This window comes from Ambystoma mexicanum, chromosome 12, assembly GCF_040938575.1.
Source record: "Ambystoma mexicanum isolate Mex_15411 chromosome 12, UKY_AmexF1_1, whole genome shotgun sequence".
Classification (NCBI taxonomy): domain Eukaryota; kingdom Metazoa; phylum Chordata; class Amphibia; order Caudata; family Ambystomatidae; genus Ambystoma; species Ambystoma mexicanum.
The window spans coordinates 489862234-490150591 of NC_090936.1; the positions used below are offsets into that span (position 1 = coordinate 489862234).

The following is a 288358-nucleotide window of genomic DNA, read 5'->3' on the forward strand; positions in this document are numbered from 1 at the left end:
TTTTAAAAGTTCCTGCATTTCTGTTAATGCGTCACTCTCCTGCCTCAGTGAAAATTCCCAAGCTGTCCTCCCCAGCATGGCACCCACGCGGAAGGAAGGATAGTATAGACTTTTCTGTGCATCTTACAGTGCCGTGGACGTGTATAATTTCTGCCAAACCTAAATAGACATATATTTTAAGGCGCGCAGCTGCGTTAGTGGGATTTATCCGCTTTTACGGTAAGTTGTTATGCACACAGAGGCCCCTCTCTGCGAGATGTCATCTAGAGGCGCTGCGGCTGACAGGAGCTCTCACAACGTGCCCATCCCAGCTCTGCGCGCTTAGCATTCTCCATACGTTGGAAACGTGCTCCTCCAAGGTCCTGTTAACTTGCAAGACATTCCTGGCATTGCTGTGAGCGCACTGTGACGCACGCCAAAAATCTCATTAAATCCTTTCCAGGTAGTGAGGAGCCTGTGATTTCGTGCAGATTAATGTAGTAAGGGAACTGGAACTCTGTATTGCGCATTCTAACTTTACTGAAACTGCGGAAAAGCCAGAGGAGGCACATGTTTACACCTGGAAGAGATCCCTCGTATCTACCTTTATATATGTTCAACACTTGAAGGTCGTTCTAGCCAATGAGGTGAAAGGGGATTTTGATATTTTACTTTACGATTCAAATGTCAAATTTTCAGCTTTTTAATATTCGAAATGTGTGGTGTTTTCCGTGGGTTCAGAAGACGCTGGACCCAGGCTTCTTTAGGTGAGTTTATTAGGCATAGGTAAGTACCTGGACGGATAAACGCTGGGACATCCAGCACCAGCCAGCATAGAGATGACTTCACTGGAACACTCACCACAGTCACACCATCACATTCTACGTGACATCACTCGGTTCCACTCACAGTGTTGTGAACCCCAGAGCAAGACTGCAACACCCCTCCTCCCTTTACAGAACGAACACAATCGAGCACAACCCAAAACAGACCTTCGGAAGATCCACAAAACACCACCTAAACCGGAAGGCAAGTTCCGCTAGTAAGCGTACATGTGGCCAGCACCCAAACCAAATAGAAGAACACTTGTGTATAGGCGCGTTACAAATGCCATATCATATCATATCATATCATATCATAACACAACTCCAGGTAAACAAACCGTGGACCCAATCACATACCAATGGAAACCATCCCCCAAAACTCAAATGCAGGATGACATCATACCTTGCACGGGTACACAACTCCACACAACTCACTACAACCACAACTCCACACTCCTCTCTCCCTAATAAAGAGAACACAACAACAGAATGTCTGAGACAAAGCTGGAACAATAAGAGCATCCAAGAACAAACTACGATAACGTCATCAGAATGAACAGCATATGCAACTGCAGACCATACAGGATGACAGATAGAAACACAGCCTGAAACCACATGAATTCTACCTGCGGGGCATTCCTCTGAATATTGCCCACCAGGGATTGTGGATGTACTGTGGAAACTTACAGCCAAACTATTAGGATCCTTGGACTACAGACTACAGACTGGATCTGATATGGCACATTGTACATCTCATCAAAATCAATGCAACCCGTCATTACATGAAACTGGGCCCTACTATGCATAATACTTGTATTTCTGATGGCTTCCTAGGACGGAGGTATAGAATTATTATGCCTTGTCAAGCCCGTTAAGAATCTGGGAAGTGAAGATAATACTCAGCAATCACTAAACTTGGTGGAGTGCTTCAGATTGTGAACATGATGTATCAGTCGTCATTCAAATGGAGCAGCAGTGATCTTTACTCTCTATACTATGTATCTATACAACTCACAACTAGAAGTGATTCTAGTAGAAAGTGCCAACTGTTAACTACTCTTAAGTTCCTAATGGGGACTACTGTATAAGCTTCGACTCTTCATTTCATTTTTTTACCTCTTCAGTTTGTTCCTTTTTAACATTTCTTAACACATGACTATCCAGTATTAATGGCCACAGTTAGATTTCTAAGTCATACACCGCTCAGGTTAGACCTAAATCCCCCCTGTGACTTGTCCTCTCAACATATAAAGTTACTCTGCATTGTTTACACAGAATTGGATCCATGACGTAATCACCTTCCTACATAATTACGTCTCGTCACATGCTATATACAGTAGCCAGTTGTGTGTGCTGGTAAGGGACTCCTTGCGGTTTCTTACGCATCAACACTAGTTGTAGGTAAGAATTGTGCAATGATTTATTCGATTTCCTAGCCCCACATTGTAGAAAGATTTTAGAAGATTACGCTGTGTAGCTTCGGGATGTCTGACATTGGCTTTTTACCTATTTATCTAGAAACTTGTGGTGAGCGGATTTTGAAAAAAACAGATCTGTTCTATGGAAGCCTGATCAGGGATTTATAATGCGGATACTAGAGATCTTTGTTTCACCACTCTTGATGCAAGAGGTGTGGATTTGTGCACTCGTGTGAGCGGTTTGATGGCCAGAATATTATAGCAGGTGCATTTGTCATATGTGATTGACTATGGCCACTAGAATGGCGCTCCTTACTGCTTTAGTATTTCTGATTGTTAGGCGTGGACCTATACGAGTTTGTGAAAAATGGATCTACTGCAGATCAATTAGACATCTTTGGACCTCTTCCTTGTTAATACTTTGAGCCATCCAGGTGAATGATAGCTACACATTATAGGAGATGACAGTAGAATTATTTTGTTACCGAAAGGTCCCACAACGAAATGCTCTTTTACTTTTGTTTATTTACTATGTACATCTCTCCATTAAGAATCTGGAGAAGACCTTCGCATACTTTGCTCCTGATGAAGGATTAAGCCTGAAATGCATTGAGCCAATATATATTTATATCTTTACTTTCGCTATTCTTGTATTACGATTTTCCTTTGTGACTATATATCGCTTTTAAATACTTATTCACATTATCTACATTATCTAAGTGATTGACTGTCATACAGTTCAGTGGTGTGCAGAGGACGCTAGTGTGCTTACCCTTAGGACACTTACTTGTTTGTCAATGCATGTCCAACCTTATGCCAGGGTTGTTTTTCTCTCCCCTGCACCCAAAACATTCTCATTACCAATAATTTATAATGTGTTGCATTTTTTCATTAACTGGGTGTGCAGCTATACTTGATTGTTGGTCTAACATAAGAATATTTACAATTTAAAATTTTAAGGAGAGGATCCTGTTCTGAAGCCGAGTTATCAAACACACAAACAACTGGCGCTTCAACGAGCAGGCCACTTTCATTAGCGGTCTGGGGACTGAGCGGCGCCGGGGCTTGTCCCAGCCCATTTCCTGCTGTGCATAAACCATGGTTAGAGGCAGCATCCTGCCAACCTCTTCTTCTTCATAGCACCTGATGGTTAAGAAGGGGGAATACAGCAAAAGAAGTCTGTGGAGGATCAAAAACAACATGTGACTAATCAGAGTGTGCATTGGGAAGTGAGGACAGAGCAGTCAAAAGGGAAGAGCAGAGGGTCTGGTAACGTGACCTGCTCTTTAGCTTTGGTTCCAGAGACACCAAGAAGATGAAAATGTGCCCATTCCCAGCAGCACCTGTGTTGACTGTGGAGCCAAGAGGGTTGAGCGAGGTACGCTTCACCAGCCAGCCAATTTCCTTACCAGCCACAACACACTTCCACTTTATTGTTAGTACGCTAATGGCATGGGGAGACAGCAAGCGAGATGCCTTTCTAGTTTGGGCTAATAGGTGGCAAGTGCCATCTACAAGCAGGAACTGTTCCATTAGAATACAGGCAGGAAAAAATGGCATATTAAGAGGGAAACAAAGCTTGGAGGTGTTGATTTGTTATTTGCCCATCCATTGACTGCCCATGGCCATGCTAATCCTTCGGCCATTCCTGCCCCTCCTGCCCCAAAACACCTCCTCATGAGAACTGGTTGAGCTCCCTTTAAACAAGCATTGACATCAAACTTTGGCACTCAAATTGCCTGCCAGTGTTTATTCAAAGCAATCTTCTGAGAGTTCATGACTTAATTGGAGTTGTAAACATGTTACAGGTGTAATAAAAATATCTTAACCAGGTCTGCCTCCAGCCACTCAATTTATAGGTGCTATGTGTGTCCTTCACTGAAGTACTGTTTAAAACAAGCATTGGCAAAGCCAACACTTTTGGCTTGTCTATAAGTATTAGGCATTGTGGGGGAGTGGTCTGGTGCGCATGGAGTGAGGAAGCAAAGGCACACAGCTCCGGCCGAGATCCTTAATACTGATCCAACACCAGCGACTATCCTACACTAACGTTGACAATAAAGGCACCGCTGGAAAGGTAAATCGATCCGCTAAGGAATCGCATTGAGCCCGAACAGAATCGGATAAGTGGCAGAGCAGAAAATCCAGAGGATTGAACTCCCCCCTCCCAGCGGCACAAAATGGCAGACGCACCCGCACCACAACGGAGCTGAAGGAGGAAGGGCGACACACTGCTGAGGCTACACAGCGAGCTGGGAGGACCGCAGCACTGGCAAGACCCTCGGGATGAGGGCAGGGCCCGCCAGACCAAGGACCGAGCACAAACAGCAAGATTTTCAGCGAGGAAATATACTTGAGGAGGCTCCGGGTGAACACTTCCAAAAATGCTCCCCCAAGCACGCAACGCGCTGGAGCCGCGGAGATCAGCAACCCGAAGGATGTGGTAGTGTAAACAAGGTGCCTGGCATCAACGACGGACGACACCCTGCGGCAACGCCAAGCTAACGGAGACTTCCACAGACTGCGAGAGACTAACGGACCGGAGAAGGAAGAGCTGCGACCCCCAACAGTGGCCCAAGGTGAGACACTTGAACGTGGGGGACCACTGAATACCCTGGGCGGGGACAACTCGAATTGGGGTAAAACCACATCACAAACGGCAGCGCAGGACACAGCACCCTGGCCCCTGTGAGATAACGCCTAGCAGAAAGCGGGACAGAGCTGAGGGACCCAGAGCAGACCCAGAGCCCCAAGTAAAATCCCACAGAATTTGCTGCCTTGGAACTCAATAGCCACACAGGGAAGACAGGCGGGCCACACGCACAGGGGAAACAACTAACGGGCTGAAACTCCGCGAGAGCTGGGCGAAGTCTGAGTGGCGCCCCACATTTCCATGCGCACAGCCCGACTAGGGCTTCAGAGCAAACGGCACACTTGCACAGGCCTGCCACCACACAAAACAATAATGCCATCTGCACTGAACACAGCCCACCATACCTGCTCAACACCCGGACAACCCTAAAGCTATGTGGTGACAAAGCCACCCTGGATGCCCTACACATAGAAAGAGCGCACCACTCGGGACAAAACACCAGATCCACATAAAACCGGCGCTCAATATGCATGCCCACAACGCCAGAGGAACGGCTGCATGACAATTCAAATAAATAAGCAGCAAGGTCTACCAGACAACTAGACTGGGCTGCGTGACACACGAGAGGCGATAAAAGTGCAGCAATTCTGGGTTGGAGCGACAAGGGGGCGACTCAGGTGCAGTTGAGGAGCAACTGGGAGAGGATAAAGGAGGGCGATGGCACCTGAATGGGGAGCGATCACGCAAGTCACGCTGACACGACATTCTGGCCTGGGAGAACACTACCGCCTTGGTGGAGGACTAGAAAACCACAGAACTCTGGGCTGCATGGCCCCTCTCCCCTCCATACCAGAACGCAGCCCTGCTCCTGCTGCTGGGGTTACACTGCAACCACTGGACGGCTTATCTTACTATACCCAGAGGAAACATGCCATCTGCCAAGGACAAAGAGAAGCCAAAAACAACAATAATGGACTCATTGCCCCAGAAACCCATAAAACAACAGAAACAGACAGTCGAGATGGGCAGGTGCTTGAGGCCATAGCAGCTCTGAGAACCTTTAATGACACAACAATTGATGAAGTAAAGACGGATATTCAACTAATGAGGCAAGATGCAAGGAATCTGAAATCCAAAGTAACCGAATTGGAGAGAAAAGTCGAGATGCTTGAAGCAAGGGCCGAGGAGGCAGTAGGGCGGGCCAGACGCAGCAATATTAGACTGCTTGGATTTCCGGAAGGAACAGAGGGTCTGAACTCGACCAGATATGTGGAGTCCCTACTACAACAGGAAATTGGTGTAGGCAAGCTATTGTAAGGCTTTGCAGTGGAAAGAGCCCACCGAGCCCTCCAAAAGAAACTACCACCAGGCTTCTAACCTTGCCCAATAATTGCAAAGATCCTCAACTTCCAGGACAGGGAGATTATACTTAAGTACTCGAGAGAGGGAGGGGTGATAAAGCGAGTTGATTCTAAAATAACCATATACCCTGACTACACACAAGCTGTACAAAGATCAAAGAACTCCTACGTCCCGATCAAGGCATGGCTCAGACAGCTGAACCTGAAATATATGTTGCAATACCCCTCCAGGCTGAAGGTGATATACAAGGGGCGAGCCATATTCTTAGAGACACCGGCGGCAGCCAACATGTGGCTGGAACACAACAATATGGCCGACTGGAAAGAAAAGGACGCCCGACATGTGCTACCGCTTAGGAGGGGGCACTCACAAGAATCGAGACTACACTGAAGAAGCCACCAGCGGAACAATCTTTTGCCACTGAATGCCCGTAAACACACTTACTAAACGGCTGGAAGCCGAGCTCACCCACTCACCCTGTGCGCTGCGCCCTAACCCTCAGAATGACCAGTGCGGGCCTATTACCAGCACACACACACTCACGCTGGGTGCCCTGGAAGGAGCAAGGCAGTGTGGAGACACCTGAGCACAACACCGGTTGTGTGGTTGCTGGGTGCAACTGTTTGATTTGCATTTGTCGTTATAAATGTTTCCTTTCTGGTTCAAAGTCTTTGTGCAAAGTAATAGTAGTAGGGGGTAACCAACGATTTGAGCACAGGATTGGTGGGGCACGGGATGAGAGGAGGAAGGGAGAGTCCCAATTGCAATTATTCGGAAGAAGGGGAATGGGGCAGGAAGAGGGCATGAGAAAATACTGACATGGAATGAAAGGAGGAAGTGGTCCTACTTACGCAGAAATAGAATGAAGTCCTACTTGCACAGGAAGAAGGTGGATATTGCATTGATGCAGGAGACCCACCTCGATGCAGAGGCCCTGATCAAATTAAAATGATGGGGTGGTCAATGACACGGGGCACCTTACTCTAAATACGCTAGGGAGGTGCTCACTTAGTTCAACCCTGGGCTGCCCTGCCAACTACTGGGGTGGAAGCAGACCCAGAGGGGAGGTACCTAGTACTATGGGGCACAATCGAACAAACTGAGATTTGCATAGTAAACACATATTTCCCTAACCATGGCATACCAGCGTACCTCAGTAAGCTACAACCTAAGGTAACACTGCACCGGGAGAGCCTCTACATCTGGGGTGGAGATTTCAACTGCACAAGTGATCTAAGCTTGGACAGATCAGCACCCCCACATGACCAGGCTGCAGCGGCTCCAGCTGCACTAAATAACACACTAGATCATCTTGACCTTGCAGATGTCTCGAGGGAGCACCACCCTACAGATAGAGTTTACTCATACTACTCTGCACCACACGACCTTTCTACATGGATAGATTACATTTTCATTGACAAAACACACCTAGCGAAAGTGGAATCAATACAATACATGGGTAGATAGATCTCTGACCATTCATCCTTACTCATGCACTGGGCAACAACAAGCACTAGGCCCCCAATTCTGCTCTGGCGAATGCCAACAGAGGCACTAACGGATCTCACCTTTAAGGATGAGCTTGGGGATAAATTAACAGAATATGTCACGATCAATAGCGGCAGCATGGAGTGCTGGAGCACAGTGTGGGAGGCCCTGAAGGTGGTTATGAGCGGGGAGATTATAGCAAGTGCGGGAGGAATCAGGAAAACGCTGAGGAAAGAACTGGAGGAGCGAGAGGATGAAATAAAGCAAATGGAGACCAATACCCTAGGGACCAGGGCAGAGGAGGCGAGTCTTATGGAGGCTAGGACAAGTTGCCAACTAGCGTGGGGGCGGCTATCTAAGTTCAACTACACACACGCAACACTAGGATACACAAGGAGGGGGACAAACCAGGCAGATTGTTGGCATGGCTGTACAAGCGGGAACACCCAAGACACCCAACAATCACACTTAAGGACAAGGATGGGGTAACACACAAAACACAGAAATCAATAAATGACATCTTTGCAGCCTTTTATACCAAACTGTATACTCACAAAGCACTAGTGCCGCTGGCAGACATACGCGAAACACTAGAAGAAGTTGAACTCCCCAAGCTGAACAGGACACAGCAAGACACTTTAGATGAAGCAATCACCCCAGAGGACATCACTGAGGCCATTAGATCCCTGGCGACCTGCAAGACCCCAGGCACCAATGGGCTCCCACCAGAGTTCTATAAAGCATACAAACCCACACTGACCCTGATACTCTATGAAGTGTTCCAAGAGGCTTATGAGGTCGAGACCCTACCCAACAGCATGACAGAAACACTAATTGTCCCGATACCTAAACCACATAAACCAGCCGAGGAATGCGATTCCTACCGTCCTCTGGCAATGCTAAATTACGACTGCAAAATACTAACCACCATTTTAGCTAAACGCCTGTCTAGAGTGATAGGCAGCCTGGTACATGAAGATCAAAATGGCTTTGTGCCTGGTCGCAACACTACTGCCAACTCACGCAGACTACAACATATCATGGCACAAACAGAGGGAGCCGAGGAGCACTTAGCGGTAATGTCACTGGTTGCCATTAAGGCGTTCGATTCCATTTACTGGGAATGGCTGATGGAGATACTGAGGGAATTTGGTATTGGGGAAGGCTTCTTGAAGTGGATCAAAATACTATACAAAGACCCCACGGCAAGAGTCAAAACGGGTAAAATGGTCTTGGAAGCCTGGAGCATACAGAGGGGCACTAGACAGGGTTATCCCTCTATCGCCCATGCTCTAGATACTAGGGCTAGAACCAGTCATGGCCTATTTCAGAAAACAGTTCTGAGACGCAGGGATACGGGTAGGTGGGAGATACCATGTAATCTCGGTATATGCGGACAATGTCCTACTCTACCTGTGAGACCCGCAAAACAATGCTCCAACTGCCCTAGATGTACTGGATAACTTTTCACGCTACTCAGGGATACACTTTAGCAAACAGAAATCATGCATGTTCCCGCTTGCTGGCCTGAGAGGGACAACTACCAGAAACCTACCAGAGGTGGGGATACAATGGCAGATGGACACATTCAGGTACCTGGGGGTCATGGTCAGACACATGCCAGAACTCATGCATGAACAAAACACAATGGCTGCAACACAGGGACTGCGCAACTCAGTGAAGTTTTGTTCCAAATTGCCGCTGTCCATGATGGGGAGAGCATCAATTGCTAAAATGATTATCCTCCCAAGGCTCCTATACTACTTCCAGAATGTCAGCTACTATGTCAGACCGACATTCTTTTGAAACCTAGATGCCCTGATTAGGGATTTTCTATGGGGGAAGGCACGCCACAAATTAGCACTCACCACGCTGACCCTACCATACGGGGTGGGAGGCATACAACTCCCTGCTTATGAATGATACTACCTAGCGGCGCAACTTAGACATGTCACGAAGTGGCTGTCTGACGATGCCACTATGGGGACAGGCCTTCTACAGGACCTGATAGCACCGGCACACTTGAAGGAAACTTTGTGGATCCCCTAAAACCACGCAAAACACCTTCCCATGCTAGCCAAGGTGGGCAGGCAAATATGGAACAGGGCCAAAACCCTCACACACCTGGTGCATCCCTATTCTCCTGAAATACCAATCCTGGCAGGGATAGGAATAGCACCGGCAGACCTCCGCACCATGAGACAGTGGGAAACACTGGGCATATACACCTGTGGGATATGTACGATGAAGGGGAATTCAGGGTACTGAAATCGCTTCACGAGAAGGAGGGATTGCCAAAGGGACAAGTTCTATGGTACCAGAAGCTTAAACATGAGGCCACAGGGAGCTGGGACGGATGGCCATTAGAACCAGTAACAAACCCCCCAGGCATGAACTATATAACCTGAGTGACGGATTGAAACAAGTATCAAGGCTAAATGCTCAACTTAATGACAGACCCGACCCCCGCACCAACACACTAAAAGCCAAGTTGGAGGCGGACCTGGGAGAAAATATCATGGACAATGAATAGGAGAGGGCATTGCAGCACCTCAAAAATGTGTTCAGGAATGCTAGATTCAGATCAATACAAATGAATGTCCTATATAGAACATACATGACACCAAAAAGAGTGGCACGTTTCAATAAGCAGACGAAGGCAACATGCCCGTGGTGCAACAGTGGCAAGGCTGACCTGATACACATGTACTGGAGATGTGGGAAAGTAAGTTCCTTTAGGACAAACATAGAACAAACATGTAAGAAAGCCGGGGTCAAAAGATATGCTTGGTCCCCGAAAGAATGCCTCTTGGGCACGTACCCCAGACTGAGCAAGGTCAAACACACAGTGAAGATAATGGAAATGATGTGCATATTAGCAAAAAAACAATAGTCATGGTTGGAAATCAAAAGCGGGCCCACAATATACACGATGGAAAAGGGAAATGGAAAGGTGGGCTGATGCAGAGACAGAAGCATGGGGCGCTGGTGCTGCCGGGCACACAGGGGAGACAAACGCCAAATTTGAAGCATGGAAGACTATAATACGAGACATGTTCCTCCCGTCAGACGATATGCCCCCCCTAGGCACAGGTTGACACCTAGTAATGTAATCAGCACATTGAGAAATAAGAACAAAACACTAACGTGTCCCGGCCGCTATCCCATGGGCGAGTACTGACGACCAAGCACTGCACTCCCAGACTACAATGATAGAACACACAACCTGTTAAAATTCATGAAGACAGTTCACATTTGTTGTTTGTTTCATGTTCAATCACTCTGTTTCACAACCATAGATAATGGCACTGTGATAATGACCAATGTCAATTGCTAAGCTATGTAGGATTTAAAAATGCCAATAAACAAATCTTTTTTAAAAAAAGTATTAGGCATTGTCAGGTACTGCTATTAGATGCCCAGGTACTCGCACCATTTTGCATATGCTGCACCATCAATAGCCAGTTAATAACACTACAGCAGCGCCTGCAAAGTGCGTTTCCCATGCCTACACAAAAGCCCAAACTGTTGGCATTGCCAATGCTTGTTGGTCTTGTGAGGGCCTGCATAGAGCCAAAGTCCTGCAGATAGATGAAAAAATATCGAGGCGTAATACCACATGATAGAAATGCGCCAGTAGTGAGTCCAAAGGTATAATATACATTTATTAACAGGCAGCTGACTGGCTATCAACGCCACGCAATGTGTGCAAGCAGACACTGTGAGATGAGAGAGTGCTGGACATTTAAAAAACACAAGTATTTATACAGATTTTCCACAATCCCGGACACATTGTCCAGCCCCTCTTCGTGTAATACATTTACCTAGGGTTCATAGCCTTTCCACATAACTAATTCATGTCAAAACATCTTTGAATAGTTCGTTGTTTTCCATTAAACACTTCATATGTTTTCCAAACATAAGACACAAAGGTAACATTCCTTATTTTACTTGCTTATATTTGTCTAGTATTGTTTTCTTGAGTTTAAAGCCAGTTTAGTTTCAAGGAGCGAAAACAAAGATTTCTGCAAGAAGTGCATGTTCAACTATTCATCATTCTACTTTGCTGTTTGCACGAAGAAGGCACTATTGGAACAGATGGTATCTAAATTACAGATTAGTACGGCTTTTGTTTAAGTCCAAGGTTTCTCAGTGTTGGACAAACAATCCACTTTAGCAGCTCCAACATTCTTATCTACATTGGCATCATGGAAACAGTACAAAGTTCATTTTGCTCTGCTGGAGCCAAAAACACAATTCTAAACATGGGACAGAAAGCAAGAGCAGATCAAAATGGCGGATAACTCAAAATGGCAGTGTAGTCAGCCTGTTTCAGGTTCATTCAATGCAATTTATAGTGCTATGCAAATGTTCTTAGGCCAATCGTTTACTATCAGGCGGTATTCATGCAAAATATACTTTACAAACCCTCCTTTTGTTCTAAGCCAAGAGCATTACTCAAACATTAGCATCATTTGAAAACCACTTATCATCATCAGAGCATCCTCAATCGCTATCTTAAAAAACATTGATCGCCATTAATTCCTTTATGGTTATGTCCAGAATTACCAAGGCATTAGTAATTGTTCCCGGCCTATGTGTCTTAGGTTCTAATTTACCAACTGCTTGGGCACAACTTCCCCCTATCATGGAACAGATGACAGGAAGGCCCCATGGACTCAGGAAGTATTTTCGTGGCACCCTCTGTGTCGATCAAAGCTGGGTCATTGTGAGCGTCAGAATCATCAATTCCCTTATCCTCCCTTTTGTCATTGGGCAGAGGAAAAGGAATCCTCTTTACATGTGTGGCATGGATCCAGTGTTTCTTTCCGGTCACTCGTACTGTAGTTTGCATAGCCAAAAGGATCTCATGGGGTCCCTTCCAACGAGGTCCAAGGCAGGTGCCCCTCTCAAAAGTTTTCACCAAGACCCACTGACCAGGTCAGAGTCGGTGACCTGGACCCTCGTATTTTACTGGGAGGGCTGCTCGTACCTGTTGGTGAATCAAACATAAGTTTTGAGTCAACTGGGCACAATGATCAGACAAAAGCTGCTACTCAACATCTTTCAACTGTTTGGGCCTCTGTGCATTCCATACGTTGGCTGGTCTCCCCATGACAATCTCATAGGGGGAGAGCCCTGTCTTTGACTGTGCGGTTGTCCGCATCAATAGTAAGGCTATTGGCAAAGCGTCAGGGAAATATTCCCGGAGCATGGTCTTTACCGTTGACATTGCTGTGGCGTCTTTTAGTGGGAAAGCCTCAACCCATTTGCTAAAGGCACAGATCACAACTAAGCCATATTTATAATTTTGGCAATGTTCCATCTCAATGAAATCAAAATGGATCACCTCAAAAGGCATGGAGGGGTTACCAAAACTGCCCTTCGGTGTCGGTGTTCCGTTCCCAATGTTATGTTGCAAACATATCATGCAACTCTGGACTAAACGTTCTGCAGTTTTCTAAATATTACTGTTATACCAGATGGGATCTAATTGTTGACAAATCTTTTTAGCACATATGTGTGTTGGGCCATGAGCCATGGTGACCATAGCAGTGACATAGGCATTGGGTAGCATCCATCTTTGCTTCTCATTATCCACCCAACAACCCTCATCATCTAGACCCGCTGGACCCTCAGCCCACTGTTTGATTTCTTCTGGAGCAGCTTCAGCCTGAATTTCTTTCATACAGCTAATCCCTTCAACCATTATACAAGTATCAGTAACCCATCTTGCTGAATCGAACATGTACATTTTTTAATGCAAATCAGTAGCAGTCTGTTTGGCTATTCTGTCGGCAAAAGCATTTCCTTTTCCTACATTGTTCGTCACTTTCTGGTGTGCGGCGCACTTCATTATTGCTAGTTGTGCAGGAAGCGCAAGTGCTGATAGCAACCGGACTATCAGAGTGCCATGTTGAATTTTTGTTCCATGTGAGGTCAAGAATCCTCTCTCAGCCCATAGTCGGCCAAAATTATGAACCACCCCAAATGCATATTGGCTATCTGTATATATATTTACGCTAAGCCCTTCAGAAACGTCACACGCTCTGATTAATGCAATAATCTCTGCAGATTGAGCAGGGTTAAGCAGAATTTGTTTACTCTCCACAACAGGGCTTAATGTGGAGATTGCATAGGCAACGGTAGATGTACCATCCGGTAGTTTAAAACAGGAGCCATCACAATATAGCTCCCCTTGGGGATTCCTTAAAGGTGTATCAATTAAATCAATTTTGCCCTTTGTTTCTTGTTCTGTAATAAAGAGGCAATTGTGACATTTTGTCACTGCAATCCTTCTCTTGTGGAGAAGGCAATAGTTCAGCCAGATTCAATGAACAACATCTCCTAATTTGAATATGCTCAGCAAATAGAATCAGCTTGTACCTTGTTAGTTGAGCTGATGTGAGATGTTGCCTCTGCGTTCTGTTTAATAGAACGTCTACGGAGTGGGGTACCATCACGGTTAAAGAGTGACCTAAAACCATATCCTCACTTTGTTTCATGGATGCAGCAGCAGTGGCTACAGCTCTCAAACATCTAGCATGCAACAGGGTCTAACGTGGAGGAAAAATAGCTGCACAGCCTATTCTTGCCCCCATTTTCCTGTGTCAAAAACAGCCAAAACACATCCATCACGTTTATGCACATACAAAACAAAGCCTTTTTCATAATTTGGTGTGCCCAAAACTGGTGCTCAACACAATGCAGCCTTAAGCAAATCAAAAGCGTTCTGCCAATCCATGTTCCACGGTAAAGGCAAAGAAATGTCCTTCTTTGTCAGTACCAACATAGGTTTTATCAACAAGGAAAAATTTGGGATCCACTGTCCCCAATATGAGGCCATGCCTATTAAAGCTCTGACCTCTTTGTGTGTATTTGGAACAGACATATCAGAGATGCTTTGCATCCATTCAGGTGTCAGTCTTCTTCGACAGGAGATAGCCCAAATAGGCGGCCTCCTGTGGACAATACTGAAACTTCTTCAATGAAGCCTTATGCCCATGCTCTGCTAAATGAATAAGCAGCAACACAATGCCCTCTTTGCAAGCATCTTCAGAATCAGCAGCTAGAAGTAGATCATCAACATTTGCAACAACATGCAATTGGAAGGCAACTTGAGCGTATCAAGCTGCTCTTTCAATGCTCTACTATAGATACTTGGACTCTCAGTGTACCCTTGTGGCACACGAGTAAATGTGAACAAGCGTTCCCCTAGGGTGAACGTGAACAAATATCTGCTATCAACATGCACAGGAATACTAAAGGAAGCATTTTTCAAATCCACAACACTAAAACGTGTAACCGTGGCTGGAATCATAGTTAGAACTGTGGTGACATCAGGTACAATCGGAAACTGTGGAGCAACCTTATTAATGGCACGCAAATCAATAATAAAACTAAAAAATAATCGCATTATCCCCTTTTTTGTAAACTGGTAAAATCGGGCTATTACACACGCTTCCGCAATTTCTTCAATTATACCTCGGTGTACAAAATCAGAAATAATACTCTTCAAAGCCTGTTTACCTTCAACCAAAATCTTATATTGCGGGATACGCAGCAATTTAACACCTAGTTTCAACACAATTTTAACTGGCTCAATTTGTAAAATTACAACGTCATTATCATTAACTGCCCATAAACATGTCGGAACCTTATTCAATTCAGTTGGTAAAGGCATACACAAAAATTGTGGGACGGAGGTTTGTTGGGGCGAAATCATTAAGTACACTCCATCTGGATAACAGTGAATCACAGCATTCACTTTCTTTAATGAATGTAATCCCAACAAATTTTCTTCACAATTTGTCGTCAATAGAAAGGGACAAGAATCAGTAAATGGTCCCAGTGAAATTGGTACCGGCCGAAAGACTGGACTATCCACTGGTGTATCAGAGAACCCTACAGAAATGTTGCTCTGCCCTGACAGTGGAATATCTGGAACACGTGAATGATCAATAGAACACTTCTGTGCTCCTGTATCTATCAAGAAGAGATGCTGCGTATTCCCCACCTTAATTTCAAGGTCGGGCCCTTTCTGATTGACGGGAATAGGTACTGGTTCCAAACCTGCTTCGGGCTGTCCTAACGGAACAGTATATTGTCAGATCCAAAATATTCAGAAATATAGACATTCAAAGGTTTATCAAAAATATTCCCACTACTTACACTCTGTTGTGGATTATCTTGTGATGTGTCTGTTGGTTCTGTCCAAACTGACTTCTACCAGGTCCCCTATCCCGGACGGGCTCCGGATCGTCTACTCATGGTGCCATTTCTGCTATTTGATCTCTGCTGAAGGATCGGGCATTGTACTCGCCAATGGCCCTTCTGTCTACAATATGCAGACTGGTTTATGTGTACGGGACCCAGTTGTGCACCACCCTGTGGTGTAAACTGGCCTCTGAACTTGTATTCCCACCTCTGGCTCCTCTAGCTATTTGCTGCAATAACACTCTAGTGTTCAAATCTCCCTTTTTCTCTTCCACCGTCTCCTTCTCTGTATTAACCCTATTTTCATAGTAAAGTGCCATGTGTAATGCTTCAAATTGCAATTTCACTTGCCAAGCACTTTCAGAAGTCATGATCTGTGATTGGATTTCAGGCAACAATCCACACACAAGCTTATCAACAAATAGCCTCTTTCCTGGCTCTGTACTTAAATCTTGACCACTAAAATCCAAAAATACTTCCTCAAATATGTTCAAATACTCTGTTGCACCCTCTGACTTCCCCTGCATGCAAGCCGTAAGCTTATCCCATATAATTCTTTTTTGAGGAACCTGAGTTTTCAATTTAATCACTATTCTATCTGGCAACATCAGTATCACCTGTGGGGGTTTCTCACCAGCATTCCTTTTCCCATCTGCTCGTACTAAAGCATCCAATGTATCACCCATCCCTGTCTGATCATCTACAGTTCTAATCTGCTTCCACAAATCAGCAGGGAGGATCACAGGAAACAACAAATCTATATAACCCAGCGTGAAAACGGACAAATGCAAAACAGATTCAATTTCTTTATAAAATCCTGTTGGATTCTGCCTAATATCTGGAATTGATTCCCTAATGGTATTCACTTCCTGTCTAGAAAATGGGACATGGACAAACTGTGAGACATAATGTGCTTCAATAGTAGTGGCAGGTGTTCCTGCTGCAGCATTAGCAGCAATCTCTGCTTTTGGAACAAATGTCGGAGGAACCTCCCTCATTGGCAATCATAAAGAACGCAAATCTGAACATCTATTAAGTAACAAGGCTAAATCAAGTGACAAAGAAGTCAATGCAGTATCGGGCAAAAATGCTCTTTTATAAATAACCATCAAATCTGCGGGACAACATACATTTTTATTCATAAATTCATCTTGTAAATACTCAATCATCACATGTAACACTTTCCTTTGCATTGCTGGAGCATACTGACTAAACGTGTCATGCACTTCAATAGGAGAAATTGAAACATCTGAAATCCATCTAAGAGTGTCTCTTGTGCAAATGTGCATTTCTTCACTCATTGGTTTCAATGGAGGAAGAAATTGCTTCTGCACATATGAAGCTTGCCATTCATTACCATCCATCTCATCTTTCTGTAAGGGATCTAGCTCCCTTTTAAACTCAAATACCTTCTCTACATGCTCATATACTTTTGCTGTAGTGACCCTTGAGTGGACAAGGACATTCAAATCCCTCAACCCCTGTGGGACATTCATGTCCGTCAAATCACTCCATATATCAACTAAATACTTTCCCATCCGTTCTATGAAAATATTCTGTTCAGGAATACCCCCTTGATCAGAAATCGCAACTAAAACAGCCGATTCACCACCCTTTTCTATGTACTGTTTAGCCCACGTATATAATTCTCTCTTTCTGTCTTTAGCTACTGTGCCACGAGTCACTATTCTTGGATCAGCTCCCGCCCCTTCAACCAGTGGAGCAGAACCACCTGGCAAGGAGAGTTCATACAAATCTTGTACAATAGGAAACGCAGGCAATACCCCTGGCTGTGCAGACGGAATTATGGGGATGGCAACTGTTGGCATGGGTGGAGGTGCAGGAGGAGGAACAACAATGGGAAGAAGAGGAACAACGGCAGGAGGAGGAAAAACAACGGGGGGAGGCAAATAAGGAGGTGGTGCAGTTGAAACAGTCCTAAACTCATTCAATAATGTATTAATTAACTCATTTGATGTATGAAAATCCTGAGAGGGATATATCTTTTTCACATCTAGTTGGAAAGCCCTGTCCATACCTCTAATGGATTCTGACTGTTTCTGCTGATCATGCAATAATGCTTTCTCAGCATTTGTCATGTGTCTACGCACATGCTTTTCTCTACTTTTGAGTTGCTGCATAGCTTCCTTCCTCCAATCTCTAACTGCATCAAATGCTGCAGGCCTAGCCTTTTTTATCAACAATACAGATTCTAAATGATCTAGGCAGGCAATTTCAAAACTACCATAAACTGGCCTTTGAAGTTCGGAAACATGTCTGGTCCGTCTGTGGCAAATTTAATTAAATACGATAGCTCCCAGGCCATACTTACAATACATTAAATAAGCCGGCGACCCTTCGGGTGGCGCCGGTTGGCCTTGTTTCAAAGATTTTCTTTCCCTGCAACAGGATGACAATTTTCCAGGCATAGTTAAATCGCGATCTTACCTGATCTTATTGTTTGTTTCTGCAGAGACAACACTTGCAACAAATATCAGGATTCTAAGAATCGGGGTACGACTCACCTGATTTCAAATCAAAGTGTCCAATCGGACATTAAATCGTTGTGGTTGGCATTTTTGCAAAACAGGCCTCAATACGGGGACCCCTGTGGTGATGCCCTACTAAACGCTGCTCACCGTCCAGGGATTGGGTGTGCAGTACTGCAGAGGAATCGCGTCTCACTTTGAACGGCGCCCCATCACTCTCCGATACCGTTCCGGTAGCCTCATCTTCACCTAGCGATGTGGCATCAATCTTGAGGGTCCCCATTCGGACGCCATCTGAAAGATTAAAGAATATTGAGGCTTAATGCCACATAATAGAAATACGCCAGTCGTGAGTCCAAAGGTATAATGTACATTTATTAACAGGCAGCTGTCTGGCTCTCAACACCCCACAATGTGTGCAAGCAGACACCGTGAGATGAGGGAGTGCTGAACATTTCAAATTTTCCACAATCCCAGATACATCGTCAAGCCCCTCTTCGTGTAATACATTTACCTAGGGTTCATAGCCTTTCCACATAACTAATTCATGGATTAGGACCCGGACAGGATTATGAATATTGGCAATGCCCCACTCAGTTAGAATTGTGAACATTAGCCTGCGTCACATCTAGACATGATTGTGAATGTTAGCAATGCCGCACTTAGAGAGAATTAATTAACATTAGCCTGCGTCACGTCTAGATAGGATTGTGGATGTTAGCAATGCCACACTTAGAGAGAATTGTGAACATTAGCCTGCATCGCATCTAGATAGGACTGTGAATGTTAGCAATGCCACACTGAGAGATAATTGTGAACATTAGCCTGCATCGCATCTAGATAGGATTGTGAATGTTAGCAATTCTGCACTTAATTAGAATTGTGATCATTAGATTACATCAGACCCAGACAGGATTGTGAATGTTAGCAATGCCACACTTAACATGAATTGTGAACATTAGCCTGCGTCACGTCTAGATGGGATTGTGAGTGTTAGCAATGCCGCACTTAGTCACATTTGTGAACATTAACCTGCGCCAGACCTAGTCAGCAATGTGAATGTTAAGCTGTCCATCATTTTACTAGCCTGCGCCAGACCCAACCTGGATTGTGAATGTTAAGCTGTCCATCTTTTAGAGAGAAATGTGAACATTAGCCTGCCCAGACCCATAATAGATTGTGAATGATAGCAATACTGCACTTAGAATTCTGAGCATTAGCATGTGCCGGACCCGGACAAGATTATGAATATTGGCAATGCCTCACTCAGTTAAAATTGTGAACATTGGCCTGCACCAGACCGTGACAGGATTGTGAAGGTTAGCCTAAGTCACTTCTAGATAGAAATGCAAATGTTGGCATGTCCAACACTTGAGTGGATCTATGAACATTAGCCTGATTCGCAGCTCAATAGAAATGTGAATGTAAATGTTAACATGCCCCACATGTTTATCACTGTGTACCCTGCTTTCCTGTTCCACATGCTGTTGCTATATATCCGTATCCCCCCTCCTGTTGCTGTAAGCCCAGATCCCTGTCTCTGTGTCCGTGTGTTGCTCTGTTCCCTGCCATCCTGTTCACGTGCCTGATCTCAGGCCCTTTAAAGATAACCATCATATCACTACGCTTACTCGCTACTATACACCATCATTCAAATAGAACACAGCTATACCCCTGATTAATTTGGCTTAGCTGTTCACATATGAATACGACCCCATGAACACCTCATCACCCTAATAGAACGCTGGCTCACCGAGCACATTCCGGCCTAGTTTCTCACATATGTATCCTTTCAGGCCTAACACAGCCAGAGCCCAGTCTGGGTGTCCACCCACCAGACTGCACACATCCAACTGATATCTTCAGCACCACACCTAACGTTAGGATGCAGCAACCATCCGGCAATTACATCAGCTGCACAGCTATCTGGTGCACCCACGCACCCTACTACACTATCTCTCTCTACTGACCAGAACTACGGTTCCAGAGGGCGTTCAACCTATCATCGCTTTGAGGTCATACCAATGATATATAGGTGGTCATTACGACCCTGGCGTTAAGGGTTTAGCAGTGTCGTAAAAGGTGTCGGCGCCGTTAAACCCTTAACGCCTGATTACGAGGTCCCTTTGTGGCTCCCGACCTTAACAGCTGGTCTGGACCAGCCGTTAAAGTAGGGACCCGCAAAGGTACTTCCGAGGTAATTACGGTACTGCAATTTGCAGTACCGTAATTACCGCCTTCCCCAGTCCCATTGAGCCCTATGGGGCAAAAATGGGAATGGGGAAGGGCCAATGGTAAAAGGGGAATTACCGCCCTACCAACCTTGGAATGGGGTGGTATTTCCCCATTTACCATTGGCGGACTTGTTACAATACCGGCAGGAACCATAGTGCTAAGAGGGTCATAGAGCGCTATATAAATGCCAAGTAACATAAGAACATAACATAACATGTCAAAACATCTTTGAATAGTTCATTGTTTTCCCTTAAACACTTCATATGTTTTCCAAACATAAGACACAAAGGTAACATTCCTTATTTTACTTGCTTAAATTTGTCTAGCGTTTGTTCTTGAGTTTAAAACCAGCTTAGTTTCAAGGACGGAAAACAAAGATTTCTGCAAGAAGAGCACGTTCAACTATTCATCATTCTACTTTGCTGTTTGAACGGGGAAGCCACTATTGGAACAGATGGTATCTAAATTACTGATTAGTACGGCTTTTGTTTAAGTCCAAGGTTTCTCGGTGTAGGACAAACAATCCACTTTAGCAGTTTCAACATTCTAATCTACGTTGACATCATGGAAACAGTACTAAGTTCATTTTGCTCTGCTGAAGCCAAAAACACAATTCTAAACATGGGACAGAAAGCAAGTGGCGATCAAAATGGCGGATAACTAAACATGGCGGCGTAGTCAGCATGTTTCAGGTTCATTCAATGCAATTTATAGTGCGATGTGAATGTGCTTAGGCCAATCGTTTACTATAAGGCGGTATTCATGCAATATATACTTTTACACTGCTACATTGCTGAAAACAACCTCAGATCGGTTTTCATCTTGTGCCGGCCACACGCAAACACGCGTGCGTGCGTGCGTGCGTGCGTACGTGCGTGCACACACACACACACATATACACACACACAGAGCAGCAAACCCTGCAACATTGTTTGCATAACACTTGCCACCACTAACATCCCTGCATTCAAGCACGCGCGGCACCTAATTCCTGTGAATGTACATTCTACAGTAGTGTACACCAAGCTACAGACAATACAGATATTATCCGTACAATATGTTTTCGCTTACTTGAAATCTACCCAATAGGGTTACATGTATTGCTCTGGAGAAACAGTTGGTGGTGGGAATAAGCAGCTACGTTTCATCAAAATGTCATATTTGTATTGCATATTTCTACCTATTAATGGTGTGGGGTGTTTTTCCTAGAAATACAAAAAGCCCACCAGTTGATATGGCAATCCAGAGTCAGATGCCTTACATTGGTTGAAGAGTTATTGATCAATTGACTGGTGGGTGTTGGGAAATACATGGTTCAGAAACTGGGAACAAAATAGGTAGATAACAGACAGGGGTCTCAGTGGGACTTAATATATAGCAGGTAGTATGTACTAGAGGATTAGGTGCAGGCTAGTAGGTAGGTGGGTGTGGATGTGGGAGTAACTAGTAGGTGCACCTTCTTGGTTGAGGAGGTAGTGCTCTAGTACAGATTTGAAAGAGTTGATAATAGTAAACTTTAATGTAGAGAGGAAAGGAGTGCCATTGGCGTGAAGCAAGAAGGGTGAAGGAACAGAAGTGAGAGGAGGCACAGGGTGGTTGGCTGCCATAGAGACTGGGAAGTGTACCAGAGTGGAAGATACAACAAAAAGACTAAGAGGAGATAGTATTAGTTAGGTTAGGTTCAATGTCATGCATGGATTGGAAAACATGTTGGAGGAATTGAAGGAAGGACTGGTGTTTCATGGAAAGTCAAGGTGGGCAAAGAGTTTGAGAGATTGTACAGGGTACAGGTGGCAAAGTTGAGTATTTTTGAGGAGAAGGAGCAGAGTTGGAGGCCTAGGAGTAGGCCAGCACAGTAGTCGAAGTGGCTGAGTATTAAGGCCAGTATGCAAGTTTTAGTAGCTTTTAAATAAATATTGGGTAGATTTTGGTGATGCCAAGCATGTTATTCTTGGCCGCCGTGGAGGTAGCTCTAACAAAGCGGTGAAGGTTGCATTCGAGAGGAGGGCATTGGATGCAGGAAGGTGGATCACGTCGGTCATGGGTGAGTTAAGAATATTATAACGATGTGCCATCTACTTACTGATCGCAAAGAGGCAGGCATGTCTGAGCAGAAAGGTCAACAGTAAAGGTGGGGGAGGAAATTATTTGTGTTTGCAGGGGGACTGGTGACTTTTGAAAGTGTGGGGGGAGGAGTACATGTTGTTTCCAGTGATCTACATGTGAGCGAAGCAAGCAAGACTTACTCCAGCAACTGGTTTCTGGGGGTGCTCCCCATGAGAATTATTTTTAAATGAGTGGAAATTGGGCATTTTCCAGCAGCATTTCCAAGAAAAGAGTTCTCTTATTAACCCAATAATACATATGTCAGGTCGCCAACAGTATGCATTACCTGGACCATTTAGTTTAAAAGGAATACCCAAATATGCAGATTCCCCTCCCCCCCCTCTGATCATGTTGATAAGTGAGGAACATCGTGCATACGGACTGCAATACAAATCAATTTCTTAAAAAATGTAAAAATGTTGCACCTCCAGTCAGCCAACACTGTGAGCTACTATGCCTCTTCATTCATTCCCATTCATTCAATCACTATTCATTCCCACACTGCCATATCTCTCAGTCTGATACTGTTTGCATCCCATCACATAACAATGGGCAGGCTACAAGGCCACCATCTGCCTGGCCAGTATGGAACTCCAGCCCAGTTCAAAGCCATTTGAAATATTCCCTTCCATACACACCACTGATAACGTCTCTGCCCTCGGAAGCTCTGCCAGAAAAAAAAGTTCTGCACCCAATACTAAAATGGCTCTGTTGCCACTTAATGGATAACTGTCCTCTTTCAAGCACTTTACTATGAATCAGTAAGCGTTCCAAAGCACAGCACACGTGCCATGCTAACAATAAACATAACTGATACTAGCATCCATACATGTATGTATATATGACACATGCTAGAAATCAGGGTGAGAGATCTGTAGACAGCTGTCTAGTTTTGAAGCTATTTTATTTTGCCTCCAAAACGATTTTGCACAGATGAATAAAATTAACTATTTACATGACTTTCGATAAGCATGAAGTGTAAGGACAGACGTTGTTTAACACGGGAAATACAGGTAAGTATCAACCTGTATTTTTGTCGAGGTACAATTTCCAAAGTGATGCACGAGTATACAATGCAGGTAAGTGGTGACATAGGATTTTTACAGGGTGCGCCCCAGGACTGTAGTTGGTCGGGGGTACTAAGCAAGATGGTGTACACAACACTATCTATAAACACATAAACACATGGTTGTGCCACAAAACATCGACACAGAAGTGTTTCGGCCAAGCAGGGCTGGGTAAAAGCCCGAGGTAGTGGTAGCCTTCATCAGGATGATCGCTGGTAGTTGTGCTGTCCGTAAAGGTAATCGTCTGCTGTGGTTGCAGCGGGGACGCTGTGCAAGAAGTCCTATTTGGAGTGCTGGACTTGGAATGCCATGTCAGAGGGTTGCATGGAAAGACTCGGACAAATCGGGTCAAGTAGGCCTGTAAGTAAGGCCTGGAGCCTCTAGGAGCAATACAAATTAGTTGCGGCTGCACTCCTTGCGGCCATTGCCATTGCCATGGGGATGGGATGGAATATGGCTGAAAGAAGCAAAAAAAGTGTTGACTAAAAATCATCCGAAAACGAAGAAAGCAGGTAGCGGTGAAAAACGCACACACGCGCTGTAGAAAACACATAGCTGCAAAGACTGCACACACGCGATGCAGATAACACGTAGCAGCGAAGACCATGCACACGCACTGTAGATAACACGTAGCTGCGAAGACCACGCACACGTGCTGTAGATAACACGTAGCTGCGAAGACCACGCACACACGCTGTAGATAGCATGTAGGTACGAAGAGCACGCACACGTGTTGTAGAAAACACGTCGCTGCAAAGACCACGCACGCGCGTTTCGGAGCTCACACGCGCCTTATCCGAACACACACATGCGTTGAAGAAACCCGCACACAGGAGTTAACGAAAAACACTTAGCAGTGAAGACCGTGCACACGCGCTGCAGAAAACACGTAGCTGCAAAGACTGCACACACGCAATGTAGATAACACGTAGCTGCGAAGACCAAGCACCCGCGCTGTAGATAACACGTAGATGTGAAGACCACTCACACGTGCTGTAGATAACACGTAGCTGCGAACAGTACGCACACGTGTTGTAGAAAACACATCGCTGCAAAGACCACACACGCGCGTTTCTGAGCTCACACGTGCCTTATCCGAACACGCACATGCGTTGAAGAAAACCGCACACAGGAGTTAACGGAAAACACGTAGCTGCAAAGAGTGCACACACGCGATGTAGATAACACGTAGCTGCGAAAACCACGCCCACGCGTTGTAGATAACACGTAGCTGCGAAGACCATGCACATGCACTGTAGAAAACACATAGCTGCAAAGACTGCACACACACGATGTAGATAACACGTAGCTGCCAAGACCACGGACACGCGCTGTAGATAACACATTGCTGCGAAGAGCACGCACATGTGCTGTGGATAACACGTAGCTGCGAAGACCATGCACACGCGCTGTAGATAACACGTTGCTGTGAAGAACATGCACACGTGCTGTAGATAACGCATAGCTGCGAAGACCATGCACACGCGCTGTAGATAACATGTAGCTGCGAAGAGCACGCACACCTGTACTACAAAACACGTAGCTGCAAAGACCATGCACACGTGTTTCCGAGCTCACACACAGCTTATCTGAACACGCACACGCTTTGAAGAAAAAAACGCAGAAATGAGATGAATCCGAGCTCACACGCGCCTCATCTGAACAAGCACACAAGCTGTAGAAAAGACATACGCGTTGAAGAAAAACATGCAGACATTAGATGAATCCGAGCTCACACGCGTCTCATCTGAACACGCACGCGAGCTGTAGAAAACACGTAGCTGCAAAGACTGCGCACACGTGTTGTGAAGTGAAGAGGGGCCCTGTATTGAAACCCGCCTTCCCATTCCATGGTGGCCATCTTGGTAAAGGATGTTCCTTCCTACACCGGAACGCCGCAGGCGTTCTGGTTTGGGAAGAAAAATCTTTTTATTAGCACCCCGGGTTCCCGTTTTGGGAACCTAGGGTGCTAATGGTCTTCATCCATTTAAATAAAAACTAATAAAAACCTATGCAATTCAGTAAAAAAAAGTTGTTAAAGGGACGTTATGGTTAAGTAGCGCTACTAAAAACCTATGAAATTTAGTAAAAAAACTTTGTTAAGGGGACGTTATAGTTCTAGGTAAAATCGAAAACCCCCTGAAATTCGCCAGTTATGGTAAGCTAAGCAACCATAACTCGCGCCACCACCGTGAACTGCTAAGACTAACACCCAAGACATCAAAGATGACATCACAAATATCATTGATGACATCACTGATGACATCACATGTGCATTTACATTTCATACAAGGGGTTGTGAATGTAATGTTGCCAAAAAAGTATCAGGGATTATCGGGAGATGTGTAATACACTACATAGTTCATTACACAATGTAGTGTTCTAAAGAACATTCCATTGCAGTGTGCTTTCTAGTACAGGAACCTACTCATACATAAATGTAGGTATTGGCTGCAGCATACACCACAGAGGTGCTATATTTGTAATTTTCCAAAGTTATATAAAAAAACTGTGAATGCTTCTGTATCAGACTTTTCTGTATTTCTGTACAATAAGGAAACAAGAGGCAGTCTCATTAGCAACTGTGTATAATGTACAAAAATGATTGCTGTGTTTCAGTCCTGCTTCTTCCGTATGTATATGCATCATAGGATGCGACAGAACTCTAAGGAAAGTAGTGTAAGAACATATGAGAAGGGTAATCTCTACAAATATAGTACCTTTTCGAATTTTCCATTTGTGACTCAGTGAAGAAAACCACCTGGCCTAGATATGTCAGAAAAAAAAAAGAAGGAGCCAGACATGTGATGTCATCAGTGATGTCATCAATGATATTTGTGATGTTATCTTTGATGTCCTGGGTGTTAGTCTTAGCAGTGCACGGTGGTGGCGTGAGTTATGGTTGCTTAGCTTACCATAACTGGTGAATTTCAGGGGTTTTTCGATTTTATCTAGAACCATAACGTCCCCTTAACAAAGCTTTTTTTACTGAATATAAATATAAATGATTCAGTGTGAGAACAGATCTCAGCAGCAGGTGCCTTGCACAGTGAGCAGTCTGCCCTACAGGTGAGGATGTGCTGTGTAGCTGTAGATGACTACATGTATCTGCAGATGTAGCCATCTGTTTACACTGATGACTGCTGGTGGTAGGGCCTGCTAATATGTGCTTTTCTTTTGTCTCTGTTGAGGCAGCCCTTGATTGGAGAGGAAAGGGGAAAGGGGGGCGGGTGTGGTAGGCAGCCCTGGAGCAGCAAGAGACCAGCTCTGGAGTCTGATGCTGCTGGCTGCCCAGTAGGGCGAACAACGGCTTGCTAGTTCATAAGTCAGCAAAATCTTATATTGTCTCAGATTGTGGGGGTCATTACGAGGTAGGAGGTAACCATGCCGCTATTAGCGGCATGGCTACCCCTTTACCGGGTACCGGTTCCTTGAATGAGGAATTACCGGGCCATTCCGACCTTGGAGGGCCCGGTAATTCCTCATTCAAGGAACCCGGACCCGGTACATCCCCATTCCCATTCGAGCCCCCAGAGGGCTCAAAGGGAATGGGGAGGGTGCCAGCACCCTGGTCTTCTTGCGGGAATCACTAAGGGCGCCAGACTCATAATGGGGCGGTAAGGGGTTGACGGCTCCGGCACCTTTACCGGGGCTGTTAACCCTTTACCGCCAAACTCGTAATGAACCCCTATGTTAAAAACAGTGAGGTGGAGGAGTCCTGCTGGTTAGCACAATGCTTACCAGTTGCACCTTTGTGCAGCACGCTTTCTTGCCTGTGCTTGGATGGTGTTACATCCACTAACTCCATAGTGCTGTCTGGTTTTGCAAGCAGGTGTACAGCACTAAGCACATAGCCGGTGTGTTGTGAATGACACGAGGCATGGGGCATGCATACATCAATATATAATGTGTATGCATTGTGCCTTGTGCGGTTGTATTTTTTACATTACATTCTGGTACTTGTGGTTATGTATTCATCATGGGGAAATGACAAAACGGAATGAACTGTAATTCAAAGAAATAATAACAGTGCTAACATTGCATAACCCACTTGCAGGTGAGATGTGACAATTTAAGCTGTCAGAGGTTGAGCTCGGCTGTCGGTGGCATGTGTGCGAGTCTGGGGAAAGCACTATCTCTGGTCCTGGTATGGAGAAGAGATAATTCCAGGAAATGCATTCTACCTGAAACCCAGCATCTATGGGCCTCTCATCCCCCGCAATGAGCCTCACAAAAAACCTAGCAATCTGCCTGTGTTGATTGTTCTGTTGCGATGCCATTCCTTAATGTGCTCTGTAAATGCCTTTCCTTCCTTTGTTGTTCTCACAGCAGCACACACATTCAAACTACTTTTTAAGGAAAAACAAACTTTTGGGTATTTGATACTCCCATTGTCCTTGAAACTACCCAAAACGACGACTAAGGATATTTTAGACAAGTAGCCACACTTGCCCTGTATTTTGTATAAAGCTCCTGCATTAAGGGTTGCTTCTCCCTCTGCTCTGCTTGATCCGGCAGCATTGCAGATCAATGAAGCTGCTGTTGACATGTCAGCCTGTGTGTTCATGACCTGATGCTCTCACCTTATTAATTGCTATATTGTACGTGAAAACGTGTGCATACTACCTTCCCCTGCAGCACAAAAGACCCAGGGCCCCCCAAAGGGGTTTCAAACTGAAGGGGCTAACCAAAACATTTGAAGCATTCAGGCAGAAGTGTATTGTCAATGTTGTTGCATTTGTCTGAATATTAAACGGGCTAATAAAGAGCATTTTGTGCAAAGTTAACTAGCACCAGGCGTGGCCCATGACGGTAGGTAGTGCGGTTTAGAAGGTGTCTTGGTTGTGTGTGATTGTGCAGCAGGGATGAGATTTCCATGGGGTCTAGCCATAAGAAACTCCCTGGACAGTGGTTAGTGTGGACAGGGCTTCCTATGGTACGCAGTCTTTATAACGAATCTTTTATGAAGACATGCTTTTATACCGAAACTTTTATAACGAAAACACATCATGAGAATATGTGTGTGGGTGTGGTAAAGGGTTAAATCATTTTGGAAAATGGTTTTGGTGGGTTTTTAGGGGTGGGAAACAGGAGTTTCGGGGGAACCGCCCCAAAAAATGTTTTTCTTTTTTTTCCTTATAAAAGTGTCAGTATATGTGCATTCGCGGTGCTACGTAAAATGCACTTGACAAATATTGCTCCTGCATATAAGATTTTTGAATCTACAACAAAGAATCCTCATGCAGGAATTCTGCTGGACTGGGCAAACAAAATCAGACGAATTCTAGAACTCACTGATATATCTTGGCAAATAGTGATATCAACTCCCCAGCTGGCAAAGAAAAAATTAAGACAGTGGAATTGGATCTTGAATGAAGACCTGCACATAACAATGCCGTCATCCCTTGATTTGGGTCTGTCTTGCAACTGTTCAGATAAATTACCAAAATACCTTTCAAAATTTCCCTCACTACTCCATCGGAACAAGTTTCTGAGGCTACGACTAAACGTATACAAAACTAAAGAAGTTTGTGGAGAAGACACGAAGTGAAGACTGCAGACAACCGCTGTCGTTTCTGCACAATTGAAAGAGAATCCCTAAAACATCTGATCATAGATTGTCCCACAATTGTAATACAGCGATCAAGTTATTTGGGAAGATTTGTTATGCTTGAAACAAGCTTGGACGAATGGTGGTGTGGGCTGCTAACTGGACACAAGGTGCCGTTAACTTGTGCAGTGGTCGATTTTCTTGAGAAACTTCTGGAATAGGAGATAATGGGCCTCATTACGACCCAGGCGGATTTCGCGGTGCTAAATGCACCGCGAAGCATGGCGGAAAGCCGCCGATAGCGCCATGGGGGTTGGCGGATTTACCGCCCCATTCCGACCTCGGCGGAGCGGTAAATCCCCAATCCCCATTCTGCCCTTCCCCATTCCCATTTTTGCCCCATAGGGTATAATGGGAGTGGGGAAGGAGTTAATTACGCCACCGTAAAATACGGTGGCGTAATTAACAACGAGGTCCCGTAGCGCCATGGTTTTCTCCGGCTGGTAAAACCAGGCGGAGAAAACCTCCATGGCGCTACGGGAACTCGTAGTATGGCGGAGAGGTACGCCATGCACTACGCTGGCGTAATACCCTCTCCGCCAGGGTCCTAATGAGGCCCAATATGTAATTGGTTCAAATGGTATTAACGCCTTATCTTAATGAATGAATGTCTATGTTTTGGAAAATATGAGATGATAAAGATTGAAGAACTTTGAGGTAGGAGAGGGTGAAGGACATTTAACTCTCCATCTTATTCTCAACTAAACAGGAAACCTTTGGTGGAAGAATGCATTGGTGGGATTATTTGCAATGTACTTTTTGGTTTTCTGTTTCTCTGTTTTCCTGATTCTTCTTTCTTCTTCATCCTGTTAGTTTTGTAATTAAAGTTTGTATAAACTAATTGTTACAAAAAAAAATATGTGCATTCTACATAAAAGGGGTTGTTATAAAGACATGTAACCCTTCCTATGGGGTTGATATCATGGGGGATTAAGTGCTGGTCCAGAAGGCAGAGCACTTAACACCTACACATCAAATTAACTGGCTGGTTAAAGTTGTCTTGGGACTCACCTGAGAAAAGAACAGAAGATTACAGAATTATTTGCGTGGAAAATAGGGAACTTGCACGCCAAACTGTGTGCAAGTCCGCGTTCATCGATTCATGGAATCGAATGCGCTGCACTTTCCCAGGACTTGCGTGGAGTTTGCAGTGGCTCGGCACGTCACTGCGAGTGGAGGAATGCCTTGCGCAAGACACCAAGCAGAGTGTCGGTTGGGTCTAGGCAGCGACCAAAATAGAGGGCGGAACGTGCAAAATGGGGAATAACATGTGTAAATGTGGGCATGTTGAGGTACGGTGCAGGGTCAAGCAATCGCACACCCATACAAGCGCAAATATATATGTATTCTTGGATTCGAATTCTGAACCTCAGGTCGCAATACTGTTCATGCAAATACCAGGACACTACCACCACCTGATAGCCGGTGCAACCGTCAATGCGGATCGTAAAAAAATGCATATAAAGCACCCAATACACACCAAATGAAGGTATCCAGCCACAATGAATTCAGCATTTGTCGGAGCGATCGTACACGGACACCGCAGGGGAAGGAGGATGGCCAGGGCCCAGAGCGTTATCCTACATACCACACTTTTGGGATGCCGGATGACCAGGTCTATGGCAAGTACAGGTCCCCCCACCTCATATCATACTAGACCTGTTGAGGAAGTGGGAAGATGGGCTAAGATCACCGACCATGTACTCCCAGGCCCTTAGCCCCCTACAGAAAGTGCTCACTGCCTTACATTTCATGGCAACTGGATCCTTCCAGCAGAACACTGTCATAGTAAGCAGTATTTCCCAGGCCACACAGTCACATTGCCTAGACCAGGTGCTGGCGTGCATAACTGCACAAATTTCTCTGCGCCACCACATCTATATGCCAAGAAAAATTACAGAAAGGCAAATAGTAATGCAGGACTTCTATGCTGTGGTGCACTTCCCACGAGTGCTTGCTGCAATAGATTGCACCAATGTTGCGCTACGTCGCCCCAGATTGACAGAGCACATATACCGCCACCGCAAACATTGGCACTCAATCAATGTTCAGGTTGTGTGTGATGCCAAGGGCATCATAACTGAACTGTCTGCAAACTATCCAGGAAGCACACACAACAGTTATATATTCCCGGATGTCACCACTGCAACAGATCCTGATAGCTGGCAAGCAAGGGAGCGCATGGCTCATTGGTTAGTATGAACGCACACGCACATGCATGCACTTTGCACACTGACCAATAGACACTGCCAACAAATGTTAATGGCAGCCATGTACACATTTACAAGGCACAGTGCCTACCCGCTGAGCATATTCATGATGACGCCCATACGGAATCCTACTACTTCAGCTGAGGTAAAGTACAAATGTATGGGCATGGACCCTGGAGTATTCGCTATTGCCACTAAGCAGTTAGTGTCTGGTGGTTGTGTTGCCTCAGTCAAATGGGTGCACCCATCAGCACCTATAAAATTTACAGTTTTAATGATGTGTGACTGGCATGTTGCGCTCAGCCAAAGGTTATAAGTCCTTAAAATATGCAAATAAAAAATGTCTTGATCAAGAATTGAACATCAAATATTGGAGTGTCGAGTAGCTTTAATGAACCATGATGTTCGGCTGACATCATGGTTCATTAAAGTTACTCGACATTCCAATATTTGGACAATATTTGATTTTCAATTCTTGTACAAGACATTTTTTTATTTGCAAATTGTAATCACTTATAACCTTTGGCCGAGCGTGACATGCCAGTCACACATCATTAAAAGAGATAAGGTACAATACTGCCCATGTAGCGACTAGGGGCATAATGGAGCTCACATTCAGAGTGCTTAAATCACGTCTCCGCTCCCTTGAACACTCTAGTGGTATGTTGCTATATGCACCACCAGTTGTGTGCAGAATCATTGTGGCAGCAAGTGTCCTGCACAATATCGGCACACGGCATGGGATCCCAGTGGACATGCAGATCGGTCACTGCCCGCACCCACAGGCACAACCAGCCAAAGGGCACATGGAGAGGCTGCACATACCCAGCTGGTGCAATACTACTTTTCGTGATACTGGCTAATTTAACAGTGATGGCAATCAGGTCGCACTGTAATGCTGGAGAGCACACGAGTGAGAAGCACCACAATCCAGAGGTAAGAGGGAATGCGTACATTAAGCCCTGTTTTTGGGGGGGGGAAAAGATTGTGTGATCTTTATGTTGGTAATTATAACGCACGTGCCAGGCAATGATTACAGATATTTATTGAGAGGTGGATGCGTAAGCGACATGAGATTTGTACTCTTATAACAGACCCGGACTCATACCATCTCCAGCTTCCTATTTTGCAAGGCCAAGACTTTGGGCCTCATTACACGGTAGGCGGTAAGGGTTTACCGGTACTGGTATTTTACCGGTACCGGTAAATCCTTACCGCCTTACTACGAGGTCCCTTTGCAGGTTGGGGTATTTAATGCCTGCTTTTTGCAGGCGTTAAAAACCAACCCGCAAAGGGACCCAGGGAGCTAATTACGGTACCGCAATTTGCGGTGCCGTAATTAGCGCCTTCCCCATTCCCATTATGCCCTATGGGGCAAAAATGGGAATGGGGAAGGGCAATGGGAGAAGGAGAAATTACCACCCCGCCAACCTTGGAATAGGGCGGTAATTCCCCTTTCCTCCAAGGCGGTACCAGTAAATTACCGGCATGAACCATGGCGCTAATAGCGCCATGGTTTACCCCCTCCCGTGTAATGAGGCCCTTTGTATAATTCTAAAAAGCTGAGTCTGCAATAACTGGCCAGCAGTAGTTAGTCTATATAAAAAAATAACTGTGGGATAACTAATATGCAATTAATGTCTGCACGGCTTGTCCCCGTTCCCCGTTTGTGTTCAATCCCATTAGGAATATGACCTTAAGATGTTATACAGAGAGAAAGGAACGAGTATATGCATATCCCGATGTGCCCTCAGCAAGGGCGTAAAGCTAGATACAAGATTTGTGTTCGAGTAAGTACACATAACATGGTCCTTTATACTGAGCATTGAGTAGTACTAAAAATATGGTAGATGGTCGTGCTGGAAGAAATGAACACACATGTTTTTGTCCACAAGCAGATACCTATTTGACAGGTACTTCATCCACCTTCGCTGAATACTTAACCAGTGGTGGTAAGCACTCCTCTTTTCATTTATTGTGTAAGAGTCGAGTGTTAAAATATAATAAGAACAGCGAACAGCCCTAATTATAGCTGTTACTACATTGTGTTTGATGTGTCAACTTCACAATTGGAAATGAAGAAATAATATCCAAAAATGTGTACTTCCAACAAGATGAAGATGGATCTGTCACCATAAAGATAGTTGTCTATGCTAACCTTCTTTTTACAAGAACACACCCCTAAAGTGTCGCGTTATTTGTCTCAACAGACAGGGAGGAGCGAAACATGTTGCATCAATACCAACTGTATTTTTGACAGTTGTTTCAAAAATCATTGACAGACATTGGGCCTCATTACGAGTCCGGCGGTAACTGTGGCGGTAAAACCACCTGGTTACCGCCAGACTCGTATTACCATTCCGCCTCCGTGATTCCCGGAATTACCGGGGCATTACAACCCCGGTTTTCCGGGAATCACGGAGGCGGAATGGTGTTAATCCACATTCCCATCGAGTCCTATGGGACTCGATGGGAATGGGGATCATGGAAACACCGGCAGCATCTCGTAATGCTGCCGGTGTTTCCTCGTCTGCCTGCAGGCGGGCGGTGTTAAACCCGCCAGGTCAAACCTGGCGGGAATATCATCTCCCGCCTGCAGGAGTCGGGATCAGGCGGTCCGGAAACAACGGTGGCGACGGGTTTAATGCCACCGTTATTTCCGGACCGCCTGACCTGTAATGAGGCCCATTGTTTGCTAGATAACAGTAGTGACGCCACTAGAAGATTCATACTGAGATAGTGTGGCACACATTTGTTACGCGTCACAGCTACAAAAGAAATGTCTGTGCAAATTTGTTAGCAATGAACGTTTGATTACGTTTTTTTAGAATTGTTTAACATTGTATTACTTATTATTAACTTTCACACAAAGCACTTTTAAGGGGAGTGCAACTCACTTTTTTCTTCAGTGTTTAGGAATAAATATTACTATGTATATTTTTAAACTTTGATACAAGATTAAACATTTTGATTTTAGAAATGATCACTCAGGAGTTTAGTATTCAGTTTCAATAACAGAAAGCGTGAATAATGATAGGTACTTCATTTATAAGTACCAAGAAAACATATTATATTTATTATTTGGTTCTAATATTTTGGTTTTCAGTTATAGAAACACCAACACAATGTTAAGTTGAATGGGTTTATGTTCTTTATGTTGAACAACCCATTTAACTCATAAAATATGGAGTGTTTCCTAAAGTTGTGACTGTTGATTACAGTAACATCTAAAAATTCACTTATTGCACAAACCTATAACCAGTGTCGTTAAACTCTAAATACTGTTAGACCCGCGCATTTATTAACAGCTGGCCTCTATACCAACAGTTATCAAAATTATATATTGCTATAAAGAGCAGTGATCTGTTGTGAAATACGTAAATACGGTTTATAGTGACTTTTTCGACAAAGTTTCAAAATACAAAAGTTTCGACAACAAAGCCGCGGAAAAAAAAATTGGAATGCATTTTTTTCTAATGGGGGGTCCCCCTCACGAACCCCTGTTTTGTAAAAAAAAACACTTATTTTACTATACGAAACTAAACTAAACCCTTTAACATGAAAAGAAATGCATTCACATTTTCTTTTTTAAATTTTTTATTCAAAAAGTTTGTGTTTAGAAACTTTTTTACGAAATTATAACTGGATACACGTAAATACAGCTGTACGCTGTTGTATGAAGTCTCCGCAAATATGTATACAACCCTGAAAGGAATTCCCACTCATAAGGACCTCAGTCGCGTTTCGACTCTTTATACCATCCCAGCCAAGGACATGCATGTACTTATCCGTCTGTCACAGCCAAAACGGCATGCAAATCGCAAAGCAAAAGTACCAAGAGCCCATAGGCCGTTCCAGGCACTGATCCTGCTTTTCATTTATACATCGTTTAGTAACATCTGTTATTTACAGTGCTATGAAACCGCAAGAACCGTTTTGACGGTCTCTTCATACGAATATTGAGATTTTCAAATAATTATTATAGCAAAGATTGCCTTATCATCTGTGTGTATCAGTCAGCTGTGAGATCTGTAAGGAACTCATGGTGGCAACTGTAAAGACAGACACATGTGGTCACAGTTCAAGGGTGTTTATTGAACTGTAAATGCAGGGTGGAAAAACGCCTAACCTAAACCTAAATCTAAGATGGGAGCAAGCTTCGACCATCAAATGAAAAATATGGCAGTCCTTGTGGTGTCTTGTCAAAGTAAAAAGGCCTATACTAAAAAAAACGATTGTCCTTCCGTAAAGGACTAAAAACCTGGCTCTTCGATCTAAGCAACTAGTAGCCTCATCTACAAGTTCACTATACCATTGTTTTCATCTCATGTTACTTTATCCACCTGTCCTAACGCGTACGTAATTTCGTTATGCAATGTACTAGTAAACCTTTGTAACATGATGTAACCGTATAAAATGTGCTATGTCTGTAACTATATGAAACTTGTAAATAAGGTAACGGTCAATCCTATGTAACCAGCGCCAAGATGCCTCTGGGTTAGGTGCGCTCACTAAATGCCAAAATAAATAAATAAATAAATAAATCCTTACAACTAATTACAGAAAGAGTGTGGGATAGGGTTTTAAATAAATAAAGACGTGTTCACAAATAATAAGTCAGGTTGTGATTGCCAGGGGTCTCTCTTCCCCACATTTTGAGCATGGGTCAAGGTGGATCTCCTGAGCAGAGCACACACTCGAGCTTTCCCAGCACGAGTCGACAGTTCCGTAGCGGTTATCAGTTCTTCGATGGTTAAATCTCTTTTCAAGAAAAGTCTCTTGCTTTTTGAGGGCATGATGGTTTTCAACAAAATGAACAAACAAACAAATAGTTCCTTTCCAAATGAACAGTGGGATTGATGGTTTCCACCCCCTGGATGTCCCTGTTCCGGGTTCGGACCCCTTTCAGACATCAGCCTCCCTCCTTCGGGTTCATTATGGCTTTTCTTACTTTCCCGAGTATTAATGTCTTTTTCAACAGTTCCTCAGGGTTCACCCCTGTTTGTCGGCCTCACTCTGCTGGTTTCACTCTGGCCACCTTTTGAAAAAACGTTCAATGTGGGCATTCCTCAGTTGGGTTTACTCCTGTCAACACACTGTTCATAGGGACTTCAGGCCTCACTCCTTCTCATCAGCATCCCTCAGCTGCGTTCACTCTTGCCAACTTTTACCAAACAGTTCACTGTGGACTTTGGACTTCGCCCCTTCTCGTTACCATCCCTCCGCCGGGTTCACTCTTGCCAACCTTTATGACACACAGTTCATGTGCTAGTTTCACCAAGCAGGATTAATTTCCCTCTCCTTCACAATTAACTATAGGTTAACTATAGGTCAAAGACTTTCAATGGTACAGAGGATTTTACAAGACCCCTGAATGACCACTTTGACCTCTTTTCCTCTCTTCCCAAGGCCTTCTGGTTACAGTAGTTTCTACCATCGGGTAATCGCCTAAAGTTTCCTGCGTGAGCATCTACATGGGTGTCGGACCCCTCTGTAAATGGTTTTCCCCCTTTTCCATCAATGATATCTTCAAGCTTTTCACAAATCAAATTAGCCGGTTGCTACTTTTCGTTCAACACAGTTCGGTTTCTCATCAACTCTCTCCTCGGCTCACCTGCTGTGATGAACTGCTTGGCTTTCCCTCTCTTTGAAGTCAAGGTTGGTACCACGAGAAAAGCGTCTCTCTATAGAGGCATGGTAATCAGCGGAGGAGGGGTCTTGTGTACCTCTGACACCTGCTGCAACACACGCTGGCTATTGTGTGCAGCCTTATCTTTCCACCTGCTGATGTTTCACAGGCCTTGATCGGAAAGGGTAAGGTCACTTCTCTCCTTGTCACCCTCGCAGTATGTGCCATCTTTCTCCTCCTCTTAAACTGCTGTGCTGAGTTAACGCTCACATTGTGTGGTCTACCTTGCTTGTATTGTGCTCTCTTGCTCCACCTTTTATCCCTGTGGGGAAAGGAAAGGGCCGTCTGGTGTGTGTGTGTGATTCTGGTCAATTGCCTGACTCTGCCTGGCCCTTTGGTTAGTACACGTCAGGTGAACAGCTCTGGATTTAGTCCGTTGTTTTTCCTGGTACCAAAAAGTGTTCATGTCAGAAGAGGTGTTGTATGGGATTATAACCCTCGTAATAGAGGGGTTTGAGGTGCTCTCGGAAGGGTGTTTTTTGTAGGGTTTGTGCAATGTGGAAGAGGATTTGTGGGAACTGCAGTTGTTGGTCAAATTCGACTGGGAAGTCGAAAAATGACAATCAGAGGGACGGGATTGGTAGGGTTTATGAAGCAAATGGGGATAACCGGGACCGTGAACTGAACAGCGGGGATTGTGGGAACGGTAGTGTTTTCTCAGGGTAGATTGGGTGTTTGGAAATGAATTATCAGAGGGACATGGAGAAGAATAGTTGGGATTATTCTGGAAGAAGGGAGATAGATGTAGTACAACCTACAAAGGTTTCAGGGATTTCATTCTCCTCTTCTTCTTCCTTGGTATAATAGAGCATCTCACCTGGGGCTTTTTCCCAAGCACAACCCTGGGATCCCCTACCCAGGTGATCCTCCCGCGTTCGTCCCCCACCGGGGTTGGGATCTGAGAGTGCCAGCCTTCCCCAGGCCACCTGGATAAGGGATTCCCGAGGTCTACTTGGGAGAATACCCTCAGGTTTCTCACAGATCACACACCTCAAAACTATTCACCTTTAATCTCTAAAGGGCTTGGCCGGTCCTCAATGCTTTGTCCAGATGTTTTGTGTTTGTCGGAGCTCCCAAGTGCTTCTCTCTCAGCATTCTAGGACTTTCAGTGCTACAACTCCCAGAATGCAAAGTTAAAACCATGTCTGTATATGCTACTCACGTTTGACATGGGACACGATTACTCCATTCGAGTGCACATGCGATTAGCTTGCCACAATTACTTGTGTACATGTAATCTACAAATGCAAACTAAGTTCAGCTGAAATTTGCAAATGACTCCCGTTGTGTGCTTACATTATAGAGCCATAATACACGTCACCCACTATACATACCCCTCGTTAAATAATAATATTTTTTGACACACGCTGCACTAAATGTATCACCATTATTATTCACTATAGGGAGGAAGCAGTGTAAATACCGTTTCACCAGTAGAACATATTGATGTGTTTCAGAGAATAGTGCACCGTGAATGAATAAACTGGGCGATGCATGCGATAATTGGCTGTTTATCCAGTTAGGGTGCAGGCCACATTACATCAGCCCATTTCTGGAACTCGCATCCCACCTGTGTCAATATCTACTCTTGGAACATTGTCAACACCCTGCTTTGGTCACTCATTGTGCAGCTATGCCACCTGGTCCACGGTGGGTGGGGGTCCCCTGCGTTCATTTGTGGAGGTGTATAAACCTCACCTGGTGAATCGGGCTGTGCAAATATGGGCTGTTGTTTCTCACATAAGCAGCATCTGATGTTCCAGCACAACCCCCCTGCATTTCCATACTCCTGGCTCACCATGAGGGCAATCCGTGCACATCTACATATACTCACAATCCCGGAATCACAAATATTCTGAAACTAGGCGGTTTCTCTGAAAACATACGTTGCATTTGGCTTTTAAGAAACAAAGGCACCCGCACGCAAAAAAGTAAGTCACACTCAAAACAGTTGTTATTGATTTCTGTATCACCCTCTATTTTTTATCTATTTTTATGGTTGTTGAAGTTGTGTATAATTTGTATATTTTCTGGTAAAAAAAGGATGGGCTCATCATGCCACCCAACATTTTTTGGGGGTCACCAAATATATAGCGGTTCACCTGGCCTAAGCACCACCCACGTTCTTAGCCCTGCCCTGCCTTTAGCCCTTAGCCCTTAGCCCTTAGCCCTGCCTCTTCCTTCCTGCCTTAGCCCTGCCTCTTCCTTCCTGCTCTTAACTCTTAGATCAAGGGCGTCTCTCGCCCGGGCGTCCGAAGGGCACACGAAGGAAAGGGCAATTCCTGTTCTGACCAGGAGGCCCCAGGGCCCGACCCCCTGCTCAGACAGCAGGTAAGCATGCACCAACATGTGTTTACTCCCTCTGTCCCTAGAGGCCATCCCCACCCCCTCTAGTCCCCCTGTGATGTTCCCTTGAGCCCCCCTCCCTTCTCGCACACAGGTGTTGCCTGTTTTGCTTAATGCTTCTACCCTGCACCCCCACTCTTCAGCCTACTTCTGCAGGAGTCTGTCCTGATACATTCTAGTTTCATCTTGTGGCCAATGCTGGGTTTGACCTTTATGGACTTCATTGATTCACGGTGCGTCACCCTTTCTCAACTCTCATGCTGGACTTCCTTTGTATCTTGTACTCATGGTGGCCCTGAATCATGCTGTTCCCATCTTCATCTTGTACCAGTGTTACTACTGACTTCTGCAATTGTATTCGCTCTCCTCTCTTGCCTCTCCACTCTTTTTGACTGCTTACTCTCTGTTCTCTCCTCCTCCCTCTTTCACTATTTTCCTATCTCCTCCCCTCCTCCCCTTACTTTCTTCTATGCACTTACTATATCAGAATTGTCCCTGGACCTAGTACGATAGCAACCTCGTCTGTCTCCCACATCCTCCCCTTACTTGCCCCCCCCAGCACTATCTGAAATGTCAGGCTTAGTACGATAGTCTCTTGTTTTGTTCTTCCCCTCCCTTTCTGCACCCCTCTCCCTCACCTTTTGTTTTTCTTCGGCTCTACCAGAAATGTCATCAGGCATAGCACGGTAGTTGCCTGTCTATTTACATTTCCTTCCCACTCCCCTAGTGCGGCTCTCTGCTGGTTTATTTGCTCATCATACGTCACATATCTCGTTGTGAACATTCCGGGTACCTCAAAATGTGTGGCTGGAGTGCAGGCCATATCTGGGACCTCCTCTACACTCCCCCCTCTGGTCGGTTCATCGACCACTTCTGCCTTCTCGCTTGGATTCGTTTTACTTGGTTCTTCTGTATCCAATTGTTCGTCCTCTGGGTTTGTACATGATGGTGCGAAAGAATGTATCTTTGGAGTCCATATTGTAATCACTCCTTTCAAACTTCCTGCTGTTTTTACATGTTCGTCTTTGTTTCAGGTCATTAGCTTGCACTGTCCATTTGGGCTACAATAGATCCACTTTCCTTCATATTTTCTTCGTTTCCTGGGATAAATAAACTTTGTTCCTTCTGGCGCATACTCGCTGGCCTTCACAAAGTCTCTTATTTCTTCATCAGTCAGGTCTCTGGGCTTCCATCCTGTTTTGACATCAATCATGATCTTCATCCCTATGCCTTTCTTTGCAGTTTTCTGGCATTGTGATATTATTATTTTGATAACACAAAATCCTAGTAGTATCATCAATAGCAGGGCTCCCAGAAACTTGAAGATGTCTGCCATCCATTGTGGGACCCATGAGAATAGTGTTCCAAACCAGCTGTCATCATGAACTTCCTCAGTTTCGTTGATCATCTGGTTCTGCAAGTTTGTTAGCATACCTATGGCTTCTGTTAAAGTTCCATTTTCTTTGTCATGGGAAGGTATAAATGTGCAACATGATTCTTCGATTTTTGCACAAACACCTCCATCCATTGCTTTGATCATGTCGAGTACATATATGTTCTGGTGAGTCATCAGTCTAATTGCTCTTAACTCTTCCTTGATTGCATTGAATCCTTTTACTGTCGAGTTGATGGTCTGCAGTAATTCCCATCTGGTTATTTGCAACCATTTAGTGTTTGCTCCAACTTGGAATCTTGGCATGAGGATTGTCGCGAACACTGATGAGGTGACGAGGAACAGCCTGGGTTCATATGGGATTGCATGAAATGCTTCTCTTGATTTGGCAGAAAAATAATTTTCTCTCTTCACTCGTGTTGTCAGTTCCACAGATCTCCTTTTCCTCAGACGGGCATCTGCTTTCGGGAAACTGTCAATATTCAGGTCACCTTTCGGGATCACTAGTGCTGGAACGTTGACATTCACTATTGTGCATATGCCTCCCCAGTTTTTCGGAAGTCTTATGTATGCTTTGGATCCACACGCCCAATAATGATCCATAATTACTGCGGTTCCGTGAGTCATTCCTGGAGCTTCAAAATTTCGTCTGCCATTCTGATTCTCTCCCATCTTTCTCGTGCCATTGTTCCTGAAGCACAATTGTGGGCTTTCCAGTGGCACTATCTACAGGGGGCCTCCTCTGTCTTTGACCCATGTCAGTAGTCTCGTGAGTTTTGGCCATAGAGGTTTGCACAACCTCTGTGAGTTTTCTATTGCTTCTTTGCAGGCTCCAAGGACTATCCATGCTCGGGAGATCACCACTCCTTCTTCCCATCCATTTGGTGAAACTACTGTTCCCCAAATCTGCATTTGGCCTCTGTTCTTCCAAATTTGAGCTTCTTCTGGATTTTTTCCTTGGACGTTCAGTCTCAGGTTTATTTCCCATCTTATTCCTGCTCCTTTAACTTCAGGCTTTTCATACATGATCACATGATTCCTAGTATGAGCTCTATTTCTTGTCTTAATGTCCTGGACGTAGTCATCTTCATCGGGGTAATCCGTTTCAGTTGCCCATATCAATGAGGCATCCCTCCCCATAAACTGTCCTTTGCTGTTGCACATTGCTACGTGTGACAGACAGTGTGCTGTCGGGACATCGATTTCTACTGCCACGAAGATCTTGGATTTTCCCATGCTGTACGGTAGAAGTGCACAAACGAAGCATTCCCCTTCTGATTTTCTTCTCCTGACTTCTTTTATGTGCTGGTACCAAATGTTGTTTCCTAGATCTGCTGTGCTGTCCAGGTAGTCGTTCAGATTATTGTTATCTTCGTGCAGGCTTCTCTTGATCCTTAGTGTCTTTCTGTAGTTTGCTATAACTACATCCCTAAATGCATCTGTATGGCTTTTTCTTACTGGAGGACTCTCGGGCATTCTGGTCCTCAGAGCAGGTTTCTTTATCTGCATCGATGAGGTAGGTGGAGGTTTTGCAATTCTCTCCTTCTCTTCTTGCATTCTTTTTCTGCCCTGTATAACTGCCTTTATCAACCACCAGCCTGTCACTGGCCCAGTGTATGGCTGCATCGTGGGCCTGGTACTTGTCCCTTGTTTTGGAACTTGTGTGCTCATCAATACAGTCTTTGCGGTTTTATTTTTCAGTTCCTCATGCCGTTTCTTCACTCTAGCTATAAACGATTATAGATGATCTATTAACATTTGTGTCCTTGCAGTGAATTCTCCTGCAGCCGCTTCTGTCTTCTGAAGGGCTTTTGTTAAGTCTGCTTTTGTTGGCCTTTCTCTTGATTCTTTTCGCTCTCTCTCATTATTTACTGGGACTGGTTGTTCGGTAGGCAGTCTCATGCTCTCTGTTGCCTTCGCTTGAGGTTCTGTGGCCCTTGACACTTATGCTGGTTCATGTGCATTCATTGTGTGTGTGCGTGTAGTTGTTAGTGCTATGTTTTCATTAATTCCGTGCTAACCCTGTCTCCAGCTTTTCTCTTCATTCGTTACCTCAATTGTGTATGTATCTCTGCTAAATACATTCATTTTCAGTTCATTTACCTTACCATCCGATTTTCTCGGGACTGGAATAACTATATAGGGCCTGGGTGCTTTTGTGGGACTCATGCGTACATCATCAGGTGGGTGCACTGAAATTGGAACGCTTCGTGCACCAATAAAAAATGCAGTTCTGATCGTCAAAGACAGCAAAATAATGATAAACACAAAGCATAAATACATAATTGTGCGGTAAATCAGATGGCAGCATTTCTTTCCAGAGAAGCGAGGGCGCCCCTCTGCTTGTGGGAGGACCAGGTTACTCTTCTGGGCCCCCATCTCGATCATTTACTCAATGTCAATGTTATTGTTTTCCCTCACTTAATATCGCTCTTTGCACAGTTTGTGTCATAAAGTGTCTGGTGCTTCACGAGTGTCCTCCCTCTTGCGGGTGACGATTGTCTCTTGATACTGGATACAGTTCCCTTGCTAGACTATGGAAAAATAAATTAGACTAACACTTCAGTAAGTCATTTTTACTGTGCATGCTCAAAGTAGGTGAGTTCCCAGTCCACTCCCGAATCTGCTTCAGTCCTGAGGACATGCTGGAAGCTGGTCAGTGTGAACAAAGTGGAAAAAATGTCAACAATTACAACAATTAGGGTTCTTGATTCTGTTCCCTTGATCTGTCCCTCGGCGGAAAGTTTCACTGGAATGTCCTCATATAATCTCTCTGAAAGTTATACAGCTCGACCTGCAACATTACACCATGAAGGAGTGTTCCCATCTGTGCGACATTAGCTGGATCTCTGATGAAGGTGAGGATGTCAACCTCGATAGGTCTCCCCACCATCTCTAGAAAGTCAGTGACTAGCCGAAAAAGGACATTATGTGCCAGTTTGCTGTCTTCGGGTGACAGGGACATTTGTCCTGCCTTGCTGGGTTCAGGATCACAGGCTCTTCCCTTGATGTGAACAATGCTTGCACTTTCCGGACACGTGGAGTGCCACTAAATAGCTGAGTTTGTTCCACAACTGGTTCAAATGTTCAGTGTTTGCTGGATCTCTAATAAAAGTCAACGTGTCTGTATTTCTTCCGACAATAAATGGGCACTCTTCGATTATGCGAAAGAAAAGAGTATTGATGAGTTCATCTAGAATCGCCTGTGATGGAAGCATTTGTGTCCTTATTGCTGTATTCAGGCAGTACAATGAAGGCTTCCGGATGACGGTAAGTAGTTGCCAGATTACTTTCTTATTGGCAGGATCTTGGATAAAGTCTGTGACACTGGTGACCCTCCCTACCAGCGATGGATATGATACCAATACTAAATGGAAGTAATTAAGCACGTCCTTTGTGATGTCTCTACTGGGGGACACCATAAGTGCTGCCAAATAAAGTCTTGGTACTGGATGATTCAGGATACTGTATTTTGCTCTTAATGTAAAAGTCCTTGATCATTGTTTGTCATAGTCTTTTTTCTCAACAATGCTTAAGTGTGACTTGGTTCAAGTGTTCGTATCAACAAACGTGTTGTGGCTTGCATGTACAACTTTCTTCTTCACCCTGCAACTAGGATGCACAGAGTGTCCGTTTTATGTCCTTATCCCCTTTTTTGCTTAGAGGAAATGGGCAATTTAAGCCACAACTTGCAAAAGGGTTCTTTTTGTCTTGGCTTTGCTGGTCATGCGTCCTTCTTCCTCGTCATGGATCTCGTCTGCACATGCTGATGTTCTTCCCCGTTGTCTGTAGCTTCTTCGCGGTGGGGTACAGCTAGAGGGCTTTCTCCGATATAGGGCTTAATGTCATTGAGAAAAATCCATGCTCTCCTGCCCTGCAGTTTCACAGCTGACAGAGTGCAGTCCTCCACGATGAAAGGACCATTGAATCTCGGCTCACCCCACCTTTTCCTCGTGTGGTTTTTCACAAGTACAGCATCTCCAGGGAAGATGAGTGGAACACGTAGACCTTGAACTGAGTCTGTTGCAATGTCTCCTTCTGTGTTCTGTGCTGCGCTGCACCCTTTTCGTCGTCGTTGCAGTTGGTCTGAAATGACAGTAAGGCTGGATGTCATGCAGTTCAAATACTTTTGCATTTCGGATCCCAGGACCTCTGGGGTTGACTGGGCATCAAATCTAGCTCTGTCTCAAGGGATCAGGGGAGTATTCATTTTCCTTCCTGTGACTATCTTGTGCAGTGTAAGATGATGGTCGGAGCCGGGTTGGTTCCGAAGAGCATACAGTGCCAGTGGAAGGCAGTGAAACCATCCCTTCTTTAGAGTAAGCTTCAACTTGGCTATCCTTTCCTTTATCAAGCTGTTGAGCCTCTCACAAATACCATTACCTTCTGGATGATACGCCGACGAGAACTTGTGCTTTATACCAAACAACAAGCTAATCTGTTCAAAGACTGCATTTACAAAATGAGCCCCATTATCTGATCTCATCACTTCACACACCCCCCACCTAGGCAGCACTTCCTCACTAGGAATTTGGCCACACAGGTAGAGTCTGGGTGTGTACATGGACCTGCTAGTATCCATCTAGAGAATGGACACACCACTACAATTAAGTATCTGTACCCGTTGCATACTTGAATCATGTCGACGTAATCGACATGCAGATGCGGAAAAGGCTCATTTGGTCAGCGGATGACTCCTCTCATTACCTTTAATGTGTGCCCAGCGGTGAATTGCTGGCAGATTATGCAGTTCACCATAAAGAATGCAACATGCTCAGCTAAATTCGGTATGAACCAGTCATCCGCGAGCATTGCTGCTAGATTTTCTTTTGACACGTGTCTCGGATAGTGTAGCTGTTCCAATGCTATTTTTAGTAGGGCTAGAGGCATTACTGGTTTACCAGTGCTGTCTTGCCGCCACAATTCGTCAGAGGTGTTTAAAGAACACCCTCGACATTTCCACAGGTTCTTCTCGTCGTGCGGTGCCTCCCCTTGAAGCTCCATTAGTTCTGTCTGCCCCAGACTGCTATAGGCTTCAGGTGTGGTTTGTGCCACCATCATTCTCTCATGGGTGCACGCCACTTCCACTTCCATGATCGTCTCACTTTTGGATGCCATACGCTTGGCTTCCGTGTCTGCTGCATGGTTTCCACGTGACACAAATCTGTCCCCTTCATTTGTGCGGCGCATTTCATGACCACTATGCCCACTGGGAGCTGTAGTGCCTTAATCAGCCTGTCCAATAAGGCTGTGTGCTGCACTGGCGTGCCGTCTGCTCGGAGGTAGCCCCTCCTTTTGCAGCGCGCTAGTCCTGCGTGCACTGTGGACGTCACATAGGCGGAGTCACTGTACACCATTACTTCCTGGTCTGCGTGATTCTCAATGGCGAGTATCAACGCCAATAATTCTGCAGCCTGTGCTGAATAGTGAGATGGTATTCATGCACTGACGAGTACTCTAAATTCTCTGTGTGCTATGTGTTTCATTACAGCAACGCCTGTATATCTTTGTCCATCTTCTTGATCAATTCTTGAAGAACCGTCAATAAAAATGATCTCCCCTCCCGCCAGGGCATTTTCTTTCACCCTGGGGATTTCATCATAAAATTCTTCATAGTTTGCACAGTCATGTATTGGCTCTCCTTCAGTGACTGGCTCAGCTATGAACGTGGCTGGGTTCACTGTTTTACATCAAACTATTTCGATCGATGGATTAGATATGATCACTTCATATGCAGAAGCTCTCTGGGATGTCAATGTGCCCTTTGGTTTCTCTAAAATGACAAATAATGAGTGCTCGACGTATAACATCATGGAACATCCCATTACAATGATTGTTGCCTTCTCTATCGCGAACGCTGCAGCAGCTAAACTTTGTTTGCATGGGAATTGTCCTTTCATTACTGGGTCCAGGTTCCCACTGTAATATGCCAGGGGCTTGTACCCCAACAAGGTTTTTTGAGTGAGTTCTGCCGTCATAACGCTGCCATCTGTGTGTGAAAACAGGTAGAATTCCTCTGCATAATTGGGAATCCCGAGAACTGGATACTGTATAAATCGGTCTCTTGAGTTCTGCAAACCCCTTTTCCATCACTTCAGACCATTCGATCTTTTCCTTTGTCACCTGGGCCTTCCTTAGGGCCTGGAGCAAGGGCTTGGTATATGAGCTGTAATCGAAAACCAATTGCTCTAGCATAGTTGCACAGGCCTAGAAAGCTCTGCATTTGCTTTATCGTGTGTGGCTTAGCCGTGTTCAATATGGCTTCAGCCCTTTCTGGGGTCAACTTCTTGCCTTCATGTAGATCAACTGGCCTATGTATAGCACCTGTTGACAATATCTTGTCAACCTTATAACCTTTCTCAGCTAGTATGGTCAATAGCTGAACAGAATCACGCCTGCATTGCTCCTCTGTAGTGCTGCAGATTAAGATGTCATCCACAGCAAGACAACACTTTCTAATGCAATATTGCTTAGGTCCATCTGTAGGACTCTGTTGAAAATGGACGGGGACTCATAGTACCCCTGTGGCAACCTTGTGCTTTTCAGCCGCATTTGTTTGAATGTAAATGACGACAGATCTTGTGAGTCACGGTGCAATGGGATTGAGAAAAAGGCGTTTTTCATGTCAATCACAGTGAAATATTTTGCCTCGATGGGTATATTACATAGGATTGTAGACGGGTTAGGGACTAGAGGGAACTCGGCTTCAACAATATCGTTTAATGCTCTTAAATCTTGGATTAAACGCCAAGACCCTCCCTTTGATTTCTTGACAGGATAAATCACTGTATTACATGGTGACTCTGACGTCACTAAAATGTCCTGGTCCATCATGGCGGAAATTGTCTTTGCGATTCCTTCTTCTGCCTCTCTGGACATGGGATATTGTCAGGCTCTCAGTAAAATTGCTCCTGGTTTCAGTTAATTTTCACTTCTCCCACCCCCTTCAGGAGGCCTACATCATAGGGTCCTGTAGTCCATACTGAGACCTACACCTATGCCATGTCATGATCAAAGTATTCTGGACGTATCAAAGCAAACATCATTCTCTGAGGCACTTCTCTTTTTGATCATTTTTACCCAAAAGATGAGACTCACTTCCACCCTTGTCTCTTCTGAGTCCAGTTGCTCTTCAAACAGATCGTCATCGGTGACGTCAGTCACTCGATACCCTTCTTCAATGGCAATAATCACGCACCATTGTCTGCCTTCATTATCGTAGCCTTCGACCAATGCTACTTTCCCTCGCACTGCTGCAGCATGTATCATCAAGGGAAATACTTGTCCCTCCTCTTCATGCATAGGTATTCTTGGTCTGAATAAAAACTCATCAGGGGTTCTCATGACCTTGTCTGCAAGGCCTGGCAATCCCGCCATAAGTACATGCATGCCATATGCGAAAGTTTCTGGCTCCAGCGGTATAGCTCTCATGGCTATGTGTCCTTAATATGCTCTAATCATTTTGCACATGTTTGAATAATGCATTCCTGGAATGGAGCATACTATGCCCTCCTCTGTGAACGAGATTGTCATGTTCAATTTTGTCATTAAGTCTCGACCCAAAATGTTTACTGGGGTCTGTCGTGAATACAACAAAGGTACATTCATTTTGCACTCTCCTACGGAGACTGGGAGTGCGTCTGTAAAGGGAACTCGACTGAGAGCTCTTGTAAAACTCTGAGTATCTGTGCGCTCGCTGGACAAGGAAAACTTGCCTTCACGTATGCACAAGCGTGTTACACCTGTGTCAACTAGGAAGGTATATTCTTTACCCCCTATGACGACATTCACCCTAGGTTCCCTATTAGGGTCTGGTGTCACTGATAGGATAGAGCACATCAGGGTTCCCAGTGAGCTGTACTAGTTCATATATAAGTTCAGTCCACTGTACACTTGTGGGTTTTCTCCATTCCCAGGGTTGCCTCCCCTTCTGGAGTTTGTGCCCTGAAAAGTTTGCGGTGGTGCCCTTGTGGCAAATTTCCCATGTTCGGTGGTTGAACCCCTTGTTGCACACCCTGCTGCATGCCTGGCACTTGCTGCTGTATCGTGTGATTCTGCGCACCACCCTGTGAGATTGCAGGGTAATTTGCCGCACCTGCTCCCATTCCTTGGCTATTCTGCCACGCGCCTTGACTTCTGCACGTGCACGCCAAATGCCCTGTCATTCCACACAGCCAACATACTGGCGGTGGTTGGATTATTTGTCCATTTGACATATCTGGGTTGCCCATTTGCACGTTTTGAAAGCCTCCTTGATTACTTTGGAAACCTCCTTGATTACTCTTCCATCCTCTTCCTCTAAATCCTCTTCCCCTCGGGTACAGTCCTACATTACCCTGGTAGGTCTGCTGTGGATTAGCCACCTGTTGCATGTTCTGCTCAGCTGGGTTAGTTAGCATTGCTCCTTCAAGAGCATACTTTGATCATTTCTTTTGTACCAGCTTCGCTTCCTCACCCTTTCGAGTTGCCTCCTTTTTTCCATTCTTTTCTTGTAACAATCTACAGTAATGCACAATAGTTAACTGTATTTCAGCCCAAGGTTTAGCCTCAAACCCTATCAATTTCTTGAGCTGTTTCTGCACTGGATCTGGCAACCCTTGCCACAATATGTGGTAAAACAACGGTATAGATTTCGTCCAAGATTCATGCGTTTCGAGTATCCACGCGTCTTGGAAATTCTGGATATAAATAAACGGATCTTCTGACTCCTTCATTTTTCGAGTCATTATAGCCCCCATATCGGAAGTGTCTGGGTAAAGTACTCGTAGTGCTTTCCATACTGCTGCTCTGCAATTGTTAAATGGCGCTCTGTCGTGTACAGTGTTAATGGTGGTTACACCAGGGTACCCTGCCCGTGTCCACACATCGTCTGCTCTCTCACCATGTATGGTGATCAGGAGACCTTTAATGTCCCCTATTGCGAGCGTGACTCCCCCCGTCATTTTTTCTAACTCATGTATCCACGTCCTGGCTCCCGATATCAGCATTGGAAGCTTATTTTTCAGGTTTTCTCGATCCATGTGTGGTCATGGAATATATTGTGGTCTTGCTCCCCCCTTTTATAGTAGCGGAAATTGGAATGCACAACCTTCCTTCTCTTCTCTCATAGCTCTCCTGTCTATAGCAGGTGTAATATTCTCACATCCCAGTGTGCCTGGCAATGTCCTCAATCTGTCTATATAGGTGGCTGCTGACAACCCCCTCTGACCATGGGGTGTTAGTTCATGCCGGTCGGACTGTGCGGCAGACTCTGATGTTCTCGGTGCGGACTCACTAACATCTGACCATCGCACCCCTTTGTCCCTTGGGAGCTGCTCTTCGCGCTGTCTCCCTTCTTCATTTGTCTTGCACTCCGTCTCCTCTTCGGAGTCGGACATTGATTGTTCCCAATTCACGCAACTCCTTGTGTCATCATTGTTTTTACTGATTTCTAATCTGTCCAGGGACAGTTTCCTGCTCCCACTAATCCGGGTGACATCCTCAGAGTCATACAGCTGAGTGCTTTCCAAGCGCTCGTCTTCCCTCTCTCCTTGGGATATTTGTTCTAGCCTCATTTCATCATATATTTTATCGATCGTTTCCCCGATGCTTCTGGTGTCGAAGTCATCTTCAATATTTGTCCTAGTCGTGCCTGGTACTAAGTCGTACGCAGGAAAGAATTCTTCAATGTCTTCCCAGTCTACAACTGGATCAGGTTTTTTAACTTCCCTCTCCAAATATTCGAGATCGCATGCCCTCTGTCTACGCTTGCGTTCAATATCATCATCAAATTCTTTGCACTTCCTCGCCTCTTCTCTGACCTTATCTTCTTCCCTTCTCCTTTCATTTTTACGTTCATTTGCCCTTCGAACTTCCTCATCTCTTCGTCTCCTTATCCTTTTTTCACGTACCCTTTGCTCTTATTTCAACCTTTGCTGTTTATGTCTGTCTTGGTCATAGGCCACTCGCTGTTTGCGATCGAGCTGCTTTTCTTGCTCTTCACGATATAGCTGTTCTCGCCTCAGCCTATCTTTCCTTCTTATCCTTTCGTCCCTTAACTCCTTTTCTTTCTTCCTTTCTCTGTGCCTCATCTAACCTCTCTTTAGGTCTAACGTCATCACTTCCCTTCCCAGCGAGTTTCAATAATATCTGTCCTCCCATCCATTCGTCTTTTGCGAATGCTGTCTCATTAGTTCCGCTTTCACTTCCTTTCCATCCCTCTCCTTATCAAGAGATGCACTTGTCTGTGCCTGATCCTTTCTTTCATCATCGCGTCTCTCCTTGTCCCTCAGGTAAGATTCTTGTCGTGGTCCTTCCCTCGATTTTCGTCACTACTGTATGAGGGAGATTCATATGCGGGGTTGCTGCTCCCTGTAGCTGCTTTAAGCTCCCTTAATTTATTTATTTATTTGCATTTTTAAAGCGCTCACACAGCCAACAGGCATTGAGGCGCTGTTACATGAAATGTCTTTGTTTGTGAGTTGTGTAATCATTTTTTTTGTGTGTTTTAGTTGCATATTTATAACGTGCTTAAATACCCAGAGGTTTCTAAGCGCGGACTCGGGGATCGAACCTGTGTTGCTTTGTGTCGTCTTGCTTCCAAGGCGAACACGTTGCCGCGGAGCTATCATCCCGGGTAATGGGTAGAGTCCCTCAGGCTTACTTCCCTCGGTTTCTCTTTCAGGCGGGGCAGGTGGCGCGGTAGGCATCTCACCTCCCTCTGTGCATACATTTAATATCCAGTCTGCAGGTGGCTCTTCCTCCTTCGGCTGTTCCAACATTTTCCAAAGTTCTAGAACAGCAAGGCTTTTCTCTAACTTCTTGCCTGTATATGTGGCATGCAAGTAAGTCGTCATATGCTGTAAGACGGCTTTAGATAAGGACCCATTTTGTGGCCACGGCATAAACATCTTATGGGCGGTACCCTTAACCCACTCGGTGCTATATTTCTTAAGCTTGGGTGCATGTTTCGGCAGTTGCTTACATAAGTGTGCTAATGGTGTAATTTCTTCCATTCTTAAATCTGTTCTACTTTCCTCTTATACAACACTTTTCAATGCTTTCATGCAACTTTAACACAGTCAACAATATGAGCGAGCACCAAACACTGCAAGCTCCAATCCAATTTGTTTTTCGCCAAAACTTTTGTATCACCAATTTACTCAAACCATCCATTTGTGTGCGATTCCCACTCAACTATAGAATTGCGTGAAATCCCAATCAGTTCTGAACAACAAATAACAAAATTCCTTACATTTGACACACAACAGAACACGTAAGACAGACACTTGACAGACTAGACAGACACCAGCTGGACACAAATATCTCTGCCTCTAATTTGTACCCCGACATGGAGTTTAAACAAACTCTGTTTTCAACGTCTTTAAACATGGTGGTAGCCTAGTCGTCCCCTATTATGTGGTGCTCTGAGTTCACGTTTCTTCTGACCGCTATAATAAAGCGCAGGAATAAGGCGTATCCTCTCTCTTTCTCTCAGGTGTCTGCCCTGGTATCCTCTCTCTTTCTCTCAGGTGTCCGCCCTGGTAATCTGTTTCTTCTCAGGTGTCTACCCCGGTATCCTCTCTCTTCTCGGGTGTTTACCCCGTTAACAACTATTTATTCAATTATTCTCGAGTCATTATCCCCTTATATATATATATACGGTCTTCTCTACTTTTGATTATATTGTTTTTTCCCACCTCCCTCTGTTACCTTTTTCCTTACTTGTTCTAATGCCTATGACATTTGCCAAAGCATTCAATTTTTGTTTCACTCACCTCTCGCATCATTCCTCTCTGGACCCTCGGGATCACCGCCTCCATTACTGCCTCCTTCAGTCTTTCGCCTGATCCGCTGCACGTAGGAACGGAAGGGTTATGTTTTTAAAACGGGTCCCTTCAGGCCCACTGCAGTTTTGGATCAATTTAAACTATCATTGTCCACAGGAAGCTTCACAGTCTTCTCAGCCGAATGGCGAAGGACTCGTGATATTGCCGAAGACCTAGAGTTAATTTGTGTCAATGGTCAATAGGTGTCTTATTTTAATCAGTAATCAATAATTGATGGTCAAAACCATCTTCTGCTACCAAGTGTACAGGAGGGCAGAGTGACCTCTGACGGGCCCATAGGATCAGAGGTCACCCTCGAGTACTTTAAGACCAGATAGCTGCACCTTGAAGTGGATGGGGTGCGGGATTCTCTTACTCCAACACCAATCAATAAGGACAACTCAATGGTTCAGCAAAGGGAAGTCCATTTAATGACAAGTACAAAAAACGGGGAAACATGGAAATCAACAGTGATGCGATCGCCCATCTCACTTCAACTCCCCCAATCTTCATTCAAACAGCAATAATTATAGTCAAAATTCAACATCATTGACGTGTAACACTCAAAAGTTTGTCATACAATTCTATTGGTTGGAAAAGGTAACTTAAGTATAGGTGCTATATCTGTATATGGTAACGGGGTGTGAGGATTGGATAACTCTTATCGGGTGGGCATCTACGCCCATCCATCTACATCACTCGTGCCAGACGTCACTAAAAGTACGACGTCTCATTGGTTCTACTAGCTATAGGACCCTAGATTATTTGGTCCATTGTGATTGGGTCAGTTACACCCCTAGGCATAAATCTCCACTTTAATTAGCAGCATGCAAAATGGTCATCCAGATGCGGTATGCCCCAAGATTCACCCTGCCTCCCTTCCATCAATCAGTACTTTAGGGCTATGTATCAATTAGTTGGCAAAGGATGGCCTCGAAACTGTAGCTTCTTGTCAGGAAAAGTTATGGCATCCTCAGGTTTTGGGTGACATCAGACGTTGGTACCTCTCCCCGCCTGGCTGGTCACGTGTTAGTACACTGTGAATCTGCTTAATTTTCCTACTATTTGCGTATTTGATTCTCCCTTCGGCCTCACCAACTGCCTTGTTCCTCCTTATCTCGACCTTCACGGGGCAGGCTGCTATGCTCTTAAGTTTTGATTCTTCGAAGTTGCCTCCCTCCTCCCTTCCTTGGGTTGACCTCGAATTCCCAGGCATGAGCTGCTTCTTGCTAAGTTTCGATTCTGCTCTTTCATCAGGCTTTCTGCTGGTATACAAATCCTGGCTTGTTTGACCCCTAGCAGCCTGGGTTAATTCTGCTTTTGTAGAAAGTGGCTTTGCACTTATATAATGTGCTTCATTGAGGTAGATATATAATTGGCGCTTGCCGCTCTATTCTTCTACTAAGCATAGCAAGCAGTATTGTTTCCTTAGCTTCTTGCGTTCTAAGCCTATTGACAGACGTTAGCTAGTTGCATATTTTCATCCTGCTTTATGGTTATGTTTCTTTATATTTCAACATCGCCTCTTCTAAGTCCATTACATCTTTATTCATAACATTTTGTCTTTGCGTGTCATCTTTTGGTTGTCGTTTTGTTCATCTGTAAGTCTGTCCGGGCCCTTGTGTCATCACCATTCACCTTCGATTGAGGCTCTTTGGGTCTCTTATGGGACAGTTTGCAAATAGTCTTCATTTCGTGTCAGCTGCTGGTACGGTTGTCTCAATGGATACCGTACTGCCCATGGTTGTTTGATTATTGGCACTTCAACAGGTATTGCTCTTCTGATGGACACTGGGCAGAGCCCTAGTGCGGCTCTCTGCTGGTTTATTTGCTCATCATACATCACATATCTTGGTGTGTACGTTCCAGGTACTTCAAAATGGGTGGCTGGAGTGCAGGCCATATCTGGGACCTCCTCTACACGGTACTGGACCTTGAGGGGATAAATGGAGTCGGCAATGCAGATGGGCTGCCAGCAGCCAGGAGGCAGGAGGTGAGTGACCACCCCCAACACAAATGCATGCACAAATGACAGTCCAGCATAAGATGCCCCATGGACAGGCACACAAGTCAGCACACCCAGAAGCTGGGCATGCCAACAAGGCAGAGTGACAGGGTGAAGCATCAGCCACCCTCCACATCAGCCATGTGGCAGGGAACCAAGAGCAGCCCTGAGCATCACAGCAGTGGGAAGGGCAGGCAAGTGAACCAAACAAATGCCATGGACACCACAGCCCTACTGGTGTACCCTGTGCCAGCGGGATTGCGGTGCATGATGTAGGGAAGGCACGGTATCACAAGTATGACACTGACACAATGTAAACAATTTGTAAAACCTTTATTGAAATGGTTGGTGCTGGAAAAATGCCTACTTTGCCCTATAACTAAGAATGGAGTAGTCTCGACCATCAAACGATAAACACAACAGTGCTAGTGTAGTCTGTCAAATCAAAATGGCACATTCTAACAAAACCTAATGCCTGCGCTATCTATTGTACAAAAAGTGCATAAGGGAGAAATGTATGCAAAGGAAAAATCAGTGTAAATAAAATGTGGTTGAACCAGCTCTCTGAACTGGGGGTCCTCTTCCCATCCCATCAAGCTTCTGGCATCTGTGAACACTTCTCAGAGGCAAAGACAGAAGCAAATGGAAATACAGGTGTCTGGGAGTTTTTCTCAGCATTATTTAAGTGTGTTTACACGGCACACTCTGAAAAAGCACTCAGCAACATTTTGCCTTTAACTTGTTTATATAGGCTATTTGGATGATGCAACATCCTCATGCAAATGACTACTTTGTTAGAGCATGTATCTGATAGGTCCTTTTAGCCAGAAAATAAACCTCACTGTTCTATGATTGAATGGCTTATCTGGTGCCCACAAAGCCCACATTAGCATAGTTGGTATCCACTTTTTTTCCTGACACACAAAACTGATAAGCTTAATTTTAGACTTGGCTAGACACATTTATAACATTTCTCACCTCCTGCCAAAACAAATTCATCACTTCACTGTCAATTCTTTATCTACTTTTCGTGGTCCTTCAAGTCAGTTAGTACTTTATACTGTGGAGAAATAAATAACCTCCATTATATGATGCCAAATAATGCAGCTGGCCTCTCCAATTGGGCTACATAAAGTACACTATGCCCTTCTTATTAACAACATAGATAAATGCATCAAAGTTTCCCTTGCCTTGTCTAACTACATCATCAATCTTGCCTGCTTTTCATGCCAAGTTCCAAGTTTAACCTCCCAGACTCAATTATCTCACTGCAAGATGCTCCCAAAGACCATTTCATCGTGCAACACCGCAGAGTATCCTATCAAAAAATAAAAGGGAGGGACGTGGAGATTCATACAAGACATGAGACCGATAAACCAGATTGTAGAGGCAGAGCTCCCTCTAGGTCCTAACCTGGCGATGATACTATGCAGTATCCCATTAGAAGCATGATATTTCATGGTGATCGGTATGAGAAATGCGATTTTCTCAATCCCGTTGCACAAAGATACACAAGACTTGACTTCATTTACATTTCACCAAACTCATCTGAAGCACACTAGGCTGCCTCAAGGGTACTGTGGATTTCCATCAATCTTTAACGGGTCTTCCAGATGGACCTTGGCAATGTTGATTTGAAAAGTGCTGTGACACAATATGTAGATGAGATTTTAATTTGTAGCACTACACAGGATGAGTGCAGGCATGACTCAAATCAGTTGATGACTATCTTAGCAGACAAAGGATACAAAGTAGACAAGGAGAAGCTACAATATTGTCAAGAAGAGGTGTTATACATAAGACAGTTGATTTCACATGAGGAAAATAAAGGTGATATTTGAAAGAGCTGAGGCGATTATGAAAACTGCAAAACCGCACTCATTAAAACAGATGCTACACTTTTTGGGACTATGCAATTATGTTAGAGCCTGGGTGTTTGACTACAGTTCGTACACAAGACCCCTTTTGTAGGCTTTAAAGAAAGCACAGGTGAACAAAGTAGAAATAGAATGGACTGAGGAAATGGAGGAGGGGTTTCAAGAACTGGAGAAAGTGATTTGTACAGCCCCTGTTTTAAGAATTCCCAATTATGCTGATGAATTGTATTTGTTTTGGCACACAAATGGACCAGTCATGACACCAGTGCTTACACTGAGGACTACATTGGGGTGCAAGCCTGTAGCATATTGCCGTGGGATTTTAGACCCAGTTATGAAAGCACACTTTCCTTGCAAACAGTCATTGGCAGCCGCCGCGTTCGCAAATGAGAAGTCTACAAATATTGTTATGGGATACTCCATGACTCTCTTTGCGGAGGATGCTCTGTTTGCCATTTTAGAAAAACCCAAAGTTACATTGACGTCTCAGAGAGCTTCAGCATATGAAGTAATAATTTCGAACCCAACAATCAAAATTGTCAGATGTAAAATAGTGAATCTTATCATCAGATACAAGTGAACGGGTCAGTAGAACAAGCATGCCCCCTTATCAGTCATTATCAGATCAGCGAATAATTAAATACCACGCCTAAGTTGTTGTGATACTTATTCTTTTATGATTTGCAGCATATATACATGCTTATCGGTTTTTGTATAATACAGAACACCAGATTGTACAAATAGAGCAATATAAATTGCAGAACAACAGCAAGTTTGATTCCTTGAACATAAGTACATGAAGTCAACATGGTATAAATTCTACTGTCGATATCATACACGACAGGGGTCATATTACATAAACAGTTACAATGGGTACATACAATGAACAACAATTATATACAGTGAGACCATTTGTAGCAATGTGATTTAAGAATTAATGTCTACACCACAGTGTTTTGGCCTTTTGTAGGGGCTATAATCTAGAAAATGTTCTTGTGGGGGCCTTCGTCAGGACAGGGGAGACTCTGACGTCTAGGTGCACAGTGGATGCTGTGAAAAATGAATGCGGCACAGTAAGGGGGGTTCTAATGGACATTGTTGGCGAAAAACCTAATTAAATCACCATGTATCCACAAATTGGTGGGCACGGCTTACCTTGTGGAGAGGCATTAGGGCCACAGGCGGAAGAGTGTGGGTCCAAGGACCTGTAGTATCTGTTGACGTGAATTTACTGAGCGCCTATTAGATAGAGAAGGAAGGGCTTAGTATATCCCTAATCTATCAAGCGAATAACTCTATGTGAAACATAACAGAAACATGCTTACCTTGCTCTAGGTAGCATAGGTGCACCACGGGATACAGTACACATGAGGTGGTGCTGAAATAGCGGGACCTGGTGTGATGACTTGCAAAAGTGCTCATAGTTAACACTAGCTTGTGGACTGGTGCTGGCATTATCCAAAGCACTCGAAACAGAATTACCTATAATTTTGTCGTGTAGAACGATGAAAATGCTGGGGCCCGATCTGCGAGCGGGCATGAGCTGAGCGTGGTAATGTGCACTCACAGTGTGTCCTGCCGGAGCTTAGGACAGACAGGCATGGCAGCTGGCGTTGTGGCAATGCGGACGCCGTTACTATGGTCACCGCTCTTTACATAGCGGTAGCCATTTTGGAAAATCTTTGTAGCAGTCACCAAAACGAATGGTGTATCTGCGCTCACTGGATTGAAATATTGGACTGCCAGACAATTATGCACTAACCTGGCCTTCAGTTTGTCAAAACCATGGTGCTAATTACAATTGTTTGCACCGCTGCCATGGTAACAAACAGGAGCGAATGATATGATCTAATTGATAAAGGCAGTTATGCATCGTGTGAGGTGGGGGGGTTGGCCCAATGATGCCCAGATGGGTGTGTGTGGTAGAACAGACACCGTAGCTGTGGTCACCTCTCTTTTGATCGCGGTGGTCATTTTGGAACAATTGTACGTGGCAGTCACCAACTAAGTGGTGTATCTTCCAACTAGATTGAAAAAATGAAAAAAAAAAGAAATATATACAATTTGTAATAAGGTAGCTGAGGCCCATATGTGCCCCAATCTGATACTAAGAGCTTGATTGTAGCTCACTCTATCTGAAAACCAAAGTAAAAATAACAAAAGAGAAAAGAGAATAAAAGAAAACAAGAAATATCTGAATTAAAAAACATCATAAAACTGACTGAGCCTCCAGTTACTACACACCAATTATGAATTCAATATCCAGGACTATTAATAGCAAGCAAACCGTGTGCTCACCTTTATTAGTCCATAGAGGATGCAGGGGACATTCATTTTCATCTTGCAGCCCGTAAGAAGCACAGATGCCAATAATATTACATCTGAGGAGACAGAAATGTGCGGGATCTAATTAATTATCCCACTAATGAACGTCTTTCATAGAAAACAGAGGTCCTAAATAGTGCATTGAGCTATATATCAGTAATTGTACTGACCTGAATAACATTCTTAGCCAAAGCATGTATAACAGTGGAACCGTGGATAGGATAAGAATCTCCACATTCAAAGGACTTTATACAAAGTAGACATCTCGTTGTAATAACGGACTTCTCCACTGTTATTCAAGCTTGCAGCAACCCATTCAAGGAAGGCCTAAAAGTAACATGAAGAAATAGTCTCAGTGTACATTGTTAAATAAGCCTATCAGCAGAGCTGAAAACACTAAGGCAGTGATGGAATAATTAGCATCTATACTAGAGATAACTGCCTTCATTTACAAGCTCAGTAACATGAGTATTTTAAAATCAGCCCTATCACGACAAACTCGTTGTGTCACTGACTAGAAAGTGCATTAGTAATATATTGCAAGGACTGAAATTAGCAAAACATTACCGCTTTGAAAATATGAAAGTAGTTTATTACAGAAATAGATGCAGCCGTTTCCCACATAGGCTGCCTGCACTTCCAGTTTTACGGGGATACAATCTCTGATAGGAAAAGTAAAAATAAACGTGCTCATCGTATTTCATAGGCAATCATGTACAGAGCAAGGCTGCCGTGTGGGCATGTGGCTTCTCGACTACACAAGCGACGGGACCGCTGGTCGGGACTCATTCGCATGTCTCATTAGCGAATGCAACTGTCGGTATCCTGACCAACGAACCTCTGGCATCGCGTGACAATAGAAAGAAAAACAGGACTGTTCTGCTTAGCCTACATGCCATTGAGATAGTAAAAGGACTATTAACTAAGCACTTCCCTGAAAAATTAAATGAATGGGGCACATGTTGAAATGCCGAGCGTTATCGTACCAAAGTACCACAAAAATATAGCCACGTGAATAAGCAGATATATTGATTTTTAATTATTGAACCAATGAGGTTCAAATCAAAGGAATTATAATAAGATGTCATAATTATAATCAGAAATGGCCACAATATATTGCCAAAAAATCAAAAATAGATGCTCAAGACATGAATCAAAATAATTGTAAACTAGCAAGCGCAATCATGAGACACAGTGAAGCCACTCTTCTTGATGATTTAGGCCTGATGCGTAACTATTAGTATTATACATCCACCATTGTTCTCGTTGGGCTAGTCTGGCTGCTGTGTTATTGGAATCAACACCCCAAACCTTTTCCAATACCCACCCTTTCAAATCGTTACAGGTGTGGTTATGTTCCAAAAACTGTGCAGTCAATGGAGCCGTCATGGTTTTTGTACGTATTTTGGATTTGTGCTCCCCAATCCTCAACTTAATAGGCCTGGATGTTTTGCCATGATATGTTTTTTATCGCAAGGGTGGACTATCACATAAATAACATTTTTAGTGTTACGGTAGTAATTTGAGGTGCCATTCTTTGGAATTAATAGTAACAGAAGTACAGGCAGTCGTGTGGCCACATTGATTACAGAAGCCACAAGGGAAATTTCTCATAATGGCTTTAGTGCCCCAAAGGTTTGAAAGAGTATTATATTTAGTTAAAAGTGCCGCTCTGTCTGCTTTAGTAAGCCAGTTTTTTAGATTCTTGCCTTTTTTAAAGGCGTATAATGGACATGGCAAATCAGGCATATTCATTTGCAAAAGATGCCAATGACTTGTGATGATCGTCTTAATTTTATGATGGTGTGTATTGAAGGTCATAGCGGAAACTATTCTTTCCTTGATGGTATTTTCTCGATTGGATTTGGTAAAGAGAATGTCACGGTGCTGGAACTTAGCTCTTTTACAAGCTTGTCTGAGCAAATGAGATGGATATCTCCGTCCCTGGAGTCTATCGTGAATTATGTCTGCCTGGGCTGTATAATCATTGATCCTAGAGCAATTACGCTGAGCTCTGAGAAACTGCCCGTAGGGGATACTTTCACGCAATGTTTGCGGATGAAAACTATCATATCTTAAGATGGTGTTCCGATCAGTTGTTTTTCTGTATAGATCAACTATGATATGGCCACTGCCATCTTTAATGAGAAGATCTAAGAACGGTAAAGAAGAGTTGCTGGCCGTCATGGTGAATTTAAGATTGATATTCACATTATTGATCCATGTAAGGAACCTTTGGTGATCACCTTTGGATTTATCCCATATTATAATGATGTCATCTATGTATCTCTTATATAATCTAATAGCAGATCTAGAAGGGTTAGTATTGGACAAAATAGATCTTTTTTCGAAGTCCCACATGTAAAGAGTAGCGTAGTTTGGGGCAAAGGCCACCCCTATCGCCGTTCCCTTGACTTGGAGGTAATAAGTAGATTTAAACCGAAAGTAGTTCCTGGATAATGCTATTTCCAAAAAATCTATTAATATTTTGCTTGGAATCTGATGAACACCAGCCCTTTGGTCAAGAACATTTTTCATCACTGATAGGGATTCAAATTGTGATATATTAGAATATAAAGATTCTACATCTAACATCAATAAGACATCAGTGTTGGCATCAAAATGGTAAACCCTCTAAATGGGTGATCGCATCTGTAGTATTGGAAAGGTACGTCTCTGTTGATGCTGCCAAAGGTTTTAAGAAAAGTCTAGAAATTGACCAATTGGTTCTAATACAGAACTGCATAGAGACACAATAGGATGGCCAGGAGGCTCAAGAGGATTTTTGTAAATCTTAGGGAGTATATATATATGAGGGGAGTTCTTGTACCTTTGGTGGTCAGAAATGCGAACTCCTTTTCATTGATAACTCCTGCCTCGCGTGCTCGTGAAGCAACAGTCAAAATTTCAATTCGTATGCTGTCAGTTGGATCACCTTGGAGCTTACGATAGAATATGGGATTATTCAATTGGGGCATAACTTCATTGTCGTATTGATCTGCATTCATTACCAGCACTCGTCCCCCCTTAACAGCTTATTTAATCACGATGGTGGGGTCTTGCTTAAGATCATGGAGGCTACTCCATTCTTGTTTACTAAAATTGAAGCTCTGGTCTTGATTAGTATTGTTAAAGGTAGTATAGGTTGAGTTGAAATCCCTAAGCACTGCTTTCTCAAAAGTAGCTATTTCATTTGAGACCATCTGTAGTGTTGGTGTAAAGGTCGATTGCATTTAAATGGTGTATGTAGATCTTCACTCCTGTCGGAAGAAGAAGTATTGCCGAAGAAGTCCCTCAATTTTTCGAAAAAGGCTACGTAACTCTATTTTCACCTCCATTTTAGTGAGGTTCTTCATAGGAACGAACGAAAAGCCTTTCTCTAACACTCTAATCTCATGTTCACTGAGATGGCATTTAGAAAAATTATAGACAGCTGAAGGTTTCGCTATCTTTGGTAAGCCCGTCACCTGATTTCGAAATAATTTGTTAATGGAGTAGTCCCTAGGTCTGGTGGCGGAAAAGGGAGATTTGGTGGTGGAAACGGGGTATTAGGTCCTTGTCAGACAAAATTATTTTGTTGTACATAGTTTTGATGGTTCCAATATGGTCGTCCTCGACCTCTATTGTAACCTCTATTCCAATTTCGGCCTCTATTGCCTCTGGAATTTTTGACAGGGTGTGATCCACTGCCATCAGATGAAGTATCCGAAAAAGTTACTTTCTTTTGTGAGTAATTCTGGCCATATTGTTGATTATTGGGGTCTTGCCAATGGCCAGGATCTTGGTAATCTGAGGAGAGATAAGGGTAAGCCGCTTCCTTTGAAAAAGCCTGAATATCTTTTTTTAATGTATCCATTTTTTTATTAGTGGTTATTTCTAACAAACTCTTTTGTGTGCTTTTCTATAAGTTCAAGTTTTTCTTTGATATTCATGAGTGTCTAAAGCAAATAATGCTTCAGCTTGCTCTATTTCATCACCAATAATAGCACTTTTCTTCAGGGCTGTATTTATTGTCACCAGCATCCAGTCGCGGCTACATTTAGTCGCGACACCTGAAAATAGTGTTTTATATTCCTCATCGTCTATAAATAGACAGGGTTCATTTCCAACCAAGATAGCTTGAAGAATAATGTTTTTTTTAAGATACTCTGTCAACAGGTGGCTATGCATTTCAGTTCTAATTTTTTTCTTTTTAAGTTAAAGGATACTATCACTGGTGACAGTGGAGCCGTCGCCTGAATTGGCAAGGGCATCCATATTGTCAAAAAATGAAGGCACATTAATGGCCTCTGCCAGCTGTTCTTCGTTAAATGAGACCACATCTGAAGCCGCCATAATGGTCAAAAGACGGATAAAGAAAGGAAAGCTCAATGCACGTAAGGACCAACAATCAAATGAAACGTTCAAGTTGTGTATTTGGAAACATCCAGACACTGTATCCAAATTGAAAAGAAGAGCTATATAACCAAAGCAACTGAAAAGTTGCACTTATAGTAAATTGCAAAAAGATGGGCATCCCCAACACCGTGGACCAGGGGAGCAATATATTGAAAAAGAACAAGGAGGTGGTCACACTGGTAAGTACAAATTATTTAAATGACAATTGATTCAAAGTGTGCAGTAGGAGAAATCTCAGTAAGATGAACAATTTATAAACATCTTATTTTAATATTTGTCAAAATCAACATAATAGCATAAAACACATTTAATATCACACCATAGCATCATAAAAATACATCTAAATAATACCACCAGGGATAAAATATCCATATTTGTTTACGCACAAATCTAAAAGTTGAAAAAGGCCTAACATATATTGGCCTATAAATCATGAACCATATATGCTGGTCATTTTAGAAAGTGGTAACAAGAAAAAGTGCTAACAAGGGAAAGTGCTGACAAGGTAAAGTGCTGAGTGCCAATTGCCTACTACATGTAAAAATACCAAAGTATTTAGAAAAATGTAGTTTCAATGACACACTGTATCTAGTTCCAACAAGAACTGATAGTCGTCTTCTTCCGGGCGCACCATTAAATTGCATTTACCATTGAAAAAAATTGAAATATATACAATTTCTAATAAAGTAGCTGAGGCCAATATGTGCCCCAATCTGATACTAATAGCTTGATTGTAGCTCACTGTATCCATCTCATTTGCTCAGACAAGCTCATAAAAGAGCTAAGTTCCAGCACCGTGACATTCTCCTTACCAAATCCAATCGAGAAAATATCATCAAGGAAAGCATAGTTTCCACTATGACCTTCAATGCTCACCATCATAAAATTAATATATATAATATAAATGAATATGCCTGATTTGCCACGTCCATTAAACGCCTTTAAAAAAGGCAAGAATCTAAAAAAACTGGCTTACTAAAGCAGACAGAGCGGCGCTTGTAACTAAACATAATAATCTTCCAAACCTTTGAGGCACTAAAGCCATTATGGGACATTTCCCTTGTGGCTTCTGTAATCAATGTGCCCACACGACTGCTTGTACTTCTGTTACTATTAATTCCAAAGTATGGCACCTCAAACAACATACCACCCGTAATACTAAAAATGTTATTTATGTGATAGTCTGCCCTTGCGAAAAAACATATCTTGGCAAAACATCCAGGCCTATTAAGTTGAGTATTTGGGAGCACAAATCCAAAATACGTACAAAAACCATCACAGCTCCCTTGACTGCACACTTTTTGGAACATAACCACACCTGTAATGATATGAAATGGTGGGTATTAGAAAAGGCCTGGGGTGTTGATTCCAATAACACAGCAGCCAGACTAGCCCAACGAGAAGAATGGTGGATGTATAATACTAATTGTTGTGCATCAGGCCTAAATCGTCAAGAAGAGTGGCTTCACAGTGTCTCATGCTAGTTTACAAGTATTTTGATTCATGTGTTGAGCATCTATTTTTGATTTTTTGGCAATATATTGTGGCCATTTATGATTATAATTATGACATCTTATTATACTTCGTTTGATTTGAGCCACATTGGTTCAATAATTAAAAATCAATATATCTGCTTATTCACTTGGCTATATTTTTGTGGTACTTTGGTCCCATAATGCTCGGCATTTCAAGATGTCCCCCATTAATTTCATTTTTCAGGGAAGTGCTTAGTTGATAGTCCTTTTACTATCTCAATGGCATGTAGGCTAAGGAGAACAGTCCTGTTTTTCTTTCTATTGTCACGCGATGCCGGAGGTTCGTTGGTCAGGATACCGATGGTTGCATTCACTAATGAGGTTGCTGCGAGCTTGAATAACAATAGAGAAGTCTGTTATTACAACGAGATGTCTACTTTGTATAAAGTCCTTTGAATGTGGAGATTCTTATCCTATCCACGGTTCCACTGTTATACATGCTTTGGCTAAGCATGTTATTCAGGTGAGTACAATTACTGATATATAGCTCAATGCACTATTTAGGACCTCTGTTTTCTATGCAAGACGTTCATTAGTGGGGATAATTAATTAGATCCCGCACATTTCTGTCTCCTCAGATGTGATATTATTGGCATCTGTGTTTCTCTCAGGCTGCGCGACGAAAATTAATGTCCCCTGCGCCCTCTATGGACTAATAAAGGTGAGCACATGGCTTGCTTGCTATTGATAGTCCTGGATATTGAATTCGTAATTAGTGTGTAGTACTTGGAGGCTCAGTCAGTTTTATGATGTTTTTTAATTCAGATATTTCTTGTTTTTTTATTCTCTTTTTTCTTTTGTTATTTTTACTTTGGTTTTCAGATACAGTGAGCTACAATCAAGCTCTTAGTATCAGATTGGGGCAAATATGGGCCTCAGCTACCTTATTACAAATTGTATATATTTCTATTTTTTTCGATGGTAGATGCAATTTAATGGTGCGCTCTGAACAAGACGACTATCAGTTCTTGTTGGAACTAGATACAGTGTGTCGTTGAAACTACATTTTTCTAAATACTTTGGTATTTTTACATGTAGTAGGCCCTTGGCACTCAGCACTTTACCTTGTCAGCACTTTTTCTTGTTAGCACTTTCTAAAATGACCAGCATATATGGTTCATGATTTATAGGCCAATATATGTTAGGCCTTTTTCAACTTTTAGATTTGTGCGTAAACAAATATGGATATTTTATCCCTATTGGTATTATTGAGATGTATTTGTATGATGTTATGGTGTGATATTAAATGTGTCTTATGCTATTATGTTGATTTTGACAAATATTAAAATATGATGTTTATAAATTGTTCATCTGACTGAGCTTTCTCCTTCTCCACACTTTGAATCAATTGTGATTTAAATAATTTGTACTTACCCGTGTGACCACCTCCTTGTTCCTTCTCAAGTCTATCAAAACCATGGTGCTAACTACATTTGTTTAAGCCGTTACCATGGTAACGGACAGGAGAACTTGCTGTGATCTAATTTGTGAGAGCAATTATGCATAGTATGGGAGGTCCACACAAGTAGTTAGCAGCCACGGGTCTGTGCCTGTAAATATGTCTGAACCAGAGACACGGGCTGTTTAGTCACAGCATCGCTAAATGGGACTGATTGAGTGCCCTAAGCTGATGGAGGACTTATTTAGTGATGTTTGTGGGATTCCTGATATGAGACTTTGATCATCGATCATACATGTCTGATGTAAATACCAGATATCCCCTTACAGATATAATGAGAGAGATTTCATAGGAAAGATTTCCACTCTACAGATATGTTTAATCTAAGTTTAACGGTGTTTAACTTATGGACCCATCTTTGTTCTAATTGGGTCAGTGTCTTCTTAAGGTCCCCCCCTCTCACTGTTGGTGTCAATTTCTGCAAGATGAACCATCTGAGGTCTGTCTCTTTGTGGTCTTTTTGGGTGAAGTGGTCAACCAACGGTTTGTCGCAAGTCTTATTTCTGATGCAAGACCGATGCTCTGAGATTCACATTTTGATTGGTCTAATAGTCTTACCTACGTAAAGCAGGCTACAAGGACATTCAATGATGTAGATCACACCTTTGGTGTTACAATTTGCATGTTCCCTCAGGGTCCACTTGACATTTTTATATTCAAAGGTTTTTTTCTGAATTGTAACGGTGCATGCAGAACATTGTCCAGATTTGTAGTGTCCTACAATTGGGGGAAGGTTCCCCAGGGTGTTGATGCATGCAGCGGGCTCTAGGAATGTGTGAACCAGTGATTCTCTTAGATTTTTATTTTTCTTCAAGACAAAACAAGGACATTTGTACAGTGACCCTGTGTGTTTCACCAGGTTTCAGTTCTTCTTGATGGTCTTCTGTATCAGATCACTCAAGAGGACTATACGTGGTTACACATACCATCCTATTTAGTTCTTTTTTCATTTTTTCAACCTAGTGGGCAGATACACCACCTAGTTTGGTGACTGCCACGTAGCCTTTTTTCAAAATGGCCACTGCGATCAAAAGAGCGGTGACCACAGCTACGGTGCCTGTTCTACCACACACACCTGTGTGGGCATCATTGGGCTAACCCCCCCGCCCCACACGATGCATAACTGCCTTTATCAATTAGATCACACCATTCGCTCCGGTTTGTTACCATGGCAACGGGACAAAGAAATGTAATTAGCACCATGGTTTTGACAAACTGAAGGCCAGATTAGTGCATAAATGACTGGCAGTCCAATATTTCAATCTAGTGAGCAGATACATCATTCGTTTTGGTTACTGCCACGAAGATTTTTCCAAAATGGCCACCGCTATTTAAAGAGCGGTGACCATAGTAACGGCATCCGCATCGCCACAACGCTGGCTGTAGTGCCTGTTACCTGATCTGCTAGAGCACATTGCCAGTGCTTGTCTGTCCTAAGCTCCAGCAGGACACACTGTGATCGCACATTACCACGCCAAGCTCATGCCCGCTCCCAGATCGGGCCCCAGCATTTTCATTGTACTACATGACAAAATTACAGGTAATTCCATTTCGAGTGCTTTGGATAATGCCAGCACCAGTCCACGAGCTAGTGTTAACTATGAGCACTTTTGCAGGTCAACACACAAGGTCCCGCTATTTCAGTACCACATCATGTGTACTGTATCCTGTGGTGCACCTACGCTACCTGGAGCAAGGTAAGCGTGTGTCTATTATGTCTCACATAGAGTGATTCGCTTGATAGATTAGGGATACACTAGCCCTTCCTTCTCTATCTAATAGGCGCTCAGTAACTTCACGCCAAGAGATACTACAGGTCCTTGGATCCACACTCTTCCACCTGTGGCCCTAATGACTCTCCACAAGGTAAGCCGTGCCCACCAATTTGGGGATAGATGGTGATTTAATTACGTTTTTCGCAAACAATGTCCATTAGCACCCCCTTACAGTGCCTCATTCATTTTTCACAGCATTCACTGAACACCTAGACGTCACAGTCTCCCCTGTCCTGACGAAGGCCCCCACAAGAACATGGCTAGATTATAGCCACTACAAAAGGCCGAAACACTGTGGTGTAGACATTCATTCTTGAATCACAGTGCTACAAATGGTCTCACTGTATATACTTGTTGTTTATTGTATGTATCCATTGTAACTGTTTATGTAATATGACCCCTGTCGTGTGTGATATCGACAGTAGAATATGTACCATGTTGACTTTATGTACTTATGTGCAAGGAATCTAACTTGCTATTGTTCTGCAATTTATATTGCTCTATTTGTACAATCTGGTGTTCTGTATTATACAAAAGCCAGTAAGCATCTATATATGCTACAAATCATAAAAGAATAAGTATCACAACAACTTAGGTGTGGTACTTATTTATTCTGTGATCTGATAATGAGTGATAAGGGGGGCATGCTTGTTCTACTGACCCGTTCACTTGTATCTGATGATAATATAGCCCTCCTGGGCGGAATAGGGTCAACACCAGGAGCCCGTGTTTCAATTACTTTAGTGCAGCCCGTGGCTGTGGGCAACGCAACGACCCGCATAGGGATCTTGCAACCAAATAGTGAATCCTGACACATTTGTAGCTGAGCCAGTAACAGAAGGTGATCACGTGCATGACTTTGGAAATTATGTTGAATTTTATGATGTTATACCTTGCATGAAAGAAAATGCTGTGTCAGGAGGGTAAATTCTCTTTATTGATGGTTCTTCGAAAATTGATCAGACGAGTGGAGAAAGGCATTCTGGTGCAGCTGTAGTGAGGCATAGATTAAATGGGGAATTTGAAATTGTAGAAGGTGCCAGGCTACTGTCTCACTTTTCAGCACAAGCAGCAGAATTGGTAGCACTCACTGTCACGAAGGAAACACGAAGGGCAGGAAGTGACGGTGTACAGTGACTCCACCTACGTGATGTCAACCGTGCACGCAGAATTAACACATTGGAAAATTAGGGGCTACCTCTGAGTGGACGGCACTCCAGTGCAGTATGCCTCCTTATTGGATAGGCTTATTAAGGCACTACAACTCCCAGTAGCCATAGCAGTAGTTAAATGCATCACTCAGACTAAGTGAACAGATTTTATTTCTTGTGAGAATTTATCCACAGATGCAGAAGCTGAAACGGTTGCGTATTCACCAGATATCTCAAGTTTTGACACTCCAAATGTCAAGGAGAAATTATGAAGGGTAAGAAGGGTTTAATCATTTGCCAAAGACCCAATTATTAGAGATTCAAGGAAGTGCACCGCAGGAGGAGCAGAAGTTATGAAAATGAAGGGGGTGTTCTTTATTCCCCACAGAAGCATTATGGCGACAGGGTAGAACTGGAAAGCCGGTGATGCCAATAGCATTGTTAAAAATCACACTTGAACAACTGCATAACCCCGTGCATGTAACTATGGAAAGTTTTGCTGCAACGATTGCGGAAAACTGGTTCATTCCAAATTTGTAAGAACATGTTGCATTCTTCGTAACGAATTGCATCGTATGTCAGAAGTTTACCACTGGGCATACACTGAGAACGGTTGGAGGAGTGATACCTCGACCCAATGGTCCTTTTCAGCATTTACATAAAGATTATGTTGATATCTTTCAAGTATGTAATGGATACAGGCATCTAATAGTGGTGCTGTGTCCCTTCTCTAGGTGGATCGAGGCAGGACCACGTACACACCCTGATGCCACTTGCGCAGTTAAGTTTTTAGCACATTATGGCCCTCATTACAACCCTGGCGGTAAGTACCGGTCATTACCGGCATGGCGCAATTACCGTGTCCATGCTGGCAATAGACTGCTAAAAGCGTCCCATTACGAGTTCGCAGGCATTTTGCGCCATGCCGGTAATGAACTCACCGCCATGCCGCTAAAGGCCGAAAAATACCCCTTTCCGGCATCGTATGCAGTGGAAATAGCACCTCCGGCATCCTAGCCATCGGCATTAGCGGTCACCGCTAATAGCGGTCACTTCAAATAGCGGCAACCGCTATTAGCGGTAACCGTAAATAAGCGGATCCGGAAGTAGCGTCATCGCACAGGAACGGGAAAGAGCACGGTGGCCATCTTTAAAAACACAATCCATTGCCATCCACCACAAACAGGAGCCATCTGACCCCCAGAACTCCCACACACCTCAACCACCACCTGTCTGAATTTAGAATGCCAAAAGTTGTGAAAAAAGTGGAGATTGGCTGTGCCAGGAGCGCTTCGAAGAGAGGAGCTCACCAAGTTGGCTGAAACACTTCAGGAGCATGCAGACGTGGTGTTTGCAACTGACATGTCCCGACCAGCACTGCTGCGTAAAAAGCAGATTTGGGCATTGGTCGCCCAGAGGGTAGGTGCTGTCGGCACCACACCCCGCACACCAAAACAATGCTGCAAGTGATGGGACGACCTATGTCTACGTGTGAGAAGCATACTGTTGGCAAACAGAAACCTCGGGATGGCGACAGGTGGAGGTGCAGAGTCGCCCCTAAAACTCCAACCATGGGAGGAGATATTTGCCTCCATCATAGGCACCGAGTCAATAGAGGGAGTCGGGGACATGGAGAGAGGAGCCCCGTCATCAGCAGATGCAGGTAGGTGTCTCAAATCAAACAATTCCAATACCACCACGATGATGTCCAGATGAACTGACAGTGCAATGATGTATATCAGGGTCCACCAGACACATAAGCACAAGACTGCCTACAGGCAGTGCAGAGAATCACCTTGTCCACAGGCATTATGCACCCCATTTGTGTTGCAACCCAAATGCCTCCATGCATCACCCACCCAAGAGTGAGACAACCTGTATGTCACTCCCCCCAATGTGACTCATCTACCAATCCATATCAATGCAGCCACCCCAATGCATGCTCAATGCCTGTAGACCCATCACTAACCCTCTCCCTCCTTTGGTCCCCCACAGGCACACAATCAGACAGCGCCGATGAGGACACCGGTGCCACACCAGGGAAGAAGGCCAGGGCCGAGGAGGGACAACACCGGCCCTCCACTTCACGGGGCATAGGCCAATCGCTACGACATCAGAAGGCCAAGAGCACACCACAGGCCACAACACCAATGTGCTCTACGTCCCCCACTATGGCGCCCACAACAGCCAGCATCACCCAAGTGTCGGCGGCAGAAGGGAATGCATCGGCTGCAAGCAGCACAATTGGCAAAACAGCTGCCACAGCAGCAATCTCCGATGATGAGGAAGGGGATGTGCTGCATGTTGCAACTCCCCCCACTGTCCCTCTGCATTCCCCACACGTGTCCCCATGCAGCCTGCCCGACACCAGCATGCACGGGCTGTCTCCGGCTAACTCATGGCCGGCAACTCCCAGCCCAACCACAACTGTGCACGAGGAACACAGTATTTCGGGCACCCCTCAAACATCCACCCTAGCCCCAAACACCCAAGAGGGGATCCAGGACATTGTAAGGCACCAGCAGCAGCTCACTGGCCTCTTGACACAGCACATTACTGAATGTGGTAGTGTAAGGGAGGACATCCGTGAATGTGCTGCTTCCCTAAAGTCAGCAATAGAGTCGAGCTCAAAGGACATATGCACAGAACTGGCCGCAGTGCGGCACGTACTGTCTGAGATGGTGGCAGCAATGCGGGACATGCATCCATCCGAGCAACCAAGTACATCCTCAGCTGCTAGTTCCACCAGGACCAGCCCCGTGCGCAGGTCTGGCAGGAACCTACGGCGATCAGACAGGGGGGCACCTGGTGCTGGAAGAGGGGGATGCCAGTAGGCACAGCCTTGCGTACTGGTGCCATGTGGTCCACTGGTGGTCAGTACTGCACACCATGTGTTGGGGAGTTGAGGGGGGATGGGGGAGTGGTTGTGTTGGGGAGTTGAGGGGGGAGGGGGGAGTGGGTGTGTTGGGGAGTTGAGGGGGGAGGGGGGAGTGGGTGTGTTGGGGAGTTGAGGGGGGAGGAGGGAGTGGGTGTGTTGGGGAGTTGAGGGGGGAGGGGGGAAGAGGGAGTGGGTGTGTGGGGTGGAGGGCTTGTTCACTTAGTTATGCTTTTTCAATACACATTTTGGTTACTCATAATTCACATGTGTGGACATTGCTTATTGCGTACATGTGCTTTATTGGTTAACAGTCTAAAGTGTCCATGTCCCTGACACACCCAGTGCCCCGAGTGCGATCTCCATGTAACACCCCCCGTCCATGTGTGCTAGAAACATTGGTTGATCAGAGTCTGACGCATGGCACGTCCCTCCTGTGCATCGTTTCCTCCCTGAGGTGCTGCCCCATCCCCACCCTCCTCATCCACTTCGTCAGGTGGTTGCAGTTCAGCATCAGGGGGCAGGGGCACATTCCGTCTGATGCACATATTGTGTAGCATGACACATGCCATGATGATCTTTGCCACCTTCTCATGGCGGCACAGGAGTGCCCCACCAGACCTGCTGAGGCAGCGAAACCGTGCCTTCAAGAGGACAAATGTCTGCTCAATCACCACACGGGTTCGTGTATGGGCACGATTATAGTCCTCCTCGTGCCTGTTCTGTGGGTTCCGGACTTTGGTAAGGAGCCACCTCTTCAAGGGATAGCCTGCATCACCTGCATGTGGGCAACAATGTATGTGTAAGTTATCACATCATAGTTGACCTCATTAAGTGACACCATGGCATGCATTTATTTCTTAATTTCAACCCCATTTCCATGCATGAATGGAGACACACAATGTGACTGCTATGTGTGTATTCCTCTTATGGACTGCTTTGCATGCCATCAACTAGTGGGCGCAGGGGGGACCAGTTCCTTGTGAGTGCCCATGCACTGTGTTAGTCCACAGCGGTTGTTTCTGTGATCTGGCAGATGTCCAGTAATTTGTATGCTTTCGTCCTGGCACCGTTGATGTCAGCCTCATGATGATCTCACTACGCACAACAAATGGTGTCATGCAATTCAGTTGGACCTCTGTGTCAGTGTAGTGGTGTATTGATGTATTTGACCCTCATGTTACTCCTTTGTACGCAGTCATGGGGGACTGTCCTTTCAGTTGATGGTGTTTGGTGCTGTGTATTGGCTATAGTCATTGCTTGTAGCTGCATTTTGTTGAGGGGGATGCGGTCTGATTTGGTACAGTGCACATGCAGATGGCTGTGGAATGGTTGTGACACTGCTTCATTTACATGGTAGGGCTGCTTACATGTTGTATTATGTGGTCAAGTGTCAGCTCCAGTCTGGGCTGCTTTGGGGTATGAGCATGCTCCATTCCCTCTGGCACTCGCAGCCAGGTGAAGTATGCATCTCTACCCCCCATCTCAGCCAGGTGAAGTATGCATCTCTCCCCCCCATCTCAGCCAGGTGAAGTATGCATCTCTCCCCCTCATCTCAGCCAGGTGAAGTATGCATCTCTCCCCCCCATCTTAGCCAGGTGAAGTATGCATCTCTCCCCCCCATCTCAGCCAGGTGAAGTATGCATCTATACCTCAATCACCTACCCACATCACATTTCCATGGGCATAACATGCGACTCACCGAGAAGCCAGGATCTCTGCCCTGCATGTCGCTCCATGTAGCGTGGTATCGTGGAGTTCCGCAGGACCATTAAATCATGGGTTGATCCGGGGAATCGGGCACAACAATGTGTGATGATCCTGTTCGAGTCACATACCATTTGCACGTTGATTGAGTGGTATAGTTTACGGTTGTGGTACGCTACCTCCATGGCATGTGGGACCACCAATTCCACATGGGTGCAGTCGATGGTGCCAATGCAACCAGGTATGCTGGCCAGTGAATGGAAACCTACTTTGGTGTTTGAGATCTCCTGGGCAGACCGTGGTAAGGAAATGTGGTCGTCTGTGTGCTTGAGGAGGGCATCAAGCACTTGTTTCAGCGTGCGTGAGAATAATGGTTGTGAAATGCCATGCAAGTGCCCCACTGTGTGCTGGTTGGTGCCTGTGGCCAGGAAGTGGAGCACAGACACTACCTTCAGTAGGGGTGGGATGGCGGTGCGTGTTTCAATCAGGCTGACAATGTCGTCATGTATCATGTCCACAATGGTGGTGACGGTACAGGGTGTGGATCTGCTCAGCGGTTAGGTTGAATGGACTGGCTCTGATGCGTGGGATTGGGGGCTGCCTGCGTGGTGCCACTGGCTGTGCTGGTGGGGCATGCTGGCCCTGCCTTGCCCTCCTTCTCCTCCTGCATCTCCTCTGTGCTGCCTGTTGTTGTTGGTGTTGTATAGCACTTCCACTGCAATCAGGTCCTCCAGCCCCAGCATTGCTAGTAGTATTGGAATCATTGTGGAGTGTGACTGGGTGTGGGAAGGGGTGGTGTGTGCTCCTTTTGTGCTTGCCCAGTCTGTATTGTATCCACCTGTGCTGATTGTGTGCACCTGTGGCAGTTGGGAACACTGCACATGGACGTTTACGGTTGGTCCGCGATGGCGGTATTTGCACCATGGCGGTAAGGTACTTTACAGCCTTCACAAAGGCATTAATTGCATGTCCGCGTGACTCGTAATGTTCCCCACTTTGCGCCATGCCGGTATTTACGTCATGGGAGGTTGCGTGCCCGCGCCCTTGGTGCTTTTAGCGGCACCGTTAATTATGGTGCTGCTAATAGCGCTTTATCGGGTCAGAATCGTCCGGAGCGGTAAACAATGCCGGTAATTCTTTACCGGCATTGTTTTTCACTTACCGCCAGGGTCGTAATGAGGGCCTTAGTCTTTCCAAGATGGGGTGTGTGTGAAGTGCTGAGATCCGATAATGGGCCACATTTTGTTAATGAAGTGTTCAAACAGATAGGACTATTATTGAGTATTAAACACAAGTTTTCTTCTGCTTATCACCTGCAAGCAAATAGTATATATGTGAGAAACTCAACGGCCTCTGTAAAGAAAGGATTGCCAAAATCAAGCTACCTTTGAAGAATGGTTGGCTATATTGCCTGCCCTTAGCTTTATCTGCCCTAAGGAATCAGCCAGGTTTGGACGACCACCTCAGCCCCCATGAACTAGTAACAGGGAGGTGAATGAGAATGCCTCTTACTTCTTCATCGAGGAGTAGACGTGATGCACAGAGTACAGCAAAACTGTTGGGTGATTAGCTGCACAATTATTTGACATGTATGACCTCTAGCATCTCTTTGTTACGCTCACCTGGTCTCTGCGGAGGTGTTGGGGCATGGTTGCAGCCCTCCCTGAACTTGAATCACCCCCTTCAGGCCTCTCCCTCAGTAGAAAAGCTGTGAGCGGTGGTACGTGGTGATACTGCTCCTGCGTGGAGATAAGAGTGTGTGAGTGTGCCAATCTGTGATTGTTGTACCTCTCAAACCCTTCACCCCAAAGTACGGTTTTTGTGAGCATACGCCGGCCCATAAAGCTCACCTGTGAATTATGGAAGGTAAGCTCTCCGTCCTGCTACTTCTGGCAGGGGCGTGTCGAATGGGATCTAGTTCCTTCATTGATCCCTGATAAGGATTAGTCCAGTCCAGCTGCGACTATGCTTCTCCTTATGATTGGTAAGTCTTTCTTGAGCTCTTGTGATGCTGTTCGTTCTGTTTAATGTCTTTATATGTTGCTCCTATTTATGCCCGCAATAATGTCTCTCTTCTGTTTTCTTCCCTTAGATGGAAAAGCGGCCTCAATGCAGCTGTGAGACGCGAGGCGCGGCCGGATGGAAGATGGATGCTACCACAATGTTCAACAGCAGGTAAGTGATGGTTTAAGGAAAAGCGCGAAGTATGGCGAAGCGCAACCATAAACTGACTGTTTTTTCAATGTCTAACCTTGTCTTCTGTTTTTCCTTGCAGGTGCTGCTGTCGACGATGGAGCGTGTCGTGCTGCGGTGCAAAGATGAAGATTTTGGCGTTCCGGAAAGTGTAAAGATGGATACTTGGTTCGCCGAAGAGATGTACAGGTATGAACAGCTTCCCCCCAGTTGGTAAGTATGCTGGCAGGAAGCAGGATGTCTAGGAAGCAGGATCTTCAAAGGTAAGTCTGACCTCAGGAGACGGTGAGCATTACGCTGCTTGCAAGTACAGAATAAAGCGAAGCGTCTGTCTTGAGGATTGGGGCAGTTTATATAGCTGAGATCGTGGGCACACCCATTAGGGCCGACTTACCAGCTAGACCCTGCCACTCCTAGAGAGTGAACACGTGCAAAGGCAATCCATTAGCAGCCGCACCCAAGAATACACTTGGGGCTGCTTAATGGATGGAATGTTCAAGGTTAATACATACTGCTTAATGGATGGAATGTTCATGGTTAATGCATCTGAAGTGCTATGTCCATAATAAAAGCTTTTTGGTGTTAAATGGATGTTCTCGTTTACTTTTGTTCATGAGCCTGGAGCCAAAGACGCCAGGACAGTGTCCACCCAGGTCTCCTGTGCATGCGACCCCTTCATGCCTGTGCCGCTGACTTCATGACCATGACACTCTTTCATTTCTGATCAACTCTGTCACTCCGTCGTCAGGGGGGCCAGTCTCAGAACACACATGAAAACAATCCAGCAACCGAATGTTCTGTACTTTTATTGGCACCTAAATTATTTGTTGGTGACAACGTTCTGATTAAAAATATTACCCGAACGTGGTAGGAGCCACGTTTCAAGGGCCCCTTTTGCATTGAAAATGTAACCGCTTCAGCAGTAAAAGTCTGAGTTAGGAGAGATCGGCTTCACTTGAACGACGTGAAATACAACGGCAAGACTGCCCATCCTACTGTTGCTGATCCAGAAGCAAGACAAGAAGAAGAATTTCAGCATGTGCAGACGCTATCGATGACAAAGAAGGACGACAAACCAACCAGCTGGTAATGCAGATTTTGCATTTAGACTGTCACATATTCGGACACTCCTTATAAATATTATAGCGGGAGTGCAAACCTTTGCTGAGAGTCACAGGAATCTTGAAAAAATAAACTTTAGAAATGACATGCATATGTTAAAGTTATGACTAAACAACAGTTCCTAGTTAAGAATTGTAAACAAGAGCAATACCCAGATTCCTTTCTCACTGAGTATCTACTTGGTTAGCCCCGTGGTCCTGACCAATGGGGATGTACACAGGCTTATATTTGCTGTTTTTGTATTTATCCTTCAAGCTTATCCTGCTCTTGTCAGAAGAGATGTTGATGTTCACACTTTTTTACAGAATCCTAAGAATGTCCCTGTACTCGGGAGAATGCTCATAGCAATAATAGAGATATTGCAATTGCAGGAGTAAAAAAGTGTTTCTTTTTCCATAAATGATCACAGTACAAATGAGGAATAATGAGGCAAACACCATTTTAGGGAATGAACAAGCATGGCCAGTATCAGGATGGAGAGAGAAGTGGATGTCAATGGTTTTATGCATAGTGTATGCATGTACAATTTCTCTTCTCATCTTTCTGTTTCTCCTGTTTCACACTCTTTATCACATTAGTCCAAATAAAGCAGATGTCCCGTTGGTTCTTCCCACTATGAAAACCACTTTTGGCTTGCTTCATGAGAATTAAACAAACTGTGCATTGGGGAGAGTTAGGAGAAATGTAGAGGAAGATAATGAAGGGATAAACACTTATCTAGATGATACAACACACCTGGGTAATAACATGTGGTATCAGCACATGAAAAAGGTTGGAGAGAGAACATCTAGGGAGGGTTTATACGTGTGTTCCCTGATACCTTATGCTTTGGGAACCTCCAGGATATTCATAGCCACAAAAGTGTCAGTGAAAACAGTACTTTGCCTGACAAGAGGCCAGTTCCAAGGCAGAACAGCATCCATGGTGTGGATGAATAAAGCAACATCTCAAAGAGAAGACAATTATGTGCAAGATTTAAAGACAAGAGAGGAGCCAGAAACAAGGCATCAAATAATAAGATATGAACAGACTGGAATGGATGGAGCTGGAATCAAGATTTAAGAAAATAAGATTCTACAATTCAAAGATAAGAATGGGAAGGAAATGCACGAATGTTGGGAAAGAGGTCAACTACAAATCAAAGGAACAGTGCTTACTCACGAAGAATGGGCAGATGGACTGGTTGGTGCAAAGCAGCAGCATTAACCGGACAGTGGGAAGCAGTTGTGGCAAATGCAGAAAAAGAATGCAAAGATCAATGGCCGAAGATTGCAAGATTGTTGACATGGGTTGACAATAAAGGAGGATCATTGCAGATACTACCCCTGAAGGACGCGTCCTTATGTTTCAGAAGTAATGGAACGAGGAAAGTTGGAGAGAATCGCGTACCAGGCATGAAGGAAGGGATACCTGTACTGATGGATCATTATTGGACTTGTGTGTCCAGAGCCTACATGAAGCTGCCAAAGGACTGGGGAGGGACGTGTTCCTTAGTGCTCATCCATGTTCCAGCATTAGTGATTCCTCAGAGTGACCTGAACATTGGTGAATTTCTGAAAGCAGATGCCCATTTAAAGAGGCAAAGATCGCTCAAATTTCTCAATCAAACAAGGAGGGAGAATTATTTCTCAGCAAAATTAATAGAAGTCTTTGATGCTATCCTATATGAGCACAGTTTGTTCAGCAAGACTGCCTCAATATTCACGATTATCTTTATGCCTGGGATCAAGTCGATATCCAACGCCAAATGGTTACAGATAACCAGATGGGAACTTCTGCAGACCATCAATACCACCATAAAGGGATTCAATGCTAACAGGGAAGAGCTGAGAGCCAGAAGATTAATGACCCTGCAGAACAGATATGTCCTTGACATGATCACAGCGATGGATGGAGGAGTTTGCACCAAAATCGGGCCATCATTTTGCACGTTCATACCTTCTCTTGATGACGAGAATGGGACCTTGACAGAGGCCACAACGTTGCTTACAAACCTGCACAACAAGAGGGAAGACAAGACAGAAGATATCACAGATAACAGCTGGTTTGCATCTATTTTTTCATGGGTTACATAGTGGATGGCAAACATCTTCAAGTTTCTTGGAGCTGTATTAGTGATGGTGATGTTTGGATTCTGTGTGATCAGGATAATAATTACACAGTGCAAGAAGACAGTGAAGAAAGCAGTAGGAATGAAGATCATGATCAATGTCGAATCAGGGTTGAGACCCAAGGAGTTGACAGATCAAGATATCAGAAAATACATAGAGGCCAGCAGCATAGCACCTGAGGGAACCAAGTTCCTGTATCCAAAGAATCACGAGAAGTACGTGGGATGATGGGTCTGTTGTAATCTGAATGGACACTGCAGCTACATGACTTGAAGTGTGGATGAACATGTAAAATCAGGAGGATCCCTAAAAGGAGTGATGATGATTTGGACCGTGAAGAAGCACTTCTTCAAAAAAAGAAATCGAAAGGTGGAGTTTAGTGAAGGTGTGGTTGGTGAATCAACCAGAGGGGGGAGCGTAGAGGAGCAGCCAACTGCCCCTTCAGGAAGTCCCGCCCCCCTCCTACCTGTATGCTGGAAGCCTAAAATAGTACCATGCTTCACACCAGCAGTTGTGACTATTCCCCGTCGAGACTTCGAGAAAAGGTATCCACTAAGAAAACCCTATCAGTTGTATTCCCGAAGAGATGAAAATGATTTTCTGCTCCAGGTTCAATAATTTCTGGTCTGTCTCAGCTTTGCCGTGGCCATGCACTTTTTTCAATATAAGCCACGTAAAGTCATTAGAGTATTGTTTCTTATAAAGGAAGTGTTTTACTAAAGGGGCTGTAATCACTTGATTTCTAATACAGCTCCGATGTTCCACCATACAGACTTTACATTGTCTATTGGTAACACCCCCTCCCCTGTGGGTCTGACTAGATTCTTCTTTTCCCTGCAGGCTGTTTGCCTGAAACTACCCATTCAACACGGTGTGGAGAAGAATAGTGGATGTTTTAAAGTTTCCCCTGAAGAATGTTCACCCGAAAGGGCTTTGAAGAACAGAAACATGTTGGGATCATATGTTGTTTTATTGACACATTTAGGTTTTTTCTGTGTATTGTGATGTGATTTTGTTTGTGTCTTGGGTACATGTTTAATTTGAACCTTAGCTTTTTAGATTTTGTAGGTTTTAGTGGTAGCATTTACACTGTGTTGGGTGAGGGTAGTATTTTATGTTTTAATTTAAATATTTTGAATAAAACAAGAAAATTTTTTGGGAAATTTAATGTTGCACGCAGTCTATGTTGTCAAGACTTGTAGTGCCTGGGTAATCTTTCAGAGGTTTCTAATTGATGGGGAAGAGAGAGGGGTGCAAGTAGAGAAAGTTTACCATCTTATCCTTCTTTTATGATATATATCAATATTCCTATTGGTGGAGTAAGATGTGGTATGTGTAAATAGGAATTGTTGTACCTATTTGAATACATATCAGAATTATGATAAACATGTGTCCACACTCCCTTATATTCCCAGATATGAGAATGCATTGCAAGGCCAAGTTCAAAGACAATCTTTATGGCAGAAGGCATGGGTGATGAGAGATGTTGGGCTAATTGGGTGGGAAGATAAAATCCAGTCTACCCCCTGACACCTGGCGTATGAGCTTAAGTGCTGCTAGTGAGCCAAATGTACCAGAAGGGCAAGAGCATGCCAATCAATTGTAGAGGGCCATATAACTAAGGGCCTTATAGATTGAGAGCCAATGGTGTGCCGTGTTTCTAATAACTGATGAAGATAACTTGCACTGGGGGTGGGCATGAGTTGTTCACCTGACTATAGAGACCTAATCACAACCCGACACCTTATATAGAAAGTGTACTTAGATGTTCCCCTTAAGCCAACCACAACCCCCATAGGTTTTTCTTATTTTCCACGTGGTATGACATCACGCATGATTTGTTTTTACTATAAAAGTGTCTTTTTTTATGAAATGCTTCGAGAGAAGGCTGTGCGACATCTGTTGATGTCTGTTGTAACTCCCTGTTTTAGACAATTGATAATAAAACAGTAAACAAACGTTGCCATCTTCCTGAGTATCTTTGATTATTTGGTGTAAAGAGTTACTCTGCATCCCATCTACTCCATGACACGCTACCCGTTAAGGGCCCTAAGATCACTGCGTCTGACCATTGGGTGTTCCACCCCCACTCCACTCTGACCACTCACACAGGTGATCCTCCCACACTGGTCCACCCCCAGGGACTGGTTCCAAAGGTGATGGCCATGCCCTGGCCACCTGGGCAAGAAATCCCCGGGGACTAGACGGTGAGATACCCTCTGGTTTCTCACAGTGAGTGGCCACAACACGCTGCAGCAGTCACACCAGCATTTTGCAGGCCCAGTAGGGCTGCCCTATGTCGGCATGGCAGACAAGCCATAGGGAAGTTCATGCCCCAGCCTGCCAATCACTGTGCACCACAGTGCAGCCTGCTGGCTTCACAACAGTGCCCCTTGGGGCCATGGCAGTGCAATGGACTAATCCACCAGCCATCCCCTCCCCCCACCATGTGCATGCCACCGGGGGAGAGGAAGCAGGGCCATGAAGGACCACAAGCATGCATGCTAGATGTAATGTACCCCAGCATGGACACCCTGCTCTACCCACACACAGGCCAAAGACCAACAGGCCATGAGTCACACACCCATCACTACAAGCAACCCCATGATGCTGGGCCCACATGCATCTCCCATGACCAAACATTCCCATGTCCCCATATGTGTTGGGTCACACTCTGTACCATAGCAATTGTGCCTTGCATGCCTACACACGTCGGCGAACCATGCCTGACAGGCACTCACGCATTGCCAAAGGCATCAGAGGAGAAGGAGGAGTATGGAGGCCCATCAGTGTGTGACGCTTCCAGGACCTCAAGGTCTGCCACCACCACCCTGCAAAGGCCCACACAGGCCACACCAAGGGGGATGTCCCGGTGCATAATGCTGCAGCAGAGCAGGTCCAATGCAACGTCTGCACCACAGGCTGCCCGGAGCAGTGCAGGGCACACTGCACCCACAGCCAGAGGCACAAACACTGAGGCCACACCTGCTGCCAGGGTGACTGAGGAGCTACGGGGGACACCAGTCTGGTGCCATCACCTGCCAAAGGGCCACACTCCCCAGAGAGTTCTCCACACTGCCGGCGCCAACACTCCCCAGAGAACCCTCCATGCCACCAGCACGCACAGACACCAGGCCGGGTGTGGATACTCTCACATATGGCTCCCCTGCATACAGCCCTTGGGCATTGCAGAGTCCCTCACCCACACAGCACACTACAACACGCAGCATGCTGTTGCGGAGGTTTGAGGACATTGAGCGCAGACAGTGGGAGATGGAGGTGATTGGTCACACGCACACCGCACACCTGCAGGCCATCAGGGACAGCATCCAGGGGGCTACTCGCAGGGTTGTGCATGCCATGGCACGTAACAGGGTACGTAACAGGGCCGAGATGACAACCAACATGTCCGCCCTTACACTGTACGCCTAACACATCAGGAAAGTGACAGAAGGCGGCTCTGCACTGACAGAGGCCATCCTGTAGAGCACAGAGCTGCAACAGCAGCAAAACATGGGTACAGGGCATGTCCTATCCACTTCATCCACACCCACAGAGGAATCACAGCAGGACATGCCACAACGACAGTCAGATCGCCTTCTGTGCCCAAAATCACCAGGAAACAACAATGTTACATGTCTCCTCCACATCTATAGGGAAATCTGTGAAATATTCCTCATTAAGGTAGGGATTTATGAACCTTAATCGGACCACATTGTGGGTCAATCCAGGGTAATTTTTGATTGCCACATTAACACACATCAGATCTTCTGTAGATGCTGATTGAATATATACAGCAGTTCTCATCTTTAATAAGCAACCCATACCAGTTGGGTGACAGACATACACTGTAAAGAAAATTATAAAACCAGTACTTTTTAAGCAAATGGACCAAGTGTACAAAAGAAATATGTGCTAAACTTAGAGGGAGCAATATTAAGAAATCATTTTGACCATTTATTTAAAAAGAACGCAAAAGGCACCTCGTGCCGCGGTCACGTAGCCGCTAAGATCAATGGGGAAAGACAGAAATGACCTATACACCCAAGATGGCGGATGACTAGGCACAGAATGTGATTTGAATGCCGGCATAAAGGGCGGACCAGCCCTACAGTCGCCTAGCAACGTCCCGATGCGCACAGAGTGAGAGACCGAAGCTACCAACTGAGGACATGTTGACACAGTGCTGAACTGGCAATTAAGGTAAAAAGATAGTAAAAACTGTCACCAGAGAGGTACCCTGATTATGTTCCAGTCACAGGACTCATTTAAACATATACTGTATCCACAGTGAGAAAGCCGTAGATGATTGAAAGTCAGAACATCAGAACGCCGCTGTGTACCACTCTGCGCACGTTCTGTTAAACAGGACAGAAGTCTCAGCCAAGAATAGAACGTGGAATAAGGTACGAATAATACTTTAACACAAAATGTTCACGGAAGATGAATATAATATGTTGGATACAGTGTACTTCCTAAATGGTAAAAGATATCAATAACTATTTTCAGTGAAAGGAAGGTACCAACCCACGTGCTGGCAAATAGAAAGGAATAATCTGCAACTGATCGTCTGCAGTAGATATCCGGTGAGTGCAAAAGATATAACCATATGTTTACCGAACATAATCTAAACTGACCGTGATCCCCATGCGGGACACAGCGCATTACAAGCAACTTGTCTTACAGGGGGTCACCTATGATCATATCTAGAGATATCCAACAGATAACCCCCTTTTTTAATGGAGTGTCCTTTCTTCACAGAAGAGACACGTGAACAAATTGAGTACACCTACCCGGTGAACAAGCATGAGATTACATCTCTTTTTATCTAAAGCAGAGTAGCCTCGAGGGGCTCACAGCAGATTCCAAGGTTAGTGATGTAGTGTGTTGAGAACACAAATGAAAAACAATAAGAAAACAACAATGAGAAGCATGATGATGGTGCCAGAAAACACATAAATATAGCTCAATTTATTTATTTTAGAAAAATACCCAAAGTTCCGATATCTTCACCTGAAGAAGGGCTCCCAGAAACCCGAAACGCGTAGTGAACGATAGGAGGTGTCCTCGTGAGATTAACCAACACAATTAGAGAACCTAGACCATATCAAGATATCTGATCAATATTTTACTTGGAACATAACAATTGTTGTTATATTGTAAAGAAATAAGAGTGATGGTTTGGAATCATTAATGTCATTTATAAATTGTTGAATCTGAAGTTGATCATGAAAAAAGAATTGTAATGATGATTAATGACTGTGTTAAATATGTTGACTGCATTGTTAAATAGAAAAGATAGACCATGGCCCACTACAATACCTATGATCAACTTGCTTTTTTGTACACATATATAAAAAATATCTAAACAATACGGATAAGAATAATTTACTTTTTAACCAATTATATTGGATTAAGTGTGCCCTTGTTTGCCTCCCGTTGATTATGGGGGACCACCCATATCCACAGTTTTCTGTCTGGTAGCACAGACTCAACAAGGAGCGCCAGAGAACAATTTACCATATACTTAGAACTCGATTTATATCTTCTACCTAAAGAGAATCAGTGTGCACCTTCACAACCAATCCTTATACGGTTGTGAAAGACTCTGGGGCACTGCTTGTCATGAGTGGCCATGCTGGGGTGTTGGTGGCGGGATGTGGGGGGGATAGTGTGATGGGGTGTTGGTGGTGTGTTGGGGTATAGTGTGATGGGGTGTTGGTGGTAGGAGGAGGGAGGGGGGAGGGGGGATAGTGTGATGGGTGTTGGTGGTGGGAGGGGGGATAGTGCGATGGGGTCTTGGTGATGGGAGGGGGAGGGGGGATAGTTGGGGTACTTCATTCTATAAAAACCATTAAAATTCATCAATGCGAGGACATTCCTGGTTGTGTCTTTCTCTTGATTATTGATAGCTGTGGTGTCACACAGTGGTGCATACTTGTGCCATGTGAAAGCGTCAAAAGAAATGGTCCATCAGTCTCTGGCATTCCATCCTCCCATCCCTCACGTCATCTCTGGTAATACGTGCATTTGCCTCTGCCACAGGCACTGTAACCTCATTCTCTGGGGGTGTTAGGTCCACATCAGGGGGTAGCTGAATATTTCTCTTCAGGCAGATATTGTGCAACATTGCACAAACAAGCCAACTTTCTCTGGAGCATACATCAGGGCTCCACCGGTACGGTCGAGGCAGCAGAAACGTGCCTTCAGGAGGCTGAAGGTACGCTTGATGCACACACAGGTCCTGCTGTTAACGTGGTTGTAGGTATTCTCTTACAGTGTTTGTGGATCATGCACAGGGATCATTAGCCAGGCAGTTGCAGCTATCCGGAGTCACTGGCTTGGGTGGAGGAATAGGCAACAGTCACAGTGTAAGGTGTGGGTGGAGTTACACAATATCAGGTCAATGGACTACTTGTGCATGCAGATGGGCCTTAATTTCATGGCATGTGTCTAGTCTATGTGTGTGCATGCAGTGTCACTCGTGCCATGCATTGTTTGTGCTTCGCATGCACCCTGAACCCTTGCAGCATATGTTACGTAAGGTGTCTGTCTGTGACATATGCAGTGGAAATTGTGGCTGTGTATTTACTCCATGCATGTGGCATGCTGGGCTCCCCACTGACCCTCCCTTGGCGTCTGGTGACAACAAGTGGGCATTGTGGGCTGGCTGCACATGGGTGCATGGCCGTGGCACTGGCAGGGATGTTGTTCTGTGGGGCAATTTGGCCATTTGTCTGCTTTGTTTTGGTGGGCACATGTTGCATTGTGGTACCTGTAGTCATGTTGGTGTATTTAGTTAATACTGTATGTGTATTACTGCTTCTCTATGCAGGTAAATCTGACATGTGCATGCTCGCTGTTCTGTACTGTGACGTTGGTGCGGGAGGTGGTCAAGTGCAGATTATGCGTTCCCTTGTCATGGCATCCTTTGTGTTGTCATTCGCCCCCCCCCCCCACCCCATTTGAGCATGTGACCCACAGGACATGTGTGCTAGCTTTTCTACTCACCCACTATCCAGGTCTGTTGTCCTCTGTGGCTCTCTATGTATCCTGGCAGTGTGCTGTTCTGTAGGACCCTAGCATCGTGGGTGGAACCAGGGTAGCGGGCATAGCAGTGGGTGGTGATGAGGTTGGGGTTGTAGGTCACCTGCATATTCAGGGAGTGGTAGTGCTTGAGGTTTTGGTACAATGCTTTGTGGGCCTGGGGGGCCACAAGTGCAATATGGGTACATTCCAAGACAGCAATCACATTTGGCATTCGGGCAATGGCATAGAACTGTGCCTTCATGGCATTGACATGGGCTGGGGTGGTAGGCAGTGAGAAGTGGCGTTACGCATGCTGCAGGAGGGCTTCAAGCACCTGGGCCAGCACTGTGCAGAATGTGGGCTGTGCCATGCGGTGCATCATGGCCACAGAGTGCTGGAAGGTACCAGTTCCAAGGTATTGTAGGATGGACACTAGTTTCAGCAGTGGGGGCACAGCTGTCCCGATGTTGATCCTGCTCCTTATGACGTCCTGTATTGTGTTGAGCAGCTCTGTTATGGTCTCTCTGTTGAGGCAGGACAGGGTGACCATCTTGCAGTCAGTGAGGGTCCAAGGTAAGGGCCTGGCCCTGGGGATCAAGGCACGCCTTGCTTGGGCTCTCCTCCTCCTTCCCATACCTCCTCCTGTACTCCCTGTGCCATGGCCTGGTTGTCCAGCCTCTCTACTTCCAAGCACAGCATGAGCAGTTGCCTATCTCAGCTCACATTGGCTAGTGGCAGCATGGTGTTGGGAACAGTGTTTGGGTTATGGGTGGGCCTTACGTAGCCTTCTGGGGTGGATTGGGATCACCTGTGGCTTTATTTATTTTATTTTATTTTTTTTATTGACAATTAGTTTAGAAAATGAAAACAAACTTTTTTTGTCATCTCCAATTTTCAACAACAAATTCCTCAACAGATTTTTGCTCAACTTGTTTCCATTTTAGAACAAAGAATTAAAAAAAAAGGAAATCACACAAATGAGCAAAAAAAAGCAAAGAAGAAGTCCCACCACAGGTACTAGTTGTTGGTTAAGATCATGTCCATAAAATGAATAGTAGCACAAATTAAATGAACATTTGTTCTAGAGGTGAGGTAACTCCACCATTCATTCATGTTGCCGTTTTTTGGGGCAAACTGGGCTAAATGTAACAAACGCTGGACCACAATTTTATGACACTCAGTCACTAGATGTTTTGTGGATTCTGGAGCAGTCTTACAGAATCAGCACTGGTTTGACTTTGTAGTGGGATCATTTCTCCACATCAAGACCTCCTTCGTCTTGTAAAGATTTAAACAAAATCTTATAAATTGGTCACGATGGTACCGCAAAGGAAATTTGAACAAATACTTTGGGAGTACACCCATTTTTTGCATCGAGGTTCTGAAGTCTATTGCAGATGCCAACTTGTTTCGCTTTTCGATGTTTACAATCCAGTTCCATTGTCGGAACTTTTTTTTTGCAATTTGTGGCATTTGCAGAAGTTGTAGCATGGTCACATCTGCCTCTCTTAATATCAATAGCAGTTTGTCTTCCCAACTGTTTAGCAAGCTGGCTGATGAGTCTTTACTCTTCTTGTTTAAAATCCGATAAGGCTTTGCTACTGGGGTGAGGCGCATTTTGCGCAGTGCCGAGATCAATTTCCAAAGCACTGTGGAGTACAAGGAATCTAAGAAAAGTTCTTGATGAATAGTAACGACTGAAACATTTTGTGGTAGTTTGAGGACCTTACGCCAAAACTGCCACTCAAGTCGGCACCAAAAGCCTGCATCGAGGTTCCAACCTGCTTGGCTTCCAAAGGATACTGCTGGAATCACTTTTTGGAGATGGAATGTTATTACTGGCAACAATGTGAACTTACCATACATTGCATGAAGTTTAGCTCCTTGAAGCGCGAACATCTTCATTCGGGACGACAGGTCATGCATCCAGCTCCACTCTCTTATTGAGGTACTGAATATTACTCCCAGGTAACGAATGCTGTCGGTCTGGGTCAGGGCCTCATTGTTTACCCACCACTTAAAGATTTTCTTTCTTTCTTGAGTTTTAGGGCCCAAAGAGATTATTTTTGATTTCTTCATGTTTATCTCAAGTTCGTTTGAGTCCAAGTAGCTTTGTAGCATTGTCAGTAATCTTTGGAGCCCAATTTCCTTCGAGTCGAGCAGATCTACATCGTCTGCATAGATGACCCAGCTTAAATGATGGCCGTTGACTTTAGGAGGAAAAGTATTCGCATCGAGTAGTGCTGCTGGAAGATCCGAGATAAAAAGTTTGAACAACAGCACTGCCAATGGGCAGCCCTGTTTCACCCCTTTTTGTGTTTTTATTTCTTCAGTTAGATCTCCTTGCACATTCAACCGTACTCGAATCGTAGTATTCGAATACAGGGCCATCAGTGGTTGCATCAACTCAACCGGACTGCTCCAGGCTTTCAATTTGCCCCATAAGAGGTGTCGATTTATTCTGTCAAATGCCTGTTTTAAGTCCACGAAGGCAAGAAATAAACGTTTCTTGCATTTTGAGGCATCTAATTTGGCCAAATTAAGAAGGATCAAGTTTAATTCGACTCCGACTCCCTTCGTAAAACCAGTTTGCCTTTTGTCCATTATGTTTGCTCCTTCTGCCCACCTTGTGAGTTTTTCTTGAAGAAAGGTGGCAAATATTTTTCCCACCGTATCAAGGAGCGCTATGGAGCGATATTTTGACGGATCCTCACGGTTACCCTGTTTGAACAACGGTATTACCACAGCGCTTTTCCATGAGATTAGAATCACTTTTGTGGAGGCTATCCGCTCGAACAATGCTTTGATGAACGCTGCCCAGTTCGCTTTATTTGCTTTTAACATCATGTTTGATATTCCATCTGGGCCGGCGGCTCTTGAGTTCTTTAGCTTTTGAATGGCTTTTGCGATCGCATCACCTGTTTCGCTGACTTTCCAGTTAGAAGTCACCAACGTTAAGTCAGAACTTTCAACATGTCTTTGTGTATTAAAGACAGCAGAGTATTGTTTCACCCAGTTTGCAGCGTTCACTCCATTTGAAAGCGCAAAAACTTGCTTTATGAGACCGGTGTTAATAATCCTCATACATTTCTGCTGTCTTTTTGGAGGATCAAACATAACATCAATTCTCCTTGTTCTTGATCACGGATTGTATTGAATGATCTCACCCAGTACGATAAAGTTGACAATGCTTATTCATCAGGAGTTTTTTTATTGAACCCTTCATTTTTTTTAGGATTCGTAGGTCTTTTTGTAGCAGTTTTTTTGCTTCTCTTACTTTGACACTGAAGTGATGTTTATGATTAACTGCTTCAAACTTATCTTTTTGGGGTCTAGTTATAAACTGCGTTAACAGGGGCACATACTCCAACTGGTTGTTCTTAGAGTCCTGTCGGATAAAATTTGTGGTTAGCGTGTTGATCTGATTGCCATTTATCCGAAGTCTATTCAGACCACCGCTGATACTTAATGGAGTTTTGTAGCTTACAGGGATTTTATCATTGGACCATGTCCAAGACAACACTAGAAGGTCATGGTCGCTTCTTAATGTCTTCCATGTTGTTAGTTCAGTGATATAAGGATGTAGATTTTTTGATGCCCATATATAGTCTAGTGTCTTTTTTGAGGGCCCACGATGCCAAGTGGCAGCAGCCGGAATGTCTCCCTTTGTACAACTGTTTAGCATTTGACATTGGCGTAAAGAAAGTTCGTATTCCCATTTCTGACCTCGATCTGACCATTCAGTGGGAATGTTGAAATCATCAACCGTCAGCCTATCTTTTGAATTTTCAAACCATGAGTAGCTCAAATCTCCACACACCAGGATAAATGGCTCGTCAAAGGATATAAAGCAAACATTGATTTGTGCTGTTATTGATGTTATATACGCCGACTCGCTGATCATTGCTGGATTCCAATATGTGTTTATGATCATGAGTTTTTTTTTCTTGTCGAACGGTTTATGATTACTTTGCAAAATCAAGACTTGCACAAATAAGTTCGGGTTTGAAGAACTTATCACTTCCCAAACACATGAGTTTTTAAACATTGTGATTAGCTCTGAAAATGGACTGCCAAATAGGTTTTTTCCTGCTGCGTTTAGGAAGACTGAGTAGCCGTCACAAGTAGGTATATTACGCAGCCATGTTTCTTGGAGACAAATTATTCGGTTCGTGATTTGCAGTGGACAAGTTTCAGGAATAAAGATTGGGCTAGGCAGGGGGTGCTGCAGTTCAAGCGGTAACACGGGTTGAAGGACAAAGACTTTAATTCCCAGCAGGCCCTGGGTGCCGTGTAGTTCTATTGTGCCGTGCGTCACCAGCTGAAGCCCATTAGGAGGGACTTATTAGCTGGTAACGGCGCTAGCCAGGTGCGGCTTATTTTGAAGATTCGAGGAAGGAGGACGGAGGTTCTGCTGCGCGGCGTTCCATGACGGCTTTAGGAACGGTCAGGAGGAGTACGCAAGCCGATTGCCGCCGAACTATGGAATTCTGCTGTTATTGCTACGTCCGGGGGGTCCCATGTTGCTATGAGGTGCTGCTGATTAACTAATGTCTGTGTGGGCAGTTGCGGCTGCCGCTTTCCTCAGGGGTTTCCCCCCTCCACGTGTTAATGGATACACGTTCTGAGCTGTAACTGAAAACCGAAATTGTTTCTTGAATACCTTGCACAAACGGGATGTACTGAGCATGATAGAGTTGAAGCAGGAGCTCATACAATGTGTGTTTTAGGAGACATGAATCATGTTATGCTCTATGGTGTTAGTGTTGATAACTAATGCTGTGTCCAGAGGGGTAACATTATGTGTTTTGTTTTACGTGCTTCTGTTGCTTTGCCCAAAAGGGCCATGTGTATGTCTTTCATGAAGGTATGATATCCTGTTTGTTTGTTCCATTCAGCTTAAACATTTGTGGCTCTCTATGTATTTCATGTTAGGTGATGCATATATTAAGGTGCATTTTCTGAGTTCAAGGCAGGAATAAGTTGATGGGGCTTGCATGTGTGTGAGAAAGCAGGTACAGACTAGGAGGAAAGGATGGTGTATGCTGTTACATGGTCAGGCTAGGTGTTTCCCTGTGTTTCCCCAGTCCTATCCAACTTAGGTTTTTCCTTCTCCCTCTTTCCGGTGTTCCTACTACCCCTCCCCATCCACAACCTCTCCCTAATCCCTCTTCCCACCCATTGGCTGCCACGTGGTGTCCTGTATAATAACCACCAGGTACCTGTGCCAACCATGGTGGGAGGGGTTGGTTCATTTGTCTTCTGTGGTTAGGGAGAGAGAGTCGAACTCTCTTCCCTTCTTAAGGTGTGATTGTGACATAATAAGCCGCCCCCATATTGGGATACTCACAACCACCCAAGCCAAATGGATGCGACTCCTCCACCTTTAGCCGATGTGCTAAAGGCTCTTCAGGAGATTCAAGTAGAATTGGTTCAGGCCAGACAAGAATCTACCACGTTAAAAATACAAGTTCAGAGTTTAGTAGCTCAACGTACTCTGTTAGAGGGGTCTAATGATCCAGCTATGGGAGCTTCTACCAGTCGCAATTCTACAGTAATTGTTCATTCCCCCAGTAGTGTACCATCGGCAGCTCCCGAACGGTTTTCAGGAGATCCCCGGTAATATATGACATTTCTCACCCAATGTCAACTACACTTTTTATGTAAACCTACAGCGTTTGAGACAATTCAGGCAAGAACGGCATTTGTTATCTCTTATTTGACTGAGGATGCAGCGGCTTGGGCTATGCCACTGGTTCAAAAAGAGGATCCCTTGTTATACAATTTGGCTGGGTTTCTGGCGGAGTTTGGCAGACTGTTCGATAGGCGGGAAGTGTCACTAGTGCAGGATAAAGAATTATTAGGATTACGACAGGGATCATGGGATCTGATAACTTACGTGACACAGTTCAATAGGTTGGTGATTGAGAGAGAGTGGCCAGTGGCAAAACAGACAGTGCTTTTTTACCAGGGGTTATGGGAGGAGTTGAAATATGCCATTGCCCAGGTAGAGCCACAACCTGATAATTGTATGCCAATGATAGATCTTGCTTTAAGATTAGATCATCGAATGAGTGAGAGGAAAGGGGACAAGAAAAAACCAGACCCAGTACCGTTTGTTAGATTAGACAGGAGTCTGGGTGGCAGGGCCGGAGAGGTGGAACCAATGCAGATCGAGAGTTTAAGGGGTCCATTAACTTCGGCAGAAAGAGAGCAACGTAAGAGTAACAACTTGTGTCTATATTGTGGACAGTCAGGTCATTTTATCAGCACATGTCCCAATACTCCTCAAAAAGGAGTTGGAGGAGAGAGGAGTAAGAAGGAAGCGGGAAAAGATATGGCCGATTTAGAGGGAACAGAGGTGACAGGTCCAAAAGTTGCAAGGTTTCTGAGATGGGTGGCGAATAAGGTGGGGAATAAGACCTCACATTTGTACATTTTTGTTACACTATGTTTTGCAATGACTAAGCAAGTGGTACTAGCTATGGTGGATTCAGGAGCTATGGGCAATTTCATTGATATCACTATGGCAGAACAGTTGGGATTGCCTCTACAGGACAAACAGCGAGTGGAAGGAGTTCAGTCAATCGATGAGTCTCCTTTAATTTCAGGTCTGATTCGGAAACAACCGATGGCTTTGCGCATGATATGTAACTCTGGTCATAGTGAAGAGATTACCTTTGATTTGATAGCAGCACCACGGTTTGGTTTAATTTTGGGTATGCCTTGGCTGGTACAACATAACCCAAGAATTGATTGGGAAAAACAGACAGTCCGGTTTGATGAGCAAAGTTGTCAGTCACACATGATAACGGAATGGGTCCTGCAGGTTCCTTGGTGGATCAGAGACACGTAGGACAGGTTGTGGGAGCAACGGGATCAGAGATTCCTTTACAGTACATAGATTTTGATACAGTATTTGATAAGGGTGGGGCAGAAAAGTTATTTCCTCACCGACCTTATGATTGTGTAATAGAATTGGAGTCTGGGGCCAAATTGCCTTGCAGTCAAATCTACGCACTCACCGAAAAGGAAAATCAATATTTGAGGGAATATTTGGATGAGATGCTGGAAAAGGGTTTTATTAGACATTCCACATCCCCTGTCTCATCCCCTTTATTTTTTGTTCACAAAAAGGAAGGAACGTTACAAACTTGTATTGATTATGGAGCATTAAACAAGGTAACAGTAAAGAATGGATTTCCATTGCCATTCATTTCAGTTTTGTTAGATCAGGTGAAATCAGCACAGATCTATACCAAGTTGGACCTAAGGGGAGCCTATCATTTGATAAGCGTACAGGAGGGGGATGATTGGAAGACGGCTTTTCAGTTTGGTTTGTTTGAATATTTGGTTATGCCTTTTGGATTATGTAATGCGCCAGCAGCTTTTCAGTTTTTTATGCAGGAGGTTTTGAGAGAATTCATTGATGTTTTTGTGATTGTCTATATAGATGACATTTTGATTTATTCAGCCTCTCAAGAGCAACATGTAAAACACGTCAGGGCGGTGTTGAAACGGTTACAAGAGTACCAATTGTATGTGAAGTTGGAGAAGTGTGCCTTTCACACCCTTCAGGTTGAATTTTTAGGATTTATACTAACTCCTGCAGGCATTATAATGGACCCAAGGAAGGTGCAGGCAGTTACAGAGTGGCCTTCACCTCAGTGCATAAAAGATATATAATCCTTTTTAGGATTTGCCAATTTCTACAAGCGGTTCATTATCAATTTTTCAAAGATTGTCACACCTATCTCCCAGTTACTCAGAAAAGCAGTAAAATTTACATGGAGCCAAGAAGCAGAGAGAGCCTTTCAGGAGTTAAAAGGGGCATTCGCTACCGCTCCAGTGTTGAAACATCCAGACATGGCAAGGGCATTTCAAGTAGAGACAGATTCTAGCAATGTGGCGATAGGGGCCATCTTATCGCAGAAGGATGAGGAAGAAGTTTGGCATCCGGTAGCATTCTATTCTTGGAAATTATCTAATTGTGAACAGAACTACTCCATCACTGATAAGGAATTTCTGGCCAGTCGAGCAGCATTTATGGAATGGAGACACTATTTGTTGGGGGCCAGGCATCAGGTGGTGGTGGTAACTGATCACAAGAATCTGCAATATATTAAGACTGCGCAAACCCTGAGTCCTAGACAACTCCACTGGTCTCAGTACTTTAACGAATTTGACTTTGTGATCACATACAGGCATGAGAGCAAGAATGGAAAAGCAGATGCCTTAACCAGACAACAGAATCTAGGCAATATAGTGGGTGAAGTAAAGGCAATAATCCCTGAAGAAAGAGTTATTGGTGCTATTACTAAGAATTTAGTGGATCAAGTAAAAAAGGGTCTACGACCACCACAAATGCGAAAATGGAGAGACAGTCATCCAGCCAGAACAGTGCAGGAGGGCCTCCCTTATCATAATGGACGATTGTGTTTACTCACTAGAGAGTTGCAAAAGAAAGCATTGTTTTGGTGCCATAACTCTCCATTATCAGGACATTCAGGCAAAGGGAAGATGCAAGCAATGCTGGAAAAGTACTTTTGGTGGCCTGAATTAAGAAAAGATGTGGGAATGCATTTGTCTAAATGTGAAAATTGTGTACGCAACAAGGCGGATCATGTGAAAAAGCGGGGGTTGTTACAACCTCTACCTACTCCGGAGAAGCCATGGACACACATTACCATGGATTTCATTACGGACCTTCCACTCGACCACCAGTTTAACACCATCTGGGTGGTAGTGGATTACCTGTCTAAGCAAGCCCATTTAATTCCATGTGAGGGCATACCAGTGGCAGGCAAATTAGCAGAATTATTTCTTCAAAATGTGGTGAGGTTGCATGGCCTTCCAAAGAGTATTGTATCGGACAGGGGACCGCAGTTTACTTCAAGATTCTGGCATGCTTTCTGTAAGATGTTGGGAATCAACTGTACTTTATCCACAAGCTCTCACCCACAAACGGATGGCCAGAGGGAAAGGGTGAATCAGACCCTGGAGCAATATTTAAGGTGTTATCTCGGAGATGGTATAGAATCGTGGGTGCAAGCATTATGGTTGGTGGAATTTACGTACAATAACACTAAACATGCCTCTTTAGGCATGGCACCCAATGAATGTCTATACGGCCTCGAACAAAACATGATACCAGAATATTTACCAGAAATGGAACACATTCCTGTGTTACGAGAGCGCAAACAGTTGCTTCTTGGAAGCAGACAGAAAGCACACGCCAATTTAGAGCAAGCAAAAAGGGCATATAAGACACAGGCTGACAAACAACGTCAGGCGGGGCCTAAGTATCAAGTAGGAGACAGGGTTGGTTGTCAACGAAGAATCTGTCATTGGTGGGGTCTTGCAAATTCATTCCGTGTTTTATTGGGCCTTATGAAATCATACAATGTGTATCCGTCACGGCAATGAAATTATGTTTGCCAAAGTCTTTACCCATACATCCAGTGTTCCATGTGTCTCTGCTTAAACCGGCAAATCCAAGAGTCACCACAAAACGACCTCCGGCAATTGAAAAAGAAGGTCAGATGGAATATGAAATAAGATGTATTTTGGACGCTAAAAGAAGACACCAACAACTATGGTATTTAATTCACTGGAAAGGTTATGGTCCTGAGGATTGTTCATGTGAACCAGCAAGAGAGGTACATGCCCCCCGGTTGGTGAAACAGTTCTATTTGCGACATCCGGAGAAGCCGGGTCCTAGGAGGAGCCCTGGGAGAGGAGGTACTGTCAGGAATAAAGGTTGGGCTAGGCAGGGGGTGCTGCAGTTCAAGCGGTAACACGGGTTGAAGGACAAAGACTTTAATTCCCAGCAGGCCCTGGGTGCTGTGTAATTCTATTGTGCCGTGCGTCACCAGCTGAAGGCCATTAGGAGGGGCTTATTAGCCGGTAACGGCGCTAGCCAGGTGCGGTTTATTTTGAAGATTCGAGGAAGGAGGACGGAGGTTCTGCTGCACGGCGTTCCATGTCGGCTTGAGGAACTGTCAGGAGGAGTACGCGAGCCGAACGCTGCCGAACTACGGAATTCTGCTGTTACTGCTGCATCCGGGGGGGTCCCAAGGGGCTCCCAGACTAAAGATAAGTACCCACAGCGTACTGGGCATGTTGCTATAAGGTGCTGCTGATTAACTAATGTCTGTGTGGGCAGTTGCGGCTGCCGCTTTACTCAGGGGTTTCGCCCCCTCCACGTGTTAATGGATAGACGTTCTGAACTGTAACTGAAAACTGCAATTGTTTCTTGAATACCTTGCACGAATGGCACGTACTGGGCATGATAGAGTTGAAGCAGGAGCTCATGCAATGTGTGTTTTAGGAGACATGAATCATGTTATGCTCTATGGTGTTAGTGCTGATAACTAATGCTGTATCCATAGGGCTAACATTGTGTGTTTTGTTATACGTGCTTCTGTTGCTTTGCCCAAAAGGGCCATGTGGATGTCTTTCATGAAGGGATGATATCCCGTTTGTTTGTTCCATTCCGCTTAAACATTTGTGTCTCTCTATGTATTTCATGTTAGGTGATGCATATAATAAGGTGCACTTTCTGAGTTCAAGGCAGGAATAAGTTGATGGGGCTTGCATGTGTGTGAGAAATCAGGTACGGACTAGGAGGATAGGATGGTGTATGCTGTTACATGGTCAGGCTAGGTGTTTCCCTGTGTTTGCCCAGTCCTATCCAACTTAGGTTTTTCCTTTTCCCTCTTTCCGGTTTCCTACTACCCCTCCCCATCCACAACCTCTCCCTAATCCATCTTCCCACCATTGGCTGCCATGTGGTGTCCTGTATAATAACTACCAGGTACCTGTGCCAACCACGGTGGGAGGGGTTGATTCATTTGGCTTCTGTGGTTCGGGAGAGAGTGTCGAACTCTCTTCCCTTCTTAAGGTGTGATTGTGACACCAAGCATCCTGAAACAAATGGACAAAACCGCTTGTATTCCATGACGTTAGCAAATGGGTCGAGCCGTTTGGCCCGGACATGTGCTAATTGTTGTTTTCATGCTCCTGGTCTTTATAATGAATACTTTTTTGAAGCGTTGTCTTCAACTTTGTATCCGCATAGCTTTTTGAGTGTTGGTTAAGGTGCTTCCACAGGTCGTCTCTTTTTTGCTCGTTAGGAGAAACGCTTGGGTGGTTCCAGATGTCCGAGACCTGATTTGTCAATCGATCATCATACAATGTCAAATCGAAGCCAAAGAATAATAACTCATCTCTGGCGTTGATTAAAGGCTTGGCAAGAAACCTCGATTTCATGTGTAATATCACCCAATCAGATCTGGCTTCAGATTTCTATTTGACAATTGCTATGTCGTTGGATCTAGTGTTTTGCAAAGCCGGAATACAGTGCAGTAACTTCATAACGTTCGACCGATTCAAATTTATCTCGTTCTTCTCCTCCAAGATGTTCTCCAGCTCGACTTTCCATAAACCGGAGTTGGAAGACCCGGGCAAAGACTTGCCAACTTCCACTCCGCGCTGAATATGTTTTTGTTGTTGAGCCGATGTCTGTTTCGGATTTAGCTTCAGAACAATGTTGTCCGTATTTGAGATTGTATTTCTTTGGGGATGAATTTGGCGATCGACTGAAGAAGAAACTACTCTGTCATCTGATTTTTCAGTAGTTTTAAACTTGGTGGATGCCAAGTTTGATAGGCTTACTTGTAGTGATCTTGGAAGCATTTTCATGAGGACTTATCAGCAAATCCACCAAAGCGCCGTCAGGCGCTGTCGCCATTTCCTCGATTTCATCAGAATAAGTTGAAAAGTTACACAAATCTGTCGAAGAGTAGTCGCTTAGGTCCTCGGATGTCACAGTGTCTTCTCTCGATTTCTTTGTATAATTTGTCAATGCGGTCTCAACCGCTGCGTCTATTCTCGATATGCGTTTCAGTTGGGGTTGTCCGACAGCAGATCCACTTTTACTGGCCATTTCTAGCCGCGGAGGCGTTGTTAAATTCCGAATTAATTTCTTTGCTTCGTTGGAACGTGCACGTATTTGGGCAGGCCCGGCATTGACATTTTTCATTAGTTTGAGTTTTGTTTCACAAGGTCTGACAGCACTTTTACTAGCTGATTTGATTGATGTGGCCGGACCGGTAAAAATTCCAAAAGAGGCTTTATGTGGAGCATTAGCAATAACCGCCATTTGAGTGCTTGGTAATCTAATTTTAGGCTCTGATTGCGCTGCCCCATTTTGGCATTTCGAAGTTAAATCTGTTTCTACGGGCTGGTCATTACTGCCCACTATAGTCTTCTGGGCGACTGATGCTGCTCCAACCAACTGTGCCAGGGCTTTCAGGTTGTTAACTGATTGCTTCTTTTTCACCTTAGTTGAGCCATTACTTTCAGGAATGATGGTAATGCTGTCACCTGAGTTTTCAATACTTGGGGGCATTGAGTGAGAAGCATTTTGTTTCCTTGGTAGATTACAGGGAACTTCGTTTGATGATGTAGTGCTGTCGACATTGCCAACACTGTTTATGGTCGCTGAACAGCATCGCGGTTGTACGGATACATTGTGTCTTAACCACTTTGTGCATTCAAGGACTGCTTCGCTGAGATCAACTTTTTCATGTGCTTCGCGTTTTGTTATTTCATTAAGACGCGACTGCCATTGACATGAGGAGGCTGTTTCATGATCCAGTCTTTGCACAAGATGTTCGTTAAATGTTTCCAGGGCTAACAGTTTGTTGTTAGCAGTGACCAATAAAGAGCTCTGATCACGAACTGCATCGTTCAGGGACTCGTAAAGTTTCATAAAGGGGAGCAATGCAATAGATGTGGCTGCTAGCACGTTGTTGTGGATTTGCAACCCTGCCGCTATTGATATGTTTCTTTTATTATTTAAACCATCTGCTGTTAATTTTTCAGGTGCTACTGGAGTAGAGCATGGGCGAGGTTCTGCATTTGCGACCCTCGGCTTTGATGTTTCAGCTACTTTTCCAATCTCCTTGAGGGTGTTTGTTTCATCGTGCCTTTAATCTGATAAATCTAGATTTATGCTGACCGGCTCAGAAAACGGGCTATTACTGTTAGATGTTTTCCTGTTAAGATTGTGAGCCTCTTTCTTAGTTGTGCTTACTTTCTGTCAGTTTTCAGGTTTGTTGGCAAGTTTTTGAATAAAACTTGCATTGAGACGTTCCTGTATCTGTATGAAATCGGCTTTCAGGTGTTCCGTTAATCGGGCTTCTCGAACCGCAACATCATATCCCACCAATGGGCTTAGGGACTCGTTTTGTAAAGCTGATTTTTCGAGCAGAGCCTCAATCGATTTTCTTTTGTAAACACTCAACTCGGCTTCAGTGGTGCCAACTTTGTGTCCCACGTTGACGAGTGGTACTGTTGTTGCCGGCTGCGTAGATTCCCGGTCTGTGCAGACACCCGGCTTTGGAGCACACTCATGATGTAAAGTAATTTTTATTTGTCCTCCATTAAAAGACAACCAAGCTGAATTGGTTATCGTTTTCCGACAGACTCTTGTCTGTTGAGGCTTTAGCCATTGGTGGTAAAACTGAATGTTCCTCTCGTTGTTTATCGCATGGCTCATGTACGGCATTTGCAAGTTGTTTGGGACTGCAGATCAGATCATCTTGAGAGGTTACTACTTCTTCAACTGGTAACCGCATTTCTAGAAGATCAGAGTCGGTAATGTCAAACGCAAAGGGGACATCAGAGGCATCTATATAAACAGAAGAAAGAGGCGGTCTGCACAGGTTCCGATTTAAGATAACAACAGGTGGTTTTTCTGTGCTTTTTTGTGGAAGAGGGGGAAGCTGGGTGCCGATTGCCTCAACAGTAGACGTATTTTCAAATGGTTTTACCATTTTTAAAGTTGATGCAGATAAAGCCAGAGCAACAAGCAGCGGCACTCTACAAAAGCCTCCAGCTGACATATCCGGCGTCGATACACTTTGCATTTGGATACCGGGCTTCCATCCGGCTTCCTGGAGGCGGATTGGGGCTGACTGTACTCAGCTCCGTGCTCCGCTCCACGCTCTGCGCGGGAAAATGGTTTTAAAGGTAGTCTCTTCCAAAACATTAAAGGCACAGGCACCAACACCAAAACGGACATGTAGCTGCAGCTCCTCTTAGGTAGCGTTCCACACAGGGACTGGGGCTGACTGTACTCAGCACCGTGCTCCGCCTGTGGCTTCATTTCAGGCACCTGTGTCCATTTACCTCCAGCTGGAGGTTGAAGGTAACTGTGCTGTGTTTTCGGTGGTATTAGTGCCAGTTTTCGGTGCATATACCACCGAACATTGACTTCTGATGCAGCTGTGTTTGGGGCACATGTGGCCAGCTGTAGTAGCGCTGGCTGTAATAGTGCTGGCTGTAATTGCGCCGGATGATTTTACAGTCAGTGGTATTTACGCCGGCTCATGATCCAGCAGAGCGGTATTGGTGGCGCTAATCCTGTTACCGCCACTTTTTACCACCAGACTTGTCATGAGGCCCTATGGCTTTAAAACCCAAGGGGGGTTTGTTAGGCTTACATTAATCTGCATGATACTAATGTGACTTTGCATGCAGGAAGCAGAGAATAAAACTAACGCCATACTCTTATTGCTCAACATATTTCTATGACAATGTATATAGTGTATAGTTAGTTCACTATGAAAGACTAGTTTATTGTGTAATGGGGTATGCTTCCAAGGCATTGTTATAAATAAACTATTACATAAGCACATGCAATGCAAAGCAAAACCTTAATAAATATCTATATCACCTCAATCTGGGAAGATGTGCTCAGTTGCTTAAATTGTCCACATCCTGGTTTCACCATTTAACCAAAGAGTGTGATCCTGGGCAGATCATTTAATTGGGCTTTGTCTTATCTGCAGCTCAATAAGTGATTCACTGTATCGCTTATGTTAATATATCATGCTGTTATTTAAAAAAGCCTAATGACTATAGAGCTGCTCCATATCTGCTAATAGTGCAATTTAGTTATTTTGCACCACAACGTTATTTGCCACTTGGCTTACTTATGGCACCGTATTCTAAAGTCACTTCCATGGTGCCTCCAAGTATCAGACTAACGATGCTCCTTGCGATGTCCTTTTCTGTGAAGTCATTAGGAGGTTTGCATGTATTTTGCCCCAGAGGGCAAGGACAGAGGTCTAATCGATGAGTTTACTTCATCCGTAATGATTCTGCATTTTTTGTTGTTGTTTTGTTATGTGTTAAAATGCCACTCTGCTACCAATACTACCAAATAAGTAGACTGGGGCGGGAGTGGGCGGTTTGGGGGCGCGAATGAGACTGTATGGAGTTGCACGCACTGCATTTGGGGGAGAAGAAGTAGGACTTTTTTCGTGGCTCACCATCACACTCCCCACACCCACTGTTGCAATGCCGGATCTCCCCTGCGCCCATCCCTCCATTCTCCCTGTAGGGCAGTGTCCTCGGCTGCCACGGCAATGATGTGTCTTTTTCCTCCTTCTTCTCGCGCCTCGTTTCTTTCAGTGACATACACGACTTACTGTATCCTGCAAAAGGACTCTGCCCCCTGTCCACGCCGGCCAACAGAAGCCGGTGGGAGGAATGCGCTGTCGGCTCCAGGCCGGTCCCAGCTGCCAGCGCGCGCACGTGCCCCTCTGATCGCCTCCAGATGTGCGCACGAGAAGAAAGCGCTCACACATCTGCAGGGGAGACGACTCGCAGCCTGTGGTCCAGAGAAGGAAAGGGAGAGCGAGGCTCAGGCAGCGACGACGAGGCCGTACCTGGCCGGGTGAGAACCTGCGACAAGCCTCCTGGGAAAAGGGGAGCAGTACAGCATTTGAGGGAAGCAGCAAAGATGCGTCTCCAAGCCTTCCTGCTACTCGTCTTTTATTACGGCGCAGAGGCAGATGTTGCGAGCAAGTGGAGCCGAGGTAAGCACACGGTGGGATAAGGTAGCTCAGTGTTTTGAGTTTATCAAGTCTGGCCGCAAGTCATAGGCGAGGCGCTCAGCTTTTCACCCAACTAAAAGCGATACTTTGGGTGCCCTGGAGTAATGATTGCATGGCACCTGATACCTAGAGGTAAATGATGTACATGGCTTGTGGTGAGCAATATGTACATGGGCACGACCATTGCGAACAATATCTGTCAGTGCCTCTTTCTGTGCTTGTGTCTTTTTCTTCCATTTCTTTTAGTGCTCGTTAAAGATGCTGGGTTTCCCTCCGCCTCGTGGATAGCCAGGCGTAGGGAGCTTGAGAAGTAATTCTATGCCTGGCCTCTCTGCCCAGAGGTCTCTTTTAGTAGAGGTGGAGAATGGGGCTGCATTGTCGTTGCCACACGTGTTACTCTGTGCAGGGAACCCCTGTACATGGTATGGGGAGTTCAGGCTCAATCCTTTCAAAACTTTGTGCATTTTGCCTCACTCTTCGGCGAATGGCTCGAGCAGAGAGAGAAGTGAATTCAGCCTCAATTCCCATCCAATGCTTAGCCTCTCTGAGCAGGAACTGCATACAAGGAGCAGGAGGGGAGTTTTGACTGCATGTCCAAGCAGTGACTGGCCTCTCTGCTGGAGTTGCCTCTAGAGTATTAGAGATGAAAATGGAGAAACCACTAGCGCCACTTTTTGAAGACATTCCCTCGCGAGTTAAGACAGAAGCTTAGTCTGCATGCCCATTCAATCATTGGCCTCACTCCATAGGGGCCTATAGATAGGAGGTCAGAGTATGTGACTATTTTAATATGTGCTCATTTATTTAGCTCGGGTTAAAAACATTGAACTAATGGTCTCTGAAATTTGAGGGCCCGCCACCATCCAATATTTCTTCTCTTCCTGAAGACTGGGACAAAAGGGGTGCTCATAAAGTATGGCCAGCCGTTGGCCTCTTTCTTAGGGGTGCCATTTCTACTTGAGGTTCTAATGTCCTTTCCAGCATTGGCCTCTCACTGCAAGCATGAGCTCCCCAGACGGGGAACCAGGTGACAGTTTCCGCAATATCCCCGACATTGGGCCTCATTGCGAGTTTGGTGTTAATTCTGCCAGAATTATGGCCAAACTTGATTACAGATACCGTCATACCAGATTATGAGTGCCGGTATGGCAGCGTTAGTCCCCACTCATAGATTCTATTGGGTTATCTGGGGGATTTGGAGAAATTACCATGTCTGTGTTAATTAATTCCTTCAATGGGCCTCATTACATATTTGCCGGTAATTTGGGAGTAAATCTGCTGAATTTCCGTTAAACTCGATTACCGTTACCGCCAACCTGGTACCGCGGATTTACTGTAAGATTACAAGTGGTGGTAAGGCGATGTTAATTCAATTTTTGGAGTCCATAGGACTCTATGGGGATTTTGGCAGAATTACTGCAGTGGTTAATTCTGCCAACTTTGCTGATTTTTGGCAGCAAGGTGGAGGATTTACCTGCAACTTTTCTCTGGTGGTAAATCCACCACCTTAGCAACAAACTAGTAGTACAGTGATGCGGTAATGCGATGGTAATGCGCCAGTAATGGAATTACCGCTGCATTACCACTTTTTTTACCTGCAACACCGTACTTGTGATGAAACCCAGTGTTTGGCGTTAAAGAGGAGGCGTTACGTCCAGCACTAGGATGGTGGTAACCCTTCTCCTTTACCGCCACACTAATCGTTTGCCAGAGCAAGAAACCTAAGGGTTGTTTCACTACCGGCAAAAAAAGTGTTGGAAGTAGAATTACCACCAAATTTGGACTGCGTCAAGCTTAGAATGAGCGCAGGGACCTCTCGCATGTGTGAATGTTGGTCTTGTGGACACTCTTTATGTACATAGGGAATCAGCCAGAAACTAGAGACAATTTCCTGCCACCCTTTATTTCCAGCCGTAAAGAGGGTTTGGGTATTTCTGACTCGAAAGCAGCCCTGTGTATTGTTTTTTTTTATATTACAGCAACATTTTGCACTAACAGAGTGAGAGAGATCAGCAATCAGGCAGAACCTGTCATTTTCTTTTTTTTAAGAAATAGGGCTGACTATCCCATTTTACAGCATGTATGTTACAAATATATTGGGTAAAAATATCTGTGTTATTAAACTCATGATATATTTCAATATTTTAAGGTCTGCAACTGTCACAGTATTTTGTGTAGTTCTTATTTCTCAGCGGCAGGAAATCATGTATGTGTCCATCACTAGAATGTGTGCCTGCTGGAAACACTGTTTACAAACCAAACTTATATCAGTGCCTAATTGGGGCTCATTACAGGTTTGGTGGTATTTCAGCTGTAAATCCTCCGAGATGGTACTAAATTATATTACTATTATCGCCACTTGGTGGTGTTCGTCCCGAATAATTGGAGTCTAGTTGCCACCTTTGGGATTTTTTGGCAGAATTACCGTAGTGGTAATTCTGCCACAATAATTCATCCAAAATTTTGCAGAAAGCTGACATATTTGTCGCCAGCTCATAGAAGGAGGTGAATCCTCCAACTTTCCACCAAAGTTATAGTTGGGCGGTGCGGTATTGTGATGGTATACAGTAATACTGCCGCATTTACCAGCTCCGCCTAACTTGTCCCTGTCCCTGACACATTTTTCCACAGCAGAAAAAATCACCATTCTACATCTTGTGCCAGTGAAAATCCAATCGAAGGCTTATGGGAGAAACTAAAATGTGTTCTGGAATGCAGCAATCACATGCATGAGCGCTACTCAGACAGTACAGGGTGATGCTAATAACATTCGTTTATGCCATGGGGGCTGTTCACGTATGTAGCGGGCCACCGATTTCTTACTAAAGCACTGATCAATAATTTGCATGTATTCATTTTTTCATGAATTTGACTCGAATACGCTTTTCATGAGATAAGAGTTCAGTGGTCACTATAGGGCCCGATTCACAGAGCTTTTTCCTATGGGATTGCGCCATTATAAAACGCTTCTGTGAATCAGGCCCATACATGTGGTGAAAGGCAAGCAGTGTAGTAGCTGGCACCATTAACCAGTGGCCATGGCGAGGGGCGAGGGGGGGCATTGCTGCATAACTAGGTGACACAGAGGCCAAAGCCTTTGCCCAGTCGAGGTTACAGTATTCAGACCAGCGACTTTGCCCATGACTGACGGCTGCAGCTTGAGGGACTGGCATTAGGTCCCCCTTCCAGTTTGAGTAGCTGGAGATTCAAGGCCTTTTTAAAGAGGAGATCAATCTCATATCATTAAAGGAAGTCTTTCAGTGGTGGACAGGTAGGAACAGAAGAGACCTGTGTAGTGGGGGGATCGTACCACACCTCTTTTTGGGAGACATGTTTAGGCGAGCACACAGTTCACTTTCATATGCCTTAAATGAATACTTGACCTGCCTCTTACCTGCCTCCAAACCCTGCTTACCTGGGTTATAGATCACCCTGGTGAGCCTTGATGGGCAGTAGAGAATGGACGGGAAGGCAAAGGTTAGAGCAGGATGGATTGTCCCAAAACCCCTTAAGGAGAAATACACTAGGTAAAAGTCAATGGCACGCAAAAGCAAAGGTGGACAAAGGAATGCTGGCGTGTAGTTCTTTAGTTCTTTGGTTCACTTATGCTTTCTTCTGGTACACCTACATGGGGGAGCAGGGGTGATGGATGCTTTTCAGGTGCACCTGGTGGCAGCGGGTTTGAGATCTGGGGATGTATATGCATGTGTTGCAGATGCAAAGGAGGTACGGAGAGGGTGAATCCTTCCAATATTCAGTAGTTGGCAAGCGGCTAAGTTGCCAGTGGCATTGATAAAGGCAGATCGTTTGAGTTTGCTGTCAAAGATGACTCAGAGGTTGCGGCCTTGAGGGATATAGAGAAGCAAGCTTATGAGAATATAATGGAGGGAGACGTATGATCTTCGAGACAGTTGACAAGCAAAAACTTCTGATTCCTATCTGTCTAGTTGATCACAAGGCAGTGGATGAAAATCAAGTAGCTGATGGAGTAGAGGCAGTCCAAGATGTGAGGTTACAAGCAAGTCAGAGTGAGAGGCGAAGATGACCGAGTTGGATGTGGTTAACATGTAGGTAGAGACAATGCTCCCAAGGAGGTGGTTTAGAAAGCCAATAGGGAGGACTGAGGACAGAGCCATGATGGAGGAGGGAGTGGCAGAACACCATGAGCTGGCAGAGTATCTTTCCAGGAGGCCGGTGTAGATCCAGAGGAGAGCGATCCTTAAATACCAGTGTGGCAATGTGTGCAGGTTTGAGGGGTGGTGTGTAGAGTCAAATGGAGCCATAGTCGTCTAGAATGGTTACACTGGAGTTAGTGCATGAGAAAAGAGATCACACATGTGACATGAAAGAGTGAGGTCTTGGGAGAATCCACGTACAAGAGGGTTGACAAGGTTGTTTGTAGACAGGTAGTGTGTAAATTTAGTCCCAAGCTTTCATGTGTTGCTTCACTGAAACAAAGGAGGAAGAAAGGTGAGGAGATATCAATGGAGTAGTGCCAGCCAAGGGTATGGGTTTAAGCAAGGATATGATCAGGGCCAATTTTGAAGCATGGAGAAATCAGACAACATTGGGGTCTAGCAGAAGCTTGAGTGTGTGCTCTAGATGTGTACCGAATGTGGGTTCGGTGATTTTCACAAATTGAGCACAGAAGGTTCCCAACGGTTTGGCTGCTCTGGGGTTGGAGTGAAATTGGTGGCTGTTTGGGGGAAGTGGGCTTGAGGGGGGAAATCAATGGAGGCAGAGAAGGACAAAGTACACCTTTATGTAGTTGGTATAAAGGAAGTGGGGATAATGCATGGTTGAAAAGAGCAATGCTGGAGGATCTGATGGCTTGGATGTTGGCGAAAAATGTGTCAAACCGGTGAGGGAAGATGTGATCATGGGAGATGTAGTGTGGAAAGTAGGCATGGAAGAAGGGTGGATCATTTCTGAGGGTGACTTTGGAGTAGTTAGCATGTAAGAATTGAGTTCTGTGAAGAGGGAGGGGGTGGGATGGAGAGTTGGCAGAAGACTTTGGATTTTACTTCTTTAAGACCAGCAGTTTAGCTCAAATGTGATCCAGTTACCACACAATTGTGCCCATTGTGCTGCTCAAATATGTCACCTGATATAAATCGATTAGGATTGTGGTTCTGCTCAATTACGCCCAGGGACTGCGCTCAATTATTGTTGGTGACTCTGCTCAATTATGCCTGTGGTGCATGTTAATTATGTCCCATTGTGCCACTCAGTTATGCCCTGGTGGAAGGGGGCAGAGCTGGTGATAGGCCTGGAGAATGCGGCTTAAGGAGGACTGCTGGTGGCACTGTGGCAGATTGGGGAAGGGGGGAACCCTGGCACTCCAGAGAAGCTATGGTAAAGAAGAGAAGATGCCCCACTGACCAGGAAATTAGATTTTGCTTCTTCGGCTCCAGCCACACCTATAGTGATGCTCGAGACAATCTTCTGCTTCCCATCCCTCCCATCTGAACGAGGGGCGGACGAGCCTTTGATGGCCAGGATCAGAGCATATCTCCAGTGAATGGACACAAGATCACCACATCTGGAGTTAGAGGCAGCTGCATCAGGAGGTGCAGTTCCATCAGCCAGGAACACCAGTGGATCTTGGCACCAGGGGGGCAGCAAGCCTGGAGTCTTTAAGCCTGCGTGAAAGTTAGAGCTAAGTTGTGTGGGCTATATGGACCTGGCATAGGAAACTTCCACCAAAACAGGAAGAATGGTGACAGAGGAGACAAGTTTGGAGTAGGCAGCTTCAATGGTACAAAATTAAGCGACGTCCTGAATCCACACTTCAAGAAACGAGAGGGCGACATGGGAAGGAAAAGAGAATCCAAATGCTTGAAGCCATGCACTGCATCTTTCAAGCCCTGTTTATTAAAGACTTGGAAATGCGGATGCGGATGGGGACAGAGTTGAGGAGATGACATAAGCTTAGTAAAGCAAGGGGTAAGAGACAGAAGGCCGCACAGCACTGTGCAGCGTCTTTAATCAGTTAAATGGAGAACAAACTTGAGAGACTTGAGAATCTGAGCAGCACAGCGAACATACGTCCCCTAGGATTGCTTCAACTTGGGGAGTCAGAAGACCTCTCAACCACAGTGAATGCTTTATTAACCTTAAAAGCAAATCCAGGAAGGGAAGGGGCAACAATCACCCAAAAGAAAGCCTTCCGGTGCTCATAAAGGAGTCTGGGTGTAGACCACAGGGAACAGGGATGGTCATACTGGTGCTGGTGGTACCAGATGCGTGGAATAGGTTTGGGGCCTTAAGGTCAGGCACAAAAAGCTGGCTTTGCAGATTCCAGGCCAAAAAGGCTGTCTTCATCGTATGGCCCTTTTGTGCCTGGCCCCCTCCCGATACCTTTCAGAGCCCTCTCCCCAGGCCACTGGATGGTCCACCACCACACTCTCCACTTACTGGTTGCGCTCCGGCACACTTGTCCATCTCCCATGTGGTCCACACCCCTTACAGGCCTACGAATGAAAGTCAGCCTTTTGTTTATCCAGCCTTCCATATCTAGATTTATGGGGGCGTGGCCTAGACACTGCAAACCGGTGCATAGTATGCTCAAAGCAGCTGCAATCCAGGAAAAGACTGAATACGGGGGTCATCCAATTCTCTTGTTCCCTGATCTCTGCCCTGGGATCATCAACAAAAGGCCTTACTTACAGGCCTTAACAGGGGAACTGCCAGAGGTGGTGATCCAGTCACTTGTACGAAGACACACGAAACTAGGGACATTTATAAGGAAACAATATTTATCCTTGGAAAAGTAAAGGCTGCCAGGGAATTCTGGAGAAAATATAGGTGGAAAGGGCGGGACTTGAGCTGGGAAGGGTTGGGACGCTGTGAAGGGTCAAACTTGTGACTTGAGCTCATGGCCAACCTCAGCTTGATTCATAGATTACGCTAGTGGTTAGACAGGGCTGATGGCCTTTGACTGGCCCGCCCCCCTCAATGGAATGGGGACTTTGGTTGATGCAGGGTCCAAAAAATATTGATATGGTCTGTTCAATGTCTCCCCATCTACTCAGGGGCTTCTGGTTGATTTTCTCTTCCTGAGAATTGATTCCCATGTTGTTGGACGCTATGGGTTTCTCCGCAGTTGCATACGTAATTGTAAACAGTCTTTTGAGTACGGTGTTGAAGTGTTCTTCCCTAAATATGTACACTAAAAAGATGTTGACAAAACAAAAACAAAATATATGCACAGGTGCATCTCAATTATGCTCACTATTCTTAAATAGGTGCAGCTCAGTTGTGTTCTGTATCCCTGTTTAGTAATGGGCCGGTGCTGCTCACACATGCTCTGTGACTCCCTTACTTACTGTTGCCCTGGATACAGTTCAGCTTTGCTCTGTGATTCTCTTCAATGATGCCTCATGGTTATCCCAGCATGTTCCTTGGGAACTGCTCATTTAAATGCAAATGCTCTGCTCAATTCTGCCCCCCCCCGTTTTCCCGAATATTGTTAAGTGGCTATACCCAAATACGCAACTGATGCTGCTCAATGCTGTCTCTGGTTCAGCACAGTTGTGCTCTTTAGGTCTGCCAAATAATACCCTGGTGTGGCTTTATTATTCCTCAAGAGCAACTCACGTGGCACAGGTATGCCCCTCCTAGCGCTACCCAGGGTTGAGCCTGGTGCTGTTCACGTACTCATGACATTGATTCTCAAATATCGCCCTGATGCTTCAGATAAAACTCCACTCCATCCCCTTCACTAAATCATGGTTTGCTTGTTCGAACTGTGGGATTCTGGGTCACTTTCCATTGTTACAATGCAATACTGTCAAAAGCCAAGACTTACATTTGTGGACAAGCCAAACAATGAGGAGTTGTTTCGGGACGCTAACGGAGTCGAGGATAAATGTTTTGCAAGTTGCCCAAAGGATGATCTACTGGCTTCGACTATAGTTGTTATTTCGGAAATTTAAGGATCTCTAGTCATTGGTTTGAACATGAGTGGATTATTTATTGTGCCTAAAAGCAGTGCTGTTCATGTATGCACTAAGGTGTCTTATGGCTGAGCTGTGCCGGAGCCATGTGTTTGGATACTGACACGGGTAACCTTGAAACTGATTGGGTGCACCACAGGAAGCCAGCATGAAGCCTCGTTGGCTCACATGTCACGTTTGTACCTCCAGAGACCATATGTAAGCTGTATCATCAACAGTAGGTGTGATCTCGGTTTGTTAGGTGGACTTGCAGGTTATGTGTTCTAGTAGCCCAGAGTGGACATTCTTCAGATGATTGGTGCTCTATGATGACCAGCCAACAAGGGGATTCGCTATTTCAGCAAGGTCCATTATCATACAGTTGTTTTGATGACTGCCACCAATACAATATCCAAACTTCGTTCTTAACTTTGGAGGAGATAAACAAGGCACATGCCTTTGTACGATGCTCAGGATGTTAGGTTTACCAAAATAGACCCCCTCTGACTTTCCTCCAATCAGTTGCAGTTTACAGCGAGTTATCATCTCCTTTGTCTAAAACTTGGGTGCACACTGAGAGCGATGAAAACTGTCACCTCAACCAACAGCCGGGTGTAATTAGTCCATGACCGTAAATATCCTGACGACTATAGCAGTGTGAATTAGTGGGACGGGTAAAAAGTAGACAATAAGCTGTAGAAAGTTACCATCCCTTTGACACTCTACATATAAGATGTTCCCCTGAGTCAGAAAAGAGACACCTGCCGGGGCCTGTCACTCTGAAAGCTGTCAGGCAAACACAGGCATTATTGGAAACCTTTCGACCCCCTGGACCAAAGTTTCTATAAGGAGTTGGTGATTCACTGCGTTGAAAACCGCAGGCAGGCTCAGCTGCAGCAGCAGTGTGATTTGCCCCTCATCTACGATAGTATGTGCCTCTTCTCCCAGGTGTCATTCAAGGCGTATTCTGCACCAATGTGTGGGTCAGACCCTTAAACATCACAGAGATTACCCGATGTTGGCTCTGAAAAAATCCTGAAATTGGACCACTGCTAAATGACCCTGTGTCTTGAGACCTATAAGGTATGATTGTCCTGAAGCTAGGGGCTGGCGATTTTCGGGAAGCCACTGGTGGGTCCCTGGACAGCAGACCTCCCATATCTGCCCACTGCTCGCAGGCTCCACTACTTCTGGACCACAGACAAGCCAATACCAGGAGGTTCTGGTCCTGGGGGCTGGGGATTGAGAGAAGCCACTGGTAGGTCCCTGGACAGCAGACCTCCCATATCTGCCCACTGCTCGTTGGCTCCACTACTTCTGGACCATAGACAAGCCAATACCAGGAGGTTCTGGGCTGGGGGTTTGGTAAGGTGCAGAACTGTGTCACAGAGCTTACACAAGACTCTTAACAAACTCTGGGAGGAATCATGGGCCACTAGGGCAGGTTGCCCCTAATAGTACTCAATGTGTAGTACACTATTGGAGCTGGCAGGTGTATCAACGTTTGAATTAATGGGCGCATCAGTTTAGATATATCACTGGCAAGCAACCTTCTGCCTTTCTCCATACTGACCTCTAGGCCACCGGGATTTGTTCTGGTAGTGTCAAAGGTCTAGCCAGTCTGATCACAAAATCGATGCTCAATTATAGTTGTCATGTTTTTAATGTTCCCACTCTGTCCCTGATATGTTTGGAAAGGTGTGTGAGTATATTTCATGTTGGGGCACACATAGCATTGTCAGTTGGAAATAACAGAGAGCAGGAAAACATTGACTGCTGTGATCATCAGTTGTGAAATTGTTGCTAGTACAATGGCCATGGTGCTGCTAGTCGTGATGATGCACAGGAGCACATAATTGGAGTCATATTCTCAGTTGGCAGCTAGGATCCTGAGGCAACAATTCAACATGCTCATCACAAGATAACAAGCACTACACTCCAGCCTAAGCAGACAGACAGAACGTAGAGAAGCACATGAGGGCATTCTAAACTACAGTTTACCCTAACTACATGTTAGGGCAAGCACAGTGGTAAACATCATTTCCCAGGAACAGAAGAAGTACAAGACTCTACTTCTGTCTCTACAGCTGCTTTTTTGTTGCAGTGAATCTTTGGCCAAGCATGTCATCATGAAGCCATCTTCCCAAAGTGTGACCTTTATATGCAGATTTACAAACGAGGCACACTGTTTTCAAAGAGTCGTCTTGGCCTATTTAATGCTTGGCATCCCTTCTGTATGGAACACCACTAAAAGCGAGCAGTGACTTCAGTTACCCAGCATTTAGAGTATATTTTATTATTCAAGCCCAGTCTTTATTTAGTCGTTTGCTAAAGAGATCACCACCCAGCATGAGAAGGGAGACCAATCTCTATTCAGAGTCAGTTCTTGGCTGTTCTGTGACGTATGTCCTCTATGACCTTCCACCTCATCTACAAACCACCTCACAGGAGTGACTCTTTCATTGAAGTCTTCTCTGTCTTACTCTCCTCTGCCAAATTAGCACATTCAAATAATGTCTTTCGCAGTGATTTTAACGTCCCCGAGTCACAGGCTGACAACCACACTTGAAGCATGCTTTTCACATTGACCGTTTCCATGGACCTTAAGCAAATTGTGCTCTCGCCCACGCACAACAAAGGCAACACCTTAGACTTAGTCTTCACATCATCCCGCTGCATCACCTGTGCAGACCCTATCCCACTTGACTGGTCTGCCCACACCGCCATCCCATTATCAGTTACCCACTCGCTTATGGCTCACAAAGGTCAAGCTAAACGCCCCTTCACTCAATACTGCTCATTCAAAACCTTCTCGGTCAATGAGCTAGAAGCAAACTTGCCAGCATTCCCCATCACAGGGAATGCCTTAGGCCTCCTCCAATTATTCACCAACTCTGCTATGAAGCTGGTGGACACTCATGCTCCCCTAAAATCCAGCCAAGCTAACACCACACCATCCACCCCATGGTACACCCCCGAGCTAGCCTCTGACAAAGGCTCAATCAAGGCCCTAGAGAAACAATGGCACAAATAACAAAATTCGGGAGACCTCACCAACCTCAAATCTCGGCGCGCAAACCTTAGAATTCTGAATACCGCAGCCAAAGCTGTTTACTACTCCACCACCATTGCAGCAGCCGGTAACAGGGGCAAAGCTCTCTTTAACATAGAAAGGCATTGTACTGAATCCACACCCAGCCCCGAGGTACCAGCACCTCAGGAAAAATGTGACAGAATCAACACATATTTTATTGAAAAAATAGACAAAATCTGAGAGACCATCAAATCAACCTCTCACAGCATTAGCATCCCCCGCGCCCTGGCATGCACAATGCCCCTCTGGGCCGAATTCTATCCTCTCTTTTCACCCGGATCTCCTAAAAATGATTGCCTCCCTCAAACCTACTTTTTATTCTGATGATATAATTCCAGCCGCCATCATTAAAAAATTGACGGGCCCGGCACTCAATGTACTCCTCAGCATCATCAATGCCTCCCTCACAGAAGGATCATTCCCGCACACCCTCAAGGCTGGTCTCACATGACCTCTTTTGAAAAAAACAACCCGAGATCCAGATGACCTGGCCACCTCCAGGCCCATCACGAACATCCCGTTTACTGGCAAAATCTTGTAAAAAGTAGTTGCTACACAACTAGTTGCCATAATCGAACAACTCCACCTCCTAAATGACAATCAGTCAGGGTTCTGCCCAAAGTGTAGCATTGAGACAGCCACCACTGCTCTGGTGATGATGCTCTCCAAATTATGGAAACGTGTGACTCATGCCTTCTCATCCGCCTTGATCGCTCGGTTGCATTCGCCACTGTTGACCACCACATCCTACTCTCCCTCCTTGCTGACAGGATGGGGTTCTCTGGCACTGTCTCGAATTGGTTTACCTCCTACCTCTCAGGCAGACACCAGGCTATCCAGATGAACTTGTTTGTAGCATTCTAATCGACCCCAGGTCTCCTGCAGAGTGCCCCAATGCTTCATCCTTTCACCAATCCTTTTTAACCTTTACATGGAGCTTCTGGACACTCACCTCAAAGATCCCAACATAGACATCCACCAATACGCAGACGATACTCAGTTTTACATGAGAGTAAATAGCACGCAAGACATCATTCGTCTCTGCGATTACCTAGCCATCATCCAGTCCTGTATGTCGACTGCCTACCTCAAACTAAGCCCATCCAAGACTGAATTAATCCACATCGGTCCGCCCACTAAAAAACAACTTGTCCAACAATGGCCCAATGATATGTGTCTAAAAGGATTTGATCCACAACTCTCAGATTCAGCAAAATCCTTAGGCTTCACCATTGACAGCAATCTGTTCAGAAAGACATAGCCAAGAAGGTCTTAATAGCCTGACTCAGAATCGCTACCCTTTGAAAAATCAAATCCTTTATCCTGCTGCAGGACTTGCGGCCCGTAGTGCAGGCTCTTGTGGTCTCGCACATCGATGGGGGAAATGCTCTCCTGACAGGGCTCTCAGCTGCTCACTTGGCTCCCCTAAAAGCAGTCCACTATGCTGTAGCATGTCTTATTATGGGAGCACAGAAATGTGACCGAATTACCCCCATCCTACGCAAACTACATTGGTTTCCACCCCAAGCCAGGATACTGTTCAAGATTGCATGTATCAACTACAAAGCAGTCACGAGTAGTACACCAGCGTACCTGATGGCTAAGCTCCACATATTTAATGGCACACGCTCCTTGCGCAGCAAATCGACCAGCCGGCTTGAATCACAACTAGTCCGCAAAGAGAGGACCCACAAACAATCTTTCTATTGTCATAAACCCACCCCCTGGAACTCGATCCTGGTGTCGGCTCGGAATGCCTCAACAATTCTCCAATTTCGCAAATCTCTGAAAACATGGCTCTTTCAACACCACCCGACCAATGACTAATTCCAATGGGTGCACATCCCGATGCACAGACCTCATAGTACTGGGCTACTGTTAAAAGATGCCAGCACAAATGCTGTCTACCCATACTCTGCACAGCGCACTGATGCTTACGAGCTAATTCTGTGCTTTAAACAAAAAATATATATAGGATTGAGGATATATATTGCATCTCTTGGCACAGTCCATCCTTGAGTTTTCTGTGTATAGATACATTTTGACTGGGAGAGGGAAACTTACTCTCTAGGGCCAAGGAACCATTGTACCCTCCACTAAGGAACCACTTCTAGGGGTTTATAATGAGTTCAGATGTATGACCTAGTCCTCTTTAGCCACAATGAATATAGTTCAATCTTCACAACGTGAAACAAAACAACACAGTATCCAGTCTTAGCCAACCTTTGGCCTTGCATTCAAGATAGAGCATACAGTATGGGTACTCTTTAAAATGACCCCTCCTAAGGATGAGAGAGTTGTCCAGATATAGCAGAATGTCATCCGCAAAGGTGCACTATCTTAAGTTTATTTTATTTTCGCAAAATAAAGTGATGGTGATTTTGGCAAGAAAGTGTGGTCTGCCAAACAGACATACCTTCTACATATCAGCTGTGATTATAAAGTAGCGTCAGTTGATACAAACAAGCTGACTTTTCTCTCAGGGAGTAAGTAATTTAATCACTGACACCAATATAGTAGATACACATATATATTCTGCTGGCACAGTCCAAAGACATTCTAACAGCAGGAAGATGAAATGGCCATCTGTCATGCAAAGTTACACCTAGCATCAAATGTGCACATTAAACAGATATCTATTGGTGCCTCTGACCCTATCAGAAATAAAAGATAAGGACAAGTGAAAGTATAAAATTAATTAGGACATTTTACAAAGGCCCTAAACTGATAGGCCGCAATGAGGTTTGAGTTCAATTAAAAGGCCTCATGATAAAACGTATTATTTCCAGTATTCAGTCCCATCTGGGGGCAGAGTCCTAGCACCTTACAAGTCAGATTCAATATAAAACTAATTTTGTCAAAGGAAAATGTTTTTCTATGATTAGAAATAAAGCAAATGTCATATTAGCCTTAGTAGAATTAAAGTTACTGAACTTGCCTATTGCTTATCTATCCTAAAGATAGAAAGCCCACACACTGTTCATGTAAACCCTGTGTTAGAGCTAAAACCAGATGGCTTCAGCCCAACCCAGGAAGACCTCAATCATCCCAAGTGACAGTTTTACACTTCACGTGCATGTGTAGAAGCAGACTTCTAAAGGTTGGCCTGAACCCAAACAGACCCTGTTTAGTAGGGGGTTACCTGGGCAGTGGGTGATTATTGCAGTCATAGCCCTTAGTTCTTAGGGAGGGAGAAAATAGCATACATATGATAGCATTCAAGATCAAGGATAGGAAAGATCATTGTTTTGTGTGTGTGTTTTGGTTCCCATATACAAAGAAATAAAAACCTTACACAAAAAATACAAGACAGTAATACAAAGAAATAGTAGAAAAGAAAATTACATATTGAAAGAAATACATTCCTTCATAGTGTAAATAAAAATAATTGTATCAAGAAACGCATCACAAGTTTTATATATAAAAAACATCTACTTCTGGCTCAAGATCATCTGGTTAATGGCGAAGGGAGGAGGTGAAAGAGGAGGCATGCAACCACACTCCTACATCTTCTAAGTGTAGCCGCTCAAGCTTTTTGGAAATTATTCCAAGCAGTCCACATAGAGCCAATATCAGGCTTACATCTAATGACTGTGTACATGGAAAAGAACGAATTACAGATAAACATTGATAAAACAAAAGTGTTGTCCTTGACAAAACTACCATTCAAGTGATCCAAACCTCTAAAATTAACAATTAACGAAACCAGACTTGATGAAGTAACAACATAGAAATATTTGGGCATAATCATAAATCAGTCGACAACTGAGAAACAATGGACTCTCAAAATGGAAGCAAAGATGCAATCACTGGCAAGACAGGGATGTGTAATAAAATGAAAATTTTGTAAATTCTCACTGAAACCAATACTGGCTTACTATAAACAAAAGGTTGCACCAGCGATTACATATGGAAGCGAATCATTGCTGCAGATACAAGACATCACCTGGCTGAGATTAGAAGGCGCTTTCTGGCAAAAGATCTTGAAACTACCACCTTCATACCCCATGGTCAGAATACGCCATCAAGTTGCCACCCAATCCATGGCCTCGATTGTAAAATGGAAACAACTTGACATCCTACGGAAACTCCTATCAAACAATAGAATACCTACAATAGACATTCTAAGAGATCAAAAATCGGCAATGAATAATTCAGTATGAAAGACATGGAAAAAAATACAATTTAAACTGATGGAATATGAAGAGATCTCAACGAAATGCTCATTAAAAGGCCTTAACATGCAAAGAAACAAATGATAACAAATGATTGGATAAGGACTTGCATCAGTGTCCCAAAATACTCAAGAAACATCAAATGTCAAATGTACATACGAGCAATTAACAAAACACTGATGTACTTCACAAACTTTGCAGATACAACAATACGAGAAATATATATGAGAATCAGACTCAATATTCTTCCACCAAGAGACTACCTGGCTGTGACAAAACAACTCGAACCATCGGAGGCACACTACCGCTTCTGCTAAACAGAAGAACGAGAAACAATTTATCACTTAACAATGAGATGCCCTGAATTGAATGAGAAGAAACAGTTGTTTGGAGCCTTCTTTAAGATTTCATCAACTGAAATGGACACAGAAACGAGATGGGCACGAATCATGAACGGACAAGAAAAGAATCTTATTTTTACAATAGTGCAATTTTTACAAAATGTATTGGAGTTGATGCATGGACCCACTGGAACAGTAACCTAACCAGTTATAGCAGAATTGAATCCAAGTGCTTAGAAAGACTTGATCGATAAATGAAAAGTTTGTAACAAACTATATCATTTTAAATAAAAAAATAAAAAAAATATCAGGCTCTGTAAGTCACCTCCCGTCAAACTCGACCAAAAGGCTTTATTCCCTATAGCCAAGCCCAAGTATACTCTAGCTTCCCTTGAGGCAGTACAACCCATCACCAGGTGTTTCGTGGTTTCTCTCAAGTCAGTATTACCACAAAACCTACAGTTCTTATTACGTGGCTCAGCTGCCCAACAACTCACTCTCTCCAGAGTGGGGAACTGGTTTAAATGAAAGTGCAGGTAGAGGTTTCTCTTTTTGGGGCAGGGAAAAATTAGTAGGTATTTTGACAAGTATTCCCTTTTGTGATTCAGCCTTGCATATTCTTTATATAGAGTCTAAGTGGCCAGCTCCTCAATAGTTTTGTCAAAGTCATGCTGAAATAGCTTCTTTTTCACACCAGCTGGGTTTGTAGCCAGTTTTTCTTTGGAGGAACCTATCTCTACCAGGAAGGTGTTAATTTCTTCCTTTGTTTTGGTGATAGTAATACCTGAATTATGTGTTTGATCTCTTCCCCATCCTTCATAGAGTGATTGGGAGGCAAATGTATCAATTCAGCATAATCAGCATAATCAGATACATGTCCTTCGTTTAGCTCTTGTGGCCAAAGAAACAAGCCCAAACTCGTGCCTCACCACATAATTGGGAACTGAATGTACCAGTCCTAAGGTCATTTTCCACACCATACCCTGTGTAGAGTTTAATGTTCACCGCCAGATCACTTAAAATGATATCTAATCCATACAGTATTGTTGGTTTCTACTTGCAGCAGATAGAACGGGACAAGAGGCATAACTGGGAATATACCGTTTTCATTTTCCCCGAAAGCGAGCAATATTTTGCATTAATGAGTTGGAACCCTGATTGCTTGGAAATTGTGTTGGAAACTTCATACCCCACATAGGTGAGGAAGTTTACTCTCTCTCTCTCTGCGCTTTGTGGATACTATTAGAACTCTTGATTTAGAACAGTTCACTTTTAAGTTGTTTTCAACTACATAGGTATAAAAAAGTGTATGTTTTTTCTGCAGTCCTATTGGAGTAAGATCGAAGAGGACAATATCATCCGCAAAAGCTATCCAGTCCAATGCCACCATACCCAATCTGACTGGGTTTGTGGTACCCCTCTCCCGTATCTTACCCATATCTGCAGTATAAAGATTCTATAGGGTGGGGGCTACAACGCAGCCCTGCCTCAGTCCAACAAATGTACGGACAGGAATCGTCATTGAGCCCTCTGTATCCAATTGTCCCCTAATGGGTGTATCTCTATGTAGCAAAGCGAGCAGCTGTATCAACTTGGATGGAACACCTGCCACCCAACGTTTGTCCCACAACCGTCCTCTACTGACTGTATCAACTGCACTTTTCATGTCAACAGAGGCCATGTAGATGGTGCCTAGCACTTTTTTCTTCATAGCTGCCCACATGTGCCCCATAGCCAGAGTAAAAGATCCTTTTCACCATATTGGAAAATCCCAGCATAGCATAGGAGCAAGGAACAATGGGAATTACTGCAAGAGATGGAGGGCACTCCACAACGGAGACTTACCCATTGGATCCTAATAGGAGGCTTGCAAGAACCCAAGCCCAGAGGTCAAAGTGAGCAAGAGCTATCAGGGGCAGAGTGCCACTACTTTTCCTCTTTACTTTAACAGTTCCACTACTTTTTACAACCATTGTCAACCTCCTGCAACTGTTCCTATTGAGGCTAAAGCATGCCTCTTCATTTTACCACCCTACAGCAGTTACAGCTGAACTAAAATATGTGTCAACATACATTGACAAAGCCTGACATCTCAGCCTGGATGAACTCTATGAGGCTTCATTGTAACTATTGGAAGATCGAGGTGGTTTTGCTAACACTAAGAAATGATCTATTTTGATGTCCCATTTCCGTAAACATTTTTGGAAAACTTGTCAAGTTTTTTTGTCAGGTTAAATGCTTAGATGTTATAGTTGATAAAGATCTAGGCCATTTCTACAGGATTTTATTTTAGCATCAGGTGGCTACATGGGATTGATATGATATGATATGATATGGCATTTGTAACGCGCATATACACAAGTGTATGCCCCTTCATACCACTGGACAAGTTTGCAGTTATAGTAGGAGCCTTTGTGACTTGGACTACTGTAAGGTACTCCTGTGGGACACGCCAGGACAGCAGACTATTCATCCCTTGAACTCCGTTAGACCAGAGGAGATAGAAAATGCTCCGTCTTGGGATCCAGGCTTTGTAATTTATTACCAAACCCTATTCATGAAACACGTTTTCTAGTGGCAGGCCCCTGTGAAAGCAGCTGATGTTCAGCTACTTAAGTATGGGTATCAGCAGAGTTGAGATCAGTGAGTAGAGGTGATTGACTTCACAAAGGCCATATATACATTTTCTAACTGAGTGACCACCAATTGAGAGATATTAATGAAAACATTCCAGAGCCCCCCCCTTTTTGCCTGTTCCACCCACTTACTGTCAACCTGGCCCATAAACCCCTTGAAACATGTGCTCCTTGCTCCTCCCCCGCCTACCCTGTCCTCTGCCGGAGTTGCAGTTCCACTATTTTGTTTGGCACACTCCTAACACTGACCGATTCCAAACTAAGATTAAACCAAAATGCTGTGCAAAGGCCCAACCTGTTAGTTATCTGTCTGAGCCGCTGATAACTCAAATTCTCCTTCCATAGGTTGGAGGCAGCCAATCATATTAGGGGGAGATACTCTTCCCTGGACGCCCCTTGGGAACACATGGGATATCAGCTGGAGGAACAGAGAGCTTCTCCGCAGTGGAGGACCAGAGCACAGAACATCTAGGTACACAGAGAACAACAGAGTGCCTGTGGGTGCCTGGAGGGGCAACAGTTAACGTGAACCTGGGAGGGAAGCAGCAAAAGGTATCTTGCTGTGTGCTGTTTTGTGGAGGAAGTTCCAGCACACCACAGGAATTCCCACTGGCAACTGCGGTTGCTCAGCAGACTCTAAAAGGACATTGAGCCAGTTTCAAGCCACCGAGATGTCTTCGACTGTGACCAAACTGAAGGATTCATTGACACAACAGATGCCACCAGATACATCAAGCCTGCTCAGCATTATAAACCACTTGATAGAGCCATTCAAGCCAACACGCTTCAAAGCCTTCCACGGCACGATCATATGCCATTATGCCTCCTTGCCAAACCTGGAGACATTTCCCCATATTTAAACGTCATATGATTAAGCCTTCATCAAGCAGACCCAACTCGAAGAAACCTCTGTTCTACCCTAATTCTAGCCGTAAAGCTGTCCATTCAACGATACATTGCCCAAGTAACAGTGTACTGTCGAGCCAGCACAAGGCCATCAAACCACAGCCCAACACTGCAGAAAGTGCACTAGGTGCTGAGAAGGCCTCATCACACTATGGTAGAGAATGCATAGAGAATGCATGGGCTGGGTGTCATTCTTAGGCATCCTGGGCACCTTAGGATTCTATTCCCTGCCTTGGCCGTTTTTAAACCAATTGCCTATTTTTCCATCTTTTAGTTCATTTATTTCTTAGTTGAACAGCCTGCCTATACAAATACGTATACAGTCTGTATGTCCTGCATGTGTTTATTTATTTGTATGTAATTGTTTATTTATAATGCGCTTAATACCATACCTGAGTCCAGACCCGTTTCTTGGCCCGGGCGAAGCGGGTGGCTGCCCGGGGTGCAATTGGCCTGGGGGCACTTTTACCCCTGGCTCAATTACATTGGGAGGTAAAATTTCCGTCTGCGGTACGATTGCCCTGGTCGGGGTAGGGGATTGGCCTAGGGAGAGTAGCAGCAGCAGGTGCTGCCTCTGCCCCTTCTGACCTACATCCGTGAGTCAGAAAGGCTCTCTGTCTTTCAGCCCGGGCCACCATTTTTTAAAGTTCCGCGCCACCGATATCAGGATGACATCAAAGGGCTTGATGCCGATCCCGGGAATGAGAGAGAACCCCAGCTGCGCGATGGCAACCTCGCCCGAGATGACTCTGCAGGCCCAGGACCTGTTATCCCGTGGAAAGAGGCAGTGGGGAATGGGGCGTGCCTGCTTTCTTTAAAATAGTGTTTGAATATTTACAATAAGTGCATTTTTTTGTAATGCCTACGCTTCTTGCATTGAGTCCAATCTTGCGGGCTGGCCAGCTGCTTGAGGGTGGCTCCGTGTAAAGAGCTCAGTTTTCAAAAATGGGACTGGACCTTGTTTGGCCAGTGATGAAAATCAACAATTGTTTTTATTTTACAATCATCAAACAAATGGCATTCCCCACTACTCTGTTGTGCTCGACAAATGAATCCTAGAGTAGCGGCACTGAGAAAATATAGATAAAGCTGGAGACCAAGCAGGCGGCGTGACCACTGCTGTCGCCATACAGTAAAGTCTGGCGAAAATAGGCTACTTACATGAAACTTCGTGTAGCCCATGGATCATATCACGGCGAAAATCTGTCCTAATGCAGAACAGTGACCAGAGACGGAAACCGCAGAGCAATCAGACAAGGTGCTCGCAGGCTCACATGGAGGCCTGGTCAGCAGTGGGGCGTCTTCTTGTGGCCATGCACCCACCCCATACACAGACATTCCGGAAACGATACAGTCTATACCACAAGTTAGCCCAGTCGTGGCAAATAACTGCCTCCATAAACTGACCAAGAGAAACGAACCCCAGCCTTGTGTTTGTGCAGTGGCCTGCAACACCATTCAGGGTGTCACCCCCATCAGTGGGAAGGGAGCAGGAACATAGTTCTATTTTTCACAGTTTCACAACGCATTTTTTGGTAGTTAAAGCAGACCATTACGGGTAATTGAAATGTCTAGGCTGTTTTCGCCTGGGCTCCTGCTGAGCTGCTAAGCAGTAAAGTGTGAGTCCTCGTTAGTTGTTGCTTTGGAGCTCATGCGCGGGGCTTTCTGCAGTGTGAACTGGTTAATGCTTAAAGAGGCACGTTTTGCGAAGTATGCAGTACAAACGTAGAAGCACGCATGCATGCCACCATGCATCTGTTTCGTTCTTCTTAAAAGCTCTGGCCAAAGCGCCCATTTCTTTGCTCTAGCCTCTATGCATCCCTTTTGTTTTTAAACTGGGGCCCCTTCTGTTGTTTGCTGTGTCAAAGAAGTGTCCCCTTAGTGCTCAGATAAACACATTTACCCCCGGATCACTTTCAGGTCATTATCCCCATCCAAGGGGTAGCATTTCCAAATGTTCTGCTACTTTCCAAACTCAGGAATTGGTGGTCGTATCAGCTGTTTTCTTTGTACTCAAATTATTACAAATTGTTGGAATGGTGAACGTGGTTACAAATATATCATTTCAGCAGAAGATTGCCAATGAAAGGGAAATGCACATCTCCAACGTACAACACTTTTTCTACAACGTCTACACTTTGCAGGAATCCTCCCTCCCCCCAAAGCCCTCAAAGCAGTCCCCTTTGAGCTGAAATCTGTTAAATAAAAACCAGTTCAGGGGGCCTACCTTCTTGTGCCTGGCCAGCACTCTTGGTCTGCCCACCATTGATTGGCCCTGGCCATGCTAATCTCTATGGCCATTACCGGCCACTTTCTGCCCCAGCCAAAACACCTCCCCGTGGGAACTTTTTCAGCTCGTTATAATCAAGCCTTACCATCAAACTTTGCACTTGAAGTGCCTGCCAGTGTTTTTTCGATGCAATCTTCTGAGAGTTGTCTTAATTGACTCTGTGAACGTGTACTGGTGCAATAAAACTGTATTCACCGTTTCTGCCTTCAGCCACTCGATTCATAAGCTCTATGCAGGTCCTTCACCGAACTCCTGTTAAAACACCTGCATTCGAAAAGCCAACAGCTTTGACTTGTGTTTAAGTACTAGGCATTTGCCAGGCACTGCTATTAGATGCCCCGGAATTCACACAATTTTTCACCTGCTACCATCAATGGGCAGTTAATACCACTACAACAGTGCCTGGCAAGTGCCTTTTGCATGCTTACACAAAAGCCCAAACTGTTCACATTGCCAATGCTTGTTTCTACTTATGCTTGATCGGGACCAACAAATGCCACACAGTCCACCTTTTTTAGTTAATTGTTTTTAATAATGTACCCTAACACGTTATAATTGCACATCCTGAATTGTGTGCGGTAAAGGCACTGCACGGCAGGCACTGCACGGCAGGCACCAGTGCTCTGACTGCACCACTTGTATGACTCCAGACATTGAGTGCAGCCTTTGTTGGTGTGCTGGAATGAGTGTCTGCCTGTTAGTCACATAGAACCTGTGTGTGTGCCACTCAGATACACTGCACATGCTGGCCACAGGGCACCGCCTGCCGTGAGAAGGAGGACACCAACACCCTGACAGTCAATGCCGGTTACAGCCCCGCGACTTATTATTCGCTGGGTTCCTGGCACTATGGAACTGTCTGGAGGGGCCCAGGAGAAGCATACTCTCACCTGAAGACCCACTGTTCCAGCAAGATGGGTGGGTGGCATCCTGGTTTCGGTGTCCATCTGCAGGGCTCAGGTCGATGGTATGCGCGGGTGGAGAGAGAACAGCCACTTTTTTCAGAGGGCCATGGGTATTTTAGAGGCTGTGTGTAAAATGAGCAAAGTTGTCCTGTCTTTTTTAAACTTGCGAATTTACGCCATCCTCGGGACTCAAACCGTGGTTGCCAGGTTCACAGGCTGGGGTACTTCACCACTGCACCACTGCACCAGATAAGCTGATGAAAATTAGCATACAACTAAAGCTGAAATGTAACATTTAAGGACTGAATGTTCCAGGGAAAACATTGTTATTGATTCTTTGAGTTTGTTTAAAACGTGGACACCTTTTAACGTTTTCAAAACACTATTAGAAGGAAATATCTGCTTGTTTTTTTTTTCTTGTGTGTGTTCATATTCTGAAAGGCAAATGTCATTCGTCCTGTGCAATTTGTATCGTTATTTGGAGGTATGTTATTTTTTATAATACCAAACTAGAAAAAACGTGCACATTTGTGTTGTGATTATCCAAAATATGACTGTTGTGGGGATACATTTTATTAGAAAGTTTTCTATGAGCCAGCAATTTGCATATATCAAGGGCAGGGATGGGCCTCGGGTAAGACATGAACCTCAGATCAGCAATGGCCTGTCAGTGAGAACGTGTCTCATGGTAGGGATGACAGATTAGTATTGTGCAACGGTTGCAGGATCAGTTTGCAAAAAGTGTTATTTTTATAGAGGGGACTGCCAACGTCGGTGCTTACCTGCTGTTGGGTACTTTCCGTGCAATTTTCCACATTTACCAAATGGAGTGCAAAGAGTAAAAACATGCAAAATACCTTTTACTCTTTGCTTGTACTGTCAGTTTTTACAGAGAAATGTAAATGCCACCTGACATAATTGCATAGCAGATGGCTTTTAGCAGGTGCAAAAACCAGACTGATTCCCTTTACGCCTGCATGAGAATCTCATGCAGGTGTAAACCCATGTGCCCTTTGGAGGAGGAGGAAGAATGCACAGCACATTCATTAAATCCTCCGAAAGGTTGCAAAGTGCCTTGGAATTTAAAAATAAGGTGTGCATGGCTAGTACCTTGCTTTTATGCCTTACCTTTTCAGTCCGGGATTTAGCAAATTATAATTTTGGTGTTGTGTGTGTTTATGTTTTTGTTTATTTTTAAGGGGATTGCAGGGAGGAGGGAAAACGGAGATTGCAGGGCCAGGAGGCAGGTTATGGGGAAATCGATAAGGAGCAGAGGCTTGGGAGGAGGGGGCACAATAAATGCTTTCGCAGCAGTGCCCTTAACATGGACTAAAAATACACACAAAACTTTAAAAAACAAGACTAATATTTACTGTGTTTCTTTCTGTGCTTTGTCTGAGGAATTACTGCAAAGTTCTTGAATCACAATGTTATAAAAACCTGTTTCATTTGTATTACAGTGATTTGTTGATGTTGGGTAGGAGTTACTTAACCCTGGAGTGTAGTTTGGAGGTGGTACCAAGTGATTGCGCTTGCAGTTTGTGCCTTACAAAACAAAAAGAAAAAAGTCCACCATTGCTCTTAATATCCCAGGAAACACTCAGGCACTTTTCCCTTGAGGTACTTGCTTAAGATGACCAAAGCTTTTAACACAAACATTAGAGTAGAATAGGCCGTTTTAGTTAACAAGCTACATATGCCACAGTGCCACCTAGTAGTCATTCATAGAAATTCACCTCAGTTCAGAGCCATTGAATAATGCATTGTATCAAATTAGCTGAAAAAAACTTACATCAGTGCTCCAATCATAGGAAGTCAGACTGTGCCACACTGATGAGCCCTAATAAGGGTAAAACACCCAGTTAACCACCTTTTTGAGAGCTGTCTGTCCTGGATTGATAAATATATGTATAAAACAGCTCTGCCCTTTCAGACAAATGCACGTTTCTAGGAAAAGTGCATGCTTTTCAGCTAATCTGCATAACTACATTGCATTGCTCAGTGGATCTGACCTGGACATGAACTTCCAAGGCTGGATACTGGGTGATGCTGTCGTGCGAGTGGCAAGTTAGCAGAAGTGGCCTATTCTGCTCTCACATTTCAGGAAGAAAAGTTTTTTTCTGGCATTTTTCAAACCCACCATGACGTTGATGGTGTTTGCTAAACATTTATTTTTTTACGGCATAACTACCTGCTGGGTCAGGAATCATTATTGAGAAAACAGGCACAGGTTGATATTGTGTCAATGTTCTTGAGCTCACATTTGCCACACATAGTTTTCAATATGGTGCCACACATAATGTAAAAAGTAATAAAACATCAACGTCCCAGTGCTTTAATAGACACTTGAACACATGTTATCTAAATGGCCCACGCCCCGCCATCTTCTAACAAAAATCTCAAGCTGATATAAATGAAATCTGCGGCATGGTAGTGCATTTCTCTTACTTCTTCACCCTGTGCAGAACATGCTCGGCACAGGTCCCTTAGTTGTGCACCTATACCCTCACGGTTGTTTCCTATTTTTCCTGTTCTTCCCATCTCTTCTCATATAAGTCCAGGATAGTGTTTCCTGCCCACCTCTAAGCTAAGCTCACTAATAAATCCAGTACAACGTATCAATGTTTTACTCCAAATTTTCAAGAAAATACTTTTATTTCATGTTAACCATTGTATTCTGCCTGCAAAACCATTGCCCAGCTGGTCAGATGTTATAGGTTAGATTTAAGGTACTCTTTAATTCAACCTGATGAAATCCATATGATACATGGGTTACACCCAATAAAAGCACTTATAGATGGTAATATGACTTCTGTGTGGAAAGTAGATACTCGGGTGAGTCGAGTATTGTATGCCTAAATACTCCCAAACTGGAAATTGTTACTCTCAATGCAGCCCAAAATCCTTGTCCCGTGCATAACATCGACCAAGCTCTTAAACTTGTAAATGTTTACCATAGGTGTGATATGTTGCCCACCGAAAAGTTAATAGATTTAAAACATGGCCTTTTTTGGTGAAGAAATGCACGTTTGCAGAGAAGTCATGCTAGAGGTTTCAGCTGCATCTATGCAATTAAAGGTGTTTCTTTGACAGTGTATCCAAGCTCATCATCCCTGCTCAATATTGGTTGGTGCTCCTTAACAATGTATTCATTTGTGTTAGTGTTGGATGAAACGTGACCACCGAGCGTATTCATGTTGTAGTTTGTATGTCTCTGTATTACAGCAGGTTGTCTCTTAGTATTTTCAATGCACAATCCAAGTCCATTCCATGACAAGTTGTCTGGCTGAGTGGCTCTCTTGCAGGAAGGACACACAGAGTGTGGAGAGTTGATCACCCCTTGTTTTCTTGTTGTAACACGTACATTTGTGTTGCATGGTCTGGCTGTATATAACAGGTCGTTTCATTTGGCTTGGATGGAACGTTTTCCTGTGTAGGTATGTGTTCCTGTCCAGGGTTTATTTAAATGAAGATTCTATCTTTTTTATGTGAAAGAAATGTCCGCACTGTGCTTTTTTGTTGCTGGTTTCCTATCTAAGATCTATAGTCTGATCTTTTGGATATTTCCTGAATGGAATTCTGAGAATTCATGGCATTTTTCATCTGTTTGGAGTATTGGAAAGAGACGTGGGGGAGCAGATGCACATTTTATCAGCTCAAAGAGCTTTTTGAGTCTGCTTTTGGCAGTCACCATCTGTGCAGTAATGTATGAGTCTGCAGCATGTTTATGTTATCCTTGTATTTTATTTTACTCATTTATATTTAATGTGATACAGTTTTAACATAAAACTTTACACATAATAACATTTTTAAAAAATAGAAACAAATAAAATAGTAAATTCATTTAACTATTCAATTAATTGGTTATTCATTTCATGATTCAATCATTCCATTTAAACTTAGTTTAACATCCATTTCATCATTCCATCATAGAACACATAAAACACATAGAACACATAGAAAAGGTCATTACAAGCATAAAGCTAAACCAATTAAAATACTTGCAGAATAGTATATTTACAGGAAAAAGGCCATCCGATACACTTGAAGCTAATGTCAGGGAGCTGAGTAGCGTCATTATGAGGTAGTCTCTGGGGGAAATGTTCCTCAGGACCATGGATCAGTAAATAAGGGTGTTAAAAGCGGTGGTGATCCTTTATCCGGCTGTACCTCACATCCACAAATGTGAAGTTGAATTGTAAAGAAGGTCCACAGGTACTGATGGCATTTAATATGATTCTCTTATACACATAGGATAAGTGTGAATGACTGTAAGTGTGGGTGGTGGCAAGCAACAATGGCAGGTGTAGCAGTTCACCCTTTAAGATCCTTATTACTTTAGACATTTTGCTGGAAGTTTGTGATCCTCTGTTCCCCAATGAACAACCTACAACCGTTTAGATGAAATGTAGAAACAATAGTCAAATACCAACCCAGGCATTGCAAGCTACCTTGTCTTAACCTTCTTTCTTATGCAGTAGATTGTTTTGTCCATTATTCTTTGACAAATCAGGTTGAACTATATTTCCTTAGGATGAAGGCGTCTAGGATATGTTCCTTGATTGTGTGGTTTATCTCGATGTTGTGGGCTAACCTGCAGTTGTGTAGGATACACTAAAGAGTAGATTTCTCAGTGTGATAAGGGGTTCTTCACTCGTTTTTTATTTGATCTGTGTGAGGTCGTGTGTTTGGAAAAGTCTTTTCAACCGAAGTATGTCTGAAAATGTATTATTCTGGTTATTTTGTACGTGGGTAATGACTTGGGCTAGGAAGAGTGTTTGCGAGTGAATGAGTGAGTGAGTGATAGTTTGATTTGTCATGGGTTCGACAATCTAAATTCTTTGTAGAGGGATTTAGGTCCTTTTGGCAGTGAATTTCATTCATCAACAATGTGGTTTTCTGTGTTAATGGGTATGTGAAAAATGTTCTGTACTTTTAGGTGTTCTTTTAGGGGATGGGTTCACTTTCTGAGCCAGACATTTGGATGTATTCTCAAGAGAACTCGTATGTTCAGTTTTCTCATGGCTGTGTTCTGTTTTCCTGGCACAAGTATTTTCCCTGGGTATTTTAGCCATGCAGTCATTTATAATTCCTTGTTGTGTAGATATGGGGTATTGGGTGTAGGACTGCTTGGCTATGGTTAAGTTGTTGGTTGGTGTTTAGCAATATTCTGGAGATGGCAGGTGAGGATTGGATAGAGGTCATTCAATTTCTCAACTTGCATCTCTGTGCTGACAATGTCTTCATCGAGTTCTTGCCTTGCCATTTTTTGAAGGATGCTGAGATTGAGATGGGAATATGATGGGTACCTACAGTGGTAGAACCTTGGGTGGACTGGTTGAATGTGCCAATTATATGTGTGCCGGGCATGTTCATTTGTACCTGTAGATGAGAATAAGGTGTCTCATGTAGAATGGCTGGGAGTATCCTTTTGTGAGAGCAGCCTTTGTTCAAAGTGATCCAGATTTGTTCAAATGTTGTTTTCTTGTAGAGTCAATGATGGATTTATGGAACTAGATTTCATGATTCTGGGTAATTGTAATGGGTTATTTATATTACTGCTTAATACCCAGAGGTTTCTAAGCACGGACCCGGGGATCGAACCTGTGTTGCTCAACTTCGTCTTGCTTCCAAGACGAGCGTGTTGCCCCTTAGCTATCCTCCTGTGACCGTAGATTTAAATTTCTTCTGAGTGAACTAATAGAGTTAAGTTTCTTTCTTCTGGATGAGCTTATGGCATCCTTTTTTTGCTTTTCAGTTGATTTGGGGAGTCAAGCCTTTTGCTATGCAACATGCGTTATGGGCAGAGCTTACTGCTTCTGAGTGAAGAAGTAGTGTAACATTACTTGCTTTTGAGTGTATGATTTGAACTAAGCTTTGGGTGAGAGTTAACAAGTGTAACAAAAGGCAGTTAGTCAGAGGGTTTTTGAAGATTTGACAGTTCGTTTCAATGGAAGGTTGATTTCGGCAGGTGGCGTGTATCAGGGAGAGTTCTGCCAGTTTTGATGGTCATAAGAAGTGAAATTCATAGCCAAACACTTTGAGATTTGTATCCTTTGCTTGGATCATAGATAAGAGATGGTATTGTACGCACTGCAGGATTGGAATCCTCCGACTATCAAGAATGATCGAATTGAAGAATATATCAAGAAACATATAGTCAAGAAATGGGCCTCGCAGAAGGTGCTCATCAAGGGACTGTAGGTCTGCTTGCGTGAGTTAGCGATGTTTCCAACTCTTAACTGATTATTTACGAACCCTTGAAGCATGAAGAGCTAAGGATGCACACATCAGAAATTCACATGAGGAGCTCAAGGGACAAGATTATGGAACTGTCTGTGCACAGCCCGGCACTGCAATGCTGGTCCGATCTGTGCACTGCTCCTGATCCATGCTATTTGCCAATATACACACACGTACTGCCTTTGAGTATTTTGATGGAAGATGAGGCGTGGTGCGTCAATGCCACTGTGTCGATTACAGAGACAGTGGCCTGCAGGCTCAGCAGGGTTCCCTGCCTGCATTTTCACTCCCAATGGGTCCTGCAATGCAACTTTGTCCCTTAAAGCGACAATGGTCACGTGTAGAAAATAACTGCACTGTGCACTACTGCCTGCAAACTGAAGCCAGCCGCAAAGCGACAGTGGTGGACGTGTACAAAATAACTGCACCATATGATATGATAGGTTATTTATAACGCGCTAAATACCCATATGTTTCTAAGCGCAGACCCGGGGATCGAACCTGTGGTGCTCCGTGTCGGCTTGCTTTTAAGGCAAGCACGTTGCTCCTGAGCTATCCTCCTGAGACAGTCCGTAGACTGCTGCCTGCAAACTGAAGACAGCCGCAACTTCACAGTGCCTTACAACATGCCTAAATTGTAGACCTTCAATGCTTTGAGACAACATTAGCAGTGACAAAACATTGGTGAATTCATTTGCAAGTTGAAAGAGGTAACACCTAATTCCTACCTCCTTGATATTGTGACTTTCCGCGAGGTCACAGCCTCCGACATTGCCATTTTCAAAGGTGATAGCGAATTGCAGTGCCAATTTGTGCACTGCAAATGGTAGGTTTGTGTTCTCAAACCACTGCATTTCCATTGCTCTGGGTTTGTGAACTTTGAAGCTTGTGATACATATGTCCCCTGGAGATTCTAACAAGAGCATTTACAGATATTTATTTACCTCATTTCCGAAAACAAAATAGTCCAGCACTGTGTTGGTTTATGAGATAATGAACATCTGAACATGATTTGGTCAGTATGGGCCTTTCCAATGCAATCAGTTCACTAAAATTCTAGGGGTGGCAGAAATGATATCACAGGACACTTGACCCCTAAATTACATCGCGGGCCATGATATCATATGATCCTGGATTTATTTATAGGTCATTTTATGTTACTTCAAAAAATCTTTATTGAAAACTCAAGGATGTTACCTGGTAATGAACAATGATTGATCAAACATACACTATCAAAACTAGCAAAAACTAAAGGTAAACTTACTAAAAAATAAATGAGTAATCAGATTGGTTAAGCCACAGGGGTAGCAAAGCAGCAAAGCATGTTAAAAAGAAGCAAATGAGTGGTATCAATTGCTCCCCTGTCTACCTCCAAATGACACCAAGGGTCGCTCCCCATCTATGGTCTAGAATTGGTTGCCACCTTGCCCCCTAGAATTGCTTTCTCAATGTGGCACAATACCCTGTTCTCCTCAACTCTTCTCTAGTGCGTCAGCATGAGCCTCTTGAGGGTGTATAAGGAAGATCTTTAATTGTATTTATTTTCATGAATTTGCTCTTTATGTAGGGCTGTATGCCACATGAGTAAATCCAACATGTTATACTGGTACCTCGGATGCTGGCGTTACAATGAGGACAATTTAAGGAGCTTTCTAGGGTACCGGCAGTTGAGAGCCATCAGCGGGGCAGCATTGATCAAATCTGTCCCTGGTGTAATGGAGGTGGTGTGCAAGAAATCACACTTCGTCTGGGTTGTCATTAATCCTTGCTCCAGTCCAGGCTACCTCTAGAGGCCTGGGAGGAATGGTGGCAGGGGCTGGACTAGTACAGGAGGTTTGTCAGGAGCAACAGGGTGCTTGTCAGAATATGAGCTTGGGAGGACTATCTGCTGTGGATTGCCCAATTGCACAGATGGGGTTTCCGTCATTCTGACCATGCAAGCAGTTAAGCTTATTCCTGATGTATTTGTATTTGTATTTTATTTATTTATATAGCGCACCAGGCCCAAGAGCAACCGGGCGCATATCTTGGCAAGTAAGTACATCACAGTAATAGTTGCACTACACATAAACAGAGACACAATGCACAGGAGATACAAAATAGTAGAACAACAGTTTAAGGTGTGCGCAATATACACAGTAACAATATACATAGTATACAATATGATGTGCAGCAATATTTACAATTAGTATTGATCTTAAATACATATGCTGGGCAGGTGGTGACCAAAAGTCCTAGGTGGTATTAGGCTTGTGTAGTGGATAACCACAGTTTGGTTTTTTGTCTGAAGAGGATTAGAGAATGTTCAGATCTAATTGTTAATGGAATGGAGTTCCATAATTTGGAAGCAAGGACTGGGAAACTGGTACCCCCAGCTCTCTGCAGTTTGTATCTAGGGATGGTCAGGTAATGTGCTTGAGCCGATCTAAGTGGCCAGGTAGGCGAGTAGTGAGAGAAGCGGGAGGCAAGATAGATGGGGGCCTGATTGTTCAGACATTTGTGTGTGAGGGTGAGAGATTTCAGAGAAATTCTTTGTGATACTGAGAGCCAGTGTAGGCTTCTCCGGGTTTCAGAGATGTGTGCAGATCTGGCGATGTTTAGGGCAGCTCTAATTGTGTTATTTTGGGTAACCTGTAGTTTGTTAAGGTTACGTTGGTTCTTCCCAAAATACAGGGCATTGCAGTAGTCCAGTTTGGACATAACCAATGTCCTGGCCAAGATAGTGCAGTTCTGTGTGGTTAGGAAGGGGCGGCATGCTGTGATAAGCTTACATGTGTAAGCGGATGTCGAGACGACTGCGTTTGTTTGTCTGTTAAGTGATAAAGTGAAGTCTAAGTAGATTCCTAGTGTTTTGGTGTCAGTGGAAACTTTGATAGAGTTGCCATCAATGTTGAAGGTTTTGAAGGAGGGGTCAAGTCTATTCAATCGGTGTTGAGAGCCCAGGATGAGGAGCTCTGTCTTGTCATCGTTGAGAAAAAGCTCATGCTGGGCCATCCAAGCTTGGATGACTTCATAGATGTCTTTAGAGTCCACTAAGTAGTCACCTGTGATTGGAATGAGTATCTGGGTGTCATCGGCATAGTTGGTGTAGGTGACACCCAGATAGTCAAGTACATCGAATAGAAGTTTAGTAAAAACGTTGTAACACGTTGGTGAAACGCATGAGCCTTGAGGCACCCCGCAGAGCACCGGTATAGGTTCTGCTGTGTCGGTACGCGAGAAAACCCTCATCTGTCTGTTATCCAGGAAGGAACTGATCCATTTGGTGGCTTTTTCAGAGAAGTGGGCCGCTAATTTCAAGTGGCGGCAAAGGATTTGATGGTTGACCAGATCAAATGCTGCTGATAAATCAAGGAGTAATAATAAGGCCATTTTACCATTGTCTTTTAGGTTCTCCATTTGAGTTTTAAGATCTAGTAAGGCAGTTTTCATCCCGTGCTTGGGTCGGAAACCAGATTGTCTTATGCCAAGAAGATTATTATTTTCTAGATACTTCTGAATCTGTAAATACGCAGCCTTGTCCAAGATTTTCAATAAAAATGGGACCGTGGTGATCGGCCTATAATTGGTGGGGATACTAGGATCCAGCATAGGTTTTTTTAACAACGGGATGAGCCATGCATCCTTAAGGTTATCACGATAAATGCCCGAAAGGAATGAGGCATTGATAAAGGCGGTGATGAAAGGGGCAAGTTTGTGCGCCGATTCCTTGATGATGGGGGCAGGACAGGAGTTACCCTGACAGTTGGACGGTTTCAATTTACTAATGATGCTTTCTACCTCAGTGATGGTAAGAGGAGCAAAGCTAAAAGGGGTATGTGTAGGTATGGAGGTTTTAGGTTTATTAGTCATGAGTTTAGTTTGGAAGGAAGTTTGAAGGCAGTTTTGTTTAGCATTGATTTTACATTGTAATGTGGATATTTTATTGAGGAGAGCTTTTTTGAATATTCTCGCACCATGTGCTGTCCTTGTTGCAAATATCGGGAGTGGCGGAAGGGGTTTCTAATTCTTTAAGAATTTTAAATAGCTCCTTCGTATTAGATTCAGCTTGTGAGATACGTTGGTTGTACGTCTCTTTTTTGGCTTGTACAATTGCTTCCTTGTAGTTAAGTGTTGCAACGATGAGGTTATCTTTATTAGCATCGCAAGGATGGCTTTTCCAGAGTGCTTCGGCATTCCGTTTGGGTAGTGTTCTAAGATGTGGAGTAAGGTGTCCGCTCATTTGGTCGAAAAAAAAAGATCGAATGACCATTTGGTCGAAACCAAATGGTCGAAAAAAAAATGGTCGAAATTTTTTTTAATTTATTTAGATATATTTTTTTTGTTTTGTTTGGTTAAAAAAAAATAATATTTAAAACAGGGGGTAGGGGGGGAACCCCCCCCCCCCCCAAAAAAAAAATGTAAAAAATTAAATAAAAAAAATTGGTCATTCGACCATTTAGTTGTCAACCAAATGACTGGTAGCCGTGGAGTAAACCAGCAATTAAGATGGGCACGCTGTTTGGGTTTCCTGATTTTGAGAGGTGCTATAGTGTTGGTAGCTTTGAGCAAGGTTTGGTTGAAAGTGTTCACCAAGACTGTTGGGTCATCATGCGAGAAGGCACGATTATTAAGAATTAGCAGGATGAGGGAGAAGTTTGTCTTTGGTAATGTCCTTTTTGTTTCTTGTAGGCATGGATGGCGCAATATTAGGTTTGGTGCGTGGTTCGTTGGCTGTTATGTTAAAGATGATGATGTGGTGGTCTGACCAGGCAAAGGGGTCGTTGGAGGCGATATGCGTGTTGCAATTTAAGTCGGCGATCCAATCGAGTGTCCTCCCTTTGGAGTGGGTAGGTTTGAGAATGCGATGAGAGAATCCTAGGTTTGAAATATTGCTAGCAATCTCTCTGGCATGGGAGTCATTGGGATCTAGTAGGCCGAGATTGAGGTCACCAAGAAGTAGAACTTGAGAGTTGGGTTTGGTGTTGTCAGCCAGGATGGTCGTGATGTCATTAGAGAATGTGGCGAGTGGGCTCGGGGGCCTGTAGATGAGGTACAAGGTAGCTGTGTTATTGTGAGATAGAGAGAGTTTGACTGAGAGGGACTCAGCAGAACTGAATTGTGTGTTGGGAATCAATCTCATATTGATGTCATCTTTGTGGATAAATGCGACGCCGCGTCGTTTGGAGAGGTTGGAGTTGCGGTCACTTCTGATAATGGAATATCCGTTAGGGATGGCTAGTGCCAGTAGAGGACCTGAGGCTGCTTGAAGCCATGTTTCCGTGATGGCAATAAAATCAAGGTTTTGTGTGGTGATGAGATCTGCAATGTCAAGAGTGTGGGCCAGTAGGGACCTGGCATTGATGAGAGCACCCTTCACCTCGTTTTTAGGCGGTGTCTTGAGATTGTCGGGCTGTGCCTGAGCCGTCTGAGTTTGGTTGGTGTTTGTTCGCTGGTGGGTGGTATGCTGGAGTTTGGTTATGTGGAGGAATCCAGTTCTTAGTCTGAGGTTTCTCAGATGTAGCGGGCAAGGTTGATTGGGTGTGGGTTTAGTTGTGACTGACATGTGGGCTGACAGTGAGTATTAGGGGTGGGGCCTGTCTCCTCTGAGGGATGTTTCCAAGGTCCAGATTGTGCTGTGCTCTCATTATTGTGCTGCAATTTTAGGTGAGCAATTGTTTCTTAGAATGTCTGATTTGTTGGACAGGTAAGAAATATTCCTTGGATGGCGGGTTTTCTGCATGGTGCAGAAGAGTATGTTGTGCTTCTGTAGTGTGGACATGTACTGATTCCATTATTAATGGCACAACACTATTTTTACAGCCATATTTTCAACAAGCTCATATAATTTGAAGAACAAATGATTACTAATATTCATAATAGTGAGATGTGTCTGTTCTGGCAAACTTAGAGTGCCCACCACTAGTGCTGTGGCATTGTGTGTCTGTCATCATACAACTGGCGAAGCCCATTTAGGAAGAAGTAGCAGATAATTAGGGCACAAGTGAGCACCATGCCCAAGAAAGCCACAAACTGGTACCCTTTTCACTTCCTCAAGCAACCCTATCCCTACAGAAGGGTGTACACCAGCGGCGGCCGTGTGTTTGGGTGCAAGGGCGCTTCCCCCTCTTTTGTGGTGGGTGAAAGATTAATGTTTTAATTGAAAGCATCTACACCCAGAGAGTCAGAGGCAGTGTGTGCCATTGGGCACACTTATGCGTGCCTGTCAGCCTGGGCCAGGAGAATTGGGCAGCCTGAGCAGGGGCATCCCTCACTAGAAAGGTTTTCTCTGTTTTCTTGGGAAGGGCTACGCACAGCATAGGATAATTGTACTTTAACATAAGGGGGAAGCGAGGCGACAGAGTTGTGGCCCTGCTGTCTCCTTAAACATAAACAAACAGCACAACAGTGGGCCCTGTGTGACTGACAGCAGGCTTTGTCAAATCTGAAGCCATGGTCTGCTGTCAGTCATGAACACTATCGAAAACCCATTGGCTGTTATTTTAGCCAATGGAATTCGAATGTATACTGTGCAGGGATTGGGCTGAAAAAACACCTAAAAGTTGTCAGAGCAGGGCACGTTGTTGCACGCGCATGAGGAGGAAGATGAGTCACTTTGATTGCCTGGCGCTGAGTCTCACACTGCCAAGACCTGCCTGTGTGCATCCTCTCAGACTCCTTCCCTGCCGGTGTGAATGAGTGTGGTGAGGGTACGAGGTGGTCCCGCGGGCGGATATCATTTATGGCTTTCATCGGTGGGAGGATCGGGAGGGTGATGGCATTGCAGATGATGTCTGCCACTGCGTACTCTAACCTTAACAAGTTGTTCAGTTTGCTTGTTTATTATTCTGCAGAAATGAATGGGTGAGATCATTACAATGTTATACTTTCAGGATTTGGTTGTGTTCACTGTGACTCTTTTTGTGTTTGTAACTCAGCACAGTGTTTGTGAACCACAATACCAGCCTTCTGGGCTACTAGCGTTATGCTGCATGGGATTTTATCGTGGGTTCAGGCATGCTGAGCACTGTGGTGTGAGTGTGGTGTGTGACCCTCCTAAGTCTGTTGCCCCTTTAAGGGAATCTGTCCCTCCCCTGTCTATTGCCCTTTTAACATGGGCCAGGTGTCATGGCCCAAGCTAATAAAAGGAGCCTCTGTAGACACGTGCAGCAGAACGGCTGCAGACTCCCAAAGAGGAACGACTGAGTCGTCTCTCATTCATTAAGCCTGCAAGCCCACACCGTGTGAGCACGGGCCTGCAGGCCATGATGCTGTGGGACCCTTGTGCTAGGACGGTGGCAGAGGTCTGCATGGTTGTGGGCATGGATCGCCCTGCCACCACTCAAGATGGTGCTGATGCCCCATAGCACCCTGGGGCCTGGTGGATGTCTATAGCAGGCCCCAACCCCCAGAGGCACTGGGCCTCAATGGTGCCGATGCTCATAGCACCATGGGGGCCTGCTGGATGCCCCTAGCTGTACCCCCACTACATTGACGACGAGGTGAAGAATCCCCGCAGGGCTTCCTGTCCCCGTTGATCCTATGTTTTCTTTTTTCTCTTTATTCTTTTTTTTTTGTTGGAAGGAGGAAGGGAGCTGTCTCCTGCTGGGGGAGACAACGTGGCAGCCATTGCCATGCTGCGTGTGAGGAGGGGAGGAGCGACTCCATCCCCATCAGGGTGGTGGTGGAGAGAGATGATGAGGGAGCCCTGCCAGTGATCTCCTTCCGGCCGCTGCCCTCTGAGGAGGGTGCTCATGCGGCTGTGGTGGGAGTTTGCCCACGGCCCCTCTGCGGCATGCACCGCGTATTAGAGGATGAGTAATAGATGCTCCGTTGTGGAGTGAAAAGAAGTGGAGTGTCCGCCCCCACCTTACCGGAGGCAGCAGTGCTGGTGCAGCCGTCTGCGCCCTGATATGCGGCACCCACTGCAAGAATTATGGAGGGGAGTGCCTGCCCCCCCAGCAAGAAGCAGAGGCCCGCCGGCAGGAGGGAAGAGACAGGGACAGCCTGATCGCCTCAACCTCCACGGCCGAGTGAAGCGGCCGCAGCCACATGGAGAAATGAAGTGGCCACGGGGGAGAATGGATCAACCAAAATAACGAAGGGGCCCCAGATGTGAGTGCCTGGCCCCGCCTGTCTCGGCCCAGGCGCTGAAATCTGTGCACATGGGCTGCCCGCTGTCACCAGCAATGCGGGCAGCACTCTGCTACGCCGCAGCCTCAGCTGCAGCAGGACCGGGCCGCCGGCAGGGAAATTACAGCAGCTCCATGCCGGCACACAGGTGATAGGGGAAACACTTGGCCCCTGGCAGACACCTGGACTGCCCACAGTGGGGAATGCAGAAGTAGGAGCTAAAGCATGGCCCCACCGAGATCCCAGGCCCAATTGATGGTGCATGGTGATGCGGTCCATGTCGGAGCAAAGTGAGACAGGCAGGCATGGCCCTGCAGTGTTCCCAGGCCAATGTGGCGGGGGAAATGGAAGGAGCTGCGTGTGGGAGCAAAGGGAAAATATGGAGTGCCCTCACTGATCCCGGGCTGCTGACGTGAAGGAAAATAAAGGAAAGATCCCGGGTCTTCGGCAGGCGGTGAAGGCAGCAGCTTAATATCGGAGCTGAGCAGGGGCGTTGCTAGGGGGGGGCTAAGGGGGCTATAGCCCCTGATCTTTTGGTTGTAGCCCCTGATAGAATCTCAGGAGCTACAGCCAAAAGACTAGCTAGCCCCCAGTCCCAACAGTTCCAACATCAGCTTAGCCCCGGGTCTTTTCCAGACCTAGCAACTCCCCTGGAGCTGAGGTGCAACGTGCTCCGGGGCCAGACCTGTGGAAAAGGAAACATCCTGAGTCCTCCGGCGGTGATCAGCGGAGGCGCTCCATGCCAGCACAGTGAAGAGCGCATTGCGGAGGGCCCTCGAGTGATCGCGGGCCCACATGCAGTGAGCTACATAATCTCAGTGCCTCGTAAGCAGTAGCGCCATCCTGTTTTGTGCCACGCCTCCTAAGCCCCAGGAAGCTCCCAGAAACAGGGCTTTGTGAGCTTTCTGTGTCATCCTTGGGGCTGGGAGAAGGAAGGACAAACTGTATTGGGTGAAAGGGGTATGATTTCTACAAAGAGGACTGCAGAAAGGAAATAAAGCCACTGCACAAAATGATGGGTGTTCCTCCAACAAGAGGTACTGCAACAACAAACAAGTCTAAATTGAGAAAGTGCTTTTTCGAGGGCGCTCCTGGCTGACACAGAGCAAGCATCCCCACACACAGCCTAGTGTGCCTCACAACTGCACAGCGTGCTAGACAATCACACAAGTCGGTGATGCTGAAATCGGGAAAATGGCGAGGGCCATGACATCCTGCCACCAGCGCTGCCCTGCCAACCTGGCAAGTGTCCTCATTGCCTTGCAACTAGTGTGGGTTTGTACTGCTGGTGGCGCAATGCCAACTACTCCTTCCTAGGGGAGGTGAACGAATAAGTGGCCCTAACACCTTGCCACCAGAGACACCCTGCCCCAGTGTCACCCTACCACTGGTGGGCACCCGCTGCCACTGGCAGCTTCCCGCCCACACTCCTGCCTGTGGGAGAGAACCAAGCCCAAATGACCCCATCGCCCTGCCACTGGTGTGCGCCCTGCCGAGCCTGCTATTCATGGACCAGGCTGATGTGGCCCTGGGTACGATACCTGCAAACCCTGAACTGGGACATCGCTTGCACCATCAGCATCAGTGACTCCTGCCTGGGGAGGAGAAGAAGTGGCACAGACACCCTGTCATCTGTGTCGGGCAAACCAACGTCTCGCAGCCCTCAAACCCATCGCCCAGAAGAAGAGGTAGGAGCAAGAGAGGGTTGCAGCTCCCCACAAGTGCTTGTGCGCCCTCCTGTGCCCCTGTAACATGGTGACACTCCTGATTGCAAGAAAGAAGGGGTGACTGATATCCTGTCATGCCAGGCCCTGTCAACACAATGTGGTGCAGCCCAGACGCCCAGTTACCCGCGTCTCGCTGACTGCCCAACGTCAAGGGACTGACTGAGCCTGACCCTGGTGCAGCTTGGACAACCTACTACCTGCATCTTGCTGCCTACCCCAACATCAAGGGACTAAGCCGATGTGGCCCCTGGTGCCCCGAGGTGCGGCTTTACCGACTGTTGAACTGTAACATCAACGGACCTGGACCCATGGAAATGACTATCCTGAATGGACACTGATGGAAAGTGAACTGGTCACCTGCAGCCCTGCAATTGATTAAAGAGGACTCAGTAAACATGTGTTTTGATGCTGTGAGCCTCCATATTAGCTACATGCTTAAAGTGGTTTTGGTATAATTGAAGCTGTGATCCCGCAGTTTGTGGGTGTGTGCTATATGGTGCCAGCAGCTAACAGTGGCATCATTCAGTTGTTGCAGTTCCACACCTCAGATTAATAAAGGGTTTTTGTTTGTTTGTTTGTTTGTTTATTTTATTTTTATAGAGCGCCTGTCCCGTAGGTATCTGGGCGCTAGTAAATAAGGAGATGGTTACATAATGAAGATCTTAGGAAAAGTACATATGTCACATAAATACATGTTACAGAAATTAAAAATTATAGATGTCTCTCGAGGTAAATCATGCAAGATGGTACAAATGACTAAATGTACAAGGCATTAAATTCAAACAGTGCATTAGAACAAGCAAAGGTAATGTTAAGAAAAGGTCATACATAAGCAAGTGGGGATAAATATGACAGGCTAGGTGTCGGGATGAGGATAAGGTTAGTTCTTATTGTGTAACCAGGTGATAGCACAGTTTCTGAATTTTTCGAATACTTGAATAGTTTTTATGTCCTGTTGGAGTGTCTTCCATAGTTGGGAGGCCAGGACCGGGAAGCTAGAGCCGCCTGCTCTTTTGAGGTTATATCTCTGTACCAAAAGGCAATTAGTGTTATATGATCTAGTGGTAAGGGTGGAGGATTTCAGGGTGAATTTGTCAGTCAGGTAGGGTGGGGCTCTGTGGTTTAGTGCTTTATGGGTGAGACAGAGAGTTTTCAGGTTAATTTTGTCTTGTATGGAAAGCCATTTGCAAAGTTTTCTGGTCGCTGTCAGGGGCTCTCTTCTAGGCATGTTTACGGTGGCTCTAAGAGCATCATTTTGCAGGATCTGGAGTTTGTTCAAGATAGATTTATTGCACCTAGGTATAGACCATTGCAGTAACCCAACAGAGATTGTATGAGTGCTCTGGCAAGAGTATGAGGCAGCTATTGGGTGATAGCAGGGGTCTGCACGCCCTAATCAGCTTGCCTGTGTAGGCGGTAGCTGAGGCAGTCATGTTTACATGTTTGGTAAATTTGGAGTTTGCATCAAAGTAAAAACCTAGAGTTTTTACATCTTAATCAATGGGTATATTATTCTGTCTATGCAGATACTGGTATAGTTTGGGTTGAGTTTCTGTAGATTGGTATGTGATCCAACAAGGAGAATTTCAGTCTTATCATCATTCAGGCATAGGCCATGCACGGCCATACATGTCTGAATGATGGTGTAAATTTAATTAATCCTGGCTACATCTGTGTCATATGTGCCCGTTAGTGTAAGGACTATCTGGGTGTCGTCTGGTATTTTGTGTAGGTGACACCCAGACGGTCCATTTTATTAAATAGAGTCTTTGTAAAGATGTTATACAAAGTGGGTGACACACAAGAGCCTTGTGGCACACCGCAGGTGATGGGAATGGGCCAGCCGCTGCCGAGGGTGAGAAGACTTGCACGGTCCTGTTATCGAGGAATGATTGAATCCACTTGATAGCTGAGCTCGAGAAGTGAACGGCCGATGCAAGGTGGTCGCAGAGTACCTTGTGGTCGACCAAGTCAAAGGCCGCCGACAAGTCAAGGTGGAGTAGGAAGGACACTTTACCTTTATCTTTTAGATCGTCAATCTGGCTTTTGAGGTCAACAAGTGCGGTTTCCGTACCATGTTGCGGTCTAAAGCCAGATTGTCGTGATCCAAGTAGTTCGTTAGTTTCAAGATAGTCTTGAATTTGCAGATATGCAACCCTATTTAGTATTTTTAATAGAAAGGGGACTGCTGTAATTGGTCTATAGTTTGTGGGTATCGATGGATCTAGCGTTAGTTTTTTGAGTAAAGGCAGCACCCAAGATTCCTTTAAGTTACATGGTACGGAGTTGCTGGCGAATGATGAGTTGATTAGTTTAGTGATAAAAGGGGCCAAATCTCTGGCCGCATCTTTTATAATCTGTGCAGGGCAGCTGTCACCTTTGCAATAAGAAGATTTCAATGAAGCTATGACTTTTTGTATTTCTGGTACTGATACATTGGTGAATTTGAATCCTGAGTCAGGGTTTGTGGGGGTGGTCGTGATCGGCCTAAGTAGATTATCGGTGGTGATGATTTGGTGCTGTTTGTGGGCTATTTTATTCTGGAGACCAGTGATTTTAATAGTAAGTGCATTTTGGATGCTGGTGCACCAAGGTTTACCTCAAGGCACAAGTCTGCAGGTGGGTTAGGATTTTCCAGCTCTCTTAGGATGTTAAACAGTTCTTTGGAACTGGAGCTTGCTTGGTTTATCCTATCATTGAAGGTTTCTTTTTTCGTGCGGATAATCTCGCTTTTGTATGTAGCTGTGATTTTTGCTAAGTTAATTTTGTTCTCAGTGGAAGGAGTATTCTTCCAGAGCATTGCAGATTTCCTCTTTTCTGTGCGTAGTAGTTTAAGTTCAGGAGTGAACCATGAGTTCAGATGTGCCCTTGGTTTCCCACTGCACATTTTTAATGGGGCGATAGTATCTAAGTCATTGATTCATTATATAGTTCTACCATTGAAATTGAGTCGTTCGTAGAGCATTGAGCATTGGGATTACTAGAGGTATGATAGCCTCTGCTGTGATATTATGTTTGGTTCTTGTAAGACAGGGTATTGCGATCAGGCTTTTTATTCTCTCGAAGTTGTTAATATAGAGCTCAAAGGAGATGAGGTGGTGGTCTGTCCATAATAGGGGTGAAGACTCTTTTATTGTGATATTACAGTTTAAGTCAGCTACCCAGTCAATTGTCCTGCCTTTCTCATGGGTAGGTTGGGTGATGTTTTGTAGGAAGTCATGGTCTGACAGGGCATTAGCTACAGATATGGCAGGTAGGTCATTGGGATCATTATAGCCGAGGTTGAAGTCCCCTAAGATAATGTTTTGCGCTGTATGTTTGGAACTGTCCGCTGCTATAGCAGAGATGTCATCTTCAAATGATCCCAAAGGCCTGGGGGCCTGTATATAATTTGGAAGGTGATACTACTTTTAGGAGAGGTTTGGAATTTGACTGATAGAAGTTCGCATGAGGCGACCAAAGGAGAGGTGGCTATTCTCATATCTAGTGTAGATCTGAAGATAATAGCGGTGCCTCCTCCTCTAGCGTTAGGTCTATCAGCTCTGAGAATAGAATAGTTTTCAGGGACTGCAAGGGCAATAGACAGGCCAGCTGCCTCGTGCAGCCAGCTTTCCGTTACTGCAAGGAAGTCCAGATTGTAGGACAAAATGGTGTCTGCTATCTCAGTCGCATGGGCTACAAGGGACCCGGAATTTAGTAGTGCCCCTTTTAAAGGGTGCTGCTGGATAGAGTGGGGGGTTCTTCTGGGTTGGTGCCTCTTTAGGCTTGCAATGATATGGTTTGCAGTGCAATTTTAGGTCAATATGGTCTGAGGGGTGTTTACTGGTGGTCTTGCGGTGGTGATAAGTGGGTCGGCTTTAACCCGTAAGGAGCCTAGCTCTTAGTCAATTATTTCTGTCGATAGTGTCAGAGTAGATGGTTAAACCTGTAGATAGGTTGGGTGAGGTATTATCGTTGGTGAGGATGAGGGTATCGTTATCATTCCAGGATGAGGCCATGTGAAGTGGAGAGAGAAACGGTGTAGGCCTGATTCTTAAAAAATAATGACTTATTCGTCATTAAGCCGGCGGATAAAGGAGGAGGTGTGGTACTGTGGGACACTCAACAATATAATAATGAAGTTCATAAACAATTAACAAACAAAAAATTCTATAAACAGCTGCCAGGAAACCCAACTAACACCATACGGGATGAAATCAGCAGCCTTCTGTCTCATGCACTACACGAGGGGTGGATAGATGAGGAAGAAAAAGCTTTTCTCACTAGAAGTCAACCTACCACCCCAGCTTTATATTGTTTGCCTAAAATTCATAAAGATGCCAGTCAACCACCAGGGCGCCCCATAGTAGCCGCCATCGGTTCATTACTTGAACCATTATCAATTTACACAGATTCATTCCTTAGACCCTTTGTATTACAAATGAGGTCGTATGTTCAGGACACCACGAACATGATTAAGATCATTGATGAACTTGCCACGGACACAAACGATATTTTGGTCACTCTAGATGTAGAATCTCTCTACACCAGTATTCCACAATTACAATGCATTCAAGTTATTTTTTCGTATCTCGAAACCAGAGAAGACCTTTCAGTCCCGTCTGAGTTCATTTGCGAATGCATTCGAATAGCGCTGGTCAACAACTTCTTTATGGTGGAAGATAAATTTTACCAACAGCTACACGGAACAAGCATGGGTGCTACCTTTGCTCCCGATTTAGCGAACTTATTTATGGAAAACTTAGAATTAAATTCTGTGTATCATGAAAACAACCCTTTCCAGTTAAACATCAATGCTTGGCATCGGTATATATATGATGTGTTCCTTTTATGGCATGGAAGTGAAACAACTCTGACAGAATTTCTTGAGTGGATAAACGCACAAAGCCCATGCATAAATTTCACTATGAGTTTCAATCATCAGAAAATAGCCTTTCTAGATTTAGAAATTTATAAAACATCTCAAGGCTTATTAAGAACCACTCTATACAAAAAGCCAACAGATAAAAACACATTGTTGTCATATAAATGTTTTCATCCGCAATCACTGCGGGAAAACCTTCCCTTTGGTCAATTCTTACGCATCAGGCGTAATTGCTCCACTAAGGAAGACTTTGACCTTCATAGTAGTCATCTGTCGCAAAAACTAAAAGAACGAGGATATCCATTTCACGTGATCCGACGATCACTTAAAAGAGCAAGGAACACAAACAGAGACCAATGTCTGGAGAAACGCCATAGAGTACAAGAAGATAAAATAACATGTGTCTCCACGTTTTCCCCAATTAGCAATGACCTCTGTCGCTGCATCCTAAAAAACTGGTCTTTAATTCAAACTGAAGACTATTCTATAAACAAACCCCGATTTGCGTTCAAGCGTATGCCCAATTTACGAGACAAATTGGTACATACATACCAATTGCCAAAAACAACCTCAGTACAACAACAAGCTACACTGTAGCATCTGCCACCAGTGAGCGGTCACTTTAAATGTGGTAACTGTTCGGTGTGTCGTTTGACAAAAAATGTGAAAACTGTCAACTTAAAGGGTCTAACATGGCACTTAAAAGCCTTCACCAATTGCAATACAGCATGGACAATTTATGCAATAATCTGCCCGTGCAAATTAATTTATATTGGGAAGACAAAAAGACCTGTAAAGCAGAGAATCTGCGAGCACAGTTCATGTGTTAAAAATTCAGTTCCGGAGAAACCTTTAGTTGCTCATTTTGTAAAAGCAAAACACACCTGTGAGGATATTGAGTGGTATATTATTCAAACAGTTCCATCACACCCTCGTGGAGGAGACCGTGACCGAAAGCTGAGGCAGCTTGAACAGAAGTGGATTTACAATCTAAACACTGTTCAGGCTGGCCTTAACATCGGAATTGAATGGAGTTTGTTTTTACACAAGTAACTCTTTTGCGCAAGTGACATTCATGAAGCACACGTAAAACATTCATTAGTGCATGCCCAACCATCAAATATGCATGCTTACAACACAGCTTTTTAATGCCCTCTCCTTCAAGAGTGCACAATATTGGGTGGAAATGTCACAATATGTATTGACCATTTTTCCACAGTTTCTTTGAAATAACAAATAGAGTATTACCAAAGTATAATAAAGCAATTCTATTTAATGCTTGCAATTAGGATGCTTCATTCTTGCGCAGCATACTTTTTCTCAGTTCATTAAGTCATTGCAGCCCGTTTCCCTTTAGTAATCTGGCCGCGTCCGCCACTTTTCCTTCCAAGATGGCGGTCGCGATTAGATGAATTTATAAATACAGCGAGTCTAGCCTTTTCCTAAAATGAGTGAAAGCGAACCCGGCAGTAACTACCCGCGTTCGTTTCGAGTGGAAGCAACAACGCTTGTGATCAAGCAAGTTCCATGAAAAGCAGCAATTGTAAGTACTCATATCACGCCTTTGTGATATGTAAACAGCACTATTCTGTTAGCTACATACGGATCGTTACATCTCCGTATTTCCTTTAACAAACTAGGTAAACTTCAATTTACAATACGAAAAACACCACATACGTGATATGTGTGTCCGCGAATGAAGCTATATCGTAGCATATCTTCGCTTGGATCAAGAGGTATGTTCCTCCCTTTTCAAAAAAACATGTAGTATTTTATTAAAAAATGCTCAAAACAATAGTGCAACATAATTGATTTGAAGATAGTTTGTATCACTTTAGATACGAACTTGACTTGGCTCATTTAGTTGGCTTTGCTGCTATTTCATTTTCATTTTCGTTTTGAACTCTCGCTTTCTAACGAATGTAATATAAAAGACAAACACTCAAAGGCAGTCTGTACCGCTTTAGATACAAACTCGATTTGGCTCATTTAGGTGGCTCTGTTGCCAGTCATTTTTGAACTTTTGCCTTCTAATGAATGTAGCGCAAAAGAGAAAACAAACTTTTCATAAAAATCATCTTCGTTTGTTGCAGTTTCCAAATCTTTGAGAAGAAATCACAGTTGGGACCAGTGAATCCTGTCCGCATCTGTTCTAAAATCAAGGCCACACACGCCAAATAAACTATGAAAAGGTTAGTTGAATTAGTTGCATGTGCACACACATAGAGACATTACACTTTGTTTTTATCTTGTTACCAACACGGTTTTTTCGTTTGGTTTTTAGGAAATTAACCAATGAACTATTTCTGAAATTCCAATTTGGGAGATCTATATAAATCAAGTCCTGAAGACGGGTCTGACGCATGCCTGGTAGCATTACATAACTAGCTACTGAGCCTGTTTAACCATCTTTTGCCAGGACCCAGAAATACACTCTTTGGTGTCGACAAAGTCAAGGACAGAAAAACTGACAAAGTCAAGGATAGTGAATTGTATCAAGGTTTCATTTAATAATAGGATGTCACCTTATATGTTTACTAACCTCCCTACATTACCAGTATCTGACGAATGTGTTCAGTTCAAACCAACTGGTCAAGATAATTGATTTTCAGTATAGGTTCTTTTATGGAATGTTATGTGTAAACAAAATGCATTTTTGTCCCTCTTGTTTTAATATAAATTTTTCTAAGTGTTTTGTATCCATGAATTAAAATATGTATTTCTCTATGTTTTCTGTCGTAAATAATTGACCGACATGAAAGGTAGCACGTTGTGCAACTAGACACACCTGGCACGTGTGTAGGCGGGTAGCTGTTTTTGTGGTATTCTCTTTGTCTTATAGATTTATAGTAGTCCTTTGCCACACAGCCCCCTAAAAAAGAGGACTCTGCAGCTCTAACTGCTTCATTTCACTGTTGAGACTCCATCAAGACGGTGTTCAGTGAACAAGTAGTGATCCAGGTAATGCGGAGTAGCATAGAGAGAGGGCAGAGTGTGCTAACCATGGTGTGTAGGCAGTGGTCAAATAATCAACTCAAGGCTATGTGCAATAGGCACGGAAAAACAGGATAGGCTAATTCTAAATTTCACAAAAGGGCTGGATCCGGCTAAATAGACAGTGGTCTATTTAGACAGTGGTCAAATCAACTTGAAACATGTCGAACTGCCAACATTCCACCAGCGGTTAACCAACTGTGACTGTCACCCACGGGTTATGTGTAGAGTGGGTTAAAATGTGTAATATGTCTATTACTAGGTGAGCCACATGTGTGTAGCCGTGGCATATCCTATTTATTGTTGATCCTATGATTCTGAAGTAGCCCAAGTAATGTTGTTCTGTAATGGGGGTAGGGGATTGTGTATGTTTTAGTAACATTTCTTTGTTTGTTATGAAAAAGGAGGAGTGTGGTGTGTGACTCTCCCAAGTGTGTTGCCCCCTTAAGTGAATTTGTCCCTCCCCTGTGTATTGCCCTTTTAACATGGGCCATGACTGTGTCATGACCCAAGCTAATAAAAGGAGCCTCTGTAGACACGTGCACCAGAACGGCTGCAGACTCCCAAAGAGAAACGACAGTGTCCATCTCTCATTCATTAGGTCTGCAGGCCCACATTGTGTGATCACGGGCCTGCAGGCAATAATGCCGTGGGACCCTCGTGCAAGGACGTTGGCAGAGGTCTGCAGGGTCGTGGGCATAGTTCGGCCTGCCCCCACTCCAGATGGTGCTGATGCCCCATAGCACCATGCGGGCCTGCTGGATGCCCCTAGCAGGCCCCCCCACTACAAGCCCTAAAAGACAGAATTCAAAAGAAATCCTCGCCCTCTAATTATCATGCACCCACCCGATGGGCAATGAAAGCCCTTCCAACTGGGGCAATCTGGAAAGTGGCGAGAGCATGACACCAAGGAAGAGGGGCCCACTTCAAGTGTTGATACGCATGGTAGAAAGGCAGAGAACAGAGAGTAATGGGTTTTATGAAATAGAGGGATACTGTCATCAGGAACAATAGGCTAGGTTGTGGAGAGCTCGGAGCCCTGCTTTAAGACCAAGTGCTTAGAGCATTAATAGCGCCGAGAGTCAGGGGGCAAATGAAAACTATTGCTGTAGTTATAAGAAAACCTAAAATTCCGTATACAGTTGTATTTTCCACTAAAACCGAATGAAGCAGTATACACAGCTGTTGAATTTTCAGAACAGAATCTTGTGTTATTTGCTGTCCGTCTGATAATGAGGGGGTGGCCAACTCCTTTCTGTGTGCTTTCCCACCCCCACCACGCATTCATATCGATTGCTTGATGTGACCCAAAGCGACGTGGGTCGCACTGCCAGACTTACGTAGCAGGTGCAGGAACATCTCGGCCTATTCTAATAGGTCACATTACAGTAGCTAGAACAGGCGCAGATTCAGGACAGTGGGGGTCATTACGACCCAGGCGTTAAGGGGTTAACGGCACCGTAAAAGGTTGCGGCGCCGTTAACCCCTTAACGCCTTACTACGAGGTCCCTTTGCGGCTCCCGACCTTAATGGCTGGTCTGGACCAGCCGTTAAGGTAGGAACCCGCAAAGGGACTTTGAAGGTAGTTATGGTACCGCAATTTGCGGTACCGTAATTACCGCCTTCCCCATTCCCATTGAGCCCTATGGGGCAAAAATGGGAATGGGGGAGGGCCAATGGTAAATGGGGAATTACCGCCCTGCCAACCTTGGAATGGGGTGGTAATTCCCCATTTCACCATGGCGGAATCGGTAAGTTACCGGCGTTAACCATGGCGCTAATAGCGCCATTGGTTAACGCCAGAGTCGTAATGAGGGCCCGTGTGTCACTGTGTCTGCAATCTGGTGGGACTTTCAAGGGAATGGTAAGGGTGGTCACAGCACAAGAAAGGCCGTATGTTTCAGAAATGAACGCACTATCTGACTTGCACCATTAATTATTGCAGTCCCACAGTCCCCACTTTATGTTGTCAAAAGGAGAAATGTTTATTTTTCAAATATAGTCAGAGTTATTTTATCGCACTGGTATGGTATCATGTAAGTATAGAGACAAGTTGGGGTGGGTGTCGTGAAGTAGGTGGCTTTGACCTTAGGAAGTCAGGGGAGGTGTGGCGTTGTGGATGTGCCAGATTGAGTTGCAGGGTGCTGGGGGGCTGCTGCAGTTGAATGATCTTGTAGGGGTGAATTAATGTCTTTTGCCGATGGAGGCCGCTGCTTGGAGCTGGTGGTATTGTGCGATGAGTGGTGTATGTCGTTGGTAGCGATGGAGAGAATAGTGCAGTGTTGGAAGATGCTCGTGTGAATGTGAAGGCACATCCTGTGGATTTTGAGGGGGCTTCCGTAATGATACTCATGTAGCGGTGTGGGTATGCGAATAAATATGTCTGACTTCGTACCATGTTTCCCTTTGCATTCACATGTTTTGGAGACCTCGTCTGGTGGCAAAGGACCAATGCTTCTCCGGGGTCAGTATCGGAAGGTGTCAGGTGATGAGATGTTCCCGAGGCCCAAGCCAGGCTGCATGGGGACATGGTGGCGTGTGGAGTGTGTATATGTGATTACTGGCATGTGAAGTGTGTATGTGGGCTCGTTATTAGGACATGATGCCACATGCAGAGCGCATCTGATTCACAATAACAAAATAGTATGAGTTGATTGGTCTGGGGTGGGTATCAGGGCAGGATCGCGTGCTGCATATGCTTTTCAGGATAACATGTGTGCAGGATAACAAGCCCAGTGTGCCTTTGGTGTTGGCATGGGAGCGCCACATGGAATGTGAAACGTCGCTTGCTGATTTTGCCTCCGACAGGCCTTTAGGACGGAATGACATTTTCTGGTGGTGGTGCCTCGGTGTCTGATAGCAGGGCTGAATGGGCCTAGCATAGAACTGGGGTGTTACAAGACATCCGTGGGGTGAACCTGCAGGCCCATCGCCATCACTAAAATACACTACTATGCTGACCTCCAGTAGTGTCAACCTGTCAGCGCTCTGAACCCGCGTGTGGAATACACAGTTTTAATAAAGAAACCTGCCTGTTTTGGGGCTGTTCCTTATCGCAAAACTGATGCCATGTGTAACATGACAGCAACAGAGCGCAGAAACATACGAGACCTATCTAAAACAGCGGCATTTGCCAACATGACCACACTTTTTTGCAAATGAGAATAGGATTTACTCCATGATCTAGATTTATGATGAGAGAGAACACAGGCAGATCTCGCTCCACTTTCTTATAAAGAAATTCAATTAGCAGCCCATCTTGTCAACCAAAGTGGCAACTTCCGTCTTAGAGAGGAGAATGTAGAAAGCATCAGCCGAAAGGGAAAGCCCGCTCATGGCTTGGCCAATTGAACGTGGCGTGAGATGCCTAACCCCATGCAGACAGACACATACAGAGAGACAGTCAGGATACGAAGAAAATGGTCCATCAGTGCGGTTAATGGGTTAATCACCCGTGATCATAACTTCAGTAGGATTATGGTTAATATCCATTCCAGATGCTCCTCAAATTGGATTTCTAGGCAAGCGTATGATTTTATAACTAGATTTAGGCAAGCCGGTGTCCGGTGGGTTCTCTTGAGTGCGCAGCGCCGAAAGACAAAGGGCCTCATTACACGTTAGGCGGTAAGGGTTTACCGGTACCAGTAAGGGCACCGGTACCAGTAAACCCTTACCGCCTTACTACGAGGTCCCTTTGCAGGACCCGACCTTAACGGCTGGTGTAGACCAGCCGTTAAAGTTGCGACCCGCAAAGGGACCTTCGTGCTAATTACGGTACCGCAATTTGCGGTACCGTAATTAGCTCCTTCCCCATTCCCATTGAGCCCTATGGGGCAAATGGAGAAAGGGGGAATTACCCCCCGCAAACCTTGGAATGGGGTGGTAATTCCCCTTTTCTCCATGGTGGTACCAGTATGGTACCGGCGGCATCCATGGTGCTAATAGCACCATGGTTTACCGCATTCCGTGTAATGAGGCCCAAAAGGTCCGATAGCATAAGAATTATATGTTTTATTTTCTGCCCAACATAATACTACAAAGTTTTCTCGTTATTTCGATGCTTGCATCCCATATTTTAACAGGATAGTTTGTGTGCTATACGTGTAAAGGAAAATATACAATCCCTTTGGATTAGCAATATGAGGGACCTTCATGAGACTCGTGGCCAAGCATGTATTGTTTGCAGATCAGCAGTGAAAAAGCTCAGCAAGTACCCACTTCAAAGATTTGTCTGCAGCTTGCAGTGACAGGTTTGCACATTGTCATAGGCGACACAGCCAATAAGCTGGGCAACTAGCGGGTCACCCATTTTTTGTTGTTGCTGTTGTGGAGGAAACATTGGGTTAAGGTTCTTCTCAGATCGCCGCAGGTTCGCAATGTGTTTTGTTCCCACCGCCAGCAGAGTCGTTGTTTTTAAATAGCATCCTTAGCAGCGACTTGTGGCACCAGGGAGATGGAGGCCTAGGACTGTCAGTACTACCCCTGCAAAGCCCAGTTGATACATTTGGCACTTTGCCTTCAGTACTGCACAAGAAGCTGCTCTGTCGGAGCCCAGCATCTCTGTCATTCTGACATGCATCTGAATCTATTTCTGCAGCGTGGCCCCACATCTTCATATCACTGCCAAAATGAAACATCCATTCACTTTTTGACAAAAATAAGAAAACAGCAATTGCATTTGGGTAGATGTAAAACTTGCTACTTGCTTGCATAGGGCTTTGGGGTTCTCAAAACAACACATGATGCAAAAACAGAGCAAGCTATTCCTAGCAATAGGTTTCATGGTGTCATTTGTTAAATTGGAATAAATCCACACTGCGCTTTGGTCTCCCTCATCGATAAAGGATATGGTTTCTTCTACTGCTACATAACAAAAGGTGCTTCTATGCTCATCATATGACCCTATATTTTGCATGCACAGTAATAAAGTACAATGAGGTTTATTTGTGTGTACAACATTTTAGTACCAGCTATATTCATTACAAAATATGACAAATGTGAGAGCCCCTCCGCTGAGACCGAAGACTGACAGTCAACCTGTTTTATTGGAAGGTCTCCACTCAGGAGGGTCTGCGAACCACGACTCGACTCGACTCACTGTACCTTTGAAGGATTCACAATACCTATTTGCATATCAGTCTGGTCCATCCCAGAAGGACAGTACAGCATCTACATGCTAGGCAATTCTAATCTGATCAAGAGCCCCAACATCAGCACTGCGCATGTGTTTCTGTCTCATTGGGCATCATTGGTGAGTTGAATCTCTTCCCCCCAGCCCCCACAAGCATGTGGTTGTAGACCATGCTGAGTGGGGAGCACCAGCAAAAAAGGGTATTTAGCTGCGCTTGTTCCCAGTAGAGGGGCTTCCACATTTTTGCAAATTAATTCAATACAAGCTGTTTTAAAATGCACCATTGCACACATCTGAATAATTTTGAGCGCTCTGAAGGCTGCAGGTGTATTGGCGCTATTAAAAAAATTGTTAGACTAGAATTTACTATCATTAGTACCTAAAACATAATACTTAGACAGTGGGCCTCATTACGAGTTTGCCGGTCCGGAAACAACGGTACCGGTAAGCTTGCCGTTACCGTTGTTTCCGGACCGGCAAACTACGAGTTCTGCAAGCGGGTGCCTTTCAGCCCGTCAGGTCCGACCTGGCGGGCGGAACGGCACCCAATCGCAGAACGCGACGGTCGACTCCAATGGGAATGGGGAGTAATAATTTCTGGCACCAGGCAATCAGGATTTACCGGGACCACCGGGGCTGTAATGCCCCGGTAAATCCCCATTGCTGGGTGCTGGAAAAATCATGACTCCGGCGGTAGCCGTGCCGGTATTTACCGGCACGGCTACCGCCATCCTCTTAATGACCCCCAATGTTTGTGTGTAATTGTGCGTGAATTTACAGTCTGGAACTGATTTTTCTGATATTTTCTCTGGGTGTACCTTCCCTCACCTTCATACTCCTGTTCATGCTGACTGCACATTCACTCAAGAATTCGGGGGCAAGCATTTACGCCCCACCACTGTACAAAATCACCAGCAGCCACTGGTGTACACAGTCAGCTACAGTTTGCATTAAAGTTGCCCTTAATAAGGATACTGACCTCTGCCTTCTTAGCCAGTAAATCAGAGAGAGTACTATCAGTTTTGAAAATATGAGAACAATTTTCTTTAGGATGGATAAAGATAGTAACAACAAAGCTAATAACTGAGAAACTTTTATCCCGATTGGTAGCCTCTGTGGTACCTGAATCTCAAGTGATGTTGCATTCTGGTCACTCTAAGTCACTGATTCCATCGTGGGACATCCTAACTCGCATCCCCGCAGCTGCTCCTCATTGTGGGGCTGGCACTGCTGACTGTGCTGAATGTTCTGTTCTCGTGACTCACCAGTGGCTTACCTTAAAGTATTCCATCCATACTGCCTCGCTGCTGCCATGCGCTCCCTCTCATGGGTCGCCTGAAGGTGAGCCCTCACCATCGCGGTTCATGTTGTTCTGCCCCTGCCATCTCCTGTGACCCTGTTTACAGAACCAGAGTCTGGAACTGACACAGAGCCATGCGCACTCCCAACACCTGAAATGACCCTGTAACCATGGCTCCTGAGCCTTCTAGGCAGCCTCCATCTATCAAGAGAGTCTTCCTCATGTCATTTTACACCCACTTGGTTGCTGGTGTTCCTTGTCTGGGTCTCTGGGCTGTTTTTTGCAATCCATCTTCAAGAGCCCCCCTGAACACAACTATTTGCTTCAGTAGGGTTGTGTTCCATCTCTGTAGCCATTCATCTGTCGGAATTTGGTTATTGAACCTGGCCCATTTGGGGTCCCTTTGACTTCTCAGCTGGATGGTTGCCATCTCCTTAGCTCGTTGGGCCCGTAAGTAGCACTTAACTACTTTATCGTTATAACTGCAAGCTGCTTATTGGGTTTGTCCCATTCATCTCCAGGGACAAAACATTCCTAACTCTCTGAAATGACCTAAAAGTAGATACATTACAACTTTCATGTGATATTTTGAACATTTATTTAGATAATAGTAAATGCGCAGGATCTTTTGGGACCTTGGAAGGGTTTTAAATACTTACAATTAAGGCTCAGAATTTCCTTTTTAAGCATATTTCAGCTTTAAAACCTGCAACTTGTGGCTAACAGTATATAATCAGTTGCAACTGTGCTAGGTTTGTTTTAAAGTGTTTTTAAAGTGTGTTGTGCCCCTTTTGGCCACGGTTAGTATTTTTGATATTCACTGGTAATTCCTGTGTACTTTTGGTATGAACTGGTGGACTCCAGCCCTTTAAGACGATGTAGCAATACTTTGAGATGAATGGGGATGCAGAAGTTACTCAAACATCAATAATCAAAACGACTCAGGTAGTTGGCAAAAAGGTAACTGTTTTAATATAAATTATCTAAAACAGGGAGTACAACGGACATCAGCTGACATCTCAACGTAAGATCTCTCCATGCATCTTAAAAAAACATTCTTTTATAGCAAAAAATCATCATTGATGACGTCAACCTACGTATTTACTAACGTCATCCTACGTGGCAAACTACAAAAACCTAGTGGCTATTGGGATAGGTTCTTAAGGAACATCTAAGCATATGATCCATACTAGTCTAAGAGAGTGAAGAAAAGTGATAGGTTTCTTAACATTAGGTGGGGCAACTAAGCCCTCCCCTTAAACAGGTCACTATGAACATCTTTAAATACACAACGTCCTATTGGCTACACAAACTATAGGACCCTTAATCACGCGGCCCCTTACCATTGGTTGGCACTCTAACCTTCGTCAGTACTTTTCCACCTACGTTAGCAGCACGCAGGATGGTCTTCCAGGTGCTGATGAGCTAGTCTTAACCATAGCTTCCCACCAATTAGCATATTCATCTATCATCACCTCAGTGGTCTGCTGTCACTTAAGGCTTTGAACTTGTCCTTGGAGATGTTCTTTTGCTCTGGGGTATTCAGAGGAGTGAAGGCACGCTCTGCCCTCATGCGTAGATGTGACTATCGTGTTCATCCAACTTCATCCTTCCTCGTGACTGAAGACCACAAAATCAAGCTCCAGAGCATTTAAAATACTATTTTCTAATAGGCATCTGACGTCTTCCTTGTTTTTGTGCATGTCTTCTGAACAAGAGTTTCGTTCTTTCACATGATTTGTATCCAAAGTATGCTCACCCCAGCCTGATAAGACATTGGCTTCTTGGGGCTCGTCCAGCCTTGCCTTTCTGAGTTTCACTCCTGTTAATCCAATTTCTATTTTAATTGCGATACACTGGAAAGGCCTTCCTTTCTTGTCCAGCACTGCTATAATACGCAGTGGAAACGTACATTCTTTACTCACTTCAATATATGTGTATGTTGGCGCATGCTGCAATCTATTCACTATAAAGCTATCCTCAGGAATACTTTGTCTGCTTGCGTTTCTTTTCATCTGTACATGTGTAAAATAACTTGACATCTTCATCATTTCCGTAGCATAAGTTTCTTCATCTTGAGCCCAAAATGTCACTTATCTTTGATACTTTCTTGATGCCTTATACAATATATTCATTCTATTGTCTCTGCATCTCTTCCATAGACATCAGCGTGCTTCATGTGACGGTCGTGTTGTCGTCACCATTCTTCCCTTCCATTCTTTGGTCCTGCTTCTTCTGGGATTTCATTCAAATGGCCATCATACTTTCTTATATGCAGATATGGCTTTCTCAATGCAAACCATGCTCCAGGATTCTCTTCGGTATCAGTATTTTCACTGGTACCGCACTTGTCTCATGCTCTGGTTCCCAACATATATGCAATATGGGTGAAGTGGTTGAGGTGGGTGTACTTGGCTCCTTCTCTATATGTAGATAATTCTTTATGTGCAACCTTTATACAAAGAAAATAGACCAGATTCTTAAAACATGGCACAAATGTAAGGAAAGCAGGGAATGCACTCTGTTAATTTGCGAGGTCAGAAATGCACATATCATCTGTGAAGAATCAAGGAGTGTCATCACTTATCCCAGAGAAGATATTATCCTTGTGAGGCTAGGGAGGAGGGCCCACTACTCAACATTCCACCTAGAGGTGGCGGTATGTGGGACCTCACAGGGAGAGACTCTCCTTTTAGGGACAATGACTCCTGTTCCCTCAAGGAATTCCCTGAATCCCTTCCTTGTGGGTCATCAGTACTATCCAGGATTCTGAGAAATCAATTAGAGCAAGCCACTGTTTGTTATTGTATCATTACACCACACATTCAACTTGATGTAATGTTTGATGAAAATAATAAGAAGAAGAGTAATGTTGATCGCTCAATGATTGGAGGCCAACCAAACTGGAACGATGAAGAACAAAAGAACAAGAGAGAATGTTCAGCCAAAAGAGAAAAGGGACTTTGATGCTCCACTAGGGAGGACCCAGAAAGTTAAAATAAAAAGGACACCAAGAAGGGTGTGAATCCAGGGAAGTTCGAATCAGCCAGGACGTGAAAGCTGCTGAAAACAGGGCGATCCTATGTTTGGGAGGATACGGCGCAAGGGTGTAACAAGGAGGCACGGAGAGAGTGGACAGCCGTGCAGAAGAAGAGAACCCCAAGCGAAGGAAAGTCTGGAAAGTAGTGGCGTGACCAGTGGAAGGTGGACTGTTCAGTCCAAAATCAACACCAACACTGCTTTTGCGCTGACCCCGCCGGCCGCGAAGAAGAACCAGGAAGCCTCAGAGTGAACGCAGGAACTGTTCAGACTCCAAGTGTTGGCCCGATATTAGAGAAACACCCAGTGAAACTAGCCCATGAACAAGAAGGTAACAGGAGAGGCGGGAGACCTGGGAGGGTACACGGCAAACCAAGGACACACACAGCTTACTCATTCCAGTGACAGCACAAGTGCTCATAGGAGTGAGAATAACTACAGCTTTCAGCCTACTTGTTCCAGTGAAAGGACAAGTGTTTGTAAGAGGGAGAATATCTACGGCACTCAGCCTACTCATCCCAGTGGCAGGACAAGTGTTATATGAGTGAGAATAACTACGACATTCAGCCTACTCGTCACGGTGAGACCACAGGTTCTCATAAGAGTGGGAACAATTACGGCATTCAGACTACTCGTCCCAGTGAAAGGATGCAAGTTTCTAAGAGTGAGAACATCTACAGCATTCGTCCTACTTGTCCCAGTGAAAGATCAAGTGTTCATAAGAGCAAGAACCACTAAGCCAATCAACCTACTCTTTCCAGTGAAATGACAAGTGCCCATAAAAGAGAGAATAACTCTGAGACTCAGTTTACTCATCTCAGTGAAGCGTCTATTACCCATAAGAAGGAAAATCCTAGCTGAACCTATCGCGCTCAGTACAACAGGACAGCAACCGAACAGGGTAGCAAACATAGTTGCTTGGACTGCTGGATTCGCAGAGAAGGGCAGTTTGTCAGAACAAGATGAATGTGATATGAGACATGTTGGTTATGTAGAAATAATGAACAATAAGAATACAGAGACATTTCAAGAAAACATAGTACCAGGGGATAAAATACCAAACACAGCGAAGAGACAAAGTCTCAAGAAAGAAAAGGGACAGCAGAAGGGTGATAAAGTCCGGAGCGGACCTCTACAAAATAATCCAAGAAATAGCCCAGAACTATTTAAGAATCATCTACTAGGGCTGAGAAAAGCATGTCCAGGAGAAGGGAGTCATTCTCCTGGACTTTTTGTTGTTTCTCTTAGTGGTAGGGTCAGGCTAGATTAGTTTTGAGACAGAGGACAGACTGTTTACTTTTTGGACTTAACTACTGATGATGAGCACCCTACTGAGCATTTCAGGTCACCTTCAAGGCCCAGAACATGAAATGCTCTGAAAAAAAAAGTATTTCCATCCCTGGTTTAAAGCTAGGCTGTCACGCTTAAAATAAATGTCGTGACTGGGTCAGAAAGAGCCCTGTCATGATTTGCACATCCCCTTCCGTCTGTTTCAACAGGCGCATGGCGTGGCCTTCCATTCTTGGCATTTAAAGGGCCAAATATTTGTGAATTTAGGATATGCTATTAAATGCTCAAACACCCCCCTGGTGTGTGCAAAGGGGTGAAAAAGGGCATCGCGATGCAATCAGATCACATTGCATCTTTCCAATGGCCTCACCTCAAGGCGTGTATTTCTAAAGAGCTCCTCCAATGTAACAGTCTTATTGACCTTTGCTCACTGGTTGACTTACTAGATGACTTTGTGAGGGACATACGTCTGTCTAGAGTGAACATTGCGTCTCAGACAGATGTACAACATAATCCAGCTGCATGGTTTCAGCCGTCAAAGTTGGACAACGCCTGTCAAGTTAACTTCCAATGAGAGAGGGCGGACAAAGCTTCACAAACCACATACACCAGGGGTGGCCCTCATGTATCCACTGGGATAACACCTGCCATCAATGAAAAGGCAAAAACCCCACGGTCGATATTGAGGGTCAAGTCCAGGAAATTTCTCCATCAATTCCGGTACTGGATCCTAAACTCTGCCAAATCCCTGCTAAACGAAATGCAGCAGTGAACGCCAAATTCAAGCTGGTGACCTCTCAGAGCCTGCACGTAAGAAAGTCACAAATGCCAAAGATCAATGGCATAACTACTAAAGCCTTTGCTATGGATCAAAGGAACTTTTTTATCACTAACATTGAGAAGGTAGAAAGAAAACAGTCCAGAGTGTTGGGTAATAAGGTGCCTGCATGGCTTCAACAAAGAACAGGGCCAGGAGTTGTCAGAATGTCGGACCTGAAGATTCTACGTAGGATTGACATGAGTGATTGGTGCTCGCAACTAAAAAGTGACTGTGTCCTATAGGCTTGTGGGTTCAGCACTTTACCTTCGTATCTAAGATCGTGTAAATATCTCCCCATGGGGTGTTTGAACTGTAAACTGATACTCTGAGGCTCGCGCTTGATCGGGTATCGTTCTTTATCATGCTTAATCGACCCTCTCAGGTCATTGCTATATTTTTGTGGTGATGATTATCATTGTTTCTTGATTATTGATTGTGCTGTTATTTATGCACTGTATTTCGCTTTCTTTTTATGTTTCATGTTTTATATTGGTTTGGGTTGTTCATTCGTATGCGCCCTCATTCCTCGGGGTCCATGGTGCGCGGTATAAATGCAATAAAGTATAAAGTATACAGTAAAAGTATCTGAGGGTGCGCATATGCAACAGGCTCATTCAGATGACCTTTGAGAACGGGTTTGCTACCGCTACTCATCACTGGCGACAAAACATTTTTGGGGAGAATCTGGACCTATATGTCTTCAGTAATTATACTGTGCAAACACTCCTTCAGTGCGTGCTAACGGGCGTCTGATTTCTGCTTCATACTGATGCTCCCTCCCCCCTGAAAGTTAACCGCACTGCTCTATTGCATAACCAATGGCAGACTTTGGATTAGCTTGGTGGAAACTCTGCACACCTTCTACCAGTGGGTCTCGCTAATCCCCTCACCAGAGGACTTCAGAAAAATCTGTGCTCTAGTTTAAGGAAGAAATGGTTGCAAATGGTTTGGAAAACGAAAGTATTTGGGAAGATGTGGATGTTAAAGGCTAGTGTATACCCGGAAGTGATGATTTTGTATTGGCCCATTGAACCGGAGGGAGCAGATAATGCAAAAGGAAAGTTTCGCTTGAACAGCTAGCTCTGTGATTGACAAATGCCCATATCCCGCAGCCTATTATTTGTATATCTGTTTTAGACATATTTTATGAGTGGATTTATATTCTTTGCTATTTGTTATGAATGATTACAATTGAATGGGCTTTTAATAGTTTTTCTGTTTGTTTTTTTATAATGCACTGATGCGTTTTCTATGTGATCAAACAAGATGGAAGTGTAACTGGCGATTCAGAACAGCAAATTTCCCTTATCTCCACCGCTTCCTAAACCCCCTCTCTCCACACGCTTTCCATAGACTGTATGCATCAGGTGATTTTCCTGACAGAAAATGACCTCATCAGTGTTACGCAGGGTCTCTGTCTCTGCTCTATGATGTGCTGGTTGGCTGGCCTGCTGCACTACCCGTGGGACTGGGTGTAACGCCATCAGTGGCTGATGTGTTAGGCACAGTCTCACATTCCAGGGGAAAGGTGTAACAGACGTGCTTTTTCCACGAGTTCCCCATCCGCGTCTTTTTTTAGCCCGTGAAGTAGGGTGGGCAGGGGCGCGGGCTCCCCAGTCATAAGGGAAGGGCCAGGAAAGCACAACACACCCTTGAATAGATGACTTGGGCGACTCCATCGTTACATACTCAGAGGCGAGACTCTTCAAAGGTGTGTTTTTTTCTCCATCTTGTGACTGGAAATAATTATATTTTCATAAATCAAACCCATATGTCCCCTCCACTGCCAGCTGGGAACCAAATACTTGGAAAGGTTTTTAGCTCTCGCGTCCTGCGTAGCCAAATAAAATGTCTGTGTGAGACCACTGGCCAAAGCCGGGTGTCGCCCACCTGCATTGTGGTACACGTAGTTTTGTTTTTGCACGGTGACTGTATTGGCATGTTTGGTGCAAACAACAGGGCCAGGAAATCACAGCTCTTATGATTATTTTAGTAACATTTAAATACTTTCTTTGGCGCTCATGGTTTCTTTAATGTGCATGTCTTTGTTATTGTTGGCTCTTGCTCCCCATCACATGCAATACTGGCTCTTGGTCTGTAGTATACTTCAAATCAGATATTTCATTTGTCACGTAGTTTATCCAGTACAAAAATACATTACTTTTAAAAGCATTAACCAACATGCTTTACACATGAACCGACATGGTTTATGAATTTCCAGTCTCAAAAGTCGTCATTAAAAAGACATTGCTCCTCATTACAAGTATGCCGGTCTGGAAATAGCAGTGCCGATATATCCGTACCGGCACCTTTTTCCGGACTGGCGTAGTCCGAGTCACGATACTGGTAACAGCAGCATCACAAGTGACCCACTGCATCTAGCAACACCATTGCCCGTACTTGCGGAGACACGCGGCAGCCGTGCCTGAGATACAGGCATGACATAAGTAAGTGCACATTCCGAGGTGCACCGACACACAATCACCAGCATGGACATGCCAGTAACAGCGTGAAAATGATGCTGGAAACACTGGCATCGCAAACCAGGTGTTAAGTGAATTCTGGTGTGCAGAAACATGCCACAGTTGCTCAATATCAGCACAGGTGGACCCAATGGGCTGTGCCAAAGTACAAAAGGACCACCCCCACACTCCACACCCCTTCCAACACCACAATGCTAGCAGTAGCTGTAGCAGTACAGGAGCTGGAGGCCATGCCTACAGAGCTATTAAGGCAGTGAGGCGGAGGATGCAGCAGAGGTGCTTGAGGAGAAAGAGGGCCATCATGGGCCAGCAAATCCCCAATGTCCAGCAGGCGGCAGCCCGCAGTCAGGCACCAATCCCTCGCTTAAGGGCTACACCATTAAACCTCAGCTGAGATCTACACCCTGTACCGGCTAGACAGGGACACCATCACCTCAATAGTGGACCTGATCCATAACGACCTGGTCAGCATCATCAATATCCGCACAGCAATCCCTCCCTTGCTGAAGGTAGTGTCTGTGCTACACTTTCTGGCCACAGTCACATACCAGAACACTGTTGGTGAGCTGCTTGGCATTTTGCAACCCTGTTTCTCCTGTGTGCTATTCCAGGTGATTGGTGCACTCCTGTGTCACGTACAAGACCCACATCAGCGTGCCCAGGACTGCTGACCAGGTAAATGCCCCAAAAATTGCCTTCCATGCCCTTACAGGCATGCCTAACGTCATTGGTGCCGTGGACTGCACACATATGGAGCTGGTGGCCAGGCATGCTGTGGAAGCAGTGTATTGCAACAGGAAGCTCTTTCATGCACTGAACGTACAGATGGTGTGTGATGCCTGCCACCTCATCACCGATTGCTGTGCAAGATATCCCGGGTCAACACATGACTCCATGGTGCTGCGCAACTCCACGCTGCCTCAGTACCTGACTGCTGTGTGATTGTAACTACTAGGCCATGTGCATTGTTGAATTGGGGAGGGGGGCAATGAACAGCATAGCATATCTGGCTGCTGGGTGAGTGTAACTACTAGGCCATGTGCTGTGTTGAATTGTGGGGGGCAGTAAACAGCATAGCATACTTTGCAGCTGGGTGAGTCTAGCTACTAGGCCATGTGCAGTGTCGTATTATGGGCCAGTATTCCAGCAATGAACAGTGGATGTGCACACTGCATGCATGAATACATCATTACTCTCACAGCAATTAACTGAAACTATTACAAAACCTCCATGTATGTGCACAGAGGCCGTATAGAGCGACAAAAGGGGAAGGCAGATCAAGAACAAGAGCAAGGAACATTATTACTGACAACTGTAAAACAAGTACATCTCAAACATTGAAGTGGTGATGACCCCACTCAGTGTTGGGAGTGCATGAAATGTGCAAGTGTGTAGGTGTTACTCAAGGTGCAACACAGTAGTAGCATGGCAGAGTGCAAGTCCTTGACAGGCATGTATCCATGCATGAAAAATACCCAGTGCATACATAACCACATTTATCCTGTACAGCGAAAAAACTAAAGAACTACATGTTACAGAATGCACCACAGCATATTGACAATGACAGGCACAAACACAGTGAAGCAAAACCACAACTCATGATGCACAGTCCGAGAATACTGAAGCACCCACCCACAAAAAAAAGTTTTGCTGCACACAAATTGGACAGGCACACTGCCTGTCACAGCCACACAATCCGACATGCATTTCACAGAGTTGCTAAATGTACCATCGTACATGGCCATATAGCTGGAATTATTTTTTGTAACACATTGATGACAATTCCATCCATTCCATGTGTGTCAGTTGTACAAAAAGGGTCAGAGGTCATGTTGTCTGTGAATGGCCCATGCGAATGCCACTGCACAACCCCCCCACACCCCCCACGCAATCTGACAAAGTTCCGTTCTGGTACCTGCAAATTTACATATGCTAGCCAATCTCATTTATGCTTGTGCATGTTTGACTTCTCAAATGAGCACTATACAGCCTGTGCCACCATGAAATGACCAGTAAATTGACATGTACACTTACTGTTGCTCCCGTGCAGGTGATGCTGGGTATCCCCTGATGCCATGGATGATGACCCCCGTCAGGCAACCCCACAACATCCACAAGCGGGCATACAACTGTGCCCATGTACGTACTCGCTGCACCATTGAACAGACCTTTGGCTTGTTGAAGGCCCGGTTCCGCTGCCTCATCAGATCGGGGGCAGCACTCATGTACAGCCCTGAAAAGGTTGAGAAAATTGTGCTTGCCTGTGCCAAATTGCCCAACATGTGCATCATGCGCAAAGTCCCACTGCCCCCGACATTGACATGAACCCACCAGAAACTGAGGATGACAGTGACGATGAGCTGGCTATTGCACCGCGCCGCAATGGCATGGATGGACTTGTCACACGTGAAAACCTCATACACCACTACTTCTGAGCACCTGTTACACACACGGCACAGGACATCTAACACACTGGGCACTGTACATGAATAAAAGCACTCACACTGAAAGATCAATGTCCAGTCATGATTTATTTTTCAACACCAAATATATTGTGACAAAAACAATTATTTACATTAGTGAAAAGACTTAACTCCCTCTACAATCCCACCCAACTATCCCTCGCCACACTCCCATCCCAACTATCCCCACACACCCTCCCCAACTATCCCCACACCCCCTCCCCAACTATCCCCACACACCCATCCCATCTTTCCCTCCCCACACTCACCCAACCAGTGTCCTATTTCCGTCCCCTTTTAGGCTCAGGGGTGCAACATTCTGCTGGCTGAGACAGCCGCTCAGAGCGATGCTTTGGGCTGCTCTGAAGGGAACTCCCTGCAGTGGAACTTGTGGAGGGAGACAGTGGCATGGGCCTTTGGTCCACGAGAGCCTGCACCAACATGGAAATTGTCTCAACAAGGGAGGACATCACACTGTTCCCCTCCCTCACACGTTGTGCCAAATGAAAAATGGCACCCGTGGCTCTGCCCTGTGACCATGCAGACCTCCTGGAGCTGGCATGTAGACCCTGCCGCATGAGATGGGCCTCATGCAGGTGTTGTTGGACCATTGAAGCCATCGTTTCCTGGCATGCCTGCATTCTGCACAGGAGCCCCTCAATAGACATTGCGTAGGAGTGGGGTTTGGGAGGGTTGGGGGCTCACTGGGCCCACAGGACTAAAGCCCTTAGCCTACTCATAGCTGTGGTCTGTTTCCAGGCTTCCTACTCCACCGTCATCTCCAATGTTGTCATCCGGACCCCCTTGTGCAGGCCCTTGCGGAAGGGGTGCAGGTGCCTCCTGGTTCGATGGTGGCTGGGGTGCAGGTGCCTCCTAGTTGGGAGGTGGCTGGGGTGCAGCCGTTAAAGTCCATGTCCGCTGCAGCGCCAGGGTGTGAAAGCTATTCGCACCCCACGATTTACCAGTGTGCGGATTGTTTTCTTTTGCCCGATGGGAGATCAGCTTGGCGTGAGCACATCTCCCATCAGAGAAAAAAAATGTCAAAAATGGCTGCCACCATTAAAATAGAGAAGGGACAAAGTCCCTTTTCGGATGACGGCGGCCATGGAAAACATGTTCCAAAATGGGCACCGTCATCCGAAAAGGGATCTAGTGCCTTTTCTATTTTAATGGTGGCACTATGTGCGGTGAATGTACAATCGCGCCCGGAAAAGGCAGATTGTGATTGGTCAATCTGTCTTTCCCGAGTGAGAATGTTGTATAATTTTACAGTATTTCTGTTTAGTTTAAAACAATTGTCCCTGTAGGTTATTATTTTCATTGTCAGTCACCTGTTTCTTGAACACTACAATGGTTGATTCTGTTTATACTGTTGCATTCAGCAAATCCTGACTTGACTCATTATTCGTCCACAGGATCTGCCCAATGATCCGTAACCTCAACACACAAAATATGGTTGGTCCACATTAATGCCTGATGGAGACTGTGGAATACTTTGAGGAACTCTTTTTACAGATCAGCCATCTATTGCCTTTGAAAGGATTAACTGAATGGCAATCAGTATGAAAAAACATTACTCCATTGAGCCATTTCTTAAGCATCTTATGGTTATATATGTTTGTGGAGGCATCTCCAAGAAGGGATCAGGGTCAGTGATGTTTTTGTGAGTGGTTATTGGACATTACATTTTTCAAATAAAACTTTATAATCTGATACCTCTTGCTGTATGTGTGACGCCATAACCCCAGCAACACCCACAAGTTATGGGTCACCTAGAATAACATTCCAATTGACTCCACTGTGGCTGCATTTATTGAGGATCAAGGACTCAACTGGGTGAAAACCCCACTGTAATCTCCCAACCTAAACCTCATTGATATGGTCTAGGCCCAACTCAAGGGGTAACTGACACATGTACATAAACCCACCAATGAGACAAAACTGATTGACGGGATCGCTAAGATTTGGTTCACGGTAAAGGCACTGGCCCTCATTAGGACCCTGGCGTTAAGGGGTTAACAGCGCCGTAAAAGGTGTCGGCGCCGTTAAAACCTTAATGCCTGATTACGAGGTCCCTTTGCGGCTCCTGACCTTAACGGCTGGTTTGGACCAGCCGTTAAAGTAGGGACCCGCAAAGGGACTTTCGAGGCAATTATGGTACCGCAATTTGCGGTAACATAATTACCCCCTTCCCCAGTCCCATTGAGCCCTATGGGGCAGAAATGGGAATGGGGAAGGGCCAATGGTAAATGGGGAATTACCGCCCCGCCAACCTTGGAATGGGGCGGTATTTCCCCATTTACCATTGGCGGACTTCTTACAATACCGGCAGCAATCATGGTGCTAATAGCGCCATTGGTTACCGCCGGTGTTGTAATGAGGGCCCCGGTCTGCAGACTATGGACCACATTAAGAACGCACCCTAACCCCACTGTGCCTAATTGGAGTAGTGGAGCAAGGAGCATGCAAATGGACAAATGTTTTTAGTTTATGCATTTGGCGGTGTGAATCCAGAGTACTGTACATGTACCTGTACTGTTGTCTCATTGCAAAAGTGTACAATGTAATAAAGACATAGGCCCTCATTACGACCCTGGCATTAACCAACGGCGCTATTAGCGCCATGGTTAATGCCGGTAAGTTACCGGATCCCCCATGGTGACATGGGGAATTACCGCCCCATTCCAAGGTTGGCGGGGCAGTAATTCCCCATTTACCATTGGCCCTTCCCCATTCCCATTTTTGCCCCATAGGGCTCAATGGGAATGGGGAAGGCAGTAATTACATGACCGAAAATGCGGTACCGTAATCACCTTCAAGGTCCCTTTGCGGGTCCCGACCTTAACGGTTGGTACAGACCAGCCGTTAAGGTCGGGACCCGCAAAGGGACCTCGTAATCAGGCGTTAAGGGATTAGCGGTACCAGTAATCCCTTAACGCCAGGGTCGTAATGAGGGCCATAGATACTAGTACTTTATTTGCAATGTTTCCAAATGTTGCTGCATGCATAAACATGCTACATTGAAGATACTGTATATCAGTGATACTCATTATATGCAGGTTTTAAAGTTGGATAAGAAATCAAGGAGTGGCCCTACCGAGTCATGACAAATTATTTATTTGGGTTGTAACCTAAGGAGTGTTGGGCATGGAGAAATTCTTCCTGTGCAACTATTCAACATATGTCCATTCTGAAGAAAGAGGATAAAAATAACATGAAAAATGATAAGCACCTGCAATGTTCTTGCAAGTAAACCACAATTTACAGTGGCAACGTCAAATGCATATGGTCCTTCAAGGTAAAAATGCCAAGTTAAATTAAAAGTAATACTCCAAGTTCACTATAAACTTCATTAACCAATTATACATATCAAAAGAAGCTCTGTAGGAAACATTCTATATGGCAAGGTAAAAAAACTCAGATAGGAATATTTCACATAAGAATATCATTTTTAAAAAGTAACCTGTTTTAGTCTCATTATATGATCCTACTGACAACCATGCTTGTCCATAAAAGAACTAGCCAAAATGAAAAACTATATGCGAGTAAACAAGAGAAGAAGTCAACATAAACATAAAAACCGCACTATGAGCCAACAAAGGCCATTTTCCCTTACGAAACATAGCAAAGTGTACAATGTAGCAGTTAAAACATATGCCAAATGATAAATAAAAGTCACTCACCTGATTGAAACTGCCGAATCTTGGCCTTCTGATACAAAACAATGTTTCACACCCACTAGATGCTGCCATACATTCTGAACATATTCTTGTGAAACATTCAAATAAAAAACTAAAAATTAAGCACATGGTAAAATTCACCTCTCAAAATGTATCTGCAAAAAAGCCTAAACCTAAACTAGTCCCCATCTGCAAAAATACATATCAGAATAAACAATGTTCCAGTAACCAAACATGAAAACAAGTTACAGCAAACAAAACATATTGGGCCTCATTACACGGTAGGCGGTGAGCCATGGCGCTACTAGCGCCATGGCTCATGCGGTAAAATACCGGCACCGCCTTGGTGGAAAGGGGATTTACCACCCCATTCCAAGGTTGGAGGGGCGGTAAATCCCCCTTCCACCATTGCCCTTCCCCATTCCCATTTCTGCCCCATAGGGCTCTATGGGAATGGGGAAGGCGCTAATTACAGCACTGCAATTTTGCGGTGCCGTAATTAGCTCCGAGGTCCCTTTGCGGGTTGGATTTTAACGGCTGCAAAAAGCAGGCGTTAAATTCCCCAACCCGCAAAGGGACCTCGTAGTATGGTGGTAAGGGTTAACGGTCACCGTTACCATTAACGGTGACTGTTAACCCTTACCACCTACCGTGTAATGAGGCCCAATATTGTGTAATGTAAAATCACATACAGGAAAATGTTCTATCGTTCCCTCATTAAAACAAATCACGGGTTGATTCTGAGTATGCTCCATAGATCTGTAAAAAAGAGAATGCAATGATCTCAAAGCAAATAACTTCCTAGTATGCCTGCAACAGAACAAAATCACGGATTACATGACAGTTAATACCATCCTGAAGCAATAGATTAAGGGCCTCATTACGAGTTTGGCGGCAGCCATGGAGCTATTAGCTCCATGGCTGCCGCCAAACCGGGCTCCTTTACCGGGTTCCCAGAATGAAGAATTACCGGGCCATTCCGAGTTCGGAGGACCCGGTAATTCCTCCCTCTGGGAACCCGGGCCCGGACCTTCCCCATTCCCATCTGAGCCCCCATAGGGCTCAATGGGAATGGGAGAGGGAGCTAACAACGTGCCGGTTGGCCACACGTTATGGACGGGACCCACTGAGGGACCTCGTAGAATGGCGCTAAGGGATTACCGGCACCGGTGCCCTTACCGGTGCCAGTAATCCCTTAGCGCCATCCGTGTAATGAAGCCCTATAACTCCTGAGCTGTGAGATATTGCATGCAGAAGTACATTTCTAGCTTTTAAAACAGCATTGCGAAACAACACTTGCCTGTAAGACTACCAGGACCATTGCAAGAATCTCATTCTCCACTAACCAAAAAAACTTATAGTGATTTCCTACAATTAGCACACTACCCATGATATCTCATGTACCCAACGGAGCATCAATGTAGATCTAAAGCAAAGGCATCTCACAGAAGTGGTGAGGAACAATGCTGCCCTCTTCTGTATATTGTGAACACTGCAGGGCTATGATTCAAAATAGATGTTTAGCCACACCTGTGCTCACAAGGTCAGGGTCCATCAATGGCCCAAGCTGACATTTCTCTCATGTTTTAGAAGACAATGGGCCTCATTAGACGTTGTGCGGTAAAAGTCAACATTTACCGGCATGGCGCTATTAACGTGTCCGCGTAGGCAAAAGGGTGCTAATAGCGTACCATTACGAGTACGCGGACACGAGCATAGCGCCATGCCGGTAATGACCCTACCGCCATGCCGCTAAAGACCCCAAAAAGTCCCTTACCGGCTTCGACGAAAGTGCTGCTAGCACCTCCGCCCTCACTCTACATGCAAATAGCGGTCACCGCTATTATCGATGACCGTTAAATAGCGGATCCGGAAATAGCGTCATCGCACAGGAACGGGAAAGAGCACGGCGGCCATCTTTAAAAACACAATCCATTGCCATCCTCTGCATCCAGGACCTCTTTCCACAAGACTCCAACACAAAATCATACCGGATAGCCCGAAGATGCCAAATGCCGTCAAGAAAGGCGCTGATCGGCAGCGAAAAGAAAAATTCAGCGACGAGGAGCTGATCATGCTTACAGAGACACTTGCGGCAAATGCCAATGTAGTATTTGCCAATGACATGTGGCGGGAGACCCTCGTCAAGAAAAAGGCCATCTGGGCAGAGGTTGCCCACAAAGTCAGTGCGTTGGGCACCAACACCCGCACTGTCATGGACTGCCGAAAGCGGTGGGACGACCTACAGGTCCGTGTACGAAACATTCTGGCTGTGAATCGCAAGCTGGCAATGGCCACAGGAGGTGGCGCTGATTCCCCTATAAAACTCCGGGAGTGGGAGGAGACCTGCGCCAGCACAATTGGCGTGGAATCGATCGAGGGTGTCGGAGACATGGAGCATGGTGCGCCCACTTCATCAGATGGAGGTGAGTGTATACATCAAACAATGCACTGTGAAGGGTGAGGGGCACCCCAAATATGAGTCCATAATCAGGCCATGGATCCAGCGACAAACATACATGCACGCATCACCACATACACATGCAACACAGACCCATTCATGCATGACCCACCCGACATCCATATTACCGGTTTCCAAAATAAAGAGGCCCCAATGCATAGAGCGGCATGACGTAAACATTCTGCATAAGGCACGTAGAACCATAAACGATGATATTCCCTATTTTTGTCCCCTACAGGATCACAGACAGACACTGATGAACCGGGCACTGTGACACCTGCTCCCCCAGCAAGGAAAAAGCCCAGGAGACATGAGACAGGAGACACCGCCACCACCTCAAGGGGCACCGGGAGGAGTGAGCAGCAGCAGAGGGGCAAAGGCAGCAAGATCACCAGTTCTACACAGCCTGAGGCCACGGCTGCTGCAATTGTTGCACCCACGGCAGTGTACTCCATTACATTGGAAACCAGCACGGAGGGCCCACACTGCTGCCACCAGTTCCACTGGTGAGGCAGCAGCCACCGCGCCGCTGTCGGACGTGGAGGAGGCAGTTGACGTTCAGAATCAAAGGCAGACCCCCAGCGCACCACAGTCCATTGAGCCAAGCCCAAGGCCATCATCACAATCAGGTAGCCATGGAGAATCAGGCGACACCGTGGAAGGGCGATGGAGCCCTCAGGTGTCCTCACCTGATGCCAGAGGCATGGACCAGGGCGCAGCAGACACCCCAAGAGCTGGACGCAGTCAACATGACCTAGCAAGCATCAGCCAGAGGCAAGTTGAAATCACTGCGCTGGTTGGCCAGCATGTGGCAGAGGCAGCCCGTCTGAAGGATGAGCTTAGCTCGTATGCAAGCCAGACAAGAGAGGGCATGGAGGCCTGCACAAACAGGATTTGTGAGGAAATGGCCCAATTTAGGCAGGTCCTCACACTTATTGCGGATGCCATGGAGCGACAATACACCCCACCACAGGATCAACCGGGCACCTCCTCCTCTGCGAGTTCCCGTCAAACAAGCCCCCGGCGCCGCTCTTTGCGCACCATGAGGCGCACGCCATCCCAACCACCCAATGGCGGAGGAGGCCATGAGAATTAGGGCCAGCAAGAACTAGCTGGCACATGTGGAGCAGGACACCTACACACTATAAGCCTCACATGGGGGAGTCGTGGGGGGAGGGGGGAAAGGGTGTTTTTGGGAGTGTTGTGGGGGGAGGGGGGAAAGGGTGATTTTGGGAGTGTTGTGGGGGGAGGGGGGAAAGGGTGTTTTTGGGAGTGTTGTGGGGGCAGGGGGGAAAGGGTGTTTGCACAGTTGGGGCCATGCACTTTTTGTTCACATTTTTATCACAATACACTGTTGAAAAGTTGAAACACAGGCTTGGTCTTCATCATTGTGTATGTGTACTTTATTGGGGACAGGGTCCTTTGTGGGCCTCACCACATACATCAGGGCAACAATACCCATCTCCATCCATAATAGTTCACCCTTGTATCTCATAATATTTGATACATCAGATACTGACGCACATCGTGTCCCTCCTGGCCATCGCCTCATGCATGTCCTGGTGGACCATTTCACCCATCCTCATCCCTATCAACCTCATCCTCATCTGGTGGTTGCATGTCAATGTCAGGTGGCATAGGCACATTCCGTCTGATGCACATTTTGTGCTGCATTACACATGCCATGGTTATCTTCGGCACTTTGTCATGGCCGTACAGGAGAGCCTCACCCGGCCCGCTTAGGCACCAGAGCTGTGTCTTCGAAAGGCCAAAAGCCTGCTCTATCACGACGCGGGTACGGGTATGTGCACAATTGTAGTCCTCTTCGTGCCGGTTCTGTGGGTTCCGTACAGGGGTTAGGAGCCACCTCTTCAGGGAATAGCCGGCGTCGCCTGTATGGGGTGAAGAATGGGTACCTGTTACCGTTCACCTCTGGTGCGGCCTGTACATGTCACACAAATCGATTTTGCATTGTGATTCAAAATCTCGACTACCAGCATGCATGCAAACGATCTGTGTGACTGCAATGTGCAAAGGTGAGCTTGACCCTGCAAGTGGACATGCCCGAATCATGCCTCCGACAGCAAATGACATGTCCTGGGTGAGGCCAGGTCTTAGGTGTCCAAATTTGGTACCATACTGCTAGTGTACTGCCATTCCGACATCGATGTTGCCATGCTGTGTGGCATCACTTCAGTGGTGCTATAGGTGTGTGGTTCAATGCTATGACTAGGGGTGTTACCTTTGCATGCATTCAAGGGCACATTGCTGTCTTGATGTTGTGCTGTGCTGATTCTGTATTACCATCTTGACGCCATGTTGCTGATTTGTGTGCTATGTGGTGTGGCATGATGTGCAATGTGGATGTGGATGGATGTGCAATATTCGGAAACCTGGACTGTACTCTATGTTGTGCAGCTCATAATTGCATGTGGGTTCTCCTCAAGGACATTGCGGCATTCCCTGATGGACTTTGGCCTACATCTGTATGTCCATTTGTCCTACAGATGACAGTCAACACCCAGTTGGAGTATGTTTCTCTCCCCCCCCAATCCCACTGCCATGTGCTTGCCCTGCTACTCATCAAGTAGCCAGGAATGTTGTCCGGCTTGTCACTGCATGTAGCGTGGCATGTTTGAGTTATGCAGGACCATGGAATCAGGGGTTGATCCGGGAAATCGGGCACAACAATGTGTGATTATCTTGTTTGCGTCAGATACCATTTGGACATTGATGGAGTGGAATTGTTTTCTGTTTTGGTAGACTACTTCATTGTGATGTGGGACCACCAATTCCACATGGGTACAGTCGATGGCCCCGATGCAACTTGGGATGCCTGCCAGTGAATAGAAGCCAACTTTGGTGTTTGCGATCTCCTTGCCAGTCCGTGGCAGGAATATGTGTTCACGTGCATGCTTCAGGAGGGCATCCAGTACCTGGTTCACCGTGGGTGAGAATACTGGTTGTGAGATGCCATGCATCTGCCCCACTGTATGCTGGTAGGTGCCTGTGGCCAGGAAGTGGAGCACAGTCACCACCTTCAGTACAGGCGGGAATGGCAGTTCTGATGTCTATGAGGCTGACAATGTCATGTACACAATGCTGGTGATGGTATCCGGTCCACACGGTACAGGGTGTGTATCTGTTCAGGGGTTAGGTTAAATGGACTGGCTCGGATCCTGGGGATTGGTGGCTGCCTCTGTGGTATGACTAGGTGCCCTGGTGGTGCTTGCTGCGCCTGTCTTGCCCTCCTCCTCCTTCTCCTCCTGCGTCTCCTTTGTGCTGCCTGTTGTTGTTGCTGCTGCACTGCAGTCATGTCCTCCAGCCCATGTAATGCTGCTAGTATTGGAACCATCTTGGTGTGGGAAGGGGTGTGTGAAGGGGTTGCTGTGCTCCTTTTGTGCTGCCACAGTCTCCATTGCCTCCACCTGTGCTGATTGTGTCCACCTGTGGCAGGTGGGAACACTGCTAGTTTCTAATAACGGGTGGTTCGCGATGCCGGTATTTGCGCCATGCCGGTAAGGGGTTTTGGGGGCTTTTCCATGCCGCTATTAACATGTCCGCTTGGCTTGTGATGCTGTGCTATTAACGGCATGGCGTTATTTACGGAATCGAGGGTCGCGCGCCCGCGGACAAGCTGCGATTAGTGGCACCGTACTTAGCGGTGCCGCAAATAGCGGTGAGCCGGGTCGTAATTGGCATGGGGATTTAACGATACCGGTATTCCCTTACCGGTAACATTAAATCCCTACCGCACAACGTGTAATGAGGCCCAATATATGCAACTGCACTGGTTTTGAAAAACCTTAGTGCCCCCACAGTGTTGCCATGGACATGACTGGGCAGTGGCTTACTTTTACTGATTGCACATCAGATATAGTACAGATACTAATGCATCAAAGCAGGTGTGGCACATCCAATTATCTTCCATCAATTATGACATGTCGTTGAGTGTGACAAGTTCTCCATTGGTACTGTGCAGTTATGAAAAAGGTTTCCAACTTCACTCTGCTGAGCTATTATCAGTCCGATTCAGTGCATGTGTGAGTGTACACGAGATGGGCTCTCAAAGAGAGATGCATATCATGCAAATGCGACATATGAGTCAACATGGCATGCAGGTATCCCAAAGGGCAGAGATGGAGAGTCAACTAGAATACTCTTACACATCAAATATTTCAATAAATGATTGATGACCATCAGCAAATGAATGGGCTGGTCCCGCCCACAGGGGGATCCAATCCTCCTTGCAGCTTCTCTTATTCAAGAGGCTAGCTCTGTAACATGGATCACATGACATTCTAGAAATAGACTATTTATTTATTTATTTATTTATATACCGCTGGTCGCTCAGAAGCATCAGGACGCTAACATAGAGACAGGTGGTACAAAACACGTAATCACGGGACAATTTGCTCAAGTATGTGGTTGGGGGTTTTGCCTGGTACGTAGTGGTTTATTTGAAGAGGTGGGTCTTGTATTTTTTCCGAAAGCTTGTGTTATTCTTTTCTGACCTCATAGGGAGGGGAAGATTGTTCCACATCATGGCAGCCTTAGTGTGGAATGCTTTGCCCAAACCATTTGCTTTCTTAATCCTGGTTATCTTAATTAAGCCTTTGGGCTCCGACCTGAGTGCGTGTCTTGCCACATACGTAACCAATTTACCTTCCCATAAATGCATCTGTGTGTTAGTGTCAAGGATTTGAATAGTATTCTGTCCTCCACAGGTAGCCAATGAAGGTTCCTTCTGTCCTCGTTGATGTGTCCCTTTCTTGTTTTATTCTTGATGATCCGGACTGCACTGATTTGAATTACTTGTCACTTGGCAATGAGTCCTTTATTGGCTCCTATCATAAGTGCATTAACATAATCCAACCTTGATAGAATAGTTGCTCTAGCTATTGTGGAGCAATTGGCTTTGCTCAGGTAAGGGCGAATTATTCTGAGGAGCCGTAGGTGATAGGAACAGTTCTTGTTTAGTTGAAGGACTTGGGCTTCTGCGCTCAGGGTCACATCCATGTACATTCCTAGCATTTATACTTTGTTGACCACCTTTATTTGAGAGTCATTTATGAGAAAGGATTGGTACTGGCTGTCAAGTTTGGCTCCGGCTTGATTTGATACAAAGACCATCAGCTCTGTCTTTTTTGTGTTTTAACACAGCCAGTTGTTGTTTATCCAATTCTCGATGGATTTGTATAGTCCTTTCACCCGTGCGCTATCCTGTGCATAGTCCACGCTTAATTCCACCACAAGCTGGGTGTTGTTGGCGTAATTAGTGAAAAATGAGTGAAAAAGGACTAATTTGTCAAGGACTAAGCACAGGACTCTGATCTACAGGTTAAAGAGCAACGGGGACAGGCTTGCCCCTTGTGGTACTCCACATCTGATGATCTCTTCGTAAGAGAAGTTGTTACCCCAATGTATCCTGGATTTTCTGTCTGATAGCCACATTCCCTTGAGAAAAGAACATCCAAAGTATGGCGGGAAGTTTAGTAATGTGAAGTTTTACTGATCACTTTTTTTTCCTTTTTGGCTCACACATATTTTCTTGATAAAACCTTGACAGTATGAGTGCGGGATGCCACTTGCCACACCCAAATTCGAGAAGATAAGTTATGAGCTAGACTAGATGTGAATGTTTTGTCTTGGCAGAGTTCCATTCAGGGTTTCCAGTTTTGTTTTCCAGTTGATTTCCTTGCTAAGGGCAGCATATAACTGAGGGGGTGGAATGTTGCCAAGGGTACAGAGACTTTCTAAACAACCATCCTACAATTACCCTGGCACCCCCAAGATGTGTCCTACATGCTGCAGCACGACTCACCAAAGAACTCCTCAAATTCAACCACATCATCCATACCCTAATCAAACTTCACTGGCTCCTGCTGCATACACATATCATCTTCAAATCCTGCTGGATCATTGCCCTGAAATCCCCAAGCTACCGACCTGAGAACGTCAACATCTTCAGAGGCCTATGACCTACCAGAAGTAAGGACATGTGCAGACTTGAACTCTGCCGGTGCTTGAAGGAAAGAACCTTCAAGAAGAAGTGCTTCAAGGAATGGCTCCTCCCTAACACCTATGTCCACACACCCTCCACTCCCCGTCTAACCTCAGACTGGGTGATCTGTTTCCCAACCGCATTGCTTTTAGATCCCTTGCTGCCAGATTGCCCGCACCCAATCCCTGGGTTGTTTGCTCTGTGCTCCCTGATATCTCTGCTTCCCTCAGAATGTCCTTCCCATTATGATTTGTAAAGCACTCTGTTGCTTCCCGGAGCTAGGTCTGCACTCAATAAATAGCTGTAGTAGTTGTAGTCATTGTATAGCACCTTTATCCCATTAATATGGCCTCATGTGCTTGTGATGGGAATGCCCTCAGGGGACCAAAGTCCAAGGCGTGGGAAATTGTATGAAGGCTAGAATGCGTGTGTGCATTTGGCTAGTATAAGGTGTTATGAGGGCTGGCCGGCTCCAAAAATCTACCCATGAAGTCAGGCACATGGATAGGTGCTGAGTGTGGGGGAATATCTCTGATAGTAAGGACTCAAATTTTGTCATAGGCCATCACTGCATTCTGATGGAAAAGAGGTGTTGTGAGCTGTGTTTAAGCCTGGGGGGAGCATTATGTGTCCAGTAAGACTGGATTATTTTACTAGTCGTCACTGCCTTCTAATGTGTGTGATTGGTAGCCATGTCTGTGACCCAAGTTCAATGAAGAGCTGCATGCATATGTACCTTGAGGCTTGAACTGAGCCTTTGGAGCAGTTGATGCTAAGGTCATCAGTGTAGGGCTGCGTTATCTCTCGGTGGAATAGAGCATGGGGGCCTAATACATCTTCTAAAAGTAATTAACAGGCTGACATCCTGGACCTTATGATTCCAATTCCCAATGTCTTCTAAGTGCATGTATCAACAATCCCTATAAACCTTCTGAGTGCATTAAATCAACAATCCCCATAAATCTTTGACAGTAGACGGGCTAACAGCATCGATCATCTAGGTGTGCAGTCAAGGCGGAGTGTAATAGATGGGAGAACCCAGTACATATTTCATACCCTGGGCAGGCTGCTCCAATACATTTCTTGGGTAATATGCTGCCTAGCCTCAAACTATCTAGAGGTATAAACAGGATGTGTGTACATACCAGGCTGAGAGAAAGAGGTCAGATGGGTTGTTGTGTGTTAGTGTACAGATGGTGGTGTGTGGATTGAATGTGCATGGTGGCCCGCTGCGACAACGGACGGCATCCGCCTGTAGGTGTATGTACATGTTGGTTTTTGGTGTTTTGATGTGGGTGAGACAGATGCATGTGAATGATGCTGTGATGATAGAAAAAGAGTTAAGAGAGATGGTTTCAGGTTGCCGTGCGGAATAGCCAAGTTTTGAGGGCCTTTCTGAAGGAGAGACAGTTGTCAATGCTGCAGATGTGAAGTGGAAGAGAGTTCCAGATGGAAGGTGTTTGGACGGAGAAAGATGATCCCCCCAATCTGGTGGAGTTGTAATGGGGGATAACGAGGAGAAGAGCAGAACCAGATCTGACGTTGCTGGTGGGTTGATACCCCAATATTAACAATAATAATAAACCCTATTGATATGGGGAGGTCAGTACTGCAGAGCATCATTTCCCCCATAACTGGGATCTGGCCTACGTGCTGTGCCAGCTTGCTGGATGAACTTGCAGAAACACCTGCCAAACTCTCCTCCGAGGCTTCTGAACAGCTGCAGGGTTTCCCGTTTTATAAGACTAAATCGATAAAGCCGTCTAATATTGTGCACTGGTCCAATTTGAACTTTCTATTGAAGTGCATTTATCCAGAACATTTTTGGGACAGTCACAGTAGAAGCCTATTTTGCCTACTAAGAACATGGCTAATAGGAGTGTTGGTCAGCCAAATGAGGGTAAATTAAGAGCTATTGATCTAAGAGCCACAATTGGAAACACTTGCTGTAACGTTGAGTGACTTTGCTTTGCTACTTGTGGAAGAAGACAATGTTGCCAACACGTTTTGTGCTGAGCAATAATGGCTCCTATAGGACTATGGCAAAGAAAAATGCTGGACACTTTCCTCTTACTGAAAGACATTAATTATTAGTGTAGAAACACTAGTAGTCTATCAAATATTGTCTGTAGAATAACAATCTACACAACAACCAAAGAGGTTACAGCACTTAAACTCCTGCAAGGGAAATTTCTCACCCATAGACACAGTGCAGACCCACCTTATTCAAGACATTGACAACTTGGCTACTTGGAGGTCAGTCCTGTATTCATCAAATATGTTCAGTGAGGTAACATGACCCACCAATCTGCTCCAGCACAGCACTGTTATAGGGATTAGCCAACTTGTAAGGTAGCTCTCATGTAATACCTACCATCTAGAGGAACTGCACGTAACCTACACTGTGAAAATGTTAGGATTATAGTCATATATCAACCAGAAATCCAGTAGCCACACATGGCTTCCGATGCTGTGCTTCTGAATCACCAGAAGAGCATGGACATCAAAAAGAGCAAACAGATTAAACACTCGTGTAGGTCCAGAAAGTAAACGCTCCTGCTACTAGGCATGCTCTGTGATTCTGGGGGCAAGACATCCTGCCTACCTTAGCCACATATGTGGATGAGCTTTACTCATCTGGATCCACCTCACCGACAACTGCAGTGGTCAGTTGATTGGAGTGTAATCAGTTTTGCACATACCGAAGTCAACATTTATACAAAGGGGTTGCTAAACCTTGTGGAGGACTTGCAATTTGGCTGCCCCACTGGGTCTGTGGTAACCTTCAGCGCTCAGTTATAGTTCTTCAGACCTGTGTAAAACATAGGAAAACACATTGGTTACAGTTGCAGAAACCCATTAATCTATTCAGCCCTTTCAGAGCTGTTTGTATCAACCACCCTCTGAGGGCTTCCTTGTAGGATGGGCCACCAATGCAATCTGTCACACTTGCTTAACGGTGCTGCAAAATGATCACTTTGCTAGTAAGTCCGAAAATGGCTCATCATGAAGTATGACAATGACTTTCGGCATTTGAGACTCATTTTTCATAAAAATCTTGCCAAAGATTTCTATTTTATTGAAATTGATGTGTACTTCAGCAGAATTATATTGACAAGTGCTGCAGAGTTATCCTGAAAATGTTTTATAAATAGTGGAATCAAATAATGCAGGTGGAGCCAGTTCTACTTTTTGCTTGTGCTTTTACTGATGTATGCTGTACAGAATCACTACATAGGTGTCCTATGTTAAAGCAAGTAGGATTCTTATAATAAGGTATTCTATCATGTAACTGAAGTATCCACTCTAAGGGAGAGCTGATTGCCAAAAGAAGTCTTTTCCCCAAGGGGAGCCTTTCCTTGGAAAGTGAGCCTGCTTTGCAATATACTCAGTAGGAGTTGCAGCAAGAGGGACCTCACAGGGAGAGACTCCCCCCTTTGAGGCAAGGACTCCCGTTCCACAGGGGAACTCCCAAAATCCCTCACTCAACCAACAGTAACATCATGGCCTCAGAAAGGCCCAGCAGACCAAGTAACTGTTTGTTATTGTGCCATAGGATCCAGATCCAACCTGAAGAAATACCTAGAAAGACTACTGTGAAGAAGAAGAGTGAGCGAGTAATACCAATCACTCAGTGGGTAGAAACCAATACTGTGACAAGGAGGAATGAGTGAGTGATGGAGAGCGCTCAAATGAAAGAGAAAAGGACTATAATACTACGCTGGGTAGGGCTCACCAATGTATCATAAAAAGGGAAGAAGGACCATTATCAGTGAGAAGTGAATCCTGGGAGTTTCAAACTAACATTGTCCTGGAAGATGGTCAAAACTGGGAGATCCTCCATATTGAAGAAGTAACCTGCTGGTGTGCAAGGGAAGCACTAGGAGAGCTGAAGACAGAGGAGAGCAGGGGAAGGAACCCCCAACGAAGAAAGCCAGTCGTGAGTGGAGGCATGCCCCAAGGAAGGTGGACTGTGCAGTCTGGTAAGAACGCCAATACCACTGCAAGGCTGGCACTGCAGAGCCTCAGACAAGAAGCAGAGAAAATCGAAGAAAAAGCAGAAGCTGTCCTGACTGAACAAAGTGAAGTCCCCATCCTACAAGCAGGCCCAGTGATGCCAACCCGTAGAATAGAAGGTAAGAAGAACAGCAGGAGATCTGGGAGGGAACACGATTATAAGAGTACCAGAATCATGCTTGTCACAGTAGCCTGTAAGAAAGTCAAGCACAGAATATTATTGCCACACTCATCACAGGACTCATCCTACTCGTCCCAGTGATACAAGAGAGAAGCAAAAGAGTGAAAGACATCACAGGGCTTATCCAACTCATCCCAGTGATACAAGAAAGAAGCAAAAGGGTGAGAGTTATCACAGGACTTATCCTACTTGTCACAGTGACACGAGAAAGAATCAAGAGAGTGAGAAGCAACACAGTACTCATCCTACTCGTCCCATTGATACAAGAGCGAACTGAAAGAGTGAGAATCCTTACGGTACTCAACATACTCATCCCAGTAATACCAGAACTAAGAAGTAGAGGTGAAACAACATGAAAACAGTTTCTATTACCCCAGTGATACTAGAGAAAGAGAGATTGAGAACATCGCAATAAAAGAAACTCAAATGCCAAGATTGCGGAAGAAGAGGACTCTACAAAGTCAAGAGGAAGGGGAGCTGGGGAGTTGGAAAAATCCCCAAAAGGAACTGAATGAGTTACTTCAACAAATAGACCAACAATTATCTAAGAATTATATATTGAGGCTGCAGAAGCCTTTCCAGGAGAAGGGAGTCATTCTCCTGGGCTTTAGTTGTTTTGTCTTAGTGGTATGGACTTAGTTTTGGGTGCAGGACAGACTGTTTGCTTTGGACTTGACAACAGACGAGCACCCTAGTTAGTTTTGTTAGGCAGGGAAATCCACATACTAGGGATAGTGAGGCTTTTTACTTACCATTTCAATAAAACATTTGTAAAAATGCCAAAAACCGGTCTGTCTCCTCCTTCTGAACTACCACAGTAACAGTATACAATGCAAACAAGAACTTAACCAAGTATTAATTTGATGAGATAGGTGCACGTAATGCTAAAATAAATATTAATCTGTATAAGTCGGTAGTCTTGGAACTTCCTAGTGGAAAGACACGCCCTCCTACTTCTCACTGATGCTTCACTTCCTCCAAACCACCTGAATTTACCACTTCTTCTTTGCTATGCCGCAGATCCCCATTTGCCGGAGTGTCTCAGCCCCCAAAATACTCTCCATCTTCAATGCAACCCTCATCACCTGAGACCGCATAAAATTGAAGCACTGGTTGGTCGCATGGACGGGCCCCTGACCCAACACCTTAAGCTGACCACACACACACTTTTCAAGTTCCACATCACTTTACCTTCCACCTTCAATGTGTTTTTGAGGACCATAACAATCCTAAAACGGTCTGAAAACGTAGGCATCCCTTACTCTCTCTGGTTGCCCCAATTAATCTTCACATAATCACCCACCTCAACTGTTCTCCTTACTGTATGATGTGTGGTTCTGTAGCCATGATATGATTTGCATCGCTCTTGCATCACCTGAAGTTTGCCTGCCACAAAACCTTCATCAATACTCCTCACCCCCAGGCTGTCCATCAATTAGGAAGGGGACAAAGTTAGAATTTGACTCCTTGCCTCTCATAAGCCTAAAGAGAGTCAATGCTGTAGTGCTCTGAGGTGCAATTTTCATACTCCAGACCAGTTCACGCAGTGATCTCCTCCAATCCATCTCATAGGTAAGGGTGTGTTGAAGAGAAGACACCCGCTGACTACACAGTTCAGTCTCTCTAACATAAGGATGGCCTCCAGATGGTAGAAAGAAATACATTTTCAATTAAAGAACTTGGCCTCACAAAACTGCTTATCTTCTTTCCCGCTGCTATCTGTGAACCGTTATCGCCCAGAACATTCTCAGAGCAACCATACCTCCTGAAAGTATTGCCATGGAATTCTATAATGCAACCAGTAAACACCCATTTAACAATGGCTATCTCTGGCCACTTAGAATAATGACCCACTAACACTGCCAGAAATGTATTCACCTTTTCCAGGCACTGGTACATTCCCAGGCTGACCTACAGGCTCTTCGGTATAGGAAGGGGGCATTGCGGCAGTCTGTACTTCTTTTGATTTTTGTCTAAATTTGCACTGGGGTAATATTCTATCAACAACCTCTCCACTTGGGAATCCATTTCAGGCCACCAAAGGGATTTTGTTTGTACCTTATTTTTCATGATGCACTCCCCAGGATGCCCGCCATAGGGCAAAATGACAGTCTTATCCATCAGCTTTTGGAGGAGTACGGGATGCCACTTTAAACCCTCTTAAAAGTCATCTCTTCTAATCTGTAAGCCCGTCTCTTACTTGATAAATCATTTATAACGCGCCTGTACACAAGTGTTTCTAGGCGCGAGAGTAATCCATGTATACTTCATCCAATGTCTTTTTTCCTAGACAGTCTGTATACACCCAATAAAAAGGACTGTAATAAGGGCAGCCTGTACACACCCAATAAAAAGGACTGCCATAAGGGTCTCATCCAATTTTATGTACTCCTTCCAAGCTGATAGGGATAAGGCTCCTAAAGAACCAGCATTTCCAACTGCTGCACTCCTACTAAAAAACCCTGCCCTACTTCAAATTTCTTAGGGCCGCCAATCAGCATACTTGACAGAATACCATAGAAGTACCTAACTCCGTAGTTAAATTCCAACAGCCCCAAGCCTAACCTGCCAATTCTGGAAATGGCCCTTGATATATTTTGGACAGTCAGGACCTCCACTAAAGGATTGTAATGCTTTCAAGTATCACACATACTGTTGTAAATGCTCAGCTCACCAACAATACGCAATAAATATCACTCAGTAAATTAATACTTTGACTCTTTTTCAGTCATAGACATAAAGCAAACAAAAATACTCTAACCTTGGAGCCCTCCACTTAGGATAAGATAGCTACCATCTTATCCTAAGTGGAGGGCTCCAAGGTTAGAGTATTTTTGTATGCTTTATGGCTATGACTGAAAAAGAGTCAAAGTATTTTTGCTACCAACCTTTAAAACTAGCATCTACCATGTTGATTAACCACACTTTTCCTCACCTCCTCGCAAGAATCACCCACACAAAACTACCATAATTTTTCATCAGCCGCCTCAGTGGGTAAGTGATTTCTGAAAACCCCCACATTTTTACAAAACTCCAACAACACCAGAAATGAGTGCAACTCCTCCTTGTTGGATGGTAACAGTGCCTCATTTTCTGCTCTCATCACTTCACCCTTAGGTTTATAGCCTTCCTTAGTCAGGGTGTGCCCCAAAAGCTGACTTCCTTCATCTGAAACGTACACTTGCTGAGCTCCTCAGTGAGTCCCTTTTCCTCCGGCTTACCCAAAACAACCTTTAATCTTTCATGATACTCATTTGAGCCATCTCAATAAACAAGAATACCATCCTGGAAAACCATCACCCCAAGCAGGTCTCCCAACATGTGTGACATCAGATGCTTGAACACAGAGGCTATTAAAGCCAATCCAAACAGTATCCTCAAATATCAGGACATGCTGAATGGCATTATAATTGGCATATATTGCCTGGAGCCCACATGTGATGGAATCTGATAGAGGACTGCCTACTATTGTGGAGAATAGATCTGCTTCTCTGATCGTATTCAGCATCACAGAAATTACATGAAAGAGGTACTTCTCTACAGCAATATTCCTGTTTAAATCCCTCAAATCAATGCATACCCTCACATTTCCATTTGCCTTCCATGCTACCGCAAGAGGAAACATCCACTGTTACACTTTACAGTATTCATCACACCCTCCATCATTAACCTGTCAACCTCTCTTCATTTCATCCTATGGTTTTGTTGCTCAAAGCATCTGCCAGGGGTTTGGCATCCTTATAAAAAACAGTCCTGTGTGAGTACCCTTCAAGTGTCTGAATCCATTCAGTAAACACTCCTGGAAAGCTTGTGTTATCTTCTGAAGTATGCTTGTCAATGATAACAGAGACTGAGTTCTCCCAGCCATGTGCTTCTTATAATGGTAATAAGGTCTATCATAAACTCAGTGTTGATCCGTCTACTTTAAACATGCCTTTTGAGGCCTTCCTCCCTCCTCCATTCACCATCATCACCACCTCCAGCTCTGAATATTCCTGGTGTACCTACACCCCTTGCCCACGGCTAGGAAATGCTCTCACACCCCCAACTGAAGCACTTCTGATTGATTTCAAGGAATGAATTTGAGTTGTCTTAATCACCTAATCTGCCACAGCTGAAGCATCTAATCTTGAAGGTGTCCTCTTTCTCTCCACTGACCCTTTTTTGTCCTTCCTCAGGTCTACTTTATTCCCCTCCACTTTGTTCCAGTCCTCCCTCTCATCCTTCTTTCATCATTTCTCCCTTCCACCACCATTTACTTTACAACGGATGTATGGGAATTGGTATTCTCACCCTTATTTTACTCTGGCTTTCGAACATAGATAAATGTACTCTACTTTCTTAGCCAATGCTATAGTTTCTTCCAAGACGGGGTTCCCTCACATCCACAGCCTCCCTTGAATGGGCCTGCTATTAGTATGGATACAAATGTGGTCCCTAATTGGTTCATTAGGGGTTACACCCCTGCAACTGTTTCATCCAATAGCAAACTTTCTCAATGCAGACACTTATCAACTGACTCTCTCTCCTCTTATTTCCTAGAATAGAATTTGTGCTTATTTACAGCCTCATTGGCCTTAGGATAATATTATAATTACAATTGCATATGGCTATGTTATACTTATTCTATCCACCCCCCTTGTCATCTCTAAGAAACAGAATTCCTCTGAATATCCTTGCGCCTCGCAACAATAGGAGTGTAATAAAAACATCTTCTTTCCGGGAGACAGTTCCGCACAACCATTAGCGTTCAAGTAAATGTCCCAATACTCATTCCACTCAACACAGGGATTGATTGGCGCTCCTACGATTGATAAAATTGGCTGTGTGGAGCAAACTGTTGTGTTCTGCACCTTGCAAGGAAGCAAATAGAAATACAATAAAAAGGAAAGATATAAATAGAACAGGAACGTAAGGAAAGCAGGAGGAGTGAAGAAAAGGAAAAAAGGAAGGGTAAGGAAACAACAACAATACTGGTCTTGTCAAAGTAAGAATATTTTTTCTTGCTTAAAACACACAGTTATAGTCTGAAAAACGCCTTTTCAACAAAGTCTTAGCCTTGCGCACTGTCAATTGTGTCTGTAATGTGGCATCTTCGCGATTGGTGTGTTGATCCAAGGCTCTGCCACACCGGCATGTGCATTCCTATGCATCCGGGTTCCTTTCTCTGAATCTCTTCCGTGTTCGCCAGTCTTAAGGCTGAATGCCGTGATGTCTCCCACACGCTCTGCACATGTTTCAATTGAATTGCCTGCAAGTGACTTATTGAAGAAACACTGTCCCACCCCCTTTTCAGCAGGGAGCCTTTGGCTGAACTTGAATGGCTACGCCACCATCAAACAGAGGTTGCGGCAAATGTGGGTTGGAGGGACAGGTGAACATCAAAGCAGAGTGCCCAAGGCCTGAGAAGGTCCAAGAGCACAGGGACCCTACGTAGAGAGTATTCTTAAGAAAAAGGCAATTGGCTACCATCAGGCATACTGTGAGGGCAGGGTACTCAGATGTCCCATAGCATGGGCTTTAATGCTGCAAGTTGCAAGAACTGAATTGCACACAGATGCCTGAAACATGTGGCAAGGCTCCATAATTGAGGGATATCAGTGTCAGGGCATGCCCCCTCATCAGCACTTGAAGTATCCACACTGAGGGAGAGATGATTGCTAAATAAACTTTTATTTCAGGTAAGAAGAACAATGCTTCCATCCTCTTCATCCTCCCCTTAGCCTCGTTTCATCCAACTGTCCTCTCTGGAACTCTCCCTCCTCAGGATCCCGGGTAGGCAGAATACTGCAGACATTGTCAAATGCTCAAGAGGGAACTGGTACCCCAAATGTAAAGAGAATATAGCATGTAAGAGCAAAAGGGAAAGGTTTCTTGCAGATACAAGAAGATAGTCTCTAAGCATAGACTGGTAACCAAGGCAGAAAACACAAATGTTTGGTTGCAACATGCAGTGTAATCAGAACGGTTGCAGGGATTTACACAATGGTAGGAAGCTATGTTTCTGAGGAAGTTGATATTGCAGTACTTCAGTCTGAATGCTCATGGGAAGAAGAAGCAGGGGTGAACTTCTGTGTCTGGATCCTGAAGCACAAAAATGAAACAATACTTACATAGCAGGGGCCTGTATCGGTCCATCCCAAACTGAACAGTGATTACCTGCTGGGGAATCCAGCAACTCTTGGCAAAGGTTTTACTTCAGCACAAGTGAGGACAAAAACAATAACACAAACCTTCAGAAAAAAACAAGGAAAAAACAGGAGGGCTAAGTAAATAGTAGTTCAAAAGAGAAAATTGGACTTTGGGCTGAAGTGTGGACTACAACATAATATGAATAGTGGAACAAATCACAACATGGCTCTGGCTTATAAATCAAGTAAAGCAGAGAACCATGGAAGCAAGAGCATTACAGAACACTGCAGACTGAGAACAAGGTTTCTGTGGATCGAAACTACAGACTTGAAACTATGGACTGGAATCAGGAAAATGTGGACTGAACTACAGACTGGAATCAAGGAAACTACAGACTGCAAACTATGGCCTAGGATCAAAAAAACTACAGACTGGAAGTACTGCAGAATACAATAGCAAGGGACGGACAATGAGACCTATATACAATAACAATTATTTAAAAAGTATGGGACTGTCCTATAGTATCTCTGGTAAGATTGTTATGAGATTGTCCTATAAGAATCGTAGCACAGACGATATAAACTATTGACTTACAGATGTTCTTGTTTTCTTGTAGGTATCGTGCAAGCGTCCACAAGGAATCATGTTAAAAATCGCCTGACAAAAAATATTCTGCATTGTGAAAAGCAAATAGGACTCTTACAGAAATCTTATCGGAAACAATTTTATTTTTATTGCAATTCCCTACAGTATATTGGGTATAATAATAAAAGAATACAGTGTATGCTATTTCACACTATAAATAACAGTTTTGTTCTATTACTCAGTTGAATGGTGCTACATTTATTAACATCAGAAGGATGAATGATAGTGTCAGCACTAACGGAATTGAAACAAGTTGAAAACAGATCTCTGCCGCGCTTGCCTAATTCACTGAGCGGCAGAATGTCTCTGTAGAAGAAGGTAGTAATGCGAATTCTAGGCGAGGTCGGTTGACTTCTTTAAAAAACATTCAGATAGGATTGGATAAACGTACCCATACAGACACTTCTTAAATTAACTCTTCCAAGGATGTTATAATCCCAGTACAGTGTGTATAGGCCTTCACCTAGGGATTTTTCAGCTTTCCTTTAGGAAATCTACAGAATTCTATTAGAAACAGTATAGGAATCAAAGGAAAATATGTGCAATTACCTACAAACCACCCCATCCTAGACCAAAAGCTTGCTATGATAGCAATATTAAAAACATGGTTATATTCCTAATCTGTGTTTGCAGTTTCAAAAATGTTTCTCCTCTCCCAGAAAAACTCTGACACAGATTATGGCAAACCTTTCATTGCCAACAGCCCATTATTCCACTTCCCCACCTTCACACATAATTATTCATGAAAGGTGCTTTATATGCCACCATACTTCCGAGGGCCTTTGTGCAAAACATGTAAGATCAATGTGGACAGATATAAGCGATAAGAAAGGATGGGGAGAATGGGCCTCTGATCGATATCAGCCTGTGGGTTTGTGTGAACACACAGGGAGTTAGTGTAGGTATGGAGTGATGGTTGATAGCAGGAGACAAGTCGGGCAAATAAGCTAGCAAATTAAAGTCAGAGGAGAAACTGTGGAATAGAAAAATACAAATATCAAGGCTTTTACACCATGCAAAGAGAAATACACCAACACAGGCTTGTAAAGATTCCCAGAATCTTTATTGCAAAACTGAACAGTTATAAAACAAAGTACACAAATAGCTATTTGGCCGTCAGTACACCACAGAGAATACCAGCAATTCAATGTGGTCAGTGAACAGGAATTCCCATATGGACATCAGCGTTTTTATACAGTTTTTTGTAACAATGTCCAGCCTTCTACAGGTTAATCATACACAGGACTAGGGTTCGTGCCAGGTTCATTTCTAATTTGTTCGTCTATATGTATCTAGTTCATCTTTGGTTTACACATCAACAAGTCATAATGGCAACAGTGTATTCTCTAGGTTTAACATTTAAGCCTTAGGACATAGTTTGCACAATGTAGCTAAACAGGCGTTCCCATTCAGTTATTCAAACGACATTGCAGTTAATATATGTTCATGGATCATTTTCGTTGACACAGGTAATCCTTGATCTACAGGTCAATGAAGGACAAGGTCTCACTACATGATCCTAACATTTAGCCTATGGCAGTTTAAACATTAACTTGCAAGTAGAGGTCAAGACGGCCAAGTTACAAACAGAAAAACACTGTCCACCATTTTAACTCACAGGGTGACTTTGCAGAGAGAGAGAGAACCTAAAATGGCGGTTTACATTGATTCTAGGGTCAGGACCTTGCAACACGAATTTCCTCACAAGTATCTCACGAGCAGCTTGGCGTAGGCCAATATACATATATTCAATGCAATAGGAGGCATGATATAATTTCTAGTTTGACAAAAATGGAGGAAATAGAAGCCAGTCAGTCTGGATTGAGTCTATCTAGGTAAGCTTTGCTCATTCACAAGGTTATCAAGACGGTTATCAGTCAAGTGCTTCTTTGAAAAATTCAGTTTTCAACATATACATAAAAAAGTAAGATAGTTTGGCTGTACTCTCAAGGTCAGATTTAGACCATTCCAAAGTCTGGGTCTGTTTTCTCCCAGGGTTCTACCATGTGTTGCTCCTTTGAATTCTTTCTGTCATAGCTATGAGATTTGGGCATCCAAAGATGTATGGCTGCAGCATAGTGTGGAGTCAGGTTGTTTTGCAGGTTGCATGTGCCCTCGCCTTTATAGCAAAAAGCCTTGTACATGATGCAAAGGATTTTTAACTTTATTCTAGATGCATCTGAATCCACCCTATGCATTCTAATGCTGTGCTGATATGCTCAGAAGTCTCAGTTGAGAGTCAGTCTAGTAGCCCAGGTGTGCACTCTCTGGAGATTGTCAATTGATTTGCAATGTACACCACATTGCCATCACGGTTCTGTTTCATATGGTGGCTTATTTGTCAAAGGGGCAGAACGTTTCTTAGCAATGATAACTAGGTATGGATACCCTTAACTGTGGAATGTTGATCAGGTGGTAAAGCAACACTTTACATCAAAAATAACTCCCAGGTTTTTTACCAACCAGTATTGGGCATGATGTTTTTTTCTAATGCAATATGCCATTTGAATGGGGGAGTGATGTCAGTTGAGTAGTTCTTATTTGGATACGTTAATTCAGAGAAATCACTCCTGCGCCCAATAACATCCATACATCTTGTGAGGATGCACTGGATTCCACACTCCCTTTAAAGATGCAGGTGGATTTGCATGTCACTAGCATATCACGCCAAGTGTTCAAATTATGCACACTAAAATGAATCTAATACAATTTCCACTATGGAAGTTCAATAATGTAACTCCTAGTTTCTGAGAGGAATTCCTGAACCTGGCAGTTCCTCACGTCAATGAATCCCTCAAGATTTACCTAATAAAGTAGTTACCATTTTGGTTGATTCATAGATCTGGACATGAACGTGGTGATGTGTATTCACTGGTGCTAAGGGACACATTTACACGTAGGTCAATAAGGGAGGATTCCTCTGGCACGCAGCATGTTACCGACTTGGTAATGGAATGTTATGTGCACTTTGGGATCTGTTCGCAAAACAGAAGAATGTGGCTTCAGACACACAGATTGATTTTTTTTTCGGGTGCACACAACAAAGAATCTTGGTTGTAAAAATGTAATCCCAAAAAATCACATTCCAGCTGAATCGCACTCTGTGTGTAAATCAGAAGTCATATACATAGATTATATATGCATATTTGTTTGTTTGTTTGTTTATTTGATATAGCGCAAAACCAAACCCGAAGGTAGAAGGGCGCAAACATTACAAGAATACTTGAGAACGTGGTTACAGAATGATACACAAATAAAAGGCAGTAGAGACAGTATTTACAAGTGTTGGTAAGGTGAAATCATTGAGGTGAGGTGGGATAAGCAGGAGGCAAGAGGGTGAGCATCTTTTTTCCCACTATTGTTCCCTTGTCAGTAATTTGGGATTTTAAGAAAAAGTCCACCTTGAGTTCTTGAATGGTACCAGGGAAAGAAACGCGTGCCCCTTTGTTTCAACAACACTTAGAGATGTAGCAGATTAGAGAGTTTCAAAATCATTCTGTCATCTGCTTTTGTGAAGTTTAACAAAACACAACATTCACTTTAGTGTTATGTATTGCAATGTCCTACCGTCTCCATTATGCATTGTTTCACCACTACCACAACACAAAAAGAATATGTATGCTTTTTTGCATTTCGCACATTCCAACCATCATCTCACCCTCCTTTCTGCATCAAAATCCTTCCCATTTCCCCAATAATCAGTCTGTATTAATGTCTTAATATTACTGATGTCTTGGCACCGTGCATGTGATTTGTCTTACTCCATCGGGTGGTAGTAAAAGAGTTCCTCTTTTAGGAAACCTTCCCTGGCCCATAGCACATCTTTAACCACCAAGAGAGCAGGTGCTCCTCTTTAATCTGCTTAGTTTCTTTACCCAACCTGTGTAGACCCTATCAAACACCTTTCAGGTGATTTAATGTTCCTCCTGAATGGTATACCCTGCCTCTTAATGCTTTATCTCCTGAGCCACATGGAATGCACAATCCACAGTTAGATTCTGGAAAACTGAAAGTGTGCCATTCTAAATGTGTGTTTATGTCAATTCGCTATCGACTGATACTGGTTTATGTGATATCCAGTGAAGTCATTGCACAATATTAGGAAATCACTGGATACTGGACATATGGAACCTATACTGTATCCAGTGATTCCATTGCAGAATATTCACTGCACATATTTTTCAGTACAGACTGTTCATCTGAAAGAAACTCATCCACAATATATAATTGAAAAATAATAACAAATAGTAAGCTTGGGAAAGGGGATAATGTTTTTGGGTTGGTGGGAGGTTGGTGTTGGGGGCTAATGAAGGGTTGTGTGGGGATGCTCTCAGTAGTTTACAGCTGTACTGAATTGAACATCGGCATAAATTCAAAAATGAACCCTTCTGCAATTAAATAATCACTGGTAAAAACACATGGAACCATTGACATAGGTTTGTTCTGACTTTTATATAGCTCCGAACTAGCTGCATTAGCAACAGATTGCTGTACATCAAGGGGGTATCGGGATAGGGTAAAATAGCATGGATACAATTAAAAGGGTAGATTTGTGTTGTGTACACTTTTATGGTCAAGCGGAAAGGGGATACAGATGGTTAACGGCAAGTGTTATTGGTTCAGGAGGCTGGTGGATTGGCCACTGTGCTGATCTTATACTGCACTGTTGAGTCCCTTGGTCTGCCTCAGCGACACCTTTCCCATATTCTGCTACGAGAAAGGAATCCAGGGTTGTACCCTTTAATGCACCCCCTTTCCCAAGACGCCCTTAAGGTGGCAAGCCATTAAGCATCTACTCCTACATTGTTTATTCCTCTTCTTAAGTCCCTGGAATACCGCGAAGGGGCAAGTAATCAAGCAGCACCTTGAAGATGTTCTCGCCATTCTCTACACCAGCGTTGAGCTGCTTCAGAATGCACCTATGAATATGATTTTCATGAGTTTCTCCCTACGTTTCCACATTTCTAATGATACTCGCTCACTAGGGTTTTCACTACACTTATATATGATATAATTTAAGTATTATATAATTAGCAGAAAATACCCAACCAACAAATATGCACTAAAGCGGTTCAATGCATGGGCAAATAGATACCCAGTTGTTATGCTAAAATTGTAGCTAACAGCCTGACAGGATGGCTGGATGGGTGGACGCAACACTGATGGCCTAAACAAACAAATAGATGCCACGATTTCATGCTAAAAAGGTAGCTGCGAGCCTGACAGGGATGGCTGGATGGGTGGGCCCAACACTGTAGTAAGAAGGTATAAACAAACAAATAGATGCCACGATTTCATGCTAAAACGGTAGCTGCGAGCCTGACAGGGATGGCTGGATGGGTGGGCCCAACACTGTAGTAAGAAGGTATAAACAAACAAATAGATGCCACGATTTCATGCTAAAACGGTAGCTACGAGCCTGATAGGGATGGCTGGATGGGTGGGCCCAACACTGTAGTAAGAAGGTATAAACAAACAAATAGATGCCACGATTTCATGCTAAAACGGTAGCTACGAGCCTGACAGGGATGGCTGGATGGGTGGGCCCAACACTGTAGTAAGAAGGTATAAACAAACAAATAGATGCCACGATTTCATGCTAAAACGGTAGCTACGAGCCTGACAGGGATGGCTGGATGGGTGGGCCCAACACTGTAGTAAGAAGGTATAAACAAACAAATAGATGCCACGATTTCATGCTAAAACGGTAGCTACGAGCCTGACAGGGATGGCTGGATGGGTGGGCCCAACACTGTAGTAAGAAGGTATAAACAAACAAATAGATGCCACGATTTCATGCTAAAACGGTAGCTACGAGCCTGACAGGGATGGCTGGATGAGTTTAACACTGAAGTAAGAAGGCCTAAACAAACCAATAGAGACTGAGTTATTATGCTAAAATTGTAACTATCAACCTGACAGTGTTCAATGGGTGGGCCTTACTCTAAAGTGAGAAGGCCATTATAAGGGTGGGCAGAAGAAACAGGGGAGGGGAAAAAGATTATTTCAGGTTGCCCTGTTGAAGGACTTTTGGCGTTCCAACTGGACAGGAAAGGCAAAACGCTGTCACTTCTCAGGATAGACATGGCTCACATCAGCACAGACCTCCACAGTTGTGTTCTTGTGAAACAAATACAGCTGTAAACAATTGTAACCACAGCCGGCATTATGACTGCAGACAGGGCTCACAAAATTGCGGCGTGCAAAAAGAGCAATAGTACAGGTCTTACAAAATGTATATTCCTACCATTTCCAATGGGATAATCAAAGAAAATTAATTCTAGAACTAAAGACTGAGCAGGAGACACAGGTGTAATCAGTGGATGTTTATATGAATAAATAAGATACCACCAAGAATTGTTCTAGGGTATTCAGTACTGGATAGGGAAGTTGGAGGGATTTGGCCACAAGATAATTTTCATGCGTGGGGTAATGCCAGTATGCATGGGGCAAAGCCGGTAGTACATAATATAAGACACGTTACTGTAGGAATTAAAAGAAGTTCAGGGTCGACATAAATAAATAAAGTGACATGGCCATGATATGGCATATAGAATTGAGTGAGTGGTTGTCCCTTATGCTGGTGACAGAAAAGGTAGATAGCAGGATTTGTGTTTGGGTGGATCTCGGGAATTTGAACAAAGTGATTTTGGTAGACCAGCATCCCTAACATAACATTAATATAATGTCACTGACCCTGGAAAGAGTGAGGTGGGTCTCTACACTGCATTGATTGCTTACCAGTAGAGGACCTGCACTGTGACTCAAAGCCAAAGACATCTTTTGGGACACTTATAGTTGCATATCATTATATAAGGATACTTCTTGGTTTGGCACCTTCTACGGAATAATGGAGAATATGTTTCTGCAGGAGAAAGGAATAAGATGTTTCCAAGATGATACACAGATGTGTGGAAGTAGTGTGGAAGAACATGATTGTTTGCTGCGGATTGACTATAAAGAAGGAGAGTGTCAGTTTAGGGTCCAGAAAGTTACATCCCTGAGGCAAACATAATTGAAAGTGGGGTGAGGGCAAACTGAAGTTGGTTGATGTTCTGTTAAACAAAGACCAGTCAAGAGCCTTCTTGGGTTCAATAGAATGTTATGCTCGATTCTTTGTGTTTCTGAACAAAACTGCTGCTTTGTTATAGGTCATACAGAATTTAGAGGAGGAGGGGTGTTACCCTGGCACAGCAAATGCAGGTTAGTTTTGAGGGACTAAGGCATGATGTGGCAATTTAACCCAATTTGCTATGCTTTGGCACGGAAGCCAAAACAGTCCTAAATATGGATACCAGCCAGTGAGAAAAGCACTGGAACAGATCTGAGTTGGGTCACTATAATGTATTTGAACAGGTTCCTATAACCTGAGTTACTCTTTCCCTGAAGGGGATTTCCTTATGTATTGTTGTGTTATGGGCTTCCCACACACTTCTCCATTGACCTGTCATGGTTTCCTCACCCCTGGATTATTCCTTTTGGGTGAAATTGGTTCCTACTCCCTTTTTCTCTAGTCTTTGCATAGTATCCTAGTATCCTTGTTGTGGGTCTCATTCCTCGGTTTAACAAAGGTTCCCTCACCCTTCTTCTCTAATCATCTTAGGGGTTCCATTTGTTTTTACTGCAGAATTGTCACTGCAGAGACTTTTTACCCACCCCCCTCTTTTTTTACTCGTTTCTCTGGGTTTCAATCACAGTTTTGAAGGGTTCCAAAAACCCTCTTCTCTGATCTTCCCTGAGGTTCTTCTCCTTAGCTCCTTTTACAGTTTTCAACTTGGCTGTGTAAGCAACTGGATATTGTGTCCCTAGTGGTCAGACCACAGTGGTTTTTAATAGGTCTGTGTCACCTCCCTGTCTTAGAGTCCAAACTCCTACCTCTTCCTGCCTCTCTATTTCTATGTTGGTCCAACTCATACTCATCATACCACATACTTGTTCCTCCTCCCACATGGGTTTGACCTCTTCTGATTGGGTCAGGAATACCCCCTCAAACCTTCCCAGTATGACTGGCTAGATTCTCACACTTGTCCATTTGGGGTTCTTCTATCAACTCCTTCTGATCTCCAACCACAATTTGCAAAGGTTTGCCACTACCCCCGCCTTGATCTCTTCCCTTTCTTCCAACTGATCTTCTACACAATCTACCACCTGATAACCTTTCTCCTGATGTTTCCCTCCCACCTCCTAATCATTCTCTAATCCGTCTGGTATGCCTCTACCACCTCTCCGTAGCCTCTCTCTCCTCCCATCCTGATGTGCCTCTACCACCTCTTCCAAGTCTCTCTATACCGAATCCTCCAAGGCTCCTGCCACCTCCTACTAAGGTTCCTTTATCACCTTATTCAAGTCTCTTGTCACCGCCTCCCGATGTTTCACTTGCACCTCCTCCAAATCTCTATTCACATCCTCCTGATAGTACTTTATTAACTTGTCCGTGTCTCCCTCCATCTGCTTATTTCCACCTCTTCCTCCACACTCCTTTTGTTTCCCTCCAACCTTCTCCAGCCTCTTTGCTTATACTCAAACCTCCTCCGGACTCCTTCCATTCACCCTAGCCTGCTGTAACATCTTGCTGCCACCCCCAGGTGCCCGATGAGCCCACATCCTTAAATAGTTTGATGACCCTTTCCCTGGGACAGGCCTGCCTGTAAGGGTCTGCACCTGTCTGGACAAATACTTGACTGGTAATGATTGGTAATGATTGACCAGCCTTAATTGGGTCATCTGAGTGTACTTTGGGAAGGCTGAGCCAAGCGTTTATAATGTTGATCTGTCATTTTGACATTTCTATCCATTGGGCTCTCCAGCACATTTCCCTAAGAGGAAGGTGTCCTGGGGCCTGGGTACATGGATCTTGGGAGTCTATGTTACTGGAGAGTGAAAGAATAAAAAGAAAATTGTGGTACATTTTCTGTGGGAGCACCCAGCATGTCTGAGATGCAGATGAATGGACGCTGCAAACCTTTGTTCCAAAGGCCCAACCCTTTCTGTTTGTTGTTGAGTTAGTCGAGCAGGAAAAGGTATTCTGCTTCTGTGGCCTTCGTGTGCTCCATGTGTGAGTGAGATAGAAACTCTCAAGCTCTCTTCAGTCTCTGCTTCACACACAATATCAGAGAGAACAGATGTTCACACTTCATATTGTCTGGAGTACAGCATTAAAATGTGTCAGCTTCTTGAAGGGATTAATGACCTATGTTTTGACATGGCTAATACATTGTATCACTATTATCATTCAAAATCACAGTCACCAGTAGTAAAGATGAGTCTCTCAAGGAGATGGGGTTCTTGGGCTGTTTTTGACCAGTCTCAGTTGTGATCTGAGGACTTAGTGAGGGTGACCAGGGATCCTCCCACACCACCCTTAGCCTCATCAACCACTAACTTGGTGATGCACCCAGCCTCCATGGTCACCCTACTAGATGCCCCCAGAGGCAAGCAGGGGACCTTGACACACTAGGTAGTTTGGAAGAACATGTGAGTAGAGGGAGGCACAGGATGTTCTGGATGGTCATAAAGGCTATGTGAGAGTAAAGGAGGTGGTCTTGCTGTGTGAGGTAGGTCTGGTGAGAAGGCTTAGGCCCAAGCCACCAGTGTCACTAAGGAAAAAGAATAATTAATTGTATTAGAGTATTCACAGTCTCACCAATTGGAGAGTAAGAGAGACACACTAGTGGCGAGGTAAGGATGGCATGACTGAAGAGATAGTACAATGTTGTTTGCCCTGTGCTGCAAGTGATACAGTGCAGAGAATGAATGTGCCATCACCGCAGCCCATGTGAGCTTCAGTTATGGTACGGGAGAATTTGTTGGTTCCAGGGAGACATTGGGAAGAGATGCCAAGTTTGCTTTAATCCTAGTGGACTACATTTCAAAGGACTTTGAAGCAAAGAGGTGACAACCCCTAGTGTAATGAAGTTCGCGTTAGCGGTGTTTTGCAGGATACCCCAAATTGCTGGTGTCACACAATGGCATGCAACTGACATAAAGCGAGTTGGTGGAAATGTTAGGAAGATTTGAAAGAGAGTGCTACCTAACATCTTTCTGCCATGCCCAGTGTAATGTGATAGTGGGAAGAATCCATCGTATCATCAAGGACAGCTTCCACTTGGCACTAGCAAGTGGGTTTGATTGGAAGAGTTTGACATGATGGAAGCAAATGTAAACACCACACGGTTAACAACAAGAAAATCTATTTGTGATGATGCGAGAAAAATCAACAAATGTGGCATTGAATACTGCTTGGATGATGGGTGGTGAAGGGGTGAACATCAACAGTGAAGAGTGTCGCCTAGACTGCTGAGCTATCAAGGGAAATCTTAGGATGCTTATGTTAAGATCAGGAGGTTGCTTTAGAGTACACGTTTACAGTGCTGATTGGGTAAAGGTGCAATTTGTGAAAGGGAGAGCCATTATTCCTTCCACGTAGGCGAGTGGGCTATGTAGGATGGAGCCATGTGATGTTTCATGATAGTAAGTGTTGGAACCTATGCAGGGTAGTGAGGGTTATAGTACAGGATCCATAGGGTGAGAGGGAGCACATGGAGAGATGCAGATCAGCTGAAAGTGAGGGAGTGGTGGAGAGTGACAGCAAGAATCAGTCAGATGGAAGGAGGAGCGGAGGAAGAAGAAGGACCCCAAAAATATTCCAGGGTTTTGTGCTATCATAAATTCTAGGGCTATGTAGTAGGGCTTTGTACTGTTATAAGGCGATAGAATGTATAATTTAAATACTGTTTAAATAGGGATTGTGTGCCCCAGAAAACACAGTTTTTCTCCTTTATTTTACCTCCTCCGCCTTTTCTTCCTTTTCAACGTGTTGTGTGTTAAGAAGAAGAAAAGCATGTGTTATAGCTCAGTGGAACCCATGCCTGGAATGTCAACGAAGCTGGGAATGTGAAAAGGTTCAAGGGATGAAGGTTGCTGCCTGGCCAGCAGTTAACAATTAACTGGTTTGGCGAGCGGTGTATATGAACCTTACTTGCTCAATAAAACATATGAAGGACAACCGCATATCAGATCACTTTATTATGTTTATCCTTATTTGTCCTTTAACAATACATAGTGCGTCAACAATAAAACACCACTTTCTAAAACAATTGCTGAATCTAAAATAACATATCAGCACAACTCAAATTAATATTATATTAGGAATACCGTGGGGAAAGGGTTGCTCTAGTGTACTGAACCAAACCATATATAAAATACAGATCATCACATTCGACCATATAACACATAGCTGATGTGCAGGCCCGTATTCCGTTTTTCATAAAACAAGGCCTAAGCGAGAACCTACAAAGAGCTACAAAACAAGGGCACAATAGAAAAAAATGAATCAGATCTTCCTCCCTTCCCATTTCACATGCACAGATCGAAATTCCACTTTCACAACCTTATACATTTATTCAATGCAGGCAATACATTGAATCTAAGAGAAGCAACAACCTTCTACCATCTGGAGATCTAATTCTGCAAATGTCTCCTTGATTATGTGGATATACACCACAGTCTGTGTATGTCACTAGGGAGAGCAATTTACAGTTGTTCTGCTGTCCAGTGCTCTTTCCCTTTGAGCCACCTTAGCTTTGATTCCTTTTTTAAGAGTGCTTAATTCCTTAAAATGACTTAAATTGTTATCTGTCGCAAACCATGCCATCTACATTCTAATACTTGCATTATACCACTTGTGCTTATGGATTCCCTGGGAATATACTTCTGCATTCACAGTAATATTAGTGGAAAAATAGAAGTAGAGTTTTAAAACATAAATGAAAAATCTAGACTGTGCCTCTATCACTAAACTCAATACCCCCAGTTCCATTCTTAGTGCACTACTCGGAGCCCCTGGTGATAAGCCCAATATTTGAAAAAATAATATACTTTACACCACTTCTAGTGTATTGATTTTGTGTAGCCCCAAATTTGACTGCCATACAGGATCATTGCACGAAGCTTAGCCTTGCAGACGTCCAGACATTGGTCCAGTCTGTATCTCCAATACAGGAAACAGAACCTGAAAAGCCCCTTAAATCTCAAGCAGGCTCTCTCTGCTATTTTCTTTCTGCTATGTTCTGTTATGTCATGTTGATTTAGACCGTGCACCACTACGAATTGCATGGTCTCCAGGCACTCACATGTCTCTGTAGGAAAGCGGGTGGACTAGGTTAGTGAGGGAAGAGGGATAGGTAGAGGTTGTGCTCTTGTTGGTGCTTACAGAACCAGGAGAAATGGGTGTCTCTGCGAGGTGGCTTTCTGACTGTGCTTCGATTGTGTGCACTGGGGTTATTGTGTCCGGAGGGGCAATATCCAGTGACTGGGTTGGTTGTTATTTGCGGCAGTTTATTCCTTTGGCAGATGTCTGGCTTGTGTGTTTCTGTGCAGTAAGGCTATCCCATATATGTGTGCGTGGTATGTGGGAGGTATTCAGGAGAGCAGCGAGGAGCAGGGGTGGTTAGTACTGCCTAGATTCAACACCGTGGCTATACTTAAAGTGCAGCTAAATTCAATACAGTGGCTATACCCTACTAAATGCTGACATCAACTTCAATACCATGGCTATACTCAAAATGCAGCTACATTCAATACAGTGCTGTACGCAAAAAGCAGTTAATTTCAATACAGTGGCTATACTAAAAAAGCAGCTCATTTCAAAACAGTGGCTATACTTAAAAGGTGGTGTGTTTCAATACAGTGGCTATACTCAAAATGCAGTTAAATTCACTAAAGTGGCTATACTTAAAAGGTAGCTCATTTCATTACAGTGGCTATACTAATAAAGCAGCTAATTTCAAAACAGTGGCTATACACACAAAGCGGCGTGTTTCAATACAGTTGCTATACTCAAAATGTGGATAAATTCAGTACAGTGGCTATACCCAAAAGACAGCTAATTTCAATAGAGTGGCTATACGCATAAATACGGCTAGATTCAGTACAGTGACATACCCAAAAAGGCAGCTAATCTCAATACAGTGACTATACTCAAACTTCAACTAACTTCAATACAGTGGCTATACTCAAAGCACATTTAAATTCAGTGCAGTGGTTATTCTCAAAAGGCAGCTTATTTCCATGCAGTGGCTGTACTCAAAATGCAGCTGATTTCAATACAGTGGCTATACTCAAAATGCAGCTAAATTCAGTACAGTGGCTATACTCAAAAGACAGCTAATTTCAACACAGCGGCTCTACTCAGAAGGCAGCTAATTTCAATATAGTGGCTATACTAAAAAAGCAGCTAATTTCAAAACAGTGGCTATACGCACAAAGCAACGTGTTTCAATACAGTGGCTATACTCAAAATGTGGTTAAATTCAGTACCCTAGCTATACCCAAAAGGCAGCTAATTTCAATACAGTGGCTATACGCATAAATACAGGTAGATTCAGTACAGTGACTATACCCAAAAAGGCAGCTAATCTCAATACAGTGGCTATACTCAAACTTCAACTAACTTCAATACAGTGGCTATACTCAAAACGCATTTAAATTCAGTGCAGTGGTTATTCTCAAAAGGCAGCTTATTTCCATGCAGTGGCTGTACTCAAAATGCAGCTGATTTCAATACAGTGGCTATACTCAAAATGCAGCTAAATTCAGTACAGTGGCTATACTCAAAAGACAGCAAATTTCAACACAGCGGCTCTACTCAGAAGGCAGCTAATTTCAATATAGTGGCTATCCTAAAAAAGCAGCTAATTTCAAAACAGTGGCTATACGCACAAAGCAACGTGTTTCAATACAGTGGCTATACTCAAAATGTTGTTCAATTCAGTACAGTGGCTATACCCAAAAGGCAGCTAATCTCAATACAGTGGCTAAACTCAAACTTCAACTAACTTCAATACAGTGGCTATACACAAAACGAATCTAAATTCAGTGCAGTGGTTATTCTCAAAAGGCATCTTATTTCCATGCAGTGGCTGAACTCAAAATGCAGCTAAATTCAGTACAGTGGCTATACTCAAAAGACAGCTAATTTCAATACAGCGGCTCTACTCAGAAGGCAGCTAATTTCAAAACAGTGGCTATACGCACAAAGCAATGTGTTTCAATACAGTGGCTATACTCAAAATGTGGTTAAATTCAGTACCCTAGCTATACCCAAAAGGCAGCTAATTTCAATACAGTGGCTATACGCATAAATACGGGTAGATTCAGTACAGTGACTATACCCAAAAAGGCAGCTAATCTCAATACAGTGGCTATACTCAAACTTCAACTAACTTCAATACAGTGGCTAGACTCACAACGCATCTAAATTCAGTGCAGATGTAATTCCCAAAAGGCAGCTTATTTCCATGCAGTGGCTGTACTCAAAATGCAGCTTATTTCAATACAGTGGCTATTCTCAAAATGCAGCTAAATTCAGTACAGTGGCTATACTCAAAAGACAGCAAATTTCAACACAGCGGCTCTACTCAGAAGGCAGCTAATTTCAATATGGTGGCTATACTAAAAAAGCAGCTAATTTCAAAACAGTGGCTATACGCACAAAGCAGCATGTTTCAATACAGTGGCTATACTCAAAATGTGGTTAAATTCAGTACAGTGGCTATACCCAAAAGGCAGCTAATCTCAATACAGTGGCTATACTCAAACTTCAACTAACTTCAATACAGTGGCTATACACAAAACGAATCTAAATTCAGTGCAGTGGTTATTCTCAAAAGGCATCTTATTTCCATGCAGTGGCTGAACTCAAAATGCAGCTAATATCAATACAGTGGCTATACTCAAAATGCAGCTAAATTCAGTACAGTGGCTATACTCAAAAGACAGCTAATTTCAATACAGTGTCTATATTCAAAGTGTGGCTAAATTCAGTACAGTGGCTATAATCAAAACGCAGCTACATTTTATATAGCAGCTATACTCAAAAGGAGCTTATTTCAATACAGTAGCTATACTCAAAATGTGGCTATATTCAGTACAGTGGCTATACTAAAAAATCTGCTAAATTCTATACAGTGGTTATACTCAAAAAGCAGCTACATTCACTGCAGTTGCTATGCTAAAAAAGCTGCTAATTTCAATACAATGGCTATAATCAAAAAGCAGCTAAATTGAGTGCAGTGTCTATACTCAAAAGGCAGCTAATTTCAATAAAGTGACTATACTCAAAATGTTGCTAAAATTCAGTACAGGGCCTATACTCAAGAGGCAGCTAATTTCAATACAGTGGATATACTCAAAATGCAGCTAAATTCAGTACAGCGGATATACAAAACAAGCAGCTAATTTCAATACAGTGGCTATACTCAAAATGCGGCTAAATGCAATACAGTGGCTATACTCAATATGCAGCTCTGTTTTAAACACAGTGGTAATACACAGGAATGCAACTAAATTAAATGTGAGAGTCACAAGTACAGCACTGGCTATGAAGACACATGTTTGTCTTTCACCTGGAAGTTGCGGCAGACACCATTAAAGGCCAGGCTGTGGCACCCAGGACGAACAGCAAACAGGTGATGGAAGTGCCTTAGGGAAGTGCCCTTCGTTGGTTGATTGGGCAAGGCTGAACCTGGGAGCTTCTGTTAGAAGGAGCTTGGGAGGGTCAGCTGACTCAGTTACAGCAACCAATTGCAGGGCAAGGGGGCGGGCAGAGGGAGCGAGCGAGGGAGAGCTGAGGGCAGATGGGGAAGGGAGGAGAAAATTGAGATTTACAGGCTCACAAACACTCACTGGGACACGAGTCCTGCAGCAGATGGAAAACTGCAGGAGCAGCAAAGAAGGCAGCTCAGTTCAGTGTAGGCATGCAGTGAGAAAGAAAACCGTCCTGCACTCAGCTTCCAAGTAGCCCAGGGAGGGTCAGCCGAACCAGTTACAGCAACCTATCGCAGTGCAGGGGGGGAGAATAGAGGGAGGGAGCGAGGGAGGGCGAGGGCGGGTGGGGAAGGAAGGAGAAAATGGAGGCTTATGGGCTCACAAACACTCACTGGGCCACAAAGGAGGCCTCCAGCAGGTGGAACACCATAGGAGTGGTGAAGGAGGCAGCTTTGCTCAGTGAAGACGTGCTGCAAGAAAGAAATCCACTTGCACTCAACTTCCGTGTAGCTCATGGGGGGGCCAGCTGACCCAGTTACAGCAACCAATTGCAGGGTAGGGGGGCGGGCAGAGGGATGGAGTGAGGGAGGGCTAGTGGGAAAGGAAGGGGAAAATGGAGGGTTACGGGCTCACAAACACTCACCAGGCCACAAATGAGGCCTGCGGCAGAAGAAACACTGCAGGAGTGTCAAAGAAGGCATCTGTGCTCAGTGTAAGCGTGCAACGAGAAAGAAATCCATCCCATGCGTGCTGACCATTTGCCACTCCTAGAGAATGTCAGACCCAGATATAAACATTCATCTACTGCTTGGATGTTGAGGAAATATAACAAGCAGCGGTGGCCCAACCCTGCTGGTAATGGCTTGCCACCCAAATTAAGGGCCTGAGGAAAGTGTGGGGCCCTTAAGACGGGCGGTAGTGCCGTTACCGGCAGGGTCGGCCCTCCGCCGCAGGTAGCATCATCATTAACACCCATATAGTCCCCTACGAGGGTGCTAATGGTGTCAAATGTATTAAAAAGAAACCTACCTTACTGTGCGGCCCAGTGCTGCACCTTATTTTCCCAAGTCTGTTTTCAATGTTGATAACCGCGACATCATCAACAATGTAACGGACTTGGGAAACTAAGGTGCGGTGCTACGCCACTAAGGAAGGTAGCACCTGTGTAGGAAACAAGTGGGTGCTAAGAGGTGAGGAGGACAGGGAAGTTAACGTGGAGCAGGGAAGGTAAGGGGGGGCTGGCTAGCATCACTGAAGCTGCTTGGAATGGGCACTTGTACCAGAGAAAGTAGCCAGAGCTCCAAGCTTCCTGATTGGCCAGTGCCCCCTTGCAGGGTGCGAAGCGACTATTTGTATGGTTTTCCATTTTTCCTAAATACCACAATTTTTTATTATTTGGATTTGTGTATTTGTAATCTAAGGGTCCCAACATATTCTTCAGCACATAGCACCCCTTGTTGTAACGCTGCCAGGGCCGGGACCACTTCATCAGCCTTGCCTGCATATAGAAGAACACTCTAAGGTATTGACTTCAAATGCATTGAGTGGATTTTATTTCCTGATGCATTTGGATTTCATGCATGGTCTGGATTGTTACCTCTTCCCCTGTGATGTGGTGACATGTGAGTGTGTTTACCTCTTCCCCTGTGATGTGGTGACATGTGAGTGTGTGGCAGACGCAAGGCCAAGCATGCAGTTATCCCTGTGGATTTGCTCATTCATTAGGGTATGTATGTGTACACCCTACCTGCCATTCAGGATTGGTTGTTGTCTAACTTGAGGAACTCAGACGACCTTGTTGGAGGATGCTCTCAAAGAGTATGGTAATGTGTATCTAGCATATGTTGGGGACAGATTGGTTTAGCAGTGTAGAAGGGCAAGTGCGTGCACATGTACTGGTGTAGGATATCATGTACAACTGTAGGAGGTTAAGTGGATGTGATTGCATCAGAGAAGGTCAGACATCGTAATGAGTAGCTGTTGAAATACGATCTTTATCACCTTTGAATTAAACTGCTACCAAAATGCTTGAATCAAAGAAATGTTATAATCACCAACCAGAATGGACTCTCCCTTCAACCTCTCAATGGCATGTGGCCTTCTTCCTCTAAGCAATCCAGAATACTGAACATGTCATGCTTCCACCCACAATCGGCACACGTCTTGTGGCCACACATATCCCACACCAATCAGTCACAACTACGTGTACAACCAAGTCAAGTACAACACCACAGTCAGCCAGCAGCATGGACGGATTTAAGCCAGTGGTACATAAGGGTCAAATCACAATTCTTTATTGGTGATAGGCAGCAACAACAACATTGAAAACATCAGTTGAAACTGTAATTATTTAAATTATTGTGGTCTCCAGTCGTTTGTTCGGTCCCGTAGTGGAAAGTGTATATATAGATGTGTATTTGTATGTTTGTGAGCAAGCATCTTCGGCCTAAAAAATACTGACTGCCTCATCACGAGTTTGGCAGTAACCCTTAAATGCGGTGGTAACGCTATTGCCGCTTCATTTAAGGGTCCGCCAAATCACAGGCTTGGCGGATTTACCCCTAGCTCTGAGCTGGGGGCAAATCTGCTGCAATTTTGCCGATTTTCAGCACTATTACCGCTGGCGGTAATAGCGCCAAAGATTCTCCATTGGGCCCAATGGGGAATGGGGAATTCCCAAATGGGCCAATGGGGAATGGGATCTTACCGTTCCGGCAAACCTGTGATCCGACGCTAAAATTCAAAAACCGGGAAGCTGCAATGGAAAAGTCCTGCCATTAAGTCTGGGTCTCAGTAGCTTTGGGAGTGAGCTATAAAAGCACATGCTATTATTTTTGATGAAAATATTTCCTTTACCACCAGAACTACACACAGCAGTTAAGGATATCCAAATGAATACAGTTGTGCAACATGCGAGATTCCCCCAGCAACTACAATTTGATAGAGGGACAGGAAAGTTGAAAGAGGGTCGGGATTTATAGAGCAATCAGCCTGATTTAAATGGAATCCTAGATGTCAGATTGAAGACGTTTTAGCAAGTGTGCTATTGTGGACCCATACCCCCTTCCAGATGAAGAGGAAATAATTGCACTGAAGCCGACTCACTCACCTACGTGGATCTGTCTTCTCCACTTATACAGCTTTTAGGACTCCAGATGGCATGTCCCAAAATGTACGAAGTCCATTTAGTTTGGTGTCAGCAGCCATGTTTTCCAAAGGTGTTGTACAATTTGTGTGTGAAAACCTAAAAGTGCAGTACAATTTGGAAAATATGAATTTAGAGGAATGTAACTTGCGATTGTATGTAGTTTTGTTTGTAGTTTTGAAAGTAGTTAGCACGGATTAACTGTAAGTGCAGACAAATAGAAAGTCAGATTGGGGGGAGAGGGTATTGTTTTTCTAGGACATTAATTCTCTGGTAATGGTGTAAGAACAAAAATAGATTTAGTAAAAGCTATTGGGTACGTCCTGCCACTTTATCACAAAACAATTGTTTTCTCTTTTACATGTGTAAATAATGTTCTTTACAAGACGAAATTGGAAAAACCAAATAAAAATGGATGCAGAATTTCACTGGCGAATGGGCAATCAAACTGTATATAAGGCCAGCAATGTGATGTTAGGAAAAGGACAATGTGGCTCAATACGAGTTTGTCGGTATACGGTAAAAGTGGCGGTAATTCTGGTTACCGGCACTTTTATCGTTCCGGCAAAGAACGAGTTTGCGGCAATACCGTTGTCGGTATTACCGGCACCAGTATTTGCAGTGCCGGAAATACTGGTGCCAGTAAAACCAGCAATGGAATATCCAATGGTGGCACAACCAGCGCTGGTATTACCGGCACAATGGTATTACCGCCCAATTACGATTCGGTAAATGGTAATACCAGCAAAGTCAAGGCGCAGGTACCTACACCAGAAAGCAGGCAGTATATGCATACCGGTGGTGGAAATGTGCAGTAGCACCTGCAGAGTTCCAACTGCCAGATGTTATTACCAATAAACAATCTCAGACGCAGATATCCGGACAAACTCAAAGAATATGGCAAAATCAGCTCAAATAAAGTAGGGAAACCTGGTGAACAAATAGATTGCAGCTCACTCACTCTCAACTACATTTCAATTACACAAAGGCTTTATACCTCAATGTATGTCAGCTATTTTGTCATCCTACGTGGCAAACAGTAAAAACCTATCGAAGGGAGGGATTGGTTAAGGGAACATATATAACTAAACTTTGTTAAGGTGTTTGTAACATATTTGGCTTCCCCTTATCTGGTAGGCACGCCTTGAACTACCTCTAAATATGTATAATACAGGTTAATAGCAGAATAACAGCAGCGGATTGGCTTCTGCAACAATGTATAGTACACTGCAACATAGGCCCTCGTGATTGATATGATATGATATTTTATTTGTATCGCGCTCATCAAAAGTGTTTCAGAGCATGACAAGGCAAGGGAGGAGAACAACGGAGGACAAAACAACGATCTTACTAGGCCCAGTGACATTGAGAACGTGCAAGTGCAGAGGGAAGGGGGTAAGTGTAGGGGAAATGGTTGGCATTCTCTTCCAAGTTTGGACATTCGGCTCATTAGCAGCACGTAAGCAAAAGGAAACCCAGGTGCGGCGAATAGCATCAGACCACTGCCCACTTGGTCAATTAGCTTACCATCTCTCACCAGTTAGACCCTTATCCAGGGTTTCTTCTTTTTAGTTGACCTTTCTGGCTGTTGTCTTCCTGGTGACTTTTAAGGGAGTGTAGGTACATCACTATCTTCATCTGAAGCTTAATGAATAGGTCTTGTTTTCTAGTCTTGCACCAAATATGAGGAGACCGTAATTTTATCCCTTTTGACCTTTTATTTAATGCTATTTGATTCAATGATACTAGGTGCTATTACTCGTCTTGGCCCTGGAGACTTGGTTGACCGACTTGCATATGCTTTCTGCATCTTTGATTGTTCAATACCTGATCTCTGCAAAAGTTCACTCCTTTACTTAATCTAAGAGAAATATATCATGTATATGTAGCTTATCCTCTTTGACTCCTCTTGTGTCTTGCAGTTACCTCTTGATGTGGCATCCTTGATCCCAAGCCATACAGATAATCTTTGTTGCTCGCACAAAGCTGTTTTCCAGTGCCTGTCAGCTCTGTAGCCATGGTCTTACTCTTAAAGGCTTCTTGCTTATTATTTATACAGAGTTCATGCCCATCTTTTCATCATGGCCACTTTACTCGCGTTCTATTTTCTACTGCAGCAAGCCTCTATATGTCTCATCTACCTTGCGTTTCTGCGTATGTGCATCTACTAATTCTCTTCTCACTTATCTTCTTTGTGTACATGATTTCTTCGCATTCGCATAAATGTTTACTTTGTTACTTCAGTTACATCTTCATTCTTTAAGAATTCGCACATCGTTTCAGTGCATCCACATGTCTTCTCTTTATGACATCCCTTTACTCTGGTCTGATTTCACTCACAGCCCTTCTATGTCCAATGGTGTATAAAGACATCCTTCCACCATGCCAGTGTCAGGGTACATTCGATACGGTTGTCTGAGTGCATTACGTCTCTCGTATCTTCGATGCAGTATTGGCACAATACCTGGTGTCATGCACAGTGTCTTCCTGTTATTCTTCCATTATGATGGAGGTGAGGTGGCGGGCACTAGAGATAACGTGTATATCTACCTCTCTACAGAGATGAGGCCACAGGTGCACCCAGATGCACCCAATGCATACAGGAAAACGAGCAGTACCGGCTTCAGCAAAGCCGTAAAACTAGTGATAAAGCTGGTGTCGGCCCTGCACTTTCTTGGCACAGGCACGTTTCAACACACTGCAAGCCAGCTGCATGATATTTCTCAGCCTGCATCCTCCAAAGTACTGGGTCAGGTGCTGGAAGCACTCTTGCACTATGTAGGACTTCACATTGCACTCCCCACCACCCTGGCACAGGTGAACGCCACAAAGGCAAGATTTTATGCCATTGCATGCATGCCCAATATGGTGGCAGCCTTGGATTGCACGCATGTTAAGCTGATGGCACCACAGGCCTCACAGGAAGTCTAAAGGAAAAGGAAGCAGTTCCATTCACTTAATGTCTAGGTCACCTGTGATGCTGACCTCACAATCACCCACTGCTGTGCCCAGTACCCAGGATTGCTATGCAGTGGTTTAAAGGAATAGAAAATAACGAGCAGCATATATATCTAAACATTTATAATGAAAAAATACAGATTTTAAAAAAATATACATGTGGGGTGGAGTAATGAGTTAAAACGGGTAGAGAGGGGGTTGGAGTGGGATTATAAAGAACGGGAACTGGGTGGCGTGGGGGACCCCCCCAAACAAAAAAAACATTTCCTTTTAGATAAAAAAAGTGCTTGTTAATTTTCAGTTAGTTAAAATCACATGTAACCCCCAGGATCAACCCATTTTGCCATGCTCCTGCCAAACAGCATGCTGCCAGCGTACATAGAGGGGCATAGAGGACAAAGGACCTGGGCATTGGGTGAGTACATCTTCCATCACACTAAACTAGCTGTAAAAGTGGCATGTAATGGGGGTTACCCACACATCGAGATTGTATGCCCTGACAAGGCCTCATACATGCAGGACCCACCTGCACACCCAACACATGCCATGCTGCAACCCACCGAAGTAGGACATAACTCACAGTGAATGCCCAAGACATGCTTCCCCTACAGGCCAGCCACACATACTGGACTACATGTACCAGAATGCAACATCACAAATCCCACTAGATGTATGTCTAGGGGTTTCCCCAAGAGCCTTGGAAGAAGCACAAAGATGGCAGATGGCAACATACCCAACAACCAAGGTTACCATCCATGCAAAGTCAAACCACACATTACAAAATATATTCAAGGAGAGTAGTTGCTACTATGTCACCCAGGAAGTCTGAACAGCCTGCCCAGCCCCAGACACACTTGGTGCGAGCTGAGGGGGTGGGCAAAGGCCAGGGATAGAGACCATATTCATATCAACACCAATTGACCCTATGGGGTGTCGGTCATGTCAAGGTCTAAAGAACACTGCCATACATGTAATGATATCCTGATAACCCAGTCTTCCAGCAGGAATCATGCATGGGAGCAGTGCACAGCAAAGCAAAACTGTACGTCACCGTACAGTAACCCCCAAAATGCACTCCAAAAGGGTTCCTCCGAACCCAAAGTTGGTGTGGTAGTGTGTTTGCTGGGCACTCAACACAACGCCAAAGTCCCCACTTCCCACAGTTACATAGAGTCTTTTAAACACAATTCAATAAAAGTTCAAAAGAAATTTCATTAAATAAACATAAAAGCATACCAATATGGTGTAAGTCCAATAAATTCACACAAATTAAAAACAACGATAAAACTCAAAACCTGTACTTTTTTGTCATAACTTCAGAGATTATTCTACTGCTAATACATAAATCTACTACTAACGCATAAATCTCCTGCGCACATCAAATCAATTCAAACACAAAATCAATTAAAAAATAAAGTGCTTCACATTGTTCATGATTTGAAAATTAACATGTCAACAGTGTAGCATCTTTCTTTAATCCCACATAAAAGTGCACAGCCCCAAACCACCCAACATGACATACTACACTGTCAATCACCGACCAGGGAAGCTGCCAGTGCTGGCTGTGAGCTGTGTACAAGATGTAACAGAATAACTTCCCCTTAGTAGTTGACTACACATGCAAGGACCAGAACGTGAATTAGTGTAGTGCAATGACACATGGGGCAGGCATGCACAGACTGTCTATTGAGATACTCCTGTTAAAGGCAATGCATTCACAGATCACCATGATTGACACCTATGTCTCTTCCCCTTGCAGGTGACTCTGGATACCCACAGCTTCTGTGGCTGAGGACTCCTCTGAGGAATCCCCTAATGCCACAGGAAGTGCCATAAAACTGGGCCCATGTCCAGACCAGGATATAAATTGAACGCAACTTTGGCCTGTGGAAGGCCCACTTCCAATGTTTACACCGGACGGGGAGTACACTCTTGTACAGGCTGGAGAAGGTGGGCTAAATTGTTCTGGCATGTGCAGTGTTGCATAACATCTGCATCAGGCGCAACACACCCCTACGACCAGATGTGAAATCCCACCCTCATCTAGTCTATATGCTGGGAACCAGAAATTGTGACAAGCAAAACACCAGTAATGATGCCTATAACACGAAAGGCCTTTGAGACAAAGTATCCATTGAGAAAACCGTTCATGTATCCTCAGAGAGCTGACGGCCTCTTAGGAGAGATCCCGGAAGAAGTGTAAAGATGAATAAAAGAGGAGATTGGTGACATCACATGAAGCATAGACGACGCGCCAAGATGAGATGGCTAGAGAAAAGGTGAATAGACTTTATAGAATCTGATTACAAAATAAAGAGTCGAGTAATATTTCATGTGCGGAATGAAGATTGCACATGCAAAGAACACTGAAGAAAATATAAGTCACTTTGTAACGGTACATATGCTGAAACGCAAGTAGGCTAAGTATCCATGAAGGCTGTCTATACGTAGTGAATAGACTGCAGGCGGTGCTGCCACAATATATGTATATGTATAGAATCTGGATGTTCCACGTCGCATTTTAGCAAATGAGGACCTGAGTAGCAAAAGGGCTGCAAGTGTAGTGAAGCAGAAAAGCAGCTGAAGATGAAGAAAGAATCGATAAGGCTGTCTGGCCCATGGTCAAGGGTTGAGGCAGCCAAGAAACTGGTTATCTATTCGAGAAGATACAATGAACATGAGAAGCGAGGCGAGCTCTGTTGAGGTGCAATGGAAAAACACTATGAGTGCAAAGTTTTATTCATTTAATAGTATTAAATGCGAAGAAGAAGCTAAAACACTGTCTCCTATCACATGGGGTAGATGGAAATAGACTTTGGGCACGCTACATCGAGACTGAAGATAAGAACGTGTTCACACTCTCTTCTATTCTCAGGCACAGTGAAACTTTGCAAGGGCGAGTTCAAAGACAATTCGAATGACAGACAGCAGGAGTGATGATGGATGCTGGGCTAATTGAGTGGGGAGGCATGGGGTCAAGTCCACCCACAAGCACCTGGGGTACCAGCTTGCGTGCTGCTAGCGAGTGGAATATTACAGAAGGGTACAAGCGTGCAAACCAATTATAGAGGGCCACGTAGCAAAGAGCCCTATAGTTTGAGAGCCAATGAAACATTGTGTATTTGATGAAAATGAAGATGACTTGCACTAGGGGTGGGCATAGTTGTCCACCTGACTATAGAGACCCAATCATAATCCTATGCCCCATAGAAAGTATACCAACATGTTCAACGTAGTCCAACCACAATCACAGATAAGTTTTCTTAGTTTGCCACATAGTATGATGTCAATGATGATGAGTTTGTGCTATAAAAGTGTATTTTTTCATATAAAACATTGAGAGATCTTCTGTGAGACGTCTGTTGATGTCTGTTGTACTCCCTGTTTTAGATCATTGAAAATATACAGCTATGTTTTGCCAACTTCCTATGGCGGTCTTATTATTGGTGTAAGAGTAAATTCTGCATCCCCATCCATCCAATAAAGCGTTACCTCACTTAAAAGGGTCTACAGGTTCACCACCCCCTGAGGAGGAAGATGTGGTGGCTGCGGGTGCCATGCATGCAAGCACTGAGCATGTTGAGTCCAGGCTGAGGCGACTGGCTCGTCAGGAACTTATTGAGAACTTCTTCTGATGAAACCACCAAATGACACTCCCTTTGCACCTTTGTATATTTCTATTTTCTTGCACACATGAAGCACTTGCACACAATAAGGAATGTCCAGTCATTGCTTCAGGTGAATATAATTTCAACTTGCAACGTGTAATGACCTTCATCACAACACCCTCAAAACACTCTCTGCTATGACCCACGCACAAAAAACTCCCATATGACTCAAAACACCCTAACCAATGACCCAGCCTCAAAAAATCCTTCCCAATGACCCACCCTCAAAACAACCTTGCCAATGGCCCACCCTCAAAACACCCAGCAGTGTCCTACTGTCATTTCCTGCCCCTCTTGGACTTGGGTCTCTTCTCCTGTTCCTTGGCAGTGAGATGGCACAGTGAGCAGCGCCTTGGGGTGCTGGGTAGGGAGCCCTATGTGGGGGTCACATAGGTGGATGGCTCAGATCCCTGCGTCAGGATGTACTGCAGGGTTGGCTGGATGGCCTCATTGAGCGACTCAGCAAAGGTTGAGGATGCATTTGTGTGCTCATGCACTCTCTGTCCCAGTGTGACCATGGCTGCGGTGTCATGGCCGAGTGATTGGGAAATCCTGCAGGTACACACCTGCAGGCAGTCCACATGGCCTGCCTTTCATGCAGCAGCTGGCCTATAAGCATTTGTATGGCTGCCTGCTGCATGTCAATGCCATCCAGCCTCACATGTATTGCAGACATGTTGGTCACAAGCAGTGCTGGTGGGCTGTGTGGGCTTTGTGGTGGCTCCGGGATGAAGCATTGTGCGGTATTAGCCATGTTGTGTACTCCTCCTCCCCTCTTCCTCATCTGTGATGTGCCAGTGGCTGCACTCCACGCGATGGGGATGAGGGCGTGCTGGACCCCTGAGGTCTGTGATCCACTGCTGGCACTGCATCAGTGTGTGCCACTACAGGTCGTGGCTGTGGCATAGCACTGGAAGCTGCTGTGTCACATGCATAGCTGGTGTAGGGCCACTGCGCCATGCCACAGGGATTGTGTCCCACTGTCTGTGGACTGTGTACTTGTTAGGCATTAAATGACATGCTGTTCGTCATCTAGCAGACAGGTCTGTGGCTTGCATTACACTCATACAACATTGTGGGGTTGCCAGAAATGCACATTTCATGTCGATGACTTGGGTGGTATTGCTCAATGAGTGCTCCTACTTGTAGGTGGTGGTAGTGCCTGCTGAGGATGTACACAGTGCATGAATGTGCACATTGCTTGTTGGCCTGCCAAGGTGGGATGTTGTCGTGGGTGTGGCGGGGCATCACTTTCTGACATGGACATGGACTATCTTGGCACACATTGGTGCTTTTCGTGTGTTCATCTGTTGGCATGCACGTTTCGTGCATGTGCATTGGTATGTTCACTTTTGTGTGCTCACTGGCCATTTGCTGCGACTGCTGTGCGTTGAACTATTTCCTGTGCCCATTCTGTACTTCTATGTTGGGGAACGCATGCATTTGGTAACTACATGCACATGTACATGTTGTCAGTTGCACTCACTGCCATCGCCTTGGGTCCTTACTCCAGCCTCCACACTCCTTATCCCCTTGATGCCCTCCATTTGAAGAATGGGGCTGGCTGTCTTCTCCTATGGCATGAGGCGGAGGTGTTCCAGTGTGCCTCCTCTTGTACCGGCGCGCTTCCTCTGGTGTTTGGAGATGAGGCTGCAGACGCTTGCCTTCAGGTCATCCGAGCACTTGCGGCAATCACTGAGAGTCAGGGTACAGTGACCACTGCCGTCGCCTGTGCCATGATTTATGCCCATATGGCAGACTTTTGCTGGCCACTGGTTTTCCTGTGCCTGGAGCCAAATAGTGCATCAGAATTCTTCACCACTGCATCTGCCAATGTAGTTAGCTCTGTCTGTGTGAATTTGAGCTTGTGGAGCCGGCTACCTATCAGACAGGCCTTCTTCTGCTGTGCCATGCTGTTACCATGACTTTGTGGACTGGATGCCGGATGAACATGGGTGATTCGGGGTGATTGAATTTTTCAAGATGCCCGCCACTGGGCTTCCTGTCCCTATTGTGATGCTATTTATGGCGCCGGTAATACCGGCACATTTGGTGGTGGAAACAGTATTATTGGTGAAAATAAACTGCACCTCTGCAGTTGTCAGGCAGAGCCAAACAACGGGACACAGCCGTGTCTCAAGGCAGCTAATCCTCTATTAACTCGGCTGCTTCCTCGCCCTGTGGTTGTTTCACTGACATGGTTGTCTCCCACTCTCATCGCCAATGATCTAAGGCATCAACTTTTCATTTCCTTCATATGTTTTAATGAACAGGCAATGTTTATAGACACCCCTCTTCCACCTAGTGAATTGTCCACTGCTTGCCAGCTATTAACTGCCACCCCTGCAACTTTCCTGCACTCCTGCTTGCCACAGATTTTCACTTTCTAAACTAGAGTTTCACTAAGCTATGACAACGAGTCCAATTGTTACTTTGGTCAGATGCAGAGAAACCTTGGTGAGGTAAACTGCAATTTGCTTGACAGGCACAAGAGACACTAAATGCTGGCCCCTGGCAAAAGTGCAAGCTACCTGCCCACAGTCAAACAACCTGCCCACAGTCAAATTGTTGCAGCACACATTCTTGAGAAATGCTAACTGGCACAAAAACATGTATTGCCTCAAACATAGACAGCACAAAAGGCGATTAACACCATCCACAATGATACCCGGAAAACCAAACAATCTAACTCACTTGAGAGCATATTAAAGTTTCTATCCAACATTAGTACCCAGTGAGGGACAATCAGATTGTTACAAACGATCTGATTGCCTGTCGCTGGGTCCTACCAACACCACAAAGACTCGCCTGATAACATTTGCATCCCTCAGAGTTCTATTTCTTTCTTTGTTAGTCCGCCATTGAAAGGGAAAAGGGAAAAGGGAATACATGTAGTCCCTTCTCCCCGATCCCTGGTGTGCATTTTTGTTTCCTTTTTTTCTCAGTTTGAGAAACGACTGCAACACTGTGTCTCAACTTGGGAAAAATTGCTATTGGAACCCGGTACAAGGTGCCGGGTTACTAATAGCAATAGAACCCTTGGAGGGTGGGCATTACCGGTTGGGTAATAACCTAGGTGCTATGTAAAAGCCCTTGCTTCGCTCAGGCTTATAACTCTGGCCCCGGGGGCATTACCCGACCTGTAATACCCACCTCAGGTTCTATGCTTTGGTAGAAGCCTGCATTACGTGTTTCTCTTTTGTTCTTCCCACTGTTTCCAGCTTTCTAGTCAATCAGCAGTCTTTGAATTGAGTTTCTAACTGTCTGTAAAGGTACAATTCAAAGCTTCCCTTCCATGATGTGTACACACTGGGCACAGGGCAAAGAGACATGGACTCGCTTAGTCACAATGATCCAGAGGTTAGGCTGACCTTATTCCCCCTGCACAGGCTCTAGTAGTCTTAGAGTCTTTACCATTGTGTGCCAGTTTACCTTCACCCCCTCATGCTAGACTCTGGAACACTAACTTGGGCACCGTCACATATCCCTCAACAGGATGGCTTTGCGAACCATAAACACATAAAATAAAATAAATATCCCTCAACAGGGTTCTACTGGTGGTGAGGTATGTTAACCATCATCTCCATTGAGGTAAGTCACTAGCAAAACTCTTTGAGTAAAGAAATAAAATGACTAAAGATGAAGCTCACCCCTCAAACCAGAACTACTTCTCTCCCCCATTCACTGGAATGGCAGAAGGGGTTTAGCAGACCCTTCTGAACATTACGCCTTATGGTCATTAACAACACATGATTGTTTGAGTAGTCTACTCTCTAATGTAAGCGAAATAATATAAAACAACATTTTCAGCGCACCACTGGGACCAGGAAATGTGCTGGCTGGTATCCAGCTGGCCTTTGGTATAACATTCTTCCGTACAGTGGGCATGTGCTAGGCATATGGGTAAGAAGGTCAGAGGTGAGTGTGTGCATCTGTGCCATGGTAGAACAGGATCAAACAGCACAGAAGAGGAATGTTCTCCTGGGGGTGTTCAGCACACTGGAATTGTTTAATGCCTCATTATGCTTCATTATGAGAGAGGCTCAATGCCAGTTTACATCAAATGGACAATAAAGGAAGAGGGTTAAGAAGGAGAGACGGGTAATTGTGGTTCCTTGCATCTTGCTCTGAACCGGCCCAGTTCTATGAGAACATCCATCTCACAGAGAAATCTGGGCTTGCAGGCTGTAAACATATGCAGACACATGTTACAAGACCATGTCTCTTTGAAGTAAAATCACTGTCTGGCTCATGTCTGGAACACAGATGTCTGCAGAGTTGCTAGTGAGCGAAAAGCAGATAAATGCATATTCTTAGACGATAGTATATTTCAGACAGGAAGTTAACACATACATTGCAGCGAATGGTTTCATCCCTCGTGATAACTGGATATAAACAGGAGACTCATTTACTGCCTTTTCTGGGGTGATGTGATCAGAGGTGCACCTACACCCTCTGGTCTGATGGAACAGAGGGCGTAGGTAATTGCAGTGTTTCCATAAAAGTTTGGACACGGATCCCTGCCCTGGAAGGGGTATTTATGAGTGGACCTGCTCTATTAAAGGGTGATCGTAATGGGACGTGGCAAGACAACTGCAATGGGAAGACTCAGTTGGCCATTTCACAATTTCAACAGGTAACTCAACTGAAAAATTAAGGAAATAAACTATCCCTGCAAAAGGTAGACGAAACAACCACATCTTTGTCCTGTACCACTAGTGAAATAAGGTCTTCAACATAAACAATTAAGTAATGGTACTGCCTTGCTATCTTATGATACCTTTAACCCCAGACAGCTATGGGGGCTCTTTTGTAGCTGCCCGGGGCTGCTGTGAAGTATTCTCCTGGCCCTGCATGGATTGTTGGAAGCCTTAGGATGGCCTTTACAGATAAGCTGTAGGTTGAGAACATTGTCTTATGATAGCAGCCAGGCAAAGTGGGGCACCTGCCTGGAGATGGGTGCATGGAGCCAACAACACAGATGACCTGTGTTTAGGCAAGGTTATAAAAGGAGGTCATTGGATAAAACTGTGCTAACTTGGCAGCTCCCATGCACCCCACAGTTCATGCATTTCAAGAAGGCCCATTGCACTGCTTGACTAAAGCAAAATGTCTTTCAAGATGAGCAATACAAACTATAATAGCTACCTCTGTAACACAGGATCCACCCGCCATTGGACACCACTCCCAGTGATGGGATGATCCACTTTCAAGGTAGATGGTCTACAGTCCCCAATCCCATCACCCCTAGTGTGCATTACACTCTCTGCAAATTCACACCATGATGATGCCTCACAAATACAATAGGGGTTGAGGAAATCTGCAACTTGTTTTATCTGGGTTTCTGTCAAAAAGCCTTTAAAAACTGGGAACAGAAGACGAGAAAAGGTGCCCTAAAACGTGGACTATTAGCACCAGACTGAAGCTGAGATGAAGAGCTTACTGTTCCCTCGACAGAAGATACCTGCTTTCAAACACCTGTTGGAGAGCTCAGGTGGACAGTAGCCTTCACCTGCACTCTCTCTCTTCCCTCAGAATGGGCGGGTGATCCTGCGATAGGCACACTCATAATCCTCACCTGAAGACTGTCAGGGAGACCAGCCCTTTGGGAAATGGAAATTTGTCTCTGGAAAATCCCCTTCAAGCTTATCTCAGAAAGAGCCTCCCCAACTTCCTGATCATGTCCCATAATCTGACACTGTGAACGAATCAGGGATTAGCATGTATAATTTTTCTAGGCCTACACACTGTCCATGTGATGTAAATAGTAATAATAATTTGTTATGTACATAGTGTTTTCCCCAAAGCATTGTACATTGAAAATGTATATGTACAATTGTTACTACCCAAATAAGCTGGTAGTGATTTATTGACCTTGGAAGGATGAAAGTCCGAGTTAGCCTTGCCAGGATTCACACCTGTGACTTGCAGATCACACTGAGCTATTTTACCAGCAACCTCTGGTCCCATGAAAACTGGGTCTTGAATTGGGGCCAACAGCCTGCCCTGGAAGATGGGTGATTGAGTGACCAAACACTCATTAAAAGCCACTGAAGCTCTAGACCCTCTCATTTACAGCATTGCCCAGAGAACCTGATACTCTGCTAATCTACTGACTGGGGCCTCAGGTCTGCTCTTGTATCTGAGTATTTAGATTGAATCAGTAGGATATCATTTTGCTGAGCAATTACATGCATAGTAACCAGAGGCCAGAGTCATTCCCCGGGGGTCTCACACAATACACGTTGTTGGACTGTTTGATTTAGAGCAAGGGATTCCTTGTTAGTAAGGGAACATACACTAAGATCTGGCATAGAAACACCCTGGGGTGGTCATTAAATAGTTGCAATTTAGATGTGGGTTGTCCTGAGAGATGGGGGTACCAATTGTCCTGGGAGATAGGGGTACCAATTGGTTTAGGTTGTCAATCAGTGTGTGTGAGGGGCTGTGTGTGAGGGGCTTGCAAGGGCTACCCTAGATGTTAGCAGGTGGGGTTTGAGTTTTGTATTCCCCCTTAGTCTTCCTAGTCTCCAGAGGGTTTATAGTGATAAAGTCAAATTATAAAATGTCGAAAGTTAAAATGTCGAAAAAAAATGTCAGAAAAAAAAAATTTCAAATGGCCTTTTTTTAAATTTTCTGTTCGAAATGAGGGGTTTCCCCTCCAAAACCTCCCACCCCCTTTTTAAAAAAAAAAAACATTTTTTTAAACGCAAAAAAAACATGTAAAATAAAAAATGACATATTCGGGAAAAAAAATGTCGACATGTTTTTTTCGACATTATGTCTTTTGACCTAATGTTTTCGACTTTTTTCACTGCCTACCCTCCAGAGTTGTCCTTACATTCCTCAAGCCTAATTACCTGTTAGAGGGGCTACAACTTAGGTATGGGCTTTCTCCTTGGCTGCCCAAAACCAGAATTCCCAATGGCACTTCGAGGGGACGTTATATACGGTATGACAAGATGAATTATTTTACATTCTGCAATCACTGGCTTTGTTATGGGCCAGGGACAGAGCACGGCAATGCCCCAGTAGCCTTGGCCTCTGCTGGGTTTTCTAAATTAAGATGCTGCACATAGAGGGTCTAAGGAATGGGCATGAATGTTTTCCATGTTGTTGTCCTTTCCTTTTCCCGGATTGTTTCAAATCAGCTGGGCCATGTCAGTGATGCACCAGTCTTCCTACTCCTACCTTATCTCCCGACATTTACAGGCAGTTATGCAGCCAGCGAGAGACAAGGTCTAGTGTGGCTTCTCTATTCCTGTGTTCCATGTGCAGGGCAAGCAAATATGGTGTATGTCAGCGAGAGAAGGAGCTCCAGGTAAACAACTGGGCAAAGGCAGTGCATTTTGGAAGGTGGACCATTGAAGGGTTTTAGAGAACCATTACCTTATTAGCATTGGGTATTGCGAGAGCCGCTAGAACAAACAATGGTCTAAAGGCCTTCTCAAAGAAATGGAATGCTGGCTTTCTGGAGTGATGTCACTGCCTGCAAACTCTGGGTGCAGTGAGAGAAAGCTAGATAGAGAACGAGCTTGAAAGAGATATGACATGATATGATATGATATGATGTGATATGATATGGCATTTATAACACGCCTATACACAAGTGTTTCAAGGCGCGACGCGGCAAGGAGGGGGGCAAAGGGAAGACAGACAGCGATCTTACTAGGCCAGGTGTCATTCAGATCGCGCAAGTGCATGGGAAGAAGGGAAGGGAAAGTGCAAGGGGCAAGGGAGAGGGGAAAGTGCAGTACAGGGGTAGTAGAATATAAGATAAATAATAAAGGGCCAGCTGCTGGCAAGTGCAAGGTAAGTGCAGACAAGTCCTGGGAGGTGGACTGTAGGGATACAGAGAAGGCCCCGCAGTGCAGGGGTTGCCAAGGAGGCAGAGCAGGGGGCAAGTGGCTAGGCCAGGGACCGAGATCAGTGAGAGTGGGCCAGTGCAGATTCAGTGCAGTTTTAATCAGGAATTTAGCATAGCAGGTGAGAGGGGGAGAGAAAGCAGAAGCAAAGAGGAAGGTTTTGAGGATCTTCCGGAAATGGAGATGGTTCTCCTCAAGTTTCAGGGAGGCAGGAAGGCTGTTCCAGGGGGAGGCCCCTGCCACAGAGAGAGATCTACCCCCAACTTGTTGCTTGGAGAAGCGGCTGACCCCGAGGGAGTTGGAGGCAGATGAGCAAAAAGCTTGAGAAGGAAGATATTTAGTAAGAGAGAGTTGAAGGTATTTCGGCCCCAGGCCCCAGAAGGCCTTGTGGACAATGCAGAGGGTTTTTAACTTAATCCTCGCAGCCACTGGGAGTCAGTGCAGAGATTTCAGTCCTGGAGAGATACGGTCCCTGGGCTTGAGGCCAAGGACAAGTCTCGCAGTCCTGCTCTGGATGAGTTGCAGAGGGCGGAGAGTAGAGGCAGGCAGATTTAGATACACGCTGTTACAGTAGTCCAGTTTAGAGAGAACCAGGGCTCTGGAGACAGTGAGCTTCTGGGGGAAGGAAAGGAAAGGAAGAATACCTCTGAGGAGGTGCAGCTGGTAGTGTGACTTCTTTAAGACGTCAGAAATGTCAGGAGAGAAGGAGAGTGTGGAGTCGAAGATGACCCAGAGGTTTTATGCCTTGCAGGTAGGAGCAGGAAGAGGGCCAAGAGAGGCCAGCCAGAGAGCTGCGGGGAAGGAGGGAGTGGGTGTGCTGATGAGTAGAATCTCAGTCTTACTGGCATTAAGGCAGAGGTCATTGGCGGCACACCACTCCTGGATAGCAGACAGACAGTCAGAGATGAGGAAAGGAGAGGAGGAGGCAGAGGGTAGCCTGAAAATGAGCTGGGTATCATCTGCATAGCACTGAAAGTTGGGGCAGAGAGCGGCGATGCGGTGGGCAAGGAGTGCCAGATATTGGTTGAACAGCCACGGAGAGAGGTTAGATGCCTGGGGGACACCACAGGTAGAGAAAAAGATGTCAGAGAAGAAGGACCCAAGTTGGACCTGGGAGGGTCGATTGGAGAGGAAAGAAGTCAGCCACGCCAGAGCCTGACCAGTGATACCCAGGTTATCACGGAGACGGTTGAGCAGGATGGCATGGTTGACAGTATCAAAGGCAGAAGAGAGTTCAAGCAAGATGAGAACACACGGAATGTTAGAGTCAAGGTTGGAGAGCAGGTCTTCACGGATGTTCAGGAGAGCAGTTTCTGTGCTTCTTGCAGCTCTTAAGCCAGACTGATGGTCATGAAGACAACCCACAGATTCAGCATTGAGATTAAGCTGGGAGATGGCCAGTTTCTCCAGGAGCTTGCCCAGGAAGGGAGTGATGGAGATTGGGCGATAGTTAGCCGGGCAGGAGGGGTCGGAAGAGGGTTTCTTAAGAAGAGGGTGCAGAAGGGAGTGCTTTAGCGGGGATGGTAAGACTCCAGTGGCGAAGGAGTGATTGCAGAAGTCAGCCAGGGCAGGAGCCAGGGAGTCGATGTGGTCCTTGATAGTTTGGGAGGAACATGGGTGAACCTGTTTCGACGAGACTTTCATAGATCGGACTTGTCTGGAAACCTTGTCAGCAGAGAAAAGGGGAAACGCAGAGAAGGAGGGAGGAGGGGTGGCTGCAGAATGGCCAGAGGAAGAGCAGGGAATAGAGGGAGAGAGGTGATAGGAGGAGAGTGAGGACAGGATGTCCTGAGTTTTTTAAATGAAGTGAGAAGCCAGTGCCGTGCAGAGGGCCTGGGAGGGAACAAGAGAGGTAGAGACTGTGGCAAGATTGGCCAGTTCCTTGCAGATTTTAAAGAGTTCAGCTGATTTGTTAGATGCCGCAGAGATGCGGACTTGGATATGGGCTCTCTTCTTGGTGGGAACGGAGAGCCAGTATTGCCTTTGCAGCAGGTGGCAGGCCAGTTTGTCAGAGGATGAACATGAAGCATGCCATTTCCTCTCGGCCACCCTGCCCTTGCATTTTAGGGTCACAAGATCTGAGTCATACCAGCAGTTACACTTGGCTTTGGGCTTCAGGAGGATTCTCATGACAGGGGCAATGATATCAAGAGTATCAGATATAGCAGAGTGGAGAGGACTGTGTCAGGGTGAGAGTCAGCCAAAGGGGGACGAGGGATGAGAAGGTGGCGGCGAAAGCCTCAACTGACACGCGAGTCAGGCCAAACGGGAGAATGGAGAGTGAGAGAGAGTCGCAGAGGTCACAAAAGGGTCCGGAGGGGGGACAGGAGGCATCCAGGTGGATGTTGAAGTCTCCAAGAAAGAGGAGTTGAGTGGTTGAGGCCAAGAGTGAGGAGGTGAGGTCCGCCCAGTCGGAGAGGAAGGAAGAAATCTGACCAGGTGGCTGATAGATAGTAGCCATAGTAAGGAAATGGCTAGGAGAGAGAGAGTATTCAAAAGAGGAGTAGGTCTGCGTAGGAGTGACAGAGGCAGGAATCAACCCAGGGAAGATAAGGACAACACCCCCACCAGCGCGGTAGGGCCTGGGCACGGAGAGGATCTTGTAGCCGTTATGTATGAGTGTGTCAAAGCTGGTGACAGAGCTGGCCGTGAACCATGTCTCAGTGAGACCGAGGACATTGAGGTCCAGTTCCTCAAGAAGGCGGAAGATATCAGAGGAATGTTTGACAGCAGAGCGAGAGTTAAGAGTGGCAATGTGGAGAAGGTTGCCATCCTTGAAGGACTTCCGGGCAGGGGTACAGATCAGAGGTACGTCCTGCAGAGGTGTAGAAGGAGCACGAGAGGGGGCAGAGAGGGAGGGGACAGCAGGAGAAGAAAGGAAGTTGATGAGGTGCGGGACGCATCTATCAAAGCGGTGAAGGTTGGCCTGGACCAAGACGGTCCCATTAGAGTAGACATTAATGATGGCCTTAGAGGAGTGGAAGGAGGCCCAGAGGATATTCAACGGGTGCCACCATTAATGGGAGAAGAGGAGAAAGGAGCGAGCACAGAGACCATATGAAGGGTCCATAGGTCAGGGGAAGGCACAACAAAGAGGATGTTGGTGAGAGTTTCCTTGGAGGAGGCACTGTTGTAGGTGTGGGGCGATCGGGAGGCCTGAGTTGGAGACCAGGATGTCCTTTTTAAACTTTATCCTACCAGATTTAGTGAGGAGAGCAGGATAGTCAATGGAGAAACAGTAAGATAAGATAGGAGAGATAGAGAGCACAATAAAATAGGTGGGAGAGGAGGGGGAAGGGAGGGAGGGGGGAAGACAGATGAGATCAAGCAGACAGGATAGCAAGCAGCAATCCAGTTGTGCAGTAGGACAGACTCTCAGGGTTAAATATCTTACAGTGCTCAATATGGAACTAGGGAGAAGCCACCTAAGAATGAGAATCCTGAGAGGGGAGGAAAAGGCCTACTTCACCACAGTGCAAGAAACAACATTAAATGCGTATTTGGTAACCGGTGAAGAGGCCACCTAAATTTGGGAATCCTGAGAGGGGAGGAAAAGAGAGAGAGAGGGAGATAACAAGAGAACTAGAAAACAACAGAGAGCACTAGATGATTGCAACATAACTGTAGAATGTGACATTGGTCCACCAGAGAAGCCACAATTTGATATCTAGAACTTCACTGCGCAAACCATTAATCAAATGTACATCCAAACCATCATTCAACAACATTGTGTGGCTATCCTTGGCATGCCCTACAGTGAAATGTTATTTTGGCAGTATGTCATTCCCTTTGCCTCACCCCTACTGACAGAAGGGCAGGGTAGAGATTGCCACGCTAGATGACTTAAAAAAGCTCACAGCCAATATATAGGCTCTGTGTGTGGACGGATGCCTTTACAGCAATGATTTCACGCTTGCCCCAACATCCCATTACCCTAAACCAATCAAAGAGAGTTATACTACCTCATAACCACAGCACCAAATGTTACAAACTATTCCACGTATCCCAGTATAAGTAAATGTTACTTGACTGCAATGTCTAGCCATTGAGAACTCTCTGGTGATATACGTAGAGTGAGGGTGCCCCAGCTATTGGAGGGGAAGGGGTAGGTCTTTGAGTACCAGTAAAATGGGCTATAATAGCATCTGGCATAAAGTGGTATACATCAACACAAATTATTATTATTATTATTATTATTATTATTATTATTATTATTATTATTATTATTATTATTTCAGGGCCGTGGAAGCTGTTCTGCTAAAAGTGTACACTTTCAGATTAATTTTATCAATCTACACTTAACATTTCTTTTCCTCCCAGTTTTGAGGAGAAATCGGATCTAATTCTCACCCTTTTATATTTCTAGCAGCCCCACTTTTCCCAGCTGCACAGCGCACGAGGAGATCATCCGCGGCTGTACTGAATCCTATCCTCCAGACGTCACTGGAAGAGGTGGACCTGCTCTATGAGGTATGTGAAGACTAGTGGGGAGGTGACACCTTTCCAACAGGCAACCTCCTGATTGATCCATTTCAGCAGCACCCGCAGCCCCCCTTCAATGACCAACAGGAGGGGGGAAACAGAAGCCTGGTACATTTACTGCTCTAAGAGAGACTAAGTAAATGAAAGGTACTTCCCTGAGTCATACCCTGACTAAATGACCTGGCCACATAGAAAGATTGTTCAAGTGGACCTGTGAAACCAGCACTCAATTAAACTAACATTAACTCTCTCACACTCCCTGCATCCTAATGAGAGGTTTTCATTGTGCCCCCTTATCCGCTACAAGTGTGGATCCTGAAGCACATGGCTTGCCCTGTACCTATTCTGGAAACTGATTCGGGAATATTCTCGGCACTCTTTCCTAGTCTCCCAATGCAGGGCAGAATCAAAACAAATACCAATAGTGGCCACACTCATGCTCTATAAACATTGGCAAACATTGAAATTGATATTGAGGCTGATATTTTATTTGTATCGCGCTCGTAAACAAGCGTTTCAGAGCGCGTCGAGGCAAGGGAGGTGAACAAGGGAGAACAAAATAATGATCTTACTAGGCCAAGTGACATTGAGAATGCACAGGTCCATGGGGGAAGGAAATGGGAAACGTGCATGAAGGGGGGTAGAAGTGGAAAGTGCTGAGCAAAGGAATAAACATAAATAATAAATAAATAACAAAAAGCAACAAAAACAGTGGTAGTGCAGCCAGCAAGTGGCAAGTGCTAGGTTTAAGGCAACAGACAGGGTGTGTCTGATAAGTGCAGAAAAGAAGGGGCGGGGGCTAAATCAACACTGATTTAGAAAAATAATAGTGAAAGATGCAGTCCTCCTTGGTCATAATTGAGAGGAATGACTCTTGTCCATGCTGGTCATAAAAGGACCACGATGATTCTGAGCAGTCATACTAGATTGCATTGAGGCATATGCCCAACACTCACATTCTGGTAGACGCCTGAATCTTACAATAGTCTTTGCTTGTAATAGTTATTTTCTGACACACATGCCAGGCCAACATGACAGGCATTCCAGACACAGAGGTAATCTCTTACCTGAAGTAGCCCCACACAATGACTCTGCATTTTCTGATCCAACATGCAGACTGTTCATTTTCTGAGATAATAAAACACATATGTTGTGTTTGTACTTATTTGTAGAACAGGCAAATACATTTTGATAAGACATCACTTTGACATGACGCATTTACAGATGACACAGACGCCCCCTTGAACTGTGACTGTAGAATAGCAAAAGGATGAGAACAAGTTCAAAGCTTGTTTATGAGGGTTTGCAAAACGTGGGAAATAGACCAGGGACAAAAAAAAACAAAATATAAGAAACATGTAATTTACCACGGTAACTTTAATATAGAGGCAAGTGTTTCAAATTAAAGAGTACTCTGTAAGTGTGCAAGGGTGGATGGGAAAGAGCGTAGGAGAAACTCCCTCTTTTACAACTAAGATGAGAGGCGGGTTTCAATGGAGGAGGGCGAGTAGAGAGAAAGAGCAGAATCGAGAGGCGACACAGAGGGGCATGAGGCAGTGAGGTTCACTTCAGAGGAGGAGCACAGAGAATGAGCTTGTGAATAGACAGAAATGCAGTCAGATAGGTACTGAGGATGAAGACCATTGATAGCTTTGCAAACTACCTTGAACAGGGAGCAGTTGTGTGTGGAGTGCCAACCAGTCAGGTATCGGTAGCTAGATGATTGGGAGGTTCTGGGTATGTTGTAGAGACTTGTCTAGATGGAGGAGTAGAGGGAAAGCCCAAGTCTTAGGCACATGCAGTGGTCAAGTTTAGTGAGAACAAGGGTTGTGATAAGTGTTTTCATAGAGTGGTGGCAGTGATGAATTGTTGCAGTCAGAGATTGCTTTCAAAGAGGACCTCAAGGTTGGGAGCTTCTCAAGCAAGAATGTCAAATCAAGAAGGAAATAGGAAGGGTGAGAGGGGGATCATTGGAAGCTGGGATAAACATATCTTATGTTTTTGAAGAGTACAGCCTCAGGCAGCAGAGAGCTATCCAGTGACGGATTGCAGTGAGGAAGTTTATTATCTATTCCTAGATGGCTGGGGTGAAAGAGGGAAGGAGAAAAATATTTGAGGGTTGTCAGCAAACAGGTGATAGTGAAAGCGAAAGGATGAGATAAGTCTTTCAAGGGCAGAGGTATAGAGTGTGCATGGCAGAGGTCCAAGGACTTATCCTTAGGGGATGCCAATAGGGAAAATATGAGTCAGAGGTTTGCAAGTCCCAAGAGATTTTAAAGGAGTGAACTTCTAGGTTGGAAGCAATCTAGGACAGGGGACATTTGTGAAATCCCGAGTCCTAGAGAGTGAGGAGTAGAGTGGTGCAGCATACCGCGGTGAAAGCAACAGGGAGGCCCGAAAGGATGTGTATAGAAGAGAGTTTGGAGTGGTGCACATCAGAGAGAAACCTGAAGACATGCAGGAGTGCAGTCTTGGTGGAGTGCTCACTAAAAAAGCCAGATTGAAGTGGGTCTCCCAGGCCTTTTTTCTCAAGGTACTTAGTGATCTTGTTAAAGACTAGCTGTCCAAAGACCTTTGAATAACGGGAAAGGAGGGCAGCTGGGCAATAGTTCTCAGGGACACTTGGGTGGAGGAGTGTGCCAAATGCAGGCTTTGAGTGATAATTTGAATGAAATTACGCTGAAATCCAGCTATTCGGCGTCAGTCAAATACTTCCTGAAACACTGACTCGAAGCCGAAGTCCACCTTCATTGATTAGCTATCTTCTCTCTGTTTGAAAGCTGATATTCACAGAGAGTGGAAGCGCTGGAGTAAGGCTGCAGCAGCCAATACGCTATGTGCTTATGGGCTACTGCAGCCTGCATGAGAACACGCTGAATTCATGTGGTAAGAAGTGGAGGAACCAACCAATTCCCTACTTCTTGCACGGAATCTGCACCCGTGGCATTGGCAACCGAAAATTCTCCCAGTGAGGATACAGACATCAATGAAGCCCTACTCAACCCCTCTTCCCCCCACTCTGTCCCCTCTTGCCTTTCCTGCCCCTGGTGCTCTCCCACGCCTTCGTTTTTGAAAACCTCAGCCTGTGTAATGACACAGCCTTTTCTATGGATAAGTGAACATTTGTTGCCCATTGGAAAATGCTGGGCCATTTCCATAACGTGCCTCCAGCAGTACATGAAACCTTAATATTCTGCTAGAGACATGTTATGGATATGCTTAACGGGCACACTCGCCACCTTCTCTGATGTGTGTGTCTGTTGTTTGACTACAAAGAAAGACTTGCACGCACTCCTGGGAAAAGATGGCATTGTCCCTCTGCTTCGACTTTAGAGCAGTGCCTGAAAGTCTTTCTTTGTTGTCCGCTCCATTGTGTATGCCAGATATATATATATATTTTAATCTGCTGTGCCTTCTTAACTGTTCACCACTTATTTCTGCAGCAACAGGGGCAAGAACCACACTTTTCTGCCATGTAGGTGTTTACATTTTTCAACTGCCGGATGTACTTCCCAAATGAGACTGCACTCATTGTTAATGCTGCATGAGTTAGAACGTGATTTGCGTCATGTACAGGCACTGCACTGTTGCTAATACACTGACTTTGAACAGTATCAGGAATCTAGCAGAAATGCTGCATTCTTTAATGTTGAGTGACAGTTCCCAAAGCAGAAGGCTCCAAGCTGCAAGGTAGCGCAGCAGGTTAAGTCACTATTACTGAAATCACATAAATTGAGTTCAACCTGTATCGTTTAGGTTTTATCAAATTTATTCTGTACAAATGTGCTCTAAAATGCACCGTTTGAACCTGGGAAGGGGTCACGCTCTGTTGCTTGATTTTATTTCCAGAGGGGTTGGGGAGTAAACATTTTTGCCCCGGTAGTGAACTGTTTGGTGCACTATTTGGGGCTTCAGCTGTATACTTGGACCAACTATTCGGAAATTCATCCGAATAATAATTTCACTATTCAGTACACCCCTACTTTGGTCAGCAGGGGGTTTCTTCAAAGTGGCTATGATAATTGCAGCTTTTGAAGTCCAGTAGAGAAAGAGGGGTTAAATAGCTTAGAGAGCTAAGGGCAGGTGAGTGAGACTAACCCTCATTACGAGGTCCCGGGTTTGGTAAAAATCCCAGAAAAATTACCAGTACTACGGGCACCAGCAGTTTTACCAGACCGGGAAAATCCAAGTTTGTTGGTGGTAGCTCTGATGTACCGGCAAGCCTGACCTGCTGGTAGAGCAGGCCCCTACTGGCAAAGAAATGCTTACATTACCGGCACCTGTATTACCGGTGCTGGTCATTCCGTCATTCCCATGGAACTCCATGGAATGGGAACTTACCGCTGTCTTCGCCACCCTTAATATCCCAGTAATACGGGGATATCTGACAGCAGAGATGATAGGGGGAGTTTCTCTGTGTACCGCTCCCATTTCCGGCGGGATACCAGGAAACCTGTAATTACCCCCAATTTAAGTCTTTGACCATTTCAGGAGCAAGCGCAAGATGGGCTGGCGCTGCAAAGGATTGGTGCTAATTCAGAAGGAGAAACAGGGGAGAAGTAGTTGAGACTAAGAGCGGGGAAGAGAGGTGGTAGAAGAAGGGTGTGGGGGAGAGATGGGAGGGATGTGAGGGAGTCGCGAATTTTAGAGATTTTAAAGGAAATCAGTGAGCAAAGTCATTTACAGAAAGGGAGAATGGAATAAATAGTGGCTAGAGAGGTATAAGCAAACTGGAGAGTAGATGAAAGTTTACGGGGATATGGCAGGGAGAGGACATTAGGTCTGTGAAGTAGGTGGAGAGGAGCAAGGGAATGTTTAGAGGCTAGCACTATTGCAGGGGTCCATGATTTGTACCACCAGCGTCGTAGGTCACAACTCATGTTTGTTTTTGTTGTCTGGATCTCAGAGGGGATCCTGGGCTGATCATTCAGACCGGAATATGTGAATGTGTGTGCAGGATAGTATCTGTCAAAGGGAGACATAAGTCCATACTTGAGTCAGAAAAAAACATGGTCAATGGAAGAGGCATGAATAGGGAGAGATACAGGGGAGAGGTCCTTAAATTATTAAGGCAAGGAGCAAGAGAGTCCTGCTTGAATTTCCTCTTGGTCAATAGAGAGGGAGAGGAGGAGTAGGGGGTGGAAGGACTGAGTTGTTAAAGTGAATGATGGAGTGATCAGACCGGCCAATCGGGAGGTCAGAGGAGAAGAGCAAAGAAGAGAGAAGTACAAGGCTCAAGAGAGTTCTCATCAAAGCCAGTAGGCTGGACATAGAGAGAGTCTGGGGAGTGGTCAGATAGGAGGCAAATACGTTCAAGCAGGGTGGCTGCAGAGGGCTTGGGAAGGTTCAAGTTGCCCAGCATGGCACACGGATGTTGGTGGGAACTGAATCAAGGAGAATATTCAGCCCAGGGAAGAAATATAGGTTCATTAACAAAGATTTTTGTCACACCCTTGTTATTCTTTGTTTGATTTTACAAATGCATTTGTCATTCTTTAACAGAACTATTCAAGTCAAATGCTGTGTTGGCAGATAAATGCACACAAAGATAACGTATTAGCACTTATTAAGAACTCATTTAATTTTGTGCTTGTGTGCCTCTCAGTTTCTTTTGGCAGGTCTAGAGATTGGGAGTGACCACCAGATTCACATCCGGGATGCAGAGCTATCCTCCCTGCGGAAGGCTGCCACCTTTGACGTCATCTGCAATGATGTCATCCCTAAAAGCATCACGGAAATCCGACGGCTGGGCTCCAGGCTGTCTGAGGTCCGTGGTGTCCTCAAGAAGGAGGATTTTGAGCGGACGTTGCTGACGATGGCCTACTCAGCCTACCGAGCTTCTAATTCCAACACACAACACCAGAAGGAAACGTGGGCTGAATCCATTGCCAGACTTTTCTTGGCCCTAAAGCGTGATCTCATGTTTCCCTCAAGCAAAGTACCATCTTCATGAAAGAGTTCCAGTGCCAAGGATAGTATCACCAGCCAGCGAACTGCAGTGCGGTTTGGTCTAGAAAGGCATGCCTACCCTAACCGTAACAACATTCAGAAAGTTGCGACTTTTGCCATTTCGACAAACATCTTCATGTTTACACAGTGGCTTGAGGCCAACTTAATTTGCCACCTTTTGTATTTATGTAAAATAATGCCCATTTGCTCTCATTATAGTGTATTCTATTCCATAGCATGTGTGTAAGACCACCTCATTTGCAGAGCGCACTTTTATATGATGTCAAAGTATAGCTGCTGGGACTCATGCAACTCAAGGAATCATGCCAAGAAAACACTGCGTAACTCCTGACCAAGGTGAGCCTTGATTCAGAAGTGGCTTTCTCACAAGAATGAACCAATTCCTAGGAAACCTTGATGCACATGCAATAAAAAGAGGCCCATTCAACAAAATGTCCACAGTGCTTCAGAGGGCAATGTATAAAAACGAACATAAACATGTTATGTTTAATTTTTGAGCAAATACCTTATTTATACAGCATTCATTGTCAAACTTGGGTATCTACTCTCTGGATGACCAAACTCTCTAGAAGGTTAATTAACAACATATATACACGAATAGAGTTCATACCATATCTACATCAAGAGAGCTAAGGACAACAAAGAAGACTTTATTTGATGTTCTTGCCATAAGGGTGAATATCTTTGCCAGATGGTTGTGCTGTGGCTGCTTGTCTAATCAGTTTGCATTTCGCTGCCTGGAACAGCAGGCAGTTCTACCATCCTCAGTCTTCCTGATGCCCAGGTTCCTGGCAGATTGCGAGGATTAACCTGGCAAGCCCAGAGTGGCAAGACCTTGGAGGAAGCAACCAGCCCTCCCCTCAGCAGCAGCATATTGCACAGCTTTGAGGAAGAGAAACAATTAGGCAGAATTTAAGTACTTAGATTTGGTAAAGAACTCTGTTTCTCCATCATGGCATCTTCTATTATAAATCACACAAATTAGGATAATCCCTGCATGTCCAATGGGATCCCTGATCACATTTTGAAGACATCTATGTATGCTTGTATGCAGGCATTATTTAGAACAAAATTAGAAACAACTTTGTGGAGGGTGGAGGACAAGTTCAGTTGTACCTATGCCCAGCATTAGAACAGCAGCACAATATGTCTGCTTACCCCTTACACAAGAGTACAAGACAAAGGACCATATCATGTGAAATCCTGAACATGGGCATTCTACTGACCATGGAGGGAGGCGTGCTGCCTCCAGCAGCCCAACATCCAGGTTTGGAAGGCACGTGAATACCCAGTGTATTCATTGTGGCAAAGGCAGCACAGTAAGGCACCGCCCTGGAAGTCCTCTCTCTGACTCCTCGAACGGCACACTGGGGACTCTGCGCACACATCTGTAGAGCACACTTTGTCCTTGGCGGATCAAGAATGGCACACGCTATGATATGCAAGTTGTTCATGAGCTGGGATTAGGACAGGAATGGCTGCCAGAGTGCTAGAATGGAGACCAAAGGAAAAGACTTTCTGAAAACAAAGAGAGTGGTTTGACTTTTTGAGGATCGAGTGAGAGATCAAAATCTTGCCAAGTGTATGATTGAGTGGTAGGAATGGCTTGCTCATGCCTTTGAGAAAGATGAACTTTCTGAAGCCATAACAAGAGGACAGTTCAATTCTCCTTAAACATTTTAATATTTTCCATAACAACCTTTTATTGATTTTGACTGAAAAAAGAGAATCCTATCTTGTTGTACAGAACTGCAAAAAGTATTGAAAGGGAACTTTTCCGACAGAAACATGGTTTACTGCAGGTGTGCATCCTGTTCACAACTGCATCACCAGGCAATAACGTCCCCTAGAAATAGCTGTAGCTGTGGCATACATAGTACTGAAAGGTGAATAACCTGCACAGGTAGTTCTCATCATGGGTGTTGTCATCATAGCCCATATCCATGCATAGGTCCAGCAGGATCAGGGAATACATAGCTATTTCCTTTTGACAAGCAATCAAAAGATATATACGCAGGGTCATTATTTCTGTATTTTTATTTTTTGGAATGCACGTCTATGCTCTGTAAGAGCTCTGACAACAGGTGCAGTGCCCATTTAAGGATGAGAGCCAACACACTTGATGCAATGTAGCCAACTCTGACCCTAGTTCTATTTTCCATTTATTGAGGAGAACCATCTCTGGTTCCGGAAGAGCCTCAAAACCCTCCTCTTTGCTTCTGCTTTCTCTCCCCCTCTCCCCTGCTAAATCACTGAAATTGTACTAAATCAGCAACTGGGCCACTCACCAATCTCGGTCCTTGGCCCAGCCACTCTCCCCTGCACTGCCTTCCCGGCAACCCCTGCACTGCGGGACTGTCTCTGTATCCCTACAGCCCCTCTTCCCAGCACTTGTCTGCACTTAACTTGCACTTGCCACCAGCTGGCCCTTATTATTTATCTTGTTCGTTACTAACCGTGTACTGCACTTTCCCCTCTCCCTTTCCCCCTTGCACTTTTCCCGTCCCCATAACCTTGCACTTGCGCGATCTGAATGACACCTGGCCTAGTAGGATCGCTGTCTGTCTCCCTTTGTTCCCCCCCTCCCTGCCTCGTCGCGCCTTGAAACATTTGTGTATAGGCGCGTTACAAATGCCATATCATATCATACCATATCATCCCGTGAAGATCCAGAATGCATAAAGCTCTTCAGAACAGCTGAATTGTTCTGTGAGAGGTGTCTATTTTCTCAACAGAGAGCCACTTTTTTCTACTCTTGCCTATGTTTTTCTGACCTCCTGGTTGTACGCTGTTCAAAAATGGTGCTAAATGTGGGAGCCAAGGGGGTGATATGATATGGCATTTATAACGCGCCTATACACAAGTGTGGGGAAGGAGGATGTGCATTCCAATCGCCTGGTCTGCTTCACTGATTCCCATGCTCTTGACGTTGCAGGCACTGAGCTCTATGACATGCTGGACACTCAGGGAAAGGGGCAAGGCGATTTCAATTCAAAATGGTGGGTATATCCAGGCATCACTTCTCCACTGAAAGGGTTTCAGACTCTAAACCAAAAAGAGGTCCTAAGAATATGACAGGCAAAGAGACTGTTATGGAGTCAGCTAAAAGACCACCAGATGTTTTAACCCTGACCACAGCAACTGGTGAATCCCCCTCACGCCCCACTTTGACTCTATCTGTGATGGTTAGGCATGCCTATTCTGCAACATGCAGTCATTTAATCTTGAGACAGCAATGAAAATTGAGACAGTCGATCACGAGGAAACTCCCATTGTCAAGTGGCCTTTCACAAGCAACAGCTTTTTTGACTCCTGATGCTTCTGTGTCATTATCCCTGTGACTGACAGGGGAGTGCACTAAGGCACAGACGTCTCCCTCCCCCACCCCCCGCAACCCCTCGCTAGCTCTTTTGCTCTCCCCCTGATTTATTCACATTGTCTCCCCAAGCACAGGATATTGGGGTCCTCTTTGTCAGCAACTTTAAACTATGTCATTTTACTACCCCATCTGTGACCTCTGTTAGTCAAAACTTTCTTAAGAGGCAAATCTTCCACCTTCTAACCCACCACACTATTCATACTCGTATCTCCACAGTAGTGATCAGTTGTCTGGACTATTGCTCTAGCCTACTTCTGTGTCTTCCTCTCAATTATTTTGCCCCATCAATAAAATGCTTACTTTTGCAACTCCCAACCTCTAAAACCTCCCCATTCCTATCCCACATCTCCTATACTGACTATGTTGACTGGCTCTTAATCCATTACTAACCAGTCTATGACATTTTTCTACTAATATTTTAATCTATTCATTTTCTAGCCCCCCTCGCTAGTCTACCTATCACTCAATACATTCCTACTCACGCCTTCTACCCTACTCTACCACTATGTTCTTCCCAAGCCCATCCACTGCCCCCGGCATACACTATTTTGCCATCCTTGCCCACTCCCACTGCAACTCCCTGGCCCCTGTGATCCAAAACATTGGCACCATCCCTGCATTCAATGCCACCCTGAACCTCCATCTCTTTTCCCAGAAAGGGACTTCTTACCCCATTCAGCACAAAGTCCTGCTGTACATACTGTGAGTTCTAATTGCTTGTAAACAACTGATGAATTGTATTTATTGTCCATAGCCTGTGTTATCTGTGCATGTTGACTCCATTTACTGTTCCCACTATTATCTGTCCACTCCACCATATGGCTATCAGCCTACTCGTGAATCACCCTGGACTTATGTCAGGGGATTGCTGCAGTCACTGTTGTTACTGGCTGTCATGATTTTTTCATGTAGGGTTCCGAGAAGCCACCCCATCCTCAGTGAACCTGCAGAAAGGTAGCACAAACATTTAGCTAAACTCTCACTTTGTTACAAAGCTGAGAAGTAATAGGCTAAGGTGATCAGGAACTTGATGTAAATTACAGTTAGCATACGCAAGGCGTTATCAAGTACCTGATTGTCCACACAGGTAAGTATTGCAAATACATGTCTTTATCAACAAAGATGCAATTACCCTTAGGTGTCCACTTGGGACACATCCTTCACCTTTAAGGCAACACCAGTACCCAATTAGTCTGATCCTTATCTAGGAAAAAGTGGTCCACACTGTTTAAGCTAAGTAACCTCAATCAGAGCAAACAACAATCCTATGTAAGTCTCGGCCAATGGAAGAAATGCTGTCACCATAGGTTGCAAGGCTGGAGATTCAAGGGACACACTGGTGCAGAAGGTTCTATGTTTGACAACTTTAACAGCTGAGTCTGACAGTTTGGCTGTTCCAGTCTGTCAGTGACCTCAAGGCTCTGAAGACTACCAGCCGAAATCAGGATGCAGACAATGAAGGTCATCTACTTCCAATCACAAGACATTGGAGGCCCATAGTACCCCACATACCAGATGAGAAAATGAGGTGATCGACACAGGTTCTGCAGGCACAAATACACAGGACCACAGGGCTAAGGCTCCCCTTCTTGGCAAGAGCAGTAGCAGCAGGGCAGTGATTGCTAGAGCACATGATGAGCGTACTACAGGTGTCACAGCACCAGGCCGTGCGAGTTTTAGGAAACGGAAGAAGCCCCTCTTCAGATGGTTGATGTCAGCTGAAGGCCCACCACTTTCCAGAGATCTAGGGAGATGACAGCAGTGATGCAGGACTCAGAACTGGTTAGGCCCACCATTTCGAGTGATGGAGGATCTGTGGAAGGTATCACTGTCAATAGAAGTGTTGTGCTAAGCTATCTTCACCTTCTGGTAGAGGGCAAGGTCAATGGTTGTTCCAGCAGCAGTCTTTCAGCATTCTTCTGCGGCTCAAGTGGTTGACTAAATAATGGTTCCAGATCCTCACATCATATAAACAGTCCTTGGCTTGGGCACCCGTAGTGGCCTTTCATTGGGACTTACAACATTCAAAATCTAGGAGGTAGCTATCTAATAATGGATAGCCAGTGCAGATGCAAGCATGACCCCATAAATGTTTGAGATGTGTATTCAGGCCATCTGCAGCCCCTTGCCCAGTCCAGCCCTGTTCCATGGACACACAGCCTACTTCCAGTGCTTTGCACATTCACAGTCATGTTGCTACCACTGGAACGTTTAACAATATAAATAAAAATCATTGCATCAACCTTTCTCCAGAACATTATTTTATCCCATAGTTAGTGCCTATGTTTTCCAAATTCAGAATTCAGTCACATATCAGCAATCTGTGATTGTCTATTCTTAACTTACTTTTACTCTTTTTCATAACACAGACCATAAAGAGCCCACAAAATTCAGAGTAGAAAAACAACAAATAATAGAAGGAAAAAAAAATCTATTACAATAGATAAATATAACCAAACATTCTCCATAAAAGTTAATTAAATGCATTTACAATTAATATATTTTGTTTCTCAGACATCAATATACAGTATTTATTTTTAAATTGTGATACGGTTTATAAATAAAACCTTTCACAAAAATAGAACATACAAATACAAGTTGCTAATAATGTACATTGTACCTACACAAAAAAAATATCAATTCAAATCCACATATGTTAAAACCAGTACAGCTGCATCCCGAGTACCAGGAAATTATTAAACAATTCCTAAAATTAGTACCTTCTAAATTTAGTAACAACTTAGGACTAAGGTGCGAAGTGCAAAGTGCAGTACACTTTGATCAAATTCTATAAAATGCTGTCATCCGAGAATCACTGTTGTCTAACATGAAAAGGCACCATAGAGTCAATGCCTTCTAAGATTAGTAACAACAAAAGGCTAAAAGTGCAAAGTGCTGAAGTACAGTACATTAGAGTTTAACATGCAGCATTTTAAAACTTTGGTCAACAATCTATAAAGTGCTATTATCTGAGAAATACTATTGTCGTCTATCCAGAGGACCCCTGTCATCTCAAAGTGTAAATTCAGAAATCTGCAGATTATTGGCGGCAGTACAATAGATGACCAAGTGCTTAAGAGTTTCTATCTCTTCATTCCTATTGCAGAGTCTACAAGCTGTATTCACACCGTTCCGATCATTCCTGGAGCTTAAACATTCAAGAGTTGGCAATTGATTCAGCTTAACATGCAGATACAAAACATTTTTTTGTTCCTTTCTACACAGAATTCCGCACAATTATGATGGTCTACCAAATGTCTTAAACATTTATTAAAAAATATTGTGGTCAATGTAATTATACAATTATATGACATAATTATACATGCATGTTTCAGCATTTAGACAGTTTATGCAAGCTCTTCAGGACCAGACAATCATTAATAACATAATTTAAAAAATAAAATCATCACATTAACACACTATGTACAATGCTTAACAGTTCTGGTGAAATTATGAAATATATTTCATTGCCCCTTAAACCAAATCTCAATCTGTACACAGAAATGGTTGCCTTCAAAAGGGAGAGTCTCACAAAGGTTAGTTCAGACCAGATTTAGAGAGAGTGAAGATTTCCTAAAACAGAAACATTGAATATATAGTCGAACTTACATTACCTATCCTGAGTTGGAGATATAATTTTGATTTTTTATTAAAAATAATTTGAAAAGCTTCCTTGGCTTCAATTATTCTTATTTGAATAAAGATATAAAAAATAGAAAATAAAATTCCACTTATTGGTCAAACTAATAAACTACAAACCACAGTAGTAGCACAGCTAAAATACTCCTTAATGAAATACCATATAGCTTCTCCAACCAAGATTCTTTAAAGCATGGGGTGGGACTGTACTGAGGTCACAACTATTTAAAATCATTCAAAGCTGTAACCAAAGCCAAATAGACTGAGTACATTTTAGATGTACTACCTACATTTTAGAGGAGACAATTATTAATGCAATAATCTATGTGAACTATCATTCTACTTGATTTTACCATCATTCAGAAAGGTTTCCTCTGGTGGCCGCCAACTCCTTGTTTCACTGCCACCATTTTGAGATCTGTCTATAAAACATGAGATGCACACTTCATAATTGTTTTTGCTGCGTAATTACACTGTTGACGCAACTCAAGCAGCAAATACGCATTTAACTTGCCGCCATTATGATCTGGAGGATGTAGTTCATACAATGTGTATTACACAACTGTGTTACACAGATCCACTGTGCATTCATAGATTATGAATAAATAGTATAGAAATCCACTCTATTTTCTAAATGTTGATAATGATTATAATCTGCATTCTGGTATTTAACACATAACTGTGTTACACAGATCCACTGTGCATTCGTAGATTAGGAATAAATAGTATAGAAATCCACTTTATTTTCTAAATGTTGATAATGATTATAATCTGCATTCTGGTATTTAACAAAGAAATACTGACTCAAGGTACCCGTTCACTCACATTTACTAATAACTGTGAATTATCCTTTGCCATGAATAGGCTTTCCTGTTTTATGGGGTTTCTTCTTCTTTTCTACTTCCGGGGGTGTTTTTCCAGTGTTTTCAAATATGTTCTGCATCTGTGTTTATCAGTGTTGTCCTGATTGGCCGCCTTTAAAAAAAATCACAAGTAACTGTTTTTTCCAGTGTAAACACACACATATTCATTTATTGCTTCATTGCGTGCATAAGTAGGGTAATGTCTCGCAGAGCAAGATGTTATGAACACTTTCTAGGGAATAAAGATGAATGTGTTAATCCAGTAATATATAACATTTCTACAAGTAAAAATGATTGTAGTAAATCATGCAGTACCATTTCAGGGACTCTGCCCATTCTTGCCCTTTCTTTTCTATCCCATGAAGACTTTGATTTGTGAAAACAACCTTTCCACATTGACTTCTAATTTTAGCAGATGATATTGATATTGATATTGATATTTTATTTCTATTGTGCTCATACACAAGTGTTTCAGAACGCAACAAGGCAAGGGAGGGGAAAAGGGGAGAACAAAACAGCGATCTTGCTAGGCCCAGTGACATTGAGAACGTGCAAGTGCATGGTAGAGGGGGAGAGGAAAAGTGCATGGAAGGGGGAGAAGTGGAAAGTGCGAAGCTGAGGAGAAACAGATAAATAAAAATAAATAAATAATAAAGGCAACAAACAGTGGTAGTGCAGATGAGGCATAGTGGGATAAAAGAATTTGACCGGGAGGCCTCACTTTTGTGGAGAAAACAACTCCAAGCAGATAACAACTGTTTATCAAGTGCTGCTCACTACAAAATGAGAAGGGAGTCTCATTAATGTACACCCTGAGGCTTGATTGGAGAGGGTGAAATTAATCTTTGTAGAAAATTTCACAACAAAAGTCCACGGCCTTTTGGATAGAGAAGCCAAAACGTCATCAACGTGGCAGAACAGACTTTGTGACCTGGCCAGACATGAAGAATGCCACAACAATACACCAATGAGCGCTTTACTAGATGTTGCAGATGGATGAAACAACACTGCATCAAGAGTGTCCCAATCAGGAGGAGCTTCCAGAACGGATCATGACAAACAGCCAAAATTACCAGCGAGAAAAGAGAATAGAGTGAAAGTCTCCACTGATCAAGATGAAAGAAGGAGAATAACTTCTGACGAGACCTCCCTACATGAGGACACTTTGGCAGACGAGGAAATCTCTGCTCCCCTGGACAAAATCTGGTCTATGAGGAAGATGAGGAGGCCATGGAGGCTGGGGAGGGAAACATTAATATGATACATAATGTGCAATTTGCAACAGCAAATGTTAATGAGTCTTCAGTAAGTGTTCCTGAAGAGAAGACACTCATAATATCTACAGAAAAAAGGTCAATTTGCACCTTTTTAACACTTGAACAAAAAAGACATGCTGCTGAGTAGAAATATAATCAAAATATGAAAATGACAACAAAAGGCATAGGCCCTGCCCAAAAAAGCCCTGATAAAGAACAAAATAAACAGCAGCAGAATGGTGATCAAAACATTCTAATCTCTGTGGAGAGAATATTATGAACGAAGGATAACTTCATTCTAAATCATAGAAATACAATAAAATGACTAAATCCACAGCACCAAGCTGCGTGCGGTTCATTACAAAAATGATATCAAAATCGTTCCGTTTATGAGCGAAGATTGTAAGGACTGGATGATAGGGACCAGAGAAACTTGATCAGGTGACCTCCATTGTCTACCTAGTAGTCCTGATTAACTGCAGCATTAATAAGAAACAGTGGTATAATACCCTGAGAGTCAAAACCAAAATATTTGCAAGCCAGGGTCAATCCCTACTACATCATGGGAAATTCACTCTCATTCCGGTGCTGACATTTTACAAACAAATGGTAATGCCATGTGTAACATATGGAGCCAAAGCACCTATCATGGTGAATATGGGGAAGCCTAGAGGCACTCTTCTTGAAACAGCTGTCGAGATTACCCAAAGGACTCCCCATTGCTTTAATCCGATACGAGCTAGGATTACAATCAATGGAGTCTAGGGTCCTCTGGCAGACGCTAGCTCTCTTTCGATATCCTGAGAGCTACAGATGAAATTGAAAAGAACTGGCTATTGGAAGAGTGGAGAAGGAGATGCAAGACTACGCTAGTGACCTTAAATGCCACGACTGAGATGCTGATACTAAACCCAGGCCGAGTGAAAAAGAAGCTAAAAGAACAAGACTGGATAAACATGCAGGAGACCAGACAGAAAGAAATACAGGTTAACATTAAATAACACAGGCGTGCTTAATGTACTGCTCTACCAGAAAAGGTTCCCCGTTAGGCACTACTGCAACGTCTTTCTGAGATTCAGCCTAAACATCCTCCCGACAGGAGAGATATTAAAGGCACAAACGCGAGCACCAGTAACTGGGGAAAATTGTAGTTTCTACAAGGACTATATGGAATCTACCTACCATCTAGTAGTTGCCTGTAAAAAATGGAGAGATATGAGAACAAGATATATCGGGTTGCATGTAAGGAAGGTGGAATCACTCATAGCCTGTGAATAGTGGAATAGATTGCTGATTGGAGAGAACACAAGTGTGATGCTAGCCTCAATTAAAGGAAGCTCTAAGCAGCTAATTGACAAAAGGACCAGATTATATAATGATTTAATATTCCAACCTAAAGAAAAGAGAGGAAAGAAATCGCACAGTAAGACTCGAATAAACCTACTCCAACCTGGCCCCGGATAACAAGGCTGGAATTAAAGACATTGGCCCTCATTAGGACCCTGGCGCTAAGTGTTTAACGGCGCCGTAAAAGGCTGCTGCGGCGCCGTTAAACACATAGCGCCTAATTACGAGGTCCGTTTGCGGGACCCGACCTTAACGGCTGGTCTACACCAGCCGTTAAAGTAGGGACCCGCAACGGGACCTTGATCGCAATTACGGTACCGCAATTTGCGGTACCGTAATTGCCGCCTTCCCCATTCCCATTGAGCCCTATTGGGCAAAAATGGTAATGGGGAATTACTGCCCCGCCAACCTCGGAATGGGGTGGTAATTCCCCATTCCGCCATGGCGGACTCTGGCATCGACCATGGTGCTAATAGCACCATGGTTTAGCGCCGGAGTCCTAATGAGGGCCATTGTGAGTTGTGTTAACCAGAATGTGATTGAAGTATAGTTAAAAGGTTTTGTAATAAACCATATAAATTAAATTTATTTTTTTTTAAAAAAAGATACACATACACAGAGGGTCTGTGGCCACAAACAGAGACATTGAAAAATCCATGTTAAACAATTTGTTTGTAATTACAAATATTTGTCAGTGGTCAAGGGATATTTTGAGGAACGTTTGCCAATTTTAAGGCGTGAATCAGCAACCACGGAAATGGCTCAAATTTGTCTACAATTCTTCAAAATAGCTCTTACCATTGACTAATCCAATTTTCTTTTTACAAAGAAAATTATGTAACATTAAGGAGGTAATTCATAGAAATTGGCGCACAAGTGGCGCACGCGGCTGGCACACAGAGTGCGCATGCGGCAGCCTGCGCCAGCCGCGTGCGCCAAAACTTAATTTAGGCGCACAGCATATTTATGGATTAAAACATCCATAAGCAGCCGTGGTGCAGAGTGGCGCAGCGACCCTGCAGCAGCGCCAGTTATGCTCCCAACCCCGCGAGTACCTGGCGTAAAGGCCAGTGGACCAGCATACAGCCCCCCAACCACAAAAACGCATGTAAAACTCCCTGCGCACGCCCCAGAATACACGTACCCCACTCACGCCAGTGAAAACGCAGGTAAAACTCCCTGAAAACCCCTCAGAATACACGTACCCCGCTCATGCCAGCGAAAATGCATGTAAAACTCTGCGTGCACGCCCCAGAATACATGTACCCCTCTCGTGCTAGCGAAAACACGTGTAAAACTGCCCGCGCACCCCTCAGAATACATGTACCCCTCTTGCACTAGCGAAAACGTGTGTAAAACTCCCTGCGCACGCCTCAGAATACACATACCCCGCTCGCGCCAGGTAAATTGCATGGAAAAAGTCCCCCCTGTGGTGTGGGCTGCTTGTTGGGCATGGCCAGGGTGGATGGGCTGCCTGTGGGGCATGGGGAGGGTGGATGGGCAGCCTGCGCACATTTCGGGGGTGGACGGGAAGTTTCACATGCGATAGGGCCTGTGCGAGTGGGGTACGTGTAATTGGGGGATACGCAGGGAGTTTCACACGCAATAGGGCCTGTGCGAGCAGGGTACGTGTATTTGGGGGGTGCGTGGGGAGGTTCACATGCGATAGGCCTGTGCAAGCGGGGTACGTGTATTTCGGGGGTGTGCGGGAAGTTTCACACGTGATACTCCATGCGAGAGTGGGGTACATGTATTGGGGGGTATGCTGGGAGTTTCACACGCGATAGGCCCTGTGCGAGCGGGATACGTGTATTTGGGGGGTACGTGGGGAGTTTCACATGCGATAGGGCCTGTGCGAGCAGGGTACGTGTTTTTGGGGGGTGCGCGGGGAGTTTCACATGTGATAGGGCCTGTATGAGCGGGGTAGGTGTATTTGGGGAGTACGCGGGGAGTTTCACACACAATAGGCCCTGTGCGAGCGGGATACGTGTATTTGGGGGGTACGCTGGGAGTTTTACACGCTATAGGTCCTGTGCGAGCGTGGTACGTGTATTTTGGTGATGCGCAGGAAGTTTCACACGCGATACTCCATGCGAGAGCGGGGTACGTGAATTTGGGGGGTACAAGGGGAGTTTCACACACGAGTTGGCATCGTGGGCCCTCCCTGGTGTGCGGTTTCCCCCCTCCCCATGCCCTGCAGGCAGCCCACACCACAGGGGACAACCATACAACCCTCACCATGCCCTGCAGGCAGCCCACATGGCACCATGCACTTGTGAGCACACTTGTGAGCCCCGACTCATGTCCCCACCCATCCACCCACCCCCAGTGATGGGCCCCTGCCAGCAGGCCCCAACTCATGTCCCCCTACACCCCCACCCACCCAGCAGTGACGGGCACCTGCCAGCAGGCCCCGACTCATGTCCACCTGCACCCCCACCCACGCAGCAGTGACGGGCACCTGCCAGCAGGCCCCGACTCATGTCCCCCCACCCACTCACCCACCCACCCACCATTGACAGGTACCTGCTAGCAGGACCCGACTCATGTCCCCTTACACCCCCACCCACCCAGCAGTGACAGGCACCAGGCAGCAGGCCCCGACTCATGTCCCCCTGCAGCCCCACCCACCCAGCAGTGACGGGGACCTGCCAGCAGGCCCCGACTCATGTCCCCCTGCACCCCCACCCACCCAGCAGTGATGGGCACCTGCCAGCAGGCACTGACTCATGTCCCCCCACCCACTCACCCACCCACTATTGACGGGCACCTGCTAGCAGGCCCCGACTCATGTCCCCCTGCACCCCCACCCACCCAGCAGTGACAGGCACCTGCCAGCAGGCCCCGACTCATGTCCCCCTGAATACCAATCACACAACAGTAATGGGCACCTGCCAGCAGGCCCCGACTCGGGTCCCCTTGCACCCCCACCCACCCAGCAGTGACGGGCACCTGCCAGCAGGCCCCGACTCATGTCCCCCTGCATTCCCACCGACCCCCAGTGACGGGCACCTGCCAGCAGGCCCCGACTCATGTCCCCCCCAACACATCATGACGATCCACACTCATGGCCCTTATGGCCACCCAAATCCCACCCCACGCCACCCCAGTCCAAACACCCAACCAAGTATTCCATCCACTCCACATTGAAATCCCCATGTCATGATAGATCCCAAATGACAAGTATGCACATCAATACATGTCCGTCAGACACACACAATGGGGGCAAGTGAATGAAAAAACCCACATCGTGACATGCACAAAACCAATGAGAGAATACCACACAAATGAAGTATGAAATCAAAATGTATTAAATACAAAATCAACGGAATTAAAGAAAATCACAGAAGACAAAAAAATAATAAACAAAAGGCTGGATGTCCAAAATGAATTAAAAATATATGAATGCGGAATCCAAATAAATCCAAATGAAAATGGCTCCAAAGGGTTCGTCCATCAAACCAATTCCTAAGGTTAAAAAAAAGAAAACCATTGCTCCATGGGAAAACAAAAATCAATGAAGTGAAATCCAGTCTTGAACTATACACAATGTAAAAATCCAGGGTCCATGAGCCCAACAATCCAAAGGAAACCTACAAAAAACCCTACCTAATGAATAACTGTATACAAAAAGGTGGGGCATAGTCCATGTGCCCCAAATGAAATAAAAATAGAAAGGAAACCTAACACTAATGAACTATATACAATGGCAGCAGGCAAGTCCTACAGCTCACTTGTTGATTTCCCGGGCCAGGGCATCATCGAACTCCTGTTCAATGTCCTGGAGGCGGGCCTGTTCCCTGGCCCCGAGGTCTCACAGGGACAATGCCATGTCCACCTCCAACTCCCTGCGAATTTCCTCAAGGCATTCAGCCCGCCTCAGCGCCCTGCGCATGGCGTTCTCCGCCCTGACCATAGTGACCCGTGCCTCTTCCACCCGCCACTGCTCCGCATCTATTTGCTGGCCCAACCACTGCCACACGGAAGATACTCCCAATCCAGGGTCCTCCTGCCCTCCGGCCGATGCCTGCCCTTCTGATGTTGATGGCCCAGAGCCATCATTGCTCCCAACTTGAGCCTGCTGCTGCCGTGCATGTGCCCTGCCTGTTGAGGCCTGCATGTCCTCCTCCTGCTGGGGTCCAGTTGTTGGGGTGGCCACCCCTGCTGGACCTCCGACTCCCGACTGTGGCAGGGATGTGTCCTCCACCAGGCTGGCCACTGGGTCAGAGGCAGCTCCACAGGGTGTCTAGGTGATACTTGGGCTGGAAGATGGCACGGAGGACGACTGGCACATAGGGGGTACAGTTGAGGAGAGGGTCGCTAGAAGGTCCAGCACACGGAGGAACCCAGCACCGGTGATCCCTCCTAGCCAGTCAACGCGCTCAACGAGGCATCTGAAATAACATACAGCGTCCTGATGCGAACCCTGCACGTCATCCCGGATGCCAAGTTGACGCAACGCCACCCCAGCCCGAACAGGCTCAACACAGTCCCAAATTGCCACGTCCGCAGGGAGAGGAAGGCCAATTGTTGTTTGCGCATCTCCTCCCTGAAAACGGGTCTGGATGAAGGCATCCCTGCTGGTGCTGGATGATGCAGTCACAGGATCGGGGACAGGATTACACACAGGCACCTCCGTGGCTGCATATGCTGCCCTCTGTCCCTGCCCCTGGACTGCACCACTAGCACCAGTGGAATACCCCCCTCCAGACTCCACGTGGCCCTTCCACGGCCTCCTCCTCAACCGAACCCCCCACCGACCTGGATGACTCCGTGCCATCTTCCTCCATAGGCCCCTGTGGGGTCTCAGCTGCCCCTTCTGCTGCCGAGGAGTCCACCTCCGACCTCCGCCTCTTCGACCTACCCTCAGCAGCTGTGGCCATGGACGCGGCACCAGACTCCTCACTCCCCGATGAGATGACAACATGGGAGGGGAGCTGGGCCTTGAGTCTCCGGCTGGCGGTGGGATCCCTGCTGCTGTGCTCCACAGCATCGTCTCCGCCCTCTTCATCAGTTGACACTGCAGACAGGGAGAGACAGAACACAGGCATCAGGACACTGTACAATGGTCTGATACACACATGACAGTTGCACATGAGTGGCAGTGTCAAACTTCACACATGGCATCACACTCCCCCACACACATATCATTTGAACCCACACACATGCGCAAATTCACAGGAATCTTGCAGCCGGCAGCACCATCCATACACATACAACAGCATGAGCATCCGAAGGTTAGCCTGACCTCACATGCAACACGGGGAGTGCCAAACACATGCACACACACCACCAGACATACAAGCATCTGTACATCTCCACCACCTGTCACAGTGAAATCATCGGCATCCATGTCACATCTGCCAATCAGCCTCCTACATGTCGGTGTCACATGCATCCATGGTGTATCACATTGGCATTGTGTTTGTCAGCACCTTTTGCCCTAGATCCAACCAGGTAACGAAAATAATACGGAAAAACTGGCACATTTTGGCTAGAGGTGAATGTCCTTTAGATCTCCCCATGTGTGCGTATAAAAGAACTCCCAATTTGAAAGAATTACTCACGAAGAATGACATCACAACAAAACAAAACAAGGACATTTGACAAGTGTTACGGAAACTTGGGGTCTACCATCCATAACGGGGCATTCTCCGTGCGGCCATTGCGTTAATTGTAAATACACCAGGCACACAAAGGAAGTTGACATAGGCTTAAAATGACCATGGACACAAAACCAATTCACTAATTGCAATTCCACTGTTGTGGTTTATGCTATATGGTGCCTGTGTCAGAGACTCTATATTGGGATGACAGAACGGAAAGTCAAGTGTCGGATTAGCGAACATAGGAGTTGCATTAAAAGGAAGAATATTGTAGCCCCTTTAGTTAATCATTTCATCACTATGGAACATGGCCCAGATGATGTTCAATGGACTGTCTTATGGCAGCTAGATAGGTCCAAGGTGAATGACAATAGAACTGACAAACTTCTGTTCAAAGAACAATGGCTGATATTTCTCACAAAGTCAGCAATAATCGGCCTTAATGAACAGTCAGAATGGCATTACAGTATGCCTGACACCTCCAATTAACTCATGTCTTAAGGTGATTAAGTTCATACCTAGAGGGTTCTTTTCCTCTCTTTTCTCTCCCCCAATTTTTTGGTCCGGGTCAGCTATTCTGACATTTGCTAAATATACTTCTGGTATACTCCTGCGTAAGCACCACAACGCTTATTTCACAAACACGCGACGTCACGTACTTGACCCGTGCCACTCAGTATGCCTTACTTATAACACATGGGCGATGTGTTCCCTTCTCCCCTTTTTCATTTAAGTTGGCTCCTAATTTCAGTAGCAAGCCCCGTAGCCTGATCGGAATCCATTATGCTCTGTTAACATCACGTAGAAGAGGTGGCCACCTGACCACTCACATGATTGGGAGACCACACCCACTACCTGTACTTATACTTCCGGGTTTGACGTTGAGACGGCACAGTGGGGGCAGCGCGTACAAGCTGGAGTTTACAAGCAGACGAAGTGAGTTGCAGTTTCTTCCTCCCATTGCAAATGGGCATTGGGTAAGGCGCGGAATGTGCTTTTTGTTGCTTCGTTTGCTGTTCTTTTAATTAATGAAAGCAGAATTCGGCGCACTGACCATAGGGTTGATTTGACTCTTGGTTTCTCCGCCGTTCATTTACAGAGCCGCGGTATACGACAGCGGCAGAGTGGTGCTTGGTAACACCATTACACGAGGCACGGCAATAACGTGTGCGAGACAAAGCTGTCTAACAAATTTTTCACGCTCACCTCCACAGAGGGTATGTTGTTTGGGTTACGTTGATGGTGCTTTGTTACAACTCATCACATGCATGTGGCAGCTTGGTGACCCGTGGGGCAACACACTGGTGATTGAGTGCACGAGTGTTACCTCTTGTGGATTTTTCTTTGGATTTACATGGGTTCCTCATATCTAGACAAGCAGCGCAAATCCTCAGCAATTGGTGACAGGGTCTCGAATAGTCACGCAGTGTTTACTTAACGGGCACGTAGAATCTTTTTTAGTCATTGAACTAGGCAGTCACTGGGGGTGGATAAAAAAGGACAAATACCCCCCTGCAGTGTCAGATGAACAGTGATTCGTTGTGTTTGCTCACACCATTCCTTTTGTCTTCTTCTCTTGGTAATACAGAATGTGTTTAAACATCTACAATTGAGACGTTCCCCTCATTACCAAAACTTATCAGTATTTGCATTGGCAAGACTGATACCGGTGAGTCTTACTGAGGTTAATTGTAACCTGGTAGGTTGATTTGAGATATATTATTGACTCCGATCTCTTTTCTTTTTTTCTCCTTTTTCTGTTGTCTGGTTCTATCTCCCCTCCCCTTTCTTTTTTCAACAGGTTGTTCGTACTAAAGGTTTTCATTCATTTGGAAGCAACCCCAGCGTTGGAATATACCTCACCTTTTTGACAGTTCAAACAGTGTGTCCTGTGTTATGTTTGTTTATTGTGTATAGTGGACATTGTTTTGGATCCCCTGAAGAAGTTCAAACAATTTGTTCTAAAGTATATGAATGAAACATGTCGGGCATATGAGTACCTTAAGTTGTAAGGTGCAGTTCATTAATCAATTTAGTGATTATAGTCGCCCTAGTAGCAGTTTTGAAGGGTAGACAATTAACTGACAGGTGATTAACAACATACCTCTAACAAACAAAGAATTGTGGTTCTTTGGAGGTTCTACCTACCAAAGCGTAAATATACACCAGGGATTTTTGTGTGGCTTTGTTAAGATTTGTATAGGCAGGAGTTTCATAGGTGTATAGGTGACACCTAGGCATGTTGTTGCTGTTTTTTATCATTTTTTTATATATTTCATTTAAAACTGATTTAGAACTTGTATTGTGGTTTTGTATTTGATGTTTTAGTAAAAGTGCACTATGTTTTATACGTTTTTATGATGCTTAGATTTCATTTTAAGATAATTTTGTACATTGTGTTTTTTTCTGGCATAAAATTGTACTTTGTTATATTCGTTTTTCAAAACCTTTGACTCGGTCCCCATTTGGTCCATGGGCCAAGAGTGGGAGGGCAGGTAGAACTTGAATAGGAGATAGACGGTTGGTTCCTTTTTTGTCTGGTATTGTCCATAAGGCTTTAATAGGAGGTTGGAACATGCGTCTTTAAATTACTCTGTTGGTCTCTCATAGTCAGTAGTTGTATCAGAGTGGCACACATGTCAGATACACACACACGCACATGTACATTGTGCACATACATGAAGGTGGAACCAGCATCCATGTGTCACACCACAACCATGCCTCAGTACATACACAGAAATCTAAACATGTGTGCACCCACACATGCATTTGGGCACCATGCATTTGAACACATACACCATTGATGTGCCTCACACATGACTGGACTCACATGCAGCAGGCTCATTTCCCTGTACATACACATCCATGCATGGGCCTTTCAAGACATATGTCCAACCTTCACACTCCTGGCACACCTCAACATGCACAGCGTCCAATCAGTACGCATGTACACTTACCGCTCGACACCGGACGGGTCTGCTTCTCAATGACCTGGAGGTGGAGCGCTGGGCGTATACATTCCAGGACCCTCATCTGGTTGTCGGTAAGGCGGACCCGGCACCCCTCAGCATCCGCTGCCTTCAGAGGCACTGAGCCTTGCTGAGGGTCCTGGACCTGAAGTCCTCCCAGCGCTTCCGGACGTGTTGCATGTCGTGGGCTGCCACCCCCTCCACGTTGGTGGCAGCCACGATGTCCTTCCAGATCCTCTTCCGTACTTCATTGTCGGCGCGTGAACTTCCAAAGAGGGCATCATAATGACCCAGGACTTGCTCCACCAGGATGCCAACTTCATTGGCACTGAAGCTGGCAGCCCTCTGCCTCTCTGCTGGGGGGTTGCCACTGGTGCCAGATGGTGTTGTGTCGGACATGGCAACCCCCGAGGCAGGTGTGGGTGGGCAACTGGGTCCTAAGGGCTGGGCTCTGGAGCGATGGAATACCGGTCGGGAGTCTTCTGTTCCAGCAGGGGTGGTCACAGCAACTGGACCCCTGCAGATGGCTGACATACAGGCACCAAATAGCAGGGCACGAGGCCAGCAGTAAGGCAGGCAGCAGCAGATGACAGGTGGGAGCGTGCTCGGGGCTCTGGGGGCAGGAAAAGGGCCTTCTGGGCAGGAGCGTGGTCTTCAATGTGTTGTCGCGTGGCCAGCTTGATACGGAGTGATTTGGCACGTGAAAAAAGTGCATGTCAGCATGTAATTCGAGGAAAGGCCCTTAGCGAGTGAGCGCGTATGTGACGTGATACGCGCGGGCGTATCCCTCAGCATGGGTGCATCCGCACGTGCAACAAAATCACGTACGCGTGTTAATGCGTGTAATGCGAGGAAAGGGCCTAAGCGTGTAAGAGAAGTGATACGCACAGGTGTTTCCCTCAGCACAGGTTAAAGGTGAGCGGGGACAGCAGTTTGCTGTACGTGCCTTTCGTAGAGACCGACGTGTGTGTTGCTACTTCATGTTGTTTCGCGCACCATCACAACTTTACAGCGGATCAAGGACGTATCTCTTCTTTTGGTGGGGGTTTTGGCTATGCGTGTTTTTCATTATCACGCTAGTCTGACGGTGAGTCGTGCATGCTATTTTTCCAACTGCGGGTGCCCCTGTGTATCGCGTACCCGTTTTCGAGGTCATAGTCGCCTGCGTGTCCCACGTGTATGTGTTTTTCGTGTCCCTGGGAGCCACCGCGTACTGTGGGAGGTTAATTCCACACACGTAGGCTACTGGGTTTGCGTGCACGGTTTTACTGCAGTTTTGGGGTGCCTGAGCATTGCGTGACCCGTCACTTTATCACTGGGGTCACATACAGCCTTGCAGGTGCAGGGGTGCTGTTAACATCTTGTTTCCCACCCCCTTCACCCCAATTGCCCAGGACAATTGTCGTGTACACCTCCCATTGGCACTACTACATCTGTGCCAGTACTACTACATCTGTGCCATGGCTGGGAGGCCACGAAAGTGAGGGGCGCCTCAGCTGGGCATACTCCACATGTTGGGCATGGTCAGGGACGTGGCCAGGGTGACCAGGGAGTAGGGGGACTCCAGGGTGTCCAGGGTGGCTGCAGAGGGGGAAGAGGCAGGGGTGCGCCACTTCAGCACGATGTTGTGCCACGTATTGGTGCAGTCATGCCACCACCCCCTGGGGCTCCGGGAGATGCAGTTCTTGCATCTGGCACTGGCGCCCATGTGATCCGGCAGTCCGTTTTATAAACTGCCACGGGCCCAAGGGGAGTGGTAGCTGCAGGTGCAGCTGTGGACACCACCACCCAGACTCAGGGTCTGCCAGCGCAGGCTGCGTTGGCACCTGTAGAGTCCCTGGAAGATTTCCAGGAGGTCAGAAGGCACACCGTAGGTGCATGCAGGGCTGCCCTGACCGAGGCACGTGTCCATGGGGCAGCAATTTCATCTGGTGCCCCGACCAGCCGGGTGTTGGCAAGTGCATGGGCAGATGCAGCCGACACCACCCCGTTTGTGAGTCTACCATCCAGGACAGGGCCGGTCAATGACCCTGGCACAGCGGATGTTGCTGCACAGGGTCCATTCCAGGGCCCCCAGCAGCCACTGACGCAAATCAGGGCTTCCGTTCTCGTTCCACCTGTCACTCCCTCAGTTCAACCCACCAGAGCCACAGCCCATACTGATCAGGGAAGCATTTGCCAGCCAGGGTCCGGACCACTGTCCAAGAGGAGGAAGGTTGCACCTGCAGTAGAGGCTGGGACCCCAGACACAGCTCCGGTCTCCGGCATGTCGAGGAAGAAGCCTTTCTGCGTGCAGGAACTGGACTTCCTTGTCGACTATGTGCGGGACCACAACCGTGATATGCCAGGAAGGGCCGAATTGTCAAACTACGGCTGCTCATCGTATGTCCCACTGGAAGCAAGTTGCGGATCATGTGAGTGCATTCGGCCATGAGGTGCGCACAGCTCAAGAGTGCAAAAAGCGTTGGGATGACCTCAAATGCAGTAATAAGGTGAAGCGTGCCTCTAATTACAACATGACTCTGGTGACTGGCAGTGGGCCACCACCTGAGGAGGAAGACCTCATTTCGCACGAGTCAGTCGCTGCAGAGTTCATACCAGCAGGAATGGTCGAATGAGTGGGAGAGATGCTGGTCTTTGATACCCCGTCCAGTGAGTGTGGTTGCGTGTTTGTCGAGGGCATGTGTGGTTTGCTTGTGTGATGTGTTGTGCTTGACTGCCACTACATGTCATGTGTACATGGTTCTCATGTGCAAGTCATGCAATGCTTCACTGATGCGTGCCTGCTGTGCAGGATGCTGGACATGTAGAGCAAACGGGGACTGTCCTCATCACCACACTTGCACCCTACTCACATGCTACTCACCCGCTGCCCCTCCGGTCCATGTTCCAGCTCACTGGCCCTTCTGTATGTAGCCTGTGGTGTCTTTCCTCACAGCACTGGGACTATGTCATTGCATGACTGTCGTGCATGTGTCTTCTCCCTGCATGCGGGTACTCCACGTAGGCATTCTCCCTTGCCCCTCCACCCCCCCTGCACACCATTTTCACCATGACACTGGTGTGCAACATGTTGGCGTACTACAATGGCCTGTTTAAGGCTCCTGTGTACATGCAAACTTCCACCAGCCAACCTGCCAGACACATACAGTGGGGTACATCCTCTGTCCTTGATGCAGGGTGTTTCACTTGGACTGTCCAGATGGCAGATTCTCCACAGGGACATAAGTGCCCATTCATGCTCCATGTGCATTCCATGCGTGCCCCTATGTGTCCTTGACAGGATGATAATTGTAGTACATGTCCAGGATGACCTACATTTCATGGCATTTGATCATCCATTCCATGCCCACTCTGGCTCAGTCTAGCATCACACACAGGTTTAGGGTGTCACAGTCTGTGTGGGGCACAGGCCTCCCCCTGTTTCAGGCCCACTGACTCTGTTCAACTGGTGTAGTGGCTTCTGCACACATGAGTGTACTACTGAGGGTTCCTCATGTGTCCTGCTTACTGTCCCATCATCATCTGCTGTGTTGTCAGTTGACTCAGATGATGCAATTGACGCTAGTCAACAATGTCTGCCAATACACAGATCTCTGGTCACCCTTTTGCTGCCATGCTATGCCTCCCTGCGTTTTCACTTAGGTGGGTGGGGGGTTTGCTTGTAGCCATGCAACCCATTGCATGCACATTGCACGAGATGTCTGAACTTGCCCTTGCACTGCCTTCACGTTTATTGATAGACATCATAATGTACTTGTTCATGTAGATAGTGGGTAACGTACACATGTTCTGCACTGCATCAACCCACTTCTGAGCCGTGTTACACCCTTCTAAATGCCTTCTAATCGATGCAATGTCAAAGTCACCTGGCATGTATGGCCAGTTTTTCATCCCTTCTCTGTCATGTATGCGACGGGCACAGGTGCATCCTGTGACACATGTACTCAGTATTGGAACTCCCTAGTGGTTGTTTAGATGAGTTGATTGGTCAATGTGCGGCCTATACCAACTGGCATAGGGCACTGATTGGATGTAGCCTGCCAATCGGGTAGCAATGACTGTGGAGCATCCTTCATGTGTGTATGTGTGCACTTCCACATACATCAAAGCAAGCAGCGTTAGAGCTCCTTGCTTTGGTGTATTGGATGCTGGTCATGTTCACAATACAGGTGTATGGGGAAATGGGTGTTTTTGAATGTTTTCACATGTACATATGCAAGCAGCTTAAACGTTGTGTGGTGCAACATTGCGAGTACTCACTTATGTGTTTGTGAAAGTGTCCATTTACACATGTGTCTTCTGCAGCTTTATTGTTGACTGACTAATATGTAGTTGATAGACGTTTATGCTGGTGAGATTTCTGCATTGTGCACAGTATGTGGAACTGGCATGATCCCAAAGGTGCAGTGTTGTGCAGTATGTGTATGCCCAGGCCCACTTAGCTGCTATGGTGGGTCCTGGGCGTGGAGATTTCCACAAGGAATGATGTAATCGGGCACATTCATAGCCCAATGTGCTCAATCAGGCCCTGAGGGGTGTTGTGGAGGCCTCATGTCCTGCAGCTCGGACGGTACTGGGCGTTATGGTCCCTCATGCCTGGTTGCAGGCCCTTGCTTTGCTTGGGACATTCACTATATCTACATTGCCCATGCCACCCAGTACGGGACGAGCTGCAGATGGATGTAGCTATATTGATGATGATGCTTTAGTGATGCATGTCTACATGCATGGTACCTGTGTCATTGTGTGTTTGGAATCACTAGCAGCAGTGGTCAATTTGCACTTCAGAAATGCTTATGGTGTGCTGCATCGCTTAGTTGCCATCTGTCTATTCTGCCTGTGACTTGTGCCTGACAGAGGTGGTGTCTGATGGAGTTCACATACTACATTTCTTACTTGTGTAGGCTTTGCTATTTAGACACATCCATTTCTCCTTTTGGGATGTGTTTGCATATCAAGGCCACTGGATGCATTGCAGGTTCTCATTTATGTGTGACATGTCTGCTTCATGTGTTGGCCCGTCAATGTGATGTCTATGTGTGTGTGTTATGTGCTTCTGACATGTGTACTAATGTTAATCTTTTCTCCACTTTTCAGATGATGACACAATGAAGCCAGAGGATGGTGTTGTCATGCCAGATACAGGGTTGCTATCGCACCAGCAAACCAGCCCAAGTGGGGGGTCGTGGGTTGGTAGGCCGGGAGAACCCATTTGTGTTCCAGACCATCTTATCTAGGGCTGGCAATGAGTCTAGCTTGGATGATCACTCTGATGACAATGTCGAGTTGGATGTGCATCGGGTCCATTTGTCAGGGGTGAGTGATTCTGATGTGGACGCTCCTCTGTCCGTGACACCTGCACTGAGGGGCCAGACGGTGGTGGGACCTCTGCCTGTGGTGGATCGGGATGCAGGGTCACCCTCCACTCCAGTTGCTGATGTGCCTGGGGCATCACGTCAATGGAGGAATGTAGTCCTGCAGCCGTGGGTGGTGCCAACCCAACAAGGACTTCAGCTCCTTGGGCCCCGCAGGTGTCAAGCCCAGCAACGCCATGGTTGCCGATTCAGAACACCATGGGGCAGCAATTGATAACATCACGGAGAGCATGGAATGTGTGGCCCAATCCATGCTACCCCCTGCTAGGCAGGTGGAACTCCAGGGTCACTTGATTTCACATGCATATATTGAGTGCATGTCCCTACTGACACACACAGTTACACAATGCTGCAACACACGTACAACCACCCTTCCATGCCCACAGGTGCACACAGAATGCCTTCTCGGGCACGCTTTGTACCTGCAGCGCATGATCAATTGCCATTTGGGAATCGCGTACATGCGTCAATGGATTGTTTCTTTTGTTTGTCCTTTTGATGTGATGCTCAAGGTGTATCCCAAACACAATGGCTGCTCACTGTGCTGTGTGCTGAGCAGTGTGTTGCAGGAGACACACACAGCACACGGGTTAGGGAGTAGCCATTTTGCCTTGACCAATGAGCATATGAACTGGCATTCAGTCTTTTGTTCATGCTAACACTGGTGGAAAGCATTTGTGTATGACTTGGTATGTTTGGGAGGTTGTTGGTCAGTCATTTCATCGGATTCCATGTCAGGTGTCATTGTGACGGGCCACTTCCCATTTATCACATGCCACTTCTTATATAATTGGTCATGTGTTGGGCTTTTGCTGTTGCATGCCATGTCATGGTGTGGCAGACAAGGGGGATGTGGGTTGGGAGGGTTTGGGTGACATACCAGTGATTGTCATGGCCTGTTTTGCAGGGGGTGGTGTGATACACACCTTGCATGTGTTCCTTTTGGTCACACAGGATTGGTTATGTTTAAGTAGCTAGAGGAGATGCACACAATGTAGCACTTCCCTGGCAACATTCTCAGGGTGGTAAGGTTGTGACAGTTGGCTGTCTCTTTGTCATCATCGATTGTCACCTGGTATGGGCCCGGCCTGTGTGCACCCCGCAGGGGTGTGAGTTTAGGTGAAAAAGCCACAAGCTGGGTCGGGGCTGCCTCGCCACGTGCCCTTTCCCCTCCCATGGGCAGCGTCTCTGCCTGTGGTTGGGGATGTGGGGGCACTACCATGTCCACCGGTACGTCCCGCCATGTTGCAACATTGTGCAGGACACATGCTGCCACAATGATCCTGCACACTACTGGGGGTGCATATAGTAGCTGGCTGCCAGAGCGGTCAAGGGAGTGAAAGCATGACTTGAGCACTCCGAATGTGCGCTCCACTATGGTCCTGGTTGCAATATGGGCAGCGTTGTATCTTACCTGGGGTGGTGTGGTGGGGTTCCGGATTGGCGTCATCATGTGGTTGCTCAGAGGATAGGCACTGTCCCCTGGGGAGGTGATGATGGTTGTGATTAGTTGGGTTTGTGTATTTGTCTGTGTGTGACATGCATGCATGTGCACAGGCAATTGTACTCACCTAGGAGCCATGTGTCACCATGCTTCCCAGCTTCCAGGGCCCGGCTCCGGGCAGACATTCTGTATATGAAACTGTCATGGGTTGAGCCAGGGTAGTTTGCATAATCAGAGGTGATGATTCCCTTTGCATCGCATACAACCTGCACGTTGATGGAATGCCAGCGCTTGCGGTTTCGATAGATGTGCTCAGTGGCCCTAGGTGGACGTAGAGCCACATGGGTGCAATCTATGGCACTGAGCACTTTGGGGAAGTGTGCCACCCTTCGAAGTCCTGGACCACGGCCTGCCTTTCGGCGGGCGTTCTGGGCATGTATATGTGCCTGCGGACTGAGGGGCGCGCAGTCATGATTGCCAACACCTGGTGTAGGCAGTGTGACTGCGTGGCCTGTGAGACCCCCCCCCACTATGGCAGTTGTCTGCTGAAATGACCCAGTGGCCAAAAAATGCAGGACATTGAGCACCTTCTCCAAGGGGCTCAATGCTTGGGAGCACAGAGTGGGTGATGTAAGGTCATCTTCCCACTCCCTAACCAGGTCTAGGATGATACGAGGTGGAAACCTGTACCTGCCATAGACCTGGTCGTCTGGCATCCCAAAAAGGCTGGTCCGGGGGAAAAAAAATGCGGGGCCTGGCTATTCTCCTCCTCCTGCGGTGTCCCACGATCAGTGCTGCGACAAATGGGGCATTCATCGTAGCTGTATATACGTGTTTGCTGTTGCGCACACTTTTATACTGCGCGCGGGGATGCTTCCGCCTGCCTTCCTGTGGCGGACATATTGACACCTGTGTGCATCTTTTAGCGTGCGTGGGTTTCCCGTATTCGATTCCATGAATACGTGTTGTTCGCGTGCGTGTGGGCGTTCCGTGTATTTCCCTGCAGTACTTCCCCAGTTATGCCTTCTTTTTCACACATTGTTCCCCATTCCGCGTGTTACACCCCGTGTCCCGCCCCCTTTTTGGTGTGTGCACCGATGTTGTGTGCTTTCGCTCTGCGCGTCGCACACGGTGTTCAGGATGTTGATGTGACGTGTGCGCCCGTGCGCATCACACTCGGATTTGAAACACATCCCGCAGTAAACACGCACAGGCCCTTCCACGAATCGCACGCGTGCGCATGTGCTTGCTTTTTTACGCTTGCGCCGGCTTGCGCCAAGATTTTCGGTGCACATTTGTTCCATGAATCGGCCCCTGAATGTGCAGTGTTTTTGAATAAGGTCAGGGGACAGGAGGGAGGGGAAGCAATGGGAGAAATCAAACAAAGATACACAGGGAGAGTTGTTCCCTTTTCCTATTGTCTGCCAAGCCCCCTCTCCAGCTACCCCTTCAACCCCAAACGTCCTCCCATCCCTGCTCCCACTAAGGCAACAGTGGCATAGGGGAAACAGTGTTTTTCAGTTTAAACCTACAAGGCACTTTTTCTTCCTGGGGTGTTTTTCCGGTGTTTATGGGATTTCACGGAAAACAGGAAAGGCTAGACTTATGAACAAAACATTTTTAAAATACAGATAATTTTCAAAGAAAATTGACCAGTCAGTGAGACATATGGCTCCCTCGTGCCCAGTTCACTCAATGTGACCATTAAGGCCATACATATGTGTTCTAAGAAAACAGATTCAAGTTGTTTCTTCTTTTATCCATTGATTTGTTCCAGTCACTATGATATGCCACATCAATACCTTGCCATTTTATATCATCCTTATTATGATTTGAATACATAAAATTATGTACCATATGTGCCCGTGTCTGGGGATGTGACCAAGCAGGTTGGGCTGGACTGCCCTTTCTTAGTGGTGGGACAAAGCCTGATTTGCATATGTTCTTTCCCCTTTTGTAATGGGTTGGCAGGCAAAGAACGATGGTCTGGAGCAATGTCAGAGGTTAAGATTAATTCTAAACTTTGCAGCCTTTACCTCTTATGTTTTGCTTGGTCACCGCGAGTGGGACGGTATGCCCAGACCTGAATCCCATGCCTGCTGGGCCTAGAGACCCAAGATACTGCTCACTAATGAGGCCCAACAATGAATAAACATATCTGGGGGATGCTTGTGGTCTCGTGCAGAAGGGATGTGATCATGCAGTTTGGCCTGGACTGCCCTTTTGTGGTGAGACCAAGCATGATTTGCATATGGTCTTTCCCCTTTTGTAATGACTTGGCAGGTGAAGAACAATGGTCTGGAGGGTTTCCTAGAGCAATACCAGAGATTAAGATTAATTCTAAACCTTCCAACCATCAGCTCTGTTGTTTTTCTCGGTCACCACATGTGCTCCTACAAATTAGTTTCTAATCCTGGAGCATTGTTTGCTTTATGATCCTGGTATTGGCAGCCCTTCCAACATATTTCAAAATGCATCACTAGTGTATGCAACACATGCCTAACTTTTTCTGACAATTGGACAATTCTTGTAATGTTCAGAATGTTTCTGTCACATCATATGCTGTTATTTTCATTTTAAAATGGAGGACAGAGCAGCCTTTGCATGGATAATGTACTATCACTGGTGTTAATTCCCAAATGTTGCTTTCTGGGCTCTGGCTAGAATCCAGAAAGAAGATGCCCATAAGCAGGCATTTCCTATGACTGTCCTGGAGGAAGAAAGCCAAAAGAAAAGGACAGTGAAGCACAAACACAGAGCTTAAACAACATGACCAGCCAGTATGCACACTGTAGTGAACAAAGAGCTGCCATGGGTAAAAATGAATGGTGACATGACTGCACCCAAATAAAGGTACAAGGTTCTACAGGCTGTGTAGGATTTACCATGTATGGGAAATATGCTTCAAAAGTTAAACGGAAAGGTGAAACAGTGTTCCCCTTCAAGACTCTACGTAAGGGAATTAGAACTTCTACACTTCTTAAATGGGGGACAGAGCTCCCCTGTATGGTAGCCTGAATGACTAGCCAGTGCTACCAAAACGAAATGGGTTCAGCAACATTGTGAGGTTAAAATGGACCTCAATCCCAAAAATCAGGACAGGGTCTCAAAACCGTCAGCAGAAATGATGGGTGTCCTGTGGAAGTCGAGTAGACAGCAAAGCTGAAAAAATAACAATCTTTCCTAACATTTGCATTTGCAGTGTTTCTGGTCAAAGCACTAACCTTTTCATCAATAAAATAGAGATACATAATACACTCCTTTATGCGAGTATAAGGATCCGCTGTCATAGTGTCCATCTTCAAATGGTGATGAGCCAAGTGAATCCCAAGGAAAGAGCCATGTCTGCCTCATGTGCCTGCTCCAGTTCATCCCACACATCCTAGTGACATTCTAGTGGGCACTGATGAAGGTCTGGGTACATGTTACTGATTCGCAGAGGTAGGGCCTGCCAACTTCTTCTCGCCCAGTGTGAATGTAGTGCCTTCAAGTCATTCATCTCTGGATGATATAGGGCCTCATTACGAGTCCGGCGGTAACCATGGCGGTAAAACCGCCTGGTTACCGCCGGACTCGTATTACCATTCCGCCTCCTTGTCTTTAATAGAATCAAGACTGCCTGAGCTGTTAAGCCTGGACAATCTTCATTCTATGACAAGACGGAGGCGAGCATTATGCTTGTTCAAAGTCGTTCATTACTCTATTAGCAATCTCTGATACGGGCTTAAAATAGAAAGTTTTAAAAGTGCGTTCATTAGACCAATCGGCTGACTTCATAATGTCCTGCAAGGATACGCCCGCTGCAAATGCATTGGATGCCATAGCGCCTCTCGCTGAATGCGCGGCAAACTGCGACAAATCTATTCCGGCCCATTGCATAACTTCTCTAACCCATCTCTCAATTGTGGCTGTCGCTACTGCGTGGAAAGGCTTTCTACGTGCAATCAGTAACTGCGTTACTCCTCTAGGCCTCAGAGCCGCTGTAGCAGATTCATAGTCTTTGATGCACTGCGCTACGCAAAGCTTAGCATTATTAGGAAAATAGGGAAATGAAATAACGGAAGAGTCTGACTTCGTTCTATTTGCTATGCTGAAAGCCACTCCGTCCGGGTAGAAGATCTTTCTATCTATCTCCAAGGCTTTCACGTCTGAAACTCGTCTACACGCTATGAGACATAGAAGCATGGCTAGCTTACCTGACAATTGAGAACGAGACAGATCCCTATTATCTGGCCAGGATGTAAATAATAGAAATACAGCACGCACATCCCATAAAACTGAGTATTTAGGTTCTGGTGGCTTCTTTAGCCTCACTCCCTTCAAGAGCCTAATCACTGCGAGGTGTTCCCCTATCGGGTGTCCTTCTACCTTGTCATGACCCGCGGATATGGCGGACCTGAGCACTCCTAACGTCCTGTAAGCACAGCCCTCGCTGAACTTCTGAGCTAGAAAGTTCAGCATGTGCACTACAGTGGCCGAAACGGGATCAAAACCGATGGTTGAGCAGTACGCCGACCATCGATCCCAAGCGGAACCATAGCTCCTAATGGTGGAAGGCGCCCATGAGCTCCTGATACAATCTGCAGCGCACTGCGAAATGCCTGGCAACTCCCAACGTCGCCTGAAACTCTGCACGCCAGTAGCGTCAGTGTACCGTCCGCTACGAGTGGGTGAGACTGATCGTCGGGGCTCTGCAGTAGGTTCGCTCTGTGTGGAATCACTCTCGGAAAATCCGTAGAAAGTTCCATCACTACTGGAAACCACGGCTGAGATTTCCACATTGGGACTACTAGAACCAGCTCTGCCTGATCTCTCCTCACCTTCGCTAACACTCTCGTCAGCATGATAAATGGGGGAAAGGCGTAAAGGACTCCTCCCGTCCATTGCTGGAGGAAGGCGTCCGTCCCTACTGCTTCCGGGTCTATCCTCCAACTGTAGAACTTGGATAATTCTGTGTTGAGCCTGGATGCAAACAGGTCTAGACTCAACTGACCCCACAGACGCTGAAGCCTGTCGAAGATGGATGGGAGTAACCTCCAATCGCTGGAGTCTACTAGATATCGTGAATTCCAGTCCGCTACAATGTTCTGAGCCCCTGGTAAGTATTCTGCTGATATCGATATCTGCTGGAGTAAGCAGTGATGCCAGAAATCCTTTGCTAACTCCGCTAACATTCTGGAAGATGTTCCGCCCAGCTTGTTTATATACCGAACCGCCGAAATGTTGTCCATCTTGAGAAGGACACACCAGTTGACTCGGTCTCTGGTAAACGCTTTCACTGCAAAGGAACCTGCCAAAAGTTCCAGACAGTTGATGTGGAGCTTCAGCTCCTCTTGAGACCATTTCCCTCCCGTCTGGAGGACTCCGCAGCGGGCTCCCCAGCCTGCTCTGCTGGCGTCTGACTCTACTACTAAATCTGGGGTAACTCCGAAGATCGCTCTGCCGTTCCAGGCTTCCATGTTCTGCAACCACCACTGGAGTTCTGTCATGGCTTCTTGGTCTAGGGACACTAGCTGATGATAGCCTTACCCTCCCCGAAGGTGCCTGGTTTTTAGACGTTGAAGGGCCCTGTAGTGTAAGGGACCTGGAAATATGGCTTGGATCGAGGCTGCTAGCAGACCCACTATGCGCGCTAGATTGCGAAGCGAAATAATTTTCTTCGCTATAACCCCTTTCAGTTCCTTCCGGATCGCTCGCACTTTTTGCAATGGTAATTCCAGGACTGCTTTCTTGGTATCTATCACGAAACCCAGGAATTCTATTCTCTGAGCGGGGCGGAGATCTGACTTCTCGGAATTGACGATGAAGCCGAGGGATGTCACTAGGGTGCATACCCACTCTGCTTGGACTTGTAGCTGTGCAGCGCTTTGACACAGAATCAGTATATCGTCTAGGTAGATAATAATTCTTATGCCCCTTTCGCGGATGGCTGCTGCTACCGGGCGCATAAGCTTGGTGAAGGTCCACGGGGCGGACGCAAGACCGAATGGTAGGCAGGTGAACTTCCACACTTCGGCTCCCCACCGAAAGCGTAGATAGCACCGATGATGCTCTGCAATCGGCACTGTCAAGTAGGCGTCTTTGAGATCTAGCCGAACGAGCCAATCTCCCGCTTTGAGAAGATCTCGAAGGAGATGAATACCCTCCATCTTGAAATGTCTGTATACAACCCATTCGTTTAGACTTTTCAAATTTATCACAGGCCTGACCTTTTCTCTTCTGCGCACGAGAAACATGTTGCTGACAAACCCGGTCCCACCTGTAGCTCTCTTTCTATAGCCCCTTTGGCCGCTAGGATGTGCAATTCGTTGAAGAGCTGAGCCTCTTCACTCTGGGACTTGAACATAGGAATTGGAGCTTGCGCTTGAGAGGGAGTTCCTATAAACTCTAGGTGCATGCCCAATACTGTCTGGAGAACCCACGCATCGCTGGATAGCGCGCGCCACGTTTGCCAAAATTCGGCTGTCCTGCCCCCTATTCTGATATGCTCCTCTCCCTCTCCTGCTTCTCGGGAAGCGGCTCCTCGCTGGGAAGAAACTGTCTTGCTGCGCGAATCCCAGTACTGCAACCTTTGGTTCTGAGGTCTTCTGTTGGAGGGGAAACGACCGGACGCTCGACCTCTCTGGCGCCCGGTCCCGGCAAAAACACGCCCAGGAAAGATCCTCTTGATGGAGTTTTGCGCCTTCTCAAGGGCTGAGTATGTTCCTACGAATTGGTTCATTTCTTTCGCGAACGCGTCCCCAAACAACATACCCTTCACCCTTCTCCTGCTTCGTAAGAAGCCAGGTCACTCAACTTACTGTCGATCTTTAATAGAACTCTGCGCCTCCTCTCTGAAGAGAGAGCGCAGTTTGCGTTACCTAGCAAACAGACCACGCATTGAGCCCAGCTGGCTAGGATCTGGGGATCCACCGGAGTGCCTGTGTCCATGGCTTTTTCAGCCAAGTCCATGATCTTTGCGAGGGGCCCGGAGAGGTCCAGCAACTTATCCTGGCAACCTCGCCATGCTCTGTCCACCCCTTTTCTGACATCCTTGGCAGTTTTCGTTACGAAGGTAACCATTTTTGGGTCGAGGTCCGGTGTATAGTGACTTTGCCTGGCAATTCTGGTCTGGGACACTCTGCCCGCATTTTTGATCTTACCTCTCGGTCAAGAGGTTTTCTGATGTGGAGAGTCATATACTGGGCGACTCTGGGTGATGGAACCCAGTCTGTAGACCTAGGATGCCTTATTGCTTCTGGATCGAACATGTCTCCCAAGGGTTCCTCTTCTGGGAACTGATCCTGCAGTCTGGGCTGACGAGGGGTGATCTCCTCATCCCCGCTCTCGTCGTCTGGAGTGTATCCGGCATCCTCCTTGTCCCCTAGATTGTACACCCCTGGGGCCGGGGGTCGAGAGCCTGGCACTGTTGACCTTTTAAGAAAAGCCTCCTTCAGTCTACTGACTGGGTCAACTGGCTCTTGAGGTATCAAGCCTACCTCTTCTGGTCTGCTCGGGGGCGTCACAGAGTCTCTGCTCTGCTGAGCCTTCTTACAGCCCTTCTGATCAACCCCGGGACTGGGGTGGCTCCTTGAGATCCCCTCGCCAGGGCTCAGAGCCCTTCTCTTCCTGGACTGGTCTTGCTCGGCTCTTTGCTTGTTCAGCATAGCCTCCAATTGATCAAGTCTCTGAGAGAGAGGGAGAACCCCCTCCGAGACCGCCTGGGATAACGAATCCCCTAGGACCCTTTTAAAACTCAGACTGAGGTCCTGATCCTCTTGAATGTTCTCCTCCACCCATTCCTCTGAGGACCACTCTGGTGATGTAGACCTGGATCTGGGCTCCTTAAAGTGTGCCATAATAATGCCAATGGGACCTCAAGGCCTCTATACTCCCTGTATAGAATTTTGTAGTTTTTTTTTTCTTTTGAATGAGCCCATGTAACAAAATACTTATTTCTTTGTTTTTTTTTTCAATGTCCAGCAAAAACGACACTCCAATATGCCCAGATGACTCTCCTGGTACTTTCCGTTCTAAATTGCAGTCTTCTTAAGCAACTCTTAAGAAACTCTGTCCACTGTGAATGTGCGTACTCCTCCTGAGCTTCTACCCGTAATACGAAGCTTCGCGCAACGCGCGGGGGCTTCTGGGGCGTGCTTGCCCGCTCAAAAGCTCCCGCTGGGTCCTAGAGACCGCGGGACGGGACGCTCGAAGAGCGCCCTTATATGCTTCCTATGAGGAGGCGGGGCCGGGGTCCTAGTGCGAGCGCGTTCGTTCGTGGCTCCGGCCCCGGCTCCTCCAATCTAACAACGAGAAAAAAGGAAATTCTCGGGCTGCGGTGGTGATGTTGTGAGAACCGAACGTTCTCACGCGAAGCTTACACGGCGGGCAGCATTTCTCCCGCCCTTGGTACTATTAAGTTAGCGCATGTAACTAAACATATAAGCAGGCTAAACGCGCTTAAGGTATAAAGTATTATAAACTTATAGAAATAACAAAGAACGCTGCGTCAGGAAGTGTACTTATCTCATGGGAGCAGCAACAAAGAAAGAGGATTTGGGGACAGTCTGGGTCTCCTCTTATAGCCCTGGGGTAGTCCTGATTGGACAAAGGAGAGGCTTACAGGACTACTTAGGCACACAGGATTGTGGGTATTGGTAGTTCAGAAGGACTGTGGTTTGTTATTTCTAACTGTGATACCCCTATGTTTATGGGAAGCTTCCAGAGAGTCTGGAAGTGTACAACAGTGTTATCAAGTTAAAAAAAAAAAAATGTTATTTTGTTGAATTGCTGTGGGAGCAGTAATTAAAGAAGTTAAAGCATAATGCTCGCCTCCTTGTCTTGTCATAGAATGGTGTAAATCCCCATTCCCATTGAGTCCCATAGGACTCAATGGGAATGGGGAAGTGGAAACACCGGCACCATCTCGTGATGGTGCTGGTGTTTCCACGTCCACCTGCAGGCGGGAGGTGTTCAACCCGCCAGGTCAGACCTGGCGGAAAGATCACCTTCCGCCTGCAGGGTTCGGGATCGGGCGGTCCGGAATTAACAGTGGCGGCGGGTTTACCGCCACTGTTAATTCCGGACTGTCCGACCCGTAATGAGGCCCATAGTCTCTTTTGTAGACACTCCCCTGGGGACAGCGGCAGCTTTACAAATACTGAACACTCCAAAGGGTAAGACAATTTTGACTCTCTTGAGCCCCCCCATGTCTCACAGAGGGTCAGCATCTTCCTTACCTACATTTATGGAACCAACCATCGACAGTCCTGACTCTGGCTTCAGAAAGAACTTGCTTGCCTTGTCAGCCTCTCCCTTACCCATGCCAGTTACCTGTGGGGTTCCACAAGGATCCTGTGTGTCCCCTACTCTCTACAATGTGTTCACTAAGCCTCTTTTTGAGAAATTTGACTATCTGGGGGTCAGCTACACCAACTATGCAGATGAAACTCAGATACTTATCCCCATCACTGGTGATCACATTGTAGACAGTAAGACCCTCAACGACATCTACAGCATTATACAAACCTGGATGGGGAAGCATGGGCTCTGCCTCAATGACGAGAAGACTGAGTTGCTTCTCTTAGGGTCTTCAGCCAAACTAAACAAATTAAGTGCCCTATTCACCTCATTTAATATCGATGGCAACATTATTAAAGTAGCCAACGTGGTGAAAACTCTAGGAATATACATTGACTCAACTCTCACCATAACAAGACTAACTAGCGTTTTGGCATCATCCACAGCTCACACCTGTAAGCTCATTACGGCCTGCCACCCATATCTGACTACAATTAACTGCATCTCAGTAGCTAGAGCATTAGTCCTACCAAAGCTCGATTATTGCAATGCAATATACTTGGGCACATCATAACAAAACCTCAACAAAATGCAAGTCATACAAAATAATGCTATTGGATCAGCCCTTAGTATTCCAAGGAAGCAACATATTACTGCAACCAGACACACAATAAAATAGCTTAACATTAAGCAAAGAATTGACCTGCAACACTCTCCCTCACCTACAAGTGCCTTTCCAACCAGGCGCCTATCTACCTGTCCAACACTATCTGACGTCATTCCTCTACACGACCGACCAGAGCATCTCAGTTGTACTCTGTCTCCATTCCAAGTTTTAAACAACAACGTGCAGGTGGGGTTAGCTTCCCAGTCCTCGCTGCGAAGAAATGGAGCGCACGCCCTGTATCAGTAAAAGAGGAACCATCTTTCCTTTTATTCCGAAAAAAGGTTAAAGGTTGGCTCCATGAGCAAGACCTCAACTTGGCTGCATAAACAGTTAGTCTAACTGGATGCAATCATTTCATTTTGTACATATGTTGCCCATTTTGTAATGCTGACCGATGTATAGTTGTAAATCTTTGTATGTAACCTTTACGTGTATTATTACGATATGCCAGATCTGTATTTTTGTCTTTGTAACTTGTATGAATAGCACCCAGATGCCTCCGGGCTTGGTTGTGCTCTAGAAATATATAAATACTACAAATAATACAAGAAAGAACCATATCAATCTTTGCAGTAGAATCTATCCTCAGAGGCGATTCATAGGAGGCGATTCATTAGTTGTGGCTGCCACTGCCACTAAGGAAACATTCATCATCCCCTTCAAGTTCATTATCATCACAATCAAAATATAGCAAAAGTATGGACTGCCGAGGAGAGAACGATTCCTCCTCAAATGCCTTGGCTACAAGAGCCTTAAGCAATACAGTGTTAGTATTCAGATGTGATTTGTCACTGAGGGCAAAGTTTGAAAGCTTCGCACTTTTCTACAAATAGATACATGCATGCCATGATACTCAGCCGTCATGTCATGAGACTTAATCTATACTAAAATATTCAGAGTAGTCTTTATGTGCACACACCTCAGGCTGCCTTTGATCGATCTGACATTGAGGTACTTTGGTCAAAATGAAGTAACCACAATTGCAATCAAGCAATGTTCAGTCACTAAAATACTAACGCTACATAAACAATACTCAATGGGATTATATTCATTAATCAAGCTGGAAATACATTGAAAGGGTACCTTCTACAAAGACTTTGAGCAGGAGGGTGAACATGCAAATACTCTAACAGATGAGATCTATCTCCAACACCACTTCACCTGGCTGCCCAAAGGGCTCAACAGCCTGAAGGGAGAGAGTTGATGGTGGGGCCCATGTCACATGCTCTCGTCAGGACCCAATCTGTGCCCTGCTTCACAGCCAAGAGTGTGGTGGAACACAGATGAAAATGAGCTAGGCTTTGGTAGCAGAATGGCTCTGCATGCACTCAAACGTCCTAATTGAGCTTCCTCTTTGTTGATTTCTAGTCGCTGACTCTGCTCCGGTTTGAAATCTGTTTCTGCTTCTCAGCCCTAACTACGTGTGTGGTCAGAATGGGGGCAAGGCAGGCGGAGGTTGAAGGGTGCTGAGAGTTCTAAAAAGGTCTTCTTTGGCTTCTTATTTTTCATCAGTGCCCTACTTTGCAGCATCTGGTGCTTGTGGGGTGAGGAAGGAAGGTAAGTGGCAGCCTTTGACATCAAAGTGATTTTGGAACATGAGTCCGCTGGCATTTTGACTTGGCAACCATTCACTTCCACCCAAGCTGAAGGATGCTCGCATTCATCAATTCCTGAATATTGGACCATATTTACTGTAACAATTTCATTTTCTGTAAAATGGCTGTAAAATGGCTCAGAGAGTATTGAAAACATCTTTTTGAACTGCTTTGTGGCTCCAGACCTGCACTAAGAGTGCTGATAAGACCTTGTTAAACTTCGTCTTTCTTGGGCCCAAGTCACATGTCCTGGCCGGGACATGATCTGTGCCCTCCTTCTTAGCCAAAGAGGTGCTGGGTGTGCCAGAAAGATCTGGTTCAGCTTCTTCTTTTGGGGTTCCAGTAATGTTCTCTGCTGGTACCCAACCCAAGCAAAACAAAAGAGATGATGGCTGGAAGGTTTATAATGAATCTTAACCTCTGGCATTGCTATGGGCAACCCTCCAGGTCATCGTTCTTCACGTGCCAAGCCATTTCAAAAGGAAAAGACCATATGCAAATCAGGCTTAGTCCCACCCCAAAAAAAGGGGTGCACAAAAGAGCAAGCATCCCCAAACATGTTTCAGCCTCGTTGGGCCTCATCAGTGAAGAGTAGCTTGGGTCTCTAGGCCCAGCAGGCACTGGACCCACATCTGTACATACCCGTCCCACTCGGGGAGACTACAGCAAAACAAAAGAGGTGATGGCTGGAAGGTTAAGCATTCATCTTAACCTCTGGCATTGCTTTGGGCAACCATCCAGACCATCGTTCTTCGCCTGCCAAGCCATTACAAAAAGGGAAAGACCATATGAAAATCAGGCTTGGCTCTAAACCGTCCAGCCATCACCTCTTTTGTTTTGCTTTAGGGACCCAACCCAAGCCAACTTTGCAGCCCAGGCTGTTTATGGGGCAAAAATTGGAGCGAATCAGGCAGCAGCTTTAGTATGGCACTGACCCTTCTGAAAAACATTGTCGAGCATCCTCTTTCCTCACTCCTGGTCATGTATTCTGACCAGGAACCAACCTACTACCTTCTTTCCTAGCTCTGGTTGCTTATGGGTACAGATGGAAGTTATGTGGGAAGGGATGATGGATTGGCACAGCATGCACCAAAGGTTCTTGTTGGGCTTCCTCTTTCTTAGGTCCCAGTCATGTGTTTCGGTGTGGTCCCAATCCACACCATGCTTTGCTGCCCAGAGTGCTTAAGGAGCAAAGACAGGCAGTATGTGGGTAGCTGTGATAGAATGGCATTGAATATGCAGAAAATATCTTGTTGAGCCTCTGTTTTCCTGGGTCCCAGTCATGTGCTATAACTGGGACCCAAGCCATACCCCGCTTGAATGCCCTGGGTAGCTATGTGGCATGGATAGGAGGAAATTTGGCAGTGGTGCTAGAATGGGGCTCAGGGTGCAGAAAAGATCTTATTATGCTTCCTTTTTTCCTGGGCCCGAGAGACACACTCTGGCAGGGACCCAACCTATGCTCTGCTTCTAATGCCTGTATGCTTGCGGGGTGAGGATGGGAGGGAGATGGGTACAAGGGGTTAGGTGGTGGTGGTGTTTGCGTTGAACAACTTTTTTTTTTATAGCATGTTTTTTGTTTACATTTAAACCTTTTTATGCTATTTCCTAAAAAAAAATCACATTTTCATTAAATTACTAGCAAGGAAAAAATATGTAAAATCTCATTTAAGTAAAAGAAAAAAAAAACAAATAATAATAATAGTAAAAAAAATAAAAATTAAAAATAAAAACATTTTTAATAATGAATAGGGCCCACAGATTCTTTCCCACGAGTCTGATTGCGCTCCAATCTTAATCCGTTTTTTCCTCTCAACTCAGCAAAGCTCTTCTTTTCGTCTTCTTCCACCTTCAGTCTCTCAAAGATTTTTTTGACGAAGGCCATCCGGGCTAGTATCTCTGTATTTCTCCTCCCCTGACACTGGCTGACCCAAAGTTTGTTGGGAGATGATGTTGTTGAATTCTGAAACAAGTGTCCCAAATAGGTTGTTCTTAAATCCTTCAGTGACTCACATTCAGTTGTTAAATGCTCTAGGGATTCGAGCGTACCCTTACAAAGCCGACACGTGTAACATTGAACAACTTCCTTTATCCCTGGTCCTGGTCCTGGTCACATGCTCTGTCCGGGGACCAGTCTGTGCCTAGCTTTGCAGATCCAGGTGCTTGTTGGATATAAGCTCCTCTTCCAATCTGTGCGCTGCTTTGCTTTTCTTTTTTTATGAAAAATTTGTAGCGCGTACACAACAAACTAAATTGTATCCTGGCGCAGGTGGTACCCATTCAACAAAGGGAGAGTGGGGCAACAGCCCAACTGAATAGTGTCTGAGCAAACAAAAACTGGACGAAAGAGCCAAAATTATTCAATTTACTTAAAGAGATACGTTTTTAAACCTGCTCTAAAACTCATCAACGAATTAGCCTGTCTCAGACTCAATGGAAGACTACTCCATAGTCTTGGTCCGGTCACTGAAAAGCACCGATCTCCTCTTGGTCTACAATTCATCCTGGGGATGACAAGAAGGAGTTGGTCCTCAGACCTAAGGGCCCGGGTAGGTCGATAAGGGCCCAGGTAGGTCGATACCATTTCCGTTTGTTTATCAGATAGTCTGGTGCCAACCCACGCAAACATTTATAGACCAGGCGGCCAATGTTGAATTTAATCAGGTCTTCCACTGCCAATCAATGTAATAATCGGCGGAGGCCAGATGTGTGAGTGTTCTTGGCTACATCGAAAACCAGCCTTAGTCCCGCGTTTTGCGCTTTTTGAAGGCGATAGATCTGTTTGCTTGGTGCTCCAGCCAGGAGTCAGTTGCAATAATCAAGACTGGAGTTAACCAACACCCCAACCACTGCCTCACAATCCACTAAGGGAACATACGGTAAAGCCTGGCGCAAAAGGCAAATGTTATCAAATACAGACTGGACTTTGACTGAGATCTGGGCGTTGCATCCCAAGTCACTTTGCCAGATACAGTATTTTTCTCCATCAAGGAGGTATTTTGGTCCGAACAGAATCACCTCTGTTTTCTTTGGGTTAAATTGGAGCGAACTTTCTTCCAACCATGTACCTATTTCCTCTAGGCACCTAGTGACCAGGGCAAGAGCTTCCTCCACATCGTCGAGCCTAATGTATAGCTGGGTGTCATCAGTGTAAGAATGAAATCTAAGATGGTATTTTTCCGAAATTGTCATTAGGGCACGGAGATAGATAATAAAAAGAAGTGGGGAAAGAGCCGATCCCTGTGGCACACCACAGCACTGAAAGCGGATCCCTGAAAGAAAACCTCCAACCTGGACACTTTGCTGACAGCCGGTAAGAAATAATGTAAACCACTGTATTTCACCAGAATCCACGTTTACAAGATCCTTTAGATGGTCCAGCAAAATGCCATGGTCTACCGTGTCAAACGCAGCAAAGAGGTCGAGTATTTACAAGTAGGGAGACTTTCCCTGCAGCCCCAGCCTGCAACATCTCGTCCCAAACCGCCATCAGTGCCGTCTCTGTCCCATGCAAAGGACGAAAGCCAGATTGCAAGGGATGGAGCAAGCAATGATCCTCAACATAATCCTGCAGCAGTTTGGTGACTACCTTTTCCAGGATTTTACCTGGCCAAGGAAGACCAGCAATTGGACGATAATTGCCATAAACCTCAGGATCCAAACCAACCTTTTTCAACAGAGGAGTAACAACCGATAATTTCAAAGCATCAGGGACGAATCCCTGGGAAAGTGAAAGGTATACAAAATTGGTCATAAAAGGGGTGAGTTCCAGAGAAAGTCATTTGCCAACCAAAGTGGGAATTGGAAAAAAAGAATCGCTTGTGCAGCAAGAATGGGAGGGAGGCGGGAGGAGATGGTAGAATGACACCAAGTGCACCAAAAAGATCTTGTTTTGTTACCTCTTCCTGAGTCCCAGTCATGTGTTCTAGCTAGGACCCAATCCATTGCCTTTGTTGTAGCCCCGTGTGCTAGTGGGGTGGTGGGTGATAGGGAGGCTGGGGTTGTGGCAATGGCTAAATGCACAGAAAAGTTCTTGTTTCGATTTCTCTTTCCTGGGTCTTGGTCATATTTTCTTGCCGGGACTCAACCCATGTACTGCTTCATAGACTATTTATCAGGCTTCTACCATACTGATTTGCGAGAGATTACAGGTATGGAAGTTATTAATAGGTGTGGATATGTTGAACACATTTGTTGTGAGGGATACAGATTTGAACCTAGTGGTTCCCAGTAGTGCTTATATGTAATTGTGTGTTTGTATTGGTTTTGTCTTGTAGTGATTTCTATTAAGACAGTGGGCCTCATTACGACCCAGGCGGTAAGGGGTTTACGGCAGCGTAAACAGCGCCGACCCTTACCGCCTGAGTACGAGGTCCCTTAGCGCCATGGCGGATTTAACACCAGCAGGTGTTAAAATCCATGGCGCTAAGGGACCATGGAGTTAATTACGCCACCGTAATTTACGGTGGCGTAATTAACGCCTTCCCCACTCCCATTATGCCCTATGGGGCAAAAATGGGAATGGGGAAGGGTAAATGGGGATTGGGGACTTACCGCCCCGCCAAGGTCGGAATGGGGCGTTAAGTCCGCCAACCACCATGGCGTAAACGTAGTTTACGCCATGGTGGTAAAGTCACGGCCCAGGCGGTAACTTACCGCCTGGGTCGTAATGAGGCCCAGGGTAGGTTATGACACTCAGTGAATACGTGTCAAGAACACGGTAGAAGAATCGTTGTCCCACAGAGGAATTCCCCATGTGTATCGGTGATAAAATGTTGAGGGGATACAATTGTGTTTCAACACCCCGGAAGAATGTCAAGCACATTGCACTTATGACAGAAACATGTTGGGTATAAGCGTGAATATTAGCACGTGCGTGTAATAGTGATAACCAAGTATCTCTGATTTAGACATTTGGACAGGCAGAGCTATAGGGAATGAGTGTAAAGTCCTATTTTAGAGTGTAGAGTCTCTGTTTATGATAACATTTAGAAGTTTGGACACTTTTAAATAGTATATTAAGACAAGTGTTTACCATGTTTATACAATTGTATGTGATTGAAATGTATGTGTGGATTGGAATAACATTTATTTTGTGCATTCATGTTGTTTGGTCTGGCACTACTGTATGACAAATTGCCCTTTGGGCTTGTATTGTCTATCTTACCCCAATAGTGGGCATTGTCATTACACCATGTTTGGGTTACCTGATCCATTTAAAAGTTATCCTTTTGAACTCCTTTCCTTCTTTGCAGCTGCTTCTTGCTATGTCATCCTTGATGCTGAGCCAAGGAAATACCCTTTGTTCTTGCACACATTTTTATTCCAGTGCCTGTCAGCATTACAGCCTTGGTTTCCCTTCTCGCTTACTATTATACGATGCCGACGTCCATTTTCTCAACATAGCTGCTTAACGCACATTATATTTCCTACATTAGAAAACCTCTACATTGTCTTGTCTACCTTGCATTTCTGCGTATATACATCTACTGCATCTCCTGTCACTTATCTTCTACGTGTAAATGATTTTCTTCATATTCGCATATATGTTTACTTTGTTGCTTCAGTTACATCTTCATGTTTCAGACATCCATACATCAGGTTTAGTGCATCTATGTATCTTCTCTCTTTATGATGTTACTTCACACCTGTCAGACTTTACTTATAGCTCTTCTATGTCCAGTGGTGTCTGCAGTCTCAGTTTGAGGGTACATTCGGTATGGTTGTCTGAGTGTATAACATCTTTCATTCTTTCAATGTGGTATTGGGATGATACCAGGTGTCATGCACAGTGTTCTCTTGCTGTTCTTCCAATATTACAGAGGTGAGGGGCGGGCTCTATAGATGATGTGTACATCTGCTTCTTTACATTCCCTCCTCTGGTCGAGTCCTCAACCACCGCCTCAATTTTCTTCAACTTTTCTTCACACTTAGTTTTTTTCTGGAATCTATATCTTTGTCACCCCCCTCAGGCCACCTGAATTCTTTATATGTTCATCCACAATACAGGTAACATGACAACACTCCTCAGTCAGTTGGCGGAACACCCAATGTCCCACATAGTTCTTATGATCCTAGAGATAATACAACTTCATTCATTCCTGGGGGTGCCAGGGTACTTCCTTTCAGGTTTTCATGGGTGGTGCTTTCAGACTGTGTGTGCTTGTCGGTCACAGCATTCACATCGATCATTATCTTCATCCCAATAGCTTTCTTTGCTGTATTGTAACATGGTGCTATAATTATTCTTATAAGACAGAATCCCAACAACACAAACACTAGTATTGCTCCCAACAATTTGAAGTCATTTGCCATCCAGGATGGAACCCACGAGAATAGAGATGAAAAACAATCTTCATCTTTGGTCTCATCTACTTCTTCCACCATTTTCATGTGCAGAGTTGACAGCATAGTTATTGCTTCTGTCAGGGTTCCATTTTCTCCATCATGTGCAGGTATGTATATATGTACAGCAAGAAGGCCCAATCTTGGTACACACACCTCCTTACATTGCTGTAATTAAGTCCAGGACATACCTGTTCCGTAGGGTCAGGAGTCTGATGGCCCTCAATTCTTCTCCAATTGCATGAAATCCTTTTATTGACATGTTAATTGTTTGTAACAGCTCCCATCTGCTGATTTGTAACCACTTGGCATTCACTGCAGTTTGATTTCCTGGCAAAAATATAGCTGTAAATATCACTGCCGTTCTACTGAACAATGTGTGCTCACTAGAGATGTCATGATAGGCTTCTATGGATTTTCCAGACAAATAGTTCTCTCTCTACAGTTAGATAAGGTTGAGCGACCGCTTCTTTATTTGGTGTGCATCCATTTTCGGAAAGTCGGTGATGTCGAGATCACTTTGGGGGATCACCAACTGAGGAACATGTATTACCACTATGAAGCATATTCCTCCCCAATTCATAGGTAGCTTCACATAAGCTTTGGATCCGCTAGCCCAATAGTAGTCCATTAGTATGGCAGTTCCTCCATTCAATTCTGGCACATCAATTATTAGCTTGCAGTCTGTGTTTTCTCCAACTTTGATCAGACCACAGTTTCTGAAACACAGTTTTGCCTTCTTCATTGGCAATATAGATACATGTCCTGCTTCATTTTCAACCCATGTTCATGACTTTGAATACATAAACTCTCTTCCTCTTGTGGGGGTAGACCTTGCTGCTCAATTAACTGTACAATGGATAACATATTAAAGCATTATTTCATCATCATACAATGTTCTGACATTTGCTTAAAACTTTCTACTTCAAAATTTAAAATATTTCAAAAATATGCTGCTCTTTTCACTTCAACATCTGTGGCTTCGTTACCATGAAATCATGTCTGCCCTCTCAGTATGGGTTGCGCACTTCACCACAGCGATAACCAATGGGAGCTTTAGTACTTTAATAAGCTTGTCCAATAGCAGCGAATGTTGCACTGGTGTGCCATCTGCGCGGAGGAAGCCCATCCTTTTCCAGCATGACAGTTCTGCGTGGACGGTTGACATCACATAGGCAGAGTCAGAGTAGACTGTCACTTCCTCATCCTCATATCTCTGAAGCGCGGCAATAAGCGCCACTAATTCTACAGCCTGTGCTGAACAATGTGAAGGTAATCTCACACTCATCACTACTTCAAATTCAGCATTCTTTTTTAATTTCACAACTGCCAATCCCGTATGCCTTTCTCCTGTCTTTTGGTCTATTTTTGAACTGCCATCAATGAATAGAATTTCCCCCCTCCTAGAGCATATTCTTTAACGTGGGGAATATTGCCATAAAATTCAGTATACGTTGTGCAATCATGTACATAATCCTCCTTTCCTACTGGTTCTGCTACGAATGTCACTGGATTCAATACTCTACATCGAACAATTTTAATTGCTGCGTTTGAAATAATCACCTCATATCCTGATGCTCTTTGCATAGTCAATGTGCTTTTAGGTTTCTCCAAAATGGTGAATAGGGAATGCACGACAAATAACATCATTGAGCACCCCTTTATAATACTTGCAGCTTTTTCAATGGAAAAAGGAGGAGCAGCTAATGCTCGTTCGCAAAGGTAATAGTGCCCTCTCATTACTGGGTCTAAAATCCCAATGTAATTAACCAGTGGTTTATGTCCATGCCCTAATGTTGTCTTCTGCGTGAGGAAAGCTGTCATTAACACTACAATTGAATGCGAAAACAAATAAAACCCCCTGTTATAATCTGGAATCCCTAACACAGGGGCTGCACAAATCACCTTTTTCAACTCTTCAAATCCTTCTGTCATCTCGCCTGTTCATGTTATGTCATCTTTACCTATCTGTGCTTCTTTAAGCCCTTTCAGAAGTGGTCTAATATATGTGCTGTAGTCGAAATTCCAGGCCCTACATTCTGCTTTTTCAACCTCGGTCTATTTCCATTTTCTGCATTTTTATGTAAGCATCTTCATATGGGAACATTATTTTCGTGATCCATCGTAGGGTTGCCCATAGTCCTTTAAATTGTCCTCTTGACATGCATGCTGCTTGCTGACTGAGACACTTTGCATCATGTGTAGGTATTTTTCTTGCTATAAATGTTCTTGCTGTCCTCATGACATAAGGGATGCGAGAACATGCACAGCAGCTCTCATCTGATGTACTTCTCCTCACTTCCTTCATGTGCTGATACCACATGTTATTCTTTAAATTGGCTGAGTTATCAAGGTATGTATTTATATCCTCATGATCTTCTCCAGCATCCCTCTTAAGTCAGTTAATTTGCTTGGAAATATCAAAGAAAATATCAGTCATGCTTTTGTTAGGGATAGAAATAGATGTATCATTGCTAAACACTCCATCCGTATTATAGAACATAATTTGGTGAAATGCTACAAAACAAATAAGGAAATAAAGACTGCACATTGTACAAAACATGGGTACAAGAAAGATTGCAAAGGAATGTATGCGTTTTACTGCATTTTGTGCATTGATAGGTCTTCTTGCTAGAAATGTGTCTTTCACAAATTGGAAATTTCTCATTCTCTATTATCAGCGTATAATTCCCGTTATAATAATCACACTTTTTATAACAGAAATTGTAATATTGTTGTAATGATGATCCTGTGTTAGGATTTCCAGAAAAGGTGATAATGTCAATGTTTCCTCTACTAGAACTGGATAAGATTGAAGTATATAAGTGAAAACAGCTTACAAGAATGTGTGTAACGTTATAGACAACATAAAGTGTTGTGTGCAATCTTTGTGCTCTGCCTTCAAAGCATTGTCTATTAAACCTAACAGGAATATGTCTGTAAACACTGCAAAATGTGTTAATTTCTGATTAAACTTTGGAATAATTGACAGTTCAAATAGTTTTTACTACATCTGTTCTATGTTGGTTCTTGATAGCCGATCTAGACTGCATTTGCTGCACTTCTTCTCTTGCTTCACTGTCAATGGGAGCCAGAGGGTCAAGGTTCTTTGCTTTGTAAGGTTTTACGTCCTTCAGATGCAGCCACGCTTGTCTTCCTTGGATTTTCACTGCTATGGGGGCGACCCCTTCTACTAGGTATAGTCCTTCAAATAGTGGCTCATTCAAAGTGCAAACAAAACTCTTGACAAGCACCTGGTCCCCTGGATACAACCTAGGTGGCTTTAACAGCTCTACGGGGTTGATAGTTGGGCTGTCTTCTTAAAACTTCTTTGACCTTCCCTCCAATTATTGATCTTTTGGGAAATAAAAGAAACACTAGCCGTCATATTCATCAAATAATCATGAATTTCATCCCCTAATGTTTTTGCTACACTATGGGCATCAGTATCCATTTGAGTGGGAGGAGCAAGGGGCACCCTCATGTGGCATCCAGTCACCAACTCATGGTGAGTCAAGTGGTGATCAGAGGCAGGCTGGTTTCTCAAGGCAAATAAAGCAAGGGGTAGGCAATGTAGCCATCCCTTCTTCAGAGTCATCTTAACTTTGGCTATCCTCTCTTTAAGGAGTCTGTTTAATCTCTCACGAATATCATTTGCTTGTGGATGTTAGGCAGATGAAAGCATATGCTTTATGCCTAATACAAGAGTAATTTGTTCGAACATCTCATTTACAAAATGGGGTACATTATCAGACCGCAGGACTTCGCATACACTCCTTTTAGGAAACACCCCACTTTTGAGAAATTTAGCACTACATGTGGCACTGGGGTGCGCATGGACCTGTCTCAATCCATCAGGAAAAAGGACATGCTACTGCGAGCATATATCTGTAACCATTGCATGTTTGCAACATATCCACATAATCTATAAATGGGTACTGAAAAGGACCATCAGGCATTGCTCCTATCACTGTTCGCAAGGTATGTCTTGCTATGAATTTCTGGCATACAATACAATTTACAATAAACCATGAAACATGTTCTAAGAAATTTGGCAAAAACCAGTCTTCTGCGATCATGGCAGCAAGATTCTCTGTGGTTGCATACGCAGGATAGTGAAGCTGATCCAGCGCAACTCTCAACAATGCTAGAGGCATAACCTGCTTTCCAATGCTATCTTGTGTCCATATAGTCTCTGTGGGGGATAAAGAACACCCCGGTCTTTTACATGGATCCTGTTCCACTTGTGGGGGTCGACCTTGCTGCTCAATTAACTGTACAATGGATCACATATTAAAGCCTTCTTTCATCATCATGCAATGTGCTGACATTTGCTTAACACTTTCTACTGCAAAGTGTAAACTTTTGAAAAATATGCTGCTGTTTTCACTTCAACAACTGTGGCTTCATTACCATGAAAATCATGTCTGGCCTCTTAGTATGGGTTGCGCACATCACCACAGCGATAGCCAATGGGAGCTTTAGTACTTTAATAAGCTTGTCCAATAGCAGCGCATGTTGCACTGGTGTGCCATCTGTGCGGAGGAAGCCCATCCTTTTCCAGCATGACAGTTCTGCATGGACGGTTGACGTCACATAGGCAGAGTCATAGTAGACTGTCACTTCCTCATCCTCATATCTCTGAAGCGGGGCAATAAGCGCAACTAATTCCAGAGCCTGTGCTGAACAATGTGAAGGTAAGCTCACACTCATCACTACTTCAAATTCACCATTCTTTTTTAACTTCACAACTGCCAATCCCGCATGCCTTTCTCCTGTCTTTTGGTCTATTTTTGAACTGCCACCAAAGAATAGAATTTCTCCCCTCCTAGAGCATATTCTTTAACGTGGGTAATATCATCATAAAATTCATTTTCCCTCATTCCGACTTTGGAGGTAAGTACCGTCCTTTACCGGCATGGTGCAAATAGTGTGTCCGTGCTGCCAATAGACCGTTAAAAGCGCACTATTACGAGTTCGCAGGCACAAGCTTTGCGCCATGCCGGTAGCGGACGTAGTGGAATGCCGCAAAAGGGCACCGAAAAACCCCCTACCGGCATGAACCACACCGTAGACAACACTACCGCTATAGATCAACACGGCATTAGCAGTGACTGTAAATAGTGGTCACCGTTATTTACGGTCACCGTTAAATTGCGGAACCGGAAACAGCGTCATCGCACAGAAACGGGAAGGAGCACGGCGGCCATCTTTAAAAACACAATCCACTGCCATCCTCACCAGACAAGACCCCTGGCACACTGGTGACCTACCGGAAACTAACTGCAACCACCCAGGAATGCCCAAAGCACGCCTCCGAAAGGAGCGGTTCAGCCCAGATGAGCTGCAAATGCTTGTGGATACCCTCCACGAGCATGCTGGGACTGTTTTCAGCAGCAATATGCGGAGGGAGGCAGTGCTGACAAAAAAAGAAATCTGGGCACTAGTATGCCAGAAGGTGAGCGCTGTGGGCAACACCACCCGCACCATAAAGGATTGCCGCAAAAGGTGGGACGACCTGCGGCTGAGGGTGCGGAGCATCCTCTCTGCAAACAGAAACCAGGCCTTGGAGACCGGAGGAGGCCCAAGTTTGCCAATAAAACTCATGCCGTGGGAGGAGACATGTGCGGCCATGATAGGGGCCGAATCCATTGAAGGGGTCGGAGAAATGGAGTGTGGTGCGACGTCATCCGCTGATGGAGGTGAGTGTCCAAAGTAAATACTGCTAACGCAAATGTTATGAAAGTCACTACTAAGGTCTGGCCAAGGAGTCACGGCATGGTCGGCCACACATACACCCCCCCCGTAAATCATGCCGAAGCAAGTGAGGCCCAAGCCAGTGCCAGGTGCAAGGCCGTGACGTATGACACATACTGTCAGGGTGATTATCCCGGGGTCGGCTGAGCCGTCCGCAGACCTCCGGCTGGGAGGCCCCAACTCCTCCCGTGCTTCCGTGAATGAGTATGAGACACACACAAGGAGCAAGGTGGTTCTGCTGTTTATTATAACAATGGCAGGGATGGGTCTTGGATCGTACGTGTCCGTCCAGACTCTCAATCTTAGTGGGGCACACAGGCCCTTTTTACAGCAGTATGACGCGCTACTTGCGTCACCTGGGAAAGTTAGCAAAAAACCTATTGCCACTTCGGATTGGTTCCCCGAGTGGTAGGGTTAGTATAGGATACATATAGAGAAGAATATTAGTGGTTAAGAATGAGTCAGGTGGTATACTTGGGCTGTCCCTACTATTAGATACTTGAAAATCGTTACAAGAAGAACCCTGATGATTGGCTAATGTTAGTGGCGTCAGTGATGAGTCCCCCCGTGTTCTGACTGGTCCTCTCGCGAGCCCCCAAGCCTGGGACCATCGCCGTTCCCAGCTCGCGGTGTACCTGTGACTAGCAACAATGTGTAACTATGTGTTTGTGCAGACAACCTACGGGTCTGCTCATAGGCTTGTGAGCAGGTCATTCCCATCACCATAGGTGTCCATCTTGCCGCTTCGCTGTTGCAACCTGTGTCCCAGACGCTGGACCCAGGCGACTTCTGTCTCGTGGGTATGGAACCTTGTCAGATCGGCTTGTTCACGTGTGGAGAGACTGTAGCTGGAGCGGAATTCTGCACATTTAGAGTTGTATTTCGTTTCTGTGTGCTTGGCTTTTGTTACAGGTGTAACCTTGGTGCCGGCTGGAAGCATACGAGTTGCAACATCATGGCCTTGGCTATGAGCTCTCGCTGGGGCTCGTTGTGCGTGATCAGCACTTGTATTCTTGCTCTGAGAGAGTTTTCATGATGAGGCTCTTGTTTGCGGCCTACTCGGGCCTAGTTCATGGGTGGTGAGCATAATCCATGGTACGGAGGTCACGGTTTGACATGGCGTCAAAAGCAATGTTAGGTCTACATGATGGGGTCATCACAGGGCGAGTGATGGGAGAAGCGTCAGCAAGCGTATACGCGAGTTCTTCAAGCGTCTTGTATTTCTGCATTACTATAAAAGGGCCTATGTGAAAAATAACAACGATGCACGTCAGTGGGTGTGTCAGTCACCTACGTCATGGCACTGAATATGTTCTTCGTGTAGGCTGGTGCGTGAGTGACCAGTGTGCATGGTGGCACGTGTGTTCTTGGCAGTTGGCTAGGTCGTTGTGGCATCTCTAACGATGTGGGTGCTTGTGGCTGTCGTCTTAGTCGAGTTCATCCATGCCGCAGGTGTTGGCTTGAGTCGGACAGGCTGGTGGGCATATCCTTAAGTTCCTGAACCAGGGTATTTTGTCATCTGGTAGATAGACAAACTCGTCCTCTAGGCCATGGTCGTGATGAGATTGGGGGGAGCTTGTTCTCACATTCTCCCACTTCAGTCCCCCCTCTGGTTGACTTGTCGACCACAAACATATCCTTTTCTTTATCTCCTCTTACTCTCCATACTTTAGTTATTCCAGCCAAGTGTCCATAGTGGTTGACATGGTCTTCGAATGACCAGTACATATAAACACAGCTGCCTCCTGGTTTGCAGTATACCCATCTTCCAACATAGCTCCTCGGGTTTCTTGGGTTCTCCAATTTTACAGATGGCAGATCCAAGTGGTTGGTAATGATCTGTTTACGCAGTCTCTCTTTTTCCTTTATTATCACGTCGCTGTGCTGGTCATCATCAGTTGGCATTAAGGGGTGCATGCCAACCATTTCGATCATTTCGTCTGTAGTGCGTGCTTTCCTGGCTTTCCAGAACCTTATTACAACCAATACTGCTGCAGCAAATATTATGCATCCAACTAGCACCTTCAGTCCATCTAACAGCCATGATGGCATACATTACCATAACAATGAAAACCAACTAGTATCCTTCTTCACTCCTTTGCTTTCTTCCATCATTTTGGAGTGCATCTGGGCCAGTTGTGATACTGCTTCAGTAAGTGTCCCATTATCTGCATCGTTAGCAGGGATAAATGTGCGACATGATTGTCCAATTTTCGCACAAACTCCTTCTTCCATAGCCGTGAGAAGATCCAGTACATATCTGTTTTGTAGTGCTACCATTCTTACCGTTCGCAGTTCCTCTTTTATGGCGTTGAATCCGTTTACTGTTGAATAAATCATCATCAGCAGTTCCCATCGGGTGATCTGAAGCCATTTTGCGTTTACATATGCTTGTAGTCCTGGGTGTATTATTGACGAGAAGAACATTGCAGCCCTGCTGAATAATCTGTGTTCTGGTGGGATGGAGGTGAGTGCTGTGTCCGATCTTCCCCACAGCTAGTTTCCTGTCAGGGGTTCTCCTTGTCTTTTCAATCTCGGTAGGATGTTATTGTTGTTGTTGATCTCTCCTTCTTGTGATTGTACAGACCTTCTCCTCCTCTTGTTCCCTTCGTCCATCTTGGGGAAATTGCCCATGTTAACATGTTTTTGGGGCACTACTAGTGATGGTACATTGATGTTTACCATGGTGCATATTCCATTCCACAACGGAGGCAAGGTGTGGTATGCCTTATCTCCGCAGGCCCAATAGTGGTCCATTATTACTGCCGTTCCAGCACCCCCCTCTGGTAGTTCTAATACGCTTCCGCAGTTGGTGTTGTATCCCACCTCCATATCTCCTTTGTGTTGGTAGCATAGCTTGGGTGAGGTCAGCGGTAGTATGCTTATTGGGTCTTCATCCTTCTCCATCCATGTCAGCATGGGTACATATTTACCCCATGTCGTCCAGCAGCTGTCGTTGTGTTCCTGTATGGTGGTAACATTTTCTCTTGTTATCATGTTGCTCCCAACCACTCCTATTTCCCATTCATTGTTCATGTATATCTTCCCTGTTATTGTTATCGGTGGCCTTTCCCAACATCCCTGCACACCAGGAACTTCAGTGGCATACCAATCACATGGCAGGTATTCTAGTGTTACTTTCTTCGTTTCTCCTTTATCGGGGACACTTGTCATGTATCTGAATGCCTCAGCGTGTAAGCTGCTCTTATGGTAGCTCAATTATGACTTGAGGAAGTTGTTTTCATATGGGTATGTGTCCCTTGTTTCCCACTGCATTCTCACCACAGTTCCTTGGAATTGTCCCCTCGTTTGGAATAGTGCCAGATATACTATACATTGCGCTGTCTTTACCTGTATTTCTATGGCAACGAATGTCCTTGATGCGCTCATGGCGTATGGGATTAATGAGCACACATAGCAGCTATCCTCCGTTGTCTGCTTACCAATTTGGGTCATGTGCTGGTACCACATGTTGTTTGAGACGTGTGCTGAATCTGTTATGTAATTATCGATACCTTTATTGTCAGTATATGTGCCTCGTTTAACTCTACCTCCCTTGCCCTTAGGGTTGCTAGTACCACCTGATATCATACCTGTTGCAGCCGTGGCAGGGGGCATGTTAGTTTTGGGTGCAGCCACAAAATTGATAGCATAACATTTCTGCCATACAGAGGCAGCCAACAGACCAGTGATGACCAACACCCCTATCAGTTTTATTACAAGAGCTAGTCTCACCGGCATTTTGTTCTTACTTTGCTGCAGTCCGGCAGCTTATTCTTGCGACGTTAAAGGTGCCCACCTGAAAATCCTCAATGTGCTGGTTATTATTGTTAGTTTTTGGTAATTAAGCTCTCCCTATCAAGTAATCGTTCAGTGCCCAGGCGAAGAGCTGTTCCCACGCTAATCTTAGTGACCTATCTCTTAGAGCCGGTAAGTGCTCGTGAAGATGGGGAAATGATTGTTCTATGGCCAAAACAAATGCGGTGTAATATACGCGTACCCTTCTTCTTTTTAGGTACTTCGGCCTTCTTATATGATATACAAATTGGTGTGATAGGGCTTCAGGGGCGTTATCATCCACGGGCAGCATCTACTCCTGGGCAGAGCACAGTGTTAGTTACTTTACTTCCTAAACAATACAATTATATGCAGCACCTGCATGTGCGAGAGAAAAATAGAGAAAAATATACAAGTGTTTTATGTGTGTGTGTGTGTAACATCCAAGTTTGTTATACAGTGTCCTTCAATCGGTGGTGGCCTTGGAGGGGGGCCTGGGGCTGGATTGGGCAGAGGTTTGTTTACTTTGTGATCTCATGATCATGGGGTGGGCTATGGGCAAGTGTCTAACGTCTATGGTAGTGGTTGTGTCTGGGGAGTCTGGGGAATGGTCAAGTGTAGTGACACAATTGTCCTCAGTGGTGGTTGCTGTATCCTTCCCTGTAGCCGATGTTGTTGATGTTGTTGATCTTGCAATGGCCCTGTCGTCAATGCTAGAGTGGGTCTGATGTTTGTAGGGCTTTACGTCGTGTAGGTGATTCCAGGCACGCTTATCGTGCAGTTTCACTGCTCTAGGAGCCACTTCCTCTACCAAGTGGGGTGCGGTAAAGCGTGGGCTGTTCCACTTTCTATTGAAGTTGTGGAGAAGCACATGGTCGCCCTCCACAATAGTGCATAGTCCTTCCCTTGTTGGTGTCTTCTTGTTGAGAACTCTTCGACCCGCCCCGCGTACGCTCGAGCTGTTGAGATACAAAGGCGACACTAGTTATCAAGGAAGACACATATTGATACATTTCGTCACCAAGGGCAGTTGCAGTGTTTTCATGGTCAGTAAATGCTCCTGATGTTGGCGTTAAAGGAAGGCGCATTTGACGTCCTGTCACCACCTCGTGGGGAGTGAGGTGGTGATCAGACCCTGGCCTGTTCCTCAGGTCAAATAGAGCTAGCGGAAGGCAGTACAACCAGCTCTTTTTAGTTGTCTGCTGAATTTTTGCGATCTCCTCTTTCAATAGGCCATTCAGGCATTCACAGATACCGTTGGCCTGCGGGCGGTATGCACATGCAAATTTATGTTTAATACCCAGCAAAGATGTGATGTGTTGAAACATTTCATTAGCAAAGTGTGGGTCGTTGTCCGACTGCAGCACTTTGCAAACACCTCACCTGGGGAAGACCTCTCTCACTAGAAATTTAGCTGCTCTAAACGCATCCGCGTGTGAGCAGGGTCCGGCTTCGATCCACCTGGAGAATGGACATACCACTACAATCATGTACCTATGTCCTTGACATACATTGATCATATCAACGTAGTCAATATGAAGGTGTAGGAAGGGTCCTTCGGACCGGGGTATAGTACCTTTTATCACTTGCAGCGTGTGACTGGCCGTAAACTGTTGGCATGTGAGGCAGTTGCTGATGAAATTAGTGACATGAGAATTTAACTCGGGGCAGAACCAAGCCTCCCTAATTCGCGCTGCAATCACTTCCTTTCCTGTATGTGCTGGATGATGGAGCTGGGCCAGGGCGGTGTTCAACAGTGCCAATGGCATGACCACTTTTCCGGTATTATTTTGACGCCACAGTGCGTCTGTTGGGGACATCGTACATCCTCTTTTTACCCACAGTTCCTTTTCTGTCATTGGTGCGGCTGCCTGTAATTCCATTATCTGTGTTGCAGGGAGATGAGTGTGCCCTTCTTTCATCATCATCTGTCTTGCCATTGCCCTTGCCCTCCCCCTCCCTCTCTCTGATTCTGGGGGGGTCCATAATTGACCAAAATATGCCGCATGCTTGGCATGTGCATCTGCTGTTTCATTTCCTTTCGAGATATAGTCATCTCCATTAGTGTGTGCTGGGCATTTAACCAAAGCTATCTCTTGGGGGTCATTAATTACTTCAATCAACTCTGCTAGCAAGAGGACATGTTGTACTGGGGTGCCATCAGCTCTTCTAAACCCCCTTCTCTGCCATTTTATCAACCCGAGTGCACTGTTGATGTGACATATGAGCTGTCAGAATATATAGTAACTCTTTTGTCAACACTTTCCTTTAGTGCCAAATCAGCGCAACCAATTCCGCTGCCTGAGCCGAATAATGCTGCGGTAATTGCACGCATTTTTACTACTGCTGCCCCAGTTCTCCTTATCCCATCGCTTTGGTCAATTGTTGACGAACCATCAATGTACAAAATCCCCCCCCCCCTTTAAGTGCATCCTTCTCCACTTTCCTTGTGCTGGAGTACATTACAATAGTCTGTGTGCAATCGTGAGCCTAATCACCTTCCTCAACAACTTCCGCTATGAATCTGGCTGGGTTTACGGTACTGCATCTGACAATTGTCAATTCGGGTCTAGATAAGATGATCTCATAACCTGACGCCCTCTGTGTGGTCAGTGTGGACTTAGGCTTGTTCAAAATTGCAAACAGCGCATGCTCCACAAATAATGTGGTGGGGCACCCCATTGTTATTGATGATGATTTCTCCACCGCAAATGCAGCTGCGGCGAGACCCTGTTCGCAAGGGAAATGTCCTAGCATAACAGGGTCCAAGTGACCGCTGTAGAATGCTATTGGCTTGTGTCCCCTGCTAGTTTTCTGCGTCAATACTGCTTTCATTGCTGCTGAGTCGCAATGTGAAAAGATGAAAAATTGATGTTTGTAATTTGCGGTGGCTAGTACGGGAGCTGTGGATATGGCGTGTTTCAACTCATCAAACGCCTCCTTCATTTCTCTTGTCCACCCCAATGTCTTGTCCCCTTTTTGTGCTTCTCTCAATGCGTCAAGCAGGGGTCCTATGTATGAGCTGTAGTCGAAAACCCATGCTCTACAGTAGTTGCATAGGCCCAGGAACTGCTGCAGTTCCCTCACAGTTTGTGGTTGTGGCGTGTTGGATATGGCTTGTGCTCTTTGTGGTGCAATCTTTTTTCCGTGCTGGGATATTAATTGACCAATGTATAGTACCTGTTCCTGACATTACTGTAATGTTTCCTTGTCTACCTTGTACCCCTTTTCAGCCAACACTGTCAGCATT

General features: G+C 45.1%; 1 protein-coding gene across 2 annotated transcripts; it reads left to right on the forward strand.

Moving 5' to 3' along the window:
* The first annotated feature begins 101738 nt into the window (after nt 1-101738).
* Nucleotides 101739-232239, forward strand: FAM180A (family with sequence similarity 180 member A). Of its 2 annotated transcripts, none has more exons than XM_069628765.1 (3): nt 101739-102286; nt 225725-225825; nt 231443-232239. In XM_069628765.1, the coding sequence occupies exons 1-3, from the start codon at nt 102025-102027 to the stop codon at nt 231788-231790; spliced, it is 711 nt and encodes a 236-aa protein (XP_069484866.1). In that variant the 5' UTR covers nt 101739-102024; the 3' UTR covers nt 231791-232239. The 2 variants fall into 2 exon arrangements, with proteins under 2 accessions (XP_069484866.1, XP_069484867.1); XM_069628766.1 differs by having other exon boundaries at nt 101843-102286; nt 225722-225825.
* Nucleotides 232240-288358: the final 56119 nt, after the last annotated feature.

Coding starts and splice junctions, on each gene's coding strand:
- FAM180A (XM_069628766.1), top strand. CDS start 102,025: ATGTGCGCACGAGAAGAAAGCGCTCACACATCTGCAGGGGAGACGACT. Junction 102,287..225,721: donor TGCGAGCAAGTGGAGCCGAG/GTAAGCACACGG, acceptor TTATATTTCTAG/CAGCCCCACTTTTCCCAGCT. Junction 225,826..231,442: donor AGGTGGACCTGCTCTATGAG/GTATGTGAAGAC, acceptor TGTGCCTCTCAG/TTTCTTTTGGCAGGTCTAGA.